Source organism: Mustela erminea, chromosome 8 (genome assembly GCF_009829155.1).
Source record: "Mustela erminea isolate mMusErm1 chromosome 8, mMusErm1.Pri, whole genome shotgun sequence".
NCBI lineage: Eukaryota > Metazoa > Chordata > Mammalia > Carnivora > Mustelidae > Mustela > Mustela erminea.
This window is the reverse complement of record NC_045621.1, coordinates 95228043-95437972: the sequence shown is the minus strand read 5'-3', so window position 1 is coordinate 95437972 and position 209930 is coordinate 95228043. Positions and strand designations below refer to the sequence as shown.

The window sequence follows — 209930 nt, the reverse complement described above, 5'->3', positions numbered from 1 at the left end:
TTGTTCGTTCATCCATTCATTCATTCATAGTTCTTCAGGAGGACTGAGGCCAGGGTAGGCACAGATATAACTGACTTGATAACACAACTGATATTTATTACCATCCCTTCTCTGCCTCACTTTCCTAATCACTTTCCCAGGACTTCTTTAGATTACCTCCCAAATGAATTACTTGTACTCAAATTCTTATCTCAGGATCTGCCTCAGTAACAACTCAAACCAAGACAGTAAGCAAAATCAGTCTACTAGAGTTAGCAACATCAATGATGGCCATGTCTCCAAATGGCACCCGCCATCATGCACTCGTACTTCCAGGAAGGGGAGAAGGACCCCCACAGCAGCTTTAGCCAGGGATAGCTTTATATATAAAAACAAAAGTTCTAGAAGGATGTTTATTTCCACTCCCACCGAGAAATATTTCCTATCCTCAATATTCCCTAAAGTCTTTTAATGAGGAATAGCATTTTTTTTAATCCAAATATATGTCTAGCTTCCAAATTCTCCTGGAGAAAAACATACAACATTCCAAACTCACATGAAGGTGTAGTTAACCAATACCCAATCTTCTCTTGAGAAGAGGCTTCAATACAGGGATGGCTATGGACACAGGAGATGCAGTCCTTGTGATATAGGAGGACAGAAAGGGAAGTGGGCTAGCATTTCAGGTTCACCCAGAGCCAGTGCTGGGCTGGATCCCACCTGTACAAACTCTGATCAGAACTCCCAGCCCCACCCTGAGGATTAGATCCTACTTCCAATCTCAGCTCCATATTTTTCATTGCTGAAAAGACCTGAGACCGATGGCTCTGCCTGTGGAATTCTGACTGGATTAGATTCCTCAGCTCTGAGCTTCCTTCCAGCTGATCCACATCCTGGGCATTCACTACCAGGTGCAAGGCCTGGTAACTGTCCCTCTGGAAAAGCTGGGGGTTGGAATAAAGAGTCAAGAGTCTTAATCCTTCCCATCTGACCACTGAGCTTCTGGGAAGGAATCAAGCCTCTCCCCAGGAATTCTTGCATCTAGAAGAGACATCTAACTGTGCTCACTGTTGATCATAGTTTTTTCAGGTGCCACAGGCAAAACTCAATGGAAGACCCACCCTGGCTTGCGTAAACAGGAAGGAAAGGGTCTACCAGACCCTACCATTGCTTCAGTGTTTTCAAGATTTCTCTCTCTCTACCTCTTGGTGCTTTTGGTCCCTGTGTGTTAGTTTATTCTCCCTGACCTCATAGGGCTTTTTTCCATGCGGCAGGAAAGATGGCCACTGACAGCCTCAGATTCGAATCTTTCCAGCATATCAGAAGCAGGAGGCCATCTTTCCAACTTGGTGTCTACAAAACTGTCCCAAAGGAGGGCTCTGATTGGCCTGACTTGGCCATCCACTCATTTCTGAACTAATCTCTGCAACCAGCAGGGGATGGTTCACTGGTCCAGCCTGGGTCACCTGCTCACCCTGTGACTGAAGTAGCGGGGCAGGATGTGCTATCATGGGAAGGCACAGGGGAAAAATCAGGTTCAGTATGATTTTTAGCCCCCAGCTTATCTACATGTATCTGATAGTCATGGTGGATGCTGGGAGAGAATGACAACATAGGAGTCAGGAAAAAATGAGGATAAGGGAGAGTAAGTGCAGAGGGTGTAGAGCCTGTGAAGGTAAAATTGCTCCTCTTATCCTTGGAATGCAGTAGATTCAAACAGTGAAGCAGAGGAAAGCCCTCCCTGGTGGGCAGGGAGCCCAGAGTGATGTCACTCCTCCAGGAACAAGAGGGAGTTTCTTTAGAAGTGAAGACAGCAAACACCTCCAGCTTCATGTTCTCTCTGTGTAAAATCCAGATAGTAGTTCTGGGCTCCTCAGGCTTGTCCAAGGTTCTACAGAAGCAGGACCTGAGATGGGATTCCTGGTGGGAGTGCTTTCAGGAGAAAGGAAGGAAGTAGGATAGAACAGAGGAAGAAGCCAAGAAGGATGCAGGTTCAGCTGAATTCTAATTCAGCTTAGTAGCACTTATGGCACCACAACATTATCCTGTCTCAAGATAAGGAAGTAGGCTTTTGCACCCCATATCTGTCTATCATTGGCTGAGGGTCACCTCCAGAGGAAAAGCAGTCATTTCTAGTCAGTCCAAGGCTCAGAAGAAGGAAGAAGACGAGAGCTGGGAGTGCCAAAACTCACATGGCTGGAGGCAGGATATATGGCAAATTAAAGGGTATCTAATGGTGTTTTTCAACAGCATCCCCTATTCAAATGCCCTTCACAATGCTGGGAGTTACCATCATCATAATTTTTACCTTATCCCTGTTGTGTAAAAGTAATAGTAAACATTGAATAATGCCTGATTCTCTGCCTGACACTGCACTCAGTAACACAGGCATTCATAGGCAGTGGGAATCTCGAAAAACCTAGGTTCATATCCTGTGCCAGCCCTGCCACAGACTAGTTATGTGATTTGGGATATCTAATTAAACCCTTTGAGTTTCAGAGTTGTAATACACAAAATAGGCTAATAACCAGAGCTACTTCCTGGGACTGTTGTGAGGATGGCATGAGATCATCTCTCAGAAGCTCTTGGTGTGGCACTTGGAGCAGGGGAAGCTCTCAAGTGATTCTTAGTTATTATTAGCTTCTGTGGCTGGACTGTCTAAACAGCCAGCACTTGAGCTCATAGACATGTGGAGGTCATGAGGATACTAAATAGTTTCACAAAGATAGGAATAAGAATTTGCATCTTGTAAAAGATGAAGTCAACTGTGTTTAAAAAAGCGAATTAAAAAAAAAAAAAAAAAAAAAAAGGATGTGAAAGCCCAGCCTAAATGCAGTCTGAAGATGTATGCTATTCAGCAAGATGGGGTGGGGTGTGAGAAACTTTGCAGCCATTCCTCAGTTCCATGCAGGTCACAACAAAGGGGCCTCACCCCCAAATCTTTGAGAAATCTCAAATCTTTGAGAAAGATTTGTCAGTGCATTTCACTAGCTCTAATTTGATGGATTAGCTCTTCCTACCTATAAGCAACAAGGATGCATGTCCAGATATACGTTATAGATTAGCTCAGGCTCTTACATCAGACAAAGCCAGGGCGTGTCCTGGCTTCCTGCTCTGACAGCTACATGGCCATAAACATATCATTTAGCCTCTCTGAGTTTTATTTCCTTCTCAGATAATAGGGGGAGATAATATCTGTACTTAGAGTTATTATAGAGATTAAATTAAGTGATATTTATAAACACTTCAATCAGTGCCTGGTTCTTAAATCAGTGCCTGCTCACAACAAGCAGCAATTATTGTTATTATTGATGTTAATGTGTTCAACCGATATTCTTGATCACCTACTGTCCCTGGTAGTGGGAAGATATTGGCAAGAAAAAAACATGAGGCTCTTGCTGTTAAGGAGCTTCCATTCAAATGAAAAGAAGTAGTAAATAAACAAGAAATACGTTAGGGCATGGTTAACTGTTGTACCCGGAATTAAAATTGGGTGATGTGATAGGATGATGAGATACTTTAGACTGGCCTCTCCTTTAGAAAGGAGGCAAGCTTCTTGCTGAGATCTGAAAAAACAGGATGGCACCAATGATGAATGTTCCAGGCAAACTACAGGTAGGCAGAGGTAGCAGCTAGTGCAAAGACCCAGAGGTAGAAGTGAGTTGGGCATGGTTAGATCAAGGTCCATATGTTTAAGGGTCACACAAGAGGCTAAGATGGCTGGAGTCCAGTGGGAGACCATGGTGAACAGAAAAAGATGAGTTTGGAACAGTATAGAGAAGAGACCATGCAGGATTTTGTAAGCAAAGTGAGGCATTTGGGTCTTAATCCAAATGAAATAGAAATCAACAGAAGGATTTTCAGCTAAAGAGATATTATCTGAAACGAGCTTTTTAAAGTTCTTTTGAATTATTTCATCCAATTTTTAAAGAAGCAACAATACCATGCTACAATATCTTTCAGAAAATTAAGAACACATGAACACTTCTTAATTCATATATAAGGCTGGTATTATCCTAACAACAAAGCCAGACAGACATCATTAGAAAATTAATACTCGCAAGAACATAGATGCAAAAGTCCTTAACAAAAGCAATCTGGATCCAGCAGTATGTCTTTAGTGACTTTTCTTCTGACCCCTCAGCAGCAGCCTTCCAGAACTCCCTCTCCTAGCTCCGCTCATGGTCTAATTCCAACAATAAGCTTATTAAATCACTAATACTTGTAAAAAAAAAAAACGCATTTGACAAAATATAACACACATTCATGATAAAAGCTCTCAATAAAATTGAGGGACTTCTTCAATCTGGAAAAAGATATCTGTTAAAAAACCTATATAGCTAACTCCATACTTAATATGAAAGGGATAGGTTTATCCTTGAGACCAGGAACAAGACAAGGATGTCCCTCTCACCCCTCCCATTTAACATTGTACTAGAGGTTCCAGCCACTGCAGTAAGGCAACAAAAAGAAATAAAAACATCCAGATTGGAAAGGACAAAGTAAAACTGTCTTTATTTACAGATAACATGATTCTTAAAAAAAATAAAAGATTTTATTTATTTGAGAGAGAAAGCTTGAGAGCACAAGCAGGGGGAGCAGCAGAGGGAGAGGCAAGGTCCCCTCTGAGCAAGGAGCCCGATGCAGGACTCAATCACAGGACCCTGAGATCACGGAATAGAGCCAAAGGCAGATGCTCAACTGACTGAAGCACCCAGGTGCCTCACAGATGACATGATTCTTATGCAGAAAATCATAAGGGATCTATCAAAAAACAAACATACCAACAAACTAATAAACTAATAAACTAATAAACCTAAATTACTTTAAATAATAAATTCAATTTTAAAGTGAACAAAGGATTTGTGTAAACATTTCACCAAAAAATATATTTCATGGCTAATAACTATATGAAAATATGCTGAACCGCGTAAGTCAGTAAAGAAATACAGATTAAAACTAAAATGAGCAAGCTTGGTGCAGCCACTCTGGAAAGCAATATGGAAGTTCTTCAGAAAGCTAAAAACAGGGACGCCTGGGTGGCTCAGTTGGTTAAGCAGCTGCCTTTGGCTCAGGTCATGATCCCAGCATCCTGGGATCGAGTCCCACATCGGGCTCCTTGCGCCGCAGGGAGCCTGCTTCTCCCTCTGACTCTGCCTTCCACTCTGTCTGCCTGTGCTCACTCTCTCTCTGACAAATAAATAAATAAAATCTTTAAAAAAAAAAAAAAAGAAAGCTAAAAACAGAGCTACCCTGTGATCCAGCAAGTGCACTACTAGATTCAAAGATATTTATTAAAATATAAAATTTATTTATTAAAAATAAATAAGTAAATTAAAAAAAAAGGAATACAAAAATACTAATTTGAAGGGATATGTGCACACTGATGTTTACAGCAACTTTATCAACAATAGCCAACTATGGAAAGAGCCCAAATGTCCATTGACTGATGAATAGATAAGGAAGATGTGAGATAGATATATATCTTTATATATTTATATATATTTGTATTATGTATATATATAATACACACACAATGGAATATTCCTCAGCTACAAAAAATAATCAAACCTTGCCATTTGCAATGATGTGGATGGAGCTAGAGAGTAAATATTTTGCTAAGTGAAATAAGTCAGTCAGAAAAAGACAAATACCATATGATTTCACTCATATGTGGAATTTAAGAAACAAAGCAAATGAACATGGTGGGGGTGGGGGTGAAGAGGCATACCAAGAAACAGACTCTTAACTATAGAGACAAAACTGATGGTTACCAGAGGAAAATGGGTGAGGGGAGGGATGAAATAGGTGATGGGGATTAAGGAGAGTACTTGTGATGAGCGCTAGGTGTCCTACGCAAGTATTGAACCACTAAATTCTGTACTCAACTAATATTACACTGTATATTAACTAACTGAAATTCAACTAAAATCTTGGGGGGAAACCCTAAAATGAGATATCACTACATCCCTACTAGAACTGTCAAAAATATTGACAATACCAAGTGTTGACAAAGATATGCAGAGGGTGCCTGGGTGGCTCAGTGGGTTAAAGCTGTTGCCTTCCGCTCAGGTCATGATCTCAGGGTCCTGGGATCGAAGCCCACATCAGGCTCCTTGCTGAGCAGGGAGCCGGCTTATCCCCTGCCTGCCATTCCCCCTGCTTGTGCTTGCTCTCTCCCCCTCTCTCTTTCTGTCAAATAAATAAATAAAAATCTTAAAAAAAAAAAAAAAGATATGCAGAAACTGGAACCCTCATACATTGCAAGAGGGAACATAAAATAGTACACAGCCACTTTGGAAAATATTTTGGTGCCTTCATAAAAAGATAATCATGTACATACCATAGCAGTTCTACGCCTAGCTCTCTACCCAAAAGAAATGAAAACGCGTCCACATGAAGACTTGTACGGGAATTTTTGTAGTACTATCCATAATAGCCCCAAACTGAAAATAACCAAATGTCCATCAACTAGTAAAAAGATCATCAGAATTTGGTGTATTTCAACATAAGGTGGCAGGGGATAAAAGTATAAGAAAGGAGGTCAGTTAGCAGTCTGTTGCATTGGTTCAAGTTGAAGGGGATGGTGGCTTAAACCCACATGGTAGCAGCAGAGGGGGTAAGAACTGCTAGAATTCTGGACACACTGGCCTTGTAGAGTTGACGAGACTGCTCATGGTTCAAACATACAATGAGGAAAGAGAAAGGTAAGAGGAATTGTGCTGTGATGATAGTCGTGTTCTATTTTGCAGTTAAATTCTGAAGGATCTTCAGCACCCACTGCTGAAGGCTTTGGCCAGAATATAGGTGGAGAGACAGGAAGCTGGGAGGGAGAAATTTTTCTTTCTTTCTTTCCTTTTTTTTTTTTAAAGATTTTTTTTGTATTTATTTGACAGAGATCACGAGTAGGCAGAAAGTCAAGCAAAGAGAGTGGGGGCAGGGGGTGGGGGAAGCAGGCTCCCTGCTGAGCAGAGATACAGGGCTGGATCCCAGGACCCTGTGATCATGACCTAAGCTGAAGGCAGAGGCTTAACCCACTGAGCCACCCAGGCACCCAGGCACTTTTTCTAAGTGTAAATACTCGGGTCTGATTCAACCAAATCAAAATTGCTAAAGGTTGGGCCATGTAATCTACATTTTTGCAAATTCCCTCAGATGATTCAGGAGCACTGCAAGGTTGCAGGCATTATTTATTTTAATTTGTTGTTTTGTTTGCTTATATATATGTTATATATAATACCTATGTCACATACATTTATTTGGGTTTTCTTCAATTTCTGTCCTTAATGTCTTGTAGTTTTCAATATATAGGTCTTTTGCCTCCTTGGTTAAATTTATCCCTGGGTGCTTTATTATTTTTGATGCAATTATAAATAGGATTGTTTTCTTCATTTCTCTTTCTCATAGTTGCTGATTAGTGTAGAGAAATGTAACAGATATCTGTATATTGATTTTGTATCCTGCAATCTTACTGAATTCATGTATTAGTTCTAAAAATTTTTTTAGTAGTCTTTAGGGATTTCTTTATATAATATCATGTCATTTGTAAATAGTGACAGTTTTACTTCTTCCTTTCTAATTTGGATGGCTTCCCCCACCCCCATAGTACTGGCTAGGACTTCCAATACTGTGTTAAATAGAAGTGATGAGAATGGGCATCCTTGTCTTGCTGCTGACCTCAGTGAAAGGTTCTCAGCTTTTCACCATTGAGTATGATGTTTGCTGTGGGCTTGTCATATATGGCCTTTATCGCATTAAGGTAGGTTACTTCCACACCCACTTTATTGAGAGTTTTTGCCATAAATGAATGTTGAAGTTTGTTAAAAGCTTTTTCTGCACCTGTTAAGGTGGTCATAGGATTTTTTTTTAAGATTTTATTTATTTATTTGACAGACAGAGATCACAAGTAAGCAGAGAGGCAGGCAGAGAGAGAAGAGAAGGAAGCAGGCTCCCCGAGGAGCAGAGAGCCCCATGTGGGGCTCGATCCCAGGACCGTGGGATCATGACCTGAGCCGAAGGCAGAGGCTTTAACCCACTGAGCCACCCAGGTGCCCCTGATCATAGGATTTTTATCCTTCCTTTTGTTAATGTGGTATATCATATTGATGGCTTTTGTATGTTGGACCATACTTGCATTCATGGAATAAACCCCACTTGATCATGATGTATGATCCTTTTAATGGATTGTTAAATCCATTTTGCTAATATTTTGTGGAGGATTTTTGCATCTATATTCATTAGGAATATTGGCTTATAATTTTATTTTCTTATAGTTTTAGAATTCGCTTCTCGGCCTTTTGGCTAAGATCAAGTGTAGAAATAGGGTGATGCTGACCTCAAAAAATTGAGTTCAGAAGAGTTCCCTCCTCTTTTATTTCTTGCAAGAGTTTGAGAAGAATAGGTATTAATATTTTTTTAAGATTTTATTTATTTACTTGACAGACAGAGATCACAAGTAGGCAGAGAGGCAGGCAGAGAGAGAGGTGGAAGCAGGCTCCCTGCTGAGCAGAAAGCCCGATGCGGGGCTCGATCCCAGGACCCTAGGATCATGATCTGAGTCGAAGGCAGAGGCTTTAACCCACTGAGCCACCCAGGCACCCCTTGTATTAATATTTTTTTGAATGTTTGGCAGGATTCCTCAGTGAAGCCATCTGGTCCTGGACTTTGTGGGTAGGTTTTTGATTACTGATTCAATCCCCTTACTAAAATTGGTCTATTCAAATTTTCTACTTCATTATGATTAAATCTTGGTAGGTTGTATGTTTCTAGGAATATATCCATTTCTTCTAAGTTGTCCAGTTTGTTGCCCTATCATTGTTTATAGCAGTCTCGTGACTTTTGGTATTTCTGTGGTATCAGTTGTAACTTCTCTCTCATTTCTGATTTTATTTATTTGCATCCTCTCTTTTTTTCTTGGTGAGTCTAGCTAAAGGCTTGTCAATTTTGTTTATCTTTCAAGGAGCCAGCTCTTAGATTCACTGATCTTCAATATTTTCTTTTTAGAATCTATTTCATTTATTTTTGCTCTGGTCTTTGTTATTTCTTTCCTTCTATTAACTTTGGACTTCATGTGTTCTTTTTCTAGTTCCCTAGGTTGTAAAGTTAAGTTGTTTAATGGAGACTATTCTTGGCGTAGACATTTATCACTATAGACCTCCCTCTTAGAATTGCTTTTGCTGCATTCCACACATTTTGTTATTTTTCCATTTTCATTTGTCTCAAGACTTTATTTCTCTTTTGAGTTCTTCTTTGATTCATTGGTTGGTCAGCAGTATGTAGTTTAATCTCCACATATTTGTGAATTTTACAATTTTTTTCATGTAATTAATTTCTAGTTTCATACCATTGTGGTCAAAAAGATGCTTGATACAGTTTTAATCCTCTTAAATTTATTGAGACTTGTTTTGTAGCCTAATATGTAATCTATCATGGAAAATGTTCTGGGTGCACTTAAAAAGAATGTGTATTCTATTGCTTTGGGATGGAATATTCTGTATATACAGTCCTTCTGGTCTAACATATAGTTTAATGTCAATGTTTCCTTATTGATTTATGCCTAGATGATCTAACCATTGATGTATGTCATGTATTAAATCCCCTAATATTATTGCATTGCTTTCAATTTCTCCCCTTACGTCTATTAATATTTGTTTTATATATTTAGGTGCTCCTATGTTGGGTGCATAAATAATTACAAAAGTTATATCCTCTTGTTGGATTAATCTCTTTATCATTATGTAATGCCCATCTTTGCCTCTTATTACAGTTTTTGTTTCAAAGTTTGTTTTGTAATGATAGGCATATAGATACTTCAGCTTTCTTTTTGTTTCCATTTTCATGGAATATCTTTTTCCATCCCTTCACTTTAAGTGTGTGGGTCTTAACATCTGAGGTGAGTCTCCTGTAGGCAGCATAGAGATGGGTCTTTTTTTTTTTTTTTTTAAAATCCGTTCAGCCATTCCATGCCTTTTGATTGGGGAATTCAGTCCTTCAACATGTAAAGTAATTATTAACAGTTATGTACTTATTACCATTTTGTTCATTGTCTACTGGCTGTTTTTATAGTTTCTTCTCTGTTCCTTTCTTCTTTTCTTGCTCTCTTCCTCGGAGATTTGTTGAATTTCTATAATGTTTATATCCCTTTCTCTTTTGTGTATTTACTACAGGTTTTTGCTTTGTGGTTTTGATGAGGCTTTCATATAGCCACTTGCATCTATAACAGTCTATTTCAAGTTGATAAGAACTTAAGTTTGATCTCATTCTAAATTTTTCCTACTTTTGCCTTTTAACCTTCATACTAGCTGTATAAGTGATTAACCCACTACCTCTGTTATATATTTACCTTTTCATGTTTCCTGTTTCTTTCACATTTCATGTCACCAATTAGTGCTCTTTCTTCAGCTTAAAGATGTCCCTTTGACATTTCTTGGAAAGCCAGTTCAGTAGTGATGAACTACTTTAACATTTGCTTGTCTGAAAAATATCTTTCCTTCAATTCTGAAAGATGAATTTTCTGGATAAAGTATTCGTGGTTGGAATTTTGTTTCTCAAAGCACTTTGAATATATCATGTCACTCCTGGCCTACAACATTTTTGCTCAAATATCTGCTGATAGTCTTACAAGGGTTCCCTTGTATGTAATTAGTTAGTTTTCTCTTGGTGCCTTCAAGAGTCTCTCTTTGTCTTTAACTTTTGAGCTTTTAATTATAGTGTGTCCCAGTGTGGGTCTCTTTGGGTTCATCTTATGCAGTACTCTCTGCTTCCTGAATCTGGATATCTGTTTTCTTCCCAGGTTAGGGAAATTTTCAGCCATTATTTCTTCAAACAAAATTTCTTCCCTTTTCTCTCTCTTCTCCTTCTGGGAGCCCTATGTATGTTAGTCTGTTTGATGTTGTCCCATAAGTAACTTTAGCTACCTTTACCTTTTTTCATTCTTGGTTTTTTGTTTGGTTTTAGTTTTTGCTGCTCCGATTAGGTGAGTTCCATTGCCTTGATTTTGATTTGGCTAATCTTTTCTCCTGCTTCATCTAGTCTGTTGTTGAACCCCTCTATTTTTCAGTTCAGTTGCAGTCTTACATGTAAAACTCTTCTCCAGAAGACACTAATGTTCTGGAGCACAGCAGAGGGAGAATATATAGTTTCCACTCTCTGTGGTGTCTGGAAAGGATTACAAATTAGCTCCTAGATGTGTTTTAAATACCTATCCCTCAAGCCACAGCTATGATGATAAGCTAATAGTTCTTTTATACAGAAAGACCAAGCTCTTGAGTCTGTTGCTTCTTGGCGTACCCTGGGGTGGTAGTTTGAGAACTTTTTCTCTGTTTGACTCCTGGGGGACCCACAAGCATAAGCTTCACTAACCAAATAATGTAGAGGTATCCCCTACCAGCGGCTACAAAAATCAGGGTGTCAGACAAAGGTATGAGCTCCTTTCTGGGTGACACTGATTATTACAGTCCCATATGACCTGGAAAGCAAGCTCCCCTGGCCTCCAGAGAGAGGAAGTCAAGAGGCATCCTCTGGGTGGCAGCCACAAAGATTAGGGCAACATGAAAGAGCTCCCTCCCAGGAGATACAGATGATCTGGAGCACAGCAAAGGGAGGGCTCAAAGATGTACCCACCAGACTCCATCCCTAGAGAGTGTTCCAGCAGGCTCCTAGATGTGTGTCTTAAATAGATACCTACCCCTCAGGCTGGCACTTTAATATAAACAGGTTAGCTTCCTTCACTTCACAAAGTCTGGGTGTTATTGACTGCCTCTGAGCTGGGCCCTGGGGCAGCTAAATCTGAGCTCTTGAGTTCTGTTAAGAACCATTTCTCAAATCACTACAATCTTACAGGTCTTGGGATATGAGCTCTGTTGGTTTTCAAAGTGTGTCAGGGGGTGGTCTCTCAGGTGCAAGTCCTTCAGGACTTGGGGCTCCCTATGTGGAGTTTGAAACTTTTGCTCCTTGGAGTGAATCTCTGGGTTTTGACTTTTCTCCTGGCTAGGGGTTGCTGCAGTCAGGGTAGAGTTTATGTGACATTGTGTCCCAGCCTCTCCTACCTGCTTCTGTGTAGTTTTTTTTTTTCTTATTTGCCCAATGTGTAGTCATCACTCAGCCAGTCTTCATGTTTTTTAATAAGAAAATTGCTCCATATGTATCCATAGACTCAAGTGTGTCTGTGGGAGGAGGTGAGTTCAGGATCTTCCTACACCACCATCTTGAAGCACCAGGAATAAAGTGTTAAAATGCTTGACTTTTGTTAATTGGTTCCTATAAACTTGTCTAATGTCTCTCTTCAGAGTCATCAGCATAGGTGTCCTATTCTCATTCCCAGTTCTTAAGCCCCAAGAACACAAAATCAAAAGTCCAGCATTCTCCATGAGCTCTATTCATTCATACTTAAATTGTTTTCCCAGAGTGAGTAGCACCACTCCCAAAAGAGGGCATGACTTTGAAGAATAAAGAGTGACCAGAGCTGGTGTCTCCAGTTTCCCATGCCTTGCCCTCTCACTAGGGAACATTTTAAAGTGATCTAACCATAACTCCTAGATGAACCACAATAAATTATTTAGATTTCAGTGAATTCACACTGGATTGGCCTTACCCTCTTTTCTCTCTGCCAATGCTTCCCTCTTCTTAAAACTACTGATAGTAGAAGATTTGTGAAACCTGAGTTTGAATCCTCATATACCACCTAATGAGTTATGTGGCCTTTTTCTGGTTCTGGGACTCAATGAGTTTATCTGTAAAGGGAACATGGAACAACGTCTGTGGTTCTTAATTCTGGTTGTGTGTTAGAATCACTGGGGGAGAGTTTAAACATTATAGATGCCCTGGCCCACCCCAAATAACTGCATCATAATCTCGGTAGTAGAACCCAGGCATCAGTATTCTTGCAAAATCCTTCAAGTTGATTCCAATTACAGCCAAGACTCAGAACCATTAATCTAACTGATCAATAAGGATTCTCAAATTTCTTTCTCTGATTTATATTTTCCTTGCCTCCCATGGCCACACCAATGGCTACCAGCCAAAGGCAGGGGTTATTGGGGATGCTGTATTATTATAGCTGGTGGCTAACTAGTACTCAGAGGGTGCATCTACTCAGTTTGATAAGGACCACAACCAGCCTGGCTGCTGAAGAACCAGTATCTGAAGGTGTGCTTTTGAGCAGGTAAGCAAAACCAACCCCCCTGGATTGCATTCAAAATCCTGCCTTGGTGTGTCCTAAATTAAGAAAAACTATCACTTTACAGGAAGCAGGAGCTGGAGCTCATGAAGACATTGTCCAGAAGTTTCCAGGGACTACAGAATTGCAGTGACGAGTTGATTTCATCCTTTGTTTGTGCCAGTTGGAGTGAGTCAAAGAGAAGGCATGCTGACTTCACAAAGCAGAGACTATTTTTAAACATTAACTTGACTTTTTAAAAGATTGATCAGATGTAAGCATTAGGTAGCAGAATCTTGGGGAATTTTTTGTTTACCTTTTTGATAATTAAACATTCTTCAAGAATATAACAATAATACATTATTAAATGCTCATAAAACATTAAAAACACATGTACAAATATGTTATTTTTGTTTACATAAATGAGATAATGAAGCACCCGAGTGGCTCAGTCATTAAGTGTCTGCCTTCAGCTCTGGTCATGGCCCCAGGGTCCTGGGATTGAGCCCTGCATCAGGGGAAGATCCACCAAGTCCCTGCTTAGTGGGAAGCCTGCTTCTCCCTCTCCTCCTCCCTCTGCTTGTATTCTCTCTCTCTCTCTCTTTCTCTCTCTCTCTGTTAAATAAATAAATAAATTAAATTTAAAAAATGAGATCGTATAATTCATATTGTTCTGTGACCTATTTTTACTACTTAGCAATAAATATTTTAAAATATTTATTTATTTAAATAAATTTAAAATAAACATTTATTTTAAAATATTTATTTATTTAAATAAATATTTATTTTAAAATATTTATTTTAAAATATTTATTTAAACATTTATTTTTATTTATTTATTTAAATATTTATTTTTATTTGAATATTTATTTTTAAATATTTTTTAAAAATAAATATTTAAAAAATTTTTTAAATTTAAATTCAATTTAGTTAACATGTATTAGTTTCAGGGGTAGAATTTAGTGATTCATCTGTTGCATAGAATACCCAGTGTTCATTACATCAAGTGCCCCCCTTTATGCCCATCACCCAATTACCCCATCCGCCATACATCTCCCCATAGCAACCCCCAGTGTTTTTTTTATAGTTCAGAGTCTCAGGGCGCCTGGGTGGCTCAGTGGGTTAAGCCGCTGCCTTCGGCTCAGGTCATGATCTCAGGGTCCTGGGATCGAGTCCCGCATCGGGCTCTCTGCTCAGCAGGGAGCCTGCTTCCCTCTTTCTCTCTCTACCTGCCTCTCCATCTACTTGAGATCTCTCTCTGTCAAAATAAATAAATAAAATCTTTAAAAAAAAAAAAGAGTCTCTTATGGTTTTCATCTGATTTTATTTTTTCTTCCCTTTCCCTATGTTTATCAGTTTTGTTTCTTAAATTCCACATATGAGTAAAATATGGTATTTGCCTTTCTCTGACTAGCTTCTTTCACTTAGCATGATGCCCTCTAGTTCCATCCACGTCATTGCAAATAACAAGATTTCATTCTTTTTTTAAAAAGATTTTATTTATTTATTTAACAGAGATCACAAGTAGGCAGAGCAGCAGGCAGAAAGGGGGGGAAGCAGGCTCCCTGCTGAGCAGAGAGCCTGATGTGGGGCTTGATCCCAGGACCCTCAGACCATGACCTGAGCTAAAGGCAGAGGCTTAACCCACTGAGCCACCCAGGCCCCAAGATTTCATTCTTTTTGATGGCTGAGTAATACTCCTGTGTGTGTGCGTGTGTGTGTGTGTGTGTGTGTGTGTGTGTGTGTGTGTGTGTACCACATTTCCTTTATCCATTCATCTGTCAATGGACATCTGGGCTCTTCCCATATATTGACTATTGTGGACATTGCTGCTATAAACATTGAGGTGCATATGTCCCTTCGAATCACTGTATCCTTTGAGAATCCTGGGAAATTTGTAAGACGCTAAGTTGCATGGAATCTCCAAACATGTTTTATTTCTATGGATTTAGAAATTTCCCATTATTCTGTATGATGTAAAACAAAGAATTTGAAGATAAGACTGTTTAAAACTTGAAACTCCCTTCTTCCCATTTTAGCCACAGTACTTCTAAGTCTACCCCAGGTTTCCCATCTCAGCACACAGGAACATCTAAAAACCCTGAAGCATCCTGATTTAGTTCTTTCACACCTTTATACCTAAGCCATCAGCAAACCCTGATGGCAAGACCTTCATACTGTATTTCTAGTCTGATCTTTCCCCCAACTGTTTTCTAACCCACTGCTGTCATCTCTGTCCTGCATCTAGTTCTAACACCTATTTGCCCTGTGACCCAACAAAGGAAGGGTTGGTGTAGCTAACCTCTGAGGTCTCTGCTATATTAAGATTCTAGTCTTACTTATAGAAGGGAATGAACTAAGCTCTCACTGTGTCCCAGGTGCTCTATTCCTCTTATTTCATTTCATCCTCATCCCAACCTAGTGAGACAGGTACTATTATTCCCCCTTTGAAGAGATGAGACCATTGAGACTCAGATATTGCTGGCTGCCAGCCCCAGGGCCCCTCTCTCTTGCTTCCTTATTAACAGAGCCTGATTTGTTGAGGGGTGTCAATGAGCCCAGCTCATGGTGAATCAATGAGTCAGGATTAGTCAAAGCCAGTTTGGGTAACCACAATCCACTCTATCCATGATTGTTACAGACATGGGTATGAGACACATAAGGGGAAGTCTGCTGGGAAGTCCTGGGAAAGTGTTTTCTCCCTGATGAGAGAAGCGAAAGCCCTTTATGCCTTGTCCCTGTTGCTGCATGCTTTGGGTATTATCAAGAGAGGAGAGAAACCGGGCAGCTTTGTCAGTCTACGGCAGTCATAAAGAGGGGGAGGATGGGATGTGCCTAAGTATGGAAAAAGGAAAGGATGAGAAAAGTTTGGTTTTTGATGGTCTCACTGAGCCTGGTACTGCCTACCTCTGAGCTTCTTAATTAAAGAATAATGTCTTTATATATTAAGCCAGGCTATTTGAGAATCCTATTACATGCAACCCAAAGCATCCTAATACAGAAACAACTTGCCTGAGCAAGATGGTGGAGGAGTTGGAGACCTAAATTTCTTCTAGTCCCAGGAATTCAGCTAGATAGTTATGAAACAGTTCTGAATCTACAAACTCAACAGGAGATATAGAAGAAAAGAATAGCAGCAATTCTATGAACAGAAAAGCAACCACTTTCTGGAAGGTAGGACATGCAGAGAAGTGAATCTGTGGTGATATACGGGAAGACAGACTGCGTGAGGAGGAAGCCTCCATCAGTCAGCTACCAGTAAGTGATAGAGCACCAGAACATGAAATAAGAACTTTTAGAAGTCGGCTCTGCTGAGGGATGTTGCTCCAGTGGCTAAGCAGGGGGGTAGAATCCTCACTGGGACAGTGTGATCTCAGGACCCTTGGAGTCACAGAAAACCAGGAGTGCCTCGGTGTGGCAGAGCACCCAGGTATCAGAGCAGGGAAGCCAGCTACAAAGATGGAGCCTAGAAGGGGTCTCTGAGCTTGGGATTGCCATAAACTGTTATCCAAGGCAAGTCTAGCCACTGCACTTCAAGCAGAGACCGCACAAGTGGCAGATCCAGGGAGACTCCCCTCTTCCTCCACTGTGAGGAGTGGTGCAGGAGAGTGCTGCAGGAATCCTCTGTATTTGGAGACTCCAAATGCAGCCATGCACCAGAGACAGAAACACTAGACCACAGGCCAGGTGAGCTCAGAGTGCAGCCAGAGACCAAGGAGAGAGGAGTGAATGACTGCTTTTCTCTGAGGGTTCACTGAAGAAGGGCGCCCCAAACTCTCGGCTCCTCTAGGGCGGGAGACTGGGAAGCCACCATTTTCATTCATGTCCGCCAAAGCTGTGAAGAAAGCTTTCAGAAAACAAAAACTACTGAGAGAAAACCTGAGCAGATTACTTAGCCTGGCCTCTGGCAAGGGCAGTGCAATTCCATCTTGGGCAAAGACATTTGAGAATCACTGCAACAGATACCTCCCCAAGAAGATCAACAAGAACACCCAGCTAAGACCAAGTTTACCAATGAATAAGAACTGCAAAACTCCAGCGCTAAAGGGATACAGCACATAGAAGTCATGGCTTTTCCCCCATGATTCTTTAGTCTTTCAAAGTTAAATTTTAAAATTTTTCTTTTTCTACTTTTTAAAAATTTTTCTCTTTCTTATTTTAACCCACATCTTATCAGTACCTTTTTAAAAAATCTTTTTAATTTTCATTTTTATAGTCATATTCTATCCCTTCATTATATTTAACTTTTGTGTGTGTGTGTGTATATATATATATATATATATATATATATATATATATATATATTCTTCCTTCTTTAAAATTTTGGGATAAAGTTTCTTCTAACAGACCAAAATATATCTTAAGCTAGTGTATGGCTTTGTTCTAGTCTCCTGCCTGATCACATTCTCTTTCTCTTTTTTTTCCTTTCTTTTTCAACCAACGTCTTATCAATTCCTTTTTTAAAATCTTAAATTTTCCTCTTTACAGTCATATTCCATCCCTTAAAGATAAGAGCCAAAATCGATGAACTAGAAACTAAAAGAACAGTAGAACAGATCAATGAAACTAGGAGCTGCTTCTTTGAAATTATTAATAAGACTGATAAATCCTTGGCCAGACTTATCAAAAAGAAAAGAGAAAGAACCCAAATTTTAAAAAATCATGAATGAAAGAAGAGAGATCACAATCAACACCAAAGAAATACAAACAATTATAAGAACATATGAGCAACTATATGCCAGCAAATTTGACAATCTGGAAGAAATGGATGGATTCCTAGAGACATAAAAATTACCAACACAGAACCAGCAAGAAATAGAAAATGTGAACAGACCTATAACTATTAAGGAAATTGAAGCAGTAATCAAAAATCTCCCAAAAAAAACAAGAGCCCAGGGCCAGATGGCTTCCAGGGGAATTCTACCAAACATTTAAAGGGGGGATTCTACCAAACATTTAAAGAAGAATTAATACCTTTTCTCCTGAAACTGTTCAAAAAATAGAAATGGAAAGAAAACTTCCAAACTCATTTTATGAGGTCAGGATTACCTTGATTGCAAAACCAGACAAAGAACCCATCAAAAAGGAGAATTACAGGGCGCCTGGGTGGCTCAGTGGGTTAAGCCGCTGCCTTCGGCTCAGGTCATGATCTCAGGGTCCTGGGATCGAGTCCTGTATCGGGCTCTCTGCTCAGCAGGGAGCCTGCTTCTCTCTCTCTCTCTCTCTCTGCCTGCCTCTCCATCTGCTTATGATATCTCTCTGTCAAATAAATAAATAAAATCTTTTTTCTTAAAAAAAAGGAGAATTACAGATCAATATTCCTGATGAACATGGGTGAAAAACTTTTCTCCAAAATACTAGCCAATAGGATCCAACAGTACATTAAAAGGCTTATTCACCACGATGAAGTGGGATTTATTCCTGGGCTGCAAGGTTGGTTCAAAATCTGCAAATCAATCAATGTGATACAATACATTAATAAAAGAAATAACAAGAACCATATGATACTCTCAATAGATGCATAAAAAGCATTTGACAAAGTACAGCATCCTTTCCTGATTAAAACTCTTCAGAGTATAGAGATAGAGGGAACTTTCCTCAATTTCATAAAACCTATCTATGAAAAACCCACAGCAAATATCATTCTCAATGGGGAAAAGCTAAGAGCCTTTCCCTTAAGATCAGGAACACAACAAGGATGCCCACTCTCATCACTACTGTTCACCATAGTACTAGAAGTCCTAGCAACAGCAATTAGACAACAAAAAGAAATAAAATGTATTCAAACTGACAAAGAAGAAGTCAAACTTTCTCTCTTCACAGATGACATGATACTTTATGTGGAAAACCCAAATGAGTCCACCAAATTACTAAAACTCATACAGCAATTCAGTAATGTGGTAGGGTACAAAATCAATGCACAGAAATCAGTTGCTTTTCTATATACCAATAACCAGACAGAAGAAAGAGAAATTAAGAAGTCAATCCCATTTATAAGGGCACCCCAAACCATAAGATACCTAGGAATATATCTAACCAAAGAGGCTAAGAATCTGTACTAAGAAAACTATAAAGTACTCATGAAAGAAATTGAGGAAGACACAAAGAAATGGAAAAACATTCCATGCTCATGGATTGGAAGAACAAATATTGTGAAAATGTCTATGCTACCTAGAGTAATCTACACACTTAATGCAATCCCTATCAAAATACCATCAACTTTTTTTCAAAGAAATGGAACAAATAATCCTAAAATTTATATGGAACCAGAAAAGACACCAAATAGCCTGAGGAATGTTGAAAAAGAAAATCAAAGCTGGTGGCATCACAATTCCAGACTTCAAGCTCTATTACAAAGCTGTCATCATCAAGACAGTATGGTACTACCACAAAAACAGACACATAGTTCAATGGAACAGAATAGAGAGCCCAGAAATAGACCCTCAACTCTATGTCAACTGATCTTTGACAAAGCAGGAAAGAATGTCCAGTGGAAAAAAGACAGCCTCTTCAACAAATGTTGTTGGAAAAATTGGACAGCCACATGAGAAAGAATGAAACTGGACCATTTCCATACACCACACACAAAAATAGACTCTAAATGGATGAAAGACCTCAATGTGGGACAGGAATCCATCAAAATCCTTGAAGAGAACACAGGCAGAAACCTCTTCAACCTCAGCTGCAGCAACTGCTTCTTAGAAACATTGGCAAAGGCAAAAATGAATTGTTGGGACTTCATTAAGATAAAAAGCTTTTGCACAGCAAACAGTCAACAAAACTAAAAGACAGCCAACAGAATGGGAGAGGATATTTGCAAATGACATGTAAGATAAAGTGATAGTATCCAAAATCTATAAAGAACTTATCAAACTCAACACCCAAATGAACAAATAATCCAATCAAGAAATGGGCAGAAGACATGAACAGACATTTCTGCAAAGAAGACATCCAGATGGCCAACAGACACATGAAATAGTGCTCCACATCACTCGGCATCAGGGAAATACAAATCAAAACTACACCTCACACCAGTCAGAATGGCTAAAATCAACAAGTCAGGAAATGACAGGTGTTGGCATGGATGAGGAGAAAGGGGAACCCTCCTACACTGTTGGTGGGAATGCAAGCTGGTGCAGCCACTCTGGAAAGCAGTTTGGAGGTTCCTCAAAAAGATGAAAATATAGCTACCCAATGACCCAGCAATCACACTACTGGGTATTTATCCTAAAGATACAAATGTAATGATCTGAAGGGGGATTTGCACCCCAATATTTATAGCAGCAATGTCCACAATAGCTAAACTATGGAAAGAGCCTGGATGTCCATGAGAAGTTGAATGGATAAGGAAGATGTGGTATATATATACAATGGAATAGAGCCATCAATAAAATTAAATCTTGCCATTTGCAATGATATGGATAGAACTAGAGGGTATTGTGCTAAGCAAAATAAGTCAATCAGAAAAAGACAATTATCATATGATTTCACTGATATGAGGAATTTGAGAAATAAGAGGACACAGGGGAAGGGAGGGCAAATTGAAACAAGACAACATCAGAGAGGGAGACAAACCATAGGAGACTGAATCTCTGGAAACAAACTGAGGGTTGCTGGATGGTAAGTGGGTGGGAGGGATGGGGCGCTGGGTGATGGACACTGGGGAGGGTGTATGTTATGGTGAGTGCTGTAAATTGTGTAAGACTGATGAATCACAGACCTGTAACTCTGAAAAAATAATAAATTATATAAAAAAAGAAAGAAAGAAACAACTTGCCTGAAGACATGCAACTAGAAAGTAGCAGCACAAGGCTGCAAAGTCACCTCTGTCTCTCTATCTATAAAGCCAAAGTGGACAGGCTCTCGCCTCTGCTTCATCCCAGTTTAATTACTACTCTATACCTCTGGGATAGCATGGGCTTAAACAAGCATGCAAGCATTTATGCTCTGCCACAGCTGACACTAGATCCTGATCCGAACACAGCTGTACCTCTTACCCTCCTCGGTGTGACCTTCCTGAACGTCAGTCTGGTAGGAGCCTGGTTCTCTTATTGGCACTGTGGAGACAACTGTCAGATGCCATCATAATAAACAGTGAGACTCGTTGGAAGCCTACCAGTGTTCTCACTTATCTGCCTTCATGGCATCCGTTCATTTCATGGTGCTTACGTCTGCAGCTTGATTAACTACGTTTGACTTGTTTTCTGGAGTTAAGGCTCAACAGGTACACCCTTCCTCCAAACCAGCAGGGTTCTTACCAGTGGCCTCAGAAATCAAGACGCTCATTTTCATGCAGGATCCAGAGGGCTTGGGGTGGGGAGCAGTAATTAGAATGTCCCCTCTTCCCACTCCTGGCCTAATTCTGTGCCACAAAAATTTGGCCTATAAGTGTTCAAGCAAATAGATCTGAGAGATGCCAAAAGGTTGAGTCAACCCAAATGTCTCTCCCATTGACCTGCTCCAAGGTGAGAAATTCCTACCCTTAGTCAGTCCTAGGAAATATAATATTCTTAGAGTGTACCTTTTGCAAAACAAATATAGAGAGAGCAGCTCATCCCCCTTGGTATACATAAGACTCTCATATGTTGCCTCCATTTATAGGGGCATAAAGCCCAACTCTGTTTGGAACTATGTACGTTTTAAATGTGATTTATTATTGTCTGTTTCTCTTTCTCAATAGTCTATGAGCTTTGTGAGTGTGAGAGGCCTTATATTTTTTTATTTGCTTTTGGAGTTTGAGCATTGAGCATGGTACTAGACATTTAATAGGTATTTAATAAATATAGATGGAAAGAATAAATGAATTGCAGCTCAAGGGAGAGTGAAAGGAGGTTAAGGAAGTGGCGCCGAGTATAAATCTTTTAAGAAGACTGTCTTAGAGAAGAGAGAATGAGTGGTAGTCAAAGAGGGACACAGAGGAAGGGAGACTATTGTTAATGGCACACTGGGAAGAAAGAGATGGTAGAGGAGTAGCTGTCCACTGCCAACTCCAGGTGGCATCATTTACATCACATTGCATGTGATTGGCACACCCTACAGTGGTGCAGTGCAGCGGCCCATTATGTAAGACAGAAGCAATAACTGATGGAGAAGAAGATAGACAGGGCGGGGATATAGAGCATAGACTGGCCTTAATTGGGGTATTCATCCTTTGAGACTGGACACGTGAATACATTTGGGGTAAAGTGGGAGGCAGGAAATTAGGGCAGTTTTTGCACAATGTAAGCCTTTTTTGGTCATATAGGAGATTACACCATCAAACAATGAGAGAACTGGGGTTCTGTGAAGAGTTTAAGGAAAGTAATGAAGGTTTGAAAGGGAAGACAGAGTGGACTAAAGACCAGTAGAAGGATGTAACTAAACCACAAGGTATGTTCTAGGCATCACAGACCCATTCTGGCACCAGTACAAGACTGGGAGACCTGGGATCACCCAAGAGAAAGAAGTGGAGACTGGAAAATGCACTGGGGGAGGTGGTCATGGCTGGAGGGTTGTCTTCCATGCACAGCTTCTAATTCACAAATTACTGAGCAAAGCTCAGTAAGTAAACTGTCTAGACACAGAAAGCATATTCCTATCAGAACTACTATTTACAATCACTTGATTCTCTAGCTAGCAACCTGCAAAAGCCCATTTATTCTTCAGAGTCCCTGAAGACATGAACAAATGCTGTATTAATCCTTCAGTGTCACCTCCCACTCTTCCTAATTATAACCTTTCTATGGGAAAATGTATGCCAGGTTACAGATCAGTAGACCAGGAACACCCCTTCCAACCCCATCCATCTCTGAGGCTCTCCCCTAGCTTCCCTGCCCAACATGTGGTGAGGGTTCAGAGCCAGGGTCTTCAGTGGGACCAAAACTATAGCCCCAGAGCTTGTTAGCTGCGTTCACCCAACCAGGCACTGGACCTGTATGCATTTGTAAAGGGATCAAGAGCTCCCCAGGATTCCAAATTCCCCACCACTGGCAGTGCCACCACTTGGGCTTAGGGGAGGGTGGTGTTGGAGAAGGGCATAATCTCAGACAAGTCTCCCCTTGATGGAGAAGTCACTCTTATTTCATAACACCTCACCACTGAAAGAGAATTTAGACTCCGACCCAGCAGTTCTATTTCTAGGAATGTATCTGGTTGAAACACCTGCACAAAGGTGCAAAGATAATGCTCAAAGCTGTTCCCTGCAGCATTGTTTGTAATTTTAAAAAGCTGGAAACAATGTAAACATTCATCCGGGGGAGAATGGGTAAATTGATTGGGGTATCCTTGTCCTACCATTCAGGGGGCCACCATGTGACCTCTAAAAGGATATGGTATATCTATAAGTAGCAACGTGTATATGACTGATACATAACTGATTTTAAAAAGTGGATTAAAAACAGTATATGTGATATGAAGTTAGAGCTTTATAACAAAATATACACATGTTAAAATGTGTGTATATATATGTATGTGTGTATATATATGCATGGTTATGAATGTGCTTAAAAACACCTTCTAGGATGAATGCCTAATTATTAACAGTGTTTACCTCTGGGGGAAGGATTGAAGTGGGGAGTGGTGGAGAAATGGAACTTTCATACTCTACTTCATACATTACAGAATTGCCAGAACTTTTTTATAATGAACCTGTATTATTTCTATGATAAGAACAGCATTTGAACTAATTTTTAAAGAATATTAGGCATTGTAAATATGCCAGTGCACCATAAATTAATTTATAAATGGAATGCTTTCCCAATGAAAATACCACAAGGGTTTTTTTTGGAATATAACAAGCTCATTTTAAAGTTTGTATGGAAAAACTAATGTACTGGAATAACAAGAAATTTTCTAAAAAGAAGAAAAATGAGAGGAGACAAATCCTAGGTACTAAAATGCACTATCAAAGCCACAATAATTAATAGAATTACCTGGGTAGTGACCCGTGATTAAACAGGCAGAGCAATTCAATAGAAAAGAGCCCAGAAAGAGACACAAATGCTTATGAAAATTTGTTATTGGATAAAGATGGCACTTCAAAGCAGTGGGGGCAACAAATCCTTCATTAAAGCGTATCAGGACAATTAAGTTGCCAGCTTGGGGGGAAAAAAGGAACTGAATCTCTCATTTGATACCTATTCCTAATAAATTCTAGGTAAATCTATACATAATGATAAAAGCTATATAAGTATTAGAGCAAAGCACTAGAGGCTATGAGAATATTTTACACCACAGGAATGGAGAGTGCATTTCTAAGCAATATGCAAAGCCCAGAAGCCATAGAAGAAGTCACTGATACATTTGACTTGATAAAATTAAACATTTTATACATGGTAACAAATATCATGAGCAAAGTAAAACAAATAAACTACCGACTGGACAAATACCTGCTTAATAAGTGTTAGGAGCCTAACCTCCTCTCTCTCTCTCTTTCTCTCTCTCTTTCTCTCTCTCTCTCTCTCTCTATATATATATATATATATATATATATGTATAGTTTCTAAATAAAATTTTTAAAAGGCCAATGAGCCCATAGAAAAATGAGAAGAAGCATGTATAGGAAATTCACATAAATACATACACAAAGGGTTCATGGCCACATAAAAGATGGTCAACCTCATATGAAACAGCACAGTATCATTTTTCATCTAGCAGCTTGATAAAGCTTCTCATTAAGTTTAGTAATAAAGTTTTAGTAAGGCCATGAGTAAGCCGTGTCAGTGAGAGGAGTTCTGTCCTCTTTGGAAGAGCACTCGGCAGTATCAGAATAAAAAGGGTACCCATCCCTTGATAATGCATTCCCCTTCTAAAATTTCATCCTTCAGATATGCATGTGTGCAAAGATATATATTCAAAGATTATAGAACCCAAGACTAGACACAACCAACCTATTGTCACTAGGGAACTGGTGAAATAGACTGCAATCTGTAGATGTCAGGGAATGAAACACAATGCAGCTCTGGACAAGAAGGAGGGCATTTTAGGCATGCAGATGTGGAACAATCTTCACACTGCTTTTTTTTTTTTTTTTTTTTTTTTTTTTTTAGATTTTGTCTATTTATTTGACAGAGACAGATTACAAGTAGGCAAAGAGGCAAGCAGAGAGGAAGAGGGAAGCAGGCTCACTGCTGAGCAGAGAGCCTGATGTGGGACTTGATCCCAGGACCCTGAGACCATGACCTGAGCCGAAGGCAGTGGCTTTAACCCACTGAGCCGCCCAGGCGCCCCACACTGCTATTTCTTAGTGAAAATCCATGAGCAAAGCAGTGTTTGTAGTATGCTACAATTTGTGGAATCTGTGTTCATGGACTCTCCAAAAGCACACACAAGAAAGTGGTACAGTGTTTGCCTCTGAGCAGGGAGAGCAATGACTACATGTTTGGGGTAGAAAAGAAACTTATTGTCACTACAGCTTATTCAGACTAATTAAATTGTTTACCAAATGCATACATTCATTTTTCAGTTAAACAAACAGGATATGATTTAAAATACAGCATTAGTGGGCACCTGGGTGGCTCAGTGGGTTAAGCCTCTGTCTTGGACTCAGGTCATGAACTCAGGATCCTAGGGTTGAGACCCATAATCGGGCTCTCTGCTCAGCAGGGAGCCTACTTCCCTCTCTCTCTCTGCCTGCCTCTCTGCCTATTTGTGATCTCTCTGTCTAATAAATAAATAAAATCTTTTTAAAAATTCTGCACTAGAGGTCATTAGCTAAGTCCAAGCCTCCCATTTCACAAAGAAATGGAAGCCCTGCCCGTTCCTGCATTTCTTCAGCAGATGTTTTTGAGTGCTTATTAGTTTCCTATTGCTGGTGTACAAATTAACACAAACTCAGTGGCTTAAAGCAACACAAATTTATTTTCTTATAGTTCTGGAGGTCAGAAGTCTAAAATAGGGTGCCAGGTTAGTAGTCCTTCTGGAGCCTCCAGAGGAAAAACCATTTCCTTGCCTATCTCAACTTTGGGAGATTGTCCACATTCCTCGGCTCATGGACCCTTCCAGCAATTGCATCATTCCCACCTCTGCTTCCATCATTGCATCCTCTTCAACTCTGCCCTCCTGCTTCCTCACCTTTATGGTCCCTCATGATTATATTGACCCAGATAATCCAGGAAGATTTCCCCATCTCAAAACCCTTAATTTAATCACATCAGCAAAGCCCAAGAATCAGAAGACCGGTAAGGTAACATAGTCAGTTTCAGAGATCAGCACTTGGACAACTTTGGGGGCCCTTGTTCTGCCTACCACAAGTGCCTTCTGTCAGCTGCTGCCTACTCTGCTCCAAGCACTGAGGATACAGCCATGAAAGCAGACATACAATTCCTCATGAAGTTCACATTCCAGCCGGTTCAGGGGAGACAATAAACAGCATCTGTAAGTGAAATAAAATGTTAGATGATGACCAGTCTATATAGAGAGAGTGCATGAACAGGAATGAGGTAAAGAAGATTTGAGACTGAGGTGGAGGACTTTAAAACCAGGAAGCCCCACCCCGGGAAAGGGGCATTGGGAAAGGGTGTGAGGATGTGGAGGAGGCAAGGGAGAGGCCATACTGACATCTGTGGGAAGAGTGCTCCAGCAGAAGAGACAGCAAATGCAAAGATCCTGTGGCCACAGTGCATCTGCCACATTCATGGAGCAGACGGTGACACGTGTGGCTGGAGAAGGTAAGGGAGAGTCAGGAGGGAAACATGGTGTAGGGTCTTCCAGCCTATTGTAAGGGCTGCCTTTACCCTGGAGTGAGATGGAGCTTCTAGAGGAATTTACGCAGAGACAATAACAGGATCTATCTTACCAAAATCCTGATCAAATGCAAGCAAGAAGCCAGGAAGGTACTGTGGGAATCTGGGCATTATAGAGTCGGTAGCATGTTCATGGCACTACCAGTGCAGGTGAAGAGAAGTGATTTGCTTTTATGATATGACAGGATGTGACATATATACTAAGCCAGATTTACAGACAGACTGTTTGTAGGATGTGAGAGAAACTGATAAGTCAAGAATGAGTCTAAGGATTTTGGCCTGAGCAGTTGGAAAGATGAAACTGCCATTATTAGAGAAGCAGGTTTTGAAGAGTAGTGGACTTGCGGGGGATAATGCTTTCAGTTCTGGAAATGTGAATTTGGAGATTCTATCAGACATTCAAGGGGAGCTGTTGACTGGGAATCTGTAAATCCACATCTCGAATTCAGGAAAGAAGGCCAATCACAGATAAAAATGGGGATCAGAGAAATGGCATTTAAAGACATGAGATTGAACACTGGACCACCTGTTGGCAAAGATAGAGCTTGAAATCAGATTCCATCGCTCCCGCCCTCCTATGTGGGTGACTTGAGATGGAGACGGACTATATTCCTTATTCTTTCTTTGATTTATAAAAGAACTTCTATCTTTAATGGGAAAGTATTCCATGTTCAGTTTATAGAAAATCGACATCAAAAACAAAAGACCTATAAGCTCATTAACTGTAAATAATCACTCTTAGCCATTTGACATACTTTCCTTTCAGGCTCTTGCTGATGTAAAGCATACATCTGCATGTTACAAAATGCCCAAAAAGTATTCATTGATTTTTGCTTTTTTTACTTTGTAAAGAAATACGAGAAAGAAAATGAAGGGTCCCTGAGAAAGCTCACCAAATGAATACCCATCCATGAAATTATCATCACCATCGCGAATGCAGGCTTTCTGCCCAGGGATGCTGCATTTTGCAAAAGGATGGCCAGTGCCTCCTCCTGAGCTGTGCAACCACTCGGCCCTGCCATCTGTTGAGCAGACAAGGCAGCCTGGTTTTCTCACATGCACCTCTGGCACCTGGTGAATAAACACATAAATGGGCACTTGGTTGGTATGACCGTCTTTTACGTAATATGCCTCACCACGGAGCCTCTACCCTACACCGTAGCTGGCTAAGTCAGAGGCTGTTTCTGTGGCAGCAGGGAATTTACTTCTTTACCTAAACTGGGAGGTTCAGGAAAGGTTATTGAGCCGCGGTTTCACGGTGGAAAGAGAAAATTGTCTCAGACAAAAGGCAGGGGGGATAACCCTAGGGAATTCATTTTGTCTTTTCAGCTCCCGGAACATCTTATTCAGAGGGGAACTGTCACCTTTCTATTTCAGACCTGGTATGTGGCTCAGAACTAATGGCCTGCCTGCCTTTCTCCTGAATTTCTTTGAAAATTTGAGGCCCAAAGAGAGTCCCCAGGGAGCATCTGCTCTAGATATGGAATGGCAAAAGGAACAGGGAGTGTGGGGCAAAATCTCACCTTCCCCGCCCTCGGCCCCTCCTCCCAGCTGCTCCCACCCGGACAAGATGAAACTGTGGTATGACCACTGGGCCCCCAGAACCACAGTTTTCATCTCTCTCTCTCTCTCTCTCTCTCTCTCTCTTTCTTTTTTTTTAAGGTTTTATTCATTTATTTGACAGAGAGATCACAAATAGGCAGAGAGGCAGGTGGGTGGGTGGGGGGAAGCAGGCTCCCTACTGAGCAGGGAGCCTGATGCTCAATCCCAGGACCCTGAGATCATGACCTGAGCCGAAGGCAGAGGCTTTAACCCACTGAGCCACCCAGGCGCCCCACGGTTTTCATCTCTTATCACATTGTCTTTAGGACATTAAATGTCACTAGCCCTGCCAAGAACCTGGCATGATGCACTGGTAAAAGCTTAAATTGCAGAGGGAGCACACCTGTGTTCAAACCCCACCTGGAATAAGTTACTTTGTCTCTTCCAGACCCAGTTTCCACACCTGCAAAATGGGAATGATAAAACCCACCTGTTATGTCTGTGAGGGCAAGACTAAACAAAATGTCTGCAAAGTCCCTGGCTCATACAGGGTCACAGCAAACATTCCTTCCGTCCCTTTCACTGAGGCCAGCCTTGTAGAGATAAGGACTTCCCCTCTGTAAGTTCCTCTTGGCCACCTCAGAAGGTTATCTGGTGACACACTTCTCCTTTAGCATCTTCAATGGTGCTCCAGAAAAGGAATCACACGTCATTACCTTGACATTTGCAGTCGATACTAAAATAGATGTGATATGAAGTGCAAAGACTTAAAGTCTCAGTTCAGGGCCTAAAATGGTTTCAAAATAAAAATGACCTGGGGCAAAACATTAATTTGGGAGAATGTGAGTAACTCGCTTTGGGGGAATATACAGATGCTCTCCAAAGTTGCCTCAACAGCAAAAGTCAGTAGGAGGGAGCTGTGTGAGTAGCCTATGTATAGAAAAGAAGTTCCTGTCCAGTGTTCTGAGGGGTGTCCTAGGATTGAGTCCAGGTGAGGCTGTCTGAAGAATTGTACATGCAGGTCCTGGGAGAAACACCAGCCCTGGTATTATAAATGATTTCCACAGATAATCTTGCCAAGAGAGTCCTCCCCAGAGGAAATGGGAAAGCATGAGATAAGCAATCTCCTCCTTTTCTATTTAGGTATCCTTAAAGACACACAGAGGACAGCAGTGGTGAATAAAAAACAATTTCAATTTAAGGTAGAGATGTAGTTTCAAAGTAATTCCTACAAATGAGTATTAAATGCATAGGGTGTGACAGGAAAGATAAAGGCCAAGTCCTCCACATGTCGTGCTATGCCCCTGCGTCCTTCCTTTGAATACTCCCCATCAGCTGTTCTGAACTCTATTCACTTCCTTGAACACGTGTGTCTCACACTCTGTGCACCTGCACAAAGACCCTTCATTCTTTCTGTCTCAACTCCAGGGGCGAATAGCAGTTGTGTCCAAGGCCAGTCTTGGTGCATGTATTTCTCACACAGTCATTGGTTTGGATGTGGACTTGAAACATAGTTGTGGCAAAGAGATGGAAGGGTAATGTGCTGGGGGGAGAGAGGATTCAGGAAAGAGACTTCTTCACTGATTAAACATAAAAGCCCATTAAACAAAAAGTTCCTCTTATTTTCCCAGGCATTTGCATGTCCTTGGGTGAAGCCTGGAACAATGGCAGTCATTTTGTGACAGGGAGGGTGATACGGAGATATGATGAGGACTACAAAGTGGGAAGATGAATCTGGGATTTTGACATTGTTTGAGACATTGGACTCATTAGCCCAGCAGCTACCATACCTCGGGACTTTTTGCTAAATAAGATAATGTATTTTCCTTACAGTTGTAGCCATTTTGAATTTTCTACTCATTGCTACTAGAAGAATCCTAACTGATATACTACTTGAAGTCAATGTCTACTCACATAAATTTTAATCATATGAATAGTTTCAAGACTAAATTGTCTCTCTCTGAATTTTCCAGTTTGCTTTTTGAGGGAGTGGGGGAATTTGAGGGCATAGTGACGGAGGGAAAGCACATTTTTTTCTTGTCTGTCTATAAACTAATGTTAGCATTTGCCTGAATGTTTGTCCCTGAGGAGATGAATAGTTATTTTTCTATGTCTTATTAAGGTGTGTATGTGTGTGCTTTAAAGATGGACAATTGCTTATAAAAGATGAGGAGCTGAGGGAAAAGGGAAAATGGGCTATTTTGTGACACGTTTTATAGGAGTCTATACTTGAATAGTCAAGGCACTTCCTCCATGTGACACAAGAACACGTGACCAAAGGAGGGTGTGGGTACAAAAATCTAGCCCTCTCTGTTCATTTAGTCAAGTACTCTGGCACAGGCTACATCCAGTTGGAGGGAAGGGTACATCTTTCTAATCTGCACAAGAATAGCATAAGTGGTAGCTTGAGGGGCAATATTGCCTCAAGGCCAGTAACTAAGTAAGGCATGGAGGTCATAGAGAACTTAAGTTCATATTTTGGCCAAGACTATTCTAGAAGTCCAGGAAGTAGGGACTTTGGCAATAGCAGGAGAGAGCTCCTGAAAGAGATATTTCTTATAGCAGCATTATCAACAACAGCCAAATTATGGAATGAACCCAAATGTCCATCAACTCCTGAATGGATAAAGAAGATGTGGTATATGTATACAATGGACTATCACTCGGTCATCAAAAAGAATGAATCTTACCATTTGCAACAATGCAGATGGAACTAATACTAGCGTATTATGATATAATACTAGTAATACTAGTACACTAGTAGTACTAGTGTATTATGCTAAGTGAAATAAGTCAGAAAAAAATAAGTATCAAATGATTTTACTCATATGTGGAATTTAAGAAACAGATGAACATAGGGGAAAGGAAGGAGCAATAAAATAAGATGAAAGAGAGATATCCTTGATAACTCCAGAAACATGCTACTGTGTCTATAAATTGCTTTAAATATTTCCTCATAGAGCAGGTGTGATTACATATGTGCTAGTTAGTTCAAACATCATCTCTAAATCTATTAGCTGTCCAAATCAAGAATATGTGTTCTATGGTTGATCAGTTGAGCTTTATATCAGAAGAACCACAACAAGTGCTTCTAAGATCAGCATTTCCATCATGTTTCAATAATTAGAATAGTGAATGCCAGAAATTACTTTTCAGAAAAAAAAGGAAACATGCCCCTGAAAGCTAACAGCTCTTCCTACAACTGCCTCCAGAGCTCATGGAGAGGATAATCAAAGTTGGTGGCACAGAAAAACCTTGAATTCACCTCCTATGGACACACCAAATCCATACCTTTGTATAGAATGATTCCTCCAGAGGAAGATATGAGGGCTGAATGGACAGCTTCTGCACAAGAAATAATAAAGGGCCCACACAGAGAAAAGTAGGAGAGACTGAGACACAGCAATGAGAATCCCATCAATGACATGGCAACCTGAGTAGGAAAGGATATCACTAAGGGGCCTCTGTGTAGACTAAGGCACCCTGAGGCACAGTGGAAGAATAACATTTTAAAAGATAACTAGACTATAAGAGAAAGAAAACCATTTACTAACACTAGAGCATCACCAAATGTGCAGGAAAATGTTGTAACTCTCTCCAGGGTCAGAAGCACCAGCACACACCATTTTTTACATCCCCTCTCCACTTTGATATTGTGGACAAGATCAGGCTCCAGGCACACTAGCTGGTCTGCTAAGGCCACACAAGTAAGCTCCAGGTCCCTAGCCCATATGAGTTAGTCCCCAAAGATAGACCTGTTATGGCATACACTGAACCTCCCTGCCCCAATTCCAACCATCTTTCCAGTGCAGATGCAATGCAGCATGTTTCAGGACTCTCCTGGCCTTGCCCAACACAGCCATCCAACCAAGATGACCCAGGCATGGCATAATCCAGAACCTCCCACCCTAGCCTATGCTCACTTCAGCTCCAGCCACCTTATCCAGGTAAGCCCTTGACAAGTGTGGCAAGTTCTGGGAAAGCTCTTCTATCACATGTCCACACTAACTCATCTCACCAGGGTGTGTGAAGCACTCCAGGGCCCCCTGGACCATATGTATACCAGCTTCAGCTGATCTGCCAAGGTGGCCCTGGCAAAGCATACCCTGGGATACCCTGTCCTGCATCTGCTTTAGCTCTAACCATTCTGCCAAGGCAAGCTTAGCATAGTATACCCAGGACCTTGGCCTAAGTCTGCTCTAGCCGTCCCAAGGTAGTTCTAATACTGCATTTGCTGAAACTCCACTGGCCTGTACCCACTCCAGCTCCAGCCAGCCAGCTAAAGCTTTTGGGTACACACAGTCTACACAAGGATGTTCCTATACACTGTCACTTCTTCAAAACCAAGAGAAGAAGCTGTTCCACTTAATTCATAGAAACAAACACAGAAAGTCAAACAAAATAGGGAAACAAAGGTAAATAAGTTTCAAAGATGAAAGAACAAAATAAAACACCAGGGAAAAATCAATGAAACAAAGGTATAATTTACCTGTAAACAGTTTAAAACAATGGTAATAAAGATCTTCACCAAACTCAGGAGGAGAATGGAGGAATACAGTGAGAACATCAACAAAGAGTTGGAGAATATAAGGAAGAACCAATCAGAGCTGAAGAATACAGTAACTGAAATAAAAAATACACAGAGGGAATCAACAGGAGATTAGATGATACAGAAGAATGGATCAGTGATCTGGAAGGCAGAATAGTGGAAATCACCTGATTACCCAATCAGAAGAGCAAAAGGAAAAAAATAATTTTAAAAATGAGGTTAGTTTAAGAGACCTCTGGGATAACATCAAGCATAATAATATTCCTATTATAGGGTTTCTAGAAGGAGAAGAAAGAGAAAGGGGCAGAAAACTTACTTGAAGAAATAAATGGCTGAAAAATTCCCTAATCTGGGTAAGGGAATAGACATCTAGGTCCAGAAAGCACAGAGTCATAAACAAGATGAACCCAAAAAGATCCATACCAAAACATGCTATAATTAAAAGGTCAAGAGTTAAAGACAAAGAGAGACTCTTAAAGGAGGCAAGAGAAAAACAAATACTCACATGCAAGGGTAACGTCATCAAACTATCAGCTGATTTATCAGCAGAAGCTACAGGCCAGAAGACAGCAGCAGAGTATATGTAAAATTCTGAATGGGAAAAACACACAACCAAAAATACTCTACCCTACCAGGGTATCATTCAGAAATGAGAGATAAAGAATTTCTCAGACAAGCAAGAACTAAAGGGGCTCATCACCACTAAACTGGACTTACAAGAAATGTTAAAATATCTTCTTAAGCAGAAAAGAAAAGACCATATCTAGAATTAAAAAAAAAAAATAAATGAAAGAAAAACAAATCTCACTGGTAAAGGCAAATAAAGAGTAAAGGCATCTGGGAGATAAATCCCACCTGGTAGATAACAGTACGTTAAAAAGATTATCTACCATGACCAGGTGGGATTTATCCCTGGGTTGCAAGGGTGGTTCAACATTTGCAAATCAATCAATGTGATAGAACAAATCAATAAGAGAAGAGAGAAGAACCACATGGTCCTCTCAATTTGGTGCAGAAAAAGCATTTGACAAAATCCAACATCCATTTCTGATTAAAATGTTTCAAAGTATAGGGATAGAAGGAACATTCCTCAACTTCATCAAATCTATCTATGAAAAACCCACAGTGAATAACATCCTCAATGGGAAAAAGCTGACAGCCTTCCCTTTGAGATCAGGAACACGACAAGGATGCCCACTCTCACCACTCTTTTTCAACATAGCATCAGAAGTCTTAGCAACAACAATCAGACAGCAAAAAGAAATAAAATGTATTCAAATTGGCAATGAAGAAGTCAAACTCTCTCTCTTCACAGATGACATGATACTTTATATGGAAAACCCAAAAGACTCCACCCCCAAACTACTAAAACTCATAGAGCAATTCAGTAATGTGGCAGGATACAAAATCAATGTACAGAAATCAGTGGCTTTCTTATACACTAACAGTGAAAATACAGAAAGGGAAATTAGAGAATCAATTCCATTTACTATAGCACCAAGAACCATAAGATACCTGGGAATAAACCTAACCAAAGAGGTAAAGGATCTGTACTCAAGGAACTACAGAACACTCATGAAAGAGATTGAAGACATAAAAAGATGGAAGACCATTCCATGTTCATGGATTGGAAAAATAAACATTGTTAAAATGTCTATACTGCCTAGAGCAATCTATACTTTCAATGTCATTCTGATCAAAATTCCACTGGCATTTTTCAAAGAGCTGGAGCAAACAATCCTAAAATTTGTATGGAATCAGAAGAGACCCCGAATTGCTAAGGAAATGTTGAAAAAGTAAAACAAAACTGGGGGCATCACATTGCTGATTTCAAGCTTTACTACAAATCTGTGATCACCAAGACAGCATGGTACTGGCACAAAAACAGACACATAGACCAGTGGAACAGAGTAAAGAGCCCAGATATGGACCCTCAACTCTATGGTCAAATAATCTTTGACAAAGCAGGAAAAAATATCCAGTGGAAAAAAGACAGTCTCTTCAATAAATGGTGCTGGGAAAATGGGACAGCTATGTGTAGAAGAATGAAAGTTGACCATTCTCTTACACCATACACAAAGATAAACTCGAAATGGATAAAGATCTCAACGTGAGGCAGGAATCCATCAGAATCCTAGAGGAGAACATAGGCAGTTATCTCTTCAACATCGGCCACAGCAACTTCTTTCAAGATATGTCTCCAAAGGCAAAGGAAACAAAAGCAAAAATGAATTTTTGGGAGTTCATGAAGTCCCAAAATCTTCCACAAAAAAAAGCTTCCGCACAGCAAAGGAAACAGTGAACAAAACAAAGAGGCAACCCACAGAATGGGAGAAGATATTCGCAAATGATAGTACAGACAAAGGGTTGATATCCAGGATCTATAAAGAACTCTTCAAACTCAACACGCACAAAACAGATATGTTTTTTCATGTCAAAAAATGGTCAGAAGACATGAACAGACACTTCTCCAATGATGACGTACAAATGGCTAGCAGACACATGAAGAAATGTTCATCATCACTAGCCATCAGGGAGATTCAAATCAAAACCACATTGAAATACCACCTTACACCAGTTAGAATGGCCAAAACTACCAGACAGTAAACAACATGTGTTGGAGAGGATGTGGAGAAAGGGGAACCCTCTTACACTATTGGTGGGAATGAAAGTTGGTACAGCCACTTCGGAAAACAGTGTGGAGAATTCTCAAAAAGTTAAAGATATGGGGCTCCTGGTGGCTCAGTGGGTTAAGCCACTGCCTTTGGCTTAGCTCATGATCCCAGGATCTTGGGATCGTGCCCCGCATTGGGCTCTCTGCTCAGCAGGGAGCCTACTTCCCTCCTCTCTCTGCCTGCCTCTCTGCCTACTTGTGATCTTTGTCTGTCAAATAAATAAATAAAATCTTTAAAAAAGATTTTTAAAAAAGTTAAAAATAGAGCTTCCCTATGACCCTGGAATTGCACTATTGGGTATTTACCCCAAAGATACCGATGTAGTGAAAAGAAGGGCCATCTGTACCCCAATGTTCATAGCAGCAATGGCCCTCATCAAACTGCAGAAAGAACCAAGATGCCCTTCAATGGATGAATGGATAAGGAAGATGTGGTCCATATACACTATGGAGTATTACGCCTCCATCAGAAAGGATGAATACCCAATTTTTGTATTAACATGGAGGGACTGGAAGAGATTATGCTGAGTGAAATAAGTCAAACAGAGAAAGTCAATTATCATTTGGTTTTGCTTATTTGTGGAGCATAAGAAATAACATGGAGCACATGGGGAGATGGAGAGGAGAAGGGAGTTGGGGGAAATTGGAAGGGGAGATGAACCATGAGAGACTATGGACTCTGAAAAACAATCGGAGGGTTTTGGAGAGGTGTGGGGTGGGAGGTTGGGTGAGCCTGGTGGTGGGTATTATGGAGGGCATGTATTGCATGGAGCACTGGGTGTGGTACATAAACAGTGAATTCTGGAACACTGAAAAGAAATTTTAAAAATAAATAAAAAATTAAAAAATAATAAAAGCAGTGGATAGGTCCCTTAAATGAAGCTAATATGAAGGTGAAAAGACAAAAACAGTAATATCAATTACAACTATAAAAGTAGTTAAGGGATATACAAAATAAAAAGATGTAAAATACAATGTCAAAAACATGAAAGATTGTGGGGCAGGGAATATAGCACTTTTTGAATGCATTTGAACTTACACAACTATCAGTTTAAAACAGACTGCTACATATAGAGAGCAATATATTTGAGCCTCATGGTAACTACAAACCAAAACCCTACAATAGACACTCAGAAAATAAAGAGAAAGGAACCCAAACATAACACCAAAGAAGGCCACCAAACCACAAGGGAAGAGATTATGAGAAGAAGAAAAGAGCAGAGAAGAACTACAAAAATAAGCAGAAAACAATTAACAAAATGGCAATAAGTACATACCTATCAATAAATACATTAAATGTAAATGGACTAAATACTCCAATCAAAAGACATAGGGTGGCTGAATGGATTTCTAAAAAAACAAAACAAAACAAAAACAAAAACAAAAAAAAACCCCAACAACAACAAAAAAACCATCTATGTGCTATCTAGAAGAGATTCACCTCAGATCTAAAGCCACACACAGGTTGAAAGCAGAAATAGAACAATATATTCACTGGAAATGAAAAGAAACCTGGAATAGCAATACTCATACAAGACAGACTTTAAAACAAAGACATTAACAGAAGACAAGGAGTATTATACAATGACATAGGGGTCAATTTAAGAAGAGGATATAACATTCATAAATATTTATACTCCCAACTTAGGAGCATCTAAATATAGAAAGCAAATACTAACAGACATAAAGGGAGAAATTGACAGCAAAACAATAATAGTAGGGGACTTTAATGTTCCACTTACATCAATCCAGACAGAAAATCAGACAAACAGAAAATCAATAAGGAAACATTTACCTTAAGTGACACATTAGAATAGATGTATACTGAGTAGATGTATTAGAGTAGAGTAGATGTGTACTGCAAAGTACACATTCTTATCAAGTTCACATGGAACATTCTCCAGGACAGACCACATGTTAGGGCACAAAATTAATCTCAATAAATTCAGAAGATTGAAATTGTATCAAGCATCTTTTCCAACTGCAACAATATGAAACTACAAATAAAAGAAGAAAACTGGAAAAACCAACCATGTGGAGACTAAATAACATCTAACTAAACAACCGATAGCTCCACAAAGGAAATTCAAAAATACCTTGAGACAAATGAAACTGGAAACACAGTGTTCCAAAATCTGTGGAGTTCTAAGAGGAAAGTTCATAGTGATAGAGGCCTACCTCAACAAGTAAGAAAAAAATCCCAAATAAACACTCAAACTTTACATATAAAATTTAGAAAAAGAAGAAAAAAACAGCCTAAATCTAGTTGAAGTAGAAAATAATAAATCAGACCAGAAATATATTAACTGGAAACTTTATTTTTTTTTTAATATTTTATCTATTTGACAGACAGAGATCCCAATTAGGCAGAGAGGCAGGCAAAGAGGGATTGGGGGGAAGCAGACTCCCTGAGAGCCTCCCTGCTGAGGGTCTCCCTGAGAGCCCGATGCGGGGCTCAATCCCAGGACCCTGGGATCGTGACCTGAGTCAAAGCCAGAGGCTTTAACCCACTGAGCCTCCCAGGCGCCCCTACATGGAAACTTTAAAAAATAGAAAAGATCAATGAAACTAAAAACTAATTCTTTGAAAAGATAAACAGAATCAATAAACCTCTAGCCAGACTCATCCAGAAAGTAGATAAATACATACACAAAATCAGAAATCAAAAAAGTTATAACTGATATAACAGAAATACAAAGGATCCTAAGAATTTACTACAAAAAAATACTATGCCAATAGGAAATAAGTAAATTCCTAGAAACACTATCATCCAAGAGCAAATCTGAAGAAATAGAAAATCTGAATAGACCAACGACAAGAAATAAAATTGAATCAGTAATCAAAAAACTCACAAGGGGCATCTGAGTGGCCCAGTTGATTAAGCATCTGACTCTTCATTTGCGGTCAGGTCACAATCCAGAATATGGGATTAAGCCCAGTGGCAGGCTCCACACTAAGTGCAGCATCTGCTTGAGATTCCTTCTCCCTCTGTTGCTCCCCCTGCTTGCATGCTCTAATTCTCTCCCCAACTCAATAAATAAATAAATAAATAAATAAATAAATAAATAAATAAAATATTTTTAGAAAGAAATTGCTTTTTAATGATGACACTTATTACTTGTTAATTAACATGACTCATGGTTAAAAATGCATTCTCATTAGTGAAAACAATGGTATTTAAGATATGCAGGCTGGATAAAATATTTCAGTGACATTTCCAATCTTTTACAAGAAGTAGGAATCCTACACCCTGAAGAATTGCTCTTAAATGATCTCATATCCAGGCATTGTTTCCGAGAGTTTCTGGTTGCCAAAGCCATCCCTAACCCTAGTTGAATTTAGTCTGTGGAATACTGAAGTGACCCTCAATTGAACTTTCTGGTGAGGTGTATCAAAGTAACTTATATGGCAGAGAGCTGGAACTTCACTAAAATTACACAAGAGGCTTTAGGGACCTTTTTGGCCCTTGCTGCTTGCTAATAAAAGTTTGTGTAATAAACGTCTCCAAGGGTGGCAGAGTTTGGTCTGAGACTTGCTTTTATTATAACAATATCATGGGGCCCACTGAAATGTCCCATCACTATCCCTCATGTTAGCTTGCAATAGGGCACCATCATCAATGCACTGAGGTTACTTTAGGAAGTTTTTAGATCAATGGATATTGGCCTATGGGGAGCCAGAACATGACCATGACAGAATGTGGTGGATAAAAGAGAAAAAAGGTGGTGATGCTCCAAGGTAACTAGTGGACAAACAGGTTTGTAAGCACTTGTGAGGCATCCCTTTAGAGACTCCCGGGGCGGGGGGCGGGGAATAGAAGGTTCTTGATAAGAAGCTGCTGAGATTACAGCTGGTTGAGGCTTGAACTTATTTAGTTTGGGTATAAAGCAAATGTACCTGCCTGCAGACTGGAAAAGTCTGAAATCAGTTACATCCACTGATCACACATAGTTATATAAAATAAATCACTTTAAATATATAGTGGTCTTGGTATAAGCTATTCTAGGGGGGAAAACAGTTGAGGCAATCCAAGAATGGAGGTTTTGAACAAAGTTATGGCTTCTATAAGGTTTAATGGGGACATAGCCCCTTTTCCTCTACTAAACTTGTCAGTAATTTTATATTTCTACATATACTGCTATATTTCTGGGAAGGGTTGACGAGTGGAATGGGTGGTAGATATTGTCCCAAAGGTTTGTCATGTGAATCTTCTGGTTGATAGTATCAAATAACAATTACTGAGAAAACTGTGACATTTGGGGGTGTCTTGGATTTTTATTTTACCTCAAGAGGCCACTTTGATGGGGTTATTGTTCAGGAATATGGGCACACCACAGAGAGAAAAAAATTTAGATGGGGTTTTAAGAAGTGCACCTCATGAGAGGAAGCAAGAAGGGGGAGGAGTTGCAGACTAAAACAACATTAGGTCCCAGAAGTTCAGCTAAATAGTTATCAAACCATTCTGAAACACCTACAAACTCAACAGGAGAGAGAAGAGAAGAAGAGCAACAATTCTAGAAACAGAAAATCGACCACTTTCTGAAAGGTAGGATGTGGGGAGAAGGGAATCCGAAGCAACGGGAAGATAGACTGTTGGAGAGGCCAGCTTCCGACAAGTGGTGGAGCAGCGGAGCACAAAATCAGAACTTCTAGAAGTCATCTCCACTGAGGGACATCGCTCCAGAGCTAAGAGGGAGATGGGGGGGGGGGGTGGAGCTCTCACGGAACAGTGTGGTCTCAGGTCTTGCAGGGTCACAGAAACACCAGGGGTGCCTGAGTGTGGCAGTGTTACCAGGTATCGTAGTGGGGAAGCTGTCTACAGAGATGGAGCTGGAACCGAGGAGTGAGCTCTCAGCTTGGTGTTACCTTAAACCATGATCCAAGGTACAGTTGGACCACTGCCCTTTGAGCAGGGACCCCACAAGTGGCAGATCCAGAGAGACCCCCTCTTTCCTCCTTCAGGAGGAGTGGCACAGGAGTGTGCTGCAGGAATCTGCTGAGTTTGGAGGCTCCAAATGGGGCTGTGCGCCAGAGATAGAAATGCTTGTTCACAGACCAAGTGAGCACAGAGTGCAGTCAGAGACTAGGGAAATGGGAGGGATTGACTGCGTTTCTCTGAGGGAGCACTGAGGAGTGGGGCCCTGGGCTCTCAGCTCTTTTGGGCCAGAGACTGGGAGGCTGCCATCTTCATTTCCAACCCCCAAAGCTGTATGGAAAGTGTTCAGGGAACAAACGCTCCCAAGAGCGAACCTGAGAAGATTACTTAGCCTGGCCCCTGGCAAGGACAGTGCAATTCTGCCTCAGGCAAAAACATTTGATAATCACTTCAACAGGCCCCTCCACCAGAAGATCAGCAAGAAAATCCAACTGAGCCCAAGTTTACTGATAAACGAGAACTGCGAACTCCAGAGCTAGGGGAATGTAACTCATAGAATTCATGGCATTTTCCCCAGGATCCTTTAATCTTGCAAAGTGAAATTTTTTTAATTTTATTTTTTCTTATTCTATTTTTTAAAACATTTCCTCTTTCCTCTTTTAATGTTTTTCAACTATTTTATCTTAACAAAACCTTTTTTTTTTAATCTTTTTAAATTTTCACTGTTATAGTCATATTTTATCCCTTCATTGTATTTAACCTCATTTTTGGGATACATATAGGATTTTTTCTTTAAAATTTTGGGATGCAATATCTTCTAATAGATCAAAATATACCCTAAATCTAGCACATGGCTTTGTTCTAGTCTCCAATCTGATCACATTCTCTCCTCTTTTTTTTTTTTTCTCTTTTTCCAACCAATTTATCTTTTTTAAAAAAATTATTTATTTATTTATTTGTCAGAGAGAGAGAGATAGAGCACAAGCACGCAGAGTGGCAGGAAGAGACACAGAGAGAAGCAGGCTCCCTGCTGAGCTAAGAGCCCAATGTGGAACTCAATCCCAGGACTCTGGGATCATGACCTGAGCAGAAGGCAGTGGCTTAACCAACTGAGCCACCCAGGTGTCCCCTAACCAATTTATCTCATCAATTCCTTTTTTAGAACCTTTTTAAAATTCTCATCTTTACATTTATATTCCATCCCTTCATCACGTTTACTCTTATTTTTGTGTGTGTATATATATATATGCATGTAGGTTTTTCTTTCTTTAAAATTTTGGGAAGTAGTTTCTTCTAAGAGACCAGAATACACCCCAAATCAAGTGGGTGGCTCTATTCTATTCACCAGTCTTATATATATATTTATGTATACATATATACATACACATACACATATGTGTATATATGTATATGTGTATGTGTATGTATATATGTATACATATATATATATATATATATATAAATATTTTTTCCCCCTTTCTTCCCTCAGTTTCAGGTTTCTTCTGGTTTGGTTAGCATATATTTTTCTGGGGTCTTTGCCACCCTTTTAGTATTTTATTCTCTCATTCATATATTCTTATCTGGATAAAATGACAAGATGGAAAAACTCACCACAAAAAAAAAAAAAAAAACAAACAAGAGGCAGTACCAAAGGCTAGGGACCTAATCAATATGGGCATTGGCAATATGTCAGAAATAGAGTTCAGAATGATGATTATAAAGGTGCTAGCTGGGCTCAAAAAAGGCATGGAAAATATTAGAGAATGCTTTCTGGAGAAATAATAAAATCCCTTTCTGGAGAAATAAAAGAACTAAAACCTAACCAAGTTGAAATAAAAAAGGCTATTAATGAGGTAAAATTTTTAAAAATGGAAGCTCTTACTGTGGGGATAAGTGAGGCAGAAGAGAGAATTAGTGATATAGAAGACCAAATGATGGAAAATAAAGAAGCTGAGCAAAAGAGAGATAAACAACTACTGGACCATGAGGGGAGAATTCAATAGATAAATGATACCATAAGACGAAACAATATTAGAATAAATAGGATCCCAAAAGCAGAAGAGGGGGGCAGAAGATATATTGGAGCAAATTATACTAGAAAATTTCCCTAATATGGTAAAGGGAACAAGAATCAAAATCCAAGAGGCACAGAGAACCCACCTTAAAATCAATAAAAATAGGTCCACACCCTGTCATATAATAATAAAACCTACAAATCTTAGTGACGAAGAGAAAATCCTAAAAGCAGCTTGGGACAAGAAGTCTGTAACATACAATGGTTGAAATATTAGATTGGCAGCAGACTTATCCACAGAGACCTGGCAGGTCAGAAAGAACTGGCATGATATACTCAGAGCACTAAAATATGAGGAAAATATGCAGCCAAGAATGCTACCAGTCATCAAAAATCTCCCAACCAACAAGAGCCTAGGGCCAGATGGCTTCCCAGTAGAATTCTACCAAACATTTAAAGAAGAATTAATACCTATTCTCCTGAAACTGTTCCAAAAAATAGAAATGGAAGGAAAACTTCCAAACTCACTTTATGAGGCCAGCATTACCTTGATCCCCAAACCAGACAAAGACCCCACCAAAATCCTTGATGAACATGGATGCAAAAATTCTCACCAATATACTAGCCAATAGGATCCAACAGTACATTAAAAGGATTATTCACCACGACCAAGTGGGATTTATTCCTGGGCTGCAAGGTTGGTTCAACATCTGCAAATCAATTGATGTGTTACAATACATTAATAAAAGAAAGAACAAGTACCATATGATACTCTCAATAGATGCATTTGACAAAGTACAGCATCCTTTCATGGTCAAAACTCTTCAAAGTGTAGGGATAGAGGGCACATAACTCAATATCATCAAAGTCATCTATGAAAAACCCACAGCGAATATTATTTTCAATAGAGAAAAAATGAGAGCTTTTCCCCTAAGGTCAGGAACACGCAGGGATGTCCACTATCACCACTGCTATTCAACATAGTACTAGAAGCCTTAGCCTCGGCAATCGGACAACAAAAAGAAATAAAAGGCATCCAAATCCAAAAACAAAGTCAAACTCTCACTCTTTGCAGATGATATGATACTTTATGTGGAAAACCCAAAATATTCCACTCCAAAACTGTTAGAATTCATACAGGAATTCAGTAAAGTGTCAAGATATAAAATCAATGTACAGAAATCAGTTGCATTTCTATACACCAACAGCAAGGCAGAAGAAAGAGAAGTTAAAGAATCAATTCCGTTTACAACTGCACCCAAACCCATAAGATACCTAGGAATAAACCTAACCAAAGAGACTAAGAATCTGTACTCAGAAAACTATAAAGTACTTATGAAAGTTATTGAGGAAGACACAAAGAAATGGAAAAACATTCCATGCTCATGGATTGGAAGAACAAATATTGTGAAAATGTCTATGCTACCTAAAGCAATCTACACATTTAATGCAATCCCTATCAAAATACCATCAACTTTTTTCAAAGAAATGGAACAAATAATCCTAAAATTTATATGGAACCGGAAAAGACACCAAATAGCCTGAGGAATGTTGAAAAAGAAAATCAAAGCTGGTGGCATCACAATTCCAAACTTCAAGCTTTATTACAAAGCTGTCATCATCAAGACAGTACAGTACTACCACAAAAAGAGACACATAGTTCCATGGAACAGAATAGAGAGCCCAGAAATAAACCCTAAACTCTATGGTCAACCAATCTTTGACAAAGCAGGAAAGAATGTCCAGTGGAAAAAAGACTCTTCAACAAATGTTGTTGGGAAAATTAGACAGCCACATGAGAAAGAATGAAACTGGACCATTTCCTTACACCACACACAAAAATAGACTCCAAATGGATGAAAGACCTCAATGTGAGACAGGAATTTATCAAAATCCTTGAAGAGAACACAGGCAGCGACCTCTTCAACTTCAGCTGCAGCAACTGCTTCCTAGAAACATGGCCAGAGGCAAGGGGACAAAGGCAAAAATGAACTTCATCAAGATAAAAATCTTTTGCACAGCAAACAGTCAACAAAACCAAAAGACAACTGAAAGAATGGGAGAAAATATTTGCAAATATATCAGATAAAGGGCTAGTATCCAAAGTCTATAAAGAACTTATCAAACTCAACACCCAAAGAACAAATAGTACAATCAAGAAATGGGCAGAGGACATGAACAGACATTTCTGCAAAGAAGACATCCAGATGGCCAACAAACACACGAAAAAGTGCTTCACTTCACTTGGCATCAGGGAAATGCAAATCAAAACCACAGTGAGATACCATCTCACAGCCGTCAGAATGTCTAAAATTAACAAGTCAGGAAATGACAGATGTTGACGAGGATGCAGAGAAAGGGGAACCCTCCTACACCGTTGGTGGGAATGCATGCTGGTGCTGCCACTCTGGAAAACAGCATGGAGGTTCATCAAAAAGTTGAAAATAGAGCTACCCTATGACCCAGCAATCACACTACTGGGTATTGACCCTAAAAATACAAATGCAGGGATACGAAGGGGCACGTGTACCCCAATGTTTATAGCAGCAATGTACACAACAGCCAAACTATGGAAAGAACCTAGATGTCCATCAACAGATGAATGGATAAAGAAGATGTGGTGTATACATACAATGGAATACAGCCATCAAAAGAAATGAAATCTTGTCATTTGAAGCAACATGAATGGAACTAGAGGGTATCATGCTTAGTGAAATAAGTCAATCAGAGAAAGACAATTATCATATGATCTCTCTGATATGAGGAATTTGAGAAGCAGACAATTATCATATGATCTCTCTGATATGAGGAATTTGAGATGGGGGATAGGGAAGGAAAAAGTGAAACAAGATGGGATCAGGAGGGAAACAAACCATAAGATATTCTTAATCTCACAAAACAAACTGAGGGTTGCTGGGGGGTGGGAGGTTAGGGAGAGAGGTGTTGGGTTATGGACATGGAGGAGGGTATGGGCTATGGTGAGTGCTATGAAATGTGTAAGCCTGATGATTCACAGACCTGTACCCTGGAGAAAAATAATACATTATATGTTAATTTAAAAAAAAACCTACAACCAACATCATAAAAAAAAAAAAAAAGGAAGAGGACCTCACTACCACAGGTTAACAGGATTTAGTTGACCTTAGTTTGACTGTGTCCTACAAAACAAAAAGGGAAGTTGGACTAGTCAGAGAGCAAATGGGTACTGCACTCTTGTTAAGTGCTAAGCAGTGTGCTGGGCACTCTGACCCAGTCCTGCTATGAATAGTCTTGCTAATAGCAAAGACAAAATAAAACATGTTAGTAGGTGCAAATCAAGTAAGAAAAAAAGCCTATGCCTTTAGGAGTCGGTGTTTGTCATTCTAACCAATGTGTTAGTACCAATAAGTAGAACATCTTTAAGGATAAAACTCCTGAGCCCTGACATACTGTACTCTAGATGTCCTTCTTGTCACTTCTTTTCTTCCAATAATGGAAGACTTTTTGAGTATCTGTTGTGTCCTTAATACTTGTGGTAAGCTCTGATGATACAGAGATGAAAACACAAGTTATGGCCTTTCAGAATTCATAATCTCATCTGTGGCTATGAGAAGACTGTGGTAAAAAAAAAAAACTAAACAATTAGCTTGGTAAACAATAAAAAACAGATCTAGAATAGTGGGGGCATAGGAAACTCAGAGGAGATGCATCAAACTCAGAAAATATGATGAGGTTATAAGGACAACTCCCTGGGAGTGACACCACTTGAGCTGAGTCCTGAAGTACAAGCCAAGTGGCCAGGGCAAAGGATCAGGATGAAAGACATTTGACTAGTTTGGGAGCATGTGCAAGATCTGTCATTATGACTTTGGGAGGCTGCGTGGGGGTAGGGACACAGCGGGGTCACAGGATGCACTGGGGTAGGGGAATGGAGGGAGGACATCAGAGAAAGCCAAAGCTTTAGGCCAAGCCCAGATCACAGAGCAAATTCAACTTATCCCAGAAGGTGACAGAAAGTGAAAAACTTTAAAACAGAGAAGGAACAAAATAAATTTTTGTTGGAGGAGAAAGAAAACAGACTGTAGAGAAGAAAGGAAGAGACAGCACCATGGCAGGGGTTTATGTTGTAATTTCTTGCAGAGCCCATTTAGGTATATTTACCCAAAGCAGTCTACTCATATAGGTAGTCTATATTTTTTTAAGGGTCTATTTATTTATTTGCAAGAGAGAGTGAGAGAAAGCATGCACAAGTGAGGGAAGCAGCAGAGAAGAAGAAACCTCAAGCAGACTCCCTACTGAGCACAGAGTCCAATGCAGGGAGCTCAATCTCAGGACCTGGAGACCATGACCTGAACCAAAACCAAGAGTCAGTCAAGTTGGCAACCCAAATTGTTGAGCCACCCAGGCATCTCTCTAAGTAGTCTATAATTAAGACTTTTAAGTTGAAATCTCATTACTCTCTAGTACTGATATTTGAATCAAGGAATACCATTTATCATTTCTGGTAATTCATGTTGCTGAGCAACTCTCCACATGCTGCTTCAACAGTTCTTTGATGGTCCTGCACTTTAGAGAGAGCTAAAGAAATCATACCTCAGCTTTAAGTTTCAAATTGATTTGAAGTCCATGGTGAAGATAATCTTAAAAGCTGGATTTTGCAGAGTAACAAAAGTTTTCTTCCAAATTCTGAACTTTCCCTTCAAATAACAAGAAGAAAAGCTTGGATCATAAAGGGAAGGACTTGGATAAAGAAAAACATTTGGAAGTGGAAAGTAAGAAAGAGCAAAAGGTCAGATGCTAATGTCCTGGCTTGTCTTGTGGGGTGGAAACTTCCAAAAGCACATAAGGAGTCCAGTATGATGTTTTAAGAAACCTGGGAACATAAGAGTTCTATGCCAGAGGAGACTGCAGGGTATTCAAAGAAGTCCCACATTGGACAATGGCCCTGCATCTGATGCCTCAAAAGGAGTGATGGAGCAGCTTCATTCAAGTGGAGATAGGGGCTCCAGTGGACCACAGTCTACATGTCATATGTAGGCGTTATGACTAAAGGCTGTAGCTAAGGCTCTCAACTTCTGCAGGGACATCAAAATTCCAGCCAGGACTCAATACTTCTCAGAATCATGGATAGAGACCCTGTAGGATGAGCACCATCTCATGAAAGGCAGGGGAAGCCCGGAGTAGCCCCCTTTGCTCCCAGGTACCCAAGGAGAGGGGAGATAAAACCTGGAGGCAAAATGTGAATTAGGATCCACTAGTTACTATGAATTGACAGTTTTAAACTGGAATACATGGAGTTAAATTTAATAAACAATTTTAAGTATCCTTGTTAGCATAGGTAAGAAGGGGGATTGTAACTGGCACAATAGGCTCAGTTCCTGAATATAAAGTTACTTTAATTTTACAGATTTATTCATTTACTTAAGATGGAGAGAGACAGAGAGCAGGGAGAGAGACAAAGAGAGAGGGAGAGAGAGAATCTCAGACAGACTCCCAACTGAGCATGGAGACTGGTGCAGTGCTCAATCTTATACCCCCGAGATCATGACCTGAACTAAAATCAAGAGTTGGGCAGTTAAACAACTGAGCCACCCAGCTTTCCCATAAACTTACTTTTTAAAAAAAATCTGAGTTGTGCTGGTCAAACTTCTACCCTGCTTCATCCATGTATCTCTCTCTCACACACACACACACACACACACACACACACACACACAGGCTTTTGAATTCTCCAAAAAAATTACCATGTCCAAAAATATGCTCCAAATCATCACACAACGAAAGATCCTAGGGAAGGTTGGCTTTCATTTTTTTTTTTTTAAGATTTTTTACCTATTTATGTATTTGACAGAGAGAAAGAGACAGACAGAGACAGAGAGTGTGTGCTAGCAGGGGGAGAAGTAAAGGGAGAAGGAGAAGCAGACTCCCCTCTGAGTAGGGAGCCCGATGTGGGATTCAATCCCAGGACACTGGGATCATGACCTGAGCTGAAGGCAGATGCCTCAGGGAGAAGACTGAGGCGCCCAGATGCCCCAAAGTTTGGCTTTCAGATGAAAAGTCTGAGGACATACTACTTATAGCAGAGGAAGCAACAAAATGTATTGGTTAAGACCATGGAGCCTGAAATGTAGTATTCAAACCTTGGTTCCACCATGAACTAGCTGTAACCTTGGGCAAGCTGCTTTTATCTCAGTGCCTCAGTTTCTTCATCAGTAAAATGGAAATAATCTACTCATCTCATAGGCTTGTCATGAATACTAAGTTCATATCTGGAAAGCACTTGGAATAGCTCCACTCACATACAAGTGGTGCAATGGAATTGTTTCACAAACCAACTACAGTCTCAGAACTGCCAGTGCTCAAGGGACTTATGACTGAAGTCAGAGTCATGTATAAGATGGTGATTTAGATTAAGAACTATAAGATTTTTGTCTAGATTTCTTGTGAAACTGGGCAATTTCTTTGACCATAGTCCTTCTTTTCCCATAAGTCTCTTTGTCTCTACAGTGGATATAAGATTATTTTGTCTGTTTCAGACTGTGAAGTACTGTAAAAATTAATAAGGGAGATGTCTGTAAAATGCTTTGGATTTCCTAAAGGAAATGTGAAACATATAGAGAAGGTAACAGGGGAAGATGGCAGTGGAGTAGGAGGACACTAGGCTTGCCTTGTCCCATGAATGCAAGCAGTTAACTACTAAATCATCCTAAATGTCCCAGAAATCGATATAAAGACTGGCAGAACAAATTCCGCAACTAAAGGTAGAGAAGAGGCCACACTGAAGAAGGTAAGAAGTATGGACACCCAGTTTGGGAGAGAAATGGATTATGGCCACTGTGGTAGGGAGAAAGCTTTGGTCTCAGAGAAGGGCAAGAGAGAGACTAGCATACAGGGGAGTTCAAAAGGAAAAGGAATTCCCATAGCAATTGGCTTGGAAAGTGAGAGTCCCCAAATTTCATGAGTTCTTGCAGTCAGTGGGGCTTAAAGCCTGGAGTTTTAAAAGTCAGCAGGCTTGGCTCTGGGAGAGCTGAGAGAACATTAGGAGTGTTCTTGGAGAAAAGGTAAGGCAAATGGGCCTGAGGACATACAGGATGCAAACAGGATCTGAAGAGCATGTGGGACACACAGTGGGGAGGTTAGCTGCTCATGTGGGAGCATGTCCCAGAGAGGCAGCATTCACGGAGAACCTTCTGGGTACAAAGGAAATAGCAGGCACCATTTCTATCCCCCACCCCTCAGCATAAGCACAGACCCACCTGTGGGAACCAGCACAGTGCCCACACTTGCTATCTAACTTGTTTACACCAAGCCTCACGCCCCCATGCTACAGAACAGCCCCTCCCAGTTACCTTTCCTCAGTACCAGCATGGTGGGCACTTCTCCTTCAGAAGGTCCAGCCCAAACTTCTACTCACATGTGTCTCCCAAAGGTGGAATTTTGCAAGGCCTCAGTTCCAATGGTGGCAGCAATAAGTCTCATTTCACACAGAGGGCAGAGCATACCTATTTAAAACATGCCACATTCAATCCAAGAACCAAACATTGCCCACAACAGGCAAAGCGAGCCTCTGCAGATGCCTGGCCTAAATGATAAAGTGGCCAGGACAAAACAGCGGAGTGCACACAGTACACATTGGGGACACTCCCAGAAGCTGCAGGCCCTGGGGAACAGGGGACACCACATGGCAGAGCACTATAGGACCTCAAAAGGCCATTACCCTCAAGAACAGGAGACATAGTTGACTTTCTTAACACACCAAAACAGGCACAGAGACTTAGACAAAATGAGAAGAAAGAGAAATCTGTCTCAAATGAAAGACAGAAAAAAGTAATAGCTGGTGATCCAAGCAAAACAGATATAAGTAACATTTCTGATAAAGAATGTAAAATAGATATAAGTAACATTTCTGATGAAGATATAAGTAACATTTCTGATGAAGAATCATAAGTATATTCACTGGACTTGAGAAAAGAGTGGAGGACAACAGTGAGATCATTAACACAGAGTTAACAAATAAAAGAGCTGAGATAAAGAGCTTAATAAATGAAATGGGAAATACACTTGATGGAATGAACAGCAGGCTGGAAAAAGTTGATAAATGAATTAGTGACCTAGAGGACAGAATAATAGAAAATTACCAAGCTGAACAAAAGAGAGTAAAAAAAATATGCAAAGTGAGAAAAGATAAAGGGGGCTTAGTGGTAACTGCATTCATATTATAGAAGCCCCAGAATAAGAGAGAGAAAAGGGGGCAGAAAATTTATTTGAAGAAATAATAGCTGAGGGTGGCTCAATGGGTTAAGCCTCTACCTTCGGCTCAGGTCATGATCCCAGGGTCCTGAGATAGGGCTCTCTGCTCAGCGGGGAGCCTGCTTCCTCCTCTCTCTCTGCCTGCCTCTGCCTACTTGTGATCTCTGTCTGTCAAATAAATAAATAAAATCTTAACAAAAAAAAAAAAAAGAAAGAAAGAAAGAATAGCTGTAAACTTCCCTAATCTGGGGAAGGAAGCAGATATCCATTTTGAAAAGGCTCAGAGAACCCCCAACAAAATCAACAAAAGCAAATCCATGCCAAACATATCTTAATTAAAATGGCAAAATATAGTGATAAAGAAAAATATTAAAAGCAACAAAACAAAAGAAGACAGTTACACACAAAGGAAACCCCATATAGCTATCAGCAGATTTTTCAGCAGGCACTTTCTAAGCCAGAAAGGAGGTGCATGATATATACAAAGTGCTGAAGGGCAAAAACCTGCAGCCAAGAATACTCTAACCAGCAAGCCCATCATTCAGAATAGAAGGAGAGATTAAGAGTTTCCCAGACAAAGAAAAACTGAAGAAGCTCATTACCACTAAACCAGTCCTGCAAGATATATTAAAGGGGACTCTTTGAGGGGAAAGGAAAGACCAAAAATGACAGTATGATGATAGAAAACACAAAAAGAGTAACAATGAATAATTTAAAAAATCAGTCAAGCAACTCACAAAATAAAGGATATAAACTATGACACCATATATCTAAAATGTGAGGAGGAAAGGAGTAAAGAATGGGTGCACACTTAAATGACTTTCAACCTAATATAGACTGCTATTTTCAGAAGATGTTGTATACAAACCTAATGGCAACCACATGTCAAAAGTCACTAATACACGTGCAAAAAATAAAGAGAAAGAAATTCTAATATATCACTAAAAACACTGGCAAACCATGAAAGAGAAAAATAAGAAAGGATCAGAGAAAATCTCCAGAAACAACCATAAAACAACAAAATGGCAATAAGTACATATCTAGCAATAATTACTTGGAATCTGAATGGACTAAATGCCCCAATCAAAAGACACAGGCAAAAAGAATGGACTAAAAAAATAAAATCCAATATGCTGCCTACAGGAGACTCATTTTAGACCTAAAGACACCAGCAGATTGAAAGTGAGGTGATGGAGAAACATTTATCATGCAGATAGATGTCAAAAGAAAGCTAGATTACCAATACTTTTATCAGACAAAATAGACTTTAAAACAAAGACTGTAGGGGGGTCTGGGTAGCTCAGTTGGTTAAGCATCCTACTTTTGATTTTGGCTCAGGTCATGGCCTCAGGGTCATGGTATCAAGCCCCATGTTGGGCTCTGTACTGAGCATGGGGCCTGCTAAGGATTCTCTTTTCTGCTTTCCTTCTTCCTCTGCCCCTCCCTGTCCTCTAAAAAAAAAAAAAAATTAATTAATTAAGACTAAAACAAAGACACTAACAGGGGACAAACAATAAAACTATGTACTAAAAATGGGAACAATCCAATAAGAAGATATAACAATTTTAATATTTATGCATCTAACCTGGGATTACCCAAATATATAAAATAGTTAATAACAAACATAAAGGAACTAATTGATAATAATACAATAACAGTAGAGGACTTTAATACCCCCATTCACATCAGTGGATAGAACGCTTAAACAGAACAACAAGAAGGCCACCTGTACCCCAATGTTCATAGCAGCTGTGGCCACAGTCACCAAACTGTGGAAAGAAACAAGATGCCCCTCGATGGATGAATGGATAAAGAAGATATGGTCCATATATACAATGGAGTATTATGCCTCCATCAGAAAGGATGAATACCCAACTTTTGTATCAACATGGACAGGACTGGGAGAGATTATGCTGAGTGAAATAAGTCAAGCAGAGAGAGTCAATTATCATATCGTTTCACTTACTTGTGGAGCATAAGGAATAACACGGAAGACATGGGGAGATAGAGAAGAAAAGTGAGTTGGGAGAAATCTGAGGAGGAGACAAATCATGAGAGACTGTGGACTCTGAGAAACAAACTGAGGGTTTTGGGGGTGGAGTGAGCCTGGTGGTGGGTATTATGGAGGGCATGTATTGCATGGAGCACTGGGTACGGTGCATAAACAATGAATTTTAGAACACTGAAAAAAATTAAATTTAATTTAATTTTAAAAATAATTTTTTTAAAAAAAGGACACCAAGAAGGAAACAGTGGTTTTGAATGACACACTGAAGCAGATGGACTTATTTTCAGAATGTTGCAATCTAAAACAGCAAAATACACATTCTTTTCAAGTGTGCATGGAGTTTACTCCAGAATAGATCACACATTAGGCCATAAAACAAGCCTCAACAAAATCAAAAAGGTCAAAGTCATACCATGCTATCTTTTCTTTTTTTTTTTTTTAATTTTTTATTTTTTATAAACATATATTTTTATCCCCAGGGGTACAGGTCATGCTATCTTTTCCAAACACAATGCTACGAAACTAGAAATCAACCACAAGAAAAAATCTGGAAAGGCCACAAATACATGGAAGTTTAATAACATGCTACTAAACAATGAGTGGGTCATGACACCAGGAAAACAAAGAAGAGAGAAAAGTGTACAGAAACAAATGAAAATGAAAGCACCAAAGTTCAAAACTCTGGGGACACAGCAAAATCTGTTCTAAAAGGGACATTTATAGCAACAGGCCTACCTTGAGAAGCAAGAAAAATCTCAAATAAACAACCCACACTTACACCTAAAGGAGCTAGACCACAAAAGCAGCAAAAGGAAGAAAACAGTAAAGATTAGACCAGAAATAAATGAAATAGAAACCTAAAAAAATAATAGATCAATGAAACCAGGAGCCGGTTTTTTGAAAAATCAATAAAATTGATAAATCTCTAGTAAAACTTATCAAGAAAAAAAGAGAAAGGATCCAAATAAATAAAATCACAAATTCAAGAGGAGAAAAACAACAAACATCACACAAATATAATTATAAGTGAATTTTATGAAAATCTATATGCCAATAAGAACAACCTAGAAGTAGATAAATTCCTAGAAACATATAAACTGCCAAAATCAAAATGGGAAGAAATAGAAAATTTGAACAGACTGAAAAAGAGCAAGGAAATTGAATAGGTAATCAAAAACTCCCAACAGACAAAAGTCCAGGGCCAGATGGCTTCACAGGCAAATTCTACCAAACATTTAGAGTTAATACCTATTCTTCTCAAACTATTCCAAAATATATAAAAGAAAGAAAAAGTTCCAAATTCGTTCTTTGAGACCAGCATTACCCTAATACCAAAACCAGACAAAGACATTACTAAAATAGAGAACTATAGGCCAATATCTCTAGTGAACATAGATGTAAAATCCTCAGCAAAATACTAGCAAACTGAATCCAACAATACATTTTAAAAAATTATTCATCCCATTCACATGGGATTGATTCCTGGATTGCAAGTATGATTTGCATATTCAAAAATCAATCAACATCACATCAATAAGAGGAAGTATAAGAACAATAGGTTCATTTCAATAGATGCAGAAAAAGCATTTGACCAAGTAGAACATCTGTTCATGATAAAAACCCTCAACAAACAATGTTTAGAGGGAACATACCTCATCTTAATAAAGGCCTTATATGAAAAACCCGCAGCTAATATCATCCTTAATGAGGAGAAACTGAGAGCCTTTCCCCTAAGGTCAGGAAAAAGACAACGAAGCCCAGTCTTACCATTTATTCAACATAGGACTGGAAGTCCTAGCCACAGTAATTAGGCAACAAAAAGAAATCAAAGGCATTCAAATTGGTAAGGTACAAGTAAAACTTTTACTATTTGCAGATGACATGATACTATATAGAGAAAACCAAAAGACTCCACCAAGACGTGAGTTGTTAGACCGGATAAATGAATTCAGTAATGTTGCAGAATACAAAATCACTGCACAGAAATCTGTTGCATTTCTATACACCAATAATAAAGCAGCAGAAAGAGAAATTAAGGAATCAATTCCATTTACAATTGCACCAGTAACAATAAGATACCAAGGAATAAACCATATCAAGGAGGTAAAAGACTTGTACTCTGAAAACTATAAAACAGTGATGAAAAAAACTTGAAGATGACAGAAAGAAATGGAAAGACATTCCATGCTCATGGATTGGAAAAACAAATATCGTTAAAATGTCTATACGACCCAAAACAATTTATGCACTTAATGCAATCCCTAACAAAATACCAATAGCATTTTTCACAGAACAAGAACAAACAATCCTAAAATTTGTATGGAACCACAAAAGATCCTGAATAGCCAAGGCAATTTTGAAGAACAGAAAAGCTGGAGGCATTATAATTCTGACTTCAAGTTATATTTCAAAGCTGTAATAATCAAAGTAATATGATACTGGCACAAAAATAGACACATAGGTCAATGGAATAGAATAGAAAACCCACAAATGGACCCCCTATTAAATGGTCAATTAATCTTTGAGAAAGAAGGAAAGAATATCCAGTGGGAAAAAGGTAGTGTCTTCAACAAATGGTGGTGGGGAAACCGGACAGCAACATGCAAAAGAATGAAACTGGACCACACTTTCTTTCTTTCTTTCTTTAGAGGTGGGGGGAGGAGAAGAGGAAGAGGAACAGAATCTTAACAATCTCCACATGCAATGCAGAGCCCAATGTGGGGCTCAATCTCACCATGCTGAGCCTGAGCCAAAATCAAGAGTCAGATGCTTAACCAACTGAGCCACCCAGGAGCCCCTGGACCACCTTCTTACATTATACAAAAAGACAAACTCAAAATGTATTAAAGACCTAAATGTGAGACTTAAAGTCATAAAAACTCTGGAAAGAGCACGAGAAGTAATTTCTCTGACATTGGCTGTAACAACTTTTTTCTACATAGGTCCCCTGAGGCAAAAGAAACAAAACCTATAATAAACTATTAAGACTACATCAAAATAAAATTTTCTGGACAACAAAGGAAACAATCAACAAAACTAAAAGTCAACCTACAGAATGGAAGAAGATATCTGCAAATGACATATCTGATAAAGGGCTAGTATCCAAAATACGTAAAGAACTTATAAAACTCAACACCCAGAAAACAAAGAATCCAATTTAAAATTGGGCAGAACATATGAGCAGACATTTCTCCAATGAGGACATCCAGATGGCCAACAGACCTATGAAAAGTCCATCATCACTTAACATCAGGGAAATGCAAATCAGAATTATAATGAGCTATCACCTCACACCTGTCAGAATGCCAGAATCAACAACACAAGAAACAACAGGTGTTGGGAAGGATGTGGAAAAAGGGGAATCCTCCTGTACTGTTGTGGGGAACACAAACTGGTGTAGCCACTGTGGAAAACAGAAAGGAGTTTCCTCAAAAAGTTAAAAATAGAATTACCCTATGACCCAGCAATGATGCTACTAGATTTTTACCCAAAGAATACAAAAACATTAAGTCAAGGGGATACATGCACCTCTATGTTTATAGCAGTATTATTTACAATAGCCAATATATGGAAGCAGCCCAAGCATCCATCAATTGATGAATAAATAAAGAAGAAGTGATATATACATACAATGGAATATTATTCAGCCATCAAAAAGAATGGAATCTTGCCCTTTACAACAACAGTTATGGCGCCAGAGAGCATAATGCTAAATAAAATATATCAGTAAAAGAAAGACAAATACCATATGATTTCACTCATATGTGGAATTTAAGAAACAAAACAAATGAGCAAAAGAGAAAAAAAGAGAGACAAACCAAGAAACAGACTCTTAACTATAGAAAAGAAACTGATGGTTACTAGAGAGGAGGGGTTGGGGATGGGGGGGGGATGAGTGAAATGGGTGATGGGGATTAAGAAGTGCACTTGTATTGAGTACTGGGTAATATAAATAAAAACTTTTAAAAAAGAAATGTATAGTATATTATCTCAAAAAACAAAGAAAAAGCAATGTAATTTTTGAGGCACTTTCTCATAATCTTTAACATTCAACTGTTACATCATTATTATCTTTCTTCTACCTTCTCTATTTACTTCCCAGCTGGAAAAAAACAAGGGAACAACAATCAGAAATATAGTATGTTTCATGAAATGTTTGGCATTTAAATCTCTTTAAAAAATTAGAACTGAATGACCTATAGTATGCTTTTGATACATGTGCTGGTAGACTTTTTAAAATATATATTTTTTCACAATGGTAACATTTAACACATGAGAAGGAATTTCTCTTAGACCCGAAACCAGAAAATTAATCTTGATGTCTATCTAAAAATAGAGATGGTTTTTCTTGTCCTTTTCTCTATTTTTTAAAAGCCAACTGCTTATTCATTCACCCTTCCCAGATGTTGACTGGGAAATGTGACTTTTTCTTTCTTTTTCTCTTTCTTTCTTTCTTTTCTTTTGTAGCCTTGCTGGAAGAACTCATACATATACAAAAGTGTTGGTAACACCAAAGGTGCAAATTACATCAAAATCTCATGAAATTAAAGAATTTAAGTATCTGTTGTTGCCACTTCATCTTCCATTATTAAATGCATAGAAATCACAAGGTTTGTACCTGTGAGAATTTCATAAATTAGCAAACATCCAAAATGTAGTACTAATGGAAATGACATTTAAGCTTTGAGGCAGAGCTAAATTCAGGTTTCTGAAAGGTTGGTCAGCTGCTCTGTGCAGATGTTGTTTTTATCTAGTGTTATGATCATTTCATCATATAACCAGGTTTCTTGAAGTGGCAAGAAACTTGAGGCTTGAGACATTTTTAGAACAAGAAGTTCCTATGATCCTCCTAAATGCACATATGAATTATAGTCCCATGATCTAAAGCTGTGCTTTTCAAACTGGGCAATGATCCATTCATAGGCATGGAAATCACCTGATGAATCAATGCCAACATTTAAAAAGTTGAAATGTTGAAAGAGGAAGCTGTGTGTATGTGTGTGTGTGTGTGTGTGTGTGTGTGTGTGTGTGTGTTGGGTATGATACAAACTGTATTTTTGGGGGTGAGTCAACAAAATATATTTGAAAGCCACAGATATCATCTAATGCATATTTCCCAGATAACTACAGATAAGAGGAATTTAGTACAAACCTAATGGAAAATAATATTTCAGAAAGTCTCATAGACCTTGAAATTATCCACACCCTCTAAACCAGTTATTCCACTTTTGGCTATCCATCTTAAGGAAATAATCCAAATTTCAGACAAAGATTTATACATAAGAATATTCACCACACTATTATTCATTGTACTAGAAACCCCGAACAGTTGAAATGTTCAATAATGTAGCAACATTAGGTTCATTTTAGAACATGAAACTAATCAGACATTGCATCATCATTAAAAGCACTATTTTGACTAACATAACACAATAAAAAAAATCAAAGTCAATAAGTCTTTTTAAAAAAGCACTATTTTGGGCGCCTGGGTGGCTCAGTTGGTTGAGCAACTGCCTTCGGCTCAGGTCACGGTCCCGGAGTCCCGGGATCGAGTCCCACATCGGGCTCCCAGCTCCATGGGGAGTCTGCTTCTCCCTCTGACCTTCTCGCCTCTCATGCTCTCTCTCTCACTGTCTCTCTCTCAAATAAATAAATAAAATCTTAAAAAAAAAATGCCCATCTTTAAAAAAAAAAAAAAAAAAGCACTATTTTCAGAGGATTTATAATGATGTGGGAAATGCTCATGAAATAATATTAACTAGAAAGGATTCAAAATTGCTTATACGCTATAACCTTAACAGATGCAAAAACTTGTTAGAAGAAAAAGGCTAAAGTAGTGGTGTTCTAAGTGATTATGATTTTCATTCTATTTTTCAAGTTTTTTTTTTACAGTGTATATATGAAATATCTATTGTCTATGGTAAAGATGGTTCTTTAAAACAACAACAACAAACCGGCCTCACCAGGATAGCCAAGTAATAATGTGGTGTTCATCACCGTTTGCTTTTGCAAAGATGCCACCTTGGCTGACTCCCCCTGTTGGGCCAGGAAGAACAAGAGTTCCCTTCTTCTAAATGCATTTTCATAACGTGGTGATTTTCAAGGATCTGTTTCACATCCTCCCTGAGTGATTCACACCAAAGCAATGCACCCGGGTCAGGGTTTCATGCCTCCCAACAGAGTGTTCCAGAGGTGTCCTTTTCCTTTCCCCAAGACCAGTGTGTTAGTTTCTTACTGTTAAAACTATAACAAACCACCACTAACCAAGTGGCATAAAACAAGACAAACTTATCTTACAGTTCTTGAGGACAGGAATCCCAAGACGGTTTTCACTAGGCTAAAATTAAAGTGTCACCAGGCCTTGGGTCCTCTGCAAGATTCTAGGGGAGAATCTGTTTCCTTGCATCTTCCAGTCTCTAGAAGCTGCTTGCACCCATGGCCCTCCCTCCATCTTCAAAGCCAGCAGGTTAGCATCTTGAACTCTCTCTCTCTCTGTTTCCATTTCCACATTGCCTTCTCTGACTCTGACCCTCCTGTCTCCCTCTTAATAAGGACCCTTCAGATACAATGAGTCCACCTCGATAATCCAAGCTAACTCCCCATTTCAATATCCTTAAAATAATTAATAACATCTGCAAAGTCCCTTTTGCGTTGTAGTTCACATATTCACAGGCTCTGGGGATTAGGACATGAATATCTTTAGGGGGACCATTACCCTGTCTACCACAACCAGGCTTGACAGAGCAGCTTGAAACTGGGAGTTCATTTCTCCTGCATTACAGACAGAGTAGTCTGAAAACTCTACTGTGCCTAGTTAGGGGTCCCAAATGTGCAGGGCCCTACGATTTTCCACTAGGGGGCAACATCCCGTAGGAACAGGATCTTCAGTTGGTCACTTGAAACTGCCAAAGGTTAACCTAAGAGATAGGTTCAGGGCTTCTTGTTATGATGCAAGTCTACAGTATCACAAAAATGTAGTCAAGGTGTACCAGCACGCATAGATAGTTGCTTCTGGATTCGCACTCTGAGTCATAATCCCTTTCTACTACTGCATCTTAGGCTACAACTGGGTAGAAGGCAAATGAGCCAGAGTAGGGAGACTGAGGGCTCAAAAACTTCAGAGGTTATTCTCATTTGCTTTGTGTCTATTTTAGAACTTTCTAAGTTTCTTAGGTAATAGCACATTGTAAAAAAATGGAAAGTACGGTTAAGCAATAATGAAAATATTGTTTTTATGTTGCTTTTGGCTCTTCAAAGCTGGATACAAAATAACTAAGTGTCGGCGTTTTAATTTTCAAAGACCCTTTTACTGACTTGTGGATTTAGAAAATTAAAGTTCATTTAAGCAACTAAATTAAACTTCAAAGCAATAAGAGTAGTTGATTATTAACTACCTTCATACCTACTGTTTTCGGTTTATCTTAAACCCAATAGCATGCTATTTTTTTAAAATTTACTTTACTGAAATTAATTTAGAATCATGGTATTCTCCAGGTTCAAGCAGACTCCTCTGTCTTGCAGCTTTTCTTTATAGATTCCAGTTTGTGTTTTTCCATGCTTTTCTTTAAAGCTGATAAATGAAATAAAATGCCAGCATTCATAAGCCAATGAGACTTTCCTTTAATTCCTCACTGGGTTCAACAAAGTAAAGATTCTTTCCTGTCTATACCTTCATTTCCTTTAAGCTTTTCTTCTCAAGATATTAACCTGCCTCAAAAATTCCAGCTTCCTCCCCACTTGTCTAATTTCCGCCCACCCCCTCAGCGATCAGCTCCAGCACCACCTCTTCCATGGAGCCTGAGAGAACACAGGGGTCAACACTGATGTCTCCCCTCCCCTGTCCCTTCTAGAACCGGCACACTACCCTACGTCTGACACTTCATCACTCTTCTGTTTACCATGCATTTTTACCTAATCTGGCATCCGTTTCTTCACTTTTTTTACAGCGAAGGGGACCTCACCTCAGAGAAGTTGGGGGGCTGTCCCAGAATCTCACAGGACACTCAGCGACAGAGAGGGCACTGCAGTTCAGGGCTCCTGACCTTCTCTCCCAAGGTTTCAGTCACTGCCCCCATGCCACCTTTTGGGCCTACTGTTTTGCCAAAAAATAGGTCTTTACATTTGACCATGGGATTAAACTTCCAAATATTTGCATCTTCTCACCTTTGACTCATCAAGAGCTGTTTGAAGGAGGAGATCACATTTATTCACACAAAATATTCACAGCGACCATAATGGAAGTCCTACTCTTTGCCAGGCACTGTGCCAAGTCCTAGAAATGTAAGGATAAAATCAGATAATCCTGATCTATAAAGTTCTTAAGAGTTTGGTACAGAACAGAGAATGACACGACACTGTGAAAATTGTCCCAACATTGGAAAATGCCAGGGGTGGCCCAGAGAGCCTAAAGGTCAGGAAAGCCCTTCCAGAGGAAAAGCCCTTGAACTGAGGCTCCAGATTCAAGGAAAGCAGAAGGGAGTGGAATTCACATTTATTCAGCAGGCACTAGGCACTCAACATAGACCAGGTACCGCTCATGTATCACCTCATGTAATACTTACCGCAAGCCTTTGAGGAGGGCAGAGGAAACCAGACACGGATGATTCAGGTCTGCATTGCACTGTCCATTACTATACCAGCCAGTTCCTGTGGAGGGTTCTGATGTGCCAGCTCTATTCCAAATACTTTGCATGCATTACTCCTTTCATCATTACCACAACCCTGCAAGGTCAATACTGTGGCTACCCTTATTTTACAAATCAGTAGAGTGGGTACAGTTCTCATAGGCACCCAGCAAATAAGTGGTTGAGCTGGATTTAAACCAGGCACTCTGGCACCAGAGTCTGTGCTCATAACCACCATACTGTGTGACCTCTACCAGACTATTTTATCATCCCTTGCATATATATTTTTAAAGATTTTATTCATTTATTTGACAGAGAGACAGAGAGAGCACACAAGGAAGGGTAGCTGCAGAGGGAGAGGGAGAAGCAGACTCCCGATGGAGCAAGGAGCCTGATGTGGGGCTCCATCCAAGGACCCTGAGATCACAACCTGAGCCGAAGGCAGACGTCTGCCTAACTGACTGTGCCACCCAGGCACACCCACCCCTTGAATATTTTTGTTAGTAACTAATGAATATTCTTACTGAAAAAGCCAGCAACTCAAGATTGTGTAAACTATAAGTTTCCACACTTCTGATTCCATTTCCAGCACTACTGGTGAGTTTTGAAGCTAAATATTATTGACTTCATTTTACAGATAGAAAAAGTGAGTCTCAGACATATTAAGTGATTTGTCTGGAGTCACAGAGCTAGTAGGTGGAAAACTGGAATTTAGAACCAAATCTTTCTCACTCTAACAACTTTGAGGGAACTATCAAGCAAACTGGGGGGGCCTGGGGTCTGGAGAAGAGACCCCAAGTAACAGTTGGGACATGGTCTGTGGACAAAGTCAAGAAGGGCTGCACATGTCATGCTAATGAAACTGGGCTTTCGTTGTTGGTGAGCACAAGGTGGGGGATGTGAGCCTATTGATCTTTTAGGAAGGTCTTTCTGGTAACAGTGTGGAGGTAAAAGGTCAGAAACCAGAACCTGGAACAAGTCAGTAGGAAGGACTGACAAATATTCATGATATTGGTGGTTATAGTGAGCAACTTGATGACAGATCTATTGTGGGGATTGAGGAAAAAGTTAAAGTTTAAAGTTAATTAAATTAAAGGAAATGTCCTTCGGGCAGAACAAGAAGATCAACTGGTCTAGGCCCTTCCTTAAGGGCCTGGAGAGGACGAGTGGGAGCTCTTGTGGGGGAAGGCAGAACTTTCCACAGTGGGTTACTTGAGAGCACTGAGGTTCAGGATCTGAATCCACAAACTGAGCCCACCAGGGCAGCCCAAAGAGCATCTCTGCTGTCCCCTCCCATAGGCTGTACCGTTTCCTGTGTTTTCCTGCCTCTCCAAGTCTCATTTAGCCCATTTCATTTGGATAAACAGAGCCCAGTCGATGGTTTCTCAGACCTGCTCTTGACAGAAGATGTGTATTACCTTTGACAAACCACATTCAAAAGTTCCAGACTTCCATGCCTCACTGGTCAGGTACATACGGGAAATGCATGAAGCAGTCAGCTCTAAACTGGAAGTGGTAAAGAACATGGCGAGCTCAAGGAAACTTTTCTGCAACCCTAATCATTCCAGTTCAATTTCTTTTTTCCTTGAGCCACCAGGTTGGTCAAACAAAACACAGTCAAGCCTCATTATTTGGGGATTCTGAATCTGCAACTTTGCCTACTTATTGAAGGATATTTATAACCCTAAAACCAATACTTACAGAAACTGTTGTAGTCATCTGTGGACATGCACAGAGTGGTGAGAAATCTGAGTCTCCCAGCACACGTGTTTCCAGCTGACACAGAGCAAGCCATCGCTCTGCGCCTTCTTGTCTCAACGTTCACACCGTTAAGAAGTGTTCATCTCCTGGTCCATTTAGTGCCACATTTTTCTCATTTTTGTGCTTTTTTTTGGCTGGGTGTTTTGCTGTTTAAAATGGCCCCCAAGTGTGGTGTTGAAAAGCTGCCTACTGTTCCTAAGTGTAAGAAGGCTGTGATGTGTGGCGTAATGGAAAAAACACACGTGTTAGATAAGCTTCATTCTGGCATGAGCTAAAGTGCTATTGGCCATGAGTTCAATGCTAATGAATCAACAATATATATTAAATAAGGGGTCTTTAAAGATTTTATTTATGTATTTGAGAGAAAGAAAGAGAGAAGAGAGCATGAGTGGGGGTGGGGGAGCAGAGGGAGAAGTGGACTCTGCTGAGCAGGGAGTCTGACGTGGGGCTTGGTCCCAGGACCCTGAGACCACGACCTGAAACAAAGGCAGGTGCTCAACCAACTGAGCCACCCAGGTGTCCCAGGCAAGGGGTATTTAAACAGAAACACACATTAAACAAGGTTATGTATTGACTGCTTGACAAAATGGTGTGACCAGAGGCTCACAGAAATCTAAACCTGTATTTCTTCTGGGAGCAGTTGTTCAGTTTCTGATGCAACCTTATAGAATGGAGCTACCAATAATAACGAGTATCATCTGTATCTGAGAGCCCTTCATTCTGCTGTCAGTTTGGGAGCTCCTCTTCAATGGCCTTCTCCTAATTCTCAAAGTTCTCAGAGTTCTCAGTCATGGGATTTCTAGGTATGGTTGGTTGTTACCTGGGACTCATAATAAAGCACTAGAGCTTGTGTATAATTTTTAAACTATTTTTTAAAAAGATTTTATTTATTCATTTGAGAGAGAGAGAGAGAGAGAGAGCACAAGCAGTGGGAGCAGCAGGCAAAGGGAGAAGCAGGCTTCCTGCTGAGAAAAGAGCCCAATGTGGGAACCTATTCCAGGACCCTGGGAACATGACCTCAGCTGAAGGTAGATACTCAACTGACTGTGCCACTCAGGCGTCCCAATTTTTTTATTATTAAGCAAAATTTAAGGTTATCTCAATAATAATATCACTTACATTCTGGAATGCTTTCCAAAATGGGAAGATGTACCAGTCACATGCCCCACCCTCTTTTAAAAAAAAAAAAAAAAAAACCTGTGGAAACAGCTTTCAGATCTCCCATCAGTGCTTCTCATTGACCAAACCCAACTGAAAACCAGCTGATAAAAGAGCCTGGGGTCAAACACTAAAGCAAAGAGAAGGACAAAGAATCTGCCTGGGGGAGGGGTAAGTTTAGAATTAAACCAGCACGGGGATCCAAATATTAATCAGGCAATCCTATAATTAATGTATAGATACACACTAAATGCTCTGAAGAAAAAGAACTTGGTGTTCTGACAGCTCAGGACACAGGAGCATGACCAAGACTGGAAGTGAGGGGAGACTCCCCAGAATAAAGCTGAAGTGCAGCTTGAGCTGAGATCTGAAAGATGAATAAGGGACAAGCATCCTAGTTAGAGGCAACAGTTGTGCAAAGGCCCTTAGAAAGCAGGGAGCAGAGGGATGACAGGGTTCTTGGTAAGATGTAAAATCAGTAGAATTCTGAGAGGGAATCTGGCAGTTGCTATAAATTTTTTAAGGTGCATACTCTTCAACCCACAAATCTTATTTAGGTTTCTATCATAGAAGAACTACTTGCACATAGGCACAGAATAGCATTTAACCCAATGCTGAGGACAACAGTGTTTATTATAACCAGACTCTGGAAACAGCCTAAGTGCCCATGAACAAGTGAATGGTGCAGTAAACTATAGAACATCCATCTTATGAAATGCCAGACCACAATGAAAAAGTAGTTTATAAATACCTAGAAGACTTCCTGGTTAAAAAAAAAAAGACAATTGGAAAACAATATAAATAGCATGATCACATTTATGTAAAAAAAACTATATTTATAATACACATACAAATATAACTGCAAATATCATAGCAAGGGGAAAGTTTGAATGGGTACACTCCATACCAACAAGAGGATTATCTCTGGAGTAGGGGAAAGAAAGTACATTTTTTTTTTTACATTTTATTTATTTATTTGAGAGAGAGAGAGAGAGAGCAAGCAGGGGCAGGAGTAGAGGGAGAGGGAGAGAATCTCAAGCAGACTCAGCTCTGAGTGCAGAGCCCAACACATGGGACTAGATCTCATGACCCTGAGATCTCGCCCTGAGCCAAAACCAAGAATGAGATGCTTAAATTTGAGTGAGCCACTCAGGCACCCCTCTTTTCTTTTTTAATCTACCTATCAACTTCTCAATCATTTGAAACTTTATAAAGACAATCTGTGTATAATTAAAATAAGTATATATTATATTAGTATATATCAAAAAAAAAGAGAGAAAAGGAGTTTTTGGTTTTTTTTTTCTTTTTTTCTTTTTTTCTTTTTTTACTCAAGCACTGCTAGTATCTATCAGTTTCACTCTGGAAAAAAGAAGCTTTCATAGAATACTTCCTAAAGTTCATATTAGTCCCTGAAGATCCTTTAGGCCAGTCATTTTCAAGCTTGGCTGCATGTAGGTTTAACCCAGTGAGCCTCTTAAAAACTCTGATGCTCAGGTCCCAGATTCAGAGATTCTGAGTTAATTGGCCATGGTGGAGTCTGGGCATGGGAATTTCTTAAAGCTCCTCAAGTGGTTCCAATGTGCGGCCAAGGCTGAGAAACACTGCTTCATGACATCTTTATCCTATGGGTTCTTAGAGTCAAAACCTGCCTCAGAGGCTTAGTCACCTTGGAACTGGCACTCTCTGGCACAAACCAGCCTCTGGGAATGGTACTGCTGATGATAGGATTACCCAACACTATGAGTTATTATCGAAGCCAGCAGGAACACATCTTGGCCTTGGAGTAGAGAAGCTACCACTGACCAACATAAGGCTGTGAAAGATGCACAGGCAAGTAAAGAACTTTGAAGACAAACAAAATTGCAGACACCTTTACTCATGTAGTTATTTACCGAGCACCTACTATGTTCTTGGTCCTTTGGAACAAAGCACAGATTCCATGCTCAATGAGAGGTGAGAAGATCAAGAGATGTTTCTTAGAGCAAAGGAGGCTTCAGGTGGGTTTGAGGCTGTGTTTACAAAGTGGACAGGACATATATTTTACCTCTGATATTTTGTTCATTTCTCTCTCTCTTTTTTTTTTTGTATTTTAATTTATATATTTGACAGAGAGAGAGAGAAAGAGCACAAGCAGGGGAAGCAGCAGGCAGAGAGAGAAGGAGAAGTAGGCTCCCCACCGAGCAAGGAGCCCAATGTGGGACTTGATCCCAGGACCCTGGGATCATGACCTGAGCAGAAGGCAGATGCCTAACCATCTGAGCCACCCAGGCACCCTCTTTTGTCCATTTCTTATTGCTGGGACTTCAAATGAATGGGCATCAAGGAAGAACTTAAGGTCTTTAACTCCAGTGATTTTTATTTTATATGCAAGCAGTTAACTGTCCCTTGAGGTTTAGTCAAAGTGGGCTGAGTCTGTGGGAAATTCAAAAGAGAAACTAACATCTATATATTCTCTATTCTAAGAAATCTGAAGATGGGGATGGTGGATCACCCATGGGTGGCCAACTGTCCCTGTTTGCCTGCTGTTACAAACTGAATGTTTGTGTATCCCTGAAATGCTATGTTGAGGCCCTAACCCTGTGATCGGTAATTAGGTTTAGAAGAGGTCAGGGGAGTTTGGTCTTTGTGAAGGGACTAGTGCCCTTAGAAGAGATCAAAAATCTTTGCTCTCTTGCGCATGCACTTGCTTGTTCACTCTCTCTCTCCTCCCAGTGAGGTCTCAGAAAGAAGGTAGCTGTCTAATAATCCAGGGAGAGGGTGCTCACTGCAACTCAACCCTGCTGGCAATTTGATCTTTGACTCCCCAGCTTCCAGAATTCTGAGAAATAAATGTGTATGGTTTAAGCCCATCAGTCTATGGCATTTTGCTACAGCAGCCTGAGCTGCTTAAAACAGGCACCCAGTCAACCAGGAAATTAAGGAAGAATTGAAAAAATTCATGGAAACAAATGATAATTAAAACACAACGTCTCAAAATCTGTGGGACAGAGCAAAGGCAGTCCTGAGAGGAAAATGTATAGCGGTTCAAGACTTTCTCAAGAAACAAGAAAGGTCTCAAGTACACAACCTAACCCTACACCTAAAGAAGCTGGAGAAAGAACAAGAAAGAAATCCTAAACCCAGCAGGAGAAGAGAAATCATAAATATCAGAGCAGAAATCAATGAAATAGGGGCACCTGGGTGGCTCAGTGGGTTAAAGCCTCTGCCTTTGGCTCAGGTCATGATCCCAGGGTCCTGGGATCGAGCCCCACATCAAGCTCTCTGCTCCGCGGAGAGCCTGCTTCCTCCTCTCTCTCTCTTTGCCTGCCTCTCTGCCTACTTGTGATCTGCCTGTCAAATAAATAAATTAAAAAATCTTAAAAAAAAAAAAGAAATCAATGAAATAGAAACCAAAAAAACAATAGAACAAATCAACAAAACTAGGAGCTGGTTCTTTGAAAGAATTAATAAGATTGATAAACCCCTGGCCAGACTTATCAAAAAGAAAAGAGAAAGGACCCAAATAAATAAAATCATGAATGAAAGAGGAGAGATCACAACTAACACCAAAGAAATACAAACAATTATAAGAACATACTATGAGCAACTCTACGCCAACAAATTTGACAATCTGGAAGAAATGGATGCATTCCTAGAGACATATAAACTGCCACAACTGAACCAGGAAGAAATAGAAAACCTGAACACACCCCTAACCAGTAAGGAGATTGAAACAGTCATCAAAAATCTCCAAACAAACAAAAGCCCAGGGCCAGACGGCTTCCCAGGGGAATTCTACTAAACGTTTAAAGAAGAACTAATTCCTACTGTCCTGAAACTGTTCCAAAAAATAGAAATGGAAGGAAAACATCCATACTCATTTTATGAGGCCAGCATCACCTTGATCCCAAAACCAGACAAGGATCCCATCAAAAAAGAGAACTACAGACCAATATCCTTGATGAACACAGATGCAAAAATTCTCACCAAAATACTAGCCAATAGGATTCAACAGTACATTAAAAGGATTATTCACCACGACCAAGTGGGATTTATTCCTGGGCTGCAAGGTTGGTTCAACATCCGCAAATCAATCAATGTGATAGAGCACATGAATAAAAGAAAGAACAAGAACCATATGATACTCTCAATAGATGCTGAAAAAGCATTTGACAAAGTACGGCATTCCTTCCTGATCAAAACTCTTCAAAGTGTAGGGATAGGGGGCACATACCTCAATATTATCAAAGCCATCTATGAAAAACCCACCGCAAATATCATTCTCAATGGAGAAAAAAACTGAAAGCTTTTCTGCTAAGGTCAGGAACATGGCAGGGATGTCCATTATCACCCCTGCTATTCAACATAGTACTAGAAGTCCTAGCCTCAGCAATCAGAGAGCAAAAGGAAATTAAAGGCATCGAAATCGGCAAAGAAAAAGTCAAACTATCACTCTTCCCAGATGATATGATACTATATGTGGAAAACCCAAAAGACTCCACTCCAAAACTGCTAGAACTTGTACAGGAATTCAGTAAAGTGTCAGGATATAAAATCAATGCACAGAAATCAATTGCATTTCTCTACACCAACAAGAAGACAGAAGAAAGAGAAATTAAGGAGTCAATCCCATTTACAATTGCACCCAAAACTATAAGATACCTAGGAATAAACCTAAGCAAAGAGGCTAAGAATCTATAGTCAGAAAACTATAAAGTACTCATTAAAGAAATTGAGGAAGACATAAAGAAATGGAAAAATGTTCCATGCTCCTGGATTGGAAGGACAAATAGTGTGAAAATGTCTATGCTACCTAAAACAATCTACACATTTAATGCAATTCCTATCAAAATACCATCTTTTTTTTTTTCAAAGAAATGGAACAAATAATCCTAAAATTTATATGGAACCAGAAAAGACACGAAATAGCCTGAGGAATGTTGAAAAAGAAAATCAAAGCTGGTGGCATCACAATTCCAGACTTCAAGCTCTATTACAAAGCTGTCATCATCAAGACAGCATGGTACTGGCACAAAAACAGACATATAGATCAATGGAACAGATAGAGAGCCCAGAAATAGACCCTCAACTCTATGGTCAACTAATCTTTGACAAAGCAGGAAATAATGTCCAGTGGAAAAAAGACAGCCTCTTCAATAAATCATATCGGGAAAATTGGACAGCCACATGCAGAAAAATGAAATTGGACCATTTCCTTACACCATACACAAAAATAGAATCAAAATGGATAAAGGACCTCAATGTGAGAGAGGAATCCATCAAAATCCTTGAGGAAAACACAGGCAGCAACCTCTTTGACCTCAGCTGCAGCAACATCTTCCTAGGAATATCGCCAAAGGCGAGGGAAGCAAGGACAACAATGAACTATTGGGATTTCATCAAGATCAAAAGCTTTTGCACAGCAAAGGAAATAGTTAACAAAACCAAAAGACAACTGACAGAATGGGAGAAGATATTTGCAAACGACATATCAGATAAAGGACTACTGTCCAAAATCTATAAAGAACTTAGCAAACTCAACATCCAAAGAACAAATAATCCAATCAAGAAATGGGCAGAAGACATGAACAGACATTTCTGCAAAGAAGACATCTAGATGGCCAACAGACACATGAAAAAGTGCTCCACATCACTCAGTATCAGGGAAATACAAATCAAAACCACAATGGGATATCACCTTACACCAGTCAGAATGGCTCAAATTAACAAGTCAGGAAATGACAGATGCTGGCGAGGATGCGGAGAAAGGGGAACCCTCCTACACTGTTGGTGGGAATGTAAGCTGGTGCAACCACTCTGGAAAACAGCTTGGAGGTTCCTCAAAATGTTGAAAATAGAACTATCCTACGACCCAGCAATTGCACTACTGGGTATTTACTCTAAAGATACAAACATAGTGATCCGAAGGGGCACGTGCACCCGAATGTTTATAGCAGCAATGTCTACAATAGCCAAACTATGGATAGAACCTAGATGTCCATCAACAGATAAATGGATAAAGAAGATGTGGTATATATACACAATGGAATACTATGCAGCCATCAAAAGAAATGAAATCTTGCCATTTGTGACAATGTGGATGGAACTAGAGGGTATCATGCTTAGTGAAATAAGTCAATCAGAGAAAGACAACTATCATATGATCTCCCTGATATGAGGAAGTGGAGATGCAACATTGGGGGTTAAGGGGGTAGGAGAAGAATGAATGAAACAAGATGGGATTGGGAGGGAGACAAGCCATAAGTGACTCAATCTCACAAAACAAACTGAGGGTTGCTGGGGGGAGGGGGTTTGGGAGAGGGAGATGGGGTTATGGACATTGGGGAGGGTATGTGCTATGGTGAGTGCTGTGAAGTGTGTAAACCTGGCGATTCACCCGTACCCCTGGGGATAAAAATACATTATATGTTTATAAAAAAGAAGAAGAAGAAGAAGAAGAAGAAGAAGAAGAAGAAGAGGAGGAGGAAGAAGAAGAGGAGGAGGAGGAGGAAGAAGGAGAAGAGGAAGAGAAAGAGGAAGAGAGAAGAAGAAGAAGAAGAAGAAGAAGAAGAAGAAGAAGAAGAAGAAGAAGAAGAAGAAGAAGAAGAAGAAGAAGAAGGAAAGAAAAAAAGACAGGCACCCAGGATGCAGGACTTTCACTTTTAAAACACTCTTGGGGCACCTCGGTTGACTCAGTCAGGTAAGTGTCTGCCTTCAGCTCAGGTCATGATCCCAGGGTCCTGGGATGGAGCCCTGCATCAGGCTCCCTGTTTAGCAAGGAGCCTGCTTCTCGTTTCCCTCTGCTTCTCCACCCTGCTTGTGCTCTCTCTCATGCTCTCTGTCTCTCTCACTCTCTCTCTCTCTCAGATAAATAAAATCTTTAAAAAAAATAAATAAATAAAACAAGCACAGTCCTGGCCAACCATTCCAGATTGGTTGGGACTGATGGGTTTCCTGGGACTGGCACTAATACCAGCAAAGTCCAAGTAAGCCAGGACAAGTTGGTAACCTCAGTCACCACAAACAAACCTCCTCTTTCCAAATGAAGCTTTTCTCCTTTTATTGGACAAGGGCATAATTGTTGGCAACTCTGCTCCAGAAGGGAACCCAGATTCCATCACCCCCATGATTTGGCATCCAGGTGGAGGAATCTGCAAACAAAAATGAATCCTCCTAGACATGGGACATGCTGCTTTCAGAAAACTAAAGTGGAATGCTCTTTCCTGAGTAAAACCTCCATTATTTTCAGGACTAGTCTGACTGAGAAAATGGTCTTCTGAGATATATGTTAGGGGCGCCCCTGACATTATATTTGTTTTCTATTAATAAATTTGGGCTTCTCCCAGGGCACCAATGAGGGCTTGATTAAAGTTCCCTTTCAAGGGGTGGCACGGTTGGTTGGGCATCTGCCTTCAGCTCAGGTCATGATCCCAGGGTCCTGGAATTGAGTCCCGCATCAGGCTCCCTGCTCTGCGGGGAACCAGCTTCTCCCTCTGCCTGCTGCTCCTCCTGCTTGTGCTCTCTCTAACAAATAAATCTTTAAAAAAAAAAAAAAAAAAAGTCTCTTTCAAATGATCCTGGAGTGGTAGCTTCCTTGCCTGTTATTCAAAGTCAAGTGTGGCTCCTTGTCAAATGGTTGCCAGGAGATAGCTTAAGAGCCAACTCCCCACCTCCTCTGCCATGGCAACGCGCCCTTATTTCCTAACCTGGCTTCTTTCTGCTGGAGTCTAGATTTCTGAAGGTAGCGAGCTAGCCTTGAGGATTTAGTTAGTCTTGCAGAGAGAAACCAGTCCTTCTAATCTTCCTTCCACACAGAGGCTTCCTCACGTGATAGCAGCCTACTACTGACTTTTCCTTTGTGATCCTGTACTGTAGCTGTCATTAGTCTCTTATTCTCTCCAGGCCTCCATGAGACACTCCTCCTGGAAGCAGAAATACAAACACACTTTGAAGCCTTAAAAATACAATCGTTAAAAAATATATACAATAGTTCATTTAAATGGTGACCTCCCAAATAGGAGTCAAGGTCTTCATAATATTTTCTTAAGAGCAAGAATTGTGTTGAACACAAAGTGGATGGAAGTGTGGCTCATTAGGTGCCTCAGTTTACCCATCTATAAAATAGGGATATATTCCCTTATAAGTTACTGTGAGGATGAAACAAGCTGTTAGAACAGTGTCTGGCACACAGTAAGTGCTTGATGAATGTTAGCTATTGTATCATTGTAAGATTTGCTCCTGTCTGTTTTTACACGGAACTTTAACCAAATATATAGGTAAAAGAGCTAAATGTCAATTATTAGGACTGTTTTGTTTGTAAGTGATTACTCAAGTTAGCCTATGTAAAAAAGGCATCATACCGATGTGGTTTGAAGTGGTGGGGTTTGGAGCTGACAGCCAAGAAAGTATTCCTGAGATGTATTTTGTGCAAAAATGTGGTTTTATTAAAGCCCAGGGACAGGACCTGAGGGCAAAAAGACTGGGGTTTTGAGGAGTGGCTGGTTATAAAAGATTTTCTACCCTGTGGTGATAAGGGTGCTGTTAGGGCTCCAGGAAATGGAGTCTAGGTTTCTGGAAATTGCTTTATTTTTTGTAAATCATGAAGTCATGAAGACAATTGCACACTGATGGAGATATGTCCTGTGTGACTGTGATCTGTATCAGTTAACCATTTGTTTTTCCTTTTCCTTTTTACTAGGGCAGCCAGCACTTCCTGAGGAATGTCACCCAGATCCCACCCGGGGTGTCATCTTGTGCTTTGCCCTCACCTTGCCTTCTGCTCCCTCATTAATACTGGTTCCAAGTGCTCGCATGCATGCATTCATTTACTCCTCTTACTCTCTGCTAGTGTGAGGGCTATAATGATCAAAGACACCACTTCCTGCCCGCAAGAAGTTCCTAGATTATTGGAATGAGACAAAAAAGAACCCAGATATCGACAAGCCAATGCAATAAGGGCTATGATATATAATTCTTGCATGGGGTGATATGGGACCTAGCAGAAAGTTGTCTTGGGGCTGTGGGAGGAGGCCTGTCTGTATTTCCCCACTAGACTCTAAGTCCCTTGAGGGCAGGGATTGTGTGTTTTCATCTTTGATTTCGTCAGAGTAACACTGAAGCAAATCCAGGTTAAGTGGAACCTAAAGCTTACATCATTTGTGGGCTCTCTTTAAGAAAATACAAAATCACAAAGTGAAGATTTTAGAGGGGAGGGGTTGGGGGAATGGGTGAGCCTGGTGATGGGTGTTAAAGAGGGCACATATTGCATGGAGCACTGGATGTGGTACATAAACAATAAATCTTGGAACACTGAAAAAATAAAATTACATTAAAAAAAGAAAATAGAATTACTAATGTATAATTAGATATAAGGATGAATATGTATTTAGAATGAGAAAAGAGGGCGCCTGGGTGGCTCAGTGGGTTAAGCCGCTGCCTTCGGCTCAGGTCATGATCTCAGGGTCCTGGGATCGAGTCCCGCATGGGGCTCTCTGCTCAGCAGGGAGCCTACTTCCTCCTCTCTCTCTCTCTCTCTCTGCCTGCCTCTCTGCCTACTTGTGATGTCTCTCTGTCAAATAAATAAATTTAAAAAAAAATGAGAAAAGAAATCAGACCAAACTATTTTCCCTTTAATATGAGGTCTCTTTAGACAATTTATCAAAAATGCTTATAGAGAAATACTTCCATTTGCTAGCTAGTTTTGCTTCCCTACACGGCATACTTTACGACTCCTGGCAGCAGTCGGTACCCAGGGGCCGTTGTGAATGAGGAGCCTTCAGGCTTTGATTTCAAGAGTTTCAGGATAAATCCATTTTCTTTCTTTCTTTCTTTTTAAGATTTTATTTATTTATTTGAGAGAGAGAGAGAGAGCATAAGCTGAGGGGAGGGCCAGAGAAAGAGGGAGAAGAAGCCTCCCCGCTGAGCAGGGAGCCTGATGCCAGACTTGATCCCAGGACGCTGGGATCAAGACCTGAGCTGAAAGCAGACACTTAACCAACTGAACTACCCAGGTATCCCGATAAATCCATTTTCAATGGAACATTTCTTCCCCTGCTTCCTTCACTGAAAGTCACAGCTCCACACAGATCCTTTTTATCTCTGGGTTCTGGGAACTACTCTTCCTTCTATCCCTTCAGGCCTACGAGAAGTAGCTACACCTCTCTGTTTCCAGCCTTGGGGTATTGCACTATCCCAGTACCTTCCCTGCTCCCTGGTCACTACTTTGTAAACAGTCCCTTAATTAAAGACTCTCAAGTTGTCTAATTTGAATGTGCCATCCGTTTCTGCCAGAACCCTTGATTGATACAGAAGATAAAATGTGGTTCATGTTGATGGCCCATGGGTAAATACTCTAGGTATTATTACAGTATGTGTGCACCACATATTGTGTTCTTTACACCCTATATTGTACATGATTATCATTATTATGGGTATATACACCATTCCTAGATCCTTCTAGTTCACCAGCATGAGAGCTTATCTTTTCTATTCCTTCATTGACAGGGATGCTAGTAATAATACAGACCTAAAACCTAAACCAGAAAAGAAGCAAGTCAGGTCTTCTCAATGGAACAAATCTACTGAAGACCTGAGGAGTGAGCCACCCCTTTCCAGTCCCTATAGGTGAGCCCCAAAGTCAAATAGGGACTCAAAGGCCATCAACATCATCTACAGTTCAGGGGCTTGGGATGCTTGGCAGGCAAGAGTGAGATCTTTGCTCCAGCAGACAAAATTCATCAACAAGTTCCATCAGGACGTCCCACAGACTAAATCATCCCAGCCAACTAGCACTTTTTAAATATTCCAAAGGAGAGTCATCCTGGAACTTCAAACTTTGGCCGGTAAGCAGGATTTTAGCATACCAAGGAAACCAAGTTTCAATAGCAAGTGATCCCTATCACTTAAAGTGCCTTGAGACAAGAAGCAATGTATTGGCTCTTAACCACATAAAAAGTCTAGGGATGGATTTTACTTCAAATGCAGTGGGATTCAGGTGCTCAAAGGGTGTCACCAGAAATCTCAATCTCTTTCTCCCTTTCTCTCTCTTTTTCTCCCTCTTTTCCTTTCACTTTCCCTCTTTTTCCCCTTTGCCTCTCTTCCTCTCCCTTCCTGCCTCTCTCAGTTTTTCTTTCATTCTCTTCCTCAGCTCTGCTTTCCTCAGAGTTGGTTTGCTTTTTAGTCAGGCTTTCCCCAAGTGGTAGCAAAAAGAACACAAATTCTTCCAATTTTACACCCTACAAAATAAACACCATCCACCTTAGCAACAAGGACCTGAGACTGAATGTGACTGGTCTGATTCAGGTCACATGTTCCTAGCTCTACCAATCACCTTGGCCACTACTGCCCAGGTTGGAACCAAAGGGTGTAGTTGGTCCACTGAAACCAGATGAACAGTGGGGAAAGAGGAGTAGATAATATTAGGTAGAGGAAAAAATCTGAAGGAGGAAAACACTACAAATGTCCAACACACCATGACTGCAGTGGTACCAGGGTGCAGCCAAAAGACCCAAGTCTAAGAGCTAGAGACAGTTACTGAATCTAGGTATTTGAGGTTCCTGCAGTTGTAAGGTGGTAGAAAGAAAAGAGACTGAGAATTCCAGTTTGACCACTGTCTGATCCCAGGCTCTCAATTCCTCTTCCTTTCTTAGCTTCGATCTTCCCAGCAGCAAGTGGTGGTGTGGGACCAGATCTCTGAGTCCACCTCGATCCAAAAAATTAATGCCTGTTTATATTCAAGAGTTATTTTTAAATCCCCAGAGCTCAGAGGAGAACAAAGCAAAATCTACCACCAGAATAAAAGTCAGAAATATAAATTTTTTTCACTTTGTTCTGTAGCCGTAGCAGCAGATTAGCCTCCTCAGCCAACCACCAAATCACCCCTCCTGAGGTCTCATCAAGGCAGCTTCTGGGCAGGCATTACTGAGATCAATACCTATGTCTTTGTCACATGCTGACCTGAGAAAAGCAACCACAGACCTTTTCAACGAAGTATCTGATTTGGGGTTGGCAAAACTGGATGCAAAACAAAATCATGCAGGAAAATCAAGGAGGCTTTGCAAAATACAAATGGGTGATAGTCTGATTTTCTTATTACATTTTGGTGGCATAAATTACAAACCAGATTTTCCATAGTCTGAAACCCATATTTGATACTAACTACCAAAAAAACACAGAAAAGTGACCAAATGAAGATTGTTTGCAAACAGTTTGTATAAATCTTGGCATGATGTTGACTTCAATTTTGCTGAGGCTGCCATCCTTGTATTACTGTCTTTGGTTTGGAGGACCAAATGACTACCGACAGTGCCAAATCAAGTTTATAGCAGGAAGCTGCACACCAATATCAATGATGGGCAGAATTTGGAGTATCAGTCTGTCAAGAGTATGTAAAGACCTTGATACCCTGTTGAATGCTTCGGGCACCAATTGAATGTCATTTGCTACTGAAGCTACCTGTCAATTTTACTGCTTCCTTTTCTATAGATGTCAACACTGTCCTTTAATTGGAACACCCTACTGAGACCCTGAGGTATTGCTGGATGATCTGGAGTTGGAGCCTAGGCAGGGATAGCAGAAGATTTGGCCTTATTATGATTCCATTTTGGTTTTTCCCAAGAGGGTAATATAATCAAGGGATGATCAGAATAGGAATATTTAGGCAATTACTTGCTCACTGGTTTCTGGTTAAATTGATTATCTGCTTAGTTACTAATGCAGTTAACTACATGTTATTTAAATGTATTTATCTCTGAAATGCTGCCCACCAGTAAGGAAAATCATCTTTATTAAACCATTCTTCATTGCTTAATTCTGCTCTTTCTGGATAAGGGTTATACTAACTGTCTTATATTGGAGAACAGTGGTTCTCAAACATTTTAGTCTCCACAACTCTTTTCATACTTAAAAATTGCTAAGGGCCCCCAAAGAGCTTTTGTTTATGTGCATTATATCTATGAATATTTACTATGTTAGAAATTGAAACTAAGATTTTTAAATTTTAATTCCAGTATCATTAACATGCACTGCTATATTAGTTTCACATGTAGAAGCTAAGATGTTATAATACATAATATTTTATTATTTTAACTTATTTTTGAGAGAGAGTGTGTGTGTGCACACTTGAGCAGCAGGCAGGGGCAAAAGGGGAGAGAGAGAATCTTAAGCAGGCTCCATGCCCAGTGTGGAGCCTGATGCAGGGCTCAATATCAGGACCCTGAGATCATGACCTGAGCCAAAATCACAAGTTGGATGCTTAACCGAATGAGCCACCCAGGTGCCCCCTACTTTAACTGATATTTTATGTATCTTATTATATATTATATGGTATACATTATTAATATATTATTAATTCAAATATTTAGCTCACATTTTAAAAATTCCATTTCACATTAACATAACATTTTATAGAAATACTTTAAATTAAAAGTTTTAAATTAAAAATTTTAAATTTAAATAAAAGGGGGTGGGGAAAGAAGTGTGGCAGTGTCTTTAATTTTTCAAATCTCTTTAATATGTGGCAGAGTAAAACACTGCTGGATTCTTACATCTGTTTGTACACACATTTTGTTGCGATATGTAGTTTTGGTTAGAGGATATGAAGATTATCTGGGCTCATATAGTGGGAAAAGAGAAGACTATTACAGTAGCCTTTTCAAATAATTTTAGATATTCTTCTTTAATAGCACATTGAAACTTGACAAGTGGTAGTTTCTTAAAAGTTAGTTGCAACATGGAATCTGAAATCACGTCAAAGAATTTTTGTACTCTGTTACATTAAAATTCACTGGTCTATCTCGTTTTGGAATGATTTTATAATGCATGTATTCCAAAACCTGGAAAATATTCTTTCTCTGAAGTATACAGATCTCCCAAATGCTAACACATTTCATTATATAATATTTTAAAAAATATTTTTATTTATTTATTTGACAGACAGAGATCACAAGCAGGCAGAGAGGCAGGTAGAGAAAGGAAGGGAAGCAGGCTCCCTGCTGAGTAGAGAGCCTGAATCGGGGCTTGATCTGAGGACCCTCGGATCATGACCCAAGCCGAAGGCAGAGGCTTTAACCCATTGAGCGCCCTTATATAGCATTTTTTTTAAGGATTTTATTTATTTATTTGACAGACAGAGGTCACAAGTAGACAGAGAGGCAGGCAGAGAGAGAGGAGGAAGCAGGCTCCCACTGAGTAGAGAGCCTGATGCAGAGCTCAATCCCAGGACCCTGGGATCATGACCTGAGCCAAAGGCAGAGGCTCTAACCCACTGAGCCACCCAGGTGCCCCCATTATATAGCACTTTAAAAATCACATTCATTTATATTATTACCAATCTCATCAGAAAAGTCTGTTAAGTATTGGGAAGCTATTAAATTCATGGGTGTGGATACAAATTTCCCAAAATTCTAATTTTGGAAAGCATGTTAGAATTCTATCTTTGGTAAGAAACATTGCTGGTTGTTTTCTTTAAAACAACAGATTCATTTTAATTCTCAAGAAAATGTCAGCTATCCAATAGCTACAGTTTATCTGCTCAATAGACACAAGTCTCAATAGGTACAGTTTATCTGCTACTTACTTTTTTTTTTAATAAACATATACTGTATTTTTATCCCCAGGGGTACAGGTCTGTGAATCGCCAGGTTTACACACTTCACAGCACTCACCATAGCACAAACCCTCCCCAATGTCCATAACCCTATCCCCCTCTTCCAAACCCCCTCCCCCCAGCAACCCTCAGTTTGTTTTGTGAGATTAAGAGTCACTTACGGTTTGTCTCTCTCAAAAACTTACAGTTTTGTCTCTCATATCTTGGTTCATTCATTCTTCTCCTACCCTCTTAACCCCCCATGTTGCATCTCCACTTCCTCATACCAGGGAGATCATATGATAGTTGTCTTTCTCCGATTGACTTATTTCACTAAGCATGATACCCTCTAGTTCCATCCACGTCGTCGCAAATGGCAAGATTTCATTTCTTTTGATGGCTGCATAGTATTCCATTGTGTATATATACCACATCTTCTTTATCCATTCATCTGTTGATGGACATCTAGGTTCTTTCCATCGTTGGCTATTGTGGAAATTGCTGCTATAAACATTCAGGTGCACGCACCCCTTCGGATCACTACGTTTGTATCTTTAGGGTAAATACCCAGTAGTGCAATTCCTGGGTCATAGTGTAGTCCTATTTTAACATTTTGAGGAACCTCCAAGCTGTTTTCCAGAGTGGTTGCACCAGCTTGCATTCCCACCAACAGTGTAGGAGGGTTCCCCTTTCTCCACATCCTCGCCAGCATCTGTTATTTCCTGACTTGTTAATTTGAGCCATTCTGACTGGTGTAAGGTGATATCCCATTGTGGTTTTGATTTGTATTTCCCTGATGCTGAGTGATGTGGAGCACTTTTTCATGTGTCTGTTGGCCATCTAGATGTCTTCTTTGCAGAAATGTCTGTTCATGTCTTCTGCCCATTTCTTGATTGGATTATTTGTTCTTTGGATGTTGAGTTTGCTAAGTTCTTTATAGATTTTGGACACTAGTCCTTTATCTGATATGTCGTTTGCAAATATCTTCTCCCATTCTGTCAGTTGTCTTTTGGTTTTGTTAACTATTTCCTTTGCTGTGCAAAAGCTTTTGATCTTGATGAAATCCCAATAGTTCATTTTTGTCCTCACTTCCCTTGCCTTTGGCGATGTTCCTAGGAAGATGTTGCTGCGGCTGAGGTCGAAGAGGTTGCTGCCTGTGTTCTCCTCAAGGATTTTGATGGATTCCTTTCGCGCATTGAGGTTCTTTATATATTTTGAGTCTATTTTCTTGTGTGGTGTAAGGAAATGGTCCAATTTCATTTTTCTGCATGTGGCTGTCCAATTTTCCCAACACCATTTATTGAAGAGGCTGTCTTTTTTCCATTGGACATGCTTTCCTGCTTTGTCCAAGATTAGTTGACCATGGAGTTGAGGGTCTATTTCTGGGCTCTCTATTCTATTCCATTGATTTATTTGTCTGTTTTTGTGCCAGTACCATGCTGTCTTGATGATGACAGCTTTGTAATAGAGCTTGAAGTCTGGAATTGTGATGCCCCCAACTTTGGCTTTCTTTTTCAATATTCCTTTGGCTATTCGAGGTCTTTTCTGGTACCATATAAATTTTAGGGTTATTTGTTCTATTTCTTTGAAAAAAATGGATGGTATTTTGATAGGAATTGCATTAAATGTGTAGATTGCTTTAGGTACCATAGACATTTTCACAATATTTGTTCTTCCAATCCATGAGCACGGAACATTTTTCCATTTCTTTGTGTCTTCCTCAATTTCTTTCATGAGTACTTTATAGTTTTCTGAGTATCGATTCTTAGTCTCCTTGGTTAGGTTTATTCCTAGGTATCTTATAGTTTTGGGTGCAATTGTAATGGGATTGACTCCTTAATTTCTCTTTCTTCTGTCTTGTTGTTGGCATAGAGAAATGCAACTGATTTCTGTGCATTGATTTTATATCCTGATACTTTACTGAATTCCTGTACAAGTTCTAGCAGTTTTGGAGTGGAGTCTTTGGGTTTTCCACATACAGTATCATATCATCTGGGAAGAGTGATAGTTTGACTTTTTCTTTGCCGATTTCGATGCCTTTAATTTCCTTTTGTTGTTTGATTGCTAAGGCTTGGACTTCTAGTACTATGTTGAATAGCGGTGGTGATAATGGACAACCCTGCCCTGTTCCTGATTTTAGCAAAAAAGCTTTCAGTTTTTTTCTCCATTGAGAATGATATTTGTGGTGGGTTTTTCATAGATGGCTTTGATAATATTGAGGTATGTGCCCCCTATCCCTACACTTTGAAGAGTTTTGATCAGGAAGGAATGCTGTACTTTGTCAAATGCTTTTTCAGCATCTATTGAGAGTATCATATGGTTCTTGTTCTTTCTTTTATTCATGTGTTGTATCACATTGATCAATTTGCAGATGTTGAACCAACCTTGCAGCCCAGGAATAAATCCCACTTGGTCGTGGTGAATAATCCTTTTAATGTACTGTTGAATCCTATTGGCTAGTATTTTGGTGAGAATTTTTGCATCTGTGTTCATCAAGGATATTGGTCTGTAGTTCTCTTTTTTGATGGGATCCTTGTCTGGTTTTGGGATCAAGGTGATGCTGGCCTCATAAAATGAGATTGGAAGTTTTCCTTCCATTTCTATCTTTTGGAACAGTTTCAGGACAATAGGAATTAGTTTTTCTTTAAACATTTGGTAGAATTCCCCTGGGAAGCCGTCTGGCCCTGGGCTTTTGTTTGTTTGGAGATTTTTGATGACTGTTTCTATCTCCTTAAGGTTATGAGTCTGTTCAGGTTTTCTATTTCTTCCTGGTTCAGTTGTGGCAGTTTATATGTCTCTAGGAATGCATCCATTTCTTCCAGATTGTCAAATTTGTTGGCGTAGAGTTGCTCATAGTATGTTCTTATAATTGTTTGTATTTCTTTGGTGTTAGTTGTGATCTCTCCTCTTTCATTCATGATTTTATTTATTTGGATCCTTTCTCTTTTCTTTTTGATAAGTCTAGCCAGGGGTTTATCAATCTTATTAATTCTTTCAAAAAACCAGCTCCTAGTTTCATTGATTTGTTCTATTGTTTTTTTGGTTTCTATTTCATTGATTTCTGCTCTGATCTTCATGATTTCTCTTCTCCTGCTGGGTTTAGGGCTTCTTTCTTGTTCTTTCTCCAGCTCCTTTAGGTGTAGAGTTAGGTTGTGTACTTGAGACCCTTTTTGTTTCTTGAGAAAGGCTTGTACCGCTATATATTTTCCTCTCAGGACTGCCTTTGCTGTGTCCTACAGATTTTGAACTGTTGTGTTTTCATTATCATTTGTTTCCATGAATTTTTTCAATTCTTCTTTAATTTCCTGCTTGACCCATTCATATTTTAGAAGGATGCTGTTTAGTCTCCATGTATTTGGGTTCTTTCCAAATTTTCTTTTGTGATTGAGTTCTAGCTTTAGAGCATTGTGGTCTGAAAATATGCAGGGAATGATCCCAATCTTTTGATACCGGTTGAGTCCTGATTTAGGACCGAGGATGTGATCTATTCTGGAGAATGTTCCATGTGCACTAGAGAAGAATGTGTATTCTGTTGCTTTGGGATGAAATGTTCTGAATATATCTGTGATGTCCATCTGTTCCAGTGTGTCATTTAAGGCCTTTATTTCCTTGCTGATCTTTTGCTTGGATGATCTGTCCATTTCAGTGAGGGGAGTGTTCAAGTCCCCTACTATTATTGTATTATTGTTGATGTGTTTCTTTGATTTTGTTATTAATTGGTTTATATAGTTGGCTGCTCCCATGTTAAAGGCATAGATATTTAAAATTGTTATATCTTCTTGTTGAACAGATCCTTTGAGTATGATATAGTGTCCTTCCTCATCTCTTATTATAGTCTTTGGCTTAAAATCTAATTGATCTAAGGATTGCCACCCCTTTCTTCTGATGTCCATTAGCATGGTAAATTGTTTTCCACCCCCTCACTTTAAATCTGGAGGTGTCTTCAGGTCTGAAATGAGTTTCTTGTAGGCAACATATAGATGGGTTTTGTTTTTTTATCCATTCTGATACCCTGTGTCTTTTGATTGGGGCATTTAGCCCATTAACATTCAGGGTAACTATTGAGAGATATGAATTTAGTGCTATTGTATTGCCTGTAATGTGACTGTTACTGTATATTGTCTCTGTCCCTTTCTGATCTACTACTTTTAGGCTCTCTCTTTGCTTAAAGGAGCCCTTTCAATATTTCCTATAGAGCTGGTTTGGTGTTTGCAAATTCTTTCAGTTTTTGTTTGTCCTGGAAGCTTTTAATCTCTCCTTCTATTTTCAATGATAGCCTAGCTGGATATAGTATTCTTGGCTGCATGTTTTTCTTGTTTAGTGCTCTGAATATATCATGCCAGTTCCTTCTGGCCTGCCAGGTCTCTGTGGATAAGTCTGCTGCCAATCTAACATTTTTACCATTGTATGTTACAGACTGCTTTTCCCGGGCTGGTTTCAGGATTTTCTCTTTGTCACTAAGACTTGTAAATTTTACTATTAGGTGACGGGGTGTGGACCTATTCTTGTTGATTTTGGGGGGGGGTCCTCTGCACCTCCTGGATTTTGATGCTTATTCCCTTTGCCATATTAAGGAAATTCTCTCCAATAATTCTCTCCAATATACCTTCTGCTCCCCTCTCTTTTTCTTCTTCTTCTGGAATCCCAATTATTCTAATGTTGTTTTGTCTTATAGTGTGACTTATCTCTTGAATTCTCCCCTCGTGGTCCAGTAGCTGTTTGTCCCTCTTTTGCTCAGCTTCTTTATTCTCTGTCATTTGGTCTTCTATATCGCTAATTCTTTCTTCTGCCTCATTTATCCTAGCAGTGAGAGCCTCCATTTTTGATTGCACCTCATTAATAGATTTTTTAAATTTCAACTTGGTTAGATTTTAGTTCTTTTATTTCTCCAGAAAGGGCTTTTATATCTCCCAAGAGGATTTCTCTAATATCTTCCATGCCCTTTTTGAGCCTGGCTAGAAGCTTGAGAATCATCATTCTGAACTCTATATCTGACATATTATCAATGTCTGTATTGATTAGGTCCCTAGCCTTTGGTACTGCCTCTTGTTCTTTCTTTTGTGGTGAATTTTCCTGCCTTGTCATTTTGTCCAGATAAGAGTATATGAAGGAGCAAGTAAAATACCCAAAGGGTGGCAAGGACCCCAGGAAAAAAACTTTAACCAAATCAGAAGAGACCCCAAATTGTAGGGGGGTAGAAAGGGGATGAAAAGAGGTTCAGAGAAAAAAAAAGAAACAATTAAAAAAAGAAAACAAATAAAGAAAAATATAAAAAAGAAAATATATATATATATTAGATAAACTAGTTTAAAAACATTAAAAAAGAAAAGGTAAGTGTTAAAAAAAATTAGCAGAAGAAGAAAAAAATTTAAAAAAAAACAAATTAAATTAACTGCAAGACTAATGAATCATGAGGAGAACGCCATGAGTTCAGTTCTTTGCTTTCTCCTCCTCTGGAATTCTGCTGCTCTCCTTGGTATTGAACTTGCATTCCTTGGTAGGTGAACTTGGTCCTGGCTGGATTTCTTGTTGATCTTCTGCGGGAGGGGCCTGTTGTAGTGATTCTCAAGTGTCTTTGCCCCAGGTGGAATTGCACCACCCTTACAAGGGGCCGGGCTGGGTAATCCGCTAGGGTTCGCTTTCGGAAGCTTTTGTTCCCTGGACGCTTTCCATAAAGTTCCGGAGGATGGGAATGAAAATGGTGTCCTCCCAGTCTCTAGCCCAGAGGAGCCAAGAGCTCAGGGCCCCACGCCTCAGTGCGCCCTCAGAGAATAGCGCCCAATAACTCCCATCTCCCTGGCCTCCGGCCACACTCCGAGCTCACCCAGGCTGCTACCGGTTCAAGATAACCCTGAGCTGAGAGCTCACTCCTCAGCTCTGTCTCTGAGGCCGGCTTCCCTGTTCTAATACCTGCAAGCTCTGCGACACTCAGACAGCCCCGATCCTTCTGTGACCCTGCGGGACCTGGGGCCATGCTGACCCCGCATGAGCTTCACCCTGGTTTAGCCTCTGGAGCGATGTCCCTCAGTGGAACAGATGTTTAAAAGTCCTGATTTTGTGCTCCATTGCTCTGCTGCTTGCCGGGAGCCGGCCCTTCCTCCCGCGGTCTATCTTCCCATCGCTTTGGACTCACTTCTCCACCAGTCCTACCTTTCAGAAAGTGGTTGATTTTCTGTTTCTAGAATTGCTGTTCTTCTTCTCTTCAATCTCCTGTTGGATTTGTAGGTGTTTGCAATGTTTAGATAAGCTATCTAGCTGATCTCCTGCTACCTGATGTAGCCTCAGCCTGCTACTTCTCCGCCATCTTGACTCCTCCTGCTACTTACTGTTTTAAGCAAAATTAGTAACTCATGAAAAACATGGCTAACCCAGCTCATAACTCAAATAATCACTCAAGTAGTTTCCTTGAGTTATGAATTCTTCAGTATGAAGCATAAGTTCTTTATGCAAACATTCTATTTTACCACACAGGGCATAGAAAGACATATAATCAAGATTTGAAATTGAACGAAATCAATAATTTCTGCTGCCTCATCAAGGAAAGTTGGAATGGGGTTTAAAACCCAGGTCTGCTGATCCCAGAGCCCATCTTTTTCATCAGTATGCAAGTTTCCCATCCCCAGAAAAATTCATGCATTTGGAAGTCAGGCTGGTCAGCTTTTACCTTTATAATGAAAAAAAAAAAAAAGTTTGTATTTGTGAGGTGACGAGAAGCAAGAAAACACCATGGTGAAGATCTAGACAGACAAATAAGAAGTGGGAACACAGGGTATTTTTTCTAGAGAAATTTCTTCTGCAATAGTTACTTCTATTCAGTACAGAAACTGAATTATTCCCTGCTTGTATATTCTAAACTTTATTATAGTCTGTTCCTTAGTCCATGAACATGTGACTCAGAACATGAGTCTAGAAAAAGTGGGACAGAGTATTTGCATGTTAATTTGAAATTGAAAATCTTTTTTTATATATGGGCAGATGCATTTTCTTCATTGAGATATACAACATATGTTTTGAATAAGAACAGATTATATTACTGATCTGCAAACGTTGACAAAATAATGGCTCAAGAGTTCACAGTTGTCTTTACCACAATTCCCTATCTAATGAGACAAGCTTTCTTTCCAACTGGGACATAGATCCCCTTTAAAAAATAATAATAATATTTTTTTTTGGTATAAAGCTTTATATCTTTTTCTAAAAAATTTATTCTTTCATATGTTAAAACTTAAATATAAAATACATAAAATATAAAATAATTATGTAGAAAGTCTACACTGTGACCAAATGATATCAGGCTTAAACAGAAACTAAAGAACTGAACCAAACATGCAACTCTATTCTTATATTTATAGTCCAGTTGGGAAGATGGTTAAGGAAACAGCAAACTATATAAGTTTCCACAGGTAATTTCTCTATCTTAACTCTCCCACATCCTGTGCAGGAGGTAGTTGTGATAGGCAGAATAACGGCTCTCCACAGAAGTCCACATCCTAATCCCCATAACTGTGAATATGTTACTTTATACGGAAAAGCAGTTTTACAGATGTGATTAAGTTAGCGATCTGCAAATGGGGAAATCGTCTTGGATTACATGGATGAACCTAAAGTAACCACAAAAAGTCCATCTAAGAGGGAGAAAGAAGAGTCAGAAGGAGGAGATGTAATAATGGAAGTAGAGATTAGAGCGATGCAGGACCATGGACCACAAAATTTTGGAACCTCAAGATGCTGAAAAAAGCAGGGGAGAAAATTATGTCCCATACTTCCAGAAGGAATACATGTAATAGCTCCATTTTAGCCCATTGAGACCCACTTGGATTTCTTACCTCTGGATAATAAATGTGTGTTGTTTACAGTTGCCAGAGGGAAGGGGACAATGGGGTAGGGCAAAATGGGTAAAGGGGAATAGGAGGTATAGGCTTCCATTTATGGAACGGATAAGTCGCATGGGTGTAAGGTACAGTATAGGAAATATAGTCAAGGGTATTATAAAAGCATTGCAAGGGCAAAGATGGCAGCCACACTTGTGGTGAGCATAGCAAAATGTGCAGACTTGTCAAATCACTATGCTGCACATCTGAAATTAATGGGTAACATTGTGTATCAATAATACTTCAATTTGAAAAAAAAAGGAAGCTTGTGATAATTTATTATATCAGCAGCAGGGAACTAATATAGCTGGTATCACTATTGGTCCTATTTAAAATGAACAAATGAATGAAAAGTTCACATGACTTAAAACTCATACATTTTGGAGGGTGTGCAAAATGGTATAACATCCATGGAGGATGCTTTGGCATTATGTATCAAAATTACCAATATATTTACTCCACTTACCCCAATGCTACAGATATACTTGCTTGCATGAAATGACACATGTTCAAGTTCATTCACAGCAGCATTGTTCATTGTAACAAAATACTATAAACAATCTGATTGTTTGTCCCCAGGTAAGTAATAAAATAAACTTCACAGTGGGATACTATGCAGCTGTGAAAAAGAATGAGGAAGCTCTCTATATACTGACATGGAAAGATCTCCAAGATTTATTGTTGAGTTAAAAAAGCACATAGTATGCTACCTTTTTTGTATGGAAATGGAGAAAATAAGAAAATATATCCATATGTATCTACATTTGAATAAATATTGGAAGGATACACCAAAAGCTAACAAGAGTGGTTACCTATAGATGAGAGAACTGCATGGTATGAGATGGAAGGAAATAGAGGAATGAGAAAGATTTTCCAATATACATCTTTTCATGTCTGATTTTTTAAAAGATTTTACTTATTTATTTGAGAGAGAGAGAGAGAGAGAGAGCACATGCGCATACATGAGCAGGGAGGATGGGCAGAGGGAGAAGGAAAAGCAGGCTCCCCAATGAGCAAAGAGCCAGATGCAGGGCTCGGTCCCAGGAGCCTGGGATCACGACCTGAGCTGAAGGCAGATGCTTAACTGACTGAGCTACTCAGGCACCAGCGCCCCCCTCCCCCGCCACCATGTCTGATTTTTTAACTATGTGAATGTACTACACTATTTTTTTCTAATTAATATTAAAATGAGCTTAAGTAACTTACTGGTCTTATGTTGCACAATCAATTATAACAGTAACAATAAAAGTAAAAAGACCAGTAATGGCAGCAGCTACTCCTTTTTGCATGTTGTGTGCCAGGCTCTTTCATGTCTTTCTCATTAAATCCTTATAATACCTTAGTAAGGCAGAAATCATCATCCTATTTATTACAAATGGAGAAACTGATGCTCAGAGAAGGTGAGACTTGCCTGAGGTCTCCCAGCTTATGAGCAGAGGAGTTGACCACCTAACTTAGGTCTCTCAATTCCAAAGCTTATGCTCCTGGCCACCAAGTTATAGAATCTAGAAACCACGTCTTTGACTTTGAGTGTTAGTGCATTCAGTATCACAACTCAGCTTCTCATATACAAGTTTTTGATGAGCTAAAATGAGAAGCAAGTTGGCTAAGTGAAGCATGAGGGTTTTTTGGGGGGAGGAGAAAGGCTGGCTAAGCTCTCCTGTGAGGCTTTGGAGAGCTTGATTTGGGAACAATCCACTGTAAATCCATAAAATTAGATAGTCAAAGTGCCATCATTAGTGGTTACTTCATGAAATTAAATTGACAGGTTCTTCCAGGTCAATACCTGGTACCAACCTTTTGAGTTCTCCACATGCCTCACCCACCCCAGGCCAGACTCTAATATTTATCAGGTCTGGGACAAGGATATAAATGGAGATCTGCATGCCATAATTCTGACTATTATAAGCCAAGCTAAAAAATGGCCAAATAGAATAAGTTATAACCACCCACCTTAACAAACACACTTGCAGAACCGTATGAAAGGCCATGTTTGAAGTTAAATTTCTTGGGCTCCTAAAAGTTCTGTTCCCAAAAGTCTATTGCGGAGAGTTCTAATCCCTGGTCCATGAACTATGACCCCTCTCTTTCCACCCCTCGATCTCCCTCCATGCCACAGCCAGCCTCAATATCCCAACCTACATGTCCAAACTCCATTTATACACCCACAAATAGCCACCCTTAGGCCATTCTTTGAGCCCAGTGGAATGTATTCAGTGGTACATTCTGTCTTTAGGAAAATGGACCTAGAGACAAAGCCAACACAGACCCTAGAAGCAGGCGCAGGACCACAGGGAATTTCAATTCCAGGACCATGGTCTATATGGTTAGAGAGAAGGCTACATGTGGGCATGGGCTCTTGGTCTCTGGGACTTCTCACCCTATGGGGAGAGTGGGCAAGGGGAGAAGAAGCCAAAGTCCACTAGAACATGGGGCCCAGAGAAGGCAGCCATCTTTCTCAAGTCCAAAAGAAATACTGCCTGCTCCTAGAAGTGTTCGTAAAAGTGATATTACAAGATGGACAAAATTCAGGGCTCAAGGGGTGCCTGGATGGCTCAATGGGTTAAAGCCTCTGCCTTCAGCTCAGGTCATGATCCCAGGGTCCTGGGATCGAGTCCTGCATCGGGCTCACTATTCAGCGGCAAGCCTGCTTCCTCCCTCTCACTCTACCTGCCTCTCTGCCTACTTGTGATCTCTCTCTGTCAAATAAATAAATAAAATATTTTTTAAAAAATTCAGGGCTCAAGCTCAATCACTCAGTGAACAGGAGAAAATAGTAAGGAGAAAAAACAATCCCATGGTTCATGGTAAATTCATGTGTTACACAAGCAAATTTTAAAGAAAGAAAGAAAGAAAAGACCAATGAAACCAAGACTGGTTTTTGAAGAGATAAACAAAATTGATAAACCTTTAGCCAAACTCATTAAGAAAAAAAGAGAGAGGGCTCAAATAAATAAAATCAGAAATTAAAGAGAAGTGATAACCAACACCACAGAAACACAAAGGATTATAAGAGATTACTATGAAAAATTATATGCCAACAAAATGGACAATCTAGGAGAAATGGATAAATTCCTAGAAATACATAACTTTCCAAAACTGAATCAGGATGAAACAGAAAATCTGAACAGTCCAAATACTAGTAATGAAATCAAATTTGTAGTAAAAAACCTCCAACAAACAAAAGTCCAGGACCAGATGGATTCACAGATGAATTGTACCAAACATTTAAAGAAGAATTAGTACCTATTCTTAAACTATTCCAAAAAACAGAAAGGAGAGAAAAGCTTCCAAATACATTCTATGAAGCCAGAACACCCAGATAAAAAACCAGATAAAGACACTACAAAAAAAGAAAACTACAGGCCAATTTCCTTGATAAAGATACATACAACTACCCCCCCCCAAATACTAGCAAAGCACACTCAACAATACACCAAAAGATCATTCACCACAATCAAGTAAGATTTATTCCAGGGAGGTACAGATAGTTCAATATTTACAAATCAATCACATGATAAATCACACTAACAAAACAAAGAATAAAAATCATATGATCACCTGAATTGATGTAGCAGAAGCATTTGAAAAATTCAACATCTAGTCATCATAAAAACTTTCAACAAAGTGGGGTTAGAGGAAACACATCTCAACATAATAAAGGCCATATATGAAAAACCCACAGCTTACATCATACTCAGTTGTGAAAAACGAAAAGCATTTCCTCTAATATCAGGATTAAGACCAGAATGTCCACTCTCATCACTTTTATTCAAGATAGTACTGGGAGTCCTAGCCACAGAAATCAGACAAGAAAAATAAATAAAACTCACCGAAATTGGTAAGAAAGTAATTAACTATCACTATTTGTAGGTGACATGATACCATTCATAGAAAACCCTAAAGACTCCACCAAAAAACTATTAGAAGTAATGAATGCAACAAAGTTGTAAAATACAAAATTAATACATGGATATCAGTTGTGGTTCATATACTAATAACAAGGCAGCAGAATGAGAAATTAAGAAAACAATTGCATTAACAATTACACCAAAAAGGAGAAAATACCTAGGAATAAACTTAACCAAGGAGTTTGTACTCTAAAAACTATAAAATATTGATAAATAAAGATGACTCCAAAAAAATGGAAAGATATTCCATGCTGATGGACTGGAAGAATCTATATTGTTAAAATATGAGCACTGGATGTTATAGGCAACTGATGAATTACTAAACTCTACATCTATGATTATCTACTGACCATCAACTATTAACAAACCCTGATTAGATTACTTAACACACTGCGGGACATCCATTCCTTCATAATCAACAGAGTCCAAATTTGGATATAGACTTTCATAGCAAGAGTGAATGATTTCTATTAACCTACACATATCTTTAGACTTTCCTCCTCCCAGCACCTAAAGGAGCCTGTTGGAACTGCTCAGGCTGGTCCTAATCCTGTTTTGCTAAATCAGACCTTTGGGATTTTGTGATGCACAACCAGGAGTAAAGGGAAAGGAGATAACCTAGAAATTCAAAGGCCAGGGCTAGAGAAGAATTGGGATCATGGAGCTTTCTGTGGAAAATAACAAATTTAAAGAAATTTTTAGATGTTTTATTTTTGTCTATGTATCCCCTTCATAATATTTGGAAAACACAAGTTGGAGACTTGAGCTACTTTGCAATTACATTTAATTTCTGGGATACATTCTGTTGGTGGTGACTTGGTGATGTAAAGAGATCCCATAGGTGAATGCTTTCAGAGCTTACAGGTGGATGTGGAAATACGGATCTTGGGAATCTTATAGGGATGAGGGAACAGCCATATTAACACATTTCATGATGACCAGAACCTAATGAAACAACCTTAAATGCGGGTCCGGACCAAAAGCAGCTTTGGCCGCTTACGTTACTTACATTACATTACTCTGTTCATCTTTGCCTCTATCTCTCATTACTCCTACCACTACCAAACAACCAACCAAGGTTTTCTTCAGTTCATAGCTGTGATAGTCTCATGCCCTATGCATGCTGTTCTCTTTCTGGGTGTCATTTTTAGTTACAGCCTCTATGTGGTCATTAGAAAGGAGTCTGCAAATCTTTTGGCTTTCTTTCCTCCTAAGCAAATGCTCAGATTGTATTTATCTGCTCTACTAGAAGTTATGTGTGGCCATATGATTGTATAAGCCAGTGAAACTGAGTAGAAGTGACATATGTCACTTCCAGGCAGAAACTTTAAGAGCTACCACATGTTTCACTATGGCCAGAACTGTCCAGGCAGTGGCTGTTCCATCAGTCTGGGTCTCTGATGAGGAAGCTGTCATTGCAGAGCAGAGAACCCAGCAAACTCATGACAAACATGTGATCCAAACAAGAAATAAACCTTTGTTTCCTTCCTACACTGAGATTTGGAACTTGTTTTTTACTACCATACAAGCTAACCCAGTAATTCTCAAAATGTGGTCCCTGAGTCTAAGGCAACAGCCTCACCTAGAAATTCATTAGAAATGCAAATTTGGTGGCTAACATACACATGAAAAAATGTTCATCATCATTGGCCATCAAGGAAATTCAAATCAAAACCACACTGAGTTACCCACCTTACACCGGTTAGAATGGCCAAAATTAACAAGACAGTAAACAACATGTGTTGGAGAAGATGTAGAGAAAGGGAAACCCTCTTACATTGTTGGTGAGAATGCAAGTTGGTGCAGCCACTTTGGAAAACAGTATGGAGATTCCTTAAGAAATTAAAAATAGAGCTTCCCTATGACCCTGCAATTGCACTATTGGGTATTACCCCAAAGATACAGATGTAGTGAAAAGAAGGGCCATTGGTACCCCAATGTTCATAGCAGCAATGGCCACAGTTGCCAAACTGTGGGAAGAAACAAGATGCCCTTCAGTGGACAAATGGATAAAGAAGATATGGCCCATATATACTATCGAGTATCAGAAAGGATGAATACCCAACTTTTGTATCAACATGGACAGGACTGGAAGAGATTATGTTATGTGAAGTAAGTCAAGCAGAGAGAGCCAATTATCATATGGTTTTGCTTACTTGTGGAGCATAAGGAATAACACAGAGGACATGGGGAGATAGAGAGGAGAAGGGAGTTGGGGGAAATTGAAGGGGGAGATGAACCATGAAAGACTGTGGATTCTGGGAAACAAATTGAGGGTTTTGGAGCGTTCTGGAGGGCTTACGTGAGCCTGGTGGTAGATATTATGGAGGGTACATATTGCATGGAGCACTGGGTGTAGTGCATAAACAATGAATTCTGGAACACTGAAAAGAAAAAAAAAAGAAATGTAAATTTGGGGGCTGCAGCTCAGACCTACTGAGTCAGAAACACTGGGGGGTGGGACCCAGAATTCTGTCTTTCAATAAGCCCTGCAGATTATTCTAATGCTCTTTAAAGTTTGAGAGCCACTAACCTGAACTATCCTGAATGACTCTGCCTCCATTACCAATAAACTGAGACTTTGTACCCAAAAATAAAATCTCTAAAGAAAGAATCTGGTCTAATTTAATCATCAACCTATTGGACAGAACTCTTGTACCATGCCACCTGATAGGCCATTGTCCAGACTATAAACTGGCAATCTTGGGCCATGTGCCTTCCTCAAGTTCAGTCAACCCTGACCCCAGTAGTCAAAGTTTAGAAGGAGGAAGGAAGGGTCACTGATACAGAGCATGGCTACACATGCCTGCATAACTATCTAGATACCCACTCAGCACCAGTGAAGGGTATAGTACAGTATAGTTCAGAAGGGGCTGTGGATGCAGCAGCACCATGACTGTTTTCTTTAATAAATTATAACAAATACAGAATAATATATGGAATATAGGAAGAAAAAATAGAACACTCTAAAGGAGTAGCAACAGATTCTACTGATCTGTTAAGAATCATATCCATCCTTTTTTCCCCCTGTTTCTGTCAACATTAGTCTACAGAGGGGGCCTTTGAAGCTTTATCCAGTGTTTCTGAAACTTGATGTATATTAGAATCACCTGAGGAACTTTAAAAAATACCAGAACTGTTCACTCTGAATCTGGATGGGATATAGTGGCAGGGAACTGCCAGAGTTAGCAACTAAAAATATGGAACACATGGTTGAATTTGAATTTTAGATAAATAATGATTTTTTTTTTTTAGTATAAAGGTGTCCTGTGCAATAGTTGAGATATACTAAAATATTATTCATTGCTTATAAGCTTAAATTTAATCAGGTCTCCCCAGACAGGGGAAGCAGGAGGAGGGGCTGGAGGAGGGGGCAGGTGGATCAGTCTTTTTAAAGTTCCTCAATTGATTACCATTTGAGGTTTAAGACTGAGAATCTCTGGTTTTGCTCAACCCATCCTTAACCCTGCAGAATAAAAGTTATTATTATTTTCTATCATCAGAACTTTAAGTAAGTGTAGAGTAGAATTCATTCTCTTCTAAACACACTTCAGGTGATGGATTTCACATTCATTTATTTCTGCTTCTCCCCTCCGTGTCACTGTAAAACTGTACAATGATTGACAACCCTATCATTGCCATTATGAGTGAACAGCACATAATCCCCCATTATGTAAATGCCTACCACCTCATTTCTGAATTAGGCATCAATTATGGCAACTTAATTGTGTTGTGAAGAGGCTTAGTCAGAGAGTAGAGCTGATCTCTGACTCAAAGGGGCAGGGAAAAAGAAAATGAATAAAATTCAAGTGTACCATTAGCTTTTAGGTTGAGACTCATTGAGCAAGTCATTTTTCCTGAGTTCCAGTAGCCATAGTTCTTTCTATGAGTATAGAATTTTATTAGGTTATTCTGAGCTGCTGAAAGCTAATTTAATCAGAGAATATCCTGGATTGAATTATAATTCATGGTTCCTGAAGGATTTAAAAATAAAAAACAGTTCAGGAGAAACTGGAGTAGAATGTATATTGCTGTGGGATTATTAACTCAATCATTGAAGCAAACAGGTAGGCCATATCATATCTAGGTTATCATAGTGAAACAAGAGTGTCAGATTAACCTGTGATAAAATAGGTGAAGGGGAGAGATACAAACTTCCAGGTAGAAATAAGTCACAGGGATGAAAAGCACAACATAGTCAATAATATTGTATACTGACTTGTATATTATATAGTTAAAATTACTGAATATATTCAATAGCATTGTAATAGTTTGTGTGAAGACCAACGGTAACTACATTTATTTTGGTGAGCATTGTGTAATGTATAGAATTGTCAAACCAAATTGTCAAATCACTATGCCTAAAAATAATATTGTATGTCAACCATACTTCATTAGAAAAGAAAATTGCTTCAAGAAGACAAACCATTATGATTCATAGCCAAAGATGACATTAGTCGTGGTGATTTTTGAGAACACTGACAATGTGACACATCATACATTCTTTTTAAAAATATTTTATACACATTTCCAATGATCAGAATATTATAACTTCACTATAAAATATTTGAAAATATAAATATGTCATTCAGAATATCACTACTCTAATAGAACCATAATGTGCATTGGGCTGTATTTTCTTCTACACTAGAAATTCCTTTGCGTGTTTTCAAGTGGTTGTCCATTAGACATTTTTAAAGTCCAACTACACTGCAAACCCAATGCTGCTCTTAATCACCTAGGAAGCAACTCAAATGCCATTTTATGACTATTATTTTCTTTCCTTTCTTTTTAAGTCTCTAACCCTAGTTGGTGGATGACCTCACTTCCCACCTCAAAAAGACCATAGATACTAGCAACTCTTGGGTTGATTACCTTTGGTTCAACACACATAGTCCCTTCACATCTTTCCCTTAACTCTCAAAAGAGAGACAATCCCTCCTCTCCTAAGCTAATATTCAATCTGGTCCCCATCACTTCCTGTCCCATTGAGTTAACCCTCCACCTCTTCCCTGTTCCCCAATGCCCCATGCTCCCTTCCCCCCAGTAAGCTAACCCTCCACCTATACCCTGGTTCCTATTGCTGCATGTTTCCTCAAGTGGCTCACATTCATTGATAATATGGCTTATATATCATGGGTTTATCAATCTCAACCTCCCCACCAAATAATGACACCTGGAATTCCTAGTTGAACTTGCAAAAATTTCAGGTATGTCACTGTTTAAATGTATACAAAATGTAATTAGCCCTACTTTTCTGTAACACATCTCAACTGTTAATAATGCAAGCCCTTATGCCATCAGATGGCAGACACAATCTCAATTACATCAGGATTTCTCTCACACATTTTCTTTGAGGCTTTGTTTAAATTTTGGCAGGCCAGTCTGACAACAATAATATGAAAAACAACTAACACTTACATGCCACTTACTCTATGCTAGGCATTGTTTTACATGCCTTCCATGTCTTCACTCATTTGATTCTTTTTTAAAAAAATTTTATTTAAATTCTACTTGGTTAACATATTCTGCCTTATTAGTTTCAGAGGTAGAATTTAGTGATTCATCAGTTGTATAGAACACCCATTGCTCATTACTTCAAGTGTCCTCCTTAATGTCCATCGCCCAATTACACCTTCCTCCCACCCACCACCACTCCCTCAGTTTGTTTCTGAGAGTTCAGTGTCTCTTAGTTTGCCTCCCTCTCTATTTTCATCTTATTTCATTTTTCCTTCCTTTCCCCTATATTCACCTGTTTTGTTTCTTAAATTCCACATATGAGTGAAATCATATGATTATTGTCTTTCTCCATCTGACTTATTTCACTTGGCGTAATACCCTCTACTTCCATCCAGGTCATTGCAAATGGCAAGATTTCATGTTTTTTGATGGCTGAGTAATACTCCATTGTGTATACATACCATATCTTCTTTATCCACTCATCTGTCAATGGACATCTGGGCTCTTTCCATAGTTTGGCTATTGTGGACATGGTTGCTATAAACATTGGAGTGCATGTGCCCCTTTGAATCACTATGTTTGTATCTTTTGGATAAATACCTAGTAGTTCAATTGTTTTGAAAGAATTAATAAGATCAATAAACACATAACCAGAATTGTGAAAAAGGGAAGAGAAAGGACCAAAATAAATAAAATCATGAATGAAAGAGGAGAGAGCACAACTAACACTGAAGAAATACAATTATAAGAGGATGTTATATGAGCAATTATATGCCAACAGATCAGGCAATCTGGAATAAATGGATGCATTCCTAGAAACATATTAAACTATCAAAACTGAAACATGAGGAAGTAGAAAACCTGAACATACCCATAACCAGGAAAGAAATTAACATATTTGATTCTTACAACAGCCCAATTTAGAATCAATTATTGTCTCATTTTATATATAGGGAGATGAGTATATAGAAAATTAGTTATCGGCTCAAGGAAATAAAGTTTTATAAGTCATGTTATAACCTGTGTTCTAAACCATTACCCTAAATCTCCCTTAATTTCTTTTGTAGCCCAAGGCATTAGCAGGCAGAGGTAGTATGTGACTTGGACCATTGTCTATGTTGGCATCTGCTGAAACATCTTCCTTCCATGACAGACTCATGCAGGTACCTGCTGATTTATCCTCATTCCTCATTCCAAGGCTCCTTCATGACTGGCTTACTTTCAGCTATTTCTGTTTTCCCTTTGGGACCACTCTGTATAGCTCTCTTGCCTTGCCAAGCTTCAGGCGCTCTACTTATCTACCTGAAGACCTCTCTGCCCAGATATAACATTCAACCACGTTTCCTTGCCACATTCCCAGGCACTGTTTGGGAATGAAGGGACAGGTCCCTTCTACTATCAGATCAGGACATTACCCATCTATAGTTTCTTCTCCCACTCAAACCCCAGGCTTGGACATTAGGATGTCCTCCTCAGGGACCCACACTACCTAATACACTCACCTCTCCTTCTTTGACTCCCCTTTGTCTGGTCTGAGAAGTCTTTATTTAGTTAGGGTGGGTGAAAAATTTTATCTCAACCCTGTATTCTACAAAGTTAATGGCTCAGTCTTTCCATCAATCACTCAGGCTAAGGTTTTTAAAAAACTCAAAATCCAGGGTGCCTGGTGGCTCAGTCAATTGAGCATGCAATTTTTTATTTCAGCTCAGATCATGGTCTCAGGGTCATGAGATCGAGCCCCTTGTCCATCTGGCTCCATACTCAGCGCAGAGTCTGCTTCTCTTTTTCTCTCTTCCTCTCTCTCTGCACCTCTCCCCCTGCTCTCTCTCTATTTCTCTCAGATAAATAAATAAATCTTTTTAAAAAAGAAACCCTGAAAATCCAAAAGCTGGCTTCTGTTTTTACTCTTCAACACCTAGTCTTCCAAATACAAAAAGGGCCACAGGGTTCACAGAAATACTAAGAATGGCACCTGTTGCTGTATGATATTAAGTAAAGGCTTAATCTTTCACATAACAGTCCCACATGAGGCTTAAATAGAAATATTCCTGAAAAAGATATTTTATCCACCTATTCATGTTTATTTACTTATTTATTCATTTGTTGAATATTTATGAAATACTTATAAAGCACTGCATTAGTTTCCAGAAAAATAGAACCAATAAGATGTGTGTATATATAGAGAGACTTATTTTAAGAAATTAGTTCATGCAATTGTAAAGGATGACAAGCCCAAAATCTGCCAGGCAGAATACCCTCTTCATGTGCAGAGGTCAGCTTTTTTATATTAAGGCCTTCAAATGAGTAAAGGAGCCCCACCCCTACTGTGGAGGATAATCTGCTTTTCTCAAAGTCCATTCATTCAAATATTAATCCCTTCTCCCTAAAAAACCTTCACAGAAACATCTACAATAGGGTTTAACCAAATATCTGGATACTGTGATCTAGCCAAGCTGAAAGATAAATTTAACCATCACAGGTACCTACTCAGTTGTTTTTCACTAGGGATGTAACAGACAAGAAAACAAACATGGTCCCTGGCCCCATGATGTTTCCTCAAAAAATTCATTAATTCAACAGTCCCTGGATGTAAACAAATTCAAATTCAAGTGCAAAGGATTCAAAGTAGCTCTTTTCCAATTAGCAAGAATTGATAAGAAAGAGAAAGAGATAAAGTGGTCTCTGGGTACCAAAAATCTAGAAGCCTGGGAAAAGGCAGTAGAAAGGGATTCTGGTATCTTTGAAGATGAGCTTGAAATCATTCTCAGCTTTGTCAGGACCATTCCTACTCATTCCCCCAGCTAACTCTTGCAGGGAGAGGTAGTTGCCTTTTGCCTTTTGGAGATGGGTATTAGCAGAAGAGGCTTTATAGAGGAGGTGATGTTTTAGCTAAATGTTCAGTGATGGATAGATACACACTGGGCAGAAAGGACAGGTAAAAATTATTCCAAGCATTAGATGTCAACGAAGCCATATATAAAGCCCAAACGGGAAATATATCATATTTGAGGAAGCACAAATATCTCCTGTGACTAGGGCACAGGGCACAGTAGCAAAACACAGAGACAAAGGAAGTGGAGAAGTACCCAGGGGGCCTTGTTTCCCACGCATGCTTGGACTTCGTAGTGAGAAACCATAAAAAGTGTTACATTGAAGGAGATGTGATTATTTTGTGTTTTAGAAATATTATGCTGGTCAAGAGTCCTAAGGATGGATTACAGAGGGCCAAGATGCTACCAGTGGGAAATTAAACAATCCTGAAGAAAGATCTTGAGGGCCTCAAAGAAAGACTGGAGGAAAGAGAACAAGGTTGAAAGATGCAATGGAATTAAAATAAAAAGACAGTGAGAGGCACCCAGATGGTGCAATAGACTCTTGGTTTTGGCTCAGGTCATGATCTTTACCTAAGGGTACTGGGAACAAGCTCCACATCAGGCTCTGCCCTCGGTGCAAAGTCTGTTTGAGATTCTCCCTCTCCCTCTGCTCCTCCTTCTCATGCTCTCTTTCTCTCTCTCTCCTTAAAATAAATGGATAAATCTTAAAAAAAAAAAAAAAAACTTGGCAATTTATTGATTGTGGGGATGGGGAAAAATTGGGGAAGAGGAATGGTCCTTTCAACCAGTGGAGTTGCCCACCTTCAAGTGGAACACACAGGTCTGATCAAGGACAAATATAGTTGTGGTCACCTTAACAGAAGCCACACCCCTATCCCATAGTCCTGGGTCACATAAACCTGGGTTCTTATATAATCTAAGAAAGGGGGAGCAAGTTCCCTCAAAATACTAATATTGGACTTCCTGCCATGCTTTACACACAGCAGACTAAGAAGTAACTGGGTTAGGTGTCATGGTATAATTCATAGCTGATAGTTTTATATTACTAAAGTTAATACTTAAACAGTAACTCTCTATGAGATCAATTCTATTATCATCCCTTTTTGACAGAGACCATGTAACTTTCTCAAGACCATCCAACTAATAAGCAGTAGTCAGGATTCAAAGCCTGGTATTTAAGCTGACTCATAGCCATTAGATGAGGGCCAGGAGAAAGGAGCTACACAGACTTAGTCTAAACCATTTTTTTTATTTTTATACAATCCAATACTGAATAATTTAAGGATCTCTTGCCTTTTTCCACAAAGGAATGTCAGTATAAGTGAGTATAAAGCTCATCTGATTTATAATTCATTTTCTTAAATGTGGAGATGAGATCTTATATAATTTTCCTTTTTTGTTGTCACTTCCCTTTGATAAATGAAAGGATCAAGGACCCTAAAACCTCCTGCCCATTCAGCCGAAAGATTTACTTGTTTTTATAAGCAAAAATAAAAGCATTGCTCTCTTCTTCTCTTATAGGTACACTGAATGCACAGAACTCATCAGATGTCGTTACATATGCATCATTTTAAATCTCCCACTTTCCCTTTAATACTGTTTGGTGAAAGCTGTCCTCCTCCTCCCTCTGGATTAAAACCTATATAGCCTCTGTGATATTTCTACTCACTTCTATATAATAAAAATTCCTAAGCTCATTTTAAAATTACAAACCCAATCTCAGTTGAAAAACTAAAAAACACCCACTTAAATATATTAATAATCTCTTCAATCCTCATTGAAAGATGAGACTTCTCCCCCCCTGAAGGTGGGCCCATGATTTTTTCTTCTTTTCCAACTGGCGATTCTTCTCTTCCTTGAGCTTGATCTCCTTCTCTGGGGCAACCAAAGCAGGGAGAGAGAAGAAATCTTAGGATTTTGGGACAAATGCTAATGAAATGACCCCATAGTAAAATAGCTTTGAGCTCTGTGGACAGGCTAGAGCTTAAAATGCTCTTTCTCTTTCTCTAGTGACATGCTTATGAGGTTCTTTAGTGGCACCCCAGCATTGAGGCCTTCCTCTGCAGCTTCCTGTAGGTAATTTTTATCTGACTTATCAATAATTGAAGACATATGTTGGTAAATTTTCAAATATATGTATTTGGAATATGCACTGTGTGCATTACATACTTTGAGACAATCTGGTATACAAATTTAGAATTATTATGGCTTTGTACTTAGCTAAACCTTTTTATTATTATAGTGATCCTCCTTTGCCTTAACAATGCTTTTTGTATTGTGGTCTCTTTCATTTGAACTAATGTGAAGTGCTTATGAAAGAAGTGGCTATCATGGCTTTCTTTTGGTTAGAATTTGCTTCTTCTATTTTCTATTTCCTTTCTACTCTCAAACCGTGTCTATCCTTAGAGTTTAAACATGTTTCTAATAAACAACATTTAGCTGGATGTGGTTATTTCTGTCATTTTATTGTGCGCTATTTGCCTACTTTTTTCTATGTTTCTTTTTTCCTCTCTATTGCCTTCTTTTAGATTAAATTTTTTTCCCTTATTCCAGTTTCCACTTAACAGGATTGAAAGTTATATACTCCGTGTATATTCTTTTAGTAGCTATTCTGAGAATTTTACCATGCCCAATTGTGGACATGAATAATGCTGAATAAGGCTGAATAATGCTCCCCACTCAAGGATTTCCATGTCCTATTCCCAAAACTTGTGAAAATATTAATTTAAATTTTTAAAAGGACTTTGAAAATGTGATGTTATGGATTTTGAGATGGGTAAATTATCCTGGGTTATCTGGGTGGGTCCAATGTAGTTACACAACTCTTTACAAGAGGGAGATGGTAGGGTTAGAGTTTTAAAAAAAAAAAAAAGGCTGTATGATGACAGAATGGAGAGAAAGACTGCAAGATACTATACGGCTGGCTTGGGGGATGGAGAATGGAGTCTATGCCAAGGATGCAGACAGACTCTAGAAGGCAGAAAAAGTAAGGAAACAGATTCTTCTCTAGAGCTTTCAGCCGGAACACAGACTGCTGACCCATTTAGACTTCTGACTGCCAAAACAGTAAGAGAATAAACTTGTATTGGTTTAAACCACAAAGGATGTAGTCTTTGTTATAGAAGCAATTGAAAACAAATACAGACTTTGGCACCCAGAAGTAGGGTGCTGCTGTAACAAATACAAAAAATGTGAAAGTGGCTTTGTAATTGAGTAATGAGTAGAGGCTGCAAGAACCTTGAGGTGTATGATGGAAAAAATCCTAGATTCCCTTGAACAGACTGTTAATAGACATGTGGATGCAAATGACTCTGCCAGCGAGGGCTCAGAAGGAAATGAAGAGCATGGTAGAGAAAGCTTACATTGTCTCAGAGAATACCTAAATCATCGTGAATAAATCATTGATAGAAATATGGTGAGGGCTTTGATATGTACCCTAACTCTATGGTCAAATCTTCGACAAAGCAGGAAAAAATATCCAGTGGAAAAAAGACAGTCTCTTCAATAAATGGTGCTGGGAAAATTGGACACCTATGTGTAGAAGAGTGAAACTCAACCATTCTCTTACACCACACACAAAGATAAACTCAAAATGGATGAAAGATCTCCATGTGAGACAGAAATCCATCAAAATCCTAGAGGAGAACACAGGCAGCAACCTCTTTGACCTCAGCCGCAGCAACTTCTTCCTAGGAACATAGCCAAAGGCAAAGGAAGCAAGGGCAAAAATGAACTATTGGGACTTCATCAAGATCAAAAGCCTCTGCACAGCAAAGGAAATAGTTAACAAAACCAAAAGACAACTGACAGAATGGGAGAAGGTATTTGCAAATGACATATCAGATAAAGGGCTAGTGTCCAAAATCTATAAAGAGCTTATCGAACTCAACACCCAAAAGAACAAATAATCCAATCAAGAAATGGGCAGAGGACATGAACAGACATTTCTGCTAAGAAGACATCCAGATGGCCAACAGACACATGAAAAAGTGCTTCACATCTCTTGGCATCAGGGAAATACAAATCAAAACCACAATGAGATACCACCTCACACCAGTCAGAATGGCTAAAATTAATAAGTCAGGAAATGTCAGATGCTGGTGAGGATGCGGAGAAAGGAGAACCCTCCTACACTGTTGGTGGGAATGCACGCTGGTGCAACCACTCTGGAAAACAGCATGGAGGTTCCTCAAAATGTTGAAAATAGAGCTACCTTACGACCCAGCAGTTGCACTACTGGGTGTTTACCCTAAAGCCAGGTGGTGGGTATTAAGGAGGGTACGTATTGCATGGAGCACTGGGTGTGGTGCAAAAACAATGAATACTGTTACGCTGAAAAGAAATTTTAAAAATAAATAAATAAATAATTTAAAAAAATTTTTTAAAACCCACAAAAAAAAAAAGGAAACAAACAAACAAATGTAGTGATCTGAAGGGGCACATGTACCTGAATGTTTATAGAGGCAATATCCACAATAGCCAAACTATGGAAAGAACCTAGATGTCCATCAACAGATGAATGGATAAAGAAGATGTGGTATATATATATACAATGGAATACTATGCAGCCATCAAAAGAAATGAAATCTTGCCATTTGTGACGAAGTGGCTGGAACTAGAGGGTATTATGCTTAGCGAAATAAATCCATCAGAGAAAGACAACTATCATATGATCTCCCTCATATGAGGAAGTGGAAATGCCACGTGGGGGGTTTGGAGGGTAGGAAAAGAATAAATGAAACAAATGGGATCAGGAGGGAGACAAACCATAAGACTCTTACTGTCACAAAACAAACTGAAGGTGACGGGTGGAGGGGGGTCAGGAGAAGGTGGTGGCGTTATGGGCACTGGGGAGGATATGTGATATGGTGAGTGCTGTAAAGTATGTAAACCTGGCGATTCACAGACCTGTACCCCTGGGGCTAATAATACATTATATGTTTATTAAAAAATAAAAATTTAAAATTTAAAAAAAAAGAAAGGATGACTATCCAACTTTTGTATCAACATGGATGGGACTGGAAGAGATTATGCTGAGTGAAATAATTCAAGCAGAGAGAGTCAATTATCATAGGGTTTTGCTTACTTGTGGAGAATAAGAAATAACCTGGAGGATATGGGGAGATGGAGAGGAGGAAGGAGTTGGGGGAAATTGGAGGGGGAGATGAACCATGAAAGACTATGGACTCTGAAAAACAATCTGAGGGTTTTGGAGGGGTGAGGGATGGGAGGTTGGGTGAGTGTGGTGGTGGGTATTATGGAGGGCACGTATTGCATGGAGCACTGGGTGTGGTGCATAGACAATGAATTCTGGAACACTGAAAAGAAATTTAAAAATAAATAAATAATTTTAAAAAATTCTAATTAAATGAAGGGGTCTCAGTTTTATACTAGACCATGGTATGATCTCCTACTCCTCCGAGATATAAATCCTCAAAGCTCTCAGAATTCTGAGTCTATACTGCCTGGGCTCAAATTTTGTTTCTACCACTCACTCCAGGGTTTCTTTCTGTGACCCTGGACAAGTTACCAAACTTCTGTGTGCTTCAGTTTCCTCTTTTATGAAGTGGATATTAGTAATAATTCCTCTCCCATAGGATTGTTATAAGGAATAAATTAATTGATATGACTAAAATGCTTGGAACAGTGCCTGAGCCACAGAAAGTGCTCCAAAAGTACTTACACCCAACTTTGGATATTGGCATGTATCCTCATGTTGGCTGAAGGGTCACTTATTCCATTTTAGGTTGTTGAACTTTTTAAAAAATGACCTTGAGGATTTGCTTTATTTTCTTTCAAGCTGAGCAGCATTTAAAAGAACATTTGTTATAATCTACCCGGAATCTAGTTGAAAAGAATGTTGGTTGCATTTTTCCAGAATCTAGTTGAATAGCCTAGTAGGAAGGCTTTTTTGATGACTTAGTCCCTATCCTATGGAGACTGAGATGAAGGGGTCATCCCAAAGTAGTTTTAAGGCTGTGCCAGAGACCTCAGGTCCTTGAACTTTTTAAGCTTTCCAGGAATAGGAAAGAGTTAACATAGAATAACAAAGGGCTGTTTTTTTCTAGGCTTTCTTTAGAGACATGACCCATAGCCCCACTTTACACTCCAGTGGAAGACCTCCCCAAAGGGCTCTGAGAACTCTCAGTATGGAATGGTTTCCCTCTTTTTATCCCTGCACTTAAGCTGTGTACAGTTATCTATTACAACATATGCATAATTTTACCTCATTCAGCCTTAATAAATATTAAATGCAAGAATAAATGAAAGAGTTAGAGAGGAGAAGGGAGTTGGGGGAAATTGGAAGGGGAGGTGAACCATGAGAGACTATGGACTCTGAAAAACAATCTGAGGGTTTTGAAGGGGCGGGGGGTGGGAGGTTGGGGGAACCAGGTGGTGGGTATTATAGAGGGCACAGATTGCATGGAGCACTGGGTGTGATGCAAAAATAATGAATACTGTTATGCTGAAAATAAAAAATAAATTTAAAAAGAAGACTGAAAAAAAGAATAAATGAAAGAAAAAGGCAATGGAAAAAATAACATGTATGAAGAATAGACTTTTTCTCTGACTTAAAAGTAAAGGTGAAACTTCCCCCACAACTTTTCAACATGTTAAATTTTCATGAACAAGCCAATCGATCAATACTGTTTAAAGACATCAAGGTAAATAACTGAATGAAAAGCAAAAGTTTTAAAATTGGTTCCTTCTGGGGAAGTAATGATAAGGTGAGTCAGTGATTACTGTTCTTTAACAACACTTTGTACTATTTGATTTTTAACCATGTTCTACTTGATTTTTTACTGTATCTTTTTAAAAAAAGATTTATTTATTTGAGAGAGAAAGAGAGTGTGTGCATGAGCAGGAGGAGCAAAGGAAAAGGGAGAGAGAATTTCAAATATGCTGAGTGCAGAGCCCCATGCAGGGCTCAGTCCCATGACCATGAGATCACTACCCACGCAAAATCCAAAAGTTGAACGATCAACCAACCACACTACCCAGGCACTCCATTTTTTTCCTATGTATATCTTGAAAAAGAAAAAAAGAAATATTTAAAAGCAAAGATTAACCGATTTTGGACCTGCTGTAATTCAAAAGCACCCAATAGTACATCTGACCTCGTGAGGTTTAGTACAGTCTTTTTTTTATTTTTTAATTTAGTGCCCAGAGTCCCGATTACCAAAGAGTTGTTGATCCAAAGCCAAGTTGACAAATAAACAGAATTCTGAACTTTAATAAGGCACTTCCCGTGGACTTAGATTGAGCCGACTAAGCTTACTGACTGGTGCCAGAAAGTAGCTGTAAAGAGACTCTGTAAATCAATTAACTCCATCGTTTTTATGGAGATCGCTTGATACCAAAACTTCTTTCTTTGCATGCTTCTCTGATCCTGTGGAGATGAAAATTGACATCCATAGTCATATTCTACCAAAAGAATGGCCAGATCTAAAAAAGGTAATGGTGATTAATCTGATGAATTATTTCAGGATCTTCTCCAGGGTTTCTCATTGCTTGTACTACAGATCTGTTTATTCTTTGGGGAATTAGATGTTAAGTTTCTCTGCTCTAGGTGTGATTTAAAATTATTTGGTAGCTCTGATTTCCCAGTTTTTTAAAAAATTAGCTTTATATTTATTTTCAAAGAATATTGATCAAAGAAATAAGTGCCTTCTCAAAATCCCCTTTTCTTCTCAAATGAAGCATTCTTTAAAATTTCTGGACAATTTAAGTCAGGCAGTTTTACTTCCATTTAAATCACATATTCAGCTGCTGGGAAGTACGTGCCAACTACAGAATTTAAAGTTACAGTTTCAAGCAAAAGACTATTAAAAAATGGAATATGATAGGCTTCCAAGACTTCTAAAACACATCTCCTTTCCAAAATGTTTAAAATAAGTTTTAGAAGCACTAAGAGATAGCTTTGCGGAATTTTTTTAAAGTCTATTTTAGGACACTGTCTGAAACCTTTCCTTTTGATGTTCTTTAAGCTGTAAATCCTTGTTATGAACTAGAGAGTAGGAACATCAAAAAACCCTAGAGAAAATGACATGAAGCCTTTGTACAATGAGTGTCTTTTTCTCTGTTTCTCAAAAGAGGGAAATTTCCTTTTGTCATTAAGAACTTTTGAATGAATACTAAAAGAAGGAGGTGGGGAACATGAGGAAATGTATAACTGGTTTGAGCTTTATTCAGGCTAAGTATCAGGTTTTACCTAATCTTCTCTCTAGTATTTTCATGCCACTAATAATGTTTCATCTTTTTTATCCCAAGTGAGGAAAAATGAATTAACACAAACTCTAATTAAAATACAGTTTATTATGCAAGTAAGTGAAACTGTTTTCTTTTCATAAATGTCTCCTAGAAGAACGTTAATCTTGTTTCTTTCTCCACTGGTACTTTAGGTAAGGTGAATGAATAGTAGACATTGTCATTTGAAAAATACATATGATGCTGAACCATCTTAAAAGTGTTTCCTGGTGTAGCAGGTAGTTAAAAACTAACTGCACCAGCTAACCCCTGCAGGAGTCTAAGGGCCTACATGGGACATTGCTGCTCTAAATGTTATTGTACTCATCGTGTTTTATTAAAGTGTAAACCCCACTTTACAAGGTTAGTGATGAAGACCCAGAGCAGCCTAAAAATGTGCCTCCTCTTTGCTAAAGGGAGAAAACTTTCTACCTACTATCTACCTAGAGTCACAAATCCACCTCCCTTCGTCTGCTTCCCACCCAGAAGCTTGCCTCCAGTTTGAGCAGAGAAGTTGTCGTCAAGAGCTGACAATTTCTAGGTGCCCCCACCCAATGCAGGGCCCTGAAGGCATTGTTGAAACTGGTTAAGAAGCCAAAAGATGCAGAGATTAGGGAGGCTATAACCATAAATATGTGCCCTGTAGACCTCCCAACCACATGCTCTGCTGGCTCTTTTTGCCCCTTCTCCTTTTTTTTTTTTTCTTTTTTTTAAGATTTACTTATTTATTTGAGGCAGGCAAGGGGCAGCAGGAGATGAGAGAGAGTCTCAGGCAGATTCCACACTGAGTGTGGAGCCTGATGAGGGGCTTGATCTCACAACTCTGAGATCACGACCTGAGCTGAAACCAAGAATCAGACACTTAAGTGAATGAGCCATCCAGGCACCCCCCCTCCCTTCTCCTTCTTAACCTCTAGCTGTTGCCTAAAAAGAGGGGAGGGGCATTCAGTTTATGTCCCAGTAAACCAGGGTTCTATCTAGTAGTCTCATTTGCTGCAGATGACTGATAAGCTTAATAATATTGATGATATAATGATAGTAATAATAACCATTATACTCTTAAACTGCCAGGGAGCAAGATACATATGTATTAGATTCACATAAAAATCATGTAAATTTCAGATAGGATTTATATTATTAACCTTGCTGGACAAATGAGTACCCAAGACACAGAAAGGAGCCTCTAATCCCAGAGTTATGTGGGACCATGGTGGCCCCTCTGCAGCATTACCAATGCAACCACCTTGATAGAGCTTGCGCAGGAGACTATCACTTCTATGAGGGATGTCTCTGCTTCCCTCTGTCCCCCACTGTCTCCCTCCACACCAGCCTGTTTCCCAACTCCCCACATTCGTGTAAACCCACTGAGAGCCTCATCACAGGGTCACTGGAACCTAACTCCAACCCACAGGTCAAGTAAGTGGATTTGTTATGTGGTAAAGTCTTCATTTGATTGCAAGCAAACCAGTGATGAAAAAAAAAAAAAACCAGCTGAAAAAGTTTGTTTTCAAAATGGAAGTGAGATAAACATGGGACTCTTCTTCCTCTCACCCCATTACCAGTACATATAGCCAGAGTAATGTAAGCATTAAAGTGACCTGAGTCCTTGGTGTTCATATAGTTCAGTAATTACAGCAGATTTTCCTTTATCTTCAAATTGTTTCTCAAGGGATAAAATATTATTTCAAAACATCAATCTCTGATCTTTTCTCACCATTTTTCCAAACTTTCCAATAAAAGAATGAGAAGGAGAAGCCAGTTTTGTTTCAGAAGATGAAGCCCCATTGGAAGAACTAACATGTTTTCCAATCTGCCTTTCCTTATTAAACATTAATGAACACACCTCAATAACCTTGACCTCCTAATGCAGTGAAGAAACAGATAAGTAGAATCAAAATGCCTGGGTTGATATTTAACTAATGATTATTAACAACTGGGATCTGAGAAATCTTTTCATTTTCACTTGCTAATAACGATTTTATTCAGACTTACAGTTAAGAACCTTAGGGGGAAAATCTATCTCAGGTGTAAAGAGCAGATGCAGGGAGCACTTGATTAAATTGTGTTTCTGATGCATCAGGACCCCTACTCTCTGCTCTCAGAAAGAGGAGGATGGTGGCCCAAGGAACCATGGTGAACATTGTTTCAGGTTGATCCGTGATGAGATTATTCATAACAACAATGATGATAATAAGGTCTTGGCTCTTTCCTTCAGTAAGAATTTACAGACCACGTACTGTGTCCCCAATAGTAAGATTTGCAAAGATTCTTCCAGTTTTAAATGGGTTTGAAAAATTCTGGCCAGTAACAAATATATATTTACATATTTTTTTCATTAGCAATGATTTAATTGTACTTGATCACTGTCAGATTTTAGGAAATAAAATTCCAGACATAATCTGACTTTTAAGCAACCCGTCTGAGGGAATAGATATCTGGTATCATCATACAGGAATTTCCTTATTCACCTCATGAAGTGTGATGTCCCAAGACATTAAAAATGCCATTCAGTTCATCTATCTCTAATTGATATAAATCTATTTCAGAAACATATCTCTTGTATGTAGAACTGAATTCCCTTGGTTTTTTTAGTTTGTTTTTTATTGTCATGACCTTAAATACCTATGGTCATTGTCAGTCAAATATTTTCAGACTGTAAATGCCTCTTGGCATATGCTCTCACCAAAACTATTTTCAAGGTCATAAATTTCAGACCCCAGGCTTGATTCAACCTAGGATGACAGCTGCAGAACTATGTAGAACCCAGACTTGCAGCAGTTGCCCTAAATAGGTTAGGCCTTTCCAGGGGGGTTAGAAGAAACACAAAGTGGTCAAATTTTGTGCTTTCCAAGAAAGAGGAAGGAGGAACACAGGGTGACAAAAGCTCCTTCTTTCAGAGCACTCTTTAATGTCTGGAGCTAGAGTATGCCTTCTTCTACCACCTAAGGATAAAATAGGTTGCCACCACTATGCTACATCTAATGCCACCCATGGCTGCTGCCACCACCACCACCAAGCTTACTAACTTTACTGCTACCACCTCACAACCTCTACCATTGCCACCACCACTGCCATCCCTACAAATACCACAACCATCACTATCACCCCCACTGCCTCCACCATTACCAATGCCACTGTCATCATCATCATAATCATTGTTAGCATTGATGAGGCCCTTTCTATAAGCCAGGTCTGGCATCAGTAGCTCTATGAATTTTATCTCAATTAAATTCCTATAAAATGCTATGTTACAGCTAAATATGAAGCACAAAATGTATCCTCACTTGACACATAAGGAAAGAGTGACTTTGAGATGCTAAGTTACTCCAACAAAATTCAGAATCTTGTAAGTGGTTGGTCATATGTGACAAGATCCCTTTGTTCTGCCTCCCCCTGCCTCTCTGCCCTTCCTCCAAGAGAATACATCTTTAACCTGCTAACTTATGGGCTAAAGTTCCTTAGCAAATTAAGAATAAGTAAGAAAGAGAGAGAGGAAAGAAAGAATAGAGAAGGAAACAAGGAAACAAAACTTTTTCTTCTACAGTAAAGTAAAATTTCAGTGACAATTTCCCAATTCAAGAGAAAGTTTATTGACTTTAAAGTGTAACTGGTTGAGGCCATGTGCCACCTCCTCCACCAATATAAATGTCTCATCAGCTTTATCCAGGAGAAGATGGAGGTGGAGAGCACGAGGGAATTAAATGCATGAAAGGAGAAGAGTGGGGTGGTGGGATACAAAAGAGAGACTTGGTACAAAGAAGAGAATCCAGGCCCCTGATGGACAGTTTCCTTTGCATGCCCAGGCTACTACTCCAGGTCCTATGATGTCATTTAGGAAGGGGGCAGGTTGATTTTTCAGAGCTAATATGATTATTTGGAAGTAGAACTCAAGAACAGACCTTATGTCAAGGTAGAACAAGGCTGGTACAGAATTTACAAAATCTTAAATCTTTCTTGGGGTGGCCCCAGTCACAGACACAGAGACATACAAACAGCCCTGTGCTGCAGGCCTAGACCTCCCCTCTCAGTCTGGAGGTGAGAGGGTAGCTCGGAAAAGAAACCTGCCAAGGACGGACTCCCTCAAGACAACTTCCCTGTAACATGACATGAAAATGAATCACTGTTAGCTGGTTTCATCCAACTATAATAAGCAAGAAGGTGAGCTGATATTCAGCTTCTCTACCCAACACTACTGACAACTGCTTTTGATAAGCTCTTCATATCACTGTTTCTGGCCCCCCATCTTCCCTTCTCCCCTTTCTTCACTGTTCTGAAGCCAGGAAATGCTGAACATTGGAAGTTCTGACCCCAGACTATCTTTTCAATCTCCCTCCATAGATACCACCCGACTCAAGGTGGTGGCCAGTACCCTCCTACAGGCTCCCAGAGAGCTCGTGTGTTACTTGGCCACAGCACGTCTCACATACCATTACCTTTCAATACTTGACAGCCCACCCCCACATGTTCAAGACTGGAAGTGTCCTTCATTTTCTCTGCCCTAGTAAGGCTGGTCATGGGTGGGATTCTCTGAGAATTTGAAGAATGAATGAACAAAAGGAGATTTGAAAACCTCTAGTTATGTGAGTCATATATACCTATGTTCTCAGGCAGACTTTGAAAACTTCTTACGCATGATCTCAAGAAGAAATATATTTTATATTGTGACTCAGTTCATTCGTATATATAATGGAAAAGTCTAATGAAACTAATAACACATGGGAAACATTCTAATATATTATTCTATTCTATTCTGTTCTATTCTCTTCCACTCTGCTTCATTCCATTCCATTTCATTCGTATTTTAACATGGGTTTTCCAAGAAGCAGACCCTGAAACAAAGATTCAAATGCAAGTAGTTTACTTTGGAGGTGATCTCAGAAACACCAGGAGAGAAGAGAAATGAGACAGGGAAAGCAAGTCAGCCAATGAAAGTGTACAATGTGTGCCTCATCTCAGACTTATCATGTCCAAGTGGTGGGGAAACCAGGGTATTCAATGTATATAAATACAGGCATCCTCAGTCACTGGTTGAGGGATATGGAGGCAGGGGGTCAGGAATGGGGACATTAATCTCCTGAGATTTCTGACCTTCTAGGAGGACTGCATAAAAGCTGGCTTCAGTAGGAATAGGGAAGTCCTTGTCAAAGAAACGCAGGGGCTGGCAGGTGTAGGAGAGCTGGTGTGTACAGGAGTGTTAAAAAGAGGGAAGAGAGGTAGAAAGCTGGCAGCATTCATTACATAAATTATTTTGGCTTTTAGGATGTCTGGGTCACCATCCACTAAACTGATTTCATGATCTACTAATGGGCACCTCATGGTTTGAAGAGCAGTGTTAACATTCTAAGATGGTATTTCTTAAAGAGTAGACTTTATAGTCCACATACTTCTGGTGGTCTGTGAAATGATTTTAGATAGTGCATGAACAAGTATTTTTTAATGTTAATCCTCATTTAAAAATTGCAAACTAGTGTCTGATATCTGGTGCAGAACACATAAACAGCTCTCAAAACTCAGTAATAAGAAGACAAATAACCCAGGTAAGAAAAAAAAATACTAGACAAAAATGTTCACAGATATTTCATCAAAGAAAATATGGCAAATGAGTATTTGAAAAGCTTTTCTAGTTATTAGAGAAATACAAATAAGACCACAATGGTATAACACTACACACCTACTGAAGTGGCTTTATTAAGAAAACTGACAATACCACATGCAGGTGAGGGTGTAGGACAACTGGAATTCTCATACTTTGTTGCTGGGCATGCAGACTGCTACAGCCACTTTAGCCACAGTTTCTAAGTGGCAGTTTCTCATGAAGCAATTCTGCTCCTGGATATTTACCTAAGAAAAATTAAAACATATTTCTACACAAAGAACTGTCTTCAAAAGTTTATAGCAACTTATTCATAATAGCAGATAAGTAGAAAAACAAAATGTCTACCAAGTGTCCCTAGAATGGGGTACTACTCATCACTAAAAAAGGACTGAACTACTGACACATTCAACAACATGGATGGATCTCAACTATATTACTAAATGAAAACAAATCCGCTCATAAAGGATGTATAATGTATGGTTTAACTTAAACAACATTTTGGAAAAAAGTGAAACTTACAAACTGAGAAATCAAACCAGTGGCTGTAAGAGGCTGAGGACAAGAATAAGTCAAGTGTTGACTGTGAAAGAGTATTATTTTATATTTCAGGGTGATGAAAGACTCTATTTTCATTTTTTTTTAAGATTTTTATTTATTTGTTAGAGAGAGAGAGAGAGATACAGAGCACAAGCACAGGCAGACAGAGTGGCAGGCTAGAGGCAGAGGGAGAAGCAGGCTCCCTGCCGAGCAAGGAGCCCGATGTGGGACTCGAGCTGAGCCGAAGGCAGCCGCTTAACCAACTGAGCCACCCAGGCGTCCCTGACTCTATTTTCATTTTGATTGCAATGTGGGATTGCATGGAACATACACTTACAAAGATCTAATTTTACCATATGTAAATTATACCTCAACAAACCCAACTTTAAAAAAAATTGCAACCTAGGTAAAATAAGCACTTCTATGACATAGAATTTTCCTCTGAAATAAATATATTCGAGGGGAAAAAAATGAATTGATTTAACTATCAACAAAGTATGTGATACATAGGTGTGCAGGGAGAAAAAGGGAAAGTGATACCTGGTAGGATGGAACTCAGGATCTTTTGCCCCAGAGATGTTCCTTTATTGCAGTCTTTCCTGTTTTGTTCTTCCAGTCTAACTGTGCTTCTCCCCCACAGAGATTTGGCTATGGAGGCTGGGTGCAGCTCCAACACCACAGCAAGGTGAGTTTTCCCCAAATTGTGAATGTGCTTTAGACAGGGACATCCTGAGCCTGAGATGTTCTTGCAGGTGGGCCTCCAGGGAGCTCAACTCATGTCCTCTTATTGACTTTGTAATAAGCAAGGAAGCAGTACTGAGTTTCTCAAAATTACTAGGAAAAATGAGGGTGACTTCAAAGAGCTGTATTTAAGAAGATAAAATTGCAATTTGAGAAGCCATTAAGAAATCTTTTTTTTTTTCTACCCTAGAACCAATTTTAGCATTTATTGTTCTGCCTCAAGAAAGTGACCTGGGCTCTTTCCACAGGTTATTACAGTATATTAATGCCAACCAAATAAATGGCACAGTTTAGGTTTGTGCACAAGCTGGAGAAATTAAACACTGGAGACAAAGAGGAGAAAAGCCACTTTTATTAAAGGTTGAGTCTGGTAAGAGAAAAAGCAAGAGGAGGAAAGCCTGGGGCAAAGCATTCTGTAAGTAGTGAGGCCTGTGCATGAGCTGAAGTCTAGAGCTACACAGATGCATCTCATGCTCTGTCAGAGGCATCTCATGCTCTCATGGAGTTAAGGTCACATTCCTGAGCTTCCAGCTAAATGTAGACAGACCATGGAAGCACACCCTAGAGGACGCATGGTCTGGGAAGGCACAATTACCATGCGTAGGGGTGACTTGGAAGAAATGCAAATTTGGGGGTATCACCCCAGACCTGCCATCTCAGGAATTCTGAGGGTCAGGCCAGCAATCTGTGTTTTGACAAGTCTCTGGTGATTCTGACGCTCACTCAAATCTGAGAACCTTGGGGTCATACATTCATTTACTCACTTAATGATTTATATTGACACCTATTTTGTGTCAGGCCCACCAATCCTAGCACCAGGAATAGCCTGCTGACCCAGAAAGAAATACTCTGGGGCAGTTCGCTCTCACCTCCACTAAAGAGGGCCCACTAAGTGCTGCTATAGACACGGTGCTGCACTTTTCCCATTAAAAGTGCTAGTTCCTAGGGGAGCTGGTGATGTCAGTTGGCCTTAAATCTCCCCAAGGGAGAGTACATTCTGAGTAGAGCTGATTACAAGGCTATTAAGAAGTCCACAGGAATGGACAGACAGGTCTCATTTGTAACCTTGATACTGTATTTGAATGGCTTTCATTTCATTTTGTTTTCATGTCAAGAGATTGCATAAACACTAAATCTCCAAAAGAAAATAGGAATGAAAATATTTCATATCTACTACCTACATATCTCCAGCAAAACTGTACAGAATTTAATAGAACAAAACAGTGACAATCTATTTCTCTCTCTCTCAAAAACAAAACAAATGAACATGCAAAAGAACTGAATATGTATTTTTCATAATTACAATGGTCAGAGATTACAGCCACTGGAAAAACAACAGGCAAATATATATGAATATGGAAATTAGGCTAAGCAATGAGAAAATCCAGTATTTGGGGCTGAAATTTCTTTTTATTCTACATTCCTTTGAATAAATAGCTTGTGGCCCCCAAGACTGATTTGCCTCAAAGATTCCTGTCCTCAGAAAAATCTTTCCAAAACATTTCTTTGGTCTGCCATTTGTTTCTCTTTTTAACCTTTGGCTTTTCAGTGCCCTTGGAATGAACCAAGGAGTATTTGTTTGCCACAGGAAAGCTTTGTTCAGAACTAAAAAACACCATTTATCCTTGGTTGAGTGGTGATAAAAGTATAGGTAGCAAGCCAGGTTGTATAGCCTTTCGGGAGCCGCTTAGGGTGGTGAAAGAATACCTAGGAGCATTTCAGAGGGTAGACATAGGGTCCTTTTCAAATCCATGGGTCAGATGAATCTAGAAACATGCTACTGAGTGGTTTCCAGGCCTTTGGGAATACAAATACAGACATGCACACATGTGCACATAAACACATGCCTGTGCATGCATATACACAAATACATCATTTCCATCCAATTAGCATTTTTCACACACTAGTCTGTGTGATCTCATCAGGTTGCTGCTCTCAAAATCATTTCCCTCAGATAGAAAAACCTACCCAGATTTTCACCTGTGTCCCAAGCACAGGACCTTCCATCCCTACAGAGTTGGGGTGCATCATCTTCCCAGTGTGGATGTGTTCTCCATCCTGGAAACTACTAAAACCCCCATGCTATTGGAATTTTTATGGAGGTTTTCTCATGAAGCCATATTCAATTATTAACTCTATTTCTAGCCCTTCTTCCTTCCCTGGAGAAGTGGTGGGGGACTGAAAATGCCAAGCTTCTAATCATGGCTTGGTCTTTCTGATGACCAGCCCCATCCAGGAGCCATCCAGGGGTTTACTCAGAGTCACATCAATAGAACAAAAAAGGGGTGCCTGGGTGGCTTACTGGGTTAAAGCCTCTGCCTTTGACTCAGGTCATGATCCCAGGGTCCTGGGATCGAGCCCCACATCGGGTTCTCTGCTTGGCGGAGAGCCTGCTTCCTCCTCTTTCTGCCCACTTCTCTGCCTGCTTGTGATCTCTGTGTGTCAAATAAATAAAATCTTTTTAAAAAAATAGAACAAAAGATGCTACTAGTGCTCTTACCCACTTAGGAACTCACAAGGGTTTTAGCAATCCTATGTCAGAGGACTAAAGACCAAATATTAAAGTAAGAGATGCTCCTAGTAACCCTCAACAAAGTAGGCAGAGACGGAACATACTTCAACATCATAATAGCCACATATGAAAGACCAACAGCTAATATCATCCTCAATGGGGAAAAACTGAGAGCTTGTCCTCTATGGTCAGGAACAAGACAGGGATATCCACTCTCACCATTACTCTCTAACATAGTACTAGAAGTCTTAGCCACAGCAATTAGATAACAAAAAGAAATAAAATGTTTCTAAATAGGCAAGGAAGAAGTCAAACTTTCACTATTTGCAGATGACATGATACTCTATGTAGAAAACCCAAAGACACCACCAAAAAAATTGCTAGAACTAATACATGAATTCAGCAAAGTCCCAGGATATAAAATCATTGTGCAGAAATCTGTTGCATTTCTACATACCAATAATGAAGCAGCAGAAAAAGAAATCAAGGAATTGATCCCATTTACAATTGTATCCCATTTACAATAACAATAAGATACCTAGGAAAAAACCTACCCAAAGAAGTAAAAGATCCATATGCTGAAAACTATAGAACACTTATGAAAGAAATTGAAGAATATAAAGAAATGGGAAAAAATTCCATGCTCATGGGTAGGAATAACAAACACTGTTAAAATGTCCATACCACTGAACAAGAAAAAAAAAAAATGTCCATACCACCTAAAACAATCTACACATTTAATGCAATCCTTATCAAAATACCACCAGCATTTTTCACAGAGCTAGGATAAACCAACCTCAAATTTGTATGGAACCACAAAAGACCCTGAAATAGTCAAAGCAATCCTGAAAAAGAAAAGCAAAGCGGGAGGCATCACAATTCCAGACTTCAAGCTATAGTACAAAGGTGGAGTCATCAACACAGTATGATACTGAGCACAAAAACAGACACATAGGTCAATAGAACAGAATAGAAAACCCAGAAATTGACCCACAATTGTATGGACAGCTAATTTTTGATGAAGTAGGAAAGAATAGGCAATGGAAAAAAAAAAACAGTTTCTTCAACAAATGGTGTTAGAAAACGATTGCCACATGTAGAAAAGTGAAACTGGGCCATTTTTTTTACACAATACACAAAAATAAATTCAAAATGGATGAAAGACCTAAATGTGAGACAGGAATCCATCAAAATCCTAGAAGGCAGCAACCTCTTTGACCTTAGCTATAGCAACTTCTTACTAGACACATTGCCAGAGGCAAAGGAAACAAAAGCAAAAATGAACTCTAGGAGCTTCATCAAGATAAAAGGCTTTTGCACAGTGAAGGAAACAACCAACAAAACTAAAATGCAGCCTACAGAATGGGAAGAGATATTTGCAAATGACATATCTGATAAAGGGTTAGTATCCAAAAGTTAGAAAGAGCTTATCAAACTCAACACCCAAAAAACTTCCCAAATAATCCAGTTAAGAAATTGGCAGAAGACATCAATAGACATTTTTCCAAAGACATCAAGATAACTAACAGACACATGAAAAGATATTCAACATCACTCATTACCAGGGAAATGCAGATCAAAACCACAGTGAGATACCACCTCACACCTGTCAGAATGGCTAAAATTAACAACACAGGAAACAACAGATGTTGGAGAGGATACGGAGAAAGGGGACTCCTTTTGCACTGCTGGTGGGAATGCAAACTGGTGCAGCCACTTTGGAAAACAGTATGGAGGTTCCTCAAAAAGTAAAAACTAGAACTATCCTACAACCCAGCAATTGCACTACTAGGTATTTACCCAAAGGATACAAAAATACAGATTTGAAGGGGTATATGCACCACCGTGTTTATAGCAGCATTACAACAATAGCCAAACTATGGAGAGAGCCCAGATGTCCATCAACTGATAAATGGATAAAAAAGATGTGGTATAATATACACAATGGAATATGACTCAGCCATCAAAAATAATGAAATCTTGCCATTTGCAATGATGTGGATGGAGCTAGAGTATATTATGCTAAGAAAAATAAGCCAGTCAGAGAAAGAACAATACCCCATGGTTTCACTCATATGTGAAATTTAGAAACAAAACAGATGTATATGTGGGAAGAGGAGAGAGAAGGATGAAGGGGGAGGCAAACCATAAGAGACGCTTAACAACAGAGAACAAACTGAAGGTTGATGGAGGGAGGTTGCTGGAGGATGGACTAAATGAGTGATAGGTATTACGGAGGGCACTTGTTATGTTGAGCACTGGGTGTTGTATGTAAGTGATGAATCACTAAATTCTACTCCTGAAACCAATATTACACTATACATTAACAAACTAGAATTTAAATAAAAATTTGGGAAAGAAAAAAAGAAACTCCTAGTGTTCTTATCACTTAGGAAATTACAAGGGTTTTAGGAGAAATGTGCCAGGAACCAGAGGCAGAGACCAATATATATATATATTATCTATTATTTCACACTCCATCACTAGGGAACCAGGGAGACACCCAAATGGGTAAAGAACACACAGATAGCAATAATTTTGTGCTAACAGAGCAAAAGAGACAAAAAATACTAAGAGACTTCAGGAGAGGAGGAAAGCCAATGCACAGGGCTATTTTCATGAAAGAATCTCAGTGTTTGAGAATATGGGCTGCAACAGAACAGTGAGTCATATCAATACAGTGGGTTAGAGCAGCTTAAAAAATTAAATAGATTACAAAAGAGAATAGCAGAATGCATTCGTGGTAAGAGTAAATATTGTTTCATGAAACTTTTGTCTCAGTTTGTATCTGTATAAATAGATACACAGGGGTATAATGTATCACAATGCAAAATACCTTTCTTAATGTGGTATCATGGCCAATACTGATTAAAGTCCTCCTCCAATGCCCTCATTTCATGTTTTTATTTTTAAGGTTAATTTTTCATTACATAAGTAATATTTGAATAAACTTTCCTTTTTAAATTTAGGCTTTTGGAGATAAAGCTATAGTTAATTCCCATGGATCAGCACTCCTTATCCTCAAAAGTAATTCTTATCAGGGTGCCTGGCTGGCTTAGTTGGTAGAACATTCAACTCTTGATCTCAGTTAATGAGTTTGAGGACCCATGTCAAGTATAGAGATTACTTAAAAATAAAATCTTTTTTAAAAAGTAATTTCTTTTTTTTATTGTGTTATGTTAGTCACTATAAAATACATCATTAGTTTCTGATACAGTGTTCCAAGATTCATTGTTTATTTACAACACCCAGTGCTCCATTCTATTAACAGTTTGGTGGGTATCTTTCCAGACCTTTTCCCATTATTTTATTTACATTACATGTACCTATAGAAACATATAGTATTATGTAACATAATGACAAACAAATGACACTAAAGACAAAGGGCTGATATCCAAGATCTAGAAAAAACTTCCCTAACTCAATACTCGAAAAACAGATAAACAAGTCAAAAAATGGGCAGAAGACATGAACAGGCACTTCTGCAATGAAAACATACAAATGGCTAGCAGACACATGAAAAAATGTTCATCATCATTAGCATCATGGAAATTCAAATCAAAACCACATTGAGATACCATCTTACACTAGTTAGAACAGCAAAGATTAACAGGCAAGAAACATCAAGTGTTGGAGAGAATGTGGAGAAAGGGGAATCTCTTACAGTTTTGGTGGTGGAATGCAAGTTGGTACAGCTACTTTGGAAAACAATGTGGAGAATTCTCAAAAAGTTAAAAATAGAGCTACCCTATGACTCCGCAATTGCACTACTGGGTACTTACCCCAAAGATACAGATGTAGAGAAAAGAAGGGCCATCAGTATCCCAATGTTCATAGCAGCAATGTCCACAATACCCAAACTGTGGAAAGAGCCAAGATGCCTTCAGAAGATGAATGGAAGATGTGGTCCATATATACAATGGAATATTACTCAGCCATCAGAAAGGATGAATATCCAAATTTTGCATCAACATCGATGGGACTAGAGGAGATTATGCTGAGTGAAATAAGTCAAGCAGAGAAAGTCAATTATCATATGGTTTTACTTACTTGTGGAACATAAGGAATAACACGGAGGACATTAGGAGAAAAGGAAAAGTGAAGGGGGGGGTCAGAAGGGGAGAGGAACCATGAGAGACTGTGGACTCCAAGAAACAAACTGAGGGTTTTAGAGGGGAGGTGGGTGAGCCTGGTGGTGGGTATGAAGGTGGGCACGTATTGCATGGAGCACTGGGTGTTATATATAAACAATGAATCATGGAACACTACATCTAAAACTAAGGATGTATTGTATGGTGACTAACATAAAAAATAAAAATTTAGGAAAAGTTAACAAAACAAGGAGGCAACCTTGTCACGTCAAAAAATGGGCAGAAGACATGAACAGATAGTTCTCCAAAGAAGACATACAAATGGCTTACAAACACATGAAAAAATGTGCATCATCACTAGCCATCAGGAAAATTCAAATCAAAACCACATTGAGTCCATAGTCTCTCATGGTTCACCTCCCCTTCCAATTTAAAAATAAAATAAAATAAAATAAAAAAAATAAAAGCAGAGCCCTAAAAAAAAAAAAAAAAAAAAAAAAACCCATAAAAGCTCATTTGGGAATGAAAAACAAAAAAAACAAAAAACAAACAAAAACAAAAAAAAAAAAAACCACATTGAGATACCACCTTACATCAGTTAGAATGGCCAAAATCAACAATACAGTAAACAACAAGTGTTGGAGAGGATGTGGAGAAAGGGAAGCCCTCTTACACTGTTGGTGGGAATAAAAGTTGGCCCAGCCACTTTGGAAAACAATATAGAGATTCCTTAAGAAATTAAAAATAGAACTACACTTTGACCCTGCAATTGCACTACTGGGTATTTACCCCAAAGATACAGATATAGTGAAAAGAAGGGCCATGGTACCCCAATGTTCAGAGCAGCAATGTCCACAATCGCCAAACTGTGGAAAGAACCAAGATGCCCTTCAGTGGACGAATGAATAAAGAAGATATTGTCCATATATACAACGGAATATTATGCCTCCATTAGAAAGGATGAATACCCAACTTTTGTATCAACATGGATAGGACTGGAGGAGATTAAGCTGAGTGAAATATGTCAAGCAGAGAGAGTCAATTATCTTACTTGTGGAGCACAAGAAATAACATGGAGGATATTAGAAGAAGGAAAAGAAAAGTGAATTGGGGGAAATCAGAGGGGGAGAGGAACCACGAGAGACTGTGGACTCTGAGTTTTGGAGGGGAGAGGAGGGGTTGGGTGAGCCTGGTGCTGGGTGTGGTGCATAAACAATTAATCTTGGGACACTGGAAAAAAATAAATAAACAAACAAATAAATAAAATTTAAAACAAAACAAAACAAAAATAAATAAATAAAATCTTTTAAAAGGGGAAAAAAAAGAGTCACATGCTCTTCTGACTAAGCCAGCCAGGCACCCTGCTTGGGCGACACTCCTTAAAAAACAACAACTTGGGTTTTTTTTGAGAGTTTAGAAAAACAGGATTTGTTTGTGGGCTGGATAAATTAGAGCAGCTTACTCCCATTACTTGATTATTAGTTTATTAATATTAATAAACTTAATTATTAGTTTATTAATATCTTGGTTGATATCAAGGTCAATTTAAAAACAGAACCTAAGAAACCCCTCTGTCCCTCCCCTATCAACAGGTGCTGCCTTCTGAGGCACATTAACAGCCCTGCAGGGATACTGAGTTCCCAAATGTAAAGTGAGATGGATCAGGAATTGATTCTCCCAAAATTCTGGCTTAGGAAACAATGCAGATTGGGAGCCTATTATAGGGCACAGCTGCTCTGTGGTACTTTTCACTCAGAAAAGGTTCTATTGACAGTTGCTGCCATTCATTAGCCTTATCATGGATCCAGCATGAAGGATGTAGAGAGAGTTTAGTGAATCCAATTCTCCTTCCATGTAATGAGGGCCATCCTCTCAAAATATCAGACTCTGTAGGAAATGAAAGCAATTAACCTTTGCCTACTAAATAGACACCAATTACCAATATCAGCTTGGTGATGTGGGAAATGGATCTATAACCTTGGACAAGTCACCACGTTTTATGGACTTACTATTAAATGCAAGACTTGAACTAAATGATCCATTTCTGCTATAATGCATCCTGCTTTACCTAAAACCAAAACTTACTCATGCATCTCCCAGAGAAACTCATGTTCCTCCCTTCCCATTAATAACATATGGTAAAATCTGGACTGAAATATTGAAGCATGTTCTCTGACCTGGTTCTTTACAAATACTCTATTATTGAATCTTCTGTTTCACCCAGTTCTTAGTGGCAAACAACAGAACCCACACTAGCTTGCTTAAGAAGAAAGGCAGCTCACAAACCCCCTGGGAAGACAAGAGATCAAACCATGAGGCTGTGCTAACATGGGCAATGCCTAATCATGGGGTGGCGGGGGGCCTGTACCACCAAAAAGGCAAGTGCCTGGCCACAGACAAGAAACTTATGCTGACGCTGATGAGACTGGAAACCAGAGTATTCACATTTCTGCTCCAGCCACATCTGGCACCTCCGACAACACCCATACCAGAAGGTAGTTTCTGCAATTTGTTCGTACCCTCGCTACAAGGGAGGCTGGGAAAGTGAACTCTGGATTCTCCCTCATAAAATTTCTTCACACACAGAAGTGTTCCAGAGATGCTGGGTGGCCACAGCATGACAAATATAATTGTCCACATTTTGCAGATAGAAAAAGTAAGGCTTCAACTGAAAAATCCCCTAACAAATCCTCTTCTACTGGTAGAAAGTAACTTCATGAGATTTTAAACCCAGGTCTGTTGGAATGCATGCTCTTTCTGCACTCTGCTATCTTGGGTACTTTATAGTGATTAAGCTTTTCTACTTAGGAGCAAAAGAAAAATAAAGCCTCTAATTTGCCAAATAAAAGTTTATTTCTTCACTTTTTCTTTTATTGTCATTCTCTCCCCTCCCTTCTTCACTTAATAGAAAGATACATGTTCCCATATTCTATTTGTGCAATCAGTATCATTCAGGAATCTTTTTTGTGAACAACAGAAACCAGTAATGGCCAGTTTAAGCAAAAAAGGAATTGGTTGCAAGTGTCTCAAGCTCCTCCAGAATTGCAAATGCCTGGGGAACCACTCATAAGATGTTCAGGTGATTGAAGCCACAGCCAAGGTCACATCACAGGACTTCCTAGCCTGGCTAGGGAGCTGCTGCCTCCCAGATGGACACTGAACACTGCCACCATCACTACTGCTGATGGACACAGCACAGGGCCACTGCTGAAATCACTGGCAGAATTCACCAATCCTGTCTTTTTGCATCACTTCCTCTTGATTAAAAACTAAGTATTGCTGGTCAAACTTGGGGCAAGGAGAGCAAGCACTGGGGCTCTGGGGCTTTATGAGACCTACCTCCACCAAGACTCTCATAGGAGATTGCCCAGTCTGGGAAGGTGGTTCAGATGCTGCCAGGGAAATGAGGCAAATAAATCATGATGTCCTAATGTCAAGAGGCTCAGGTCTGCCTAGGTATGGACATCTATCTCAAGTATACAAGTCATTGTTCACTGATCTTTTCCCCAGCCATGAGAAATGAATTAGATGTGAGGTCTTACGTATTCATGCCAGATATGAATGGGCTGCCACACTTGAAGGTGAAAAGTGGTCAAATTTCTCCATGGGTGGGATGGAGAAGGTCTTGTCCAAGGAATAAAAGGATGAAGAAAAAAGCTGTGGCAGGGCCTGTGTACAACTCACGATCAAGCCTAGAGGAAGAGGAGGAAGGTAAAAGACTCCACCAAGCAGAGCTCAAGGCCTTTGATCACCACATGACCATTAAGCCATCACATAGGGCACAAGGGCAATCCTGAGGCCCTGAAGCACCACCAGGGGTGATGTGCCATCAAAGCAGGCAAATATCAGAAGATAGCCTATTCCCTATTTAGCTATACATCATTAAAAACTAATACTTAGAATAACTAGCACTTAACTTGTGTCAGAAACTCCACTAAGTGTATTAAATGGATTATCCCATTTCATGCTTACAAGATCCTTTCAAGGTAAGTCACATTATTATTCCTATTTTAAAGATGAGCAAATTGAGGCTCAGAGATATTGTTTAACTTGCTCAAGTTTACACAGTAGGTGGTAGAATGGGGATTTGAACTTGATCACTATGATTTCAGGGACCTTGATCACACCTTTCCCTTTTCTTTAGGGATTACAAATTGAAAGTACACTTTAGAGGACTCCTTGCACTGAGTATTAAATGTAACATACACAGGCAGGCATGATGTGGAAGCTAACAACTTAGCACCAAATTTCATACCTGCTACTAGACTGATTCACTTCATTGTCTGCCTTGTCCTGCAGGTATTGACACCAGTGAGCCCTGCTCTGTTAGACAACTCATTTACTGTCACTATCCATCTGTTGCTTCTCTGTAAAACAAGAGGGTTGGACTAGACAGTCTCTCTCAAAGGCCCTTTCCAAGTCTAAAATGTTATGGGTCTGGAATTTTCCAGACACTGGGCCATCCTCTCAGGTCCTATAGCCCGCAGTTGAGATCAGCAAGATGACCAGCCATCCTCAGTATGCAATCCCAAAAGGCCATAACCATGACCTTGCTCTGTGTCCAGCCACTGACATGAAGAGAGCACACCTCTTCAATTCCAGGCAAACATTAAGGCATGAGGATGAAAAGCTGAGTCCCATTAAATGAACAGACTTCTACTTCTCTAAGGATTAAGTAAACCACTCCCTGCCCCAAATTTTGGAACATGTGGAGAACCATGCTCCAAAGCACATGTTCCAAAGCATACAAGGAAGAATAAATCTAAGTAAGCTTAGGTCAACCTTTTGCTAATGTGAGTTTTCTGCCCTAGGGAGAAGCAAAGATGCTGAAAGATGGGAAGGTCTTCAGAGTGATCCAAGAGAACTGCTGGGATCCAGAAGTCCGTATTAGAGAAATGGACCAAACAGGTAGTTGGGCGAGAAATGCTACCAATGTTTGCATCTGATATAAAAACATCTGCCTCTAAAAGTCTGTTCACCACTTAATATGATTAATGTGATGCCAGCTTCTGATTGACTTTTCTCTACAGGACAGGCTCTCCAGCTTTGCTTCTAATACAATGCTTTTAGAAAGTGTGGGTTTAAACTTTTATAATCAGGTATACACTGTTTTAAAGTAGAATGTTACATCATCAAAAAGATAAAAATAGTATTTTATTATTTCAAACTTGTTAAGTTCAAATGTAGAGTACTTACTATGAAGTACTTACTATACTTACTTACTATGAAGTCAATTCTCATAAAAATGAGAATTCACAATTAAGGATTCCAACTGCTTGCTTATCAGATTCAGGATCCATATTCTTTCTATAGTTTGTCTCAATGCACAGTACACAGAATGCCCCCATTGATGTATAAGGGGTAGAAACGGGAGTAGTTAAAAAGAGAGTTAATTGCATAATAATCTCAGAATACTCTACAATGAAACCAACAATAATAATAATAAACAATGAAACTAACCCAAAAATTTGAAAGAGGAAAATTGGGAAATTCTTGTTTCAAAGCTGAATCTCTAACAATTTCTAAGAACTGCTTGATTTTCCTTAGTTTACTTCTAAAAAGCAAACAAGTCTCTCCAATTTAAAAGAATTTTTAAGACTATCTAAAATATGGTATGATGGCCACGTTGTACTTCACTTATTACTACCTGATTGACCGTGTGACTTGAGGAGTATATCCTCCAAGAAGATGCACTGAGCCTTCTAGACACATGTGAGCCCTGACCAGACGCCGTGACAGGGAACTCACTACTATAATACTGTCAGGCCTAAATTTCAACATGGGTAGTCTAGAGTTAAACAAGAAAACGAACAATGCATACACACAAATGAAAGAGCAGCTTGGAATTATCACCTTCTTAATCAAAGACAAATTTATAAGAACTTCAAACATATACAGAGATAGCAGAAGACATTTTATACCAAAATCTACACAAAATGAGTTAACTTGCCAGTCCCAAATAAGGAGGTAGTCTTTGGCATGTTAGAACTTGGTCTAGGATATTTCCTTATAGTTTTTTTTTTTAAACAATTATAAGTATACTTAAATAGCATTCAAAATGATTTTTACAGAAAGTCTAAAGTATCTCTGTGGACCATTCCACAGAACACAGAGTATACGCCCCTGTTCCAGAAGTATATGGGAGTGGGAGAGGAGTGAGAAAGAAAAAACTTCCCAGACTTAGAGAAAAGAGCAAGGTTTGATCTACATGTGAAGTTCAGAGTGAAGATGGTGGAGGCATAGGGGCCCTAATTTCATCTAGTCCCTGGAATTCAGCTAGATAGTTATGGAGACTATGAAGTACGTCTATGGACAGCATGGAATTTGAAGAGGATTTTGTCATAGTTTATCTCTTAATTACATTTGCTGCATTTCCTCTCAAGGAAACATATGAACTTAGGAAGCAGTTTTTCACCTCAACTAAAGAAAATAATTATTTATTTTCCTTAAAATCTCAGAGGGAGAGGAAAAAAAAACCCAGGGAGATAAGAGTGATTGACTGCTTTTCTGTAAGGACTCACTGAAGAGTGGGGTACACAAACTGTCAGCTCTGGAACTAGATAGATATTGGGGTGTTGCCACTTTCAACCTCCCTCCCCTCCCCCAATGCAATCAGTGCTGAAAGCCTTCAGGGAGCAAAACAGTACTACTTAGTGCAATCTGGAACTGCTTACACTGAGCCTGGTCCCCTGGAAAGGGGGTACAATTCTGTCCAGGCAAAGACACCTTGCAAATCAGTACAACAGGCCCCCTCCCTCAGAAGACCAGCCCAAACATCTGGCAATACCAAATTTACCAATCACAGAGAACTGCAAAACTTTAGCTCTTGGGGAAAACGGTATACAGCATTTGTGGTTTTTTCTTATTATTCTTTAGTCTTTCCATTTTATATTTTTTCTTTTCAGCTAGTTTATTTTATCAATTCTTTTTTTAAGTCTTTTTTATTTTTATTTTTACATTTACATTATATATTTTTTTCATTTTTTGTTTCCTTGTATTCAATTTTATTTTTATATATAGTTTTTCTTTCTTTCCTATTTTAGGACCTAGTTTCTTCTAAAAAATGGACCAAAATACACCCAGGATCTAGTTTACTGTTGTGTTCTCTTCTACAGCTTGTTTGACTGTTCTCTCTCGCTCGCTCGCTCTTTATTTATTTTTTTTTCTGTTATCGTCTGATTTGTTTAGTGCATATTTTTATGGTATTGTTGTTGCTATTTTTGTATTTTCTTCCTTTCATCTATTCTTTTCTGGACATAAGGATGAGATTGAAAAACTCACCCCAAAAAGAAAGAACAGGAGGCAGTACTCACTGCCAGAGATTTAATCAATATGTATATAAGTAAGATGTCAGAACTAGAATTCAAAACAATGATCATAAAGGGCACTAGCTGGGCTTGAAAAAAACATAGAAGACACTAGAAAATCTCTTACTGGAGAAATAAAAGAACTATAATCAGGCTGAAATCTAAACAATTATTACTAAGATGCAATAAAAAATGGAGACTCTAACTGCTAGGATAAATGAGGCCAAAGAGTCAGTGATATAGAAGATAAAATGATGGAGAATAAAAATGGTGAAAAAGAGAGATAAACAACCACTGGATTGCAAAGGGAGGATTTGAAAGACCAGTGATACCATAAAGCAAATGATATTAGAATAATTGGAGTCCCAGAGGAAGAGGAAAGAGAGGGGACAGAGGTTTATTTAAACCAATAATAGTTGAGAACTTCCATAATCTGGGGAAGGAAACAGGCATTCAAGTCCAGAAGGCACAGAGAACCCCGCTCAAAATCAATAAAATTGGTCAACACCTCAAAATATAATAGCAAGCTTGCAAATCTCAGAGATAAAGAGAAAATCCTGAAAGCAGCTCAGGACAAGAGGTCCTTAACCTACAAGGGTAGAAACATAAGTTTGGAAGCAGACCTGTCCACAGATACCTGGCAGGCCAGAAAGGACTGGCATGATATATTCATGGTGCTAAATGAGAAAAAAATGCATCCAAGAATACTTTATCCAGCAAGACTCTCATTCAGAATAGAAGGAGTGATAAAGAGCTTCCTGGACTAACAGAAACTGAAAGAATCTGTCATCACTAAACCAGCCCTGCAAGAAATACTAAAGGGGATCCTTTGAGTGAAGAGACAGCCCAAAGGTACCAAAGACCAGAAAGGAATAGACAATATACAGAAATGAGGACTTTACAGGTAATACAATGGTCATAAATTCATATCTTTCAATAATTACTCTTAATGTAAAGCTCCAATCAAAAGACATAGTATATCAGATTGGATTAAAAAACAAGATCCATTGATATGTTGTCTATAAGAGATTCAAAGACACCTCCAGATTGAAAGTGAGGGGGTGCAGAACAACTTGCCATGCTAATGGGCATCAAAAGAAAGCTGGAGTATCTTGCATCAAACAAACTAGATTTTAAAACCAAAGACTGTAATAAGAGATGGCAAAGGACACTATATCAGAATAGAAAGGTCTATCCAACAAGAAGATCTAACAATTATAAATACTTATTCCCCTAACTTGGGAGCAGCCAATTATATAAGCCAATTATATAAACTAATAACCTAAATAAAGAAACACTTTGATAATACATTAATAGTAGGAAACATCAACACACAACTCACAGCAATGGGCAGATCATCTAAGCAGAAGATCAACAAGTAAACAAGAACTTTAAATGACACACTGGAACATTCTCCAGAATACTTCACATACTGGGCCATGAATCAGGTGTCATCCAGTACCAAAACACTAGGATTATTCCCTGCATATTATCAGACCACAATGCTTTAAAACTTGAACCCAATCAAGAGAAAATTTGGAAGGAATACAAATACATGGAGATTAAAGAGCATTCTACTAAAGAATGAATGGGTCAACCAGGAAATTAAAAAAGAATTTTAAAAGTTCATGGAAACAAATGAAAATAAAAACACAACCATTCAGGACCTTTGAGATGCAGCAAAGGTGGTCCTAAGAGGGAAGTATATAGCAATACAGGCCTTTATCAAGACACAAGAAACATCTCACATACACAACCTAACCTTACACCAAAAGAAGTTGGAGAAAGAGGAGCAAATAAAGCCTAATCCCAGAGGGAGAAGAGAATTAATAAGGATTAGAGCAGAAATCTATGAACTAGAAATCAAAAGAACAGTAGAACAGATCAACGAAGCTAGGAGCTAGTTCTTTGAAAGAATTAACAAGATCAATAAACCCCTAGACAGACTCACAAGAATAAAAGATAAAGGACCTAAATCAATAAAATCATAAATGAAAAAGGGGATCACAACCAACACTGAAGAAACACAATTATAAGAGCATTTTATGAGGGGCACCTGGGTGGCTCAGTGGGTTAAAACCTCTGCCTTCGGCTCAGGTCATGATCTCAGGGTCCTGGGATCCAGCCCTGTATCGGGCTCTCTGCTCAGCAGGGAGCCTGCTTCCTCCTCTCTCTGCCTGCCTCTCTGCCTACTTGTGATCTCTGTCTGTCAAATAAATAAATAAATAAAATCTTTAAAAAAAAAAAGAGCATATTATGAGCAATTATATGCCAACAAATTAGGCAATCTGGAAGAAATGAATGCACTCCTAGAAACATACAAACTATCAAATAAAAACAGGAAAAAATAGAAAACCTGAACAGAGACATAACTAGCAAAGAAATTGAAGCAGTAATAAAAAAATCTTCCAACAAACAAACTTCAGGGTTGGATGGCATCCCAGTGGAATTCTACCAAACATTTAAAAAAGAATTATTACCTAATCTTCTGAAGCTGTTTCAAAAACAGAAATGGAAGGAAAACTTCCAAATTCATCCTTGAGGCCAGCCTTACCTTGATCCCAAGACCAAAGATCCTGCCAAAAAGGAGAATCACAGACCAATATCCCTGAAGAATATGAATGCAAAAATTCTCACCAAGATAATAGTTAATAGTATCCAACAGTACATTAAAAGGATTATTCACCACAACCAAGTGGGATTTATTCCTGGGCTGCAAGGTTGGTTCAATATCCACAAATCAATCAATGTGGCATAGCAGATTAATTTTTTTAAAAAAGGACAAAAACCATATGATCCTCTCAATAGACACAGAAAAAGCATTTCACAAAACACAGCATCCTTTCTTGATAAAAACTCTCTTCAGTGTAGGGATAGAGAAAACATACCTCAATATCATAAAAGCCATATATGAAAAATCCACAGAGAATATCATCCTCAATGGAGAAAAACTGAGAGTCCTAGGGTTAGGAACATGACAGGGATGTCTATTCTCACCACTGTTATTCAATATAGTACTAGAAGACCTAGTGTCAACAATCAGAGAACAAAAAGAAATAAAATGCACCCAAACTGGCAAAGAAGTCAAGCTTTCACTCTTCATAGATGACATGATACTTTTATATTGAAAATCCAAAAGAGTCCACGAAAAAATTGCTAGAACTCATACAGAAATTCAGTAAAGGGGTGGGATATAAAATCAATGCACAGAAGTCAGCTACATTTCTACATTTCTACAGTAACAATGAGACAGAAGAAACAGAAATTAAAGAAGCAATCCCAATCAGTATTACAGCCAAACCATAAGATATCTAGGAATAAACCTAACCAAAGAGGCAAAGGATCTGTACTCAGAAAACTATAGAACACTTATGAAAGAAATTGAGGAAGACACAAAGAAGTGGAAAAAATAATCCATGCTCATGGGTTGGAAGCAAATATTGTTCAAATGTCATGATACCCAAAGCAGTCCACACACTTAACGCAATCCCTATCAAACTACCATCAATATTTTTCACAGGGCTGGAACAAACAACCCTCAAACTTGTATGGAACAAGGAAAGACCACAAATGGCCAAAAAAATGTTGAAAAAGAAAACCAAAACTGATGGCATCACAATTCTGGACATCAAGCTCTATCACAAAGCTGCAATCACCAAGATGGTATGGTACTGGCAGAAAAACAGATACAAATAAATGGCACAGAATGGAGAACCCAGAAATGGTCCCTCAACTCTATGGTTAATGAATATTAAACAAAGCAGGAAAGAATATCCAGTGTCAAACTGGATAGCATCTTGCAGAAGAATGAAACTGGACCGTTTTTGTTTTTACACCATATGCAAAAATAAACTCAAAATGGATGAAAGACCTAAATGTGAAATAGGAATCCATCAAAATCCTAGAGGAGAGCACGGCAGTAAACTCTGAGACCTTTGCCACAGCAACTTCTTGATAGATATGACTTCAAAGGCAAGGGAAACAAAAGCAAAAATAAACTATTGAGATTTCATCAAGATAAAAAGCTTTTGCACAGCAAGGAAACAGTTGACAAAAACTAAAAGATAAACTATAGAATGGGAGAAGATATTTGCAAATGTCTTATCAAACTCAACTTATCAAACTCAACACCTCAAGAAAACAAAAAATCAGTCAAAATATGGCAGAAGTCAGGGTGCTTGGGTGGCTCAGTTGGTTAAGTGTCTGCTTTTGGCTTGGTCATTATCCCCGGGGTGCTGGAATTGAGCCCCACATCACGCTCCCTGCTCACCAGGGCCTCTATTTTTCCCTTTCCCTATGCCTCTCCCCACACTTGTGCATGCTCTCTCTCTCTCTCTCTCTCTCAAATAGATAAAATCTTTTTTAAAAATTAAGAAATAGGAAGAAGACATGAACAGACATTTTTCCAAAGAAGACATACAAATGGCTAACAGACACATGAAAAAATGCTAAATATCATGCAGCATCAGGGAAATATAAATGAAAACCACAATGAGGTATCACCCTACACCAGTCAGAATGGCTAAAGTTAACAAATCAGGAAATAACAGATGTTGGTGAGGATGTGCTGAAAGGGGAACCCTCTTATACTGTTGGTGGGAATGCAATCTGGTACAGCCACTCTGGAAAACAGTATGGAGGTTTCTCAAAAGGTTAAAAATAGAGCTACCCTATGACCCAGCAATTGTACCACTAGATATTTATCCAAAGGACACAAACATAATGATTTGAAGGGGCACCTGCACCTCAATGTTTATAGCAGCAATGTCCACAGCAGCCAAAATATGGAAAGAACCCAGATGTCTATCCACTGATGAATCAATAAAAAAGATGTGTTATGTATATATATACAATGGAATATTACTCAGCAATCAAAAAATGAAATTTTACCATTTTCAGCAACACAGATGGAACTAGAGGATATTATCCCAACTGAAATAAGTCAATCAGAGAAAAACAATGATCGTATGATTTCACTCACATGTGGAATTTAAGTAACAAAACAGAGGACCATAGGAGAAGGGAGGGAAAAATAAAATAAGATGAAATCAGAGAGGGAGACAAACTATAAGAGACTCTGATATCTAGGAAGCCGAGGATTGCTGGAGGAGAGTTGGGTGGGAGATGGGGTAACTGGGTGATGGGCATTAAGGAGGGCACTTGATATAATGAGCACTGGGAACAAGATGATATATCTGTGTTCCCAAGTCCTCAACTAAGTTGGGTTCCTCTTGAAGCTGGTTCTGGGATCAACCCAGGAAGGTCAGAACTAGAGAGGGATCTAGGCCTGGTAAGGGCTGGAGTGGGAACTCAGTCCTCTCTGCATGAAGGACGCTAAGAGGCCCAGTGGAGGCTGAGGGATGTGAGCAAATACCTGCTCACACTTCATCCTCTCTCAACGTCTCTGAAGGCAGGTATTATTGTACATACTGTACAACAGGAACTGTGGAAAGGGCCTGCAATAGGACCCATTGTACCTACTAAGGGAGGCAAGGAGGTTAAGTGATTTGTTCAGGATCACACAGCTAGTAAATGGCAGATCTAGGATTGTACCTAGGGCTGTTTCTCTCATTCTACCACAAACCTCTCATTCTCCCCAAACCCCTCTCAGGATAAGGATTGCCTGGGATGCTTGTTAAAATTCTTTTTCAGGCCCACTCCACTGAATCAGAATGTCCAAAGGATGGCCTACACATTCGTGGGGTTTTTGTTTTGTTTTGTTTGTTTTAATTTTTTAAATTTATTTTCAGCATAACAGTATTCATTGTTTTTGCACCACACCCAGTGCTCTATGCAATTCGTGCCCTCTCCAATACCCACCATCTGGTTCCCCCAACCTCCCACCCCCTGCCCCTTCAAAACCCTCAGATTGTTTTTCAGAGTCCATAGTCTCTCATGGTTCACCTCCCCTTCCAATTTCCCTCAACTCCCTTCTCCTCTCTAACACCCTTTGTCCTCTATGCTATTTGTTATGCTCCACAAATAAGTGAAACCATATGATAATTGACTCTCTCTGCTTGTCTTATTTCACTCAACATAATCTCTTCCAGTCCCATCCATGTTGCTACAAAAGTTGGGTATTCATCCTTTCTGATGGAGACATAATACTCCATTCGTTTTTATAACAATCCCCCTCACCATTTTAATCAAGAGGTAAGTCTGGGGAGTTTGCCATAGGGTTAAAACCCCCATTTTAAAAAAGAGAAGTTCCAAATGGATTAGGCTTCTTTTTTCCCTTTCAGTTCTCAGAGACCAAAGAATATGTATCCAAACCAAGTGATGCATAAATAGTGCAATTTTAATCTGAACTATGAGACATATAATGGCCCATGAGGTAGAGGGAAGGAAAAAAGGTTGGACAGGAGCCTCACCCCACCACTTTCAAACCAGTGACCTTACATCTAATCTATAAAATGCAGAAATGAAATAGTGTAATATAGGCAAAAGTATTTAGGTAAAATGTAAAGATTTTATAATTGAAAGGAGCTCATCTGTTTTATCCTCTGTTTTATAACAGAGCTCATCTGTTAATCAATGAACATAAACATTACAGCAACAGTGTTTTAACAATGCTCTCTAATCAAACACTGCAGTCTCTAGTCCTCACTAAATAATGATTAATTCTTTCATTTACTGGGTCTGTTCAACATGCCAGTCATGGCTCTAGACACTAGAGATATGGCATGAACAGTCAGGCTTAAGTAGTGTCTACCTTCATAGTGGAATCCACAGAGTAAACAACTAAACACAGTAATGACAGATTACATAGAAAAGGGAAGAGTGGCTGGAGTTGGGGAACGCCTCTCTGAGGAGGTGACATCCCAATTGACCTAAGGGTGAAAAGGAACCCATCCTGTGATGAGCCCAAGAACATTCCACTCAGTGGAACAGCAGTGCAAAGTTCTCGGGCAGGAAAGCACTCCAAAGAATAGGCAGAGGGCCAACAAAGCACAAGGTGAGCCCTGGGAGAGACTGTGGGGGGCCTTACAGAGCACATTCAAGTCTAGATTTTATCCCAAGTGTGATGAAAAGTCCTTGGAAGTTTGAAGCAAGGAAGTGACTTAATCTGATTTTTAAGCCTTACTCTTAAGACTTCTGAGGAAATAACAAACTTTAAGAGGACAAGAATGATAGTAGGAGACCAGCTGAAGCTTCTGCAGTGGTCCATGTATGCTGGTGGCTTGGACCAGGTAGTAACAGGGGTGGGAGAGGTGGGCAATGAAAGGAATCAGAGTAACTAACCGGACTTGGCAGTGGGTTGGATGTGGCTACAAGAGAAAAAAGGGCCAGCTCAGTCTGGCAGCACCTCTCCTGATACCCCAGCTCCTGGAGCTTGAAGACAAGAGATTTTAGGCATCCTGGTTGCTGGATTCTGGAGCCTACCAAAGAGACTCATTCTGTGCATTCCAGACAGTGGGGCTCTACCCAGGCTCCCTAAGGAGATGAATTAAAAGGGAAGGTGGTTGAGAAGCGCTCTCTGTCACACATGACCTAAGATGAAAAGCTCTGAAAGAACTGATGGAAAAATGTCTTCCTTAAATAAAACTTCACAGGGGGAGGAGGGTAGAAATATCCCTTTACAAATGGGGCCTCTTAGTTTTTTCTTGAATGAGCTTATATTTGGCCAGCATTTACTCTTCCCCCTAGACCTGGGACTGTGGGATAAGGGAGGCCTGGGACAGAGAGCCTTTCAGGGGGATAGGGAAGAGATGCAGGGGAGGGGAGGGTGGGATGGAGACATGCTGGGCCCTGGCAAGTGCAGGAGGAATGCCTGGACTATTCTTCTCATCACCTTTGCCTTTCTTTGTGTCTGTGTCTAGGAGTGACTGTGCAAGCCCTTTCCACAGTTCCTGTCATGTTTAGTTACTGGGTAAGTGTGAAAACTCAAACTGTCTCATTGGTTGGTGAACGCTCATGTTCAGCTCACTAGTGAGTGGACAGATGCCTCAAGTCTTGACAGTATCCGCCCCCCCAGCTCTCCTCCCCTTTAGAGATCACCAGGGACCCCCAGTTTTGCATATTGCAGTGTCCCCTCCCAGACATTCTTCCTAGTCATGTTCTTGCTCTAGACCCACACAGTCCAGAACAGTAGCCAGGAGCCACATGTCAACGTGTGACTCACATTACATTTCCACTGAACAGGGTACTTCTAGACTCGACCTGAATTCCTTCAGAACGTACCTGTCTCATGATTCATTCCTGCAGTGACTTGCTCAGTCACTGACAAGCCAGTTTATTCTGAGATGATAATGACCAAAAACTGAGAACAATAATAATGGCCTGATATGCTGGCTCTCTGAGGGAAATACACAATTCAAAAGGGGATTGCTGCACTTGGATGCCTCTCCCCAACAATTAAATCTCTAGCACTGAGCTTCAGGCATGATCACAGGCTGTGGGAGGTCACAGCTGGGGATGCACTAAGTATCTGCTCAAGCAAGTGAATATTCATTTGTGTGGTGATTTAAGGAGTAATGGAAATATCACCTGCTCACATGGACTTTCCCCACCCATGCGCATATTCCACTATTAATGCTTTAGTCTTTAGCTGTTCCTGTGATTAGACTCATTTTTTTACTTTCTTTTATTTTTTATTTTTGAGAGAGAGAGTGCAAGGAGTGGGAAGGAGCAGGGGGAAAGGGAGAAAGAATCCCAAGCAGACTCCCCACTGAGCACAGAGGCCAAGGATGGCTCCATCTCATGATGTTGAGATCATGACCTGAGCTGAAATCAAGACTTGGGAGCTTAACAAACTGAGTTACCCAGGCACCTCTAGACTCAATTGTTTTTTAATAAAAAACACTAAGACTTCAATATGTGCAAATTTATCAAAGTGTCTACTATTTTGACTGAACAGCTGGAATTTCTGGAGAGTACCAAATGCCTGCCAGTGGAGGTGGGCTGAAGTTAAAAGGAAAGAAACAGTAAAGAAAGGAGAGTTAGGAGGGGCAAGATGGCAGAGAAGTAGGAGACCCTGTTTCAACCCATCCTGAAGTGAGCTAAATATCTACCAGAACACTCTGAACACCCAAGAAATCAGCCTGAGATGTAAGATTATACACTTCTGGATCTCTATGGGGGCAGGAAATCACCAGTGGAGAGGTAAAATGGAGGGGAATGCTCAGACTGATATCGAAGGATAAACAAAAGGGGGAATGAGCCACCAGAAGTGACTTACTGGAAAATAATACCCCAGTATGAAATTACCCTGTGCTTGGGGACCAGCATTAACCTGGAGTCTGCTTAAAAGCACTCAAAAAGAGCAAAATTTCTAAAGGGCAACTGTGGAATTGGGTGGCCATGGGCACAGTCCTAACCCAGGGACCCAGGATGGCCAGTGCCTGTGACCACCCATGCCAGAGAGAGTGCAGCACAGCCCCCAGTCCATGATCCCTGAGCCCCCAGCTTTCCGCTGCTTGTGCCACTGCTTGGCTGGGCGCACTCCCACCCGCACGTGAGAGAGCCTGGTGTGGGCACCAGCCAGCAGTCTCTAGGTCCACAGCCTTCCGCCACATGCCTTTGGGAAGTTGCAGTGTTCAGCAGAGTTTGCAGAGGGGGAGTCTGTGTATTCTGGACGATGCAGGGGGGAGCAGACTGAGGCTTCTCTCTGAGACCAAGGACTGTGTGTGGACAGTTTACTTTTTGCACTAGCGCTCCTGAAAGCCTGCAAAAAAACTGCCCAAGAACGAAAACCTCAAGTACAAAAACCTGAAAAACCTAGTTTCCCCAGAGCCCAGCCCCTTGATAGGGGGTAGGGTGACTCAGCCAAAGCAAGACCCACTGAAAAACAACGCAGCATGCCCCTCCCCCAGAAGACAAGCTAAAAGAACAAGAGGACAGTAACCACAGGGTCCCCATAAAACTGTAAAACCCCAATATCAGGGGAAAACAGTATATTAAGCCCCCGGTATTGCCTTCAAACCTGTATATTTCACAGATACAACTTTTCTTTTTAATTAGTTCTCATGGTTCATCTTATTTTTTTAACCTACTCACCATTACAACTAGATATTTAATACAACATATTGCATAGTAACTTTTTTTGTTTTTACATAGTAACTTTTTAACTTGAGCTTCTTTCATATATATACCTGGGGTTTTCTTTTTTTTTCTACATATATACAGATATGAGCTTCAAGGTAATTCTTTTCCCCTATTCAATACTACCCCTATATATAAGACAGTTTTAATTTCCCTGTATCTCTGGGAAGTTGAGTCCTTTAACAAAGATAACAAGATACACCCAGGAAGTACTGAAATAACCTTCCTCACCCACATCAAGGGTTTATAACCACCTTCCCATCTTATTCTTCTGTCAGTGTTTCTGTGCATTTGTTTTTTGTTTTTGCACTGTATAAATTTATTCTTGGGTTCATTTTGGGTGGGTTTTTCTTTTCTTTTCTTTTCTTTTTTCTTGTCTCTTACTTTTGTCACTCTTCTTGTTTCTTCGTTTTTGGTTTATGTACCTTATAAACCTTACTTTTGGAACTCATTTTGGCTGGTTTTTTTTTTCCTTTTTCTCTTTCTTTTTTCCTTTTTTCTATCTTTTTGGTGATGATTTCCCATTGTTCCAAAACTTTCCAAGGGACACCTTGACTGTATCATGGTTGATATATTCAGCTATACATCGCCTCAACCCCTCTCACAAAAATGACTAGGAAGAGGAACACCCAACAGAGGAAAAATTCAGAGACTTTGACCTCTGCCACAGAACTACTGGATATGGACATAAATAATACATTGGAAATGGAATTCAGGGTAAAAATTGTCCAGGCAATGGCTAGGTTGGAGAAGACCATTAGTGGCAACATCGAATCTCTAAGGGGGAAGTGAGATCCAACCTAGCAGAAGTTTAAAATGCTATCAAAGAGATCCAATCTAATCTAAATACTTTTAACAGCTAGGGTAACCAAGGCAGAAGATCAGATTAGTGATCTAGAAGACAGAAGATAGAAAAGCAGGATAAGGAGGAGGCCTGGAACAAAAAACTTAAAAGCCATGAAAACAGAATTAGGGAAATAAGTAACACAACAAAATGTTCCAATGTCAGAATTATTGGGATCCCTGAGAGGATGGAGAAATAGAAGACTAGAAGATATAGCTGAACAAATACTGGATGAAAATTTCCCTATTCTGGGGAATGGAACAAATGTGTGTGTCCTAGGGATAGGGAGGACACCCCCCAAGATCAACGAGTCTAGAAAGACTCCAGACACTTAATTGTGAGATTCACAAATCATAAATTCAGACAGGAGGTCTTAAGGGCATCTGGGGGAAGAGATTCCTTATGTACAGAGGAAGAACCATCAGAATAACGTTAGATCTGTCCACAGAAACCTGGCAAGCCAGAAAAGACTGGCAAGACATATTCAGGGCACTAAATGAGAAGAATATGCAGCCAAGAATACTTTATCCACCAAGGCTGACATTCAAAATGGAAGGAGAAATAAAGAGCTTCGACAACTGGCAAGGTCTAAAACATTATCTGACCACCAAGTCAGCAGTTTAGGAAATACTAAGGGGTGGTTCTATAAAAGAAGAAAGAACCCAAGAGTGACAGAACAGAAAGTTCCAGAAACAATGTATAGAAATAAGGACTTCACAGACAACATGATGTCAATAAAAACTTATCTTTCAATAATCATTCTCAATGTGAACAGCATAAATGCTCCCATAAAAAGGCATAGGGTTGCAGACTGGATAAAACAACAGGACCCATCCATGTGCTGTCTCCAAGAGACACATTTTTGAACCTAAAGATACATCCAGACTGAAAGTGAAAGGATGGAGAACCATCTTTCATAGCAATGGGCCACAAAAGAAAGCTGGGGTAGTGATTCTCATATCAGATAAATTAGATTTTTAGCTAAAGACTGTAGTCAGAGATACAGAAGGACATTACATCATTCTTTTTATTTATTGATTTATTTGACAGAGACACAGCGAGAGAGGGAACACAAGCAGGAGGGGTGAGAGAGGGAGAAGCAGGCCTCTCACAGAGCAGGGAACCCAATGTGGGGCTCGATCCCAGGACCCCGGGACCATGCCCTGAGCCAAACCAGATGCCCAATGACTGAGCCACCAAGAAGATCTAACAATTGTAAACATTTATACCCCCAATACAGGAGCAGTCAACTACATAAGACAACTGTTAAACAAAATAAACAGTCATATTGATATGAATTCATTAATTGTAGGGGATCTTAACATGCCACTCTCAGCAACAGACAGATCATCTAAGCAGAAAATCAACAAAGAAACAAGAGCTTTGATTGACACATTGGACCAGATGGACCTCATAGATATATACAGAACATTCCACCCTAAAGCAACAGAATAGTCATTCTTCTCGAGCACACATGGAACTTTTTCCAGAATAGACCACATACTGGGTCACAAATCAGGGCTCAACCAATACCAAAAGATTGAGATTATTCCCTGCATATTCTCAAACCACAATGCTTTGAAACTGGAACTCAACCACAAGAAGAAGTTTGGAAGAAATTCAAACACTTGGAAGCTAAGACCACCCTGCTTAAGAATGTTTGGATCAACCAGTAAATCAAAGAATAACTTAAACAATTCATGGAAACCAACAAGAATGAAGACACTTTGGTCCAAAACCTATGGTTATGGCAAAGGTGGTCCTAAAAGGGAAATAAATAGCCATCCAAACCTCACTCAAAAAAAAAACTGAAATATCCCGAATACACCAACTCTCTTTACACCTTAAAGATCTGGGAAATTAGCAACAAATTAAGCCAACCCCATGCACAGGAAGGGATTAGTTAAGATTAGAGCAGAGATCAATGAGTTAGAAACTAGAGATACAGTAGAACACATCAACAAAACTAGAAGCTGGTTCTTTGAAAGAATTAATAAGATCAATAAACCACTGGCCAAACTAATCCAAAAGAAAAGAGAGAGGACCCAAATTAATAAAATTATGAATGAAAGGGGAGGGATCACAACTAACACTGAAATAGAAACAATCATCAGAAATTACTATCAACAATTATATGCCAATAAGTTAAGCAACCTAGAAGAAATGGATACATTTCTAGAAACCTATAAACTACCAAGACTGAAACAGGAAGAAATTGACAATATCTAGTAACGAGGTTGAAGCAGTGATCAAAAACCTCCCAAAAAATAAGAGCCTAGGACCTGACGGATTCCTTGGGGAATTCTACCAAACATCCAAAGAAGAAATAATACCTATTCTCCTGAATCTGTTTCAAAAAATAGAAACAGAGGGAAATTTTCCAGACTTTATGAAGCCATCATTACCTTGATCCCCAAACCAGGCAAAGACCCCAACAAAAAGGAGAATTTCAGACCAATATCCCTGATGAATATGGATGCCAAGGATCAATAAGATCCTAGTGAACAGGATCCAAGAGTACATTAAAAAGCTTATCTACCATGACCAGGTGGGATTTATCCCTGGGATGCAACGATGGTTCAACATTCATAAATCAATCAATGTGGTAGAACATCTCAATAAGAGAGAAGAACCACTTGGTCCTCTCAATTGATGCAGAGAAAGAATTTGCAAAACACAGCATCCTGTTTCTGATTAAAATGTTTCAAGGTATAGGGATAGAGGGAACGTTCCTCAACTTCATCAGCTCTATCTATGAAAAACTCACAGTGAATATCAATCCTCAATGGGAAAAAGCTGACAGCCTTCCCTTGAGATCAGGAACACAACAAGGATGCCCACTCTCAATATTCTTGTTCAACATAGTATTAGAAGTTCTAGCAACAGCAATCAGACAACAAAGAGAAATAAAAGGTATTCAAATTGGCAATTTGAATTCAAATTGGCAATGAAGAAGTCAAACTCTCTCTCTTCGCAGATGACATGATACTTTATATGGAAAACCCAAAAGACTTCACCCCCAAACTACTAGAACTCATACAACAATTCAGTAATGTGACAGGATACCAAATCAATGCACAGAAATCAGTTGCTTTCTTATACACTAGAAATGAAAATAGAGAAATGGAAATAGAGAATGATTCCATTTACTATAGCACCAAGAATCATAAGATACCTTGAAATAAACCTAACCAAAGAGGTAAAGGATCTGTACCTGAGGAACTACAGAACACTCATGAAAGAAATTGAAGAAGACACAAAAAAATGGAAAAGCAACCCATATTCACGGATTGGAAGAATAAACACTTTTAAAATGCCTATACTGCCCAGAGCAATCTATATTTTCAATGCCATCCCGATCAAAATTCCACTGGCCTTCTTCAAAGTGCTGGAATAATAATCCTAAAATTTATACGCAAACTGAAAAAACCCTGAATGGTTAAGAAAATGTTGAAAAATAAAAACAAAGCTGGGGGCATCATGTTGCTTGATTTTAAGCTTTACTGCAAAGCTGTGATCACCGGGGCTCCTGGGTGGCTCAGTGGGTTAAAGCCTCTGCCTTCAGCTCGGGTCATGATCCCAGGGTCCTGGGATCGAGCCCTGCATCAGGCTCTCTGCGCAGCGGGGAGTCTGCTTCCTCCTCTCTCTCTCTGCCTGCCTCTCTGCCTACTTGTGATCTGTCTGTCAAATAAATAAATAAAATCTTTAAAAAAAAAAAAAAAGAAGCTGTGATCACCAAGACAGTATAGTACTGACCCAAAAACAGACACACAGACCAAAGGAACAGAACAGAAAGTCCATATATGGACCCTCAACTCTATGGTCAAATAATCTTTGACAAAGCAGGGAAAAATATCCAGTGGAAATAAGACAGTCTCTTCAATAAACGGTGCTAGGATAATTGGACATCTATGCATAGAAGAATGAAACTTGACCATTCTCTCACATTATACACAAAGATAAACTCGAAAGGGATGAAAGACCTCAACGTGAGGCAGGAATCTATTTAAATCCTAGAGGAGAATATGGGCAGTAACCTCTTTGACATCGGTCACAGCAACTTCTTTCAAGACACGTCTCCAAAAACAAAGAAAACAAAAGCAAAAATGAACTTTGGGGACTTCATCAAGATAAAAAAACTTCTGCACAGCAAAGGAAACAGTCAACAAAACAAAAAGGCAACCCACAGAATGGGAGAAGATACTCACAAATGACACTACAAAGGGTTGATATCCGAGATCTATAAAGAACTCCTCAAATTCAACACACACGAAACAGATAATCGTGTCAAAAAATGGGCAGAAGACATGAACAGACACTTCTCCAAAGAACACATACAAATGTTTAAGACACATGAAAAAATGTTCATCATCACTAGCCATCAGGGAAATTCAAATCAAAACCACATTGACATACCAGTTAGAATGGCCAAAATCAACAGGACAGGAAAGAAGTGTTGGAAAGGATGTGGAGAATGGGGAACCCTCTTACACTGTTGGTGGGAATGCAAGTTGGTACAGCCACTTTGAAGAACAGTGTGGAGATTTTTTAAGAAATTAAAAATAGAACTAACGTATGACTCTGCGATGGCACTACCAGGTATTTACCCCAAAGATACAGATGTAGTGAAAAGAAGGGCCACATGTAACCCAATGTTCATAGCAGCAATGTCCACAATTGCCAAACTGTGGAAAGAGCCGAGATGCCCTTCAACAGACGAATTGATAAAGAAGATGTGGTCCATATAAACAATGGAATATTACTCAGTCATCAGAAAAGATGAATACCCAAATTTTGAATCAACATGGACAGGACTAAAGGAGATTATGCTGAGTGAAATAAGTCAAGCAGAGAAAGTCAATTACCATATGGTTTCGTTTACTTGTGGAGCATAAGGAATAACATGGAGGACATTAGGAGAAGGAAAGGAAAAGAGAATTGGGGTAAACCAGAGGGGGAGATGACAGAGAGACTGTGGATTCTGAGAAACAAACTGAGGGTTATGGAGGGGAGGGAATTGGGGGGATGGATGAACCTGGTGTTGGGCAATAAGGAGGGATGGAGCACTAGGTGTGATGCACCTAGCATTAGGTGTGATGCATAAACAATGAATCTTGGAACATGTAAAATAAAATAAAATTAAAATTAAAATTAAAAAGAAGGGAGAGTTAGGGGAACAGAAAGAGAAGCTTTCTGTATTGATATTTTGCTAAGGTAACTCTTGAGTGTCGCAGCCAGCAGAAAGGACAGGGAGGAACACAGGGACAGGAGGGGTCCATAAACAGTCTGGCATCCCACGATGAGGCAGGACAAGGAGGTGAGCTGCTGGTGATACCGGACACTCATTAGGCCCAGCCCCCTGTGTGCGGGAGCTGTAACACTCCACACCACCTTGCTGGCCCTCTGTGTATCCCTGGATGGGGAGGGTGTGGTCCACCCTCCTTCCAACTCTTCTATAGGATGACCGGCCCAGTAATTGTGTCCATCCCTTCTGATTATAACTTCCATTTTTCTAATTAATCAGCAATATACTAGCAGTTTTCTTTACTTTTGCAGTGATTGGCTTTTGCTCTCCTGCAGTCAGGGGCCATTTCAATCTGTGCCCCCCAGCTTGCTGAGCAGTAAAAGCAATGGATAGTGACACATGATTCAGCCCAGCCCAGGTGGTGTTGTTAGAGTAAATATCTAAAGAAGTAGGTTATGAATGATATGATCTTCCCTTACCTGTCTCCGCCAGGCCAAACCTCAGGACACTTTAGATCTGTGCCAGCTTTTAAACAATGACTTGGCTGCCACTGTTGCGAACCACCCCAAGAGGTTTGTGGGCCTGGGCACATTGCCCATGCAGGCCCCCGAGCTTGCTGTTAAGGAGATGGAGCGCTGCGTAAAGGAACTGGGCTTTCCCGGGGTCCAGATCGGCTCCCACATCAACGAGTGGGACCTGAACGCGCCGGAACTCTTCCCTGTCTATTCCGTGAGTACGCGGGGTTACCTCAGCCAGCATGCGGCGGGGCCAGGCACGGTGCTGGGTGCTGGAGGGCAGAATAGGAATATGTCACCTCCCTGGCAGGGGGGGAGAAAGATGCCTGATGACATGCTGCATATAGCAGGAAATATGGAAAGAGTTCTCCAAAAGGAGTGGGCCCTACCACTAGAAGAGAGACAGGTGGAAATGCTTCACAGGCCAGACCGGAGTTAGCCAGGGAAATCTCACTTCCTTTCCATCCCCCATGCTCTCTTTCTACCCTTTCATTTGGACGCTGAAATATTACCCTCATCACAGCCATAGTACAAAAGGCCATATTAGTGACATGCAAAAAAAAAAAAAGTATTCATTTTGCTTTAGAAAAAAAAATACTTATCTTTCAAAATCATGAAGTTGTTTTCCAGGTGCCTGAGTGGCTCAGTCAGTTAAACACCTGCCTTCAGCTCAGGGCATGATCCCAGAGTCCTGGAATCCATTCCCCAACAGGCTTAAGCGGGAGTCTGCCTTTCCCTCTCTCTCTCCATCTGCTTCTCCCCCAGCTCATCCTCTCTCTTGTTCTCTATCTCAAATGCATAAATATAATCTTTTTAAAAAAATTATGAAGGGATTTTGAATAAATTCTGGAAAATACAGAAAAGCATAAAAAGGAAAACAAAAATAACTCATAATCCCACTACCCAAAGATAATCACTGTTATTATATATTCATTTTGTTTGCATGTTTCTGCATATATCTATATTTTAATGAAATCTGAATTCTATTATACATGTGATTTCGTATCCTAATGAAGAATTTCTAATCTAAATGAAAATTCTCTTAATGCATGAATTTTAAATAACTGCCTAATGTTTCAATATATGGATATGTTTTGATTTATTTAACCAGTCCTCAATTAATATACTCTTATGCCATACATTTTGAAAATGTATAATTAATACATGTAACAAAAACAATGCCATCAAAATATTTGGTGAAACTAGCTGGTGAGTATATGGAAGTTCATGGTACCATTGTTAACAACTTTCTACATTTGAAATTTTGTGTTATAAAGTATATTTTCAGGAATTCAGTGCCATTTTCATCTTCCAAGTATACAAATTAAGTGTCCATAGTCCCATGGTCCTCTCCAGTCCTTCTCTGCCCTTCTGTTCTTTCTGTAACTAAGCATGCTTTTCTTCATATCAGGAATCAAGATGCATAATTCTACATTCAATTGCATTTTTATTTCTTTATTTCTAGAATGATAATAGTATTGCTTTCTATTATTTTCATTGTAAATGCAAAATCTTCAATAGTGAATTAAATAGATGTTGGTGGGGATGCCTGGGTGGCTCAGTCAGTTAAGCATCTGCCTTCAGATCATGATCCTGAGATCTTGGGATCAAGTCCCACATCGGGCTCTCTGCTTAGGGGGAGATGCAGTCTCTCTTGGCCTGCCTTTCTGGCTGCTTGTGCTCTCTCTCTCTCTCTCACTGACAAATAATTAAACAAAATCTTTAAAAATAATTTTAGGGGCACCTGGGTGGCTCAGTGGGTTAAGCCTCTGCCTTCGGCTCAGGTCATGATCTCAGGGTCCTGGGCTCGAGCCCCGTATTGGGCTCTTGGCTTGGCGGGGAGCCTGCTTCCCCTTTTCTCTCTGCCTGCCTCTTTGCCTACTTGTGATCTCTCTCTGTCAAATAAATAAATAAAATCTTAAAAGAAAAAAATAACAATTTAAAAAAATAATAAATAAATAGATGTCGGTGTACTGCCCAGCACTATAACCACAGATCATTTATTTGTGTTTATTGAGCCCTGCCTACATGCAAAAATGTTTCCATGTTGAGCATCTGGGTGGCTCAGTTGGTTAAGCAACTGCCTTCGGCTCAGGTCACGATCCTGGCATCCCAGGACTGAGTCCCACATCGGGCTCCCAGCTCAGCAGGGAGTCTACTTCTTCCTCTCCCCTTTCATGCTCTCTCTTACTCTCTCTCAAATAAATAAATAGAACCTTTTAAAAACAATGTTTCCATGTTCATATCTATGGACACTGCCCACCAGTTAGGGTTTTACCTGTTAAATTGCCTCCCAATAACCTGAAAGATTTAATGTTCCTCTAAATATTGAACTCCCTGAAGCTTATTGGCTGCAGGGACTGAGCTGAGGCAGTGAATGTTTTCTAGAAACTTTAATGGGCTTTGAAAGAGGATTTATTTACTTGTGCATCCAAGTTGTTTCAGCACAATGTGAGCAAGCCTTCAGCTGCAAGTCATTTTATTATTCACTGGGATTGGTTTTATGAATTACTAAAGAGCTCAAAAAGCAAGAGCGGTCAGTTGTGGTCCAAATGGATATTTTCATTTGTATGACTCACTCAACAAATCACTCATTCTAAATAGGCTGTTTTGGGGGCTGCTGATCTCTCAGGGAATTCAGGAGAGTATCCTGACCCCAGCAGATCTGTGATATCCTGGGGCTGGCAGCACATTCATTCGACTAGCAAAACTTGACAGCCTCACTAGTCTCTAGCTTGCATCAATAACATGGCTAAAACAAATGATAGGAGTTACCATGAACCAAGTTGGCTTTGTCATTTCAAGGGAGCCTGGACCTCCAACGTGTCTAGCCATCTCCTTTATTTCCTAGACCTCCCTCGTTAGTGAGTGAACCCAACCATACATGCTCAGGTCAGTTTTCAAGCACAAAAATGTCCTTAGTACAAATATGAGGCAGACAGACTGGCAGTGGCAGACTGCCTGCCTCTCCCATGTATCAGACACAAGACCTGAGTAATTTACCTAGCCTCTAACTGCCTTAGTGCCTTTCTCTGTAAAATAAGAGTAATAAAAATGCTCATCTCAGAAAATATTACGCTAAGTGAAACAAGTCAGAGACAAATAAATACCATATGATCTAAAAGAAAAATAAACAAAGACAGTGATATACCCAATGGACACAGAGAGCAAACCAGTGACTGCCAAGGGGGTGGGCAAAATGGGTAAAGCGGAGCAAGGGGGATACTTGGCTTCCAGGTATGAAATATGTAAGTCACAAAAATGAACAGTCCAGCATAGGGAATAAAATCAATACTGTAATGGTGCTGTACGGTGACAGAGGGCAGCTTCCCTTGTGTAAGCACAGCATAAGGCAGAGTTGTCAAATCACCATGCTGTACACCTGAAAGTAATGGAACATTGTGTGTCAACTATATTTCAATTTTTAAAAGTGCTTATCTTATAAAGGATTAAACTAGTCAACAATTATAAAATTCTTATAACAGCTTTGGCATACGGTAAGTTCTTAATATGAGTTATCACAATTTTGAGAGTTTAGGTGACTTCTTTTTGGGTTGTCTACATACAGAAGGGATCAAGAGTAATTACTAATTTGAATTGGAGAAAAGCACCATCACAGGTGCATAAATAACATTTTATCCTAATAAGGAGTCAAATCCACTAAGATACCATGATTTTGTGCCTTTGTCAACCTCAACCCATCCCAAGAAGTTAACTCTGCCTGCATCCATTATCAGAAACTAATTACCTCCTCTCCCTTCTTCCCCAGAACCTGATGAAATTAGAAGTCCATTCTCCAATCTACCCCTTGTCTGCCACTTCCAGAATCTCTTGTTCTCCAATAATTGCATCTCCATTTTTAAAATGCATATGTCCAGGGACAGCTGGATGCCTCAGTCAGTTAAGCACCAGGGTCTTGATTTTGGCTCAGGTCATGATCTTAGGGTTGTGAGATCAAGTCCTGCATTGGGCTCAATTGTCTCTCTCCTTCTGCCTTCCTCCACCCTCTCCACTGCTCCCCCACTCAGCCAACTAGCGCACCTTTCTCTCTTCTTTAAAAAAATAAATGAAATTTAAAACTAAAAATAAATAAAAATGCTTATGTCCAGAACCCATATTACATCACCCTATTTAGCCCACATATTTATATGTAAAGGTAGAATGAATCCCTCCAGCACCTCAATATATTTAGGTAAGAAATGAGTTAAGGAAAATTGGTTTTGAATCTTCTTAAGCACTCAAACTCAATGCCCATTGAGGGAACTTTTTCAAATTAAATATTTTGTTGAATAAAAGTCATTCCATCCAGATAGGATTTCCAGTTCCCAGAAGGACCTGGAATGGGGTTGCCCATGACATTCATCGCAGTACCTGTGGGGCTGGAACTGAGAGCTCTTGACTTTCTAAAGTCATCTCATTCGCCACAGACTGTTCAGGGACTCAGCTGGGCTCCTGAGGCTTTGTGAGTACCTGTAGACCCCCAGAAACTCCCAGCCAGTGTTGGACTCTGTGTGATCAATGGCTTGGGTCAGGCCAGCCTGCTCCAGTTCAGTCACGGCCTCTGGCCCCCACCTATCGCTTCTTCACTTTCACATCCTCAGGTTTCCAAGTGGGAGAAACAAGGGAACACTCTAGCCCTGACTCTAAGTGTACAATCTGAACAGTCCTCCTAAAAGAATGCATCAAGTAGGAACCAGCAGAGGAAGCTTCCCCTGCATTTGAGGCATAGGATCAGTCCTTGAGCATTTTGCTCTCAACTACAACACTTGAATACTGGATGTTTCCTGTGACTTGTTTTGCCAAAAATATATTAAATTCATTGACCTCCATGGTAAGTCCACCAACCCCCTTGTTAATTCTAAGAGGCCTTCTTATTTTCTAAGCAGGAGGAGAATTTCTCAATGCTTCTTTTATAGAGATTAAGAAACAATTTCAAAAATGTTTTAGCTTATTTATTCAAATCAATATAGACCCAGAGAAAAAGTCTCCCTAAAATAGTACCCTATATTTGCTGGCTCATCCAAATAACAGTCCTTCTCTCTCCCTCTCTCTCTCATTGCTTCTTTAAAGGTGGCTGAAAAGCTGAACTGCTCCCTATTTGTGCACCCCTGGGACATGCAGATGGATGGACGGATGGCCAAATACTGGCTCCCTTGGCTTGTAGGTTTGTATCAGCTTGGTTCTAAAAAAAGAGGATCAAGTTTTTGGTTTTTTCCAATTATTTCTGGAACCCTCCTATGTCAAAAAGAGAAAGTATGAATAATTAACAGGATTGCGAGTTACTGAGCTCTTGGATAAATGCTATATATATTACTTCAATATATACATATCCACATAAAACTCTATGAGGATGACATTATAATAACCGTTTTATAGGGAAGAAACCGAGTCTCTGAGTGGTTAAATAAGTTGTCCAAGTAACACAGTTAATAAGTGAAAATGGAATTTACACAAATCTGTCTGACTCCAAAGCTACCTCACTACACAGACTCCCAAAAAAGCTCCAAAAATAAGTAACCATGCCTGCGTAATAGAATTTTTTAAAGAGCCAACAAGCTCTTGGGCACCTGGTTGGCTCAGTCAGCTAAGTGTCTGCCTTCAGTCCAGTTCATGATCCCAGGGTCCTGGCACTGTGCCCCACACTGGGCTCTTTGCTCAGCGAAGAGGAGACTGCTTCTCCTCTCCTCCTGCTGCCACTCCCCCTGTTGCGTGTTCTCTCTCTCTCTCTCTCTCTCTCTCTCTCTCTGTGTCAAATAAAAAATAAAATCTTAAAAAAGAAGAGAAAAAGAGTATCCGCTCTTACAATGAGAACACTGGAGTTAACAAGTAGAAGGTCAACTCCCACCATCCTAGATTGTAGATGACCCAGGCTTTCAATTTTTCTGTTATCTGTTTCTTTCTGCTGCTCTTTGTTCCTGCTCTATCCATTCATGATTCCACATGAAGGTAAAGGAGAGGATAAGAGGAGAGACCTCTGCTTGGCCTATCCAATCTCCTTATTACCCCTTGATAACAGGAAATGGAGACAGGTGGCAATTCTGTGGTCACAGGTAAAAAGTGCGGCTCATCTACAAATTCAGTAGTGGGTTTCCCAGTTGAAAAAGCAGTGGATTTTCTTTAGGGAGGCCATTATTCCATTCTCTCTTCAGCCCAGTTAGTACAAGTAATGATAAAGTAACCAACATGAATAACTAATGGAGCAGTATACTGGAAGTAAGAAAACTGAATTTCAGTTCCAGCTAGGCTCTAGTTCTCTGTATAACCTGTGGCAAATCACTTCACATTTTCAGGCCCATTTCTCATGTGTAAAGTGGGAGAGCTGGTCTTCACTATCTTTCTGCTCTGGCATTTTGTGTCTCTCTGATTGTTTTTAGAGACCAATGTATTTAGTAAGGCAGCTTCCTACCCATCCTCCACCAAATTTTTCAGCAAGAATTAGCAGGAAGAGACAACCTAAAAGGCACCAATGCTGTCTAGTTCCAAAGAAAATCCATCCTAATTCAGACAACACTTTGACTAGTCCCACAAACTTATTTGTATTACAACTTCCCACATGAAAAACAGAAGAACATTTGCATAAAGAGACATTTCATCATTCACTTATGCAACACGTATATATTGATCCTTTCCAGCATGCCAGGCCCTGTACCAGGCAATGAGGACATTGACATGGACAAAACCTCTGCCTTCCTGAAGCCAATGTTCTGGTTAGAAGAAAGAGATGACAAACAGAGACACAGTTTATAAACAAACAAACAAAGGCTAATTTCAGAATTCTATTCTGGATACAAAAGTAGTCATCAGCCGATTGGAGGACTCCCAGTAAGGGAGGAACATGATGCAACTGACACTGTAAATATTCCACTTTGGTTCCTGTATAGAGAATGTATTATGTAACTGTGGTCCAAATAATTAATGGAGAGCAGAATCACAGGACCAAAAGGAAGTGATGCTGTCCATCCTCCTGCCTTCAGGAAGCTCTGCCCACAAACCACTCCCAGACAGATATGAATCTGTCATTCTTCCAGAATTCCTACAAGGCCAGGGAGTCAGACCATCTCTCTCCATAGAGCAATGACAGGCTTGGGGAAGGATGAGCATCTCGTAAATCCCATTTGGTAGTCAGAGAGTAAGTCTTCCCCTGAAGGTACAGGCTTACCTGTGGAGCCCCCAGAGATTTGTTGATCACAGTCTGAAACGCAGTTGCCTGGAAATGTAATCCAGACTAACTTTGTGGAGGTGAAGGCACCAGGCATGGAACAGATGCTTCTTCGAGGGGCACAAAGCACTTGAAACAACTCATCTATTTTTTTTTAAGATTTTATTTATTTATTTGCCAGAGAGAAAGAGAGCACAAGCAGGGGGGAGTGGCAAGCAGAGAGAGAAGCAGGTTCCTCAATGAGCAAGGAGCCTGATACAGGACTCGATCCCAGGACCCTGGGATCATGACCTGAGCCAAAGGCAGATGCTTAATCGACTGAGCCACCCAGTCCTCCCAAAATAACTCATTCTAATTCAGTTATTTTCGACCTCATCTCTAAGAAGCAGCAAAGATTTGGCAGGAATTATAATTTTAGTTAATATTTATTGAGAACTAAGTGGCAAGAACAAACACATTCTACAGCTGAAGCACAGGGAAGCAACTAATACTTGAGTTGAGCACCTCCAATGTGAAGTTCTGGCTAGAACCTTTCCCAACATCATCATTTTCAAGGCTCCACAATAGTCTTGCAAGATGGGCAGCAGGATCCCCGTTTTAAAGGTGAAGAAGCACAGGCTCAGGAACATTAAATAATTTGTCAAAGGACAGGAAACAAGAAATTAGAAGAGTTAGGCTTCAACCAGACACACTGTACTCTTCTTGCTCCATCATATCCACACTGAAGTGGAAGAATCAGGACAAAAGCTAGGTCCTTTGGCTCCTTGACTCTCTTGTCCATTAGATGACTCCACAGGAGTCTAAGTGGCAAATAGGAAGCTTCTAATGGTCTGTTTGCCAAAGTAATGGCTTCTAGACAACCAACCCAAGCTGGGACAGAGGGACCTCACATTTCTCGGCATTGACAATCACAGCAAGCTGCCATTCCCCCAACCAAGAGAGCTTCTTCTTGCTTGAGATGACAAGCCTTACACCCTGTGACTATTTCCTCTTTTAGGAATGCCAGCAGAGACCACCACTGCCATTTGCTCCATGATCATGGGAGGAGTGTTTGAGAAATTTCCTAAACTGAAAGTGTGTTTTGCACATGGAGGTAAGGCACTGTCTGTGTTACTCAGCTCAATCTACCATAACAAAATACCATAGATTCGGTGACTTAAACAACAGAACTTCATTTTTACACAGTTCTGGATGCTAGAAGTGCAAGAACTAAGTGCCTGCAGGATTAGTTTCTGGTGATTCCTATCTTCCTGGATTGTAGAGGTTTACTTTCTTACTAGGCACATGACATGTCATTTTGGATGGGTAGAGAGATAATCCTAAGGAACAGGAGCTGATCTAAGGGAATCAGCCAGCCATGTGGAGTATCTGGGATTTCCCTGGTGTATATAATGGCTCTCTGGCGATACACACTCTGTGTTGAAGGCTGGGGAGGATCTCCTGTACAAGCAAATCTAATCCCAAATCTCACTGTCCCTCTCCTTTCTCCTATCAGGTTAAAGTTCCACCTTATAATTTCATTTAACCTTAAATTACCTCCTTAATTACCCTTGTCTCCAAATACAGTTAGATTGGGGGTTAGAGCTTCAACATAAAAACTTTAGAGACACCCCATAATTCAGTCCATAACGTGCCTGCAGCCATCATTCTAGTCATAAAGTATATGATGGTTGGGAACTAAATTCCATTTTTGTGGACAAGGTTAGTTTGGTTGGCATAGTTTTTGTTTAATTTTGCTTTGTTTTGTTTTTGTTTAAATCCCTCTAATCAGACTACAAGCTCTCCAGTTTGCAATAGTCCCTACCATTCTCTATTATTTACAAATAGGCTTATTTTATTCATTTATATTTCCTGCTTGGTCCCTGCGGGTAATTGAGTTTCTGACTCTTGGGCACACACACATACCACAACGACCACTACTTTTGATGGTTGCATGCATGGCAATACATTTTATGGATATGCCATCATTATGTAGATATTTCCCAGCTCATAGGCTGTCTCTGTATTTTGCTATTATAAGCACCTACATTTGAAAACCTTGACCACATATCTTTCACACATGTATTCTTTCTTTAGGATAAATTCCTCAAACATGAATTTATAGATGAGTTCATATCATTAGTTCTGTCATCTCCCAGCATTTGGGACACAATAAATCCTTGGTAAATACTGGACTACAGTAACTCCTCTTTGTATATACCATGAGGATTGAAAAATAAACTTTTCAGCTGACACTCGCCCCTCACTAATGGGTTTTACTTGCAGGAGGTGCCTTCCCTTTCACAGTCGGAAGAATTTCCCATGGATTCAACATGCGCCCAGATCTGTGTGCCCAGGACAATCCAACCAACCCAAAGAAATACCTTGGTTCCTTTTACACAGACTCCTTGGTTCATGATCCTCTGGCACTCAAGCTGTTAACAGATGTCATAGGAAAGGTAAGTTGAGTCTACCATGTGCATGGCATATGGGGAGCAAAGTGAAGGATCAGCAACCAGGTACATGGCCTCTCTCCAAAAAGGGGATGTATGAAAAGGCATTAGAAGAAAGAAGAGAGACAGTGAGATTTAGGATTAGATTTGCTTGTACAAGAGATCCCTCTCCAGAGCCTTCTTCAACACAGTGTGTATTACCAGAGAACCATTATATATACCCAGGGAGATCCCAGATAATCCACATGCCTTGGTAATTCCCTTATGTCAGCTCTTTTCCTTAAGGTCATCTTTGTAGTCACCCAAAATGACAAGCAGCAATACGGTAAGCAGGAAAGGAGATACCAATTTTGAAATCAAACTGACCTGTGTTAAAATCTTGGCTTTACCTCTTACTAATTGGGTAAATCATGAACCCAACTGTCTTCATCCACTAAATGAAAATTGGAACATTAAAGAAGGAGGAAATGACACTTGACAGGGAGGCAGGGGAAGATGATGAAGGGTCTGTATACCACCTGAAAGTTTTTTCTGGAATAATACGGTACAGCCTTCATTTTGAAAACAATTCCCTCATGTAGTCCAAAAAGACCAACATGGTATTACTTTAAACTTCACAAGTCTTTCCTTTGTTGTCATCTGCTCATAGATCTCCTTGTTGGTGGCATTTCTACTTTTAAGTATTTTTTGAAAGTGCGGACTCTATAAGTTACACAATTTTTAGGGCAAAGTCCAGTTTGAATCATTGAAAAATCTGAAATATATACTATTTCAATGCCCTCATATTATTTACAAATATCTGTAGAAGGTTTCCAAATTTTCTAAGGAAAAAAAACCGTAAGGATTTCTTTAAAAATGTGAACATATTTAAAGATTTGCAATGTGGTGCTTAGATTGAGAGTAGACTCTAAGGCATTTAAAATTTGTCTAGCAGAAAAAGAAGTCCAGGGACGCCTGGGTGGCTCAGCAGCTGCCTTCGGCTCAGGTCATGATCCCAGCGTCCTGGTATCGAGTCCCACATCGGGCTCCTTGCTCAGCAGGGAGCCTGCTTCTCCCTCTGCCTGTGCCTGCTATTCTGTCTGTCTGTGCTCGCTCTCTCTCCCTCTCTCTCTGATAAATAAAATCTTAAAAAAAAAAAAGAAAGAAAGAAAAAGAAGTCCATCATTGCAAAGCTGCAAGAATTTCTCCATCTCCAAAATGGAGACTTCATCTTACTTTAAAGCTGACTGTTTTTCTGGCTTAAGAAACTCACTAGAATATAGAAGTTAAACATTCTGGTTTGGTAATAAATTATATAGTTGAGCTGTTCTTCTGGGTCTTCTAGCTTTTATGTTGTTACTGCAAAAATGGGTGCTTAGCAGTGGGTTATGAATGTTGATGATTATTGGTTTGGACACTGGGGTGATGGGGAGGAAATTAAAAAAAAAAAACTAGAAGAGAGACTGTGAGTTCTGGACTTTGAGCAATGGAGAAGGGGGTGTGGGGAAGTGGCGTGGAATTGGGGTAAGAGTCATTCTGATGACCTTCCATCAAACCTAGTAACCCTGGTATTCTTAGAAATGATAAAATCTGGAGATAATACCCCTGGCAAATATAACATCCATCTTATGAGGGATACATACCATTAGCAGTGAGGGATACTACCAACATCAAACAGAATTCAGGGAAATACATATTGCCAGGGATTCAGAGCAAAAGAGGAAGAACATGGCAAATGCTTTGTGGTAACTAGCAGATGGACTAGTTAGTGAGCTCCTGTGAGCACACCCCTTTTAGAAACCCTCAGAAACACTGAGAGGGCACTTTGCAAAGTTAGTGGTGCTCAGAATTTGCATTCAAACTATGAAGGCTTGAGCTATTATAATTTGGGCATCAAAAGCAAATGCAACCTCATTTTATGTGACCTTACTGTCTGGTGAATCCAGGACACAGAAGTAATACATATATTAATAGTTTGGATTCTGTCTAAAATATTAATGCTTCTTCGTTCTTGTTATAGCCACATTAACAAATTCTCTCAAAAACAACCCCCAAGCTAAAATGGCTGAGGAAAGTCCCAGCATGACACTCAGACAAGAGAGAATCATTAGAGGTATAAAAGGAAGATCTCCTGGAGGGAAAAAAAGGAACTGATGTCTTATTTCATGGGTTTGTGAGTTCGAAAGGATGACTACCAGGCATTCAAATTCAACAGATGCATTGATGCTATTAGGAACAAATCAGCAGTATATACATAGAAAATTAAGCAAATGAAAGAAAAGGAAATAATTAACTCCAAGAAAAAAAACACCCATACGAGGGCAGATAATCATTGTACATTACTTGACTCAGCAGTGAACAATATTTATAGTCATAATAGGGTAAATACTAAGTACTAGTTTAAATGAAAATTCTAATTCAATTGGGAAACTGGAGGAGAGAAGTTGGGGTACCAAAGAAATTCTCAAAGACCATAATGAGAAGTCAGTAAATGCTCTCTAAAGCTAATAAATCAAGAATAGGAATAAGGTAATTATATAGAACAATAAAGGTAATTATCAGAAGATGCAAGTTAAAATCGTGAAAGTGACTGAGTTGAAGATAAAAGTTGGGAACATAGGCACAGGATTGGTTTTTTTGGGTTTTGTTTGTTTGTTTGTTTGTTTGTTTTTTAAGATTTTATGTATTTATTTGACAGAGAGAGATCACAAGTAAGCAGAGAGGCAGGCGGGGTGGGGGGGAAACAGGCTCCCTGCCGAGCAGAGAGCCCGATGCAGGACTCGATTCCAGGACCCTGAGATCATGACCTGAGCCGAAGGCAGAGGCTTAACCCACTGAGCCACCCAGGCGCCCCACAGGATTGTTTTTTAATGAGAAAGACATTTTAGTGATATTTGATTATTTAACTATGTATAGGCATTACTTTGATAAATAAAAATTTATATAATACCTTAGGAGTAAATAAATTCAAAGAATATACAGAGAAAAATAAATAGAATAATAAACATTTAGAGAAGAAAATATATATTTATACCAAAACTATTTATTGAGCCCCTACTATTTCTAAAACACTGAGCTAAATGGAGGACTTAAATTACCAAGTCTCTGACAGGTATGAGTTGATATCTCATTGTAGTTTTGATTTGAATTTCCCTGATGATCAGTGATATTAAGCATTTTTTCATGTGTCTGTTGGTCATCTGGATGTCTTCTTTGGAAAAATGTCTAATCATGTTCTTCGCCCATTTTTTAATTGGATTGTTCATTTTGGGGGTGTTGAGTTTTATAAGTTCTTGGTATGTTTTGGATAATAACCGTTATCGGATATGTCATTTGCAAATACCTTCTCCCGTTCCATAGGTTACCTTTTAGTTTTGTTGACTGTTTCCTTCGCTATGCAGAAGAAGCTTTTATTTTTTTTAGAAGCTTATATTTTGATATAGTCCCAGCAGTTTATTTTTATTTCCTTTCCCTTGCCTCAGGAGACATATCTAGAAGGAAGTTGCTATGGAGGGTGAGGGCACCTGCCTGGCTCAGTTGATAAAGCATGTGACTCTTGATCTTGGGGTCATAAGTCCAAGCCCCACATTGGGCATGGAACCAACTTTAAGAAGTTAACTTAATTTAATTTAATTTAAAAGTTGCTATAGCCAGTATCAAAGAAGTTACTACCTGTGTTCTCTAGGATTTATGTGGTTTCAGGTCTCACATTTAGGTCTTTAATCTATTTTGAGTTTATTTTTGTGTATAGTGTAAGAAAGTGGTCCAGTTTCATTCTTTTGCATCTTGCTGTCCAGTTTTTCCAACACCGTTTGTTGAGGACTGTCTTTTTCACACTGGATATTCTTTCTTACTTTTTAATCAGCCATATAGTTGTAAGTTCATTTCTGGGTTTTTCTATTCTGTTCCGTCAATCTATGTGTCTACTTTTATGCCAATACCATATTGTTCTGATCACTACACCTTTGCAGTATACCTTAAAGTCCAGAAATTGTGATGCCTCCAGCTTTGCTTCTCTTTTTCAAGGTGGCTTTGGCGATTCAGGATCTTTTGTGGTTCCATACAAATCTTAGGATTATTCATTCTGGTTCTGTGGCAAATTCTATTGGTAATTTGATAGGGGTTGCATTAAATGTGTAGATTGCTTTGGGAAGTGTAGACATTTTAATAATACTTGTTCTTCCAATCCACGAAAGTGGAAAGACATTGTTGTGTCATCTTCAGTTTCTTTCATTATTGTTCTATAGTTTTCAGAGTACCCATCTTTTACCTTTTTGGTTAGGTCTATTTCTAGGTATCTTATTGTTTGGGGTACAATTATAAAGGAGATTGATTCCTTAATTTCTCTTTCCGCTGCTTCATTATTATTGCATAGAAACCCAAAAGATTTCTATGCACTGATTTTGTAACCTGTGACTTTACTGAATTTGTGTATCAGTTCTAGAAATTTTTTGGTGGAGTCTCTCAGGTTCTCTATATACAGTATCGTGTCATCTGCAAAAATTGAAAGTTTTACTTCTCCCTTGCTGATTTGGATGCCTTTTATTTCTTTGAGTTGTCCAATTGCTGTGACTAGGACTTCTAGCACTATGTTAAATAACTGTGGTGAAAGTAGACATCCCTGTCTTGTTTCTAATAATAAAGAAAAAGCTCTCAGTTTTTCCGCAATGAGGATGATGTTAGCTGTGGGTTTTTCATATATAGCCTTTATTATGCTGAAGTATGTTTCCTCTAAATCTACTTTGTTGAGGGTTTTTATCATGAATGGATGTTGTACTTCATCAAATGCTTTTTCTACAGCTATTGAAATGATCATACAGTTCTTATCCTTCCTCTTATTGATGTGCTGTATCACACTGACTGATTTGTGAATATTGAATCACATTTGCATGCCAGGAATAAATCCGATTTGATCATGGTGAATGATATTTTTTTAATGTGTTGTTGGATTTAGTTTGCTAGTATTTTATTGAGAATTTGTGCATCTATGTTCATCAGGGATATTCGCTTGTAGTTCTCTTTTTCAGTGGTGTCCTTTTCTGGTTTTGGTATCAGGATACTGTTGGCTTCATAAAATAAATTGGGAAGTTTTCCTTACTTTTCTATTTTTTGGAATAGTTTGAGAAGGAAGAATAGGTATTAGCTCTTCTTTAGATTTTGGTAGAATTTACCTGTGAAGCCATCTGGACTTTCATTTTTGGGGGAATTGTTTGATTATTGATTCAATACATTTGCTGGTTATCAGTCTGTTCAAGTTTTCTATTCTTTTCTGTTTCCGTTTTGGTGGGTTTTATGTTTTTAGGAATTTATCCCTATCTTCTAGGTTGCCCAATTTGTTGGCAAATAGTTTTTCATAAAATTCTTATAATTATTTGTATTTCTGTGGTATTGATTGTTATTTCTCCTCTCATTCGTGATTTAATTTATTTCAGTCCTTTCTCTGTTCTTTTTAATAAGTCTGGTTAGGGTTTATCAAATTTTATTTATTTTTTTCAAAGAACCAGCTCCTGGTTTCACTGATCTGTTTTTTAGGTTTCTATTTCATTTATTTCTGCTCTAATATTTATTATTTCCTTCCTTCTACTGGCTTTATGCTACATTTATTTTTCCTTTTCTAGCCCTTCTAGGTGTAAGGTCAAGTAGTTTATTTGAGAATTTTCTTGCTTCTTGAGTTAGGGCTGTTATTGCTATATACGGCCCTCTTAGGACAGTTTTTGTTGCATCCTAAAGGTTTTGGACTGTTGTGTTTTCATTTTCATGTGTTTCTGTGTATTTTTTAATGATATATTTTTTAAAGATTTTATTTACTTATTTGACAGAAGAGACATAGCAAGAGAGGGAACACAAACATAGCAAGAGAGGGAACACAAATAAGGGGAGTAGGTGAGGGAGAAGCAGCCTCCCCACTGAGCAGGGAGCCCAACACACGGGGCTCGGTCCCAGGACCCTGGGCTCACAACCCAAGCCAAAAGGCAGACACCCAACAACTGAGCCACCCAGGCGACCCTGTATTTTTTTTTTTTACCTTTTTTAAATTTTTCCTCTTTGGCCCATTCATTCTTAGTAGCATGTTATTTAACCTCCATGTATTGATGATCTTTCCAGATTTCTTCTCATGGCTGACCTCTTGCTTCATGGCATTAAAGTCAGAAAAGGTGCACAGTATGACTTCAGTCTTTTTGTATTTGTTGAGGTCTAATTTGTGACCTAGTATGTGATCTACTCTGGAGAATGTTCCATGTGCACTTGAAAAGAATGTGTGTTCCACTATTTCAGGATGGAATGCTCTAAACATATAACTTCATCTGATCTAGTGTGTCATTCAAAGCCATTGTTTACTTGGTGATTTTCTGTTTAAATGATCTGTCCAATGATATGAACGGAATGTTAAAATCCCCTATTGTCATCGTTATTATCAGTTAGTTCCTTTATGTTTGTTATTAATAGTTTTTATTGCTTGGGTGGTCCCATGTTAGGTGCATAAATATGTACAACTGTTAGATTTCTTTGTGGATTGTCCCCTATATTATCTTACAGCATCCTTGTCTCCTGTTACAGTCTTTTTTTTTTTAATTTTTTATTTTTTATAAACATATATTTTTATCCCCAGGGGTACAGGTCTGTGAATCACCAGGTTTACACACTTCACAGCACTCACCAAAGCACATACCCTCCCCAATGTCCATAATCACAGTCTTTATTTTGAAGTCCAGTTTCTCTGACATAGTATTACTACTTTGGCTTTCTTTTGACATCCATTTGCATGATAAATGTTTCTCCATCCCCTCACTTTAGATCTGCAGATGCTTAAGGACCAAACTGAGTCTTAGTCAGCTTATAGATGGGTCTGGTTTCTTTACTCATTCTGACACCGTATGTGTTTTGATTGGAGCATTTAGTCCATTTACATTCAGAGTAATTTTTTTTTAATCTTTTATTTTTTATAAACATATATTTTTATCCCCAGGGGTACAGGTCTGTGAATCGCCAGGTTTACACACTTCACAGCACTCACCAAAGCACATACCCTCCCCAATGTCCATAATCCCACCCCCTTCTCCCAAACCCCCTCCCCCCAGCAACCCTCAGTTTGTTTTGTGAGATTAAGAGTCACTTATGATTTGTCTCCCTCCCAATCCCATCTTGTTTCATTTATTCTTCTCCTACCCACTTAAGCCCCCATGTTGCATCACCACTTCCTCATATCAGGGAGATCATATGATAGTTGTCTTTCTCTGCTTGACTTATTTTGCTAAGCATGATACGCTCTAGTTCCATCCATGTTGTCGCAAATGGCAAGATTTCATTTCTTTTGATGGCTGCATAGTATTCCATTGTGTATATATACCACATCCTCTTGATCCATTCATCTGTTGATGGACATCTAGGTTCTTTCCATAGTTTGGCTATTGTGGACACTGCTACTATAAACATTCGGGTGCACATGCCCCTTTGGATCACTACGTTTGTATCTTTAGGGTAAATACCCAATAGTGCAATTGCTGGGTCATAGGGCAGTTCTATTTTCAACATTTTGAGGAACCTCCATGCTGTTTTCCAGAGTGGATGCACCAGCTTGCATTCCCACCAACAGTGTAGGAGGGTTCCCCTTTCTCCGCATCCTCGCCAGCATCTGTCATTTCCTGACTTGTTTATTTTAGCCATTCTAACTGGTGTGAGGTGATATCTCATTGTGGTTTTGATTTGTATTTCCCTGATGCCGAGTGATATGGAGCACTTTTTCATGTGTCTGTTGGCCATCTGGATGTCTTCTTTGCAGAAATGTCTGTTCATGTCCTCTGCCCATTTCTTGATTAGATTATTTGTTCTTTGGGTGTTGAGTTTGCTAAGTTCTTTATAGATTCTGGACACTAGTCCTTTATCTGATATGTCGTTTGCAAATATCTTCTTCCATTCTGTCGGTTGTCTTTTCATTTTGTTAACTGTTTCCTTTGCTGTGCAAAAGTTTTTGATCTTGATGAAATCCCAATACTTCATTTTTGCCCTTGCTTCCCTTGCCTTTGGCGTTGTTCCTAGGAAGATGTTGCTGTGGCTGAGGTCGAAGAGGTTGCTGCCTGTGTTCTCCTCAAGGATTTTGATGGATTCCTTTCGCACATTGAGGTCCTTCATCCATTTTGAGTCTATTTTTGTGTGTGGTGTAAGGAAATGGTCCAATTTCACTTTTCTGCATGTGGCTGTCCAATTTTCCCAGCACCATTTATTGAAGAGGCTGTCTTTTTTCCATTGGACATTCCTTCCTGCTTTGTCGAAGATTAGTTAACTGTAGAGTTGAGGGTCTATTTCTGGGCTCTCTATTCTGTTCCATTGATCTATGTGTCTGTTTTTGTGCCAGTACCATGCTGTCTTGATGATGACAGCTTTGTAATAGAGCTTGAAGTCCGGAATTGTGATGCCACCAACGTTGGCTTTCTTTTTCAATATCCCTTTGGCTATTCGAGGTCTTTTCTGGTTCCATATAAATTTTAGAATTATTTGTTCCATTTCTTTGAAAAAGATGGATGGTACTTTGATAGGAATTGCATTAAATTTGTAGATTGCTTTAGGTAGCATAGACATTTTCACAATATTTATTCTTCCAATCCAGGAGCATGGAACATTTTTCCATTTCTTTGTGTCTTCCTCAATTTCTTTCATGAGTACTTTATAGTTTTCTGAGTATAGATTCTGTGCCTCTTTGGTTAGGTTTATTCCTAGGTATCTTATGGTTCTGGGTGCAATTGTAAATGGGATGGACTCCTTAATTTCTCTTTCTTCTGTCTTGCTGTTGGTGTAGAGAAATGCAGCTGATTTCTGTGCATTGATTTTATATCGTGACACTTTACTGAATTCCTGTATAAGTTGTAGCAGTTTTGGAGTGGAGTCTTTTGGGTTTTCCACATATAGTATCATATAATCTGCGAAGAGTGATAATTTGACTTCTTCTTTGCCGATTTGGATGCCTTTAATTTCCTTTTGTTGTCTGATTGCTGAGGCTAGGACCTCTAGTACTATGTTGAATAGCAGTGGTGATAATGGACATCCCTGCCGTGTTCCTGACCTTAGCGGAAAAGCTTTCAGTTTTTCTCCATTGAGAATGATATTTGCGGTGGGTTTTTCATAGATGGCTTTGATGATATTGAGGTATGTGCCCTCTATCCCTACACTTTGAAGAGTTTTGATCAGGAAGGGATGCTGTACTTTGTCAAATGCTTTTTCAGCATCTATTGAGAGTATCATATGGCTCTTGTTCTTTCTTTTATTGATGTGTTGTATCACATTGACTGATTTGCGGATGTTGAACCAACCTTGCAGCCCTGGAATAAATCCCACTTGGTCGTGGTGAATAATCCTTTTAATGTACTGTTGAATCCTATTGGCTAGTATTTTGTTGAGTATTTTCGCATCTGTGTTCATCAAGGATATTGGTCTATAGCTCTCTTTTTTGATGGGATCCTTGTCTGGTTTTGATCAAGGTGATGCTGTCCTCATAAAATGAGTTTGGAAGTTTTCCTTCCATTTCTATTTTTTGGAACAGTTTCAGGAGAATAGGAATTAGTTCTTCTTTAAATGTTTGGTAGAATTCCCCCGGGAAGCCGTCTGGCCCTGGGCTTTTGTTTGTTTGGAGATTTTTAATGACTGTTTCAATCTCCTTACTGGTTAGGGGTCTGCTCAGGCTTTCTACTTCTTCCTGGTTCAGTTGTGGTAGTTTATATGTTTCTAGGAATGCATCCATTTCTTCCAGATTGTCAAATTTGTTGGTGTAGAGTTGCTCATAGTATGTTCTTATAATAGTTTGTATTTCTTTGGTGTTAGTTGTGATCTCTCCTCTTTCATTCATGATTTTATTTATTTGGGTCCTTTCTCTTTTCTTTTTGATAAGTCTGGCCAGGGGTTTATCAATTTTATTAATTCTTTCAAAGAACCAGCTCCTAGTTTCGTTGATTTGCTCTATTGTCTTTTTGGTTTCTATTTCATTGATTTCTGCTCTGATCTTTATGATTTCTCTTCTCCTGCTGGGCTTAGGGTTTCTTTCTTGTTCTTTCTCCAGCTCCTTTAGGTGTAGGGTTAGGTTGTGTACCTGAGACCTTTCTTGTTTCTTGAGAAAGGCTTGTACCGCTATATATTTTCCTCTCAGGACTGCCTTTGTTGTGTCCCACAGATTTTGAACCGTTGTATTTTCATTGTCATTTGTTTCCATGATTTTTTTCAATTCTTCTTTAATTTCCCGGTTGACCCATTCATTCTTTAGAAGGATGCTGTTTAGTCTCCATGTATTTGGGTTCTTTCCAAACTTCCTTTTGTGGTTGAGTTCTAGCTTTAGAGCATTGTGGTCTGAAAATATGCAGGGAATGATCCCAATCTTTTGATACCGGTTGAGTCCTGATTTAGGACCGAGGATGTGATCTATTCTGGAGAATGTTCCATGTGCACTAGAGAAGAATGTGTATTCTGTTGCTTTGGGATGAAATGTTCTGAATATACCTGTGATGTCCATCTGGTCCAGTGTGTCGTTTAAGGCCTTTATTTCCTTGCTGATCTTTTGCTTGGATGATCTGTCCATTTCAGTGAGGGGAGTGTTAAAGTCCCCTACTATTATTGTATTATTGTTGATGTGTTTCTTTGATTTTGTTATTAATTGGCTTATATAGTTGGCTGCTCCCACGTTGGGGGCATAGATATTTAAAATTGTTAAATCTTCTTGTTGGACAGACCCTTTGAGTATGATATAGTGTCCTTCCTCATCTCTTATTATAGTCTTTGGCTTAAAATCTAATTGATCTGATATAAGGATTGCCACTCCTGCTTTCTTCTGATGTCCATTAGCATGGTAAATTCTTTTCCACCCCCTCACTTTAAATCTGGAGGTGTCTTCGGGCTTAAAATGAGTTTCTTGGAGGCAACATATAGATGGGTTTTGTTTTTTTATCCATTCTGATACCCTGTGTCTTTTGACAGGGGCATTTAGCCCATTAACATTCAGGGTAACTATTGAGAGATATGAATTTAGTGCCATTGTATTGCCTGTAAGTTGACTGTTACTGTATATGGTCTCTGTTCCTTTCTGATCTACCACTTGTAGGCTCTCTCTTTGCTTAGAGGACCCCTTTCAAGATTTCCTGTAGAGCTGGTTTGGTGTTTGCAAATTCTTTCAGTTTTTGTTTGTCCTGGAAGCTTTTAATCTCTCCTTCTATTTTCAATGATAGCCCAGCTGGATATAGTATTCTTGGCTGCATGTTTTTCTCGTTTAGTGCTCTGAAAATATCATGCCAGCTCTTTCTGGCCTGCCAGGTCTCTGTGGATAAGTCAGCTGCCAATCTAATATTTTTACCATTTTATGTTACAGACTTCTTTTCCCAGGCTGCTTTCAGGATTTTCTCTTTGTCACTGAGACTTGTAAATTTTACTATTAGGTGACAAGGTGTGGGCCTATTCTTATTGATTTTGAGGGGCGTTCTCTGAACCTCCTGAATTTTGATGCTCGTTCCCTTTGCCATATTGGGGAAATTCTCACCAATAATTCTCTCCAGTATACCTTCTACTCCCCTCTCTCTTTCTTCTTCTTCTGGAATCCCAATTATTCTAATGTTGTTTCGTCTTATGGTGTCACTTATCTCTCGAATTCTCCCCTCGTGGTCCAGTACCGGTTTGTCCCTCTTTTGCTCAGCTTCTTTATTCTGTCATTTGGTCTTCTATATCACTAATTCTTTCTTCTGCCTCATTTATCCTAGCAGTGAGAGCCTCCATTTTTGATTGCACCTCATTAATAGCTTTTTTGATTTCAACTTGGTTAGATTTTAGTTCTTTTATTTCTCCAGAAAGGGCTTTTATATCTCTCGAGAGGGTTTCTCTAATATCTCCATGCCTTTTTCGAGCCCGGCTAGAACCTTGAGAATTGTCATTCTGAACTCTAGATCTGACATATTACCAATGTCTGTATTGATTACGTCCCTAGCCTTCAGTACTGCCTCTTGTTCTTTTTTTTGTGTTGAATTTTTCCGTCTTGTCATTTTGTCCAGATAACAGTATATGAAGGAGCAAGTAAAATACTAAAAGGGTGGCAACAACCCCAGGAAAATATGCTTTAACCAAATTAGAAGAGATCCCAAATCGTGTGGGGGGAGAAAGGGGATAAAAAGAGGTTCAAAAAGGAAGAAAGAAAAAAAAAAAAAGAAAAAAAAAAGAAAAGAAAAGAATTTTAAAAAAGGAAAACAAATAAGAAAAATATAAAAAAGAAAAAATATATATATTAGATAAACTAGTTTAAAAACGTTAAAAAAGAAAAAGGTAAAAGTTAAAAAAAAAATTTAACCAGAAGGCGAGAAAAAAAAACAAAAACAAAAAATGAAAAAGAAAAAAATTAAGTTAACTGCAAGACTAAAAAAAATCACAGGGAAAAAGCCATGAGTTCCGTGCTTTGCTTTCTTCTCCTCTGGAATTCTGCTGCTCTCCTTGGTATTGAAACTGCACTCCTTGGTAGGTGAACTTGGTCTCGGCTGGATTTCTTGTTGATCTTCTGGGGGAGGGCCTGGTGTAGTGATTCTCAAGTGTCTTTGCCCCAGGCGGAATTGCACCGCCCTTATCAGGGGCCGGGGTGAGTAATCTGCTCGGGTTTGCTTTCAGGAGCTTTTGTTCCCTGAGCGCTTTCCGTAGAGTTCCGGAGGACGGGAATACAAATGGCGGCCTCCTGGTCTCCGGCCCAGAGGAGCCGAGAGCCCAGGGCCCCACTCCTCAGTGCGCCCTCAGAGAACAGCGCCCAGTTACTCCCGTCTGCCTGACCTCCGGCCGCGCTCCGAACTCACCGAGCCTGCGACCAGTTCAAGGTAACACCGAGCTGTGAGCTTACTGTCGGCTCTGTCTCTGTAGCCGGCTTTCCCATTCCAATACCCGCAAGCTCTGCGACACTCACACCCCCGATCCTTCTGTGACCCTGCGGGACCCGAGGCCACGCTGACCCCGCGTGGGCTTCGCCCCGGTTTAGCCTCTGGAGCGATGTCCCTCAGCGGAACAGACTTTTAAAAGTCCTGATTTTGTGCGCCGTTGCTCCACCGCTTGCCGGGAGCCGGCCCCTCCCCCCGGGGTCTATCTTCCCGTCGCTTTGGATTCACTTCTCCGCCGGTCCTACCTTTCAGAAAGTGGTTGTTTTTCTGTTTCCAGAATTGCTGTTCTTATCTTCGATCTGCTGATGGATTTTCAGGTGTTTGCAATCTTTAGATAAGCTATCTAGCTGATCTCCGGCTAGCTGAAGTAGTCTCAGCCTGCTACTTCTCTGCCATCTTGACTCCTCCCCCCTACATTCAGAGTAATTTTGATAGATACGTATTTATTGCCATTTTATTATGTGTTTTGTGGTGGTTGTTAAATATTTTCTCTGATCCTTTGTTGTCTTTCTTCCATGGCTTGCTGATTTTCTTCAGGGATGTATTTGGATTTCTGTTTTTTCTTTCCTTACTTATTAGTGGTTTCCATATATGGTTACCATTAGTGTGTATATAACCTCTTCAGCAAATAGGAGTCAACATTAAGTTAATGGTTGCTTAAATTTGAACCCATTCTCTTCTCCTCTCTACACCTGATTTTAGGTATATGTTATTATATTTTATATACTTTTCATGTGTGTGAGTTCTTTGATTTTTACATAAATATTCATTTTTACTGCTTTCATGTTTCCTACCTTTATACTGTTACTGTTGGTATCTCCTTTCTACTCAAAAAGTCCCCTTTAATATTTCTTGAAGGGTTGGCTTTTGGTCAAGAAATCTTTTGGTTTCTGTGGGCACCTGGGTGGCTCAGTTGGTTAAGCAACTGCCTTTGGCTTAGGTCATGATCCTGCAGTCCCAGGACTGAGTCCCACATTGGGCCTCCAGCTCTGTGGGGTGTCTGCTTCTCCCTCTGAACTTCTCCCCTCTCATGCTCTCTCTCACTCTCTCTCGCTCTCTCTCAAATAAATAAATAAAATCTTTAAAAAAAAAAGAAATCTTTTGATTTTTGTTTCTATGGGAAACTATTTTATCTCTCCTATTCTGAATGATAGGCTTGCTGGATAGAGTATCCTTGGCTGTGAATTTTTCCCATTCAGTACTTTGAACATATCATGCCATTCCCTTCTGTCTTACAAAGTTTCTCTTGAGAAATCTTCAACTAGCCTTAAGGGTGTTTCCATGTAAGTTAATGACTCCTTTTGTCTTGCTGCTTTTAAGAGTTTTGTCTTTATCATTATATTTTGCAAATTTAATTACAATATGTCTTGGTATTGGCCCCCTTTTGTTGATTTTGATGGGAGTTTTCTGAGCTTCCTGGATCTGGATGTCTCTTTCCTTTCCCAGGATAGGGAAGTTTTCAGCTACTATTTCTTCAAATAATTTTTCTGTCCCATTTTCTCTTCTTCTGGGACTCCTATAAAATAAATGTTACTACATTTGAATAAGTCACTAAGTTTCCTAAATCTATTCTCATTTTGCATAGTTCTTCTTTCTCTCTTTTGTTCAGCTTCATTGCTTTCCATTACTTTGTCTTCTAGGTCATTAATTTGTTGCGCTGCTTCTTTCAGCTGGCTGTTCATTGCATCCAGCATGTTTCTAATCTCATTTATTGCACTCTTGATCTCTAATTCTTTTTTAACTCTCTTATCTCTGTGGCAAGGGTCTCACTAATGTCTTCTATTCTTTTCTCAAGCCTAATGAGTATCCTTAAGATTGTTGCTTTAAATTCTAAATCAGGATTGTTAATATATATATGCATATATGTGTATATACATATATCTATATATATATGTATATATATATTAACCTGATTTAGAATACATTTAGAATATCTATATGTATATAGATATATAGATATCTATATATCTAAGTGATTTTATATAGATATATAGATATGTAGATCTCTGGCTGTGGTCTTATCTTGCTCTTTCATTTGGGATAAATTTCTCTGCCTTTGCATTTTGTCTAAGTCTCTACCTTCTTCCCTGTATTAGAAAACCCAGTTATATCTCCTGCTCCTGAAAGTAATGGCTTTATGAAAAAGAGGCCATGCAGTGCCCAGGGCCTGGCACTTCAGGGATTGTCTCTGGTGTGTGCTGTGTATACTGTACTGTTGTGTCCTGACTGCTCTATCCTTCAGGCCAGTCTTCTACAAAGGTTCTCCTTGCCAGGTGTGAGCAATGTTTGGTCCCTGACCTGAATGTGGCAAGTTTTAGCTAGGTGTTCTCTGGTCTGCCTATTAAAAGAAACTTGTCAGTACCTCCACTAGAACTGAGGCCCTGCAGGGGTGCCTGGGTGGCTCAGTTCACTGAGCATCCAACTCTTGATTTTGGCTCAGGTCATCATCTCAGGGTCTTGGGATCAAGCCCCATGTCAGTCTCCCCATCAGTGGGGAGTCTGCTTCTCTCCTTTTCCCTCTCCCTTTGGCCCTCCCCCTGATTACACTCTCATTCTCTCTAAAATAAATCAGAAAGGAAAGAAGGAAAGGAGAGGAAAGGAGAGGAGAGGAGAGGAGAGGGGAGGGGAGGGGAGGGAAGGGAAGGGAGAGGGGAGGGGAGGGGAGGGGAGGGGATGGAAGGGAAGGAAAGGAAAGGAAAGGAAAGGAAAGGAAAGGAAAGGAAAGGAAGAAGGCCCTGCAAAACTCTCTGGCCATAAGATGTGGTATAAACTGGGGTTTGTGCTCCCTTCTGGAGAAGGGGCCTTGATGCTGGTACTAAGGCAAGCATAACTGAGGAGGGAAGTTCTTCCAGAGTGTGTGGGGCAGGGGTTTGGTATAAGCAAGTTAGGCATCCAGTGTCTGTGCAGTGCTACTTCTCACAGGTGGCTCTGTGTTTATCCTCAGGGGTAGGGAAGGAAAATGGCATAGGCCAGGTCCTTTATTCCCAGAGAGGTATCCCATGAACACTTCCTTTCAGGGATACACTCTAAGAAGACCAAATAACCTCCCCCACTGTGTGCCCCCAGAACTCTTCAGATCACTATTTCCATGATGTCTTCCCCTGGTTTCCTGGAGCACAGTATTCCACAGTTCTCCACAGTCCTCCACAGTACTCCACAGGTTCCATCCCAGCTGGGTCCGCTGACCTTTAAAACTACAGGCTTAAAGCCACACTGGTTGCTAGAACTCACAAAATTCAGTCCCTTTCATTTCCCAAGGCAATGGCTTCAGGGAAACATTCTTCTACTAGTGCATTCCCCTGTGTGCTTCTTTCTCTCACCCTTCCCCATGGCCATGGCTCCCTCCCTTCCACAGAGCCATGAACCATTTCACCCCTAAATCACATCTCTGCATTTCCCACCTTCTTTGATGTGGTCTCTTCTCTCCCTTTAATTGTGGAGTTTTTTCTGTCAGCCTTCAGATCCATTTCTGGGGTATTTAGAATTATGTGATAGTTATCTAGTTGTGTTCATGGGATAAAGCAAAACTAGGCTCCTCCTACTCCACCACCATCTTCTCCTCTCCTGCTCAGGTGACTTTTAATATTAAGTCACTTATCCCTCTCATCCTCAGGTTCCATAACTATAAATGGAAATGACACCATGCAGAATTGATATGAGGAGTTGGTATAATACTATGCCAAAGGACTATACAAATGTCAGCAATTTATATCACCTATTCTAGTGCTTTACAAATAGTAGGTATTGAGTTAATATTTGTTTAATTGAGTTTGTATAATGGTTTCATGGATATAAAGCTAATCTTACTGTGCATTGGTTGAATGAAGCCAGGCTCCTTCTCCAGGAAATTATGTCTCAGAGAACAAACTGAATCTTTGCTAAGTTAGAATTTTTATAGTAAGCTACATTATAATAGAGTTATGTTGTATTTACTGCATATGCTGCTGATGAAATAGGCTAATGAGAAGATAGCTAAATGTTCCTTTTCTAGAAGACAAACGAATTCTCTTCTATTATTTGAATTTAATAGTAAGCCACATCTTTCAGTACTCACAGCATTTCCTGAAAATGTGAAAAAGTTAATACATACAGCAGGTGAGCAGTTTATTTATTTTCCCTGGCAGGAATATTAATCACTATTATTATCATCTCAGTAAGTCTTTGACCTCATAGGGAATGTGTGTTGCCAGCATTGGGGAGGAAAACGTATGTCAGGGCAGAGTGCTTGGGCTGAGAAATCAATCAGGATTATCTACTGTCTCATAAAGAAAGCCACTGTCTTGGTAGACAGTATAATTCCAGAATCCCAGAAGAAGCAGCCATGGTAACTAAAAAGCCCACCATTATAATTATTCCTTTGGGTTTAGAGTCTTTAGAAAAATCCTACTAAAATGTGGCTGTTGTCAAATGTTATATTAGCACATATATCCTTAAAATCCTTAGCACATATATTCTTAAAAAATCATGATTATGGTGGATCCCATGGGAATAGAATCCTAGATCGCAGGCAAGAAGACGACAAGAAGGAGAAAGTTCTAGCTTTTGGAAAACCAGAATCAGGTATGTTATTTCGGAGCCTGAGATGTCACAAGAGCTTAGGATTCCCTGAGAGCTTGAAAATAGGGCAACAGTCATCCAAGTCCATATCCTTTGCCTCCTTAACCAGGATTCTCTATGTAATCCCTTTAAAATACAATCAATTTGCAGTTATGAGACAAAAGGTGATAAAAATAGCAATACAAAAAGTATTTTTAACTCAAGAAATATTTATTAAGCTTCTATCAAGTGAAGACTGGTATTAAGCAATGGAGAATGTAATCTTCATCATACAGGACCATATTTTGAGGAACTTCATCTTCTTCCTGAGGAATCCCACCTCTTCCCTGCTACTATCTCTTCTCCCTCTGAACGAGAATTCTCATTAACAAGAACTTCACTTCCATTTTTTTATGCCTACTTCATTATCTCTTACAGAATTCCTAACAAGTTAGAAATGGACAGAAATTTACCAGAAAGTATCAATAAAACGTATACAGATAGATAAAGGGTATGAAAAATTAACATAACAGAAATTATCACAAGTGGATAATTAACCTCCTGTAGAGAGGAGCTGTGAACAATAGCTACTAAATAATAATTGAATACTGCCAAACGATGAGTTTGGAGTTTGGCAAAAGTCATCCACAATCAAGTTAGCAAGGAGAGCAGGGAAGTATCTTAACTAGGAAGGATAAAATGCAGAGGAGTGGTTTTCATTTCTGCTTTAAAATCCTTTACTCTCTCCATATTAAAATGGAACAGATACATTCCCCCCTTAAAATGTATTTATATCCAAGAAGGCCATAATACTGAAAATGGAAGAATTCCTGACTAGGAAGCAAAATACATTTCTAAATTTCAATTTCATGTTAACATAGTTAACAAATGTAATATAGCAAGGGACTTTTTAAAATTATGTTGTGTTTTAGAATTGTAAACAGCTTTAGCAAGAGAAGCAAAAATAAGAACAAATGAAGCTCCAGTGAATACAAAGCAGGCATTCAGAACGAGATCAGCTGTTGGCACAGATGTGAGTAGATATAACTTTGGGCCTTTAGGGCTTCTATAAGCAGGTGTATTTCCTTGGCTTTTTACAGTAATGAATACAAGAATCTAGAAATAGAGTTGTTAGTCCATCATGGCCTTCCTCTAATTTTATTATATATTTTCCTATATCATTTCATGTAAACGTATTCATAAAAACCTAGGAAAATCCTTTTTTTCCTGGTATAAATCAAAATGTCATTTATTCTTACAGGACCTAAAATTTAACATATTTAAAATATATATAGGCAGTAGCTCTTTCTCCCCACGGGTCCTGTCCTGGTACTTTAATAAACCACCATTTTGCATCAAAAAATAAAATAAAACATATTTAATATTTCAGGGCTAGTAACAATCAGACTTCCCTCTTTCATATAATCAAACATTCATTCTTTCAAAACACAAACCACTCTCAGATTTATTATAATCATATGTCAGAGTTTTATTTCATACTTGTTTTTTTAAAAAAGAGGCTTTCTGAAAAGTCCCACTCAAGGAATCTATCTTGGCAGAGGTATTTTATAGGGGAAAACATGGTTAAACAGTTACTATTGACTGGATTTAAAAAAAGAAGACAACTATCCAGTTAAGGACAATTAGCCTCTTTGTATTATTAATTAAAAGTCTTAGACTAGTTTGAAAACTAATAGTCAATGGAGGGGGTGTCCTAGAAACTCTTAAGATCATTAAAGTCTATGAGAAAATTGACCAAATATTTTATCAAGAATGCTATACTATGGGGGTGCCTGAGTGGCTCAGTCATTAAGCATCTGCGTTTGGCTCAGGTCATGGTCCCAGGGTCCTGGGATCAAGCCTTGCATCAAGCTCCCTGCTCAGCAGAAAGCCTGCTTCTCCCTCTCCCACTCCTCCTGCTTGTGTTCCCTCTCTCACTGTGTCTCTCTCTGTCAAGTAAATAAATAAAATCTTAAAAAAAAATAAAAAAAGAAAAAGAGGGCGCCTGGGTGGCTCAGTGGGTTAAGCCGCTGCCTTCGGCTCAGGTCATGATCTCAGGGTCCTGGGATCGAGTCCCGCATCGGGCTCTCTGCTCAGCAGGGAGCCTGCTTCCCTTCCTCTCTCTCTGCCTGCCTCTCTACCTACTTGTGATCTCTCTCTGTCAAATAAATAAATAAAATCTTTAGAAAAAAAAAAAAGAAAAAGAATGCTACACTACCTTCGGTGATTAATGTTAACTAAATTTTTCTTGGTGATCGTTTCATAATATATGCAAGTATCAAACCATTATGTCATACACCTGAAACTAACATAATGCTATATATCAATTATAGGTCAATTTAAAAAAAAAAGAAAGAAAGAAAGAAAGAATGCTCATTATTTCCCAGGAAGAGCAGATAGTCATACCAGATCACAAAGTTCTACCTCGGTCCAGATTCAGGACAACTTTTTTTTCTCACACTTACTGGAGGCATTTTATTCCATGCTAAGAAAATTTGAGCTTTACCTTCTGGACAACAGAAAATTATTAATGGATTTTTAGGAGAAATGTGGCATGATCAAATTTTTATTTAAAATAGCCTTCTCTGGGTTATGGACATAGGGGAAGGTATGTGCTATGGTGAGTGCTGTTAAGTGTGTAAACCTGGCGATTCACAGACCTGTATCCATGGTGCTAATAATACATTACATGTTAATAAAAAATTAAAAATTAAAAAAAATAAAATAAAACAGCCTTCTCAGTGTTAGATATTGATTAAAATAAATGAGAATGAAGTCAGTTAGAAAACTATAGTAGCAGTTAATTTAATTCAATAAACATCCACTCTGTTCCAAGCCTTTTGCTCAGGGCTGGAGACAGTTTTTGCCCCACTTCTTAGCTGAAATGGAGACACTAACCTGGCTCCACCACATACTAGCTGTGCAGCTCTAAGCAAGTTATCATCTTTTGTTTCCTTGTCTGTTGAATGGGGATAATGATAGGATCCATGTCATAGAAAGGCTGTGAGAATGAGTTAATGAATGCAAATGGCTTAGAACAGCACCTCACACATAGTAAGTAATTAATATATGTTAGATATTATTATTATTATTATTATTATTAAGGGATTATTTCACAGAAATTTAAGAAGTACTGTGAATCAAAGTACCTGCAGGATGCTTTAGGTGAACAGAAGTCATACTTGGCTGAGTGAAGGGATGGTAAGAGCCTGAGTTGAGGGAGGAACTGGGGAAGTAGAGAGGAACTGATGAGTGCAAGAAATGATAGAGGTAGAATCCAAAGCGCTCAGTGACCCATGAAATGCAGAGGTGACAGAGGAGGAGTCCAACGGTGATTCCCAGGTTTCCAGCTTGGGCAACTGGGTGAAAAGTAATGCCATCAACCTAAAGGAAAAGTAGGTTTGGGTTCATGCTCTATCAAGTAATCATGCATGAGTCATTAGAATTTGTGAAATTACCCAATTAATGCCCAAGATACAATTCACAGTTAACAGTGGCAAAAAAATCTTATCAGAGTTGTTACTTAATATCCGCAACTGGAAATAGTCATTATTATGGAAGGCACATTAAAATCCTAAACTCAGTTACAGTATAAATCTAATTAATTGCTCAAGTTTAACTATTTTCCAAATGTCCCTATACTGTTGGCCCAATAGCAGACTTATTAACTCAGATGAATATAATGTAGGTTAATTGAGGCCAAGAGCATGGGTTAGTTCAGTGGTTCTCAACTCTGCTTATGCATTAGAATCATCTGGGGAGATTTTTTTTAAAATGCTAATGTCACTAGTTATTTTTAGGTCTCACCCCCAGATACGATGATTTAATTGATTTGGGGTAGGTTCTAAGGTGAACATTTTTTTTAAAGCTCCCTAGGTGATATTAATGTACAAGTAGTGTGGAAAAACAATGGGTTAGCATCAATAAGAATCTATAATTTATGGTCACAAGGAACCTTAGAAACACTCTAGTTTTGGAACTTTGCTTTTAACCTATGGAAACATATGGTCAACAAGGTCTTATAATATTGTGTAAACAAGTAAAACAGAGAAAAGCAGAGTTGTTCTAATTAGGCAGTAGAAGTCAGGAGGGAAGCTTTGTCTGGCAGGCCTCCCCCTCACTCCTGCCCCATCTCTCTTATATAAACTCCATTGATGCTGCTCCCTGTCCTCCAGTCCCCAAGAATTCTCCATGTAATAGTTTAAAAAATTACTTCTGACTAAAAAAAAAAAAAAAAAAAATGTCATTCTCACATTCATGAAGTATTTTTAAGCTCTAACAACATGACTGGTGCTAATATATGGGAACACTTTATATTTTAGAGGGGAAAACAGACAAATGACAAGTGTATATAGAAGAAAATATGAAGTAATTCATCTATATCTTGGAAGTAGGGAAACCTTTCCGAATGATGACTCAAAAATCTAGTAACTACATGGAAAAAGATTAATAAACTTCGTTATTGTAAAAATATTTTGCAAGGCAATAAAATACTACAAACAAAGTTCTCATCACAAGAAAACAAAATTTTGTAACTAGAATTTGTATTTAGAATTTTGCAACTAAAAATGAGAGATGTTAACTATACCTGTGGTGATTATCATTTCACAATATATACAACAGTGAATCATTATGTTGCACACCTGAAACTAACAGAGTTGACCCTTGAACAACACAGGTTTAACTGTACAGGTCCACTTATATGTGCATTTTTTGCAGTATTGTAGCATAGTACTATAAATGTATTTTCTTCATGATTCTCTTAATAACATTTTTTCTAGCTAATTTTATTGTAAGAATAGAGTATCTAATACATGTAACACACAAAATATGTGTTATTTCACTGTTTATGTTACTGGTAAGGCTTCCCATCAACAGTAGGCTATTCATAGTTAAGTTCTGGGGGAGTTAGAAGCTATACTCAGATTCTTTTTTTTTTTAATAAACATATTACTAGGGGCGCCTGGGTGGCTCAGTGGGTTAAGCCGTTGCCTTCGGCTCAGGTCATGATCTCAAGGTCCTGGGATCAAGTCCCGCATTGGGCTCTCTGCTCAGCAGGGAGCCTGCTTCCCTCTCTCTCTCTCTGCCTGCCTCTCCGTCTACTTGTGATTTCTCTCCATCAAATAAATAAATAAAATCTTTAAAAAATAGAAATAAACATATTACTAGTTTAGCTATTAATTATGCTTGAATAAAGCTGGGAAGGGGAGAGGAAAAAAAATACCATATATACCTTGATTCTCTTTACTGGTCAGGAATTCTCCAAAAAGTTTTACATTTATCATCTCATTTAATTTTCAAAATATTTATTTTCACAAAGGATATAAATACTAGAATATGATAATTTTATGGATGGGGGAAGCACAGAAAGTATAAACAATTTTACCAAGGACATATAGTTAGTAAGGGTTGGAGCCAGAATTCAAACCCTAGCAGTATGACTCCAGTTTTGGAATGCTTAACCACTAACTTATGCTTTAGTTTTTCTTAATGTATTTTTTTACTTTTTTTTATTATTATGTTCAGTTAGCCACTGTATAGTACATAATTAGTCCTTGATTTAATGTTCAATGATTTGTTAGTTAAGTATAACACAACACATGCCCTCCTCAATACCCATCATCCTGTTACCCCCTCCCCACAACCACTTCCCCTCTGAAACCCCCAGATTGTTTCTTGGGGCCCAGAGTCTCTCATGGTTTATCTCCCTCTCTCATTTCCCCCTCTTTGGGTTCCCCTCCCTTCCCCTATGGTCCTCTGTGCTATTGCTTATGTTCCACATATGAGTGAAAGCACATACTCAGATTTTCAACTGTCCTGCCCCCAATTCCAGTGTTTATTCAAGGGTCAACTGTTGAACGTTGTATGTCAATTATACCTCATTTTTTTAAATGTATGGCTTTAAATATATCTATTAGAAAAAGAAGGTATAAAATCAATGATTTATGATTCCACTTTAAGAAATAGAAGAGGTGGAACCCCTGGGTGGGTCAGTCAGTTAGGCATCTGCGGGTCAGTCAGTTAGGCATCTGCCTTTGGTTCAGGTCGTGATCTCAAGGTCCTGGGATAGAATCCCGCACTGGGCTCCTTGCCCTTCGGGGAGGCTGCTTCTCTCTCTGCCTGCTGCTCCTCTGGCTTGTGCTCTCTCTTTCTTTCTCTCTTTCTCTCTCTCTCTGACAAATAAATAAATAAAATCTTAAAAGAAAAAGAAACTAGAAAAAATTAAACTCAAAGTAAGCAGAGGGGGCACCTGGGTGGTTCAGTTGGTTAGGCAACTACCTTTGGCTCTGGTCATGATCCCAGGGTCCTGGGATCAAGTGCCACACTGGGCTCCCTGTCCATGGGGAGCCTACTTCTGCTTCTCCCTCTCCCTCTGCCTGCTGCTCCCCCCTGCTTGTGCTTGTGCTCTCTCTCTCTCAGGAAAATAAATAAAAATAAAATCTTAAAAAATAAAAAAGTAAGCAGTTAGGAAGAAATGATAAAGAGCCAAAATAAAAAATCAGAACCAGCATAAACAATAAAGAAAGTTTATAAATCAAAATTTGGGTGTTTGAGGATGCCTGGCTGACTTTGTTGGTAAAGAATGCAACTCTTGATCTTGGTATCAGAAGTTCAAGCCCCACATTGGATATAGAGCTTACTTAACAAAAATAATAAAAACCTGCTTGTTGTTGTTTTTTAAAGATTAAAAGATTTTATTTCTTTGAGAGTAAGCGAGAAAGAGAGGGATAGAGTACAAGCAAAAGAAGGAGCAGAGGGAAAGGAAGAAGTAGACTCCCCACTGAGCAGGGAGCCCAACATGACCCTGGGATCATGACATGAGCTGAAGGCAGATGCTTAACAGACTGAGCCAGCCAGTCACCCCCAAAATTGGGATTCTTTTTAAGAGATCAGTAAAGTAAACTCCTATAAAGATCGGTCAAGTCAAAAAAAAAAAAAAAAAAAAAGGAGAGAGAGAGAGAGAGAGAGAAAAAGAAAGCACAGATTACTAACATCAGGACTAAAAGTGGGATAAAACCACAGATCATACAGACATTAAAAGGATATCAAAAGAATATTATGAAAAAATAAAATAAAATATTATGAGCAATCTTCTGCCACTAAATTTTACAAATTAAATGGACAAATTTTTTGAATTACATAATTTACCGAAACTTTAATATGTATTAAGGGAAACTGAATCTGTTTTCAAAAATCTTTCTACAAAGGAAACACTAAGCCCAAGTAGTTTTACTTGTAAATTCTATCAAACATTTAAGGAAAAAATAATTCTTATCCCATATAAACACTTCCAGAAAAACAAAGAAGGAAACAATTCCCAACTCATTTTATGGGGCTAGAATGAACCTAATACCAAACCCTAACAAAGACTACACAAGAAAATAAAATTACAGATCACTATCCCTCCAGAAAAAGATGCATAATCCTTAACAAATAGTAAATCAGGAGCGCCTGGGTGGCTCAGTTGGTTAAGTGTCCAACTCTTGATTTCAGCTCAGGTCATGATCTCGGGGTCATGAGATCAAGCCCTGTGCCTCAGGCTCCGTGCTGGGCATGGAGCCTGCTTAAGATTCTCTCCTCCCTTCTTCCTCCACCCTTTTCCCCTCTCTAAAACATATATTTGTGTATACACACATACATATATATGTAAATCAAATTCAGCAATAATTTAAAATAATACATCATGAACAAGCAGGGTTTATTTTAAGAATGCAAGATTGCCTTAACTTCTTAAAATCAATGTAATTTACCATATTCATGGAATAAACACTATGATTATTTCATAGATGAAGAAAAGATATTTGACAAAATTAATTAGTCATTCCTGATTTTTAAAAAAACTCTCACAAACTAAGGAATAGGAATGAATGCCCTCAATCTGATTAAGAGCATTATCAAAAAACTTAGAGTTATCACCCTATCTAGTGGTGAAATAAACACTTACTCCCTAAGATAGGGAAAGAGACAAAGATGTTCACTCTCACCCCTTCTAATCAACATTGTACTAGAGATTCTAGCCAGTATAGAAAGATGAAAAAAGAAATAAAAGGCATACAAATTAGTTGAAGCAATAAATTGTCTTTGTTAGCAAATGGACATTATTGTCTATGCAGAAATTTTTAAAACCCTACAAAGTAACTACTAAAACTAGTAACTGAATTTAGCAAGATTGCGGACATGAGGGCAATTTTTTTTTTTTTAAGTAGGCTCCATGCCCAGCATGGAGCCCAACATGGGGCTTGAACTCACCAGTCTCTGATCCAGAGATCAAGACCTGAATGGATGAAGACTTGGATGCTTAACCAACTAAAATACCCAGGCACCCTCATTAGGAATTTTTTTTTTTTAAATCAATTGTCTTTCCATATACTAAGAACAAACAACTGTAAACTAAAACTTCAAGGGCCCCTGGTTGGCTCAGTTGTTGGGCATCTACCTTAGGCTCAGGTCATGATCCCAGGGTCCTGGGATCAAGCCCCATGTCGGGTTCCCTGCTCTGTGAGCCTGCTTCTCCCTCTGTCTGCTGCTCCCCCTGCTTGTGCGCTCTCTCTCTGCCAAATAAATAAATAAAATCTTTTAAAAAAAAAAATAAAAAATAAAACTTCAAAACAATTCAATTAACAATTGTGTTAATAACCACCAAGTATGCAGAAATAAACTTAACAATAGATGTGCTATACCTCTACAATGAAAACTATAAAATATGACTGAGAACAATTGTTAAAAACCCAAATAAATGGGACGCCTGGGTGGCTCAGTTGGTTAAGTGGCTGCCTTTGGCTCAGGTCATGATCCCAGCGTCCTGGGATCGAGTCCCACATCGGGATCCTTGCTCAGCAGGAAGCCTGCTCCTCCCTCTGCCTCTGCCTGCCACTCTGTCTGCCAGTGCTCACTCTCTCTGACAATAAAATAAAATAAAATAAAATAAAATAAAATAAAATAAAATCTCTTAAAAAAAAAAACAATAAATGGAAAGATAAACAGTGTTTAAGAATCCAAGAACTCGGGACGCCTGGGTGGCTCAGTTGGTTGAGCAGCTGCCTTCAGCTCAGGTCAAGATCCCGGCGTTCTGGGATCGAGTCCCACATCGGGCTCCTTGCTTGGCAGGGAGCCTGCTTCTCCCTCTGCCTCTGCCTGCCACTCTGTCTGCCTATGTTCACTCTAGCTCCTCTCTCTGACAAATAAATAAATAAAAATCTTAAAAAAAAAAAAAAGAATCCAAGAACTCAGTATTGTTAAGATGACAATTCTCTCGGGGCGCCTGGGTGGCTCAGTGGGTTAAAGCCTCTGCTTTTGGCTCAGGTCATGATCCTAGGATCCTGGGATCAAGCCCCGAATCTGGCTCTCTGCTCAGCGGGGAGCCTGCTTCCTCTTCTCTCTCTCTCTCTCTCTGCCTGCCTCTCTGCCTACTTGTGATCTCTGTCAAATAAATAAATAAAATCTTTTTTTTTAAAGATTTTATTTATCTATTTGTCATAGAGAGAGAAGCGAGAGCAAGCACAGGCAGACAGAGTGGCAGGCAGAGGCAGAGGGAGAAGCAGGCTCCCCGCCAAGCAAGGAGCCCGATGTGGGACTCAATCCCAGGACGCTGGGATCATGACCTGAGCCGAAGGCAGCCGCTTAACCAACTGAGCTACCCAGGCGTCCCAATAAATAAAATCTTAAAAAAAAAAAAGACAATTCTGTCAAAATTAATCTATACATTGAATGTAATCCAAGCTGAGTCCAAAATGTATAGGGATATACAAAGGACCAGAGAGCCAAAATAATCTAGAAAAAGAAAAGTAAAATTGGAGACCTGCATTAACTGACTTAAGAGCTATTATAAAGCTATAGCAGTCAAAACAATGTGGTATTGGCATAAGGACAGGCAAATAGGTGGATGGAATAGACTATAAGAGTGCAGAAATAGTCTCACTTTTATATGATCAATTAATTTCTGACAAAGGTATAAAAACAACTAAATGGGAAAAGGAAAGTCCTCTCACAAATGGGGCTGGCACAAGTAGGTAGTCATAGGGCGAAGGAGGGATGAAATTTGACTCTACCTCACACCATAAACAAAATATAATTTGAGAAGGATCATATACCTAAACATAAAGCTAAAACTATAAAGCTTGAAGAAACAAAAAATAGAAGAGTATCTCTTTAACATCGTAGCCAACAGAAATTTGTTGGACAGGACACAGAAAACCGTAAACATTTTTAAAAAGACAAGTTAAACATCATCAAATTAAATTCTCTCTTTATAAGAAAAATTAAGTGACTAGGTAAGCCACAGAATGGCAGAAATATTCATAAAATATATGTATGACAATGGACTTACATCTAAAATAAAGGACTACTACAACTCAGTAATTAAAAAACAAATGACCCAACTTAAAAATAGACAAAAGACTTCAATAGCCATTCTGCAAAAGATTTACAACTAGCCAATAAACATGTTTAAAGATACCAAGGGAAACGAGTCAAAGTGGTCAAAAGATACAAGCATCCAGTTGTAAGATAAATAAGTTCTGGAGATGTAATATACAGCATGGTGACTATAGCTAACAACATTATACTGTGTATTTGAAAGTTGCCAAGAGAGTAGATCTTAAAAGTTCTCACCACAGGAAAAAATATTTTTAACTATGTGAGGTGATACATGTTAAACTTACAGAGGTAATCATTTTCCAATATATACATATGTCAAATTATGATGTTGTACACCTTAAACTAACATAATGTTCCATGTTAATTTATCTCAATAAGACTTGAAAAAAAAAGAAAAAACTAAAAGGAAATACGCTCTTTAAAATGGTAAAAATAAGTAAATAGATAAAGATACTCCACATCATTAGTTCACTGGGGAAATGTAATATGATAAACCACACACATCACTAGAGTGCTAAAAACAAAGAGACTGAAAACTGCATTGCAAAGGATATGGCACAACAAAACTTCAGTATATTGCTATGGAACACACTCCTACATACTCCCAGATATTGACTCAAGAGAAATGAATACATATATCCACAAAAAGACTTTACAAAAACATTCATTGCAGCTTTACTCAAAACAGCCAAAAACTAGAAACAATCTTAAGTGAAGGGACATGTGAGAACTTTCTGGGATGATGGAAATGTTCTGCATCTTGATAGGGGTATGAGTAACACAGGTATATGCATTTGTCAAAACTTACCAAATTAAGAAAAAAACTTATCAAATTGAATACTTAAGAATTTTATAATTTAATCTATGTAATTATTACCTTAAAAATATACTGAATTCTAGAGGTGCCTAGGTGGCTCAGTTGGCTAAGCAACTGCTTCCGGCTCAGGTCATGATCCTGGAGTCCCAGGATCGAGTCCTGCATCGGGCTCCCTGCTCAGCAGGGAGTCTGCTTCTCCCTCTGACCCTCCCCCCCTTCTCAAACTCTCTCTCAAATAAATAAATAAAATGTTTAATATATACATATATATGTATAGAATTATATATATAATTCTATACATATATGTGTGTTTGTGTGTGTGTGCATATATATATATATATATATATATATATATATATATATATATAAAATTCTAGCTAACTTCACTTTTTGCAGTACTATGTATCAGCAATTCTGAAAATCTTTTCTGCACATTCTGCCCAGATCTTAGTTTACTGATACCATTTTTCACAATAGGGAAACTGGGCTGTTTGAAGAAATGGCTGATTTCAGAACAGAGAAAGTACAAAATTAGCTAGAAAAACAACTTGTGCTTGAGAGTACTTAAAAAATAGTGGGAAGGGGCACCTGGGTGGCTCAGTGGGTTAGGGCCTCTGCCTTCGGCTTGGGTCATGATCCCAGGGTCCTGGGATCCAGCCCCGCATTGGGCTCTCTGCTCAGCAGGGAGCCTGCTTCCCTTCCCCTCTCTCTCTGCCTGCCTTTCTGCCTACTTGTGATCTCTGTCAAATAAATAAGTAAAATCTTTAAAAAAAAAAAAATAGTGGGAAAATAACATGAGGACACAGGGAACAACTTGAAGGTATTCACACTGATCAAATTTATGATCTGTTCATCAAAAATAAACAATGACAGGAATGGGTTATAACCCACTAAATTAAATAAAGTCCAGAATTATATATATATATATATAAAAATGGGTGCAGAATATATGTGAATAAATACATGAGCATATATATTTCAATAAATAAGCATGTATATATAATAAAATCTCTTCCTTAGAATTAAAGAGTGTGGAAAAAATTATAGAGCTAGAAAATCATTACTGATAAAATATGATAAAAACCAGTGGGTAAAAGTTTGATGAGGAACAAGATGTTTATGTGATCCTGAAGTGTCTCCACACAAATTACTTATTAATCATGAAGGGAAAAAATTATAACTTTATAGTAGAGAAACTAGGTGGGCACCAACTGAACTAAATGATTAAACATCACCAATACTAGGACATACTGGTGTCATGCCCCCCTAATATGATGTACTGAAAAAGACAATATCATTTCTGTAAGATTCCTACCAAAAACAGATAATATATGTAATCATGAGGAACAATCAGACATACACAAACTTAAGGACATTCTATAAAATAGCTAGACTGTACTCTTCAAAAAAAATCCAGGTCAAGAGTAAACAAACAAAAAAAAAGTGTTCTAAATTAAGAGAAACTTCAGAGCAATTAAATTTAATGTGATTATCAACTGGATCCTAGACTAGGAAAAAAGATTATTGGGACAGCTGACAAAACTGAGTATGGACTAGGAATAATATAATAGCATTATATTAATTTTAACTGTTCTGATTTTGAGAACTGTACTGTGATTATATTTTTTAAATGTTCTTGTTTCTTAGGTAATAAACTAATTTGTTTAGATGTAAGGAGCCATGATTTTCCACCTTACATATAGTTCAGAAAAAAAGCATATATACACAATTATCCATAAAATGAAAATGATAAAGCAAAGGGGGCAAAATGTAAAAAATTGGTGAATCTGGGTGAAGGTTAAATAGCAGATCCCTAAATTACCCTGCAACATTCCTATCAGTTTGAAATTTTGGCAAAACAAAGAGGTATCCACCACATCAATCAATCAATCAGTCAATCAATCAAAAACAGTTGTTCAGGGCTGGATGCAATCAACCCAGTAAATTCAGGAAACTATAAAGTTTGGTATAACTAGTACACACTGTGACAACAGGGTTCCAGCAAAAAATAAGATGGTAAGCTTGAATTGGGAAAACTACAAGAAAATTAATAAATGGAGTACTTACAAAGGTATGGAAAGCTCCATTTCCATTCTAGGCCAAAACTTCAAGACAGGACTCTGTGAAAGGGTCTGTATAACAAGAGCAGAGACTTTTAGGTAGAGCTAAGCTGTATAACTCCACAGGAAGGGACCTGAAACATAAACACTTTCCCTCTACTCTCCAGTCTGCCACCCATGTTACCTATTAGCCAAACTCAACTAGAAGCCTAAGATAAGGGAGTATTTGCATAGTTCACATTGGTCAGTCTCCAGGGGACAAACACTAAAGAAGAATGGAGAGTGGATCTGGAGAGGCAAACAGAAGATATCCAGGATACAAGTGGACAGGGATGGGAAAGAGAGTAAGAGTGTGGGAAAATGAGAACAAGAGAGAGAATGAGAATGAACATGATGCAGAATAAATATTAAGATCAGGACTTCAATATTAGGTAACATTGAGTTTTAATTGCCTTTGAGGTAGCTGAGGGGCGAAGTCCAGCAGGAAGACCTATACTCAAGACTCAAGGCTTAGGAGCTAGATCTTTGTTTACAGACAAGACTGCCTAAGTAGCACAAATAGAACAGCAATAAAAGAGAAGAGGGGCCCCCAAGCTAAGAGACACTTGCCATTTTTTCACTATTCATTTATTTTTCATACAATTCAGCTGTTTTTCTCCCTGTCGCTCCACTGGATGTGTACTTAATAAGGATGGCATAACCAATAGACAATCTTCAGTGCTTACCTTTTTTATGCTCTCTAAAGCATTACTTAGTAAAAACTTTAAATATCTCTCTTTGCATTTTTCTTTTTTTGAAATATTTTATTTATTTATTTGACAGAAAGAGAGACAGTGAGAAAGGGAACACAAACATGGGGACTTCCCTCTACGCTCCATTTCTGCAACCATTCCACCTGCAATGTTGATGTTCTCTATGGCTCTATCCTTAGCTCTCATCAGAAGCCATGAAGGCAGTGGAAAACATATTTAGAGCACTGAAAGAAAAAAAAACTGTAAATCAGGAACTCTAGATCCAGCAAAAGTATCCTCCAAGAATGAAGAGAGATGAAAACGTTTCAAAATAAACAAAAACAAAGAGAATTCATCATTAGTAGACATGCTATACAAGAAATGCTAAAGAGCATACCTGTAGGCTGAAATAAAAGGACACTAGAAAGAAAAGAAATCACAAGGAAAATTAGAAAATATTTAAGACAAATACAATATAAAACATAATATTCCAAAATTCATGAAGTGCTGCTACTAAAGCAGTACTTAGTGGGGAATTTATAGCTGCAAAATGCCTATAGTAAACAGGAAGAAAAATCTCAACTCAATAGCCTAGGCTTGCACCTTAAGAAACTAGAAAAAGGAAAGCAAACTAAACCCAAAGTGAGCATGTGGAAGGAAATCATAAATATCAGAGCAGATATGAAAAAAATAGAGAATAGAAAAATAGAGAAAATCACAAAACCAAAATTTGGTTGAGATAAGCTCACATGGCAAACCTTTAGCTAAACTGACCAAGAAAGAGAGAAGATTCAAATTACTAAAATTGGAATTGAAAGAGGAGGACATTACTATAGATCTTAAAGAAATAAAAAGAATTATAAGAAGAAACAATGAGCAATTGTACACTAACAAATTAGAAAAGCTAAATGAAATGAAATTCCTAGGAAGATGACAGAAACTGATTCAAGGGAAAAAGAATATCTGAATAGACCTCTAACAAGTAAAGAGGTTAAATTAGTAATTTTATTTTCTTTAAGGTTTCACTTATTTATTTATTTGGGAGAGAGAGCATGAGGTAGAGAAGCAGAAGAAGGAGAAGCAGGCTCACCATTGAGCAGGGAGCCCAACTTAAGGCTCGATCCCAGAACCCCAAGATCATGACCTGAGCAAAAGGCAGACACTTGACCGAGTGAGCCACCCAGGGGCTCTCCCCCAGTGATATTTATTAAACTCAATCCAGCAACATGTAAAAAGAAGTATATACCATGACCTACTGAGGTTTATCCCAGGAATGCAAGTTTTTCAACACACACACAAAAATTAATGTAATATACCATATTAATAAAGGACAAAAACAACACAGTCATCTCAATAGGTGCAGGAAAAGTACTCAACAAAGTACTTCATAATAAAAAACACTCAGCAACTAGTAGGAGAGCCTCCTCAATCTGATACAGCGCATCTGTGAAAAATCCCCAACTAACATTAACAAACTTAATGGTGAACTGAAAGTTTCTGTTCTCACCACTTCCATTCAATACTGTACTGGAGATTCTAGCCAGGACAATTAAGGAAGAAAAATAAATAAAAGGCATCCAGATTAGAAAGGAAGAAGCAAAATTATTTCAGATGACATGAACTTATATATAGAAAATCCTAAAGAATCCACAAATAAATTATTACGGCTAATAAACAGATTCAGCAAGGTTGTAGGTAACAGATAAGTATATAAAAATTAATTGTATTTCAGGGGTGTATGAGTGGCACAGTTAAAGCTTTCAACTCATGGTTTTGGCTCAAATCTGATCTCAGAGTTGTGGGATCAGGCCCTACAATGGGCTCCGCACTCAGCACAGAGTCTACTTGAGTTTCTCTCTCCCTCTCCCTCTACCCCTTTCCCTACCTCTCTCAAATAAATAAATAAATCTTTTTAAAAAAAATTGTATTTCAATAAACTAGCAATGAATAATCCATACATGAAATTGAGGAGGAAATTCCATTTATAATAGTATCAAAAAGAATAAAATACTTAGGAATAAATCCAACTGAAGAAATGCCAGACTTGGACACTAAACTATAAAACATTGTTGAAGAAAACTACAGAAGACCTAAATAAATGAAAAGACATCCCATGTTCATTAAGGAGTGCACCTGTTAGGAGCACTAGGTGATGTATGGAAGTGCTGATTTGACCTAAAAGATTCAATGTAATCCCTATCAGAAAAAAAAAAAACAAAAAACAAAAAAAAAAAACAGGTGCCTTTGGGGCCGGGGGTGGGGGGTGGCAGGAATTGACAAGCCAATCTTAAAACTCATATATAAAAGCAATGGACCCAGAATAACCAAAACAATATGAAAAAGAGGGACAAATTTGAAGGATTCACACTTCCAATTTCAAAACATTCTATGCAGCCACCACAGTCAAAACTGTGTAGTACTAGCATTAAGAGACATTTTGAAGACAAGTGCCAATACAATTAAATGAGGAAAGAATAGTCTTTTGACACAACCGGATATCCACATGCAAAAAATTTAAATTGTGCCCCTTATGTACACACTACATAAAAATAAACTCCAAGGACACCTGGGTGGCTCAGTCGGTTGAGCCGCTACCTTCGGCTCAGGTCATGATCCCAGGATCCTGGGATCGAGTCCCGCATCCGGCTCCTTCCTCAGCAGGGAGCCTGCTTCTCTCTGCCTCTGCCTGCCACTCTGCCTGCTCGTGTTCTCCCTCTCTCTCTCTCTGACAAATAAATAAATAAAATCTTTTTTTAAAATAATAAATAAATAAATAAATAAATAAAAAGAATAAACTCCAACAGGGGCCTCTGGGTGGCTTTGTCAGTCAGACATCTGACTTCAGCTCAGGTCATCATATCAGGGCCCTGGGATCAAGTCCCGCATCAGGCTCCCTGCTCAGCAGAGAGTCTGCTTGTGCCTCTGACTCTGCTGTTCCCCCTACTTGTGCTCTCTTTGTCTCTCTCTCAAATAAATAAATAAAAATCTTTAATAAAATAAAATAAACTCCAATAGAACAAAGACCTAAATGGAAGAGCTAAAACTACAAACGCTTCAAAGAAAATATAGTTGTAAATCTTTGTGACCTTGGTTTAGGAAATAATTTCTTAAATATGATGCCAAAAATATAAGCAACTAAAGGAAAAAATCAGATAAACTAGACTTCATCAAAATGAAACTTTTGTACTTCAAATATATGTCTAGTAAAGTGAAAAGACAACCCACACAAAAGAAAATATTTATAAATTTATGTCTGATAAATCTCTAATATTCAGAAAATATTTTAAAATTCTTACAATCTAACTATAAAAAGAAAATACAGGGGTTTTGGCCGCCTGGGCGGCTCAGCAGTTAAGCATCTGCCTTCAGCTGAGGTTATGATCCCAGCATCCTGGGATCAAGCTAGGAGTCAGACACCTTGCTCAGCCTGCTTCTCCCTCTCCAGCTCCCCCCTGCTTGTATTCCCTCTCTCACTGTCTCTCTGGGTCAAACAAATAAATAAAATCTTAAAAAAAAAAAAAAAAAAGTAAATACATGGGCTTGAATAGACACAAAGGATCAGAATAGGTATTTCTCCAAAGACAAAAATGGCCAATGAATGCATGAAAAGATGTTCAACGTATTTAGTCACTAGAAAACCGCAGAGAAATACTCCTTTGTACCTACTATGATGGCTTTAATCAAAAAGATGAATAATAACAAGAACTGATGAGGGTTTGGAGAAACTAGAACCCTTATGCATTTCTGGTGGGAATGGACTTACCATATGACTCAGCAATTCCACTCCTAAGTGTATATCCAAGAGAAGTGAAAACATGCTCATGGTAAAAACTTGTATAAAAATGTTCAGAGTACTAGAGGGTATTATGCTAAGTGAAATAAGTCAACCAGAGAAAAACAATTATCATAATTTCACTCACATGTGAGATTTAAGAAATAAAAGAGGATTATAAGGAAGAGAGGGAAAAATAAAATAACCCAAAATCAGAGAGGGAAACAAACTGTAAGAGACTCTTACCTATAGGAAACAAACTGAGGGTTGCTGGAGGAGAGGTGGGTGGGGGAATGGGGTAAGGGTGACAGACATTAAGGAGCGCACGTGATGTAATGATATATATATATGATATATATCATATATATATATATATATATAACACTAGGTGTTATATACAACTGATGAATCACTGAAGTCTACCTCTGAAACTAATAATATACTATATGTTAATTTTAAAAGATGTTCAGAGCAACATTATCATAAAAGTCAAAAAGTAGAAACAACCCAAGTGTCCATCACCTGCTAAGGGATAAGCAAAATATGGTACATCTATACATTGGAATATTGGCAATTCCATAGACACAGAGGATAAATTAGTTTACACTAGGAAGGGAGGAAGGAGGGAATGGGGAGTGCCTGCTAATGGGTATGGGATCAACTTTGGTGTGATAAAAATGTTCTCGAATAAGATGGTGGGAATTATTACACAAATTCATAAATACACTAAAATGCCCTGAATTATACATTCAAAAGGCTAAATTTTAAGTTACATGAGTTATTTTTTTAAGATTTTATTTATTTATTTGACAGAGAAAGAGAGAGCAGGGGAGGGGCAGAGAGAGAGGGAGAAGGAGACTCTACCTGCTGAGCAGGGACCCCGATGTGGGGCTCAATCCCAGGACCCTGGGATCACCAACTGAGCCAAAGGCAGACACCCAAACAACTGAGCCATCCAGGTGCCCCATGAATTACATTTCTTAAAGGGAGGCAGGGATCTCCTCCATCTCCAAATCCTAATCTTCTTTTCAGAGGCAACTAATGTTATTTGTTTCATGAGTACCATTCCTGAAATAGACTGTATACATACAAAAGTATATTTCTTTGTCTATAGGTCCCTTGTTAAAAACAGAAATACAATCATAGCAGATACACTGTCGTAGACTTTTTCTCTTTACAATAAAACCTCAACATTATTCCTCTTTACAATATAACTTAGTGATTATTCCAATACATATGTAAGTATTCCTCATTCCTCTTGTTTAGATATGCTATAGTTTAGTTTGCTAGTCTTTTGCTGGTACAAACAATGTTGCAATTAATTTCCTTGTGTATATTTCTAGTACATGTATATTAGTGGAACATTTTTCTAGAAGTAAAATTTCTGGTTGAAAATGTTTTTATTGGGGCACCTGGCTGTCTCAGTGGGTTAAGCATCTGCCTTCAGCTCAGGTCATGATCTCAGAGTCTTGGGATGGAGCCCCGCATGGGCTCTCTGCTCAGCAGGAAGCCTGCTTCCCCCTCTCCCTCTGCCTGCCTCTCTGCCTACTTGTGATCTCTCTCTCTCTCTCTGTCAAATAAATATCTTTTAAAAAATGTTTTTATTTTATTTTGATAGATTGCCATTACTGATTTAATATCTCTCTTACTTATTACATTATGAGTTCTCTGAGGACAGGGACCATTTCTGTTTGGTTGACCAGGATAATTAGATTCTAACACACTGACTGACATACTGCTTTATATATTTGTTGATGGACAAGCCTGTACTGCTTTGTTGTACAAAGTGTCAAACGGAGATTCAAAGTGACAACATTCAAAAAAAAAGACAACTATTCAGTTTGTAGAGATTAGAATTCTTTGGGGATTGGTTTTTGTTTGTCTTTACTTTTCATCCAGTTGTTTTTGGTTTTTTTTTCCCTTTTCAACTGCAGCATGTTTGCAAAAATTACGTGATCAGGGGCACCTGGTCGGCTCAGTCCATGTAGTGTGCAACTCTTGGTCTCAGTTTGAGCCCCACATTGAGTGTAGAGCCACACTGGGCTCTCTGCTCAGCAGGGAGTCTGCTTCTCCCTCTCCCTCTGCCCCTCCCCAAGGCTCATGAGTCCTCTCTCCTCCCCCCATCAAATAAATAAATAAAACCGAAAAAAAATTATGGGATCAATTGCAGTGTGTCATTCTAAGAAATATAGAATCCTTAATTTCATCTGCAGATATCAGCATGTTTTATTAAATAGATGCTTACTTCTTACATATTTCAGTTACTCAAAAGAGGAAGGAAGGGGGCAGGTGGATTCGCAACTTTAAGAAACCCAATAGCGACACCTGCTGGAGAAAATGTCAAAATATGCTTTGAATCCATTAAATCAAACATTTTAGATCAGTTTGTTTCTCTTAACTGAAAGGATTTGTTATCTTATCATAGGAGTGCTTGTAATAAGTAAATATAATTATATTTAGGGAAGGTTCTTTGATCCTTCATCAAGTTACAGTTAAAAAATTTTTTTTCAGGATAAAGTCATTTTGGGAACTGATTACCCCTTTCCACTAGGGGAGCTGGAACCTGGGAAATTGATAGAGTCCATAGAAGAATTTGATGCAGAAACAAAGGTATACGTCTTTTGCTTCATGGTTTTCTTCCTGAGTTTTTCCACTCAATTCTTTGGTCTTAGAGTACTTTCAAATATGACAACAAAGAACAAGGGAAACATTATGCTTAATATTCCTAGAATTGTTACTAGAAATAGTGGAAATATTAAAGGGCAAAGGAAGATGTGGTGTATATATGCAATGGAATATTACTCAGCCATAAAAAAGAATGAAATCTTGCCATTTCCAGTGACACAGCTGCAGCTACAGAGTATAAAGCTAAGTGAAATAAGCTGGTCAGAGAAAGACAAATACCGTATGATTTCACGCAAATGAGAAATTTAAGAAACAAAACAAACAAAAGAGAAAACATAAGATGAACCAAGAAAAAGACTCTTAACTATAGAGAATAGATGGTTCCCAGAGGGAAGATGGTTGGAGGGATGGGTGAAATAGGTGGTGGGGATTAAGAGTATATTTATCTTGAGAGCACTGAGTGGAACAACTGAATCACTACATTGTACCTGAAACTAACTTTATGTTAACTACACTGGAATTAAATTTTTTAAATTATTTTTTAAAAGCTGAAAGTTCTAGTACAACTAAATTCATAGAGCCAAAAACAGAAACTGTAGAGAAGCATATCATAGTATTTATGCTTGTATGTTAGATAAACAAGAAAGATGTCTAAGTTTTTCTTTAACATTTCTGTAACAAATCTACCAATTTCAAAAATTGTAATGATTCTGGTTATTTAGATATTGAGATTAAAGTCTTGATTAACAAATACTCAAAGAACCAGAACTCTCAAGTAACGATTTTTTAATTTTGGCATTTGATTTTTAGTGTGGGTAAATGATACTAAAATGTACTATAATGCTGCCACTGCCTATTCTTCCCCTTCAGCTTATGAACCAACATGAGTTTAAAATCAGAATCCAGGGACGCCTGGGTGGCTCAGTTGGTTGAGCAGCTGCCTTCGGCTCATGTCATGATCCCAGCGTCCTGGGATCGAGTCCCACATCGGGCTCCTTGCTCAGTGGGGAGCCTGCTTCTCCCTCTGCCTCTGCCTGCCATTCTGTCTGCCTGTGCTCGCTCTCCCCCCCCCTCTGATAAATAAATAAAATCTTTAAAAAAATAAATAAATAAAATAAAATAAAATCAGAATCCATGTCCTCAGATCCCCTCTCCTTTGTCACTCCCTCCCATCCCACCCGTACCCCACAATAAAACAAGTTCTTCCTCAGGGATTCACTGCAAATCACAACTGAGGTCAAGGGTGGCCAAAGATGAAGACACAGGAACATATAAAATCTTAATGAATCTTATAAAAGTCTCAGTCATAGGGCGCCTGGGTGGCTCAGTCAGTTAAACGTCTGCCTTCTGCTCAGTGACTCAGAGGTCCTAAGATTGAGCTCTGCTCACGGGCCCCCCACTCAGCAAGGAGTATGTTTCTCCCTCTCCCTGCTCATGCTCCCTCTATCTTTCAAATAAATAAACTTTAAAAAAAAAAAAAAAGTCTCAGTCATAATCCTTTTGCATAATTCCTGGCTTCCTTCTAAACTAGAATCCAAGTTCCCTTAACCAAAATTAAACTGAAACCAAATTACCTTAAGTCTCCTGATTTGACCTTTACCAGATAATTATTATTATTTTGTGCCTCTACTTCTTTATTTTATGTGCTTATGACTTTTAAGGTCAAATTATAAAAAATGAAAACATTATGCTCACAAATTCATGATATTCTATATAAGGTTACTATAAAATTATTTATAATAAAATACTGAAACAATCTACAGGATAACAGTTAAATAAATAATATATCCATATAATGGAATGTATATACCCATAAAAAATTCAAAATCAATTCTGAAAGTATCTTAAGTTTAAAAAGCAAGGTACAAAACAACGAATACAGTGTACTTCCATTTGTGTTTAATACACTGTCCACTTGTGAAAAAAAGTCCATATACCTAAATATAAGTATTTGCTTATATATGCATAAAATATCTCTGGGAAAGAAGACAAGAAACTGGTAACTCTGGGAAGAAAAAGTACTGGTTGAATGGCAGTAGTGAAAGGAAGCATCTACAACCTTTGAATTTTGAGCCACATAATTTGTGGCCACCCATTTGATGACCACATCAGCACTGGGAGGTAGACAGGAAGATGCATTCCACCATGTAAATGCAGAGGAGGAAAACAAGATTTAGGTGCTGGGTGATTTGCCAAAGGCAATATTACCTGTTAGATTATAGCACATAAACCTAACACCAAATCCGACATGCAAAAATGTATCTTCTTCAAATGATAGTTGGTACCAACCTATTTTTAAAAGTAAACAGTTTTCTCTTCTAAATATTCCCTTTAAGATGGGGATGGCACAAATGTGTATCAGGGAAGAACCCTGAGTAAGAGGTCCCTGCCTCAAATCCCTCACTGTCCAAGACTGTGTAAGAACCCTGAAGTGATCAAAATATATAGAGATGCATTAATATCCACAGATATTACACAACCCTACGTATGTTTGCTTCTACTCTCACCTACATGGGGCCCTTTGCAAGCTGGACATATATCTAGAAGTTATCTCCTTAACTCACAGTATTTTTTTTAAGGTTTTATTTATTTCTTTGGTGGGGAGGAAGCATGTGCACATGAGCAGGGGACCGGCAGAGGGAGCTGCAGAAACCCCCCCCCAGCAGGGGGGCTCAATACGCAGCTCCATCTGGGGACTCCAGGATCATGACCTGAGGTGAAGGCACAGGCTTTTTTTTTTTTTTTTAAAGATTTTATTTATTTATTTGACAGAGAGAAATCACAAGTAGTTGAAGAGGCAGGCAGAGAGAGAGAGGGGGGAAGCAGGCTCCCTGCTAAGCAGAGAGCCCGATGCGGGACTCGATCCCAGGACCCTGAGATCATGACCTGAGCTGAAGGCAGAGGCTTAACCCACTGAGCCACCCAGGCGCCCCTGGGGACTCCAGGATCATGACCTGAGGTGAAGGCACAGGCTTAACCAACTGAGCCACCCAGGTGCCCCAGCTCACAGGAGTTCTTTCAGTAGGGCTGACCTAGTCTATAACTGGAAAGAAACTGAAGAAAAATTTGGCAGGCCTTTTTCATCTGAAATCTGCAAATTTACATATTTGCATATTCTGAGGTGCTTCATCTACCACTTCTCTTGTGCCAAACTAAAATACCTTTTGTTCAGGCCATGTGAAGGGACAACACCTATGTCTAAAAACTGGAGGATGTCTAGATGACTTCTGGGCACTATTTCTAGCTCACTTGTCCCACAGACTTAACCTGTACCTTTTCTCTATTAAGTTGACCTTGAACAACACAGAGTTAGTAGTGTTGACCCTTTTATCAAAATCCACATATAACTTTTGGCTCCCCAAATACTTAACTTCTAATAGCTTGCCACTGACCAACCAAAAAGCCTTACTGATAATATAAATAATTAACACATATTTTGTATCTTACTTGTATCATATACTGTATTCTTTCAACACCTAACCTTCTACAATTTTTTCAGTAATTCTAGGCTACACAGTTTGTGAGTTTTTTTCAAATTGTCATGAATCTCTGAAGAATTTTCCAATATATTTATTGAAAATATCCACATGTAAGTGGACCTGCACAGTTCAAACCTGTGTTGTTCAAGGGTCAACTGTATTTGCCTCTAAATAGTCCTTGAAACCCATTAGAGAGTCCTACAGAGGTTTCTAAAGAAGGGCATTTTTCCCTAAGGGGGCTTTCCCCCTTCTAATTGTCCTTTCTTCCCATGACCAAGTCACAAACTTAGATTTTAAATAGTGAGGCAGAACAGGGGTCAAGAGATCTGTTGTTTAGAGGTGCCTGGATGGCTCAGTGGATTAAACACTGTGCCTTCAGCTCAGGTCATGATCCCAGGGTCCTGGGATTCAGCCCCACATCGGGCTCTCTACTAAGTAGGGATCCTGCTTCCCCCTCTCCCTCTCTGCCTGCCTCTAAAAATCTTTTTTAAAAAAGAATATTCATTGTTTAACCTACTAATATTTTTCTCTCACACTGGGAAATTCATCTTTTAAAAATTCATCTTTTAAAGACATTCAGTAAAGTATTTTGAAATAACCATTAAGTAATACTTTAAAACCTCTCTTTTCTTTTGCAGGATAAACTCAAAGCTGGCAATGCCCTAGCATTTTTGGGCCTTGAGAGAAAACAATTTGAGTGACTGAATTTACTACAAAGGCAAACATTCAAGAAGATATTTTTTGTTTTTAACTATATATCACACATGCATTACTAAAATCTTATTTTGTGCTATTTTACCCAGAAATAGAATATCCACAAATGTTCTAAATTATTCATAACAAAAATGACTCTCAGAATATGTTTTCATTCTGAAAAACAGCACATTATTTCATGTGCAAATCAAAAATGATACTTCCAGAACTTTTTAAATTCATGTCAGAAATTAAAAAGTAAAGGTCATTAATGATTTATATGTAGAAAGACCAGACTCATTCTGGAGGGCTGAAGTGGGTTCTCTACTTTGAGCGGGTATATGTAAATATATAGGGAGGGCCCCCCAAAAACATTTTTTATTCAGTTTTATTCCATTAGCCCACAACTGGGCCAGGAATGCTTTATAATCCAAAAAAATAAGTGATATACATGTTACATAACCTCTAGAGAGCTTATATTCCAATTAAAGAGGCAAGACACATGTTCATGGAATAATAACTAAGCAATACAATGGGAGGCGCAGAAGTTTCGGTAAGAAAAACTCATCTGGATTCAAACTTGGACAGATCTTCACAGAATTTGGGCTGAGTCTCTAAGGATGGACATGCCTAACTGGGAGGTGGGAAATAGACAAAGAGGCCAAACTATTAAGAACAGGGCTTTCAGGGGCGCCTGGGTGGCTCAGTGGGTTAAGCCGCTGCCTTCGGCTCGGGTCGTGATCTCAGGGTCTTGGGATCGAGTCCCGCATCGGGCTCTCTGCTCAGCAGGGAGCCTGCTTCCTCCTCTCTCTCTCTGCCTGCCTCTCTGCCTGCTTGTCATCTCTCTCTGTCAAATAAATAAATAAAATCTTAAAAAAAAAAAAAAAAAAAAGAACAGGGCTTTCAGACTGAATGAGAACTTACTTATTCTGGAGAAAAGTTCCAGTCTGTAATTTACTTTTACCAGAAGCTCTTTTAGTTTAAAATACTGAGCAAAATGTATAAAGCTAGTTATGGAGATTGCGCAAGGAAATACCAGGGTAGCTATGTTCTACTGAGTTCATTTATGGTTGTCCTACCCAGGCTGCTGAAAATGAAGTTGGTCCTGGGAGGGGTAATGAACATCTGTGGATCATATACCTCTGGCTGAATTCTAAAACCAAATACAATTTTTCAAAGTGATCCTCTTGCTTTAAACTCATTCATAGTTCTTTTCCATCTTATTAGTCCAGAAAACCAAGGGTTGAGTATTGGCAAGAATTTTAGGTGATCTAACTTGCTAAACTACACCTATCCCATTATTTTCGCTTTATTTAATTCAGTATTCTCTCTCTTTCCTGCTCCTCCTGTTGCTTTCTAGGACATTACCCACCCACCATTCTGCTTACTACTACAATCTGCTTCAAAAGAAAAACAAAAGTTGAGCAAAATGGCAACATGAAGCATATGTTTTTACTTTTTCCTTCCCCATTCTTTGGGGGGAAATGTCTGTTCTTTTTCATATATTCTACATTTGAATACTTTTAATGTAGTGTTTAATCACTGTTTTATTATGAACAGTAACCTGATCACCTTACTCAATATCACAGACAAATAAAGACACATTAAATAGATACAAACAAGGATATTCATACACACAGACTGTTTATATGATCTGTCAGGGCTGGAGAAGTAGGGATACGAAAGTATACAAGAAGCACAAAAGTCCTTCTCTGATTACACTTAAAATCTGGAGAATAAGATGCACAAGTAAACAAAGGAGAGAGAACAGTAAAAGGAGGAATGGAGACAGAGAAGGATGGAAGGAAAGCAGGAGGGAATGAAGGAAGGAAATTTTTTTCTTATGCTAACAAACACTATAAAGAAATTAAAACAGGGAACTGTATAGGGTAACTAGAGGAAGGATGGGGGAAAAAACATTAAATTGTGGGCCCTCTTTAGACAGGACTTTAAGACTTAAATGGTAGAACGCCAAGAGCCATGAGAAAGAGATTTCCAGGCAAACTGAAAAACCTCTGAGGCAGGAAAGAGCTTATGGCAGTTTTGTGAGCAAGGAGGAAAGAGGTAGAAAGTGAAGCTGAAAAGATAGCTATATAACTAGGTCATAGGGAAGAGTTTAGATTTTATATTTAGTTTCCCAGGAAGCCATTGGAGTTATAGAAATAGGTCTGTGAAATGATCTGACTTATGTGTTAAAAAAAGAAAAAAAATTAGCAACTGTGACAATTATTTAAGGGGGTAAGAAAGGTAGCAGGGAGACAAAGCAAGAAATGGTGACTTGGGCAAACTAATAAAATGGGATGTGGTTGTAGATAGAACCAACAGCACTTGGTAAATGTGAGGAAGAGGGAAGAAAGAAAGGAAAGAAATCAAGGTTGATTCTCAGGTATCTGTATGTATGTGTGTATCACACTTTGTCCATCAATCTCCTATATTTGGACATTATATATAATTTCCAATATTTGCCATTAAAAATAATGCTACAAGATTAGAGCCATTTCCCACATCGAACATAGGAAAAACTCCAACAGCAATTGGATAAAAGATTTATCTATAAGAAAAGGAAATTATGTCACACATACACACACAAATTCAATCTGATACAGGCACATTTGGGCAGTTCAGTCAGTTAAGTGGCAGACCCTTGGTTTAGGCTCAGGTCATGATCTGAGGGTCCTGAGATTGAGCCACGTGACTGGCTCTGACCTCATCATGGAGTCTGCTTCTCCCTCTCCCTCTGCTCCTCCGCCAATTTGCTCACTCTCTCTGTCTCAAATAAATAAATAATGTGTGTGTTTGTGTGCATGCATGTAGGAAGAAGACCTGAATAGACATTAAAAAAAAAAAAGACACACAAGTGGCCAATGACACACATGTTCAACATTACTAATTACCAGACAAATGAAAATCAAAACCAAAATGAAATATTACACCAGTTAGAATGGCTGAAGTAAAAAAGACAAAAAATAACAGGTGTTGGTGAGGGTATAGAGGAAAGGGAACCCTCATGCACTGTTGGTGGGAATGTAAATTGGTGCAGGCACTCTGGAAAACAGTATGGAAGTTCCTTAAAATACTAAGAATAAAAATACCATATGGTCCAGTAATCCCACCTTTGCATATTTACCGAAGAAAATGGAAACACTAATTCAAAAAGATTATGCACCTCTGTGCTGGGAAAACTGGACAGCTATATGCAGAAGAATGAAAACCATTCTCTTACACCGTACACAAAGATAAACTCAAAATGGATAAAAGACGTGAGACAGGAATCCATCAGAATCCTAGAGGAGAATATAGGTATTAACCTCTTCGATATCAGCCACAGCAGCTTCTTTCAAGATATGACTCCAAAGGCAAAGAAAACAAAAGCGAAGATGAACTTTTGGGACTTCATCAAGATCAAAAGCTTCTGCACAGCAAAGGAAACAGTCAACAAAACAAAGAGGCAACCCACAGAATGGGAGAAGATATTTGAAAATGACAGTACAGACAAAAGGTTGATATCCAAGATCTATAAAGAACTCCTGAAACTCAACACACACAAAACAATCATATAAAAAAAATGGGCAGAAGATATGAACAGCCACTTCTCCAATGAAGACATACAAATGGCTAACAGACACATGAAAAAATGTTCATCATCACTAGCCATCAGGGAGATTCAAATTAAAACCATAGAGATACCACCTTACACCAGTTAGAATGGCCAAAATTAGCAAGACAGGAAACAACATGTGTTGGAGAGGGTGGGGAAAAAGGGGAACCCTCTTACACTGTTGGGTGGGAATGCAAGTTGGTGCAGCCACTTTGGAAAACAGTGTGGAGATTCCTCAAGAAATTAAAAATAGAGCTTCCCTATGACCCTGCAATTGCACTACTGGGTATTTACCCCAAAGATACAGATGTAGGGAAAAGAAGGGCCATCTGTACCCCAATGTTTATAGCAGCAATGGCCACGGTCGCCAAACTGTGGAAAGAACCAAGATGCCCTTAAACGGACGAATGGATAAGGAAGATGTAGTCCATATACTTATGGAGTATTATGCCTCCATCAGAAAGGATGAATACCCAACTTTTGTGGCAACATGGACAGGACTGGAAGAGATTATGCTGAGTGAAATAAGTCAAGCAGAGACAGTCAATTATCATATGTTTTCACTTATTTGTGGAGCATAACAAATAGCATAGAGGACAAGGGGAGATGGAGAAGAGAAGGGAGTTGAGGGAAATTGGAAGGGGAAGTGAGCCATGAGAGACTATGGACTCTGAAAAACAATCTGAGGGTTTTGAAGGGGCGGGGGGGTGGGAGGTTGGGGGATCCAAGTGGTGGGTATTGAAGAGGGCACGGATTGCATGGAGCACTGGGTATGGTGCAAAAACAATGAATACTGTTACACTGAAAATAAATAAATTAAATAAATAAATAAATAAAGATTATGCACCTCTGCATTCACTGCACCATTATTTACAATGACCAAGATATGGAAGTAACCCAAGTGTCCACTGGTAAATAAATGGATAAAGATGTGGGATGTGTTCTCCTACCCCCTTAAAAACCATAAGTGACTCTTAATCTCACAAAACAAACTGAGGGTTGCTGGGGGGAGGGGGGTTGGGGGAAGATGGACATTGGGGAGGGTATGTGCTTTGGTGAGTGCTGTGAAGTGTGTAAACCTGGCGATTCACAGACCTGTACCCCAGAGGATAAAAATACAGTATATGTTTATTAAAAAAATTAAAAATTAAAAGATGTGGGATGTGTACATACATATATATGTTACATACTATATATTTAATTACATGTGTAACATATAATATTCCGTTGTGTGTATATGCATAACATATATAACAGTAAATGTTATGTATATTACACACACAAATGCAGGTGTGCACACACCATGAAATAGAACATTACTCAGCCATTAAAAAGAATGAAATGCTGCCACTCATGACAACATGGATGGACCTAGAGGGTGCTATGCAGTATTTATTGAGGGCCTATTTAGTGCCAAGAATCATTATAGGAGCTGGGATAATGTAAAAACAAACAAGGTTCTTGCCCTCAATTGTGCCTATAATCTAGTGAGGGAGACAGGTATCAGTTAAGCAACAAACAAATATAAAATTGCTACCATAACAAGAGCTAGAAAGGAGAGGCACATAGGAGGTAGAAAGTTTATAAAAAGAAATTTTAATTATTATATAAGTTTTAATTTTTATGTAAAAATAAAATTTAATTAATCATAACTGGGAAGAGACTTTTCAGATGAAATGTTGTTTGAGCTGTGATTGGAAGCAAGAGGTGAGAGGGAAAGGGAAAGAGGTGAAGCGGAGAGCGGGAAGAATATTTGAGACAGAGGGAACAGCATAAATGAAAATCTCATGGCAGGAGAGAAAAGACAGCAAGAAATAAGACCACTGAGACTGGTGGTGAGAAAGCAAGACGTTTTTGGTAAATGTGGTAAGTGGCAAAATCATGTGGGGTCACAGTTCAGCTAAAGAGTTTTATCTGTCAAAAAGCAATGAAGTCTAAGTAGGGGAAGACATGCTGGAGTTAAATTTTGAAAAGATCCTTCTGGCTCTAAAACAATACTGCTCACATCCCAAATCTCAAAATTCTCCCGGGAAAATCACTCTTTCAGCCTTTTCTCTCTTTCGTCATCTAATAGACAAACTTTCCCAAAATATATCCATGAAAAAAAAAAAAATCCCACCACCATCAGATTCCACAGGACATTGATTCACAGCCATCCAAGCATTTCTCTTCCTTATATGGTACCCTTCCCCATCATTTTGACCTCCCCTAAGAAAGAAATCAGATCTGACTCAATTTTTATTATCCAACCAAAAAACATCAACTTATATTCCAGGTAATTAAGATTAACTTAATGAAAATAAATATGCACTTTGTATTTGCTTAAGAGAAGATTCTAAGGCTTTTTTCCAATCAAATTGAATAAAATTAAATATTTTAAATATAAAACACTGCTCACTTTTATTAAGTACCTAAAATTTTAGGTTTTTTTGAAAAATCAATACATGATTATGTTAGAATAGTTCAAAAAGATCAAATTCAGGGGCGCCTGGGTGGCTCAGTGGGTTAAAGCCTCTGCCTTCAGCTCAGGTCATGATCCCAGGATGCTGGAATCAAGCCCCACCTCGGGCTCTCTGCTCAGCGTGGAGCCTGCTTCCCTCTCTCTGCCTGCCTCTGCCTACTTGTGATCTCTATCTCTGTCAAATAAATAAATAAATCTTTAAAAAAAAAAAAAAGATCAAATTCAACCTATCCCAGAAGAAACCATTTTTACCTATTCTTTTGGATATTCTTGCAAAGATCATGGATGATTATAGAAGCACTTACTTGAGCAGATTCTTTTGTTCACTTTACCCAGTGACATCTTGCTTTTTTGTTTCTACTTAATACCTTGGTGGTCATTCCACATATAAGCTGCCTTCTTTTTATAAGAGTCTATCTTAATTTGGTAACTTTAGTTTGGATGCATTCTAAAGCTCTACAATTTTAAATCTAGTTCACAAATTTTACATCTTTGATGTCCCAATTTATATCTTTTTATCTGATGTATCCATTAACAAATTATTATAGTTACTGTTAATACTGCTTTTGTCTTTTAACCTTTACACAAGCTTTATAAGTGATTAAATCAACACCTCTGCAACATTAGATTATTTTGTTAGTACATATTTACCTTTACCAGTGAGATTTACATTTTCCTATGTTTTCCTGTTACTAATTAGTGCCCTTTTATTTTTAGCTTAAAGAAGTCCCTTTAACATTCCTTGTAAGGCCAGTCTAGTGGTAGTGAACTCCTTTAGCTTTTCTTTATCTGGAAAACTCTGTAACTCCCTCAATTCTGAAGGAAACTGCCAGGTATTCTCGGTTGGCAGTTTTCTCTCTTTCAGCATTTTGATGCCTTCTTCTTTTTAATACCTGAACAGTGTTTTGTTGCAGCGAAGTACCAAATCATCCAAGCCTCAATTCAAGGATCCCTTCCACTCTTCTGCAGTGATAAACTACAACTAAGAACACCCTCATGACATAAAATGTTGAATATCTTTTAATATGCTTTATTTCCATCTGCATATAATCCTTGTGAGGTGTGGGTTCAGATCTTTTACCCAGTTTAAAATTGGGATGTTTTCCTCCCAACAAAGTGGTTTTAGAGGGAACATACCACAACATAGTAAGAGCCATATAAGAAAAACCCACAGCTAACATACTCAATGGTGAAAAACTGAAAGGTTTTCCTCTAAGATCAGGAACAAGACAAGGACGTCCACCACTTCTATTCAACACAGTAGTGAAAGTCCTAGCCACAGCTCAGGCAACAAAAAGTAAAGGACATGCAAATTGGTAAGGAAGAAGTAAAACTGTTACTATTTGTTGATATTATATATAGAAAATCCTGAAGAGTCCACCAAAGGATGCCTGGGTGGCTCAGTTGATCCTGATTTTGGCTTAGGTCATGATCTCAGGGTGGTGAGATTGAGCTGCTAGTCTGACTCCAAGCTCAGTGGAGAGTAGGCTTCCTCCTACTTCCTCTCCCTCTGCCCCCACCCTCTGTCTTAAGTAAATAAATAAACAAATCTTTTTTTCTTTAAAGATTTTATTTATTTGACAGAGAGAGAGAAATCACAAGTAGGCAGACAGGCAAGCAGAGAGAGAGAGACGGGGGGGGGGGGGGGGGGGGGGGGAAGCAGGCTCCCTGCAGAGCAGAGAGCCCCATGCAGGGCTCAATCCCAGGACTCTGGGATCATGACCTAAGCCGAAGGCAGAGGCTTTAACCCACTGAGCTACCCAGGCGCCCCTAAATAAACAAATCTTTAAAAAAGACTCTACCAAAAAACTGTTGGAACTGATAAATGAATTCAGTAAAGTTGCAGGATACAAAATTAACATATAGAAATCTGTTGCATTCTACACATTAATAATGAAGTAGCAGAAAGAGAAATTAAGATAATTCCATTTATAATTGCACCAGAAAGAATAAAATACCTAGGAATAAACTTTACCAAGAAGTGAAAGACCACACAAATGGAAATATAGTCCATGCTGATGGACTAGAAGAATCAACATTATTAAAATGTCCATAGTACCCAAAGCAATCTACAGATGTAATGCAATCCTCATCAAACTGTAACAGCACTTCAGCCTATCCTAAGGGCTAATTTGTTTCAAGTTGACACACTCCTTACTTGCTGACCTAAGACTCTTGATTTGTGACAGAACTAATTTATTTTCTTTGAGATATGCAGACCATTGGCCTTGAGGAGTGGAGGACCAGAACTCTACCAGGCTACAGAAGCCAGAAATTCTGTTTGCAGCCAGCTCAGCTTTCTGATTAGCCTAAAATTTTTTTAGCAAAATGATTTTACTGACCTCCCTTTGTGTATCTGTAAACCTGGCCCTCTTCTGCAGAAGGAACAGAGTACTCCTACATATCATGAAACAAGAACCAGACCCCATCATACAGTCCCCAAACACTGAGATAACTTTTATAGCTGGCATCATCAAGTCTTCACATAATCAAAAAATACTGCAGGCCCCTACATTCCCTTTGCTGATCAACCACTCTAAATCACTTAAAAACCTCTGGGCCAGGCAGAAACCTTGGCATTAGCTTTTGGACAAGGGTCTGCTTTCTTCTCAGGTTGCTGGCCTTCTGAATAAAGCTCAAATTCCTTTGCAATCAAAATTTTCTCTTCAGTAATGGCCTTTTAGGAATGGGCAGCCAAGCTTGGATACAGTAACAAAAATACCAACTGTATTTTTCACGGAACTAGACCAAATAAAACTACAATTTGTATATAACAACAAAACACCTCGAATAATCAAAGCAAGCTTAAGAAAAGAACAAAGCTGGAGGTATCATGATCCCAGATTTCAAGATATACTATAAAGCTGTAATAATCAGAACAATATAAAAAAAAAGACACATGGATCAATGAAAGAGAATACAGAGCCCAGAAATAAACCCATGCTTACATGGTCAATTAACATATAATAAAGGAGGCAAGAATATACAATGACAAAAAGACAGTCTCTTCACTAAATGATGCTGGAGAAACTGAACAGCTACATGCCAAAGACTGAAAGTGCATCACTGGCTTACACCATACACAAAAGTAAATTCAAAATGGATTAAAGATCTTGGGACGCCTGGGTGGCTCAGTTGGTTGGACGACTGCCTTCGGCTCAGGTCATGATCCTAGAGTCCCGGGATCGAGTCTCGCATCGGGCTCCCAGCTCCATGGGGCGTCTGCTTCTCCCTCTGACCTTCTCCTTGCTCATGCTCTCTCTCTCACTGTCTCTCTCTCAAATAAATAAATAAAATCTTTAAAAAATGGATTAAAGATCCGAAACCATAAAACTACTAGGAGAAAATATAAGCATTAATTTCTTGGACATTGACCTTAGCAACATCTTTCTAGATATGTCTTCTCAGGCAGAAGAAACAAAAGCAAAAATAAATTATTGGGACTACGCCCAAATAAAAAGCTTTTGCATGGTGAAGGAAATCATCAACAAAACAAAACGGCAACCTACTGAATGAGAGAAGATATGTGCAAACAATATATCCAATAAGTGATTAATATCCAAAATATATAAAGAACTTATACAAGTCAACACCAATAACAATAATAATCTTTCAATTAAAAATGGGCAGAGGACCTGAATAGACATTTTTTCCAAAGAAGACATACAGATGGCGAACAGACATGAAAAGATGCTCAACATCACTCATCATCAGCGAAATGCAAATCAAAACCACAATGAGATGTCACCTCACACTTGTCAGAACAGCTAAAATCAAAAACACCAAAAATATCAAGTGTTGGTGAGGATATGGAGAAAAAGGAACCCTCATGCAGTATTGGTGGGAATAGAAACTGCTATAGCCACTATGGAAAATGGTATGGTGATTTCTCAAAAAGTTAAAAATAAAAACACATTATCCAGTAACTCCACTACTGGGTATTTACCCAAAGAAAATGAAAACACTAAGTTGAAAAGATATATGCACCCCTGTGTCAACTGCAACACTATTTACAATAGCCAAGATAAGTGTCCATTGATAGAAAAATGGATAAAGAAGCTATTGCATACATGCGTGTGCATCCATGCATGCATGTGTGTGCACATAAACACACAAATATTACTTGGCCATAAAAAAAGAGTGAGAGCTTGCCATTTGTGACAAAATAGATGAATATAAAGGGCATTATGCCAAGTGAAATACACTGAGAAAAACAAATACAGTATGATTTCACTTATATGTGCAATCTAAAAACAAAATTAATAAAACAGACTCTTAAATACAGAGGACAAACTTGGTTGCCAGAAGTGAGTTTGGTAGGAGTTTGGTAGGAGGGATGAGTGAAATATATAAAGAGGATTTTTGAGTTATAAAATAAGTCACTGAGATGAAAACTACAGCATAGGGAATATAGTGAATAACACTGTAATAATCTTGTATGGTAACAGATGATAACTACACTTATTGTGGTCAGCACTGAGTAATTCACAGAATTGTGAATGTACATGTTCCCACCTGAAACTAATACAAGATTGTATGTCAATTTTGCTTCAATTTTTTAAAATTGGGATATTTTCTTCCTGTTGAATTCTAAAATTTCTTTTATATTTTGGATACAAGTCCTTTATCAGATAAGTGTTTTGCAAAGATTTTCTCCCCGTACTTTCACTCTCTTCACAGCAGTCTTTCATAGAGCAAAGTTCCTTAATTCTAATGAAATCAACTTAATCTTTTCTTTCATGGATCATTCTTTTGGTGTTGTGTGTAAAAATAATTGCCAAAGAAAAGGTCACCTAGATTTTCTCCTGTTCCATATTACATGTACATTTAGGGACATGTACATTTACTTTACATTTAGGGACATGATCCATTTAGAGTTAATTTTTGTGAACAGTGCAGGGTCTGTATCTAAAATTTTTTTTTTTTTTTTTTACATATGGATATCCAGTCGTTCTAACATCACTTGTTGAAAAGACTTTCCTTTCTCCACTAAATCGCCTTTACTTCTTTGTCAAAAATCACTTGATCATTTTTGTGGGTCTATTTCTGGGCTCTCTATTCTGTCCCATTGATCTGTCCATTCTTTTGCCAATATATGCTCTCTTTATTACTGTAGCTTTGCAGTCAGGTAGTGTTAGTCCAACTTCTTTGGATTGTGTTGGCTATTTGGAGGTCTTTTGCCTTTCCACATAAGCTCTAGAATCAATCTGGTGATACCTACAAAGTAACTTGCTAAAACTTTGGGATTGCATTGAATCTATAGATCAAGTTGGGAAGAAATGACCCAAATGATAATGTCTTCCAACCCATAAACCCACAATATTCTTCCATTTATATCTTTTCTGACTGCCTTAGAGTTTTGTAGTTTTCTACACGTAGATCCTGTACATGTTTTAGATTCATTCCTAAGTATGACTTTTTGTAAATGACACTATGCTATAAATTTTGAGTTTCAATTGTACATTGCTGGTATATAGGAAAGCAAATGATTCCTGTATATTAACCTTGTATCTTAAGATCTTGCCATAATCACCTGTTCTACATTTTAAGTACTCTCCATGTCTAGCCTGGAGCCCAATGTGGGGCTCAAACCACTCCAAGATCAAACCTGAGCCAATATCAGGAGTTGGAGACTTAACAGACTGAGCTACCCAGGTATGCCTCCACATTTTTAATTCTTTGAGATTTTCTACAAAAACAATTATGTCACCCCTGAACAAATTCATTTTTTGCCCTCCCCAATCTGTTTATTTTTCATTCACTTTTCTTACTGTATTAGCTAGGTAGGATTCCAGGATTCCAGCACAATGTCAAAAGATGTGGTGAAAGGGGATATTCTTGTTAGCAGGAAATCTTCTAATTTCTCACCATTAAGTATGATACTAACTGGAGGGTTTGTTGTTTTTTTTTTAAGATTTTATTTATTTGACAGAGAGAGATCACAAGCAGGCAGAGAGGCAGGCAGAGAGAGAGGAGGAAGCAGGCTCCCTGCTGAGCAGAGAGCCCGATGTGGGCCTCGATCCCAGGACCCTGAGATCATGACCTGAGCCAAAGGCAGCGGCTTAACCCACTGAGCCACCCAGGCGCCCATAACTGGAGGGTTTTTATAAATTTTCTTTATCAAGCTAAGTTCTCTTCTATTTCTAATTTGTTTATAGAGTTTTTATCATAAATGACTGTTAGGGTAAGCACCTTATAAATGCTGCTTTAAATAATTCTATCCTATTACTTCTCTAAGCAGGGACAAATGGGAAGCAAGCAAGGGAAATAAGAAATAAAGTTATGCAGACAGCTATTCCAAACTGCCTATTGCAACCAAATCAATAGGTCTATATCGAATATGTGAAAAGGGAAGGCAAAGGAAAGATACAGCAGTACACTGGGCATAGGAGCCCAAAAACAAGGACAAATGCCTGGATTATTAACCAGTAAAACTCACTTAAAAACATTATCAGTTACCTTGTAGAAATATGTCTGCCTGGGGGCGCCTGGGTGGCGCAGTTTTTAAGTGTCTGCCTTCGGCTCAGGTCCTGATCCCTGGGTTCTGGGATTGGGCCCTGCATGGGGTTCCCTGCTCCCGGGAAGCTTGTTCCTCCTTCTCCCACTCCCCCTGCCTGCGTTCCCTCTCTCACTGCATCCCTATCAAATAAATAAAATCTTAAAAAAGAAAAAAAAAATTGTCTGCCTGTATTCTGTCTTTGGCAAATAGTTAAAATTTTAAAAGGCAGATTTTATTCACACACAGTAGGCACTGGCTCAGAGTCGGAGACCTATCTACTCCGAGAACAGAGTTCTGCGGTATTCTCTTACGAGGACAGAAGGGGTTAATCATACGTGCGGTCTTACACTTTTAACTGCAACAAAACAAAGTAAATTCAGGTCCTCTTGTTTGTCTGTTCCTCCCTAACCTTGTTTTAAATCATAGCTTGGGGGTGCCTGGGTGGCTCAGGTCATGATCCCGGATCGAGCCCCGCATTGGGCTCCCTGCTCCCGGGAAGCCTGCTTCTCCCCCTCCCAGCTTGTGTTCCCTCTCAGCTGTGTCCGTCTGCCAAATAAATAAAATCTTTTAAAAATAAGTAAATAAATCATAGCTTTGTGTAAAAACACAGTAACCAGGGGCTCCTGGGTGGCTCAGTGGGTTAAAGCCTCTCTGCCTTCGCTCAAGTCAAGATTCCAGAGTCCTGGGATCTAGCCCGGCATCCGAATCTCTGCTTGACAGGGAGCCTGCTTTCCTTCCTCTCTCTCTGCCTGCCTCCGTGCCTGCTTGTGATCTCTGTCAAATAAATAAAAATCTTTAAAAAAAAAAAACAAAAAAACACAGTAACCATATGGACTCAAAATTTGGTTTTAAAAATTCACCTCCCTGGGACGCCTGGGTGGCTCAGTAGGTTAAAGCATCTGCCTTCGGCTCAGGTCATGATCCCAGGGTCCTGGGATCGAGTCCCCCCGTCGGGCTCTCTGCTCAGCGGGGAGCCTGCTTCCTCCTCTCTCTCTCTCTCTCTCTCTCTCTGCCTGCCTCTCTGCCTACTTGTGATCTCTGTCAAATAAATAAATAAAAATCTTTTTTAAAATAAATAAATAAAAATTTTAAAAAAAATTCACCTCCCCTTTCTAACGTGATAACCTTTGGCCAGAAATCTCAAAAATAAGCCCCACAGCCTAAGTGGCTGCGGAATCCAAACAAGACTACGTTGGGGGCCGGGGAAGCATTCAAATCCACCACAAAC

General features: G+C 39.1%; 1 protein-coding gene and 1 long non-coding RNA gene across 3 annotated transcripts; one reads left to right on the top strand and one right to left on the bottom strand.

Annotated features, from left to right (window-relative positions):
* Positions 1-25806: 25806 nt before the first annotated feature.
* Positions 25807-100814, bottom strand: LOC116596898. 2 transcript variants are annotated; one of them, XR_004288353.1, is made up of 4 exons: positions 43245-43257; positions 33260-33262; positions 27750-27927; positions 25807-26486 (listed from the first exon to the last, which is right to left on the bottom strand). It is a non-coding gene; the product is annotated as an uncharacterized LOC116596898 (long non-coding RNA). The 2 variants fall into 2 exon arrangements; XR_004288352.1 differs by lacking the exons at positions 33260-33262; positions 43245-43257 and adding an exon at positions 100677-100814.
* Positions 100815-106169: 5355 nt separating this feature from the next.
* On the top strand, positions 106170-196898 carry ACMSD (aminocarboxymuconate semialdehyde decarboxylase). The gene is made up of 10 exons (XM_032354088.1): positions 106170-106385; positions 113951-113995; positions 125466-125562; positions 135782-135831; positions 144584-144820; positions 149677-149770; positions 152763-152858; positions 154031-154203; positions 191859-191957; positions 196090-196898. Exons 1-10 carry the CDS (start codon positions 106329-106331, stop codon positions 196150-196152), a joined length of 1011 nt encoding a protein of 336 aa, XP_032209979.1. The 5' UTR covers positions 106170-106328; the 3' UTR covers positions 196153-196898.
* The last annotated feature ends 13032 nt before the right edge of the window (positions 196899-209930 follow it).

What these genes read in the sequence shown, in the direction of transcription:
- ACMSD (XM_032354088.1), top strand. Translation starts at nt 106,329, where the DNA reads ATGAAAATTGACATCCATAGTCATATTCTACCAAAAGAATGGCCAGAT. An exon ending in AGCTCCAACACCACAGCAAG is followed by an intron (nt 113,996 to 125,465) that starts GTGAGTTTTCCC and finishes TTTCTGCCCTAG; the next exon opens with GGAGAAGCAAAGATGCTGAA. An exon ending in AGTGTGTTTTGCACATGGAG is followed by an intron (nt 152,859 to 154,030) that starts GTAAGGCACTGT and finishes TTTTACTTGCAG; the next exon opens with GAGGTGCCTTCCCTTTCACA.